A 284640-nucleotide genomic window follows, 5' to 3' on the forward strand; every position below is an offset into this window, starting at 1 on the left:
GGCGTTGACCATCCTGGGCAGCTGCCAGCTCTCCGAGGGCAAGCTTGCTGACGTGTTTGTCCTTTGCCAGATTCCCTTCTGCATATTCATGGCACATTCTCGGGTCGTTTCCTGCTGGCATCTGGCCTGCCCTGTCTTTCCTTGGGGACCTGCACTGCAGGGAGGGTTTAGCTCTGTGGAAGAGAACCGGGGTGGAAGGAAGAGTGGGTGTTTGATAGCCTGGAGGAGTAATTACAAGAAGACAACCCAACGGGGGATCACTGGGGAAAGATGGGGGGGGGAAGAAAATTGGGGAGAGGTACTAAAACAATAGAATTAAAACGGAGAAAAAGGATTTGAAATAAAAAATATAGGAACTTCAAGATCAAGAAAAAGCAAATGCTAGATAAATGGGTGGTGAGAAGAGATCATAAGAGAAAAGAACCCGAGAGACTAAGAGAAAATGGTTGAAAGGAGGAAAGAAAGAAAAGGATTTTTTTAGTAGAATGGAATGAAATCTAGTGAATATAGCCAAAGGTATATATTCTCTTTTCAAAAAATGCTTTTCTTCTGAGAAGAGGCTGTCTGTCAGGCCTGCGGCCATATTTTCTTTTGGATCTTTGGCCTGCCACACTTTCTATTATTCTACTATGCCTTTTCTATTGTGGGAAAATGGGAGGAAGGATTGTACGGAGTTAGATGCTGTGTAGCCATAACAAAATTCTTTCTAGAAAACCAAGGTCATCCTTTGTCTCTGCACCTGACCGGAATTGGATGGGTGGAAGCTGCCAGCGTGGCAGTGGGAGATTGGACCGTGTGATGGGCTTGTGGTTGTGGGGAAAACATCTTGAACTTTCAACTGGGTGGGGAAAACCAGGAAGCTTTCAGATTCCCGTTTCCTCAGATGTGCCGACATATCTCTCTTAATAAATTGGAATTTGAGCAATATTTTGCCTTGGACTCTGGTTTACTTTTGGATGCTATTTGGAACCCTGACATTGTGGGGGAAAGATTAAAATTATTACTTGTGGATAACTAACTAAATAAAATGTTTAATATTTAAAATTAAATTTGAGGATATATGCTATTAACAGTAAAACAGAATAATTGATGGAAATAATATGTAAAATTTGATTAATTTGGAGAGGCAAACAATGATACTGTCAAGCTATTAAGAAGGAATTAAAATTAAGTGGGAGATTATGGAATGAAAATAAGATGACTGAAAGGTAAAATGGTAATATGGTATATAATAAAATGGTAAGCCTTAAAAAATAAAGATAAAAAAGACCTGAACTATTATCAGACATGGAATAAACTTTACGAATGGATAGAAACAAGAGATAGAAATGAGAGGGAATAAAAGTTTGCAAACGAATCAAGAATTGTTAGTATGGAAAATAACGATGTATTAAAATACGAATATAGTAAAGGAAAAATTGTAAATAGGGTAATGTAAATAGAAACTTAGCTAAAGTTTTTTTGATTACTCTTTTTGGACATACTGCTATAATTACCGTTATTACTGTTATTACAGTATTGTTATAGTCACTACTTTGTGTGTTAAGATGTATTAGTAACTTTTTTTTTGGCTTTGCTTTAATTTGTAATTGGCATCCTGACATGGCACTTGTCTTTTCAATTAAAATGAAATAATTTTTTTAAAAAAAGTCTCAACCTGCTGATCAGCAAATGATAAATGGTACCCAACCATCACTGTAACCATGGTTACAGAAATTGGGTCTGTTCCGTCCAGGGAAAAGAAGGACTAGGGGAGATGTGACAGCAGAGTTCCAATATTTGAGGAGCTGCCACAAAGGGCAAAAGGGTCAATTTATTTTCCAAAGCGGCAGAAGGCAAGACAAACAATGGTTGGAAACTAATCAAGGAGAGAAGCAACCTGGAATTAAGGAGAAACTTCCTAACAGGGAGGACAATTAACCAGTGGAACAGCTTGCCACCAGAAGTCGTGGGTGTTCCAACACTGGATGTTTTTAAGAAGAAATTGGACAACCAATGATGGCTGAAATGGTACAGGGCTTCCTGCCTGAGTAGGGGGTTGGACTAGAAGACCTCCAAGGTCCCTTCCAACTCTGTTATTCTGTTCTTTTGTGGCTGCGCATTTGTATCAGAAGAAATCTAGCAGAGCTCATGGGATCATGGAAGGCAAAATACCAACTAGGAGAAACTGAGTGGAACTAATTGGGGGGGGGGCAGGTATAAGGCTTCCTATAGAGCAGGGGTGTTGGCTGGGGAATTCTGGGAGTTGAAGTCCACAAGTCTTAAAGTTGCCAAGTTTGGACACCCCTGCTATAGAGGGATAGCAGAGTGCTAGAAAGGAATGGGATATGTGGAAAGGAAGAGGAGAAGGAGGAGGACTGTGAAGTCCTTGGTGCTCTCTGAATCGGTTGCTTTCTTGCAGACATTTCACTACCCAACTAGTTAACATCATCAGTGCTAGAAAGAAATGGGGTTTGTGTAGAGGAGGAGGAGGAGGAGGACTGTGAAGTCCTTGGTGCTCTCAGAGCTTGGTTGTTTTTTTGCAGACATTTCCCTACCCAACTAGGTAACATCATCAGTGCTAGAAGGGGATGGGGTTTATAGGGAGGAGGAGGAGGAGGAGGAGGAGGAGGAGGAGGAGGAGGAGGAGGAGGAGGAGGAAAAAGACTGTGGGGCCCTTGATGCTCTCTGAGCTTGGTTGTTTTCTTGCAGACGTTTCGTGACCCAACTAGATAACGTCATCAGTGTTAGAAAGGGGGGGAGGTGAAGAGATCGCATTTCTGAATATCCTCCTTGGAAGAGAAATGTTCCTTGCAAGCCGAAAGCAAGCCCCAGCATCCCACCACCATTCCAGAACCCTTGTGGCTTAAGCTGGCCCCTTTATCTTGCAAGATGGGACACAACAGTCCTGGCACAGAACCAGGTTTAAATCTCTAAAGCGGGGAAGAAGTGAAGCTGGACTCTTCTGACTCCCTGCGTTTTTCCAGAACCAGAAGTAGGAGGGAAAAAAGGGAAAAGCCTTCCTCCAAAGTCCCTTGCCCTACACAGATGGGAATGGGCGCACGGGAATTTTCTTGGCTGCGGCCATGAAGAGTCCCACATTCCTCGTGACGCTGAATCAGAGGAATTGCCATCTGTAGCTTGGCAGAAGATCTCAGCAGCTATTTGGCTGAAGTCAAGTGTGGAGGGCGGTTTGAAATGTTGCCAGGAGCCCCCCCCCCAATCCCCCATAGGCCTTCCCCCCATCTTTTTGGCCAGGCCACAAAAGTGGGCTTGGAGATGTCACCGATTGTGTTCACACAATTGCTCGGCTCGACATGTTTTCTATTCGAACGACGACGTATTGAATGAGTTCACCAAAGAGCTTAAAAGAATGGGATGGGACGGGACGGAATGGGACTGGAGAGGAGAGGAGAGGAAAAGAGAGGAAAAATAGAAAAAAATAGAATAGAAAACAGGAATGGAGAGGAAAAGAGAGGAAAAATAGAAAAAATAGAATAGAAAACAGGAATGGAGAGGAAAAGAGAGGAAAAATAGAAAAAATAGAATAGAAAACAGGAATGGAATGGAAGAGAGAGGAGGGGTGGGGTGGGGTGGGGAGAAGAAAAGGTAAGAGAAGAAAAGAAAAGAGAGAAAACAGAATAGAAAACAAGAATGGAATGGAATGGAGGAGCAAAGGGGAGGGAAGAGAAAAGAAGATAGAATAGAAAACAAGAATGGAATGGAATGGAGGAGCAAAGGGGAGGGAAGAGAAAAGAAGATAGAATAGAAAACAAGAATGGAATGGAGGAGTGAAAGGGAGGGCAGGAAAGAAGAGAAGAGAAAACAGAATAGAAAACAAGAATGGAATGGAATGGAGGAGCAAAGGGGAGGGAAGAGAAAAGAAGATAGAATAGAAAACAAGAATGGAATGGAGGAGTGAAAGGGAGGGCAGGAAAGAAGAGAAGAGAAAACAGAATAGAAAACAAGAATGGAATGGAATGGAGGAGCAAAGGGGAGGGAAGAGAAAAGAAGATAGAATAGAAAACAAGAATGGAATGGAGGAGTGAAAGGGAGGGCAGGAAAGAAGAGAAGAGAAAACAGAATAGAAAACAAGAATGGAATGGAATGGAGGAGCAAAGGGGAGGGAAGAGAAAAGAAGATAGAATAGAAAACAAGAATGGAATGGAGGAGTGAAAGGGAGGGCAGGAAAGAAGAGAAGAGAAAACAGAATAGAAAACAAGAATGGAATGGAATGGAGGAGCAAAGGGGAGGGAAGAGAAAAGAAGATAGAATAGAAAACAAGAATGGAATGGAGGAGTGAAAGGGAGGGCAGGAAAGAAGAGAAGAGAAAACAGAATAGAAAACAAGAATGGAATGGAATGGAGGAGCAAAGGGGAGGGAAGAGAAAAGAAGATAGAATAGAAAACAAGAATGGAATGGAATGGAGGAGCAAAGGGGAGGGAAGAGAAGAGAAGAGAGGAGACAAGGGAAAATAGAATAGAAAACAAGAATGGAATGGAGGAGTGAAAGGGAGGGCAGGAAAGAAGAGAAGATAAATAAAAACAAGAATTGAATAGAATTGGGGAGAGGAGAGGAAAGAAGAAGACCCTAACCCTATTAGAATCTTAAAAGCATTAAGGCCTTGCATAACGATAAGAAAGGAACCTCTAAGGGAGATGTGCCCTTATATTTCAGAAATACGATAAACAAACAAACAAATAAAGGTGGGAGTTAGATGGAGTTAGCTTTAAGTCAAAGGAGCTTTTCAGAACATAAAACTGATGCTAGACTTTTATTGTCCAGAGCAAGGACCGTGCCAGCTATTCCTTCGAAGCGTGGCATCTGTTTTTCAAAAGTACAGGAAGATTTTGATGCCTTTCGCACTCAACCTAGCGATGTTTACGAAGGTTCAGCTGGAAAACACAACATCCCTGCCAGGGGAAAAAAAGAAAATTGTTGACAGAGAAAAATCATCCTGATTTTATGCTCGCTGCCTGCGTCCGACTCACAATTTTGATGATGCCCCGATTAAAAATAATTGGCTGCCAATAAAGCAGCAGCTTTGGGAGAAGTGAACAGCTCTTGGCACTGAATGGCTTAATTACGGGTGTCGGTCGGAGGCTGGCTTTCGGGTGGGAGGTCTGTGGAGGGAAGGGGAAGAGAGCCCCCACCACCAGTGACAATGTTTTTTTGGGGGGGGGCACAGCGTTACAGGGCTCCAAGCAATTGATGCAAACAATATAAATACGCAGGGGATGCAGCCAGGATTCAGATACAAAGAGCCAGAAGGCAAGATAGCAGGTGCGCCCACTTGCCAAACTTCCTAAGATGCCTGCCGGGATCGTTTCGGTGTTTCTCTTCTGCCTTCTCACCTTGTCTTCAGCCTGCTACATCCAGAACTGCCCCCGAGGTGGGAAGAGGTCCCTGCCAGATGCAGAAATCCGACAGGTAAGACAGGTGTTTGCATTTACCCTTCCCGCCTTCTTCCTTAAGGAAGAATTCCAGAGCCTTCTCTTATTTCTCGTTGTCCTTTCCTTGTCTGTAGCCTATGGAAGAGGAAAAAAAATGGGGGGGGGAACCTAAAGATTAACCTTAATTCTAGATTGGAGCTCTCTTTGGTAAGATTCCACCTGTTAACAGATTAACGGAGTTGGAAGGGACCTTGGAGGTTATCTAATCCAACCCCCCACTCAAGCAGGAGACCCTACACCATTTCTGACAAATGGTTATCCAGTCTCTTCTTAAAAACGTCCAGTAATGGAGCATCCACAAGTTCTGGTGGCAAGCTGTTCCACTGGTTAATTGTCCTCACTGTCAGAAAAATTCCCCTTACATCTAGGTTGAATCTCACCTTGATCAGTTTCCACTCATTATTCCTTGTTCAGGTGCCTTGGAGAATAGCTTGACTCCCTCTTCTTTGGGGCAACCCCTGAGATATTGGAAGACTGCTATCATGTCACCCCTAATCCTTCTTTTCATTAAACTAGACATACCCAGTTCCTGCAACCGTTCTTCGTATGTTTTAGTCTCCAGTCCCCTAATCCTCTTTGTTGCTCTTCTCTGCACTCTTTCCAGAGTCTCCACATCTTTTTATAGTGTGGTGACCAATACTACATGCTCTACTCTAGGTGTGGTCTTACTAGGGCTTTATAGAGTGGTATCAACACTTCAGTTGATCTTGATTGTATCTCTCTGTTAATGCAATTTAGGATTGCATTGGCTTTTTTGCTCAAATTTAGCTGGCTGTCCACTAAGATTCCAAGATCCCCCTCCCAGTCCCTGCTATTAAGCCTGATGACATGGTAACTATCTTCCAGGACTTGAGGAGCTGCCACAGAGAAGAGGGGATTGATGTCCTCCAAAGTACAAGAAGACAGGACAAGAAGCGATGGGTGGAAGTTTGTTAAGGGGAGATTCAAACTGGAAGTAAGGAGGAATTTTCTGACAGTGAGAACAAAATTAGTGGAAGAGTTTGCTTGGGTGCTCCATCCCTGGAAATTTTCAATAAAGGATTGGACCACCATTTGACTGGGAGGGTGTAAAGTCTCCTACCTTGAGCAGAGGGTTGGACTAGAAGACTTCAGATGTCCCTTCTAGCCCTAGGAGATTCTGTGCCTGCAACTTGTTAAATCTGATCGGATTTACAGGACAACAAGATTATTGTGAGCACAGGAAAAGAGAAGGGGGGGGGGAAAGACCCCTGTATCTTATTGCCAGGAAAAATGGATTTGCAGAATATCAGGCTATTTTGTTCAGTGAAAGGGGTCAGGAAGACTAAATCAAGATATAAGAGCTAGCTGAAGTAAGAAAAGAATTCAAATCTTTCATGAACACATTCATTGGGTAGTCTGTTTTTTCTTCTTCTTTCTAATTGTACCATAATGGTTTACTATTGCTTCATTCTGGGATGGTTTTTGGATTATCCAATCTAGTTTATAGCCCTGGGATTTCCCTGTGGTCCCCTATCCAAGTTTTAAATCTCTTTTGAATTGAACTTGGTTCCTGGGGATTTCCTTTCGTTTTCTCGGCAAGCATGTGGAAACCATGCCATTTCCTTCTAGGATTTTTCCCCCAAACTTTCCCCATGCTACGTGGGGATTACCTGGGATTTCCTTGTGGCCTCACATCCAAGTCTTAACCAGGTTCAATCTTGTTCAGATCCAGGAAGCATCTGGATTAGCATTGGTGAACTAACACCCCAGGTTAACTAGCATGATCCAAGCAGCAGGCTAGTCTTACAGTTGTTTCCAGCAGTGGTGGGATTCAAAATACTTTTACTACCAGTTCTGTGGGCATGGCTTGGTGGGCGTGGTATGATTTGGTGGCAGGGGTGAAATCCAGCAGGTGCTGATGGGTTCTGGAGAGCCGGTAGTGGAAACTTTGAGTAGTTTGGAGAACCAGCATATGCCACCTCTAGCTGGCCCCAGAGTGGGGAGGGAATGGGGATTTTGCAGTATCCTTCCCCTGGAGTGTGGAGGGAATGGGGATTTTGCAGTATCCTTCCCCTGGAGTGGGGAGGGAATGGGGATTTTGCAGTATCCTTCCCCTGGAGTGGGGAGCGCATGGAGATTTCGCAGTATCCTTCCCCTGGAGTGGGAGGGAATGGGGATTTTGCAGTATCCTTCCCCCTGGAGTGGGGAGGGAATGGGGATTTTGCAGTATCCTTCCCCTGGAGTGGGAGGGAATGGGGATTTTGCAGTATCCTTTCCCTGGAGTGGGAGGGAATGGGGATTTTGCAGTATCCTTTCCCTGGAGTGGGGAGGGAATGGGGATTTTACAGTATCCTTCCCCTGGAGTGGGGAGGGAATGGGGATTTTGCAGTATCCTTCCCCTGGAGTGGGAGGGAATGGGGATTTTGCAGTATCCTTTCCCTGGAGTGGGAAGGGAATGGAGATTTTACAGTATCCTTCCCCTGGAGTGGGGAGGGAATGGGGATTTTACAGTATCCTTCCCCTGGAGTGGGAGGGAATGGGGATTTTGCAGTATCCTTTCCCTGGAGTGGGGAGGGAATGGGGATTTTGCAGTATCCTTCCCCTGGAGTGGGGAGGGAATGGAGATTTTGCAGTATCCTTCTCCTGGAGTGGGGAGGGAATGGAGATTTTGCAGTATCCTTCCCCTGGAGTGGGAGGGAATGGAGATTTTACAGCATCCTTCCCCTGAAGTGTGGAGGGAATGGAGATTTTGCAGTATCCTTCCCCTGGAGTGGGAAGGGAATGGAGATTTTGTAGTATCCTTCCCCTGGAGTGGGGAGGGAATGGAGATTTTGCAGTATCCTTCCCCTGGGGTGGGGAGGGAAACGGGGATTTTGCAGTATCCTTCCCCTGGGGTGGGGAGGGAATAGAGATTCACAAGCCATGCCCACCAAGCCACGCCCACAGACCCAGTAGTAAAAAAAAAATTGAATTTCACCACTGCTTGGTGGGCGTGGCACGGGAAGGATACTGCAAAATCCCCATTTCTTCCCGATCAGCTGGGACTCGGGAGGCAGAGAATAGATGGGGGTGGGGCCAGCCAGAGGTGGTATTTACTGGTTCTCTGAACTACTCCAAATTTCTGCTACCGGTTCTCCAGAACTGGTCAGAACCTGCTGAATACCCACCTCTGATTTCCAGGCAGAAAGTTTAATAAAACTTTTCATGAAATCAGTCAGAACAGTTATTATCAGACTTCTGGCTTTCTCCTCCCATTGACAAACACAAGATCTACAGGCAGAATGAGGGCGATCCCATCTTGTTAACAGCTGCCTGGGATGTTTTTATTTATTTCTGTATTTCTATCTCTTTATGATTTGGCAGCTGGATGCCCCGAGGGAAGGGCGTTCTCAACATTAAGTGGAACAAATGAGTTCCAGCCTCCCCAGCGTGGTTTTCCTGGGACCTGCGTTGCTTTCAAGTTTTATTCGATGTATTTATTTGTATCCCACCTTTGTACAAATAACTCAAGGCAGTGAAAAGATCCTTTAACAGAATAACAGAGATGGAAGGGACCTGGGAGGTCTTCTAGTCCAGCCCCCCACTCAAGCAGGAGACCCTTTACCATTTCTGACAAATGGTTATCCAGTCTCTTCTTAAAAAGCCTCCACAACTTCTGGAAGCAAGCAGTTCCACTGGTCAATTGTTCTCACTCTCAGGAAATTTCTCCTTATTTCTAGGTTGGAAATCTCTTTGATTAGTTTCCATCCAACACAACTTCCTCGTCCTCTTTCCCCCATAACAACCACCCTGGGAGGTCGGTTGGGTTGAAAGAGAGTGGCTGGTCTAAAGTCACTTAGCCAGTTTTCATGGCTAAGGTGGGGCTAGAACTCCCAGTCTCCTGGTGATCGGCCCAAAGTCACCCAGCTGGCTTTCATTTCTAAGGCAGGACTAGAACTCACTATTTCGTGATTGGCCCAAAGTCACCTAGTTGGTTCTCATGGCTAAAGCAGGATTTGAACTACCATTTCGTGCTTTCCACCCTGATGCCTTAACCCCTACTAGACCAAAACTTCACAGGGTGCATTGCTCTCCCCATCAACTGCAATTCCTTCATTTTACCACTTTTGCTTACTCTGCGTTGTGCCCCTTTAGCAGACTTACTCCTGGATGTAAGTGTGTCTAGCGTTCGACCGTCACCGGGCTTTCGAAAGAGTCTTAAGAGATTGCACGGGAGATGGGTCTCCTGAGGTGGCCCATTTAGGGAACCTCCATGCTTTGGGATTTCCCAATATGGAGGAGCTAGAACAGCTTAGCATGAATGTATGCCTCCAGGTAAAGTGTTTTCCCCCCAGTGAGACTGTCAGGGCAACTTGGTCTACCCAAATATGGGACGGAGTACACGGCCTCCGCTTTCACCTTTCAGCCCCAATCCAGGAGCCTTTTTTGTCTTGAATTTATATTTACCGACAAAGAAATAAAGGGAGGCTAGTATAGATCTATTTCAAGCTATTTAGCTCTCATCAGCTAGAATAGAATAGAATAGAATAGAATAGAATAGAATAGAATAACAAGAGTTGAAGGGACCTTGGGGGTCTTCTAGTCCAACCCCCTGCTTAGGCAAGAAACCCTACACCACTTCGGACAAATGGATATCCAACATCTTCTTTAAAACTCCCTATGTTGGAGCATTCACAACTTCTGGAGGTAATTTGCTCCATTGATTAATTGTTCTAACTGTCAGGAAATTTCTCCTTAGTTCTAAATTTCCATCCATTGCTTCTTGTCCTACCCTCAGGTGCTTTGGAGGATAGATTGACTCCCTCTTCTTTGTGGAAGCCCCTGAGATATTGGAACACTGCTATCATGTCTCCCCTGGTCCTTCTTTTCATTAAAGTAGACATACCCAGTTCCTGCAACCATTCTTCATACGTTTTGGCCTCCAATCCCCTAATCATCTTTGTTGCTCTTCTCTGCGCTCTTTCTAGGGTCTCCACATCTTTTCTACATCGTGGCGACCAAAACTGGATGCCGTATTCCCAGTGTGGCCTTACCAAGGCCTTATAAAGTGGTATTAACCCTTCACGTGATCTTGATTCTCTCCCTCTGTTTATGCAGCCTAGAACTATGTTGGCTAGCCATATTCGAATCCATACTGACATATTAGGTAGATGTGTTAACCTCTAAGCCACAGGGTCTCCTCACTGTGTCAACTATACCAGGGGAAAGATTGTGTGGTTTCTCAGTGATACTTCCAGAAGTTAATCATCTTCTTTTAATTTCTCTTTTAGTGTATCCCCTGCGGCCCCGGCAACAGAGGGAACTGTTTTGGGCCCAACATTTGTTGTGGAGAAGAGATGGGCTGCTATTTTGGGACTTCAGAGACTCTGCGTTGCCTGGAGGAGAACTTTCTCCCTTATCCCTGCGAGGCTGGTGGGAAACCCTGCGGTGCGGGTGGGCGATGCGCAGCCCCTGGCATTTGCTGCAGTGATGGTATGTATAGGACGGGGGGAAATGGAGAAAAAAAAGAAATATCAGACACCATTAAAAAAAATTAATTGCATTCATTCTCAGCCAAATGTTACGTTGAGCAGTGCTGAAGCCCTAAAGTATTCTGTTCCCTAACCTGATGCCCCCCAGATGTGTTGGACTTCAACTCCCAGAATTCCTGATCGCCCTGGGAGTTGAAGTTTGAGGCGTCTGAAAAGATTTCAGCAAGTTAAAAACCATCCTCTCTTCTATAACGGTAGTCCTCGTTTATCAACGGCCTCAGATGGGGACGGTTCACAAAGATGAGGCGATTAAAAATTCCTTTCCCAAGCAACGCAGGCGTTTAGAGCAACCAAAGTCTTCAGAGGGACTCTGATTAAGATCCAGTCAGTTTCAGGCAGCAGCTGCCAGCTTCTAATCAACTAAGGTGACAAAACTGAGCTTGTGGACTGGCAGTTAGAACTTTTTAAGGATGCACCGTCCTGGGAAGATGTAACTCAGAAAACAATGAGCTTCTTTCAGCAGCTTTCTGCCTTGCGAAGGAGCAAAACAAAGAAGAAGAAAAAACAGTTGGACATAGTGAACCAGAGAAATTTATTTAAGTTAGGGGTCAACAACCAATGAACTTTGCTCTCTCTCTCTCTCTCTCTGTCTCTCTGTGTGTGTCTGTCTCTGTCTTTCTGTCTCTCTCGCTCTGTCTCTGTATCTCTCTGTCTCTCTCTCTCTCTCTCTCTCTGTCTTTGTCACTCTCTCTCTGTCTCTCTTTCTCATATTTTTTTAAATCACGGAGTTGTTGCAACCAACGGCTGTCACTAAATGAAGACTACCTGTATCCACATTTTTTTCTACTGCACAATCAAGTTTCTCAGCTCCCTATAATCTTATAAAAGTCCAATAAACAAACTGTGATAGAAATGGCAGATGTCTTGTTTGGTCCATTGGCTAAGAATTAAAAACAGCATGTTGCAACCTTAGTCTCTTTAAGATGAATGGACTTCAACTCCCAGAATTCCCCAGCGAGGAATTCTGGGAGTTGAAGTCCACACATCTTAAAGAGGTCAAGGCTGAGGAACACTGACTTATTCTCAGATCTTCAATTTGCAGAAATCCAGAGGGGAATATTTTCCAATCAATCAGAACAGAGCTGGAAGAGACCTTGAAGGTCCTCTAGTCCAACCCCCTGCTCAAGCAGGAGACCCTATACCCTTCCAACAAATGGCTGTCCAATCTCTTCTTTAAAACCTCCAGTGATGGAGCACCCACAATTTCTAGTGGTGAGCCGTTCCACTGGTTAATTGTACTCACTGTTAGGAAATTTCTCCTTAATTCCAGGTTGCTTCTCTCCTTGATTAGTTTGCATCCATTGTTTCTCATCCTGCCTTCTGGTGCTTTGGAAAATAAGTTGAGCCCCTCTTCTACATAGGTTCGGGACCATCCTCACCCCACCCACAGGGAGTTGCTGCTAAAACCCCACATACAAGAGCTAGGAAAAGCTTTGGCTGTCTTCCCTACCTGTCTGGAACTGACCCAATGAATTCTTCTCCCTCCCATCCTTTTACAGAGAGTTGCGTCTCCGATGCTGCCTGCGGAAATGAGAACGGTGAGAGAGGACGGACGTCTCCAGAAAGGAATTTGACCGGGCTGGACGGCTCAACTGGAGACCTCCTTCTCCGACTGATGCACCTGGCCAACAAGCAACAACAAGGAAAACCACAATTTTATTAAGGCGTCGGAGAGCTGGCATTTCGTGGCCGTAATGGGCTTAGAACCCGAAGCTGCCCTGAGTGATCCAAAGCCTATAACCGTTTAAGAGTCAAATATCAATATTCCACCCCAAAACCCGTTCTAAATTAATAAAAGTCTTCTTGCATCGTGTGACAAAATTGTTTAAGCGTCTTTATGAAGAGAAGAGATAACGCTTCCCTTGACTCTGGGAAGCATTATCACAAAACCCCAGAAGGCCACAAAACTCCCAACCTTTCTGTAAAGAAGGGAAAGGAAATTCTTTTGTAGATATACGAGTGGTCCTCATCTTACAACCGGTCACTAACTGACCATTCAAATTTACGACAGATCGTCCAGTACTTACAACTCTGTTCCAAAGTTCTGACATGACTGCATTTTGGGTGTTTGGCAATCGAACTTTCTCATTAATTCCAGGTCGCGTCTCACCTTGCTTAGTTTCCTTCTGTTGCTTTGGAGAATAATTTGTCCCCCTCTTCTTTGTGGCCGTCCCTCAAATACTGGAATGCTACTATTGTGTCCCCCCCTAGTCCTTCTTTTTTCTAGAGGAAAGGTAAAGGTTCCCCTTGCACATATGTGCTAGTCGTTCCCGACTCTAGGGGGCAGTGCTCATCTCCGTTTCAAAGCTGAAGAGCCAGCGCTGTCCGAAGACATCTCCGTGGTCTTGTGGCCGGCATGACTCAATGCCGAAGGCTCACGGAACGCTGTTCCCTTCCCACCAAAGGTGGTTCCTATTTTTCTACTTGCAGTTTTTTACGTGCTTTAGAACTGTTAGGTTGGCAGAAGCTGGGACAAGTAACGGGAGCTCACTCCATTACGCGGCTCTAGGGATTCGAACCGCCAATCTGCCCACCTTTCTGTTTGACAAGCTCAGCTTCTTAGCCACTGAGCCACCGCTTCCCTACTTCTCTAGAGTAGCCAAACCCAATTCCTGCAACCGTTCTTCATATGTTTTATCCTCCTGGCCTTTAATTATCTCAGTTGCTCTTCTCTGCACTTTTTCCAAAGTCTCAACATCTTTTTTGTAATACTGTATTCCATGGGAAATATTGAAAAGGCAGAATATTATATTTCCCTGGATCAGAAATGGAGAAACATGTTTTTTAGGCAGGAAGCAGACTCACTCTTAATAGCTACCCCCACCTTTGTCAACGGGCCATTAAAAGGCCCGTCTATTCTACATAACAAAGATATCCCCCTTCAGCTCTAGGGTGATGGTGTAGGAAGTTAAAACCCGCCCCTCTCCTAGAAAAAATGAAATATCCTGGGAAATATTGAAAAGGCAGAATATTATATTTCCCTGGATCAGAAATGGAGAAACATGTTTTTTAGGCAGGAAGCAGACTCACTCTTAATAGCTACCCCCTCCTTTCTTAATAGCCCCCATCTTTCTCAATGCAACACTCATGCTATTTTGTGACACTGCACAATTACACTGCACAATTACAAAATAGTCTAATAAGCTAAAAGTTGACAAGGTTGGGAAAAACTGATTTAACCTTTGTGTAAACCAGATGAGAGTGAAATGTATTATCCATCCCTCGTTTTGACTATGCCCCAAAGCAACTTACACAATTCATAAAGACCCCAAAGCAGAAATGGCATTTATACCTTCAGAAATTATATTTCTCTTAGGTATTCTCCAAACTGCAAACAAAACCACCTATCCTGTTCTCTATGGATCAATCCCTGGTCTGCCCCCATATAACCACCGGTGCATTCTCTGCTCTCTTGATAGATTAAAATACTGACCAGGGTGCCAAAAAATATCCTGGAGATTCCTCCTTTCATGCTTGAGGAAAAAACCTTCGATTTGGCCCACATTTGCAGCAAGTTCTGAGCATCTTCAAAACTCAACTCAAGGACACCAAACATGGAGAAATCAGTTCAAATATCAAACCCTGCTGTATAAAAATAGGGGGAGGAAAGAATAAAATAGAAATGCTGGAAAAACTCCTAGCCCAGTAAAACGAGCTCTTTTGCCCTTTAGAAAATACTAGAATATTAGAAATAAAATGTAATTGAGAAAATTACTTGTATGAAAATATAAAGTTGGGATTGCTGAAAGGCCACCCCTAGAACCCATCAGAGAAAATAAATAAGCAAAGGCAACAATGGAAAGGAGGGGGGAATGAGGAGGGAAAGGAAGGAAGGGTAAAGCAGAGACAGTAAGAGTGGGGAATTAAGAGTAGGAGAGAGGGAAAGAAAGAGAAGGAGGGAGGAGATGGGAAAGAGAGGGGAAGAAGAACGGAGGAAGGATGAGGAGGGAAAGGAAGGAAGGGTAAAGCAGAGAAAGTAAGGGTGGGGAATTAAGAGTAGGAGAGAGGGAAAGAAAGAGGAGAAGGAGGGAGGAGATGGGAAAGAGAGGGGAAGAAGAACGGAGGAAGGATGAGGAGGGAAAGGAAGGAAGGGTAAAGCAGAGACAGTAAGAGTGGGGAATTAAGAGGAGAGAGGGGAAGAAGAAAGGAGGAAGGAGAGGAGGAAAGAAGAAGGGAGAGAAGGGAGGTTGGGAAGATGAAAGGAGTAAGGTTGTAGCAAAAAAAGATGGAGGCAAGAAAGTCACCCAAATTATATTATAGATACGTGTGTGTAAAAATAATTATAGAGGCTACTGATGAATAGACACATGTTAAATAGCAATGACAAGAATGTATATTTGGGAATGAACTTGAAAGGGAAAAATAAAAACTTTTTTTTTAAAAAAGAAAAGAAATTACAAGAGTTGGTGAAGTTAAAGGAAAGAATTACGAACCAGGAGAAAAGGGGAGAGGTGACTTACCTGTTCAGTTAAGGATGCTCTTTGGTTGAAGAATGGATGCAGGTTGGACCGAACGGCTTTTATGCACTCTAAGGGCGGAGGCAGGGCCAAGGGGAAAGGCGGAGCCAAGAGGTAGGTGGAGCCAGCACATCAAGACAGGCAAATTGGAAGCATTTGCGCACAGGCACACAGGAAGCCAGAAGTGATGTGTTGCTCACATCAAAAGCTTGTTTCTTTTTTAAAAAAAAGTTTTAAATTTTTTTTTGTGTTCTCTATATGCAATTCTAGGTATCCATTCACATAGCTATTATTCTTTTTTACATTCGTCATTCTTATACATTTATCATTCCATTTGCAGGGTTATAACATACAATTTGGGTTCCTTTGCTATCCATTCCTCACCTGTTTTGATACCACCTTCTTTTCCCTTTCTTTCCTCCCTCCCTCCTTTCTCTACTTTCTTCCTTCCTCTCTCCTTTTCCTTCCTTCTTCCCTTTTCTCTCTCATACTCCTCTCTTCCTCTTCCCCTTCCTGCCCTCTCTCCTTCTCCCTTCCATCTTCCTCTCCTCTCCTCTATCTTCCTTCCCTCCTCTTCTTCTCCTCTCCTCCTCTCCTCCTTTCTCTTTTCTATTGTTGTAGGTGTCTCTTCCAGCTCTTACTTCTTATTTTCTTGACCCAAAAATTGTTGAATATCATTTCTTGTTCCCTTTCCTTCTCAAATCTATCCTGATTATGTTTTTTCCCCCTTTGTACCTTACTTTTGAATATATATTATTATTTTCTTCCCTATTTCCCCCACCTCTTCCCCTCTTTTTCTACTTAATGGCATATCATCTGAGTTCCACATCTTCCCCTTACTTTCTTTTCTGTATGTCTTTCTCTAACCTTTCATAAAAACTTCCCCATGTCTTGAAGTACACCGATGCCTCTTTATCCTTTATTTTCAAAGTCAATCTGTTCATCTCTGCCCAGTCTAGAATTTTTATTATTATCTCCTCTTCTTTTGGTACCTTATTTAATTTCCAATTTTGAGCAAATACAATTCTCGCTGCTGTAGTTATATGTATAATCAAATAGCTCTCTTCTTTCATATATTTCTCTGGAAGGATACCAGATAAAAATGTCTCTGGTTTGGGCGCTATCTTTTTTTTTTTCCAAACAAAAGTTTTATTGGTTTTTTTTCAAATATTTTGGGGAAAAGGGTACATAAATGTGGGAGAAAATTTTTTGACAGCTACATCATACAGAAGGTGGTACTTCCCCGGAATCTTACATCTCTTTCATGTTTTATATATATCAAAATATCATTGTTACATTTACATTAGCAGTTATTTTACTCAATTCTTTAGCATCTTCAACCATATTTTATATCACTTCTACATTTCATTATATTAGCAATTGCAATATGTTTTTAATTCATTTCTGTGACCTAAGTTTCATTACTGTCTCCTCTCCCCTGTCTGTTGGCTGGGCCAAGGCTCCCCCCCCTTTCATGTCTTGTGCGCCATCTCTTGTTTCGCCTAGGAGGTCCTTGTGTTTTTCCATGAAGGCTTCTGCCTCCACCACTGTATTAATTCTCACTCTGGCCCCCTCCCAAAAGATCAACAGGCCTTCTGGAATTAACCACCGGAACCAGATATTTTTTCCATATAACTTTTTAGTTATAAAGAGGATTTTTTTCCTCTTATCTCTTATTCTTTTTGGTATCTGTTTCAAAATGGTTATTTCTTTGTCCTTATATCTTAGAGGTTCCCCCCTTTGAACTCCTAGAATCTCATCTCTTGTAGTTTTTCTGAAAAATTTAACATGAACCTCCCTTGGGACATTGTGTATTCTGGCATATGCTGAATTAATTCTATATATCAGGTCAATATCCCACCCCAGCTGCCGCCTATCCCTTTTGGTGTAGTCTGCTAATATTGTTATCATAATCTCTCTTAGGTCCTCACCCTCTGTTTCAGGTATGTTTTGAAACCTAAGAAAAAAAGACATCCTTTCAAATTCCATTTTTTCCAAATAGCTCTCAAACCCAACACTTTTTTTGTAAAGCCTTCATCTCTTCCCCCACCCCTACAGCATTCTCCTCCAAAGCATTTATTTTTTGACTATTTAATACAGTCTGTTGTTGATTCTGTCTGAGTTCTTCCTTTAAGTCCGCCAGCTGCTTTTTAAATTTAGTTTGGGCGCTATCTTTTGTTGTAGTATTTCCTCTAACCATGTTCTTATTTTAGTCCAATAGTTCTTTGCTACAGAAGCTTGTTTCAAAGGTGCCTTTTCAAGAGATGCTACACTTGATTTTAGCCAAAAGGTCAAGAAGTTCTTTCTTATCGTGCCTTTTCAAGAGGAAGTTGAACTTCTTTTGGTTTCCTTGGGGAACGGAAATCCCAACTCCTGAAACTTAAGACTATGGTCAGAGTGTGGTCTCATTAAGGAAGATCTACACTAGTCTTCAACTTACAACAATTTATTTAGTGAGTCAGCCGTGCGCAGCAGCTGCAAAAAAACTAAGACAATTCTGGGATGAATAAACAGAGGCATAGAATCAGGATCAGGTAAAGTATGAGTACCACTTTATAAAACCTTAGTAAGGTCCACACCTGGAATAGTGCAGTACTGTAATATGGTGACCAAATAGATTTTGGTCACCATACTACAAAAAAGTTGTTGAGACTTTGGAAAAAGTTCAGAGAAGAGCAATACTCAAAGGCCTGGAGACTGAAACATACGAAGAACGGCTGCAGGATTTAGCTAGTCTAAAGAAAAGAAGGACTAGGGGTGACATGATAGCAGTCTTCCAGTATTTGAGGGGCTACCAAAAAGAAGAGGGGGTCAAATTATTCTCCAAACCACCTGAAGGCAGAAGAAGAAACAATGGTTGGAAACTGATCAAAGAGTGGAGCAACCTGGAATTAAGGAGAAACTTGCTAACAGGGAGGACAATTAACCAGTGGAACGGCTTGCCACCAGAAATCGTGGGTACTCCACAGGGGTGGGTTCCTGCCAGTTCTAACCTCTTCTATAGAAGAGGTTCCACAAATCTACAGTGCCGTTTAGAACCGGTTCCAGCTCCCTCCCCCCGCCTGTCCGCACATCATCAAGATGAAGAGCGAGAGGAGGAATTCTGGGAGTTGAAGGTTTTTTTTTTAAAGGGTTAGGGGTGCAAGGGTCTTGTAACTTGACAGATTTAAGACTTTCGTGCTTCAAATGCCAGAGTTCCTGAGCCAACATTTTGGTTGCTAAGCAAGAGCGTTGTTAAGTGAGTTTCACCACATTTTACAAGTTGGCCATGCCCACCCAGTCACATGGCTGGCAAGCCACTCCCACAAAGCAGGCCACACCTACAGAAGAGGTTCTAAAAAAATTTGAAACCCACCACTGGTACTCCATCACTGGAGGCTTTTAAGAAGAGGCTGGACAGTCACTTGTCTGAGATTGTATAGGTTCTCTTGCTTGAGCAGGGGGATAGACTAGAAGACTTCGAAAGTCCCTCCTGAATCTGCTATGCTATGCTATCCTATTCCATTCCATTCCATTCCATTCTAATCTATTTTCTATTCTATTTTCTATTCTATTTTATTCTATTCTATTCTATTCTATTTTATTCTATTCTATTCCATTCTATTCCATTTTCTGTTCTATTCTATTCTATTTATTCTATTCTGTTCTATTTTCTATTCTATTCTATTCTATTCTATTCTATTCTATTTTCTATTCTATTCTATTGCATTCCATTCCATTTTCTATTCTATTTTCTATTCTATTCCATTCTATTCCATTTTCTATTCTATTTTATTTTATTTTATTCTATTTTATTCTATTCTATTTTCTATTCTATTCTATTTTATTCTATTCTATTTTGTTCTATTCTATTCTCTATTCTGTTCTATTTTATTTTATTCTATTCTATTCTATTCTATTCTATTTTCTATTCTATTCTATTTTCTATTCTATTCTATTTTATTCTATTCTATTCTTTTCTATTCTATTCTATTTTCTATTCTGTTCTATTCTATGCTATTCTATTCTATTTTCTATTCTATTCTATTTTCTATTCTATTCTATTCCATTCCATTCCATTTTCTATTCTACTTTCTATTCTATTCCATTCTATTTCATTTTCTATTTTATTTTCTATTCTATTCTATTCTATTCTCCATTCTATTCCACTTTCTATTTTATTTTATTTTCTATTCTACTCTAATTCTAATTCTAGTGTCCATTCAAAGTAACAACAGCACTGAAAAAAGGGACAGGTGACCATTTTTCACACTTACGCCCGTACTGATGACCGTTACACTGTCCTAGAGGGTCACAGGATCCCCTTTTGCAACTTTCTGAGAAGCAAAGACAGAGGGGAAGCCTGATTCACTAAACCAGTGGTGGGCAACCCGCGGCTCGGGAGCCACATGCGGCTCTTTACACCCTTTAATGCGGCTCTTCTGTGTGCCGGGTGCCCGCTCCCCTCCCTCCTCTCGGGCTTCGGAGGGAAGCTTCTGCAAAAGCCCGGGCGAGTGACAACCAATTTTGGTCCTATGACTGCAGAATGCTGCAAAATACCATAAATGCAGGCCAGTTGTTGAGTGTTTCAAATGTGATTGGAACACTCAACAAGGTGACCACAGTGTGTGTGTGTGTGTGTGTGTGTGTGTGTGTGAGTGAGAAAGACAGACAGAGAGAGGAACAGAGAGAGGGAGTGAGGGAGGGAATCAGAGAGAGACAGACAGACAGACACACACACACACACACAGACAGAGAGAGACAGAGAGGGGGAGGGAGGGAGAGAAAGATAGACAGACAGAGAGACATACACAGAGTGACAGAGAGAAAGGAAGGGAGGGGAGAGAGACAGAGGGAGAGACAGAGACAGACACACACACACACAGAGTGAGTGAGAGACAGACAGACAGACACACACACACACAGAGTGACAGAGATGGGGGAGGGAGGGAGAGAGAGTCAAAGAGCCAGAGAGAGAGAGAGAAAGAAAAAGAAAAAAAGAAAGAAAGTGGGAGAGAGAGATGAAATTAAAAACAACAACATACAAACCTGACTTACTCAAACTATCCAAGGAAATGCAAGGCCAATGTTCACATTAGTGGTTGTGACTTTGTCAGTCAATGTCAGGATGTAATTTTCTCTACATTGTAAGGCAAATTTTACGGAATTTAACGTTATCGATAAATAATATCGTTCTAAAGTTTTTGTTTTATTAGTTGTGTTATTTGTATCCTCCCGACCTATGTGGATACTTGCATGCAGAATATTCTCAATAAAAACTTATTGAAACTAAAAACAGTGTACCATCCTATGTATTTTCGGTTTTAAAAATGTGGCTCTCAAAGTAAATTTCAATCGTGGTTTTGGCGAGATTTGGCTCAGTTGAAAAAAAAGGTTGCCCACCACTGCACTAAACCATCAGGTTACTAATTTAACAACTGCAGGGATTCACTTAACAATCATGGCCAGAAAGATCGTAAAATGGAGCAAAACTCATTTAACAATGATCTCACTTAGCAACAGAAATTTGGGGCTCAGTTATTCTTGAGGATTACCAGTAACTAGTTTCCCCCATTGAGGACTTTTGAAAGTTACGGAGAGAAACTATCCAGTTGCTCGTTCCCCAGTGACGTCCATGACTTCTGGAGTCTCGGTCCTCACCCTCTCTTTCCCCCGCTTTGGAGGAAAAATGCACAACCGCAAATTGTCCATATTTGACTGACCTCACGCCTGCGACCTTGGCATATTAGATGAGACCTCTGGCATGGACAGCAATCTCTTGTGCTTTTTAAGAGAGACGGGCGACGAGGCTGGTGCCTTGCCTACGCAGACCTCTCAGCAGTATAAATGCTGGTAGCTACCAAGAAGAAACCAGGACGAGGTTTTCTGGACAATTCCGTAAACTAGGCAACTAGCAGTAGTTGCCAAGATGTCTTACAGCGTGTTGACTCTCTGCTTATTTTCGCTGCTGGCTTTTTCTTCTGCTTGCTACATGCAGAATAGAATAGAATAGAATAGAATAGAATAGAACAGAACAGAACAGAACAGAACAGAATAGAATAACAGAGTTGGAAGAGACCTTAGAGGTTTCTAGTCCAACCCCCTGCTTAGGCAGGAAATCTACATCACTTCAGACAGATGGTTACCCAACATCTTCTTAAAAACTTCCAGTGTTGGAGCGTTCACAACTTCTGGAGGCAAGTTGTTCCACTGATCAATTGTTCTAACTGTCAGGAAGTTTCTCCTCAGTTCTAAGTTGCTTCTCTCCTTGATTAGTTTCCATCCATGGCTTCTTGTCTTGCCTTCAGGTGCTTTGGAGAATAGCTTCACTCCGTTTTGTTAGTGGCTGCCTCTCAAATATCGGAAGACTGCTATCATGTCTCCCCTAGTCCTTCTTTCTATTAAACTAGACATACCTAGTTCCTGCAACCGTTCTTCATATGTTTTAGTCTCCAGTCCCCTAATCCTCTTTCTTGCTCTTCTCTGGACTCTTTCTAGAGTCTCCACATCTTTTCTACATCCTGAATGCAGTATTCCAAGTGTGGCCTTACCAAGGCCTTATAAAGAGGTATTAACACTTCACGTGATCTTGATTCTCTCCTTCTGTTGATGCAATTTAGGATTGCATTGGCTTTTTCGGCTACTGCCTCATATTTAGCTGGTTGTCCACTAAGACCCCAAGATCCCCCTCCCAGTCCTTGGTATTAGGCCCGGTTTCACCCAGTCTATATGTGTCATTTTGGTTTTTCTTACCTAGGTGTAGGACTTTACTTTTCTCTACGCTGAATTTCATTTGGTTAGATAGGGCCCAGGGTTCAAGTCTGTCAAGATCCATCTGGCTCTTGCGCCTATCTTCTAACGTGTTAGCTTTTCCGGCCAGCTTAGTATCATCAGGAAATTTGGTAAGTTCCCCTTCTATTCCTTCATCTAAATCATTTATGAAGATATGGAAGAGTACTAAGCCTATGATGGAATCTTGTGGCACCTCACTGCTTACTTAATGGATGTAGACTTACCTCCATTAAGGGCTACTCGTTTAAGGGGCTGCCATAAAGGAGAGGGGGGTCAACTTATTTTCCAAAGCACCAGAAGGCCAGACAAGAAGCAACAGAGGGAAACTAACCAAGGAGCGAAGCAACCTGGAATTAAGGAGAAACCTCCTGACAGGATGGTTAATCAGTGGAACAGCTTGCCACCAGATGTTGTGGGTGCTCCATTACGGAGGCTTTTAAGAAAGTCACTTGATATAAGGTCTCCTGCTTGAGTAGGGGGGTGGACTAGAAGACCTCCAAGGTCTTGATCTCGTAAATTGTGGTCACATGACTACAGGTACATGATTCAGTTAACCGAACACCCAAAATGCAGTCATGTCAGAACTTTGAAACAGAGTCGTAAGTACTAGATGATCTGTCGTAAATTTGAATGGTCAGTTAGTGACCGGTTGTAAGATGAGGACCACTCGTATATCTACAAAAGAATTTCCTTTCCCTTCTTTCCAGAAAGGTTGGGAGCTTTGTGGCCTTCCGGGGTTTTGTGATAATGCTTCCCAGAGTCAAGGGAAGCGTTATCTCTTCTCTTCATAAACGACGCTTAAACAATTTTGTCACACGATGCAAGAAGACTTTTATTAATTTAGAGCTGGTTTTGGGGTGGAATATTGATATTTGACTCTTAAACGGTTATAGGCTTTGGATCACTCAGGGCAGCTTCGGTTTCTAAGCCCATTACGGCCACGAAATGCCAGCTCTCCGACGCCTTAATAAAATTGTGGTTTTCCTTGTTGTTGCTTGTTGGCCAGGTGCATCAGTCGGAGAAGGAGGTCTCCAGTTGAGCCGTCCAGCCCAGACAAATTCCTTTCTGGAGACGTCCGTCCTCTCTCGCCATTCTCATTTCCGCAGGCAGCATCGGAGACGCAACTCTCTGTAAAAGGATGGGAGGGAGAAGAATTCATTGGGTCAGTTCCAGACAGGTAGGGAAGACGGCCAAAGCTTTTCCTAGCTCTTGTATGTGGGGTTTTAGCAGCAACTCCCTCTGGGTGGGGTTAGGATGGTCCCGAACATATGTAGAAGAGAGGGTCAACTTATTTTCCAAAGCACCAGAAGGCAGGATGAGAAACAATGGATGCAAACTAATCAAGGAGAGAAGCAACCTGGAATTAAGGAGAAATTTCCTAACAGTGAGTACAATTAACCAGTGGGACAGCTCACCACTAGAAATTGTGGGTGCTCCATCACTGGAGGTTTTAAAGAAGAGATTGGACAGCCATTTGTTGGAAGGGTATAGGGTCTCCTGCTGGAGCAGGGGGTTGGACTAGAGGACCTTCAAGGTCTCTTCCAGCTCTGTTCTGATTGATTGGAAAATATTCCCCTCTGGATTTCTGCAAATTGAAGATCTGAGAATAAGTCAGTGTTCCTCAGCCTTGACCTCTTTAAGATGTGTGGACTTCAACTCCCAGAATTCCTCGCTGGGGAATTCTGGGAGTTGAAGTCCATTCATCTTAAAGCGACTAAGGTTGCAACATGCTGTTTTTAATTCTTAGCCAATGGACCAAACAAGACATCTGCCATTTCTATCACAGTTTGTTTATTGGACTTTTATAAGATTATAGGGAGCTGAGAAACTTGATTGTGCAGTAGAAAAAAATGTGGATACAGGTAGTCTTCATTTAGTGACAGCCGTTGGTTGCAACAACTCCGTGATTTAAAAAAATATGAGAAAGAGAGACAGAGACAGAGTGACAAAGAGAGAGAGAGAGAGAGAGAGAGAGAGAGAGAGAGAGAGAGAGAGAGAGAGAGAGAGAGAGAGACACACAGAGAGACAGAGAGACAGAGACATAGACAGACAGAGAGAGACATAGACAGAGAGACAGAGACAGAGAGACAGAGAGAGAGAGAGAGAGAGCAAAGTTCATTGGTTGTTGACCCCTAACTTAAATAAATTTCTCTGGTTCACTATGTCCAACTGTTTTTTCTTCTTCTTTGTTTTGCTCCTTCGCAAGGCAGAAAGCTGCTGAAAGAAGCTCATTGTTTTCTGAGTTACATCTTCCCAGGACGGTGCATCCTTAAAAAGTTCTAACTGCCAGTCCACAAGCTCAGTTTTGTCACCTTAGTTGATTAGAAGCTGGCAGCTGCTGCCTGAAACTGACTGGATCTTAATCAGAGTCCCTCTGAAGACTTTGGTTGCTCTAAACGCCTGCGTTGCTTGGGAAAGGAATTTTTAATCGCCTCATCTTTGTGAACCGTCCCCATCTGAGGCCGTTGATAAACGAGGACTACCTTTATAGAAGAGAGGATGGTTTTTAACTTGCTGAAATCTTTTCAGACGCCTCAAACTTCAACTCCCAGGGCGATCAGGAATTCTGGGAGTTGAAGTCCAACACATCTGGGGGGCATCAGGTTAGGGAACAGAATACTTTAGGGCTTCAGCACTGCTCAACATAACATTTGACTGAGAATGAATGCAATTAAATTTTTTACATCGTGTCTGATCCTATAAATACCATTATTGCAGCAAATGCCAGGGATTCCTACCTTACGGGCAGGGAGTAGGGGCGCAGCCATCCTCCCGGCAACTTCCAGCTGGGCTGGTTGCAAATTCACAGCCCGTTTCTTTTCCACAACAAATCTTGCTGCCAAAGCACTTCCCTCGGTTTGCCTGGCCACAGTACATACACTAAAAGAGAAATGAAAAGAAGAGAATGAACCTTCTGGAGGCATAGCTTTCCTGCTAAGGTGCTCCTTAGCTCCTTCCCCTTTCTAAATCCCAAAGCATTAAGGTAGACTGCTGCTCGACCTGGAGGCTCCCTAAATGGGCCACCTAGCCTGCTGATTGGATTGTGCTGGTTAACCTGGGGGTGTTATTTTACCATTGCTAAACCTTTGGGATTGAATAGTATAATTTAGATCTTCTACTATGGGTATTGTGAGAAAATAACCCCACTTCTCTTCCTATACCTATTCTCTTCGATCCCATACCTGGCCTATGCTCCTATTAAAGATTCCTTATAAGGCATTATATTATAGTGATTGCTTTAAACTTGCAGACGAACGAGATATTTGCAACCATATTGTGTAAAACTTATAAAATGCCGTATAATCAGTGTTGAGGTTATTTTTGAACACGAAGCGTCTGGGACATTAAGAAATAAGGAATGGAAAAACGCAGGGAGGAGGAAATTTCAGATGGGCACATTGGAATGCAGTACCTGCAGGATGGCACCGAGAAAAGAGGTAATATTCCAGGGGAACAGAAGATATGTGAAAAAGGTATAAAACTGGAGGTTTGAATTCATATTGGGACCATTGATGGCACCTGCTCCTAGCTGCTATCTCTGTCCCTTATTGCAATAAGTGAAGATGTAAGTATTGTCTTACTGACGTATTGTGAGGGGAGAAAATATCCATTGGAAAGTTGTCGGTAATTGGCCTAGGAGTGAGCTTGCAAGCCTCTCTGAACCAAAGTTTTAAACTAACATAATTGCAAAATGTACCAGACTAATATTTCTAAGGTGTTGACTTGTGTCTGCATTTTCCTCAAAGTTTGTACTTGTATGGATATATTTAGAGCAGGAAAAATGAGATGGTGGGAATTGAGGAAACGCAAGTAGCAAGTGTCAAGAGAACTTCAAATGTGCACGGGTGTACGCGGAGACTGTCTGTCAGCAAGACAGAACAAGGAGGTAAGTTGTAAGTTGTGAAATGCGTGCAGAAAAGTATAAAAAGAATGTCTTGGGAAGAGTTTTGGGCCACTGGCTGTAACTAATCCTTGCCGGATTCAGCTATGTCAGTGGAGCTTATTGCAATGAATTGCTAATCTAAGTAATGCTATGTTTGCTAAAATTATTCATGAAACAATAAACCTCTGATCTTAAAGTAAGATTTATTTCCCTTTGTTTTTTATATAGGGATATTTTTCATGACAGAATTGATGCAAAACGATGGCTTTTTCATGTTCAAAATTACTCATGAAATAAACTCTTGATTCAAAGTAGAATTGTGGAGGCGTGCTTGTATTTTCTATTTTTAGTGTCTCGTTTTACGACAGAATGAAGCCGTGCATGGCTGGACAGCTATTTGTCTGGAATCGTACAGGGCCTCCTGTTTGAGAGGTGGGTTGGACTAGAAGACCTCTGAGGTTTCTTCCAATTCTATTATTGCTGTATCACCTTTGCATTGGGGAGGTGGGGTTTACCTTTCAGCCCACCGGTGTGGCTCATGGACAACCCTGCTGGAAATCAAAAGTTTGGTAACCCGCAGACGAGGAAAGGACAACGAGAAAGAAGAAGAGAAGGCTATGGAATTCTTCCTTAAGGAAGAAGATGGGAAGGGTAAATGCAAACACCTTTGCCTTACCTGTTGGGTTGTTGTGTCGGGCACGGACCTCTTCCCTCCTCGGGGGCAGTTCCGGATGTAGCAGGCTGAAGACAAGGTGAGAAGACAGAAGAGAAACACCGAAACGATCCCGGCATGCATCTTAGGAAGTTTGGCAAGTGGGCGCACCTGCTATCTTGCCTTCTGGCTCTTCGTATCTGAATCCTGGCTGCATCCCCTGCATATTTATATTGTTTGCATCAATTGTTTGGAGCCCTGTAACGCTGTGCCCCCCCCAAAAAATTGTCACAGGTGCGGGGGCTCTCTTCCCCTTCCCTCCACAGACCTCCAGCCTCCGACTGACACCCATAATCGACCCACATAGAAAGCAAGGGACCATCCAGAGAAACCGAGCGGAGCTAATGGGGGTCAGGGAAGACAGGGGGCTAGGAGCAAAGCTAATGGGTCAGGGAAGGCAAGGGGCAAGCGAGGAAATTGTACCCCGGCACGCACTACTAAGCAATCCAGGACAGGACGTTTGTTTCAAATCAAAGATTTATTGGGAACGTTACAGTCCAAAAGCATTCTGTATTACAAAGACAGAACTCAAAAGTTGCAATCTTTTGTAGTTTAACTCCTCAAAGATTTAAGGACACTCCTTTCTCCACCTTCCCTCACACTCCTTTTCTTTACCTTCTTTCACACTCATCAAAGGTAAGTTCAAAGGTCCCAAGCACCTAAGACAAACACACACACACACACACACAAACCCTAACCGAGGTTAAAACTAACCAAGGTTGGTTGCTGTGTGAATGCAACTGCTTGTTCTTTGACTTAATTAGGCCTGGTTGTGTGAACATAGAGAGCTGCCCTCCAGTTAAAACTCTTAGGATTGATTGTGGAATGCCACAAGAGTTAAAGTGGACAATTTGATACGAAACAGTTCCCATTAACATATTGCAAAGTGTGTCATATTGGTATATACTTACTACTTAATGTGTCCTACTACATAGACTTCCTAGTTGGTAGAAAGTGGGGAACAATATATTGGCTTACAAGGCCGTGTCTAAAACAGAGCTCCTAGTTGCATAGAGATGCTTGGAGTGAATTTTGCCTTTGAGTGACTTGTAGCCAAAAGAAGGACTAAAAGTGACATGATAGCAGTCTTCCAATGTTTGAGGGGTTGCCACAAAGAAGAGGGGTTGGGGTGACAACCTATTCTCCAAAGCACCCAAAGGCAGGACAAGAAGCAATGGATGGAAACTAATCAAGGAGAAAAACAACCTAGAACTAAGGAGATTTCCAAACAGGAAGAACAATTATTCTGCCACCAGAATTAGTGGGTGCTTCGTTACTGGAGGTTTTTAAGAAGAGATTGGACAACTATATGTCTGAAATGGTAGACGGTTTCCTGTCTGCGCAGGAGGTTGGACTAGAAGACCTCCAAGGTCCCTTCCAACTCTGTCACTCTGTTCCTTTGTGTCTGTTCCTTTATGTCAGAAGAAATCTAGCAGAGCTAATGGGATCGGGGAAGGAAGGGTACCAGTTAGGAGAAACTGAGCGGAGCTAATGGGGGGACAGAGAAGGCAAGGGACCAGCCAGAGAAATCGAGCGGAGCTAATGGGGGGTGAGGTAAGACTGGGGGCTAGTAGCAAAGGTAATGGGGCAGAGAAGGCAAGAGGCTAGCGAGGAGAAGTTATTGGCCAAATCTGGATCTCGGCTTGTGCCCAGGCACGCACTATTAAGCAATCCAGGACAGGAAGATCATTTCATTAAAGATTTATTGGGAACGTTCCAGTTCAAAAGCATTCCGTCATACAAAGAGAGAAGCCGGAACTCAAAAGTTACAATTGTTTGTGCTTTAACTCATCAAAGGTTGAAGTACAAAGGAAAGTTTACCTGGATAGGACAAAACATCCTGCTATTGGAGAATAGCTTGACCCCCTCCTCTCTGTGGCAGCCCCTCAAATATTGGAAGACTACTACCCAGTTTCCCCTAAAAGAAGACCTCCCCGGATAATAAGCCCAATTGGGCTCTGGAGCGCATGCGCTAAAATAAGCCCTCCCTAAAAATAAGCCCACCCCGAAAATATTGCAACACAGCAGCAGCCATGAGGTGACCACGCCTGCCACCTCCTGCACCTCAAAAATAACAAGGGCTCCCTGAAAATAAGGCCAAGTGCTTATTTTGGAGGTCAAAAGAAAATAAGTCCCTGTCTAATTTTCGGGGAAACATGGTACCACGTCACCCCTGATCCTCCTCCAGTTGCCGCAACTCTTCATCATACAGTTTAACCTCAGGTCTCCTAATATTGGCTTGAAACATTTTGAAATATTTGGACTAGATTGATCTGGGAGGTCCAGTCCTGCCTAGTCTACATTCTATTCTATTCTATTCTATTCTATTCTATTCTATTCTATTCTATACTATTCCCTTCCATTCCATATTTTCTATTCTATTCTATTCCATTCCATATTCCATTAATTATTCTACCTATCCTAAATTCCATTCCATTCCATATTTTCTTTTCTTTTCTATTCTATTCCATTCCATTCCATTCTATATTTTATTTTCTATTCTATTCCATTCCGTTCTATTCCATATTTTCTATTCTATTCCATTCCACATTCTATTCTATTCCATTCCATTCCATATTTTATTTTCTATTCTATTCCATTCCATATTTTCTATTCTATTATTCTATTCTATTCTTTCATTCTATTCTATTCTATTTTTATTCTATCCCTTTCATTCTTAGTTCTGTTCTATTCTATTCTATTCTATTCCATTCCACATTCTATTCTATTCTATTCTATTCTATCCTATACTATTCCCTTCCATTCCATATTTTCTATTCTATTCTATTCCATTCCATATTCCATTAATTATTCTACCTATCCTAAATTCCATTCCATTCCATATTTTCTTTTCTTTTCTATTCTATTCCATTCCATTCCATTCTATATTTTATTTTCTATTCTATTCCATTCCGTTCTATTCCATATTTTCTATTCTATTCCATTCCACATTCTATTCTATTCCATTCCATTCCATATTTTATTTTCTATTCTATTCCATTCCATATTTTCTATTCTATTATTCTATTCTATTCTTTCATTCTATTCTATTCTATTTTTATTCTATCCCTTTCATTCTTAGTTCTGTTCTATTCTATTCTATTCTATTCCATTCCACATTCTATTCTATTCTATTCTATTCTATCCTATACTATTCCCTTCCATTCCATATTTTCTATTCTATTCTATTCCATTCCATATTCCATTAATTATTCTACCTATCCTAAATTCCATTCCATTCCATATTTTCTTTTCTTTTCTATTCTATTCCATTCCATTCCATTCTATATTTTATTTTCTATTCTATTCCATTCCGTTCTATTCCATATTTTCTATTCTATTCCATTCCACATTCTATTCTATTCCATTCCATTCCATATTTTATTTTCTATTCTATTCCATTCCACATTCTATTCTATTCCATTCCATTCCATATTTTATTTTCTATTCTATTCCATTCCATATTTTCTATTCTATTATTCTATTCTATTCTTTCATTCTATTCTATTCTATTTTTATTCTATCCCTTTCATTCTTAGTTCTGTTCTATTCTATTCTATTCTATTCTATTCTATTCCACATTCTATTCTATTCTATTCTATTCTATTCTATTCTATTCCATTCCATTCCAATCCAACCCAATCCACATTCTATTCTGTTCTGTTCTGTTCCATTCAACTGCATTCTATTCTACATTCTAGTCTAATCTAGTCTGTTAGTAGAAAGTTAGGAACAAAATATTGGCTTAGCAGGCCGCCTCTAAAAGAGAGCACCTAGTTGCATAGAGATGCCTAGAGAGAATCTTTGAGTGATTTGAGTGAGCCAAAACAAGGACTAGTGGGTGACATGATAGCAATCTTCCAATATCTGAGGGGCTGCCACAAAGTAGAGGAGGGGGTTCCCACCTATATGCCAAAGCACTTTCGCTCTCACAGGGAGGGGCTTCTCCAGGTGCCGTCCACTAGGCAATGCCAGCGGGCGGCGCCAAGGAGTAGGGCCTTCTCTGTGATGGGCCCAACCCTCTGGAATGACCTCCCCCCCCCCCCCCGATATTAGAACCACCACGGACTTCCGCTCCTTCCGACAAAAATTGAAGACTCACCTGTTCCGATTAGCTGGCCTGGCATAATTATAACTGTTATAACTGTTACCTCCTGGAAATATACTTTTAACTGGTATTTTAAGGGTATTGTTTTAAATTTAATTGATTTTAGGGGTTTTAAAGCCATATTTATATTCTTGCTGTACAGTTCTTTTAATTCTTTTAACCTCCTCCATATTTATTTATTCATTTATTCATCTGTTTATTTATTTAATGAATTTTACTGTGGATGATGTATTTGCTGTGTGGACTGTACACCGCCCCGAGTCCCTTTTGGGAGAGGGGGCGGTCTAGAAGTGCAAAGAAATAATAATAAATAATAAATAATAAATAACCAATTATTCAGTGGAACTACCTGCCACCAGAGTTGTGGGTGCTCCATCACTGGAGGTTTTTAAGAAAAGATTGGACAACTATATGTCTGAAATGGTAGACGGTTTCCTGTCTGCTCAGGAGGTTGGACTAGAAGACCTCCAAGGTCCCTTCCAACTCTGTTACTCTGTTCATTTGTGTCTGTTCCTTTGTGTCAGAAGAAATCTAGCAGAAATAATGGGATCGGGGAAGGAAGGGTACCAGTTAAGAGAAACTGAGCGGAGCTAATGGGGGGGACAGAGAAGGCAAGGGACCAGCCAGAGAAATCGAGTGGAGCTAATGGGGGGGTGAGGTAAGACTGGGGGCTAGTAGCAAAGCTAATGGGGCAGGGAAGGCAAGAGGCTAGCGAGGAGAAGTTATTGGCCAAATCTGGATCTCGGCTTGTGCCCAGGCACGCACTATTAAGCAATCCAGGACAGGAAGATCATTTCATTAAGATTTACTGGGAACGTTCCAGTTCAAAAGCATTCTGTTATTGGAAGAAATGTCCTTCTGGGTTCAGTCCCAAGTGGGGGGGAAAAAGACACTGGAAACATGGAGGCTTCTTGGAAAGATGGTTTAATGGTGGACAGGACCATATGGCTTGAAAAGGGGGATCACAGGCTTCCAGATGTTGGGTGAAGAAAAAGAGATATAGAAGGGGGCTTGCTGGGTTTTTATACTCTGTTCGGCCCACCTCTCTGTTTCCTGTTCCTGTGTAAGAAATGTATTATGATTGGTTGTCAGACTCCCATGGAGTCCTGCAGGGGCAACTCTCTAGGTTGTGTTTTGAGTCCAGGTTTGATTGAGCATTGCTTCTTCCCAGACATTCTACTCCACCTCCCCACCTGAAAAGAACTCTGTTACAACTGCCACTTGCCTCACATTCTGTTACCTCAGTTCAAACTGGCAGACGTTCCACTCCTTTGCTCAGGAGCGGTCTGAGGCTCCTTATAGTACTAAATGTCAGTACCTCACCAAAATGCCTACTCCTTCCACCTATGGAACTGCTTCCGGACTCAAGGCATGATATTCCCTTATGTGTTTCAATCCCCGACCACCACTGAGGGAACGGATTGAACCGGATTTCTCCTGCATTGCCCAATCTCATAGTTTTGTTGCGAAGCCCAGGTATCCAGCTAGTATTTAGTATTTAAAGAGTATGGGGACCACCCTGCTGACTGTCTTGCAATCCAGGACTGAGCTGAAAATATTCTTTGACTTTGCAGTTATCAACCTGGGTCTTGCTTAAGTGCCCAATATTAAAACCAGAGACGCCAAGTGCCAAAGGCCACAATTTCCAGACAATTTAGCTGATTTGAAACAGGAGTGGACAGATTATTAAATCCAACCCTGCAAATATTATTAAGTGTTTCCAGATCTTGTCCAGGGCTGAGAAATCTGCAAACAGGTTGATTGACTCTGATGAAGGTCGAACAAGGAAAGAAGCAAAACAGAATTTCAACCCCAGATAGATGACCCCGGTTAATAGTTGGTATTACTCATTGATATTCATTCCTGGATTGGAGGAAGGGATTTAGAAATGGGACCATCAGGTTAGAAGGGACCTTGGAGGTCTTCTAGTCCAACCCTCCACTCAAGCAGCAGACCTTTCTATGCCATTCTGGGTAAAATGGTTGTCCCAATCTTTTTTTGAAAACCTCCAGTGGTGGAGCATTCACAACTTCTGGAGTGAAACCGTTCCATTGTCAGGAATTTTGTTTCCATAGTTCTAGGTTTCTTCTCTCCTTGAATAATTTCCACCTGTGACTTCTTTTCCTGCCTTCAGGTGCTTTGGAGAATAGGTTGAACACACACACACACACACACCATTCTCTGTGGCAGCCCCTCAAATATTGAAAGACTGCTATCATGTCCCATCTCATCCTTCTCTTGTAGGTTAGACATAACTTCTTCCCTCGACTTTTCATCGTAGAGTTTAGTATTCAGAACACTCGTGCTACGACAGTGAAGGCCAACCTTTTTGTTGTTGTTGAGTGCCAAAAATGCGAAAGCATGCTTGCATCCATAATGCGAAGTGTTGCCCCACATGCGCAAGCATGCACAACCCCCCCCCACGCTCCTCCACATGAGCGCTGCATTGCTCGGGTCCAAGCTGAGCTTGGTATTTCCTCCAGGGGGCCGGGGGAGACCATTTTCACCCTCCCCCAGGCTCCAGAAAAGCTTCCAGAGCCTGGGGAGGGCGGAAAACAGGCCCAATGGCCAACAAACTTCCGGTAGACCCACTGGGTCTGTTTTTTCAACATCCGGTTGGCACGTTGGGCCTCTTTTTCGCCCTCCCCAGGCTCTGGAGGATTTTCTATAGCCTCGGGAGGGCGAAAACTGCATTCCTCAGCCCTCCGGCAGGCCGAAAATCAGCTGGCCAGAGCACTGGAGCTGATGGCTAGCGTGTCAGTAGATACGGCTCCGCGTGCCGCCGGTGGCACACATGTAAGGTGACCAACCGTCCTCCTTTAGGGAGGACAGTCCTTCTTTTGTAAGATCTGTCCTCCCTCGAAAAGTGTCCTCCTACATGTCCTTCTTTTTGATATTTGAAGGCTAATCTGTTGCGCGTTATGTGACGTATTTTATTAAACAGTTTTAATGGTTTTTTTTTACTTCATCGCAAGTATATTGAACAGATATTGAATCTTGTGTTGAATTTTTATCTAAAGAAATGCTAGACATTAAAATAGACAACAATTGTCTCTTTGAAGAAATTAGAAGACTGAATGTATATTTAAATTCTGAAAAATGAATACAATGGGAAAATCAACATGTTGAAATTGATAAAAGATGGGTGGATATTTTCAGCCATTTCAAAAATGAACATATTCCATGTGAACATTTATTTATACTTGTTCAATTTACGTTGTGCTGCCCTGGAACTAATGCAGCAGTTGAAAGAGTTTTTTTCAATTGCCAATGATTTTTCGACAAGTGAGAAATCGAGATTGAATGTTGATACTCTAGCTGCAGCACTTGCCGTAAAATTCAATATGAAGGATATTTCTTGTTCAGATATTTCCAATATATTGTTAGAAGATGATACATTGACAAAAAATATTAATTCAATGGAAAAGTACGCATTTAAATAATAATTAACAGGCATGTAAGCATAATTACAATATAAAATGTTGCAAATGTTTTTATTATGCATATATCATATTTTAGTGCATTATTGTTGCAATGAATAAAATATTTCTTTTATTTACGATATATTTTTTCCAATTTATTTGTCCTCCTTTTCATTGTAAGAAAGTTGGTCACCTTAGCATTTTGGACAATAGAACGTGTTTTGTCCTCCTTTTCATTGTAAAAAAGTTGGTCACCTTAACACATGCCATAGGTTCGCCATCACGGTTCTAGGGCCTCAGCCTCTGTTGTGTATCTGGACATAGTATTCTGAGAGTGCCTTCACTGGTGTGCTACGCAGTGCTATTATCACTTCCTGTGACCTTGGAACCATCCTTCTGTTGATGCAGCCTAGGATTGCTTTGGCTTTTTTGGCAGCTGCAGCACACAGCTGGCTGGTGTTGAAGTGATGAAATGCTCCATCCCTGGAGGTTTTTAAGAAGACTTTGGGCATTTGTCCAGAATCATATAGGACATTTTTGAGGCCGTTTTGAGGCCGTTTTCCAGGCCATTTTGAGGCCATTTTCTGGGCCATTTTGAGGCTGTTTTCCAGGCCATTTTGAGGCCGTTTTTCCAGGCCATTTTGAGGCCTTGTTCCAGGCCATTTTGAGGCTGTTTTCCAGGCCATTTTGAAGCCGTTTTCTGGGCCATTTTCCACACCATTTTGAGGAAGTTTTCCAGGCCATTTTGAGGCCATTTTCCGGGCCGTTTTGAGGCCATTTTCTGGGCCATTTTGAGGCCCTTTTCCAGGCCATTTTGAGACCATTTTACGGGCCATTTTGAGACCATTTTACGGGCCATTTTGAGGCCATTTTCTGGGCCATATTGAGGCCGTTTCAAGGCCATTTTGAGGCCGTTTTTCCAGGCCATTTTGAGGCCGTTTTCCAGGCCATTTTGAGACCATTTTACGGGCCATTTTGAGGCCATTTTCCGGGCCATTTTGAGGCCATTTTCTGGGCCATTTTGAGGCCATTTTCCGGGCCATTTTGAGGCCATTTTCCAGGGCATTTGAGGCTGTTTTCTGGGCCATTCTGAGGCCGTTTTCCAGGCCATTCTGAGGCCGTTTTCTGGACCATTTTGAGGCCATTTTCTGGGCCATTTTGAGGCCGTTTTCCAGGCCATTCTGAGGCCGTTTTCCAGGCCATTCTGAGGCCATTTTCCAGGCCATTCTGAGGCTATTTTCTGGGCCATTTTGAGGCCGTTTTCCAGGCCATTTTGAGGCCGTTTTCCAGGCCATTTTGAGGCTGTTTTTCCAGGCCATTTCAAGGCCGTTTTCCAGGCCATTTTAGGGCCGTTTTCCAGGCCATTTCCAGGCCGTTTTCCAGGCCATTCTGAGGCCGTTTTCCAGGCCATTCTGAGGCCATTTTCCAGGCCATTCTGAGGCTATTTTCTGGGCCATTTTGAGGCCGTTTTCCAGGCCATTTTGAGGCCGTTTTCCAGGCCATTTTGAGGCTGTTTTTCCAGGCCATTTCAAGGCCGTTTTCCAGGCCATTTTGAGGCCGTTTTCCAGGCCATTTTGAGGCTGTTTTTCCAGGCCATTTCAAGGCCGTTTTCCAGGCCATTTTAGGGCCGTTTTCCAGGCCATTTCCAGGCCGTTTTCCAGGCCATTTTGAGGCTGTTTTCCAGGCCATTTTGGGGGCGTTTTCCAGGCCATTTCCAGGCTATTTTTCGGGCCACAATGGGTTGAAAACAGCCCAAAAAACAGCCTGGAATCAGCCTGAAAACGCCCCAAAAATGGCCTGTTTTTTGGGCATTTTCCAGGCCATATTTAGGCCATTTTCCAGCGCTCTGGCGCACACGAAGACCTGCTGGCCGGCATGCATGTGCGAGTCAGAAAGCAGAAGAGCAGCTGGCAACGGCCCAGGTGCCTTCAGAGAGCGCTCTGCGTGCCACCTCTGGTACACCTGCCATAGGTTTGCCATCACGGATACAGGATCTCCTGCTCCAGCAGGGGGTTGGATTAGAAGACTTCCAAGGTCTCTTCCAATTCTATTGTTCTATATTCTACGCTTCCCTCCAATCTGGATGTAGCGAGGAAAGGAAAAAGCGAGCGATCAAAACAAGCAGAAAGTCAACACAGTGTAAGACGTCTTGGCATCCACTGATGGTGTCCTTGTTCCTAAAATTGCCCAGAAAATCTCATCCGGATCTCCTCTTGATAGCTAGAGACCTAAATCATGGGTACTGCTGTTGAGCCAAATGCTGCCTATTCTATAGCAGTACCTCTAGTATATACTACGTGGTTTTTCTAACATGTTTCTTTTTAGCACCGAACTGTGTCTTATTCGAAAGGCATCACGATGGATTGGAGTCTGCAGCACACATCTCGTGAAGGAGAGAGTTGATATATGAATAGGATCCGGCGTCACAAAAACCTGGGTCTAGAATTCCCAACAAAAGGGTCTTGGAAATTTGGTGCTATCTGCCGTCTGGGTTGGCTTCAAAAATGGGAAGACCGTTTCATGGAAGGTCTGGAGATCGAAGGCTGTTGGACGCCACCTGCCGGGATATTGATGGGTTTCCTGGTGCAGTTGCTTGGCCTCTGGGAGGACCGAGTGCTGGATTCGATAGGGCAGGGGTCCCGTCTAGGAAGATGTTGCTTATTTTCTTCTGCTATTTTGGTCGTGCTGGTTGAGAAATTTGGGAAACCGAAATCCCAAATCCTGAAACTGAAGACTGTGGTGATGATGGTGAAACTGAAGTCTCATTAAGGAAGACACTAACCATTGTGTCCTGCCAGCAGGCAACAAAGTTGGCAGCAGATTCGGACAATGGGGAAGTTGGGGAGGAACATGGGCCAGTCCTGGAGTCTGGGGAAGGCTCTGATGAGGGCTCTGTGTCGGAGGCAGAGAGGGGGCCAAGGCCGTTCAGCAGTTATCAGCTGCCTTCAGAGTCAGATATCAGTGGGGCAGAGGAACAGCTGGAGCTTGTTCCCAGAGTGCGCATGCGCAGAGTTGCCAGACGAAGGGAACAGCTAAAGAACAGGAGTCGACTTGGGAGTAAGGCCACAGGTGGACGATGAATGGCCCCTCCCAGAGGAAATAAAAGAGGAGCGAAAGGGGAGTGGAGTTTGCAGGAGACAATGAGTTTGCTTCATTGGTTCATGACTCTCCGAGACTCCTTGCCAACTTTTGCAGAGATCGGCCTGGCAGCTCTCCAAGTCAGATAAGGTCTGTGACTTTAAATCCTCCCTCGAAAGACTTTGCTGAGTGTGAATGAGAATTTACAGTCAATTAATAAAAGAGGTTCTTTGTCGGGACGAGGAGTTGTGGCAAGAAAATCTGTAAAATGGAGCAAAACTCACTTAACCACTGTCTTGCTTACCAACAGAAATTTGGGGCTCAGTTATTGTTGAGGATTACCAGTAACTGGTTTCCCGCATTGAGGACTTTTGAAAGTTACGGAGAGAAACTATCCAGTTGCTCGTTCCCCAGTGACGTCCATGACTTCTGGAGTCTCGGTCCTCACCCTCTCTTTCTCCCGCTTTGGAGGAAAAATGCACAACCGCAAATTGTCCATATTTGACTGACCTCACGCCTGCGACCTTGGCATATTAGATGAGACCTCTGGCATGGACAGCAATCTCTTGTGCTTTTTAAGAGAGACGGACGACGAGGCTGGTGCCCTGCCTACGCAGACCTCTCAGCAGTATAAATGCTGGTAGCTACCAAGAAGAAACCAGGACGAGGTTTTCTGGACAATTCCGTAAACTAGGCAACTAGCAGTAGTTGCCAAGATGTCTTACAGCGTGTTGACTCTCTGCTTATTTTCGCTGCTCGCTTTTTCTTCTGCTTGCTACATTCAGAACTGTCCAATTGGAGGGAAGCGGTCAATTCTGGACATGGAAGTCAGAAAGGTAGGTTCCTGGGATAATTGACGCAGAGTTATGGGTACAGAGGTAGTCATGCCTCAGAATTGATGGACTCATGTCTTCCTTGGCTACCTCTGATATCTAAGGCAGTGGTGGGATTCAATTTTTTTTTTACTACCGGTTCTGTGGGCGTGGCATTGCTTGGTGGGCATGGCAGGGGAAGGATACTGCAAAATCCCCATTCCCTCCCCACTCCTGGGGAAAGGATACTGTAAAATTCCCATTCCCTCCCCACTCCAGGGGAAGGATACTGCAAAATCTCCATTCCCTCCCCACTCCTGGGGAAAGGATAGTGTAAAATTCCCATTCCCTCTCCACTCCAGGGGAATGGATACTGCAAACTCTCCATTCCCTCCCCACTCCAGGGGGAAGGATGCTGTAAAATCCCCATTCCCTCCCCACTCCAGGGGAAGGATACTGCAAAATCCCCATTCCCTCCCCACTCCAGAGGAAGGATACTGCAAAATCCCCATTCCCTCCCCACTCCAGGGGAAGGATACTGCAAAATCTCCATTCCCTCCCCACTCCTGGGGAAAGGATAGTGTAAAATTCCCATTCCCTCTCCACTCCAGGGGAATGGATACTGCAAACTCTCCATTCCCTCCCCACTCCAGGGGAAGGATGCTGTAAAATCCCCATTCCCTCGCCACTCCAGGGGAAGGATACTGCAAAATCCCCATTCCCTCCCCACTCCAGGGGAAGGATACTGCAAAATCCCCATTCCCTCCCCACTCCAGGGGAAGGATACTGCAAAATCTCCATTTCCTCCCCACTCCAGGAGAAGGATGCTGCAAAATCCCCATTCCCTCCCCACTCTAGGGGGAAGGTTACTGCAAAATCCCCATTCCCTCCCGATCAGCTGGGACTCAGGAGGCAGAGAAGAGATGGGGACGGGGCCAGTCACAGGTGGTATTTACCAGCTCTCCAAACTACTCAAAATTTCTACTACCGGTTCTCCAGAACTGGTCAGAACCTGCTGAATACCCACCTCTGATTTAAGGATATCCTTTATAGACAAGAAAACCAATTCTCCCAGAGTCAAGAGGAATATTGACAGAAAGGGCCTGGATTGAAAGATGAAGGGGAATCGTAGTCAACCAGCAATTCTTTTTAATAGTGCAATTATTTGACAGGCTCAAAGGATATTTTTAGCTCCATCGGCCAAGAAGAAAAGGGATTCCTTTGTCAATGATAGCTTTTATAGAAGTCGTCCTGAAATGACAACCATTTATTCAGTGATCGTTCGAAGTTATAACGGCCCTGAGAAAAGTGACTTAGGACCTTTGTTCATACGGCCGTTGTATTTTAATTATTGTGCGGGTTTGCTAGATTCGGTTTTGCCCTTATCGAAATGCCGAAATGCCGTACTTGATAAAAGTTTTGCATTTAGAGATTGGATCGTCTCAACCACACTTGCTTTGGTTGGGCTCACTAGTTCAGGGGTGTCCAAACTTGGCAACTTTAAGACTGGGGAATTGGCTGGGGACTGGCCAGCCAATTCCCCAGCCAATTCCTTTGAGACTGGCTGGGGAATTCTGGGAGTTGAAGTCCACAAGTCTTAAAGTTGCCAAGTTTGGACACCCCTGCACTAGTTGGAACCCTGACACATTGGGCTAAGCTATTTAGGTTCTATTTTGATCCTAGCATGGTGGTTTTCTGTAAGCTGCTGTCTGCAAGAGGACAACACACACTAAAAATGTAGTAAATTGTATTTACTAAACATTCGCATCTCCGTGCTTCTTGCTAGTGCATTTCCTGCGGGCCAAGGAATAGAGGCCACTGCTTCGGGCCCAACATCTGTTGCGGGGAAGAACTTGGCTGCTTCTTCGGCACAGCAGAAACCTTGCGATGCCAAGAAGAAAATTTTCTCCCTACCCCTTGTGAGTCTGGGAGGAAACCATGCGGGAGCAACGGAGGAACATGTGCTGCCTCCGGCATCTGCTGCAATCACGGTGAGATATTGGAAAACTGCTATCATGTCACCCCTAGTTTAGAATAGAATAGAATAAGTTGGACGGGACCTTGGAGGTCTTCTAGTCCAACCCTCTGATTAGACAGGAAACCCAACACCACTACAGACAAGTGGTTATCCAACCTCTTCTTAAAAACTTCCAGTGTTGGGGCATTCACAACTTCTGGAGGCAAGTTGTTCCACTGATGAATTGTTCTCACTGTCAGGAAATTTCTCCTTAGTTCTAGGTTGCTTCTCTCCTTGATTAGTTTCCACCCATTGGTTCTTGTCCTGCCCTCAGGTGCTTTGGAGAACAGTTTGACTCCCTCTTCTTTGTGGCAGTCCTTGAAGAGTTTGTGATTATAGCCAATCTCAATAAAACCCCAAACCACCCCAACGAGGCTGTCGAAGTGATGTCCCGGTGTTTGGAGGCCGTCGGGGTCTGGATGGGGGACAACAGACTCAAACTCAACCCCTCCAAGACCGAGTGGCTGTGGTTGCCGGCACCTCGGTTCAGCCAGCTGACTCCATCGCTGGCCATAGGGGGCGAACAGTTGTCCCCTGTGGAGCGGGCGCGCAATTTGGGTGTCCTCCTTGATGCCCGGCTGTCAATGGAGGACCATGTGACAGCCGTGGCAAGGGGGGCATTCCACCAGGTTCGCCTGGTGCGCCAATTGCGCCCCCTACTGGACCGGAGTGCCCTGCGCACGGTCACTCATGCGCTGGTGACGTCTCGCCTGGACTACTGCAATGCCCTCTACATGGGGCTTCCCTTGGGACGCATCCGGAGACTGCAGCTAGTTCAGAACGCAGCCGCGCGGGTTATTATGGGAAGTACACGTTACTCCCACGTAACACCTCTCCTGCGCGAGCTGCACTGGCTACCTGTGGCCTTTCGGGTGCGTTTCAAGGTATTGATTACCATCTTTAAAGCGCTCCATGGCAGAGGACCTAGTTATCTGCAGGATCGCATCCTACCACACACGTCCCTGCGACCTATCCGCTCACACAGGGAGGGGCTCCTCCTGGTGCCGTCTGCTAGGCAATGCCAGCGGGCGACACCTAGGAGTAGATCCTTCTCTGTGATGGGCCCAACCCTCTGGAATGACCTCCCCCCAGACATTCGAACCACCACCGACCTCCGCTCCTTCCGGCAAAAGTTAAAGACTCACCTATTTCAATCAGCTGGCCTGGCACTGTCTTAGTTTTACCTCCCGGGATTTATTTATTTTAATTGGGTTTTAAGGGTTTTATAGGCTTTTAACGTATTATATTTATTATTCGATTACAGTCTCATAACCTCCTTCACCAGTATTAATTTAATTGTTTATGTATGTATTTTATAATGTATTTTAGTGACTGTACACCGCCCCGAGTCCTCTCCGGGAGTGGGGGCGGTCTATAAGTGTGAATAATAATAATAAATAATAAATAATAAATAAATAAAAGTGATTTTAATCCTTCTGTGAAGTTGATTTCCTTACCTGGTTTACCTGTTGGGCAGAGAAAGTTATCTTTGCTGTGCTCTAATATCTAATCTAGCCTGTAATTCTGCAGGTCCCAAAGATACAGCTAATCCTAAATTAAAATTTTCCACTTGAACTCTGTTGTTGATATATTCGCTTCTTTACCTTTGATTTTGTTTTTGCTTTTCCAGAGGGTTGCATGGTTGATTCCGTATGTGATCAAGAATGAGAAGACTCAAGGAAGAACACTGGAAAAAACAATTTTAGATTATGAACTGGTAGATCATACCGAACTGATGCAACAGATTGTTCTGAAGTGTTTGCTAAAAGCCTGCAATTCATACATTTGTGCAAAATAAAAGTTGAACAGCCATTAAAATCCAAAGTGTGTGTTCTTTAGCTTTCCAATAATCAATAGAGCCCCTTCTTGAAGGAAATGGCCAGTTGAATGAATGAATGAATGAATTTATAGATGTATATTTAAGGGCCAATTAGCAATAACAATAGCACTTCAACTTTATATACCGCTTCACGGTGCTTTACAGCCCTCGCTAAGTGGTTTACAGAGTCAGCATATGTCCCCAACAATCTGGGTCCTCATTTTACCCACCTTGGAAGGATGGAAGGCTGAGTCAGCCTGGTGAGATTTGAACTGCCAAATTGCAGGCAGCCATCAGAAGTAGCCTGCAGTACTGCTCTCTAATGTGCCACAGCAGCTCTTAGGCTTGTAAGGAGTGAGAAAATGAAATGTATTTTTTTTACCGGTTGGGTTTGCTCCAAACAACCCAGGCAAAGTAGAAACGTGTTAAAAATACAGATCAAACAATGAAAAATTAGTGCAATTTTAGTCTTTCACAAATAGCCGGTGTTGGATATAATCAAGGTAACAAATACTTCCAAAACTAAATTAGAAGTTGCTTATTTGATTGCAAGAAGAAAATATTCCATACCTTAGGCTTGCAAGACCTACCGTTGGAATATGGGTAGTCCTTGGTTAATGACCACAGCTAAATTTCGATTGCAAAGGGAGTTGCTGAGCAAATTGTCTTCATTTTACCTTTCGTGTCACAGTTGTTAAGAAAATCATTGCAACTCTTAAGTGAATTGTGGGTCCTTAAGCAAATCTGTGTCCTTCCAATGGTTGGAAGAAATGTCCACCTGGGTTCAGTTCCAAGTGGGGGGAAAAGACACTGGAAAAATGGAGGCTGCTTGGAAATATGGTTTAATGGTGGCCAGGACCACATGGCTTGAGCTCCTGAACAGAACATTTCTGATCCAGGGAAATATAATATTCTGCCTTTTCAATATTTCCCAGGATATTTCATTCTTTTTTTTTTTAACTTCAGAAACTTTTCAGTTTCCTGCAATTTTTTTTCAGATTGTTTTTTTTTAAAACATAAAAAAGAACATTAATTTTTTTTCATCCATTACATACAGCATGTCATTTGGTTACAAGCGTTTTTGCATCCATATTTTCAATTACATATACAATCACAGATTTTCCATCTAATATAACTAAAATACCTCACTTTCATTGTACAACATATATTCAATTACGATTAATATTTCTTTCTTTTCAATAAACCTAATTCTCTTACATTCTTGATTGTCTACTTAATAACAACATACTTTTATGTAGTCATTATCTCATTCTGGGATATTTTATTCTTCTTGGGGTGGGGGTGTTTAACTTCCTACACATTGACTCAATCACAGGCATATATAGGTAGTCCTCGACTTACAGCAGTTCATTTAGTGACCGTGCGAAGTTACAACGGCCGTGAAAAAGTCACTTACGACCGTTTTTCACACTTGCCACAATTGCAACATTCCCCATGCTCATATGATCGAAATCTGGCAAACGGACTCATACTTATGACAGTTGCAGTGGGGGGGGGGGCATGTGATCCCCTTTTGTGACCTTCTGACAAGCAGTCAATGGGGAAACCAGATTCACTTAATGACTGGGTCACTAATTTAACAACTATAGTGATTCACTGAGCAACAGTGGCACGAAATGTCCTAAAGTGGGATAAAATTAAATTAACATCTCGCTTAGTAACAGAAACATAGGACTCAATTATGGTCGTATGTCGAGGACTATGTGCATTGGCCAGAATTCCTAGAAAGGCACTCTACTCCCAAACGCGTTCAAGTTGCTTCCGGGATTGAGATGACGTTTTTCCGCCGCTCGACCGAAAGCTCCCCGCGTGTTCCGTCATCCCTGACGAAACTTCCGGTCTGCGGACTTGGAAGTACAGCGGGAGGCGTTTCTGCTCCCTCGTCTTGCGGTCGGCGGAACTGCATTTCCCGGCGTCCCTGGCGCCACTTTCGGATCCGGTTCCATTTTCGGTCGTACCGCGACCGTGGTTCCAGACCGATGCTGTCGGCGGGGCTGAGGGGGCTTCCCGGCCGGGCTCTACTGCTGGGCTGCGGCGCCCCGAGCCTGATCCCCGCGCGAGGCCGCAAGACCCGCTTCGACCCTCCGGCCAAGTCCAAGGCGGACCGGATCAAGGTGCCGCCGCCCGTCGACCCGGCTGAGCTGCTGGTGGTCATCGACCGCTATAGGCAGTACCGGCGGGTGGTGAACGCCCTCAGGTGAGGCCCTCCGGGACTGCTGAGCCCATCATCCCCAGCAGGGAAGGGTCCTTGGAAGGGCTGGGAAGGGTCTTGGGGGGCCTGTGAGGCTCTCGGGCCTGCTGAAGAGGAACCTCTCTCTCCCTTATTTCTCTGGGTCTGCCTGTCTATCCTCCGTCTGTCTCTATGATCTACCTAGGTCTATTATTTCTCATTTATCATCTACTATCCATCCATCTATCATCTTTCTTTCTTTCTCTATCATCTACGGAATCTGTATCTACCTATTGTTTCTCTATCATTTATCATTATTCGCCCATCTGTCTGACTATCTTCATCCATCCATCCATCTATCTATCATCTCTGTATGTCCATCTATCTATCTATCTATCTATCTATCTATCTATCTCTATCCATCCATCTATCCATCATCTACGGAATCTATCTCTTATTTCTCTATCGTTTATCATCCATCCGTCTAGCTATCTATATCATCTATGTCTACCTACCTACCTACGTATCTCTCTATCCATCCATTCATTTATCTATCTATCTATCATTTATCATCTACCATCTATCCATCTCTATTATTCATCATCTATATTTGTCTGTCTCTGTCTATATCTGTTGATCTATCTATGATTTATATATCTATAGCCATTTCTATTATTTCTCTATCCTTTATCATCTATCACCTTTGTCTCTGTCTATATCATCTGTCTATGTCTGTCTGTGATCTAGCTATATATTTATATCTGTATCTATTTATCTTTATCTATCTATTACTCATCACTATTGTTTCTCTGTCATCTATCCATCTGTCTACCTTCTATCACTTGTCTGTCTATTCTCATCCATCCCTATATATATGAAGTGGGCAGCCATATAAATTTGATTAATCCATCCATCCATCATCTTACCTATATTTATTAAATTTATTCCTGCCCATTTTGCTTGAGTGATTCTGGGAAGCTTACAATAACAAAATATTATTTTAAAAAACTGAACGGTAACATAATAGGTGCATTCAAATGAACAGAGAAATAGCCACATTGGTGGGGAGCATGCAATAGAGTGGAGGTGGGAGCTTTCCAATTGCAAACAATTGCAATTGAACAGAGATTCCACGGAAGCTTCTCCCAGGTACTAACCAGGCCCCACCCAGCTTAAATAACAGCGCTTAGGGGTGCCGAAGGATTCCCTTGTATCTGGGGAGGAAATCTTTTCACCTTCTGTCCTGGCCTCTCTGCTAGATTTGAGATGAAGGAAGAAATACGATTTAAAACCTACGATCTCAGGCACGGGGAGACGGCGAAGCTGATGAAGAAAGCTCGGGACGAGGAACATCAACACCTCATGGCCTTGAACGACGCAGAAAATAAGCGTTTACTCGAGCGGAGGTAAGACACATTAGACAGCATCAAGTTCAGGAGAAGTGATAGCATTTCCCTGGGGAGGCCAGGCGCCTAATTTTGGTTGCGATGATACAGAGGAAATGTGGGGTTCTAATTCTAGGCTGCATAAATAGAGGGATAGAATCAAGATCAAGTTTTAATACAACTCCATCAACTAATCACGATGTTACAACATAGCCAACCAACCTGCTTCAAGCAACAAAGCCAGCACTACACACACACACACACACCAATATTTATAGAAAGATGGCAGCTCCGATCACGCTTTGCTCGCGCAAGCACGAAGCCATAGGCACCAGCCTGAAGATGGCAAGTGGGACCTCGTCGAAACGTTGCCAAGATACTCTCCATCTCACACGGGAAAAGACCCGAATACGCCAAGACCTGCATATGTGTGTGTGTGTGTGTGTGTGTGTGTATACACTGTTCACATTGTGAACAGTAGGTCGTCTCTTTCTTCCCTGTTCCCACGGTAGATTGGAGCGTGTTCGGCAGGAGGAATTACTGGAGAAGGCCCGCAAGCTACAAAGTGACCAAAACAGGGTCGCCTTTCAGGAGGAATTTCTCAAGAAGAAAGAGATGGAGGTGCTTCAGTTACAGGTAAAGCAGCCAGTTGTGGCCTCTCGGCCGCTGGCTCCTCCGGCAGCCAAATCAGAGGAGGAAGAGGGGCATGGGATTCAGGGTCAGCATTAGACAACCTGAGAGCTCCAAGGGGGAAGAGGGAGTGGAGCTGGCAGAGGGAGAGAGAGAGAGAGAGAGCCCAGCCCCCAGGAGCACTCTATAAGCCTCCCAAAGCCTATGCATGCCTTGTTTTCACAAAAAATGGGCCTTTTTGCTCGTTTCCCCCCCCCCCCCAGCTCCCAGAAGCACTTTGCAGGCCTCTGAAGGTCTCTCGTTCCCTGTTTTTCACAAAAAATGAGGAGTGCAAAAACTTTTTTCTTTTAAAATTTACCTCTTCAAAATCTTGGTGCGTCTTATACGCCAAGAAAATAGGGGTAATCATAATATTTGAGGATACAATCTGGTGCCGTTTAGCTTGGATCTGATTCTTGCTTCCTCTTTGCTCTTTCCGTTGCTCCAGGAAGAAGCCCAGAATTTCATCACCCTGGAAAACCTGGACCAGCGTATCGAGGAGTGCCTCAACAAGACGCAGAACTACAATTTTGCCGTCGATAAAGAGGGGAGGATAGTTAAGAGGACGGCCATATCGTAGCCCCCTCCCCCCCCTCTCTCACGGAGGAAGGAACGTTCCATCCGGACCCCGAGGTTTGCCGTGAGCGATCGAGGAATGCCATACGGCTCCAGCCCATCAGCATCACTGCTCTCGAACGGGGAGTGGCGGATAATTCATGCTTCCCAAACTGGGCAAGCCTGGTTTGGCAACTGCTCCCGTTCTTTTTCAAGAAGACATGGATCATCTTCAGTGATTTTGGGGTGTATGTGTATTATTTTGGCATCTCATCCTCAGTTGCTTCTCATTTTCGATCTCAGTTTTTGAAAAAAGCGACCCTGCCTCTGTACGTGTGGGAAACCGTTTTGCTCCTTCCTTTCTCACAGATTGGTTTCGTCGGAAAAAGGCAACGATGTTTAGTGAAGTTATTTTGGGGGGGGGACGGACAATTGACCTATTCTCTAGGTTCTCTGGATTGCTCTGTAATTAAATACAATATTTTATTTTCTGGGTCCGAGCTGTTTATGTCAACTCTCAGTGCTGTCATGGGGACAGAATGGGGGTGGGGTGGGGGGGGAGTGCATTCCGCGCATACTGTCGGCTGGACTCGGATCTCAGATTACGGCAGCCGGCTTGGGAGGGGTGCATCTTATAGGGCAATGTGATTTATGACACAGACTGAGGGGAGGAAAGGAACGGGGTTCTGAGAGAAATCAAAACAAAGCAGAGGCTTGACTGCGAACAGATCTTGCCTAACAGTGCTCTTAATAAATGAGTGGTTTTGTATTGGAAATACCAACGGTAACAAGCGTCCCACATAAACGGTGTAGTAAAAGAATAGTCCTTAAGTTATTCCTCCAAATTCGATGGCCCTTGTATGGCCTTGTCCGTCCCTCTGCATTAACAGGAAAAACATCTTTGGGGCTATAAGTTTAGAAGGCCAGAACGGAAACTAAATGCTTAGGGCAAACACATGTCCATCCTTTGACAAAAATAAAATAAAAATTAAAATAGAATTGAATTGAATGGAACAGTGCAGAGCAGAATAGGAATAGAATAGAATAGAATTATTTATTGGCCAAGCGTGATTGGACACACAAGGGATTGGTCTTTGGTGCAGATGCTCTCTCTACATAAAAGACAAGATACATTCGTCACGAATCATAAGCTACAGCACTTAAATGATAGTCATAGGGTACAAATAAGCAATCAGGAAACGATAGAATGTAGAATAGAAATATAGAATAGAATAGAAATATAGAATAGAATAGAAATATAGAATGAAATGGAATGGAATAGAAAATATGGAATGGAAAATAGAAGAAGAGAATATAATAGATTTTTTTTAATTGGCTGTGATTGGACACACAAGGAGTTAGTCTTTGGTGTATATACGTTCTCAGTGCAACTAAGAATGCATAAAGTATACAGCTAGTAATTAAAAATAATAAACGATGAACTGCAGAATTTTAACAAGTGGCGCGGTGGCCAAGAGGTGGAACTCCCTGCCTCACAATCCGGAGGCTTATGAGTTTGATCCTAGGTAGAGGCAGATATTTCTCTCTCTCTGGACACGATAATTTATCTGCTGAATATAACTCCGCATTGGCGACAGGAAGGGCATCCGGCCATTAAAACACACTGCATGCTCCATTCAGTTCCCCAGAATCCACCCCACAAGGGATGATGGGGTCGTTAAAAGATGAGGGTGATGATGTAGGCAATTTAACATCGCCTTCATTGTTCAGAAGATCTCAAATTCACAAAGGATGTTATGTCAACAAGATGTCACAGGGAAAAGCTCCAGTTCAGGAGTGAATCTCCCAAAAGCACAAAAACATTTATTTATTTATTTATATTTCATTTATATACTTATATTTCATGTTTCTAGGCCGCCTGTCTTCCTCAAGAAAAGGGCGCTCTCTTTTTTTTTTTTCATTTCTTTTTCTGAAGTTTTCCCGTTAGGATCCCAGCCTGATAAAATTGAAAAATACAGACTTGTGATCAACAGAACTTACTGTATTGCTGCATTTTCAACTTTCAAAGAAAAGTAAAAATGTTTTTTTAAATAAAAAAAAAATCCTGGGCTGATTAACCTTCTCCAGTTGGAAACAAAATATAAAAGCCAATCACAGCACATGGACTGAACAATGTAGATTATACACCTGTGATGGCGAACCTATGACACGCCTGCCGCAGGTGGCACGTGGAGCCATTTGCCCTGTCGGCTCCAATGCTCATGCACGCACTGGCCACCTGACTTCGGCCTTTTGAGACCGTTTTCCGCCCTCCGGAGGCTTCCTTGCCTAAGGGCAAACCGGAAGTTCAGGAACGGACTTCCAGTTTGCTCGTAGGGATGGTTTTAGCCCTCAGGAGCCTTCAGAAGGCCTCCCTGAAGGCTCCGGAGGACAAAAAACGACCCTCTAAGCAAACCGGAAGTGACTTCCGGAGCGTTCAGGGACCTTCAGGAGCTTCGCTGAAGGCTCCGGAGGGCTAAAACCGGCCCTACAAGCAACCCGGAAGTCATTTCCGGTTTGCTCGTAGGACCGTTTTTCACCCTCCGGACCTTCAGGAGGATTCTCTGATGGCTCCGGAGGGCAAAAACCGGCCTTACAAGCAAACCAGAAGTTACATCCAGTTTGTTCGTAGGGCCGTTTTTCGCCCTCCGGATCAGGGAAGGCTCTGGAGGTCGAAAATTGACACTACGGACGAACTGGAAGTCACCATTCTCGAACTTCCGGGTTCCCCATATGTCCGTTTTTCACCCTCCGGAGGCTTCAATTCATATACAGACAGTCCTCGATTTACAACAATTCTTTTAGTGAGCGTTCCAAGTTACAACAGCTCTGAAAAAAGTGACTTACGACCATTTTTCACACTTGCAACCCTTGCAACCTCCCCTTGGTCACTTGATCAAAATTCAGGTGCATGGCAACTGACTCAGATTTATGGCGGTTGCTGTGTCCCAGTGTCACGTGAAGAAGCGTGTTCCTAACTTAATCACGCCTGTGATTCTCTTAACAACTGTGGCAAGAAAGGTCGTTAAAGGGGGCAAAATGTACTTAAGAAATGTCTCGCTGAGCAACGGAAATGTTGGGCTCAATTGTGGTCATAAGTCAAGGATTACCTGTGCTGGTCACTTTATAACAGCTACTCTTCACATTCTTGCCTTTATCAGCCTGTATTCTGTAATCCTGTCATCGCGCCTCGGCTTACTCTATTTAGGAAGACCAGAGTTGCTCTTGGTTTACTCTGCAGAAACCTTGAATTATCTGTTCTGACCCAAGAGCCTGAAGCAAACTCCTCGTCCCAACTTTTATTAATTGACTGTGAATTCTGCTCATTCGCATCCAGCAAAGTCTTTCGAGGGAGGATTTACAGTCACAGACCTTATCCGGCTTGGAGACCTGCCAGGCCGATCTCTGCAGAACTTGGCCAGGAGTCTCGGAGAGTCACGAACCAATGAAGCGAACTAATTGTCTCCTGCAAGCTCCACTCCTCTTTTGCTCTTCTTTTATTTCCTCTGGGAGGGTCCACCACACCAGTGGCCTTACTCCCAAGTCCACCCCTGTTCTTTAGCTGCTCCTTTCGTCTGGCAACTCTGCACATGCGCACACTGGGAACAGGCTCCAGCTGTTCTTCTGCCCCACTGATATCCGACCCCAAAGGCAGCTGAGAATAGTCAGACAGCTCTGGCCCCCTCTCTGCCTCTGACACAGAGCCCTCATCAGAGCCTTCCCCAGACACCAGGACTGGCCCAGGTTCCTCCCCAACCTCCTCACTGTCCGAATCTGCTACCAGCTCAGGTGGCGGGCCACAACATTATCTCTAAACACCCTTACAATTATATTTTTGTGTTTCCCTTTTGGAATATTGTTTATTCTGTCTTCATGCCTTGCTCCTTGGACAACCTATTTCCTCAAACCATGTAATAATGCAAAGAGACTGTTTCATTGAAGGCCATCCTGCAATCCATCTTGCCAAAGATGTACCGAGAAGCTCTCCTACAATGGATCTTTTCATCCAGTAGCACGATCTTCTCCAGAAGAATCCAATGTTTTGGCCCAAAGGTGCTTTTCCAAATATCAAGTGGATTTACTTGTTTGTTTGTTTTTCTTCCTGGAAAATGTTTCGCTTCTCATCCAAGAAGCTTCTTCAGAACTTCAATGAGAAGCGAACCGTTTTTCTGAGGAAAAGAAAGTCCAGCCGAAAAGAAAGGAACTTTGGGGGACAACCACGGATGGATGATGGAGGTTCTCATCTAAACAAAATCCAATAGCTTACCAGTAAGTGCTTCACCCCTTTATCACTTGGGACTTCTGGAAATGGGCAGCCTCCTCCATCACAAAGTTTGCTCTCTTCAGAGACCTGGAAACAAACGGGGAACTCATCAAATTTGCAGATGACACCAAGCTGGCAGGAATAGCCAACACTCCAGAAGACAGGCTTAAGATACAGAAGGATCTTGACAGATTTGAACATTGGGCACTATCTAATAAAATGAAATTCAATGGTGAAAAGAGTAAGGTTCTACATTTAGGCAACAAAAATGAAATGCACAGGTGCAGCATAGGTGGTACTTTGCTCAACAGTAGTAACTGTGAGAGGGATCTTGGAGTCCTAGTGGACAACCATTTAAACAGGAGCCAGCCGTGTGCAGCAGCTGCCAAAAAAGCCAACACAGTCCTAGGCTGCATCAATAGAGGGATAGAATCAAGATCACGTGAAGGGTTAATACCACTTTATAAGGCCTTGGTAAGGCCACACTTGGAATATGGCATTCAGTTTTGGTCGCCACGATGTAGAAAAGATGTGGAGACTCTAGAAAGAGTGCAGAGAAGAGCAACAAAGAGGACTAGGGGACTGGAGACTAAAACATATGAAGAACGGTTGCAGGAACTGGGTATGTCTAGTTTAATAGAAAGAAGGACTAGGGGAGACATGATAGCAGTCTTCCAATGTCTCAGGGCTTGCCACAAAGAAGAGGGAGTCAAACTATTCTCCAAGGCATCTGAGGGCAGAACAAGAAGCAATGGGTGGAAACTAATCAAGGAGAGAAGCAACTTAGAACTGAGGAGAAACTTCCTGACAGTCAGAACAATCAATCAGTGGAACAGAAATTGCCTCCAGAAGTTGTGAATGCCCCAACACTGGAAGTCTTTAAGAAGATGTTGGATAGCCATTTGTCTGGAACGGTATAGGGTTTCCTGCCTAGGCAGGGGGTTGGACTAGAAGACCTCCAAGGTCCCTTCCAACTCTGCTCTTGTAATTGTAATTGAAATTGAAATGAGGCGAGGGAAGAGAAAAGGGCAGATTAACAGAGTTCGAAGGGAACTTGTAGGTCATCTAGTCCAGTCCCCCCCCCCAACCCTACACCACTGATGGCAAACCTTTGCATGCCTGTTTTTTGACCGGTTTTTTTGAGATTTTTCAGGCTGTTTTGGGGTTGTTTTCCAGCTGTTTTCCGGCACCTGCAAAGACCGGAAACCAGAAGAGCAGCTGGCGCCAGTGCACATGCCCACGGAGAGGGCTCTGGATGCCACCTCTGGCATGTGTGCCATACGTTTGCCCTCACGGCCCTCCACCATTTCTGACAGACGGCAGTCCAGTCTCTTCTTGAAAGCCTCCAGTGGTGAAGCTCCCACAACTTCCGAAGGCAACTTCTATTCCACGGGTTGATTGCTCTCACGGTCAGGAAATTCCTCCTTAGTTCTAGGTTGAATCTCTCCTTCGGGGCTTTGGAGAATAACTTGACCCCCTCCTCTCTGGGGCAGCCCTTCAAATATTGGAAGTCTGCTACCAAGTCTCCCTTGGTCCTTCTCTTTCCTAGACTGGCCATGCCCAGTTCCTGCAACCATTCGTCAGATGTTTCATCCTCCAGTCCCCTCATCATCTTGGTTACAAATTAACAGAGTTGGAAGGGACCTTGTAGGTCATCTAGTCCAACCCCCCCTATTCAAGCAAGAGACTGTTTCTGACAGATGGCAGTCTGATCTCTTCTTGAAAGCCTCCAGGGATGAAGCTCCCACAACTTCCGAAAGCAACTTCTGTTCCATGGGTGGATTGCTCTCACTGTCAGGAAATTCCTCCTTATTTCTAGGTTGAATCTTTCCTTCGGGTGCTTTGGAGAATAACGTGACCTCCTCCTCTCTGGGGCAGCCCCTCAAATATTGGAAGGCTGCTATCCTGTCTCCCCTGATCCTTCTCTTCACTAGACTAGCCATGCCCAGTTCCTGCAACTGTTCATTGTATGTTTTACCCTCCAGTCCCCTAATCATCTTGGTTACTCTTCTCCCCACTCTTTCTAGAATCTCAACATCTTTTTTATAGTGTGGTGACCAAAACTAAAACAGTAGATTCAGGTCTGCCTTCCCTGAGCTGGCAGCTAACCAAAGTCTTGGTCCACAGCTTCTGTCCTCTTTGACTAGCTGGCTACCTGGCTACCTATCATCCGTTTAATGCATCTGGGATGAGCAATGTGGACAGGGGATCGAGGCTAGCGTTGACGTACCTCCAAGCTTTCAGGGAATGCAATTGATCGCTTCCCTCCGGGCTTCCAGCCGTGGGTCCAGTGCTGAGCTCTTGCCAGCTGCACGCTGATAGAAAAAACGATGCAGAAGGAGACCAAGAGGGATCTTTTATACGCCATGATGTGGTCTTCAACCCTGCTATCTCTGCGGAATCTGGAAGGATGGGGAAGAATGGAAATGAGGAAATCTTTATTGGCAGGTCTCAAGCCAGTCCTATTAAAAGATGTGGGAGGTTAGCACCCACTCCTCTCCTAGGAGAATGAAATATTCTAGGAAATATCGAAAAAGGCAGAGTATTATATTTCCCTGGATGAGAAATGTAGAAGCAGACTCACTCTGAATAGCCCCCCGCCCACCCTCCTCAACAGCCCACAGCAGTTGTCAGCACTTAAGAGATGAAGAGATAGATAGCTCTATTCATAAGCAAACGCCCTCCCCCAAGATCCAACAAAGGTAGGATTAGCCCTCTACCTATCTAGCAACAGAACTCACCACCTGGCACCTGAGGAGATTACATCACCCAGCAAGGCTCAACCAAGCTTGGGACTCAAGACACTACCAGGTTTACCCCTGCATGGCCCCATGGGAGTCTGACACCAATCAGAATACATTCCTTACACAGGAACAGGAAGCTCCAAGGCGGGGGCCCAAGAGAGGGTATAAAAAAATTGCTGCAAAAATTGCAGACTACAAAAACCATTTGCCCCACTCAGGTGACCCTGAGGACAGAGATAAACCTCCAAGTCACCTCAGCAACCCTCTAAAAGGAGGCAAATGACCAGCTGCCTGCAAGGAATATCAATCCTTCCATTCCCTACCATGCAGTCAGAGCAGAATAAGCTTCTGGGATGAGAAGCGAAATGTCTTCAAGAGAAGACCCACCTATTCCAAGTAGCTGGCCTGGCTCAACTTTGATCTAACCATATCGCTCCTGACGGGTTTTTAATTGGGTATTTTAATTATATTTAATTATTTAGGGGTTTTTTAATCACTGTATTCTAATTGTTTTTTATTCATCAGCCGACCTCCTCCTTGTGTATGTCTCGGTATATGTCTCTGTTATATGTTTGTTTTGTCCACATATTTATTTCATATGTTTCATTGTACGCCGCCCCGAGTCCTTCGGGAGAGGGTGCGGCTAAGAAATAAATATTTATTTATTTATTTATAGAAAAAAAACAAGAAAGTCCAGTTGCCTCGTGAAAAAAAGCACCTTTGGGACTCTAATGTTCAGGAGGAAGGTTTGGAGGCAGCAATGGGCGCTGAGGCATCCTTGCTGTTTTCTGGTTGTTTTCTTGCACTAGCATTGATGATGTTCCCTAGTTGGGTCATGAAACGTCTGCAAGAAAACAACCAAGCTCAGAGGGCACCAAGGACCCCACAGTCCTCCTCCTCCTCCAATCCCATTCCCTTGTAGCATTGATGACGTTACCTAGTTGGATCACGAAATATCTTAACTTTAGTTTACTTTTATTTGGACTTTTATACCGCCCCCTCTCCCCAAAGGGACTCGGGGCGGTGTACAGTCAGATAAAACACATCAATAGATAGAAAATACAAAGATAAAACATAAAAGAGGAGGCGATAAGAAACTGTACATAAAGCAAATATCTGCAAGGAAACAACCCAGCTCAGAGCACCAAGGAGCCCTCATTCCAACCCTGAGCTAGAAATATTCTCCTTTATTGGTAGTAATCTATACTGCTGGCCCCACAACCATCTTTCTTTCTTTCTTTCTTTCTTTCTTTCTTTCTTTCTTTCTTTCTTTCTTTCTTTCTTTTCCTTCCTTCTTTTTCTTTCTTTCCTTCTTTCTTTTTCTTTCTTTCTCTTTCTTTTCCTTCCTTCTTTTTCTTTCCTTCCTTCCTTCTTTCTGTTTCTTTTTTCCCTTCCTTCCCCCTTCCCTCTCTTTTTCTTTCTTTCTTTCTTTCTTTCTTTTCCTTCCTTCTTTTTCTTTCTTTCCTTCCTTCTTTCTGTATCTTACTTTCTTTCTCTCTTCCTTTTTCCTTCCTTCTTCCTTCCTTCCTTCCTCCTTCCTTCCTTTCTTTCCTCTTTTCTTCCAACCTTTCTTTCTCTTTCTTCCTTCTTCCTTGCCTCATTCCTCCCTTTTTCTTTCCTTCCTTCCTTCTTTCCTTCCTTCTTTCTGTCTCTTTCTTTAACTTTGGTCCTTCTTTCTTTCTCTTTCTTCCTTCTTCTTCCCTCCCTCCTTTTTCTTTCCTTCCTTCCTTCCTTCCTTCTTTCCTTTCTGTATCTTTCTCTTTCTTCCGTCTTTCTCTTGCTTGCTTCCTTCTTCCCTTCTTCCTTTCTTTTCTTCCTTTCTTCCTTCTTTCCTTCCTTGCTTCCTCTTCCTTCCTCCCTCTTTCCTTCCTTCCACCCTCCCTCCTTCCTTCTTTTTCTTTCTTTCCTTCCTTCTTTTTCAGAGCATCTACTGCTCACATCAGTTGTTTCAAGAGCCCAACTGCACCTAAGAAGGACCTTTTTTCTTTCCTTCAAAAAAAAAAACCCCCCTTTGCCCTGATTTGTTTTCCTAGGACTGAGGAAACTTTAAACGATGCCAAACAAAAAATGAAAATTGAGCAAAGAACGATACAAGCAAACAGGCACATTGCCACTCCCTTCTTTCAATAATCCAATCGTCCAATTTTGCAAGGCTACAAGGGCAGTTCGTTTCACTCGTGCCCCCAGGTTCAGCCACCACCCACGTCTCACTGATTGGGGTGTGCAAAAGCTCTGCACCTTTGCCATCTTACATTGCCTGCAATTGCAATAAGGATATCTGCCCCATTGAACACCCAGTTTCGTATCCCTCCCTTCATCCAAGTTGCTAAGGAGATGCAAACTTCTCAAGAGAAGCTTAGCCCAAATAATTCTGCTCACCTCTGATGAATTCTTAAGTCCTCCTCCTCCGTCCGTAGATCTGGCCGAAGCTCAAGCGCAACGCTGTGGATACTTATAGTCCTTCCTATGTGCCGGGAAAACCATTGGTCACCCAATTTGACGTTAGCTGCATCTTAAACTGGGTGGAAGGTCTTTTGAGTCTCCAGGATGCTTTGCTGAGGTTGTGCAATGCTGGGACTTTTTCAGCAGTCTGTCTTTGGACTCTCTCGAGCTTGCAAAGACTTAATGAAAAAGCCTTATAAAATATTTAGCATCGGTTGGTCTCAGCCGGCAAGTGGCCTACATTAAGCTTGCAAGCTAAGCAAGATTGGCTGTGGGGAAAATTTGGATGGGACAATAGCAATAGCGCTTAGACTTATAGACCGCTTCACGGTGCTTCACAGCCCTCTCTAAGTGGTTTACAGAGTTGGCCTCTTGCCCCCAACAATCTGAATCCTCATTTTACCCATCTCGGAAGGATGGAAGGCTGAGTCAACCTTGAACTGGTCAGGATCGAACCGCTGGCAGTCAGCAGAATTAGCCTGCAATATTGCATTCTAACCACTGCGTCACCAGGAAGGAGAATGAGAAAGGGAATTAAGAGAGGAAGGAAGGAAGGAAAGAAGGAAGGAAAGAAGGAAGGAAGGAAAGAAGGAAAATAGCAATAGCCCTTAGACTTATATACCGCTTCACAAGGCTTTAGCCCTCTCTAAGCGGTTTACAGAGTCAAACTTGAGCCGGTCAGGATCGAACTGCAATGTTACACTCTAAGCACTCTGCCACCAGGGCTCTTGTTGTCACATTAAGAATCTTTCTTACTATCACTGTTTCTACAGCGAGTTGTGAAAGAAGTTTCTCAAAACTTAAACTAATTAAAACATGTCAGAGATCTACAATGAGCCAAGAAAGACTGAGTAATCTAGCAATACTGTCCATTGAGAGAGACTTTAATGTAGATTTCAATTCCGTTGTTGAAAAATTTGCGCTAATTAAAAGCAGGCGAATTTAAATTAATCTGTATATACAGATTGATATCTTGCACTTCTATTGAAGAATTACAATTAGAGGTACAGGATTGAGGAAGTTGGCTCCATCTAGCCCAGTCTTGGATCATCTCCAGGGTATGGTTCCATTTTGATGTTTAGTTTTTGTTCTTGATATTTTTTGTCGTTTACGATGGTTGTGAGGCGACATATAATAGCATGGCCCATGCTAGGTTACTACATTTGTAGATTTGTATTCATAGACCTGCTGAAAATGTGGAGAATGTGGAATGCATGTTCGCACTCAATAAAGTGTTTGAAAATAAACTTGTATTTAGATGCATTTTACTTTAATTACATCAGTATTTTCATAACAAACAATACATGTGCTTAGGGGGTAAGGGTTTTTTAACTAATCTAGTGGAAGAGACTCGAGTGCTAAAATCCACGGGTTAGGGGGCGCAAATTACTTGCCTTGCCCCGGGTGCTGACAACCCACGCTACGCCACTGGGAAGGAAAGAAGGAAGGAAGGAAGGAAGGAAGGAAGGAAGGAAGGAAGGAAGGAAGGAAGGAAGGAAGGAAAATAGCAATAGCCCTTAGACTTATATACCGCTTCACAAGGCTTTAGCCCTCTCTAAGCGGTTTACAGAGTCAAACTTGAGCCGGTCAGGATCGAACGGCAATGCTACACTCTAAGCACTCTGCCACCAGGGCTCTTGTTAGGGAATTCTATAATTAGGTAGTCCTCGACTTATAACAGTTCATTTAGTGACCGTTCAAAGTTACCAATGGCCCTGGAAAAAGTTACTTTTGATCGTTTTCCATACTCACAACCGCTGTGGAACCCCCAGGGTTACGTTATCACTGGGCAACTGATTCATACTTAGGACGGTTGCAGTGTTCCGTGGTCTTGTGATACCCCTTTTGCGACCTTCTGGGCAAGCTAAGTCAGTGGGGATCCCAGATTCACTTAACAACCATGTGACGAACTTTAACAACTGCAGTGATTCACTTAACAGCTGAGGGGAGATAGGTTGTAAAATGGGGCAAAATTCCCTTAAAAAATGTCCCACTTAGCAACAGAAATTCTAGATAAGACAGAGACAGAGATAGATAGATGATAAATAAATAGATGGAGATGTTAGATTAGATAGATAGATAGATAGATAGATAGATAGATAGATAGATAGATAGATAGATAGATAGACAGACAGACAGACAGACAGACAGACAGACAGACAGACAGACAGACGGACGGACAGACGGACAGACGGATGGATAGAATAATAGATGATAGATAGGATAGGATAGATATAGATAGATGGAATAGAGATAGATAGATGGATGGATGGATAGATAGATAGAGATAGATAGACAGACAGACGGATAGGCTAGAGATAGATAATAGATAAATAGGTAGGTAGGTAGATAGATATGGATAGATAGATGGAATAGATAGATAGATAGATAGATAGACAGACAGACAGGAAGGATAGAGATAGATAATAGATAAATAGGTAGGAGGTAGTTAGGTAGGTAGGTAGGTAGGTAGGTAGGTAGGTAGGTAGGTAGGTAGGTAGGTAGATAGATAGATAGATAGATGATTGATAGATAGATAGATAGATAGATAGATAGATAGATAGATAGATAGATAGATAGATAGATAGATAGATAGATAGATAGATAGATAGATTTCGGTTTCATGTCTGAGCAGGAGGTTGGACTAGAAGACCTCCAAGCTCCCTACCAAATCTGTCATTCTATTACTTTGTTTCTCTTCCTTTGTGTCAGAAGAAATCTAGCAGAAATAATGGGATCGGGGAAGGAAAGGTACCAGCTAGGGGAAACTGAGCGGAGCTAATGGGGGGACAGAGAAGGCAAGGGACCAGCCAGAGAAATTGAGCAGAGCTAATGGGGGGTGAGGTAAGACTGGGGGCTAGTAGCAAAGCTAATGGGGCAGAGAAGGCAAGAGGCTAGCGAGGAGAAGTTATTGGCCAAATCTGGATCTCGGCTTGTGCCCAGGCACGCACTATTAAGCAATCCAGGACAGGAAGATCATTTCATTAAGATTTACTGGGAACGTTCCAGTTCAAAAGCATTCTGTTGTTGGAAGAAATGTCCTTCTGGGTTCAGTCCCAAGTGGGGGGGAAAAAGACACTGGAAACATGGAGGCTTCTTGGAAAGATGGTTTAATGGTGGACAGGACCATATGGCTTGAAAAGGGGGATCACAGGCTTCCAGATGTTGGGTGAAGAAAAAGAGAGAAAGAAGGGGGCTTGCTGGGTTTTTATACTCTGTTCGGCCCCACCTCTCTGTTTCCTGTTTCTGTGTAAGAAATGTATTCTGATTGGTTGTCAGACTCCCATGGAGTCCTGCAGGGGCAACTCTCTAGGCTGTGTTTTGAGTCCAGGTTTGATTGAGCATTGCTTCTTCCCAGACGTTCTACTCCCCCTCCCCACCTGAAAAGAACTCTGTTTCAACTGCCACTTGCCTCACATTCCATTACCTCAGTTCAAACTGGCAGACGTTCCACTCCTTTGCTCAGAAGCGATCTGAGTGCCTACTCCTTCCACCTATGGAAATGCTTCCGGACTCAAGGCATGATATTCCCTTATGTGTTTCAATCACCGACCACCACTGAGGCAACGGATTGAACCGGATTTCTCCTGCATTGCCCAATCTCATAGTTTCATTGCGAAGCCCGGATATCCAGCTAGTATTTAGTATTTAAAGAGAATGGGGACCACCCTGCTGACTGTCTTGCAATCCAGGACTGAGCTGAAAATATTCTTTGACTTTGCAATTATCAACCTGGGTCTTGCTTAAGTGCCCAATATTAAAACCAGAGACGCCAAGTGCCAAAGGCCACAATTTCCAGACAATTAGCTGATTTGAAACAGGAGTGGACAGATTATTAAATCCAACCCTGCAAATATTATTAAGTGTTTCCAGATCTTGTCCAGGGCTGAGAAATCTGCAAACAGGTTGATTGACTCTGATGAAGGTCGAACAAGGAAAGAAGCAAAACAGAATTTCAACCCCAGATAGATGACCCCGGTTAATAGTTGGTATTACTCATTGATATTCATTCCTGGATTGGAGGAAGGGATTTAGAAATGGGACCATCGGGTTAGAAGGGACCTTGGAGGTCTTCTAGTCCAACCCTCCACTCAAGCAGCAGACCTTTCTATGCCATTCTGGGTAAAATGGTTGTCCCAATTTTTTCTTGAAAACCTCCAGTGGTGGAGCATTCACAACTTCCGGAGTGAAACTGTTCCATTGTCAGGAATTTTGTTTCCATAGTTCTAGGTTGCTTCTCTCCTTGAATAATTTCCACCTGTGACTTCTTTTCCTGCCTTCAGGTGCTTTGGAGAATAGGTTGAACCCTCCCCCCGTTCTCAGTGACAGCCCCTCAAATATTGGAAGACAGCTATGTCCCATCTCACCCTTCTCTTGTAGGTTAGACATAACTTCTTCCCTCAACTTTTCATCGTAGAGTTTAGTATTCAGAGCACTTGTGCTACGACAGTGAAGGCCAACCTTTTTGTTATTGTTGAGTGCCAAAAATGCGAAAGCATGCTTGCATCCATAATGCGAAGTGTTGCCCCACATGTGCAAGCATGCACACACACACACACGCTCCTCCACATGGGCGCTGCATTGCTCAGGTCCAAGCTGAGCTTGGTATTTCCTCCGGGGGGCTAGCGGAGGCCATTTTCAACCTCCCCAGGCTCCAGCTTCCAGAGCCTGGGGAGGGCGAAAAATAGGCCCAATGGCCAACAAATTTCCGGTAGACCCACTGGGTCTGTTTTTTGAACATCCGGTTGGCCCGGCCTCTTTTTCGCCCTCCCCAGGCTCTGGAGGATTTTCTAAAGCCTTGGGAGGGCAAAAACTGCATTTCTCAGCCCTCCGGGAGGCAGAAAATCAGCTGGCTGGAGCACTGGAGCTGATGGCTAGCGTGTCAGTAGATACGGCTCCGCGTGCTGCCGGTGGCACACATGCCATAGGTTCGCCATCACGATTCTAGGGCCTCAGCCTCTGTTGTGTATCTGGACATAGTATTCTGAGAGTGGCTTCACTGGTGTGCTACGCAGTGCTATTATCACTTCCTGTGACCTTGGAACCATCCTTCTGTTGATGCAGCCTAGGATTGCTTTGGCTTTTTTGGCAGCTGCAGCACACAGCTGGCTGGTGTTGAAGTGATGAAATGCTCCATCCCTGGAGGTTTTTAAGAAGACTTTGGGCATTTGTCCAGAATCATATAGGACATTTTTGAGGACATTTTGAGGCCGTTTTCCAGGCCATTTCCAGGCCATTTTCCAGGCCATTTTGAGGCCATTTTCCAGGCCATTTTGAGGCCATTTTCCAGGCCATTTTGAGGCCATTTTCCAAGCCATTTTGAGGCTGTTTTCCAGGCCATTTTGAGGCCATTTTCCAAGCCATTTTGAGGCCATTTTCCAGGCCATTTTGAGGCCATTTTCCAGGCCATTTTGAGGCCATTTTCCAAGCCATTTGAGGCCATTTTCCAGGCCATTTTCCAGGCCATTTTCCAGGCCATTTTGAGGCCATTTTCCAGGCCATTTTGAGGCCATTTTCCAAGCCATTTTGAGGCTGTTTTCCAGGCCATTTTGAGGCCATTTTCCAAGCCATTTTGAGGCAGTTTTCCCAGCCATTTTGAGGCCATTTTCCAAGCCATTTTGAGGCTGTTTTCCGGGCCATTTTGAGGCTGTTTTGCAGGCCATTTTGAGGCTGTTTTGTGGGCCATTTTCAGGCAGTTTTTCCAGGCCATTTTGAGGCCGTTTTTCTGGGCTATTTTGAGGCCGTTTTCCGGGCCATTTTGAGGCCATTTTCCAGGCCATTTTGAGGCCGTTTTCCGGGCCATTTTATGGACCATTTTGAGGCCGTTATCCAGGCCATTTTGAGGCCATTTTCCGGGCCATTCTGAGGCCGTTTTCCAGGTTATTTTGAAGCCATGTTGCAGGCAATATTGAGGCCATTTTTCCAGGCCATTTTGAGGCCGTTTTTCCAGGCCATTTCCAGGGCGTTTTCCGGGTCATTTTGGGGCCGTTTTCCAGGCCATTTTGAGGCCGTTTTTCCAGGCCATTTCCAGGGCGTTTTCCGGGTCATTTTGGGGCCGTTTTCCAGGCCATTTTGAGGCTGTTTTCCAGGCCATTTTGAGGCTGTTTTCCAGGCCATTTTGAGGCTGTTTTCCAGGCCATTTTGAGGCCGTTTTTCCAGGCCATTTCCAGGGCGTTTTCCGGGTCATTTTGGGGCCGTTTTCCAGGCCATTTGAGGGCCGTTTTCCAGGCCATTTTGAGGCTGTTTTCCAGGCAAATTTGAGGCTGTTTTCCAGGTCATTTTGAGGCCGTTTTCCAGGTCATTTCCAGGCTTTTTTCCAGACCACAATGGGTTGAAAACAGCCCAAAAAACAGCCTGGAATCAGCCTGAAAACGCCCCAAAAATGGCCTGTTTTTTGGCCGTTTTTCAGGCCATATTTAGGCCATTTTCCAGCGCTCTGGCACACACGAAGACCTGCTGGCCGGCATGCATGTGCGAGTCAGAAAGCAGAAGAGCAGCTGGCGACGGCCCAGGTGCCTTCAGAGAGCGCTCTGCGTGCCACCTCTGGTACACCTGCCATAGGTTTGCCATCACGGATACAGGATCTCCTGCTCCAGCTGGGGGTTGGATTAGAAGACTTCCAAGGTCTCTTCCAATTCTATTGTTCTATATTCTACGCTTCCCTCCAATCTGGACGTAGCGAGCAAAAGAAAAAGCGAGCGATCAAAACAAGCAGAAAGTCAACACAGTGTAAGACGTCTTGGCATCCACTGCTGGTGTCCTTGTTCCTAAAATTGCCCAGAAAATCTCATCCGGATCTCCTCTTGATAGCTAGAGACCTAAATCATGGGTACTGCTGTTGAGCCAAATGCTGCCTATTCTATAGCAGTACCTCTAGTATATACTGTGTGGTTTTTCTAACACGTTTTTTTTTTAGCACCGAACTGCATCTTGTTGGATAGGCATCACAATGGATTGGAGTCTGCAGCACACATCTCGTGAAGGAGAGAGTTGATATATGAATAGGATCCGGCGTCACAAAAACCTGGGTCTAGAATTCCCAACAAAAGGGTCTTGGAAATTTGGTGCTACCTGCCGTCTGGGTTGGCTTCAAAAATGGGAAGACCAATTCATGGAAGGTCTGGAGATCGAAGGCTGTTGGACGCCACCTGCCGGGATATTGATGGGTTTCCTGGTGCGGTTGCTTGGCCTCTGGGAGGACCGAGTGCTGGATTCGATAGGGCAGGGGTCCCGTCTAGGAAGAAGTTGCTTATTTTCTTCTGCTATTTTGGTCGTGCTGGTTGAGAAATTTGGGAAACCGAAATCCCAAATCCTGAAACTGAAGACTGTGGTGATGATGGTGAAACTGAAGTCTCATTAAGGAAGACACTAACTGTTGTGTCCTGCCAGCAGGCAACAAAGTTGGCAGCAGATTCAGACAGTGGGGAGGTTGGGGAGGAAGATGGGCCAGTCCTGGAGTCTGGGGAAGGCTCTGATGAGGGCTCTGTGTCGGAGGCAGAGAGGGGGCCAAGGCCGTTCAGCAGTTATCAGCTGCCTTCAGAGTCAGATATCAGTGGGGCAGAGGAACAGCTGGAGACTGTTCCCAGAGTGCGCATGCGCAGAGTTGCCAGACGAAGGGAACAGCTAAAGAACTGGAGTCGACTTGGGAGTATGGCCACAGGTGGACGGTGAATGGCCCCTTGCCGAGGAAATAAAAGAGGAGCGAAAGGGGAGTGGAGTTTGCAGGAGACAATGTGTTTGCTTAATTGGTTTGTGACTCTCCGAGACTCCTTGCCAACTTTTGCAGATATTGGCCTGGCAGCTCTCCAAGCCAGAGAAGGTCTGTGACTGTAAATCCTCCCTCGAACGACTTTGCTGAGTGTGAATGAGAATTTACAGTCAATTAATAAAAGAGGTTCTTTGTCGGGACGAGGAGTTTGCTTCATACTCTCGGGAAGCCTTGGTCTTCTAAGTGGTTTCCTCCACTGAGAACTTTTGAAAGGACGAAGAAAACTACCTGGTTGCTCATAACCACTGTGGCAAGAAAATCCGTAAAATGGAGCAAAACTCACTTAACCACTGTCTTGCTTACCGACAGAAATTTGGGGCTCAGTTATTGTTGAGGATTACCAATAACTGGTTTATTCCATTGAGGACTCTTGAAAGTTACGGAGAGAAACTATCCAGTTGCTCGTTCCCCAGTGACGTCCATGACTTCTGGAGTCTCGGTCCTCACCCTCTCTTTCCCCCGCTTTGGAGGAAAAATGCACAACCGCAAATTGTCCATATTTGACTGACCTCACGCCTGCGACCTTGGCATATTAGATGAGACCTCTGGCATGGACAGCAATCTCTTGTGCTTTTTAAGAGAGACGGACGACGAGGCTGGTGCCCTGCCTACGCAGACCTCTCAGCAGTATAAATGCTGGTAGCTACCAAGAAGAAACCAGGACGAGGTTTTCTGGACAATTCCGTAAACTAGGCAACTAGCAGTAGTTGCCAAGATGTCTTACAGCGTGTTGACTCTCTGCTTATTTTCGCTGTTCGCTTTTTCTTCTGCTTGCTACATCCAGAACTGTCCCATTGGAGGGAAGCGGTCAATTATGGACATGGAAGTCAGAAAGGTAGGTTCCTGGGATAATTGACGCAGAGTTATGGGTACAGAGGTAGTCATGCTTCAGAATTGATGGACTTGTGTCTTTCTTGGCTACCTCTGATATCTAAGGCAGTGGTGGGATTCAATTTTTTTTACTACCGGTTCTGTGGGCGTGGCATTGCTTGGTGGGCATGGCAGGGGAAGGATACTGCAAAATCCCCATTCCCTACCCACTCCAGGGGGAAGGATACTGCAAAATCCCCATTCCCTCCCCACTCCAGGGGGAAGGATACTGCAAAATCCCCATTCCCTCCGCACTCCAGGGGGAAGGATACTGCAAAATCCCCATTCCCTCCCGATCAGCTGGGACTCAGGAGGCAGAGAAGAGATGGGGACGGGGCCAGTCACAGGTGGTATTTACCAGCTCTCCAAACTACTCAAAATTTCTACTACCGGTTCTCCAGAACTGGTCAGAACCTGCTGAATACCCACCTCTGATTTAAGGATATCCTTTATAGACAAGAAAACCAATTCTCCCAGAGTCAAGAGGAATATTGACAGAAAGGGCCTGGATTGAAAGATGAAGGGGAATCGTAGTCAACCAGCAATTCTTTTTAATAGTGCAATTATTTGACAGGCTCAAAGGATATTTTTAGCTCCATCGGCCAAGAAGAAAAGGGATTCCTTTGTCAATGATAGCTTTTATAGAAGTCGTCCTGAAATGACAACCATTTAATTCAGTGATCGTTCGAAGTTATAACGGCCCTGAGAAAAGTGACTTAGGACCTTTGTTCATACGGCCGTTGTATTTTAATTATTGTGCGGGTTTGCTAGATTCGGTTTTGCCCTTATCGAAATGCCAAAATGCCGTACTTGATAAAAGTTTTGCATTTAGAGATTGGATCGTCTCAACCACACTTGCTTTGGTTGGGCTCACTAGTTCAGGGGTGTCCAAACTTGGCAACTTTAAGACTGGGGAATTGGCTGGGGACTGGCCAGCCAATTCCCCAGCCAATTCCTTTGAGACTGGCTGGGGAATTCTGGGAGTTGAAGTCCACAAGTCTTAAAGTTGCCAAGTTTGGACACCCCTGCACTAGTTGGAACCCTGACACATTGGGCTAAGCTATTTAGGTTCTATTTTGATCCTAGCATGGTGGTTTTCTGTAAGCTGCTGTCTGCAAGAGGACAACACACACTAAAAATGTAGTAAATTGTATTTACTAAACATTCGGATCTCCGTGTTTCTTGATAGTGCATTTCCTGCGGGCCAAGGAATAGAGGCCACTGCTTCGGGCCCAACATCTGTTGCGGGGAAGAACTTGGCTGCTTCTTCGGCACAGCAGAAACCTTGCGATGCCAAGAAGAAAATTTTCTCCCTACCCCTTGTGAGTCTGGGAGGAAACCATGCGGGAGCAACGGAGGAACATGTGCTGCCTCCGGCATCTGCTGCAATCACGGTGAGATATTGGAAAACTGCTATCATGTCACCCCTAGTTTAGAATAGAATAGAATAAGTTGGACGGGACCTTGGAGGTCTTCTAGTCCAACCCTCTGATTAGACAGGAAACCCAACACCACTACAGACAAGTGGTTATCCAACCTCTTCTTAAAAACTTCCAGTGTTGGGGCATTCACAACTTCTGGAGGCAAGTTGTTCCACTGATGAATTGTTCTCACTGTCAGGAAATTTCTCCTTAGTTCTAGGTTGCTTCTCTCCTTGATTAGTTTCCACCCATTGGTTCTTGTCCTGCCCTCAGGTGCTTTGGAGAACAGTTTGACTCCCTCTTCTTTGTGGCAGTCCTTGAAGAGTTTGTGATTATAGCCAATCTCAATAAAACCCCAAACCACCCCAACGAGGCTGTCGAAGTGATGTCCCGGTGTTTGGAGGCCGTCGGGGTCTGGATGGGGGACAACAGACTCAAACTCAACCCCTCCAAGACCGAGTGGCTGTGGTTGCCGGCACCTCGGTTCAGCCAGCTGACTCCATCGCTGGCCATAGGGGGCGAACAGTTGTCCCCTGTGGAGCGGGCGCGCAATTTGGGTGTCCTCCTTGATGCCCGGCTGTCAATGGAGGACCATGTGACAGCCGTGGCAAGGGGGGCATTCCACCAGGTTCGCCTGGTGCGCCAATTGCGCCCCCTACTGGACCGGAGTGCCCTGCGCACGGTCACTCATGCGCTGGTGACGTCTCGCCTGGACTACTGCAATGCCCTCTACATGGGGCTTCCCTTGGGACGCATCCGGAGACTGCAGCTAGTTCAGAACGCAGCCGCGCGGGTTATTATGGGAAGTACACGTTACTCCCACGTAACACCTCTCCTGCGCGAGCTGCACTGGCTACCTGTGGCCTTTCGGGTGCGTTTCAAGGTATTGATTACCATCTTTAAAGCGCTCCATGGCAGAGGACCTAGTTATCTGCAGGATCGCATCCTACCACACACGTCCCTGCGACCTATCCGCTCACACAGGGAGGGGCTCCTCCTGGTGCCGTCTGCTAGGCAATGCCAGCGGGCGACACCTAGGAGTAGATCCTTCTCTGTGATGGGCCCAACCCTCTGGAATGACCTCCCCCCAGACATTCGAACCACCACCGACCTCCGCTCCTTCCGGCAAAAGTTAAAGACTCACCTATTTCAATCAGCTGGCCTGGCACTGTCTTAGTTTTACCTCCCGGGATTTATTTATTTTAATTGGGTTTTAAGGGTTTTATAGGCTTTTAACGTATTATATTTATTATTCGATTACAGTCTCATAACCTCCTTCACCAGTATTAATTTAATTGTTTATGTATGTATTTTATAATGTATTTTAGTGACTGTACACCGCCCCGAGTCCTCTCCGGGAGTGGGGGCGGTCTATAAGTGTGAATAATAATAATAAATAATAAATAATAAATAAATAAAAGTGATTTTAATCCTTCTGTGAAGTTGATTTCCTTACCTGGTTTACCTGTTGGGCAGAGAAAGTTATCTTTGCTGTGCTCTAATATCTAATCTAGCCTGTAATTCTGCAGGTCCCAAAGATACAGCTAATCCTAAATTAAAATTTTCCACTTGAACTCTGTTGTTGATATATTCGCTTCTTTACCTTTGATTTTGTTTTTGCTTTTCCAGAGGGTTGCATGGTTGATTCCGTATGTGATCAAGAATGAGAAGACTCAAGGAAGAACACTGGAAAAAACAATTTTAGATTATGAACTGGTAGATCATACCGAACTGATGCAACAGATTGTTCTGAAGTGTTTGCTAAAAGCCTGCAATTCATACATTTGTGCAAAATAAAAGTTGAACAGCCATTAAAATCCAAAGTGTGTGTTCTTTAGCTTTCCAATAATCAATAGAGCCCCTTCTTGAAGGAAATGGCCAGTTGAATGAATGAATGAATGAATTTATAGATGTATATTTAAGGGCCAATTAGCAATAACAATAGCACTTCAACTTTATATACCGCTTCACGGTGCTTTACAGCCCTCGCTAAGTGGTTTACAGAGTCAGCATATGTCCCCAACAATCTGGGTCCTCATTTTACCCACCTTGGAAGGATGGAAGGCTGAGTCAGCCTGGTGAGATTTGAACTGCCAAATTGCAGGCAGCCATCAGAAGTAGCCTGCAGTACTGCTCTCTAATGTGCCACAGCAGCTCTTAGGCTTGTAAGGAGTGAGAAAATGAAATGTATTTTTTTTACCGGTTGGGTTTGCTCCAAACAACCCAGGCAAAGTAGAAACGTGTTAAAAATACAGATCAAACAATGAAAAATTAGTGCAATTTTAGTCTTTCACAAATAGCCGGTGTTGGATATAATCAAGGTAACAAATACTTCCAAAACTAAATTAGAAGTTGCTTATTTGATTGCAAGAAGAAAATATTCCATACCTTAGGCTTGCAAGACCTACCGTTGGAATATGGGTAGTCCTTGGTTAATGACCACAGCTAAATTTCGATTGCAAAGGGAGTTGCTGAGCAAATTGTCTTCATTTTACCTTTCGTGTCACAGTTGTTAAGAAAATCATTGCAACTCTTAAGTGAATTGTGGGTCCTTAAGCAAATCTGTGTCCTTCCAATGGTTGGAAGAAATGTCCACCTGGGTTCAGTTCCAAGTGGGGGGAAAAGACACTGGAAAAATGGAGGCTGCTTGGAAATATGGTTTAATGGTGGCCAGGACCACATGGCTTGAGCTCCTGAACAGAACATTTCTGATCCAGGGAAATATAATATTCTGCCTTTTCAATATTTCCCAGGATATTTCATTCTTTTTTTTTTTAACTTCAGAAACTTTTCAGTTTCCTGCAATTTTTTTTCAGATTGTTTTTTTTTAAAACATAAAAAAGAACATTAATTTTTTTTCATCCATTACATACAGCATGTCATTTGGTTACAAGCGTTTTTGCATCCATATTTTCAATTACATATACAATCACAGATTTTCCATCTAATATAACTAAAATACCTCACTTTCATTGTACAACATATATTCAATTACGATTAATATTTCTTTCTTTTCAATAAACCTAATTCTCTTACATTCTTGATTGTCTACTTAATAACAACATACTTTTATGTAGTCATTATCTCATTCTGGGATATTTTATTCTTCTTGGGGTGGGGGTGTTTAACTTCCTACACATTGACTCAATCACAGGCATATATAGGTAGTCCTCGACTTACAGCAGTTCATTTAGTGACCGTGCGAAGTTACAACGGCCGTGAAAAAGTCACTTACGACCGTTTTTCACACTTGCCACAATTGCAACATTCCCCATGCTCATATGATCGAAATCTGGCAAACGGACTCATACTTATGACAGTTGCAGTGGGGGGGGGGCATGTGATCCCCTTTTGTGACCTTCTGACAAGCAGTCAATGGGGAAACCAGATTCACTTAATGACTGGGTCACTAATTTAACAACTATAGTGATTCACTGAGCAACAGTGGCACGAAATGTCCTAAAGTGGGATAAAATTAAATTAACATCTCGCTTAGTAACAGAAACATAGGACTCAATTATGGTCGTATGTTGAGGACTATGTGCATTGGCCAGAATTCCTAGAAAGGCACTCTACTCCCAAACGCGTTCAAGTTGCTTCCGGGATTGAGATGACGTTTTTCCGCCGCTCGACCGAAAGCTCCCCGCGTGTTCCGTCATCCCTGACGAAACTTCCGGTCTGCGGACTTGGAAGTACAGCGGGAGGCGTTTCTGCTCCCTCGTCTTGCGGTCGGCGGAACTGCATTTCCCGGCGTCCCTGGCGCCACTTTCGGATCCGGTTCCATTTTCGGTCGTACCGCGACCGTGGTTCCAGACCGATGCTGTCGGCGGGGCTGAGGGGGCTTCCCGGCCGGGCTCTACTGCTGGGCTGCGGCGCCCCGAGCCTGATCCCCGCGCGAGGCCGCAAGACCCGCTTCGACCCTCCGGCCAAGTCCAAGGCGGACCGGATCAAGGTGCCGCCGCCCGTCGACCCGGCTGAGCTGCTGGTGGTCATCGACCGCTATAGGCAGTACCGGCGGGTGGTGAACGCCCTCAGGTGAGGCCCTCCGGGACTGCTGAGCCCATCATCCCCAGCAGGGAAGGGTCCTTGGAAGGGCTGGGAAGGGTCTTGGGGGGCCTGTGAGGCTCTCGGGCCTGCTGAAGAGGAACCTCTCTCTCCCTTATTTCTCTGGGTCTGCCTGTCTATCCTCCGTCTGTCTCTATGATCTACCTAGGTCTATTATTTCTCATTTATCATCTACTATCCATCCATCTATCATCTTTCTTTCTTTCTCTATCATCTACGGAATCTGTATCTACCTATTGTTTCTCTATCATTTATCATTATTCGCCCATCTGTCTGACTATCTTCATCCATCCATCCATCTATCTATCATCTCTGTATGTCCATCTATCTATCTATCTATCTATCTATCTATCTATCTATCTATCTATCTCTATCCATCCATCTATCCATCATCTACGGAATCTATCTCTTATTTCTCTATCGTTTATCATCCATCCGTCTAGCTATCTATATCATCTATGTCTACCTACCTACCTACGTATCTCTCTATCCATCCATTCATTTATCTATCTATCTATCATTTATCATCTACCATCTATCCATCTCTATTATTCATCATCTATATTTGTCTGTCTCTGTCTATATCTGTTGATCTATCTATGATTTATATATCTATAGCCATTTCTATTATTTCTCTATCCTTTATCATCTATCACCTTTGTCTCTGTCTATATCATCTGTCTATGTCTGTCTGTGATCTAGCTATATATTTATATCTGTATCTATTTATCTTTTACTCATCACTATTGTTTCTCTGTCATCTATCCATCTGTCTACCTTCTATCACTTGTCTGTCTATTCCCATCCATCCCTATATATATGAAGTGGGCAGCCATATAAATTTGATTAATCCATCCATCCATCATCTTACCTATATCTATTAAATTTATTCCTGCCCATTTTGCTTGAGGGATTCTGGGAAGCTTACAATAACAAAATATTATTTTAAAAAACTGAACGGTAACGTAATAAGTGCATTCAACTGAACAGAGAAATAGCCACGTTGGTGGGGAGCATGCAATAGAGTGGAGGTGGGAGCTTTCCAATTGCAAATAATTGCAATTGAACAGAGATTCCACAGAAGCTTCTCCCAGGTACTAACCAGGCCCCACCCAGCTTAAATAACAGCGCTTAGGGGTGCCGAAGGACTCCCTTGTATCTGGGGAGGAAATCTTTTCACCTTCTGTCCTGGCCTCTCTGCTAGATTTGAGATGAAGGAGGAAATACGATTTAAAACCTACGATCTCAGGCACGGGGAGACGGCGAAGCTGATGAAGAAAGCTCGGGACGAGGAACATCAACACCTCATGGCCTTGAACGACGCAGAAAATAAGCGTTTACTCGAGCGGAGGTAAGACACATTAGACAGCATCAAGTTCAGGAGAAGTGATAGCATTTCCCTGGGGAGGCCAGGCGCCTAATTTTGGTTGCGATGATACAGAGGAAATGTGGGGTTCTAATTCTAGGCTGCATAAATAGAGGGATAGAATCAAGATCAAGTTTTAATACAACTCCATCAACTAATCACGATGTTACAACACAGCCAACCAACCTGCTTCAAGCAACAAAGCCAGCACTACACACACACACACGCACCAATATTTATAGAAAGATGGCAGCTCCGATCACCCTTTGCTCACGCAAGCACGAAGCCATAGGCACCAGCCTGAAGATGGCAAGTGGGACCTCGTCGAAACGTTGCCAAGATACTCTCCATCTCACACGGGAAAAGACCCGAATACGCCAAGACCTGCATGTGTGTGTGTGTGTGTGTGTGTGTGTATACACTGTTCACATTGTGAACAGTAGGTCGTCTCTTTCTTCCCTGTTCCCACGGTAGATTGGAGCGTGTTCGGCAGGAGGAATTACTGGAGAAGGCCCGCAAGCTACAAAGTGACCAAAACAGGGTCGCCTTTCAGGAGGAATTTCTCAAGAAGAAAGAGATGGAGGTGCTTCAGTTACAGGTAAAGCAGCCAGTTGTGGCCTCTCGGCCGCTGGCTCCTCCGGCAGCCAAATCAGAGGAGGAAGAGGGGCATGGGATTCAGGGTCAGCATTAGACAACCTGAGAGCTCCGAGGGGGAAGAGGGAGTGGAGCTGGCAGAGGGAGAGAGAGAGAGAGAGAGCCCAGCCCCCAGGAGCACTCTATCAGCCTCCCAAAGCCTATGTATGCCTTGTTTTCACAAAAAATGGGCCTTTTTGCTCGTTCCCCCCCCCCCCCAGCTCCCAGAAGCACTTTGCAGGCCTCTGAAGGTCTCTCGTTCCCTGTTTTTCACAAAAAATGAGTGCAAAAACTTTTTTCTTTTAAAATTTACCTCTTCAAAATCTTGGTGCGTCTTATACGCCAAGAAAATAGGGGTAATCATAATATTTGAGGATACAATCTGGTGCCGTTTAGCTTGGATCTGATTGTTGCTTCCTCTTTGCTCTTTCCGTTGCTCCAGGAAGAAGCCCAGAATTTCATCACCTTGGAAAACCTGGACCAGCGTATCGAGGAGTGCCTCAACAAGACGCAGAACTACAATTTTGCCGTCGATAAAGAGGGGAGGATAGTTAAGAGGACGGCCATATCGTAGCCCCCTCCCCCCCCTCTCACGGAGGAAGGAACGTTCCATCCGGACCCCGAGGTTTGCCGTGAGCGATCGAGGAATGCCATACGGCTCCAGCCCATCAGCATCACTGCTCTCGAATGGGGAGTGGCGGATAATTCATGCTTCCCAAACTGGGCAAGCCTGGTTTGGCAACTGCTCCCGTTCTTTTTCAAGAAGACATGGATCATCTTCAGTGATTTTGGGGTGTATGTGTATTATTTTGGCATCTCATCCTCAGTTGCTTCTCATTTTCGATCTCAGTTTTTGAAAAAAGCGACCCTGCCTCTGTACGTGTGGGAAACCGTTTTGCTCCTTCCTTTCTCGCAGATTGGTTTCGTCGGAAAAAGGCAACGATGTTTAGTGAAGTTATTTTTGGGGGGGACGGACAATTGACCTATTCTCTAGGTTCTCTGGATTGCTCTGTAATTAAATACAATATTTTATTTTCTGGGTCCGAGCTGTTTATGTCAACTCTCAGTGCTGTCATGGGGACAGAATGGGGGTGGGGTGGGGTGGGGAGTGCATTCCGCGCATACTATCGGCTGGACTCGGATCTCAGATTACGGCAGCCGGCTTGGGAGGGGTGCATCTTATAGGGCAATGTGATTTATGACACAGACTGAGGGGAGGAAAGGAACGGGGTTCTGAGAGAAATCAAAACAAAGCAGAGGCTTGACTGCGAACAGATCTTGCCTAACGGTGCTCTTAATAAATGAGTGGTTTTGTATTGGAAATACCAACGGTAACAAGCGTCCCACATAAACGGTGTAGTAAAAGAATAGTCCTTAAGTTATTCCTCCAAATTCGATGGCCCTTGTACGGCCTTGTCCGTCCCTCTGCATTAACAGGAAAAACATCTTTGGGGCTATAAGTTTAGAAGGCCAGAACGGAAACTAAATGCTTAGGGCAAACACGTGTCCATCCTTTGACAAAAATAAAATAAAAATTAAAATAGAATTGAATTGAATGGAACAGTGCAGAGCAGAATAGGAATAGAATAGAATAGAATTATTTATTGGCCAAGCGTGATTGGACACACAAGGGATTGGTCTTTGGTGCAGATGCTCTCTGTACATAAAAGACAAGATACATTCGTCACGAATCATAAGCTACAGCACTTAAATGATAGTCATAGGGTACAAATAAGCAATCAGGAAACGATAGAATGTAGAATAGAAATATAGAATAGAATAGAAATATAGAATAGAATAAAAATATAGAATGAAATGGAATGGAATAGAAAATATGGAATGGAAAATAGAAGAAGAGAATATAATAGATTTTTTTTTAATTGGCTGTGATTGGACACACAAGGAATTAGTCTTTGGTGTATATACGTTCTCAGTGCAACTAAGAATGCATAAAGTATACAGCTAGTAATTAAAAATAATAAACGATGAACTGCAGAATTTTAACAAGTGGCGCGGTGGCCAAGAGGTGGAACTCCCTGCCTCACAATCCGGAGGCTTATGAGTTTGATCCTAGGTAGAGGCAGATATTTCTCTCTCTCTGGACACGATAATTTATCTGCTGAATATAACTCCGCATTGGCGACAGGAAGGGCATCCGGCCATTAAAACACACTGCATGCTCCATTCAGTTCCCCAGAATCCACCCCACAAGGGATGATGGGGTCGTTAAAAGATGAGGGCGATGATGTAGGCAATTTAACGTCGCCTTCATTGTTCAGAAGATCTCAAATTCACAAAGGATGTTATGTCAACAAGATGTCACAGGGAAAAGCTCCAGTTCAGGAGTGAATCTCCCAAAAGCACACAAACATTTATTTATTTATTTATATTTCATTTATATACTTATATTTCATGTTTCTAGGCCGCCTGTCTTCCTCAAGAAAAGGGCGCTCTCTTTTTTTTTTCATTTCTTTTTCTGAAGTTTTCCCGTTAGGATCCCAGCCTGATAAAATTGAAAAATACAGACTTGTGATCAACAGAACTTACTGTATTGCTGCATTTTCAACTTTCAAAGAAAAGTAAAAATGTTTTTTTTTTAAAAAAAAATCCTGGGCTGATTAACCTTCTCCAGTTGGAAACAAAATATAAAAGCCAATCACAGCACATGGACTGAACAATGTAGATTATACACCTGTGATGGCGAACCTATGACACGCCTGCCGCAGGTGGCACGTGGAGCCATTTGCCCTGTCGGCTCCAATGCTCATGCACGCACTGGCCACCTGACTTCGGCCTTTTGAGACCGTTTTCCGCCCTCCGGAGGCTTCCTTGCCTAAGGGCAAACCGGAAGTTCAGGAACGGACTTCCAGTTTGCTCGTAGGGACGGTTTTAGCCCTCAGGAGCCTTCAGAAGGCCTCCCTGAAGTCTCCGGAGGGCAAAAAATGACCCTATGAGCAAACTGGAAGTGACTTCCGGAGCGTTCAGGGACCTTCAGGAGCTTCGCTGAAGGCTCCGGAGGGCTAAAACCGGCCCTACAAGCAACCCGGAAGTCATTTCCGGTTTGCTCGTAGGACCGTTTTTCACCCTCCGGACCTTCAGGAGGATTCTCTGATGGCTCCGGAGGGCAAAAACCGGCCTTACAAGCAAACCAGAAGTTACATCCAGTTTGTTCGTAGGGCCGTTTTTCGCCCTCCGGATCAGGGAAGGCTCTGGAGGTCGAAAATTGACACTACGGACGAACTGGAAGTCACCATTCTCGAACTTCCGGGTTCCCCATATGTCCGTTTTTCACCCTCCGGAGGCTTCAATTCATATACAGACAGTCCTCGATTTACAACAATTCTTTTAGTGAGCGTTCCAAGTTACAACAGCTCTGAAAAAAGTGACTTACGACCATTTTTCACACTTGCAACCCTTGCAACCTCCCCTTGGTCACTTGATCAAAATTCAGGTGCATGGCAACTGACTCAGATTTATGGCGGTTGCTGTGTCCCAGTGTCACGTGAAGAAGCGTGTTCCTAACTTAATCACGCCTGTGATTCTCTTAACAACTGTGGCAAGAAAGGTCGTTAAAGGGGGCAAAATGTACTTAAGAAATGTCTCGCTGAGCAACGGAAATGTTGGGCTCAATTGTGGTCATAAGTCAAGGATTACCTGTGCTGGTCACTTTATAACAGCTACTCTTCACATTCTTGCCTTTATCAGCCTGTATTCTGTAATCCTGTCATCGTGCCTCGGCTTACTCTATTTAGGAAGACCAGAGTTGCTCTTGGTTTACTCTGCAGAAACATTGAATTATCTGTTCTGACCCAAGAGCCTGAAGCAAACTCCTCGTCCCAACTTTTATTAATTGACTGTGAATTCTGCTCATTCGCATCCAGCAAAGTCTTTCGAGGGAGGATTTACAGTCACAGACCTTATCCGGCTTGGAGACCTGCCAGGCCGATCTCTGCAGAACTTGGCCAGGAGTCTCGGAGAGTCACGAACCAATGAAGCGAACTAATTGTCTCCTGCAAGCTCCACTCCTCTTTTGCTCTTCTTTTATTTCCTCTGGGAGGGTCCACCACACCAGTGGCCTTACTCCCAAGTCCACCCCTGTTCTTTAGCTGCTCCTTTCGTCTGGCAACTCTGCACATGCGCACACTGGGAACAGGCTCCAGCTGTTCTTCTGCCCCACTGATATCCGACCCCAAAGGCAGCTGAGAATAGTCAGACAGCTCTGGCCCCCTCTCTGCCTCTGACACAGAGCCCTCATCAGAGCCTTCCCCAGACACCAGGACTGGCCCAGGTTCCTCCCCAACCTCCTCACTGTCCGAATCTGCTACCAGCTCAGGTGGCGGGCCACAACATTATCTCTAAACACCCTTACAATTATATTTTTGTGTTTCCCTTTTGGAATATTGTTTATTCTGTCTTCATGCCTTGCTCCTTGGACAACCTATTTCCTCAAACCATGTAATAATGCAAAGAGACTGTTTCATTGAAGGCCATCCCGCAATCCATCTTGCCAAAGATGTACCGAGAAGCTCTCCTACAATGGATCTTTTCATCCAGTAGCACGATCTTCTCCAGAAGAATCCAATGTTTTGGCCCAAAGGTGCTTTTCCAAATATCAAGTGGATTTACTTGTTTGTTTGTTTTTCTTCCTGGAAAATGTTTCGCTTCTCATCCAAGAAGCTTCTTCAGAACTTCGATGAGAAGCGAACCGTTTTTCTGAGGAAAAGAAAGTCCAGCCGAAAAGAAAGGAACTTTGGGGGACAACCACGGATGGATGATGGAGGATCTCATCTAGACAAAATCCAATGGCTTACCAGTAAGTGCTTCACCCCTTTATCACTTGGGACTTCTGGAAATGGGCAGCCTCCTCCATCACAAAGTTTGCTCTCTTCAGAGACCTGGAAACATGGGGAACTCATCAAATTTGCAGATGACACCAAGCTGGCAGGAATAGCCAACACTCCAGAAGACAGGCTTAAGATACAGAAGGATCTTGACAGATTTGAACATTGGGCACTATCTAATAAAATGAAATTCAATGGTGAAAAGAGTAAGGTTCTACATTTAGGCAACAAAAATGAAATGCACAGGTGCAGCATAGGTGGTACTTTGCTCAACAGTAGTAACTGTGAAAGGGATCTTGGAGTCCTAGTGGACAACCATTTAAATATGAGCCAGCCGTGTGCAGCAGCTGCCAAAAAAGCCAACACAGTTCTAGGCTGCATAAACAGAGGGATAGAATCAAGATCACGTGAAGTGTTAATACCACTTTATAAGGCCTTGGTAAGGCCACACTTGGAATATGGCATTCAGTTTTGGTCGCCACGATGTAGAAAAGATGTGGAGACTCTAGAAAGAGTGCAGAGAAGAGCAACAAAGAGGACTAGGGGACTGGAGACTAAAACATATGAAGAACGGTTGCAGGAACTGGGTATGTCTAGTTTAATAGAAAGAAGGACTAGGGGAGACATGATAGCAGTCTTCCAATATCTCAGGGGTTGCCACAAAGAAGAGGGAGTGAAGCTATTCTCCAAAGCACCTGAGGGCAGAACAAGAAGCAATGGGTGGAAACTAATCAAGGAGAGAAGCAACTTAGAACTGAGGAGAAACTTCCTGACAGTCAGAACAATCAATCAGTGGAACAGAAATTGCCTCCAGAAGTTGTGAATGCCCCAACACTGGAAGTCTTTAAGAAGATGTTGGATAGCCATTTGTCTGGAACGGTATAGGGTTTCCTGCCTAGGCAGGGGGTTGGACTAGAAGACCTCCAAGGTCCCTTCCAACTCTGCTATTGTAATTGTAATTGAAATTGAAATGAGGCGAGGGAAGAGAAAAGGGCAGATTAACAGAGTTCGAAGGGACCTTGTAGGTCATCTAGTCCAGTCCCCCCCCCCCCAACCCTACACCACTGATGGCAAACCTTTGCATGCCTGTTTTTTGAGCGGTTTTTTGGAGATTTTTCAGGCTGTTTTGGGGTTGTTTTCCGGCTGTTTTCCGGCACCTGCAAAGGCCGGAAACCAGAAGAGCAGCTGGCACCAGCGCACATGCCCACAGAGAGGGCTCTGGATGCCACCTCTGACATGTGTGCCATAAGTTTGCCCTCACGGCCCTCCACCATTTCTGACAGACGGCAGTCCAGTCTCTTCTTGAAAGCCTCCAGTGGTGAAGCTCCCACAACTTCCGAAGGCAACTTCTATTCCACGGGTTGATTGCTCTCACGGTCAGGAAATTCCTCCTTAGTTCTAGGTTGAATCTCTCCTTCGGGGCTTTGGAGAATAACTTGACCCCCTCCTCTCTGGGGCAGTCCTTCAAATATTGGAAGTCTGCTACCAAGTCTCCCTTGGTCCTTCTCTTTCCTAGACTGGCCATGCCCAGCTCCTGCAACCATTCGTCATATGTTTCATCCTCCAGTCCCCTCATCATCTTGGTTACAAATTAACAGAGTTGGAAGGGACCTTGTAGGTCATCTAGTCCAACCCCCCCTATTCAAGCAAGAGACTGTTTCTGACAGATGGCAGTCTGATCTCTTCTTGAAAGCCTCCAGGGATGAAGCTCCCACAACTTCCGAAAGCAACTTCTGTTCCATGGGTGGATTGCTCTCACTGTCAGGAAATTCCTCCTTATTTCTAGGTTGAATCTTTCCTTCGGGTGCTTTGGAGAATAACGTGACCTCCTCCTCTCTGGGGCAGCCCCTCAAATATTGGAAGGCTGCTATCCTGTCTCCCCTGATCCTTCTCTTCACTAGACTAGCCATGCCCAGTTCCTGCAACTGTTCATTGTATGTTTTACCCTCCAGTCCCCTAATCATCTTGGTTACTCTTCTCCCCACTCTTTCTAGAATCTCAACATCTTTTTTATAGTGTGGTGACCAAAACTAAAACAGTAGATTCAGGTCTGCCTTCCCTGAGCTGGCAGCTAACCAAAGTCTTGGTCCACAGCTTCTGTCCTCTTTGACTAGCTGGCTACCTGGCTACCTATCATCCGTTTAATGCATCTGGGATGAGCAATGTGGACAGGGGATCGAGGCTAGCGTTGACGTACCTCCAAGCTTTCAGGGAATGCAATTGATCGCTTCCCTCCGGGCTTCCAGCCGTGGGTCCAGTGCTGAGCTCTTGCCAGCTGCACGCTGATAGAAAAAACGATGCAGAAGGAGACCAAGAGGGATCTTTTATACGCCATGATGTGGTCTTCAACCCTGCTATCTCTGCGGAATCTGGAAGGATGGGGAAGAATGGAAATGAGGAAATCTTTATTGGCAGGTCTCAAGCCAGTCCTATTAAAAGATGTGGGAGGTTAGCACCCACTCCTCTCCTAGGAGAATGAAATATTCTAGGAAATATCAAAAAAGGCAGAGTATTATATTTCCCTGGATGAGAAATGTAGAAGCAGACTCACTCTGAATAGCCCCCCGCCCACCCTCCTCAACAGCCCACAGCAGTTGTCAGCACTTAAGAGATGAAGAGATAGATAGCTCTATTCATAAGCAAACGCCCTCCCCCAAGATCCAACAAAGGTAGGATTAGCCCTCTACCCATCTAGCAACAGAACTCACCACCTGGCACCTGAGGAGATTACATCACCCAGCAAGGCTCAACCAAGCTTGGGACTCAAGACACTACCAAGTTGGACTTCCGGTTCCGGCGGCTGACGGTGACGGGCAAGTCCCTTGCCCGCTCCCGCTCCCCGGTGGGCTTCCCCGCTTTTGGGGGGCACAGGACGCCCCGGAGAGGCGTCCTGCCGAAGGAGCGGCTTCGCGGAGGACCCTAGCATCGGCGGCGGCTGGTGGGGGCTTCTCCGCTTCGCTCCAGGCATCGAGGAGCAGTCTCGGAGGGCGCCCGTGCGTCTCGCTTAAGGCTGATCGGACGATGTAAAATTGAAGGAAGCAGCGGCGGTGTGGTGAGGTGCTTCCTCTCTTCATTCCCTTTTTCTTGATTTGATGGACTTTTCAGCAATTTAAAACGTTAAACTCTCGGATTTCTTTGGAGGTGCGGCTGGAGGGAGGGGGATTTCCCCCCCCCTTGGACAAGCAGCTTGGAAAAATTCTGCTTTCGCCCTCAGGGGAAGGAGGAGGGGGGAGAGCCAACCAATGATGCCTTACCCCTGTAAAAGTGATTTTCACTGGATTTAGCTCCATAATTTATTGATGACCTGAGAACTTTGTGAAATTTTAAAACTTTACTATGTCTCTGAGCCCAAAGCTGGCAGGGCAAGATGGCACACTTCCGTTGTCTTCATGAACTGTGAAACCTGACTCCACCTTTAAAATTCAGGCTTCCGGTCTTTGTCTCCGTGTCACCCAGAAGAATCTCTTGTGGATTGTTATTTTCTTGAACTCTCTGGGGGAAAAATTCCTCTCTATTGCCAGATTGACTAAAGAAACTCCCCTCTGCCTGGATCTTCTGCCTCCTGGACTCATCTGTCTGCTCTACTTCTCCAGCTGTCCATTCTCTATACTGACTGATCTCTCTACTTTATAAACTATGTCTCCAAAAAGACCACCTCCTGGAAAACCTGGCTTTGCTACCTCTGCCCCGACATCTGCAACATCCAGTCCTGCCACACAGTCAAAGATCACAGAACTGATGCAACCTAAGAGCACAGAGATGGATTTGCAACAAATGCTTCAGCAACTTATACAGGGCCAGGAAGAAATTAAGAAACAATTAAAGGAAATGAAGGAAGAAATTAAAGAGAATCAAGTCCAAATCTATAAGAACTCACAGAGACTGGACCTTGTGGAGGGTGGGGTGGCGGAGGTGAGGGGGGGTAGAGGCAGTGCAGAAGGGAAACAAAGAACTTGATATCCAGCAAATGAAAACAGAATTTGAGAGAATGTCCTTTTATCTTAGATTTCAAAATGTTATAGAAGCAGATGGGGAAAATATAAGGGACATTATGACTAACATTCTAGCTGAATACATACATAAAGAAAAACAACAGATGGAATGGGAGATAGATCTGGTTTACAGAGTGAATTCAGCTTATGCCAGAACACACAATGTACCCAGGGAGATCCATATTAAATTCCTTAGAAAAAGCACAAGAGACGAAATTCTGGGTGTACAAAGGGGGCAAGCATTGACATACCACGACAGGGAAATAACCATCTTGAAGCAGATCCCCCAAAAAATTAGGGAAAAAAGGAAAAATTATTCACAATTGGCAAATAAATTATACCAGAAGGGGGTGTGGTTTAGATGGTTGATGCCTGAAGGTATGCTGATATTCTGGGAGGAGACAAGAATTAGAATCAACACACCCATAGAGGCACAGGCCTTTATGGAAAAAAACAAAGCAAACCTAGAAAAAACAGAAGATTCTACAACGGTTATGCAGGACACGGGAGGGGCCGGAGCTCTGCCAGCGGGGGGAGAAGGGGCAATACCAAGAAAGCTCAGATCACAAAAATGAATAAGAAAACCACATGGTTATAAACAGACCGAAAGTAGTAATGAAATTATATGTAGATTATATATTACAATATATAAACTGATTGAAAATATTTTTAGAATTAATATGCTGATTTTATATGATTATGTACTAATGTTTTATACTCAGATGTATTTTATGAGTTTGGAGGGAGGGGGCGCCTGCCACACTTGCAACTGCCAAAATTTGTATACCCTTCCATTTACCCTTTTCCCTATAAATGTTAAAAAAACCAATAAAATTCGTTGGGGGAAAAAAAAAAGACACTACCAGGTTTACCCCTGCATGGCGCCATGGGAGTCTGACACCAATCAGAATACATTCCTTACACAGGAACAGGAAGCTCCAAGGCCGGGGTCCAAGAGAGGGTATAAAGAAATTGCTGCAAAAATTGCAGACTACAAAAACCATTTGCCCCACTCAGGTGACCCTGAGGACAGAGATAAACCTCCAAGTCACCTCAGCAACCCTCTAAAAGGAGGCAAATGACCAGCTGCCTGCAAGGAATATCAATCCTTCCATTCCCTACCATGCAGTCAGAGCAGAAGAAGCTTCTGGGATGAGAAGCGAAACGTCTTCAAGAGAAAAAAAAACAAGAAAGTCCAGTTGCCTCGTGAAAAAAAGCACCTTTGGGACTCTAATGTTCAGGAGGAAGGTTTGGAGGCAGGAATGGGTGCTGAGGCATCCTTGCTGTTTTCTGGTTGCTTTCTTGCACTAGCATTGATGATGTTCCCTAGTTGGGTCATGAAACGTCTGCAAGAAAACCACCAAGCTCAGAGAGCACCAAGGACCCCACAGTCCTCCTCCTCCTCCAATCCCATTCCCTTGTAGCATTGATGACGTTCCCTAGTTGGATCACGAAATATCTGCAAGGAAACAACCCAGCTCAGAGCACCAAGGAGCCCTCATTCCAACCCTGAGCCTCAAATATTCTCCTTTATTGGTAGTAATCTATACTGCTGGCCCCACAACCATCTTTCTTTTTCTTTCTTTCTTTCTTTCTTTCTTTCTTTCTTTCTTTCTTTTCCTTCCTTCTTTCTTTCTTTCTCTTTCTTTTCCTTCCTTCTTTTTCTTTCCTTCCTTCCTTCTTTCTGCATCTTACTTTCTTTCTCTCTTCCTTTTTCCTTCCTTCTTCCTTCCTCCCTCCTTCCTTCCTTTCTTTCCTCTTTTCTTCCAACCTTTCTTTCTCTTTCTTCCTTCTTCCTTGCCTCATTCCTCCCTTTTTCTTTCCTTCCTTCCTTCTTCCTTTCTTCCTTTCCTCTTTCCTTCCTTCCTTCCTTCTTTCCTTCCTTCTTTCTGTCTCTTTCTTTCACTTTGTTCCTTCATTCTTCCTTCCTTCTTCTTCCTTCCCTCCTTCCTTCCTTCCTTCCTTCTTTCCTTTCTGTATCTTTCTCTTTCTTCCGTCTTTCTCTTGCTTGCTTCCTTCTTCCCTTCTTCCTTTCTTTTCTTCCTTTCTTCCTTCTTTCCTTCCTTGCTTCCTTCCTCTTCCTTCCTCCCTCTCCTTCCTTCTTTTTCTTTCTTTCCTTCCTTCTTTTTCAGAGCATCTACTGCTCACATCAGTTGTTTCAAGAGCCTAGCTGCACCTAAGAAGGGCCTGATTTCTTTCCTTAAAAAAAAAACCCATTTGCTCTGATTTGTTTTCCTAGGGCTGAGGAAACTTTAAACGATGCCAAGCAAAGAATGAAAATTGAGCAAAGAACGATACAAGCAAACAGGCACATTGCCACTCCCTTCTTTCAATAATCCAATCGTCCAATTTTGCAAGGCTACAAGGGCAGTTCGTTTCACTCGTGCCCCCAGGTTCAGCAACCGCCCACGTCTCACTGATTGGGCTGTGCAAAAGCTCTGCACCTTTGCCGTCTTACATTGCCTGCAATTGCAATAATGATATCTGCCCATTTGAACACCCAGTTTCGTATCCCTCCCTTCATCCAAGTTGCTAAGGAGATGCAAACTTCTCAAGAGAAGCTTAGCCCAAATAATTCTGCTCACCTCCGATGAATTCTTAAGTCCTCCTCCTCCGTCCGTAGATCTGGCCGAAGCTCAAGCGCGACGCTGTGGATACTTATAGTCCTTCCTATGTGCCGGGAAAATCATTGGCCACCCAATTTGACGTTAGCTGCATCTTAAACTGGGTGGAAGGTCTTTTGAGTCTCCAGGATGCTTTGCTGAGGTTGTGAAATGCTGGGACTTTTTCAGCAGTCTGTCTTTGGACTCTCTTGAGCTTGCAAAGACTTAATGAAAAAGCCTTATAAAATATTTAGCATCGGTTGGTCTCAGCCGGCAAGTGGCCTACATTAAGCTTGCAAGCTAAGCAAGATTGGCTGTGGATGGGACAATAGCAATAGCGCTTAGAGTTATAGACCGCTTCACGGTGCTTCACAGCCTTCTCTAAGCGGTTTACAGAGTCGGCCTCTTGCCCCCAACAATCTGGGTCCTCATTTTACCCACTTCGGAAGGACGGAAGGCTGAGTCAACCTTGAACTGGTCAGGATCGAACTGCTGGCAGTCAGCAGAATTAGCCTGCAATATTGCATTCTAACCACTGCGTCACCAGGAAGGAGAATGAGAAAGGGAAATCCACATTCTATTCTGTTCTGTTCCATTCAACTGCATTCTATTCTACATTCTAGTCTAATCTAGTCTGCTAGTAGAAAGTCAGGAACAAAATATTGGCTTAGCAGGCCGCCTCTAAAAGAGAGCACCTAGTTGCATAGAGATGCCTAGAGAGAATCTTTGAGGGATTTGAGTGAGCCAAAACAAGGACTAGTGGGTGACATGATAGCAATCTTCCAATATCTGAGGGGCTGCCACAAAGAAGAGCGGGGGGGGGGGGGTTCCCACCTATGTGCCAAAGCACCTTAATAATATTGTATATTGGATTTTTATTTGTTAATGGTTTTAATTTGTCTTAATGTTTTAATCTATTACCTCCTCCGTGCATGTATGTCTTTGTATATATGTATGTTTATATATGTCTTGGTGTACGCCGCCCCGAGTCCTGCCCGGAAAGGGAGCGGCTAATAAATCCAAATTTATTATTATTATTATTATTATAACAAGAAGATCAATTATTCAGTGGAACTACCTGCCACCAGAGTTGTGGGTGCTCCATCACTGGAGGTTTTTAAGAAAAGATTGGACAACTATATGTCTGAAATGGTAGACGGTTTCCTGTCTGCTCAGGAGGTTGGACTAGAAGACCTCCAAGGTCCCTTCCAACTCTGTTACTCTGTTCATTTGTGTCTGTTCCTTTGTGTCAGAAGAAATCTAGCAGAAATAATGGGATCGGGGAAGGAAGGGTACCAGTTAGGAGAAACTGAGCGGAGCTAATGGGTGGGACAGAGAAGGCAAGGGACCAGCCAGAGAAATCGAGTGGAGCTAATGGGGGGGTGAGGTAAGACTGGGGCTAGTAGCAAAGCTAATGGGGCAGGGAAGGCAAGAGGCTAGCGAGGAGAAGTTATTGGCCAAATCTGGATCTCGGCTTGTGCCCAGGCACGCACTATTAAGCAATCCAGGACAGGAAGATCATTTCATTAAGATTTACTGGGAACGTTGCAGCTCAAAAGCATTCTGTTGTTGGAAGAAATGTCCTTCTGGGTTCAGTCCCAAGTGGGGGGAAAAAAGACACTGGAAACATGGAGGCTTCTTGGAAAGATGGTTTAATGGTGGACAGGACCATATGGCTTGAAAAGGGGGATCACAGGCTTCCAGATGTTGGGTGAAGAAAAAGAGAGAAAGAAGGGGGCTTGCTGGGTTTTTATGCTCTGTTCGGCCCCACCTCTCTGTTTCCTGTTTCTGTGTAAGAAATGTATTATGATTGGTTGTCAGACTCCCATGCTTCTTCCCAGACGTTCTACTCCCCCTCCCTACCTGAAAAGAACTCTGTTACAACTGCCACTTGCCTCACATTCCATTACCTCAGTTCAAACTGGCAGGCGTTCCACTCCTTTGCTCAGAAGTGATCTGAGTGCCTACTCCTTCCTATGGAACTGCTTCCGGACTCAAGGCATGATATTCCCTTATGTGTTTCAATCACCGACCACCACTGAGGCAACGGATTGAACCGGATTTCTCCTGCATTGCCCAATCTCATAGTTTCATTGTGAAGCCCGGATATCCAGCTAGTATTTAGTATTTAAAGAGAATGGGGACCACCCTGCTGACTGTCTTGCAATCCAGGACTGAGCTGAAAATATTCTTTGACTTTGCAATTATCAACCTGGGTCTTGCTTAAGTGCCCAATATTAAAACCAGAGACGCCAAGTGCCAAAGGCCACAATTTCCAGACAATTAGCTGATTTGAAACAGGAGTGGACAGATTATTAAATCCAACCTTGCAAATATTATTAAGTGTTTCCAGATCTTGTCCAGGGCTGAGAAATCTGCAAACAGGTTGATTGACTCTGATGAAGGTCGAACAAGGAAAGAAACTAAACAGAATTTCAACCCCAGATAGATGACCCCGGTTAATAGTTGGTATTACTCATTGATATTCATTCCTGGATTGGAGGAAGGGATTTTGAAATGGGACCATCGGGTTAGAAGGGACCTTGGAGGTCTTCTAGTCCAACCCTCCACTCAAGCAGCAGACCTTTCTATGCCATTCTGGGTAAAATGGTTGTCCCAATCTTTTTTTGAAAACATCCAGTGGTGGAGCATTCACAACTTCCGGAGTGAAACCGTTCCATTGTCAGGAATTTTGTTTCCATAGTTCTAGGTTTCTTCTCTCCTTGAATAATTTCCACCTGTGACTTCTTTTCCTGCCTTCAGGTGCTTTGGAGAATAGGTTGAACACACACACACACACACACACACACACACACCATTCTCTGTGACAGCCCCTCAAATATTGGAAGACTGCTATCATGCCCCATCTCACCCTTCTCTTGTAGGTTAGACATAACTTCTTCCCTCAACTTTTCATCGTAGAGTTTAGTATTCAGAGCACTCGTGCTAGGACAGTGAAGGCCAACCTTTTTGTTGTTGTTGAGTGCCAAAAATGCGAAAGCATGCTTGCCTCCATAATGCGAAGTGTTGCCCCACATGCGCAAGCATGCACAACCCCCCCCCCCACGCTCCTCCACATGAGCGCTGCATTGCTCGGGTCCAAGCTGAGCTTGGTATTTCCTCCAGGGGGCCGGGGGAGACCATTTTCACCCTCCCCCAGGCTCCAGAAAAGCTTCCAGAGCCTGGGGAGGGCGGAAAACAGGCCCAATGGCCAACAAACTTCTGGTAGACCCACTGGGTCTGTTTTTTGAACATCCGGTTGGCCCGTTGGGCTTCTTTTTCGCCCTCCCCAGGCTCTGGAGGATTTTCTAAAGCCTCGGGAGGGCAAAAACTGCATTCCTCAGCCCTCCGGCAGGCCGAAAATCAGCTGGCCAGAGCACTGGAGCTGATGGCTAGCGTGTCAGTAGATACGGCTCCGCGTGCCGCCGGTGGCACACATGTAAGGTGACCAACCGTCCTCCTTTAGGGAGGACAGTCCTTCTTTTGTAAGATCTGTCCTCCCTCGAAAAGTGTCCTCCTACATGTCCTCCTTTTTGATATTTGAAGGCTAATCTGTTGCGCGTTATGTGATGTATTTTATTAAACAGTTTTAATGGTGTTTTTTTTACTTCATCGCAAGTATATTGAACAGATATTGAATCTTGTGTTGAATTTTTATCTAAAGAAATGCTAGACATTAAAATAGACAACAATTGTCTCTTTGAAGAAATTAGAAGACTGAATGTATATTTAAATTCTGAAAAATGAATACAATGGGAAAATCAACATGTTGAAATTGATAAAAGATGGGTGGATATTTTCAGCCATTTCAAAAATGAACATATTCCATGTGAACATTTATTTATACTTGTTCAATTTACGTTGTGCTGCCCTGGAACTAATGCAGCAGTTGAAAGAGTTTTTTTCAATTGCCAATGATTTTTCGACAAGTGAGAAATCGAGATTGAATGTTGATACTCTAGCTGCAGCACTTGCCGTAAAATTCAATATGAAGGATATTTCTTGTTCAGATATTTCCAATATATTGTTAGAAGATGATACATTGACAAAAAATATTAATTCAATGGAAAAGTACGCATTTAAATAATAATTAACAGGCATGTAAGCATAATTACAATATAAAATGTTGCAAATGTTTTTATTATGCATATATCATATTTTAGTGCATTATTGTTGCAATGAATAAAATATTTCTTTTATTTACGATATATTTTTTCCAATTTATTTGTCCTCCTTTTCATTGTAAGAAAGTTGGTCACCTTAGCATTTTGGACAATAGAACGTGTTTTGTCCTCCTTTTCATTGTAAAAAAGTTGGTCACCTTAACACATGCCATAGGTTCGCCATCACGGTTCTAGGGCCTCAGCCTCTGTTGTGTATCTGGACATAGTATTCTGAGAGTGCCTTCACTGGTGTGCTACGCAGTGCTATTATCACTTCCTGTGACCTTGGAACCATCCTTCTGTTGATGCAGCCTAGGATTGCTTTGGCTTTTTTGGCAGCTGCAGCACACAGCTGGCTGGTGTTGAAGTGATGAAATGCTCCATCCCTGGAGGTTTTTAAGAAGACTTTGGGCATTTGTCCAGAATCATATAGGACATTTTTGAGGCCGTTTTGAGGCCGTTTTCCAGGCCATTTTGAGGCCATTTTCCAGACCATTTTGAGGCCTTGTTCCAGGCCATTTTCTGGGCCATTTTGAGGCAGTTTTCTGGGCCATTTTGAGGCCGTTTTACGGGCCATTTTGAGGCCGTTTTCCAGGCCATTTTGAGGCCATTTTCCAGGCCATTTTGAGGCTGTTTTGCAGGCCATTTTGAGGCTGTTTTGCAGGCCATTTTGAGGCTGTTTTGCAGGCCATTTTGAGGCTGTTTTCTGGGCCATTTTCAGGCAGTTTTTCCAGGCCATTTTGAGGCCGTTTTTCTGGGTTATTTTGAGGCCATTTTCCAGGCCATTTTGAGACTGTTTTCCGGGCCATTTTGAGGCTGTTTTCCAAGCCATTTTGAGGCTGTTTTACGGGCCATTTTGAGGCTGTTTTGCAAGCCATTTTGAGGCTGTTTTCCAGGCCATTTTGAGGCCGTTTTCCAGGTCATTTCCAGGCTTTTTTCCAGACCACAATGGGTTGAAAAAAGCCCATAAAACAGCCTGGAATCAGCCTGAAAACGCCCCCGAAATGGCCTGGTTTTTTGGCCATTTTCCAGGCCATATTTAGGCCATTTTCCAGCGCTCTGGCGCACACGAAGACCTGCTGGCCGGCATGCATGTGCGAGTCAGAAAGCAGAAGAGCAGCTGGCGACGGCCCAGGTGCCTTCAGAGAGCGCTCTGCGTGCCACCTCTGGTACACCTGCCATAGGTTTGCCATCACGGATACAGGATCTCCTGCTCCAGCTGGGGGTTGGATTAGAAGACTTCCAAGGTCTCTTCCAATTCTATTGTTCTATATTCTACGCTTCCCTCCAATCTGGACGTAGCGAGCAAAAGAAAAAGCGAGCGATCAAAACAAGCAGAAAGTCAACACAGTGTAAGATGTCTTGGCATCCACTGATGGTGTCCTTGTTCCTAAAATTGCCCAGAAAATCTCATCCGGATCTCCTCTTGATAGCTAGAGACCTAAATCATGGGTACTACTGTTGAGCCAAATGCTGCCTATTCTATAGCAGTACCTCTAGTATATACTACGTGGTTTTTCTAACATGTTTCTTTTTAGCACCGAACTGTGTCTTATTCGAAAGGCATCACGATGGATTGGAGTCTGCAGCACACATCTCGTGAAGGAGAGAGTTGATATATGAATAGGATCCGGCGTCACAAAAACCTGGGTCTAGAATTCCCAACAAAAGGGTCTTGGAAATTTGGTGCTACCTGCCGTCTGGGTTGGCTTCAAAAATGGGAAGACCGTTTCATGGAAGGTCTGGAGATCGAAGGCTGTTGGACGCCACCTGCCGGGATATTGATGGGTTTCCTGGTGCAGTTGCTTGGCCTCTGGGAGGACCGAGTGCTGGATTCGATAGGGCAGGGGTCCCGTCTAGGAAGATGTTGCTTATTTTCTTCTGCTATGCGCAGAGTTGCCAGACGAAGGGAACAGCTAAAGAACAGGAGTCGACTTGGGAGTAAGGCCACAGGTGGACGATGAATGGCCCCTCCCAGAGGGAATAAAAGAGGAGCGAAAGGGGAGTGGAGTTTGCAGGAGGCAATCAGTTCGCTTCATTGGTTCGTGACTCTCCAAGACTCCTTGCCAACTTTTGCAGATATCGGCCTGGCAGCTCTCCAAGCCAGAGAAGGTCTGTGACTGTAAATCCTCCCTCGAAAGACTTTGCTGAGTGTGAATGAGAATTTACAGTCAATTAATAAAAGAGGTTCTTTGTCGGGACGAGGAGTTTGCTTCATACTCTCGGGAAGCCTCGGGCTTCTAAGTGGTTTCCTCCATTGAGAACTTTTGAAAGGACGAAGAAAACTACCTGGTTGCTCATAACCACTGTGGCAAGAAAATCCGTAAAATGGAGCAAAACTCACTTAACCACTGTCTTTGCTCGTTCCCCAGTGACGTCCATGACTTCTGGAGTCTCGGTCCTCACCCCCTCTTTCCCCCGCTTTGGAGGAAAAATGCACAACCGCAAATTGTCCATATTTGACTGACCTCACGCCTGCGACCTTGGCATATTAGATGAGACCTCTGGCATGGACAGCAATCCCTTGTGCTTTTTAAGAGAGACGGACGACGAGGCTGGTGCCCTGCCTACGCAGACCTCTCAGCAGTATAAATGCTGGTAGCTACCAAGAAGAAACCAGGACGAGGTTTTCTGGACAATTCCGTAAACTAGGCAACTACCAGTAGTTGCCAAGATGTCTTACAGCGTGTTGACTCTCTGCTTATTTTCGCTGCTCGCTTTTTCTTCTGCTTGCTACATCCAGAACTGCCCCATTGGAGGGAAGCGGTCAATTCTGGACATGGAAGTCAGAAAGGTAGGTTCCTGGGATAATTGACCCAGAATTATGGGTACAGAGGTAGTCATGCTTCAGAATTGATGGACTCATGTCTTCCTTGGCTACCTCTGATATCTAAGGCAGTGGTGGGATTCAATTTTTTTTACTACCGGTTCTGTGGGCGTGGCATTGCTTGGTGGGCATGGCAGGGGAAGGATACTGCAAAATCCCCATTCCCTCCGCACTCCAGGGGGAAGGATACTGCAAAATCTCCATTTCCTCTCCACTCCAGGGGGAAGGATACTGCAAAATCCCCATTCCCTCCCCACTCCAGGGGGAAGAATACTGCAAAATCCCCATTCCCTCCCCACTCCAGGGGGAAGGATACTGCAAAATCCCCATTCCCTCCGCACTCCAGGGGAAGGATACTGCAAACTCTCCATTCCCTCCCCACTCCAGGGGGAAGGATACTGCAAACTCTCCATTCCCTCCCCACTCCAGGGGGAAGGATACTGCAAACTCTCCATTCCCTCCCCACTCCAGGGGGAAGGATACTGCAAACTCTCCATTCCCTCCCCACTCCAGGGGAAGGATACTGCAACCTCTCCATTCCCTCCCCACTCCAGGGGAAGGATACTGCAAACTCTCCATTCCCTCCCCACTCCAGGGGGAAGGATACTGCAAACTCTCCATTCCCTCTCCACTCCAGGGGGACGGTTACTGCAAAATCCCCATTCCCTCCCCACTCCAGGGGAAGGATACTGCAAAATCCCCATTCCCTCCCCACTCCAGGGGAAAGATACTGCAAACTCTCCATTCCCTCCCCACTCCAGGGGGAAGGATACTACAAACTCTCCATTCCCTCTCCACTCCAGGGGGAAGGATACTGCAAAATCGCCATTTCCTCCCCACTCCAGGGGAAGGATACTGCAAAATCCCCATTCCCTCCCCACTCCAGGGGAAGGATACTGCAAACTCTCCATTCCCTCCCCACTCCAGGGGGAAGGATACTACAAACTCTCCATTCCCTCTCCACTCCAGGGGGAAGGATACTGCAAAATCGCCATTTCCTCCCCACTCCAGGGGAAGGATACTGCAAAATCCACATTCCCTGCCCACTCTAGGGGGAAGGTTACTGCAAAATCCCCATTCCCTTCCCACTCCAGGAGAAGGATGCTGCAAAATCCCCATTCCCTTCCTGTTCTGCTGGCTGGGGAATTCTGGGAGTTGAAGTCCACAAGTCTTAAAGTTGCCAAGTTTGGACACCCCTGCACTAGTTGGAACCCTGACACATTGGGCTAAGCTATTTAGGTTCTATTTTGATCCTAGCATGGTGGTTTTCTGTAAGCTGCTGCCTGCAAGAGGACAACACACACTAAAAATGTAGTAAATTGTATTTACTAAACATTCGGATCTCCGTGTTTCTTGCTAGTGCATTTCCTGCGGACCAAGGAATAGAGGCCACTGCTTCGGGCCCAACATCTGTTGCGGGGAAGAACTTGGCTGCTTCTTCGGCACAGCAGAAACCTTGCGATGCCAAGAAGAAAATTTTCTCCCTACCCCTTGTGAGTCTGGGAGGAAACCATGCGGGAGCAACGGAGGAACATGTGCTGCCTCCGGCATCTGCTGCAATCACGGTGAGATATTGGAAAACTGCTATCATGTCACCCCTAGTCTAGAATAGAATAGAATAAATTGGAAGGGACCTTGGAGGTCTTCTAGTCCAACCCTCTGATTAGACAGGAAACCCAACACCACTACAGACAAGTGGTTATCCAACCTCTTCTTAAAAACTTCCAGTGTTGGAGCCTTCACAACTTCTGGAGGCAACTTCTGTTCCCCTGATTAATTGTTCTCACTGTCAGGAAATTTCTCCTTAGTTCTAGGTTGCTTCTCTCCTTGATTAGTTTCCACCCATTGGTTCTTGTCCTGCCCTCAGGTGCTTTGGAGAACAGTTTGACTCCCTCTTCTTTGTGGCAGTCCTTGAAGAGTTTGTGATTATAGCCAATCTCAATAAAAGTGATTTTAATCCTTCTGTGAAGTTGATTTCCTTACCTGGTTTACCTGTTGGGCAGAGAACGTTATCTTTGCTGTGCTCTAATATCTAATCTAGCCTGTAATTCTGCAGGTCCCAAAGATACAGCTAATCCTAAATTAAAATTTTCCACTTGAGCTCTGTTGTTGATATATTTGCTTCTTTACCTTTGATTTTGTTTTTGCTTTTCCAGAGGGTTGCATGGTTGATTCCGTATGTGATCAAGAATGAGAAGACTCAAGGAAGAACACTGGAAAAAACAATTTTAGATTATGAACTGGTAGATCATACCGAACTGATGCGACAGATTGTTCTGAAGTGTTTGCTAAAAGCCTGCAATTCATACATTTGTGCAAAATAAAAGTTGAACAGCCATTAAAATCCCAAGTGTGTGTTCTTTAGCTTTCCAATAATCAATAGAGCCCCTTCTTGAAGGAGATGGCCAGTTGAATGAATGAATGAATGAATGAATGAATGAATGAATGAATGAATGAATGAATTTATAGATGTATATTTAAGGGCCAGTTAGCAATAACAATAGCACTTCAACTTTATATACCGCTTCACAGTGCTTTACAGCCCTCGCTAAGCGGTTTACAGAGTCAGCATATGTCCCCAACAATCTGGGTCCTCATTTTACCCACCTTGGAAGGACGGAAGGCTGAGTCAGCCTGGTAAGATTTGAACTGCCAAATTGCAGGCAGCCGTCAGAAGTAGCCTGCAGTACTGCTCTCTAATGTGCCACAGCAGCTCTTAGGCTTGTAAGGAGTGAGAAAATGAAATGTATTTTTTTTTACCAGTTGGGTTTGCTCCAAACAACCCAGGCAAAGTAGAAGCGTGTTAAAAATTCAGATCAAACAATGAAAAATTAGTGCAATTTTAGTCTTTCACAAATAGCCGGTGTTGGATATAATCAAGGTAACAAATACTTACAAAACTAAATTAGAAGTTGCTTATTTGATTGCAAGAAGAAAATATTCCTTACCTTAGGCTTGCAAGACCTACCGTTGGAATATGGGTAGTCCTTGGTTAATGACCACAGCTAAATTTCGATTGCTAAGAAAGTTGCTAAGCAAATTGTCTTCATTTTACCTTTCGTGTCACAGTTGTTAAGAAAATCATTGCAACTCTTAAGTGAATTATGGGTCCTTAAGCAAATCTGTGTCCTTCCAATGGTTGGAAGAAATGTCCACCTGGGTTCAGTTCCAAGTGGGAGAAAAAGACACTGGAAAAAATGGAGGCTGCTTGGAAATATGATTTAATGGTGGACAGGACCACATGGCTTGAGGTCCTGAACAGAAAAGGGGGATCACAGACTTCCAGGTGTTGGATGAAGAAGAAATAGAGGCAGAGATGCTGAAAGATCCTGGTTTTGTGCCCTCTCTGGCCTTTGATCTTGAGCTTGTATTCTGATTGGTTGTCAGATTCCCTTGGGGCCATGCAGGGGCAACTCTCTAGGCTGTGTGTTGAGTCCAAGTTTGGTTGAGCATTGCTTCTTCCCAGGTGCCCTTTGGTGAGATGGGTCAAGGGCTAATACTATCATGCCTTAATGCCATCACCCTCACGAGGAAGGGGGAGATCTTTGTTATGTAGAATAGACTGGCTCAGGTCTTTTAATGGCCCATTGACAAAGGTGGGAACTATTACGAGTGAGTCTATTTCCTGCTTTAAAAAAAAGCATTTTTTTTCCATTTCTGATCCAGGGAAATATAATATTCTGCCTTTTCAATATTTCCCAGGATATTTCATTCTATTCTTTTTTTTAACTTCAGAAACTTTTCAGTTTCCTGTAATTTTTTTTTCAGATTGTTTTTTTTATTTTTAAACATAAAAAAGAACATTAATTTTTTTTCATCCATTACATACAGCATGTCGTTTGCTTACAAGCATTTTTGCATCCATATTTTCATTTACATATACAATCACAGATTTTCCATCTATTATAACTAAATACCTCACTTTCATTGTACAACATATATTCAATTACGATTAATGTTTCTTTCTTTTCAATAAACCTAATTCTCTTACATTCTTGATTGTCTGCTTAATAACAACATACCTTTGTGTAGTCATTATCTCATTCTGGGATATTTTATTCTTCTTGGGGTGGGGGTGTTTAACTTCCTACACATTGACTCAATCACAGGGATATACAGGTAGTCCTCGACTTACAGCAGTTCATTTAGTGACCGTGCGAAGTTACAACGGCCGTGAAAAAGTCACTTACGACCGTTTTTCACACTTGCCACTATTGCAACATTCCCCATGCTCATATGATCGAAATCTGGCAAACGGACTCATACTTATGACAGTTGCAGTGGGGGGGGGGCATGTGATCCCCTTTTGTGACCTTCTGACAAGCAGTCAATACAATAATACAATACAATACAATACAATACAATACAATACAATACAATACAATAGTAGAGTTGGAAGGGACCTTGGAGGTCTTCTAGTCCAACCCCCTGCCTAGGCAGGAAACCCTATACCGTTTCAGACAAATAGCTATCCAACATCTTCTTAAAGACTTCCAGTGTTGGGGCATTCACAACTTCTGGAGGCAAGCTGTTCCACTGATTAATTGTTCTCACTGTCAGGAAATTTCTCCTCAGTTCTAAGTTGCTTCTCTCCTTGATTAGTTTCCACCCATTGCTTCTTGTTCTACCCTCAGGTGCTTTGGAGAATAGTTTGACTCCCTCTTCTTTGTGGCAACCTCTGAGATATTGGAATAATGCTATCATGTCTCCCCTAGTCCTTCTTTCTCTTAAGCTAAACATACCCAGTTCCTGCAACCGTTCTTCATATGTTTTAGTCTCCAGTCCCCTAATCATCTTTGTTGCTCTTCTCTGCACTCTTTCTAGAGTCTCCACATCTTTTTTACATCGTGGCGACCAGAACTGAATGCCATATTCCAAGTGTGGCCTTACCAAGGCATTATAAAGTGGTATTAACACTTCACGTGATCTTGATTCTATCCCTCTGTTGATGCAGCCTAGAACTGTGTTGGCTTTTTTGGCAGCTGCTGCACACTGCTGGCTCATATTTAAATGGTTGTCCACTAGGACTCCAAGATCCCTTTCACAGTTACTACTACTGAGTAAGGTATCACCTATACTGTACCTGTGCATTCTGTTTTTGTTGCCTAAATGTAGAACCTTACTCTTTTCACCATTGAATTTCATTTTATTAGATAGTGCCCAATGTTCAAGTTTGTCAAGATCCTTCTGTATCTTAAGCCTATCTTCTGGAGTGTTGGCTATTCCTGCCAGCTTGGTATCATCTGCAAATTTGATGAGTTCCCCATTTATTCCCTCATCCAAATCATTGATGAAGATGTTGAAGAGTACTGGGCCTAAAACAGAACCTTGGGGTACTCCACTGCATACTTCCCTCCATGTAGATGCAGTTCCATTGAGAACTACACGTTGAGTGCGGTTGGTCAGCCAGTTACCAATCCATCTGGTGGTGATGCTGTCTAACCCACATTCTTCTACTTTATCTAGTAGTAGGTTATGGTCTACCTTATCAAAAGCCTTACTGAAGTCCAAGTAAACTATATCAACGGCATTCCTCTGGTGCACTAATTTTGTCACATTATCAAAGAATGCAATAAGATTAGTCTGGCATGATCTGTTTTTGACAAATCCATGTTGGCTTTTGGCTATTACTTTGTTTGCTTCTAGGTGTTTGCAAATTCGTTGCTTGATTATTTTTTCCAGAATCTTTCCTGGTATTGAGGTTAGGCTGATAGGTCTGTAGTTTCCTGGATCTAATTTTTTCCCTTTTTTGAAGATGGGAACCACATCAGCTCTTTTCCAGTCCTCTGGTAGTTCCCTGGTGTTCCAGGATCTCTGAAAGATATAATTCAGTGGTTCTGAGATCTCGTCTGCTAGTTCCTTCAGAACTCTGGGGTGTAATCCATCCGGTCCTGGTGATTTGAACTCATCTAGGGTAGACAGGTGCTCACTTACCATTTTCTTCCCTATTTCAATTTGTGTTCCTAATTTTGTGGTGCTGCTTTTGATAGGTTGGATTGTTTTATCCCTTTGTGTAAAGACAGATGCAAAACATGAGTTAAATAGTTCTGCTTTCTCCCTGTTGCTTGTTGCCTTCTTGCCACTTTCTCCTAGCAATGGACCAATTGTTTCCTTAACTTTTTTCTTGTTTTTAACATGTTGGAAGAAGCTTTTTTTGTTAATTTTTACTTTTGTGGCAAGCCTTTCTTCATTGTGAGCCTTAGCTTTCCTCACTTCATCTTTACAGGCTCGGGCTATTTGCTGATATTCTGCCTTAGTTATGTCCCCCTCCTTCCACTTTTTATACTTACTTTTTTTGTCTTTCAGTTTGTCAGATAGTTGTTTATGCAGCCATGCTGGTTTCTTTTGGGAGCTGTTGTTTTTCTTCTTCATTGGTATTGTGTTAGACTGGGCTTTTCTAATCTCATTTTTCAAAATTTCCCAAGCTTCTTGAGTTGTTTTCCCCTCGAGGATTCTCATCCATGGAATTTTTCCCAAGCTCTCTCTAAGTTTATTGAAATTAGCTTTCTTAAAGTCCAAGACTCTAGTTTGACTTTGTTCTACTACTTGTGTTTGGATAATGTTGAATTCCAATATTGCATGGTCACTTGCCCCCAGGGTTCCTATGGCTTCAACACCTTCTATCATTTCCTCTCTGTTAGTGAGAATTAAGTCCAGTATGGCTGATCCCCTTGTTTCCTTCTCTACTTTTTGGAAAACAAAGTTGTCTGCTAGGTTTGTTAGGAACCTGTTGGATCTTCCACTTGGTGCAGAGTTTGTTTCCCAGTTGATGTCAGGGTAGTTAAAATCTCCCATTACTATTGTGGTGTGCTTCCTACATACCTTAGTTAGCTGACTAGCAAAAAGTTCATCTTCTTCCTCTGCTTGGTTGGGTGGCCTGTAGTATAGACCTATGGCAATGTCATTTCCCCCACAACCTTTAATATTGACCCAAATGCATTCAAGATAGTTCTCATTATTGTTGTGCTCTATTTCTGTAGAGACATAGTTATTTCTTATATATAGTGCAACTCCACCTCCTCTTTTATTTGGTCTATTTCTTTTAAATAATTTAAATCCTTCTAGCTGTATGTTCCATTTGTCAGTTTCATCCCACCAAGTTTCTGTAATGGCAATAATATCATATCTGCCCTCTTTTACTTGAATTTCTAATTCTCCCTGTTTATTCCTCATACTCTGTGCATTGGTATATAGACATTTGAGTCCATTTTGATTGACCTTGTGTTTACTGTCTACATAACCTGTATTATGCCTGACTGCCCCTATTTTCTTGCCACTTGTGTGATTCATGCACATGGTATGACAATCACTATTACATGCTTGGTTTTGCTTGACAGCAGGAGTGATAATCTTACCCACACACACATCTATGTTACATGCATTTATAACCCTATGAATTTTAGTTTGCTGGGGACAGAGATGTTCTGTATCAATTAATTCTCTGTCCCCGCTCTTCAGTTTAAATGTTTATCAAGAAAATCTGTGAATTTAATGCCAAGTAACTCAGTTCCTTTCTTGGATGGGTGCAACCCATCTCTTTTGTACAGTTTTTCATTGGACCAGCTACAGGCTTCATGACTAATAAAATCAAAGCCTTCCCTTTTACACCACTCCTTTAGCCAAACATTAAACTCTGCTACACGCTGGCCCTTCCCTTTTTGTTCCTTATATACAGGTAAAACCTCTGAAAAGATAAGCCTACAACCTATACTATTAAGTTCATACCCCAAGTTCTGGAAATCATTCTGCACAGAAAGTACATCTTTCTGGGATAGATCATTAGTGCCAAGATGTATAATAGCATCAACGTCACAGTCCTTACTTGCATTCTTGACTATCTTAAGAATACGCCTCTTGTCTCTGCTGGCAGTAGCACCTGGCAGACACCTGACCTCTTTTAAAACCTCCTTATCCTCTCCTAAATTAACATCTCTTACGATTGAATCACCAACCAGAAGGTGACTTCTCTTTTTACATACCTTGATCTTCTTCTGCGACTGATGTGTGATACCTGGTTCCCCTTTTCGCCTTTCCGAAGAAAGTTCTTCGTTTTGGACCACGATCCCCTGCTTATTTGAGTCATCATTATCACAACTGCCTTGACCTATCTCTTTAGTGTCCCCATTAAGGTCAGCAAGGGCACTATATCTGTTTTGCTGGGTCACAGCAAAAGCTTTGGGTTTATGGTTCACAGCTCTCAACCTGCCAATGGGGAAACCAGATTCACTTAATGACTGGGGAAACCAATGGGGAAACCAGATTCACTTAATGACTGGGTCACTAATTTAACAACTATAGTGATTCACTGAGCAACAGTGGCACGAAATGTCCTAAAGTGGGATAAAATTAAATTAACATCTCGCTTAGTAACAGAAACATAGGACTCAATTATGGTCGTATGTCGAGGACTATGTGCATTGGCCAGAATTCCTAGAAGGGCACTCCACTCCCAAACGCGTTCAAGTTGCTTCCGGGATTGAGATGACGTTTTTCCGCCGCTCGACCGAGAGCTCCCCGCGTGTCCCGTCATCCCCGACGTAACTTCCGGTCTACGGACTTGGAAGTACAGCGGGAGGCGTTTCTGCTCGCTCGTCTTGCGGTCGGCGGAACTGTATTTCCCGGCGTCCCTGGCGCCACTTCCGGATCCGGTTCCATTTTCGATCTTACCGCGACCGTGGTTTCCGACCGATGCTGCCGGCGGGGTTGAGGGGGCTTCCCGGCCGGGCTCCACTGCTGGGCCGCGGCGCCCCGAGCCTGATCCCCGCGCGAGGCCGCAAGACCCGCTTCGACCCTCCGGCCAAGTCCAAGGCGGACCGGATCAAGGTGCCGCGCCCGTCGACCCGGCTGAGCTGCTGGTGGTCATCGACCGCTATAGGCAGTACCGGCGGGTGGTGAACGCCCTCAGGTGAGGCCCTCCGGGACTGCTGAGCCCATCATCCCCAGCAGGGAAGGGTCCTTGGAAGGGCTGGGAAGGGTCTTGGGAAGCCTGTGAGGCTCTCGGGCCTGCTGAAGAGGAACCTCTCTCTCCCTTATTTCTCTGGGTCTGCCTGTCTATCCTCCGTCTGTCTCTATGATCTACCTAGGTCTATTATTTCTCATTTATCATCTACTATCCATCCATCTATCATCTTTCTTTCTTTCTCTATCATCTACGGAATCTATATCTACCTATTGTTTCTCTATCATTTATCATTATTCGTCCATCTGTCTGACTATCTCCATCCATCCATCCATCCATCCATCCATCTATCTATTATCTCTGTATGTCCATCTATCTATCTATCTCTATCCATCCATCTATCCATCATCTACGGAATCTATCTCTTATTTCTCTATCGTTTATCATCCATCCGTCTAGCTATCTATATCATCTATGTCTACCTACCTACGTATCTCTCTATCCATCCATCCATTCATCTATCTATCGTTTATCATCTACCATCTATCCATCTCTATTATTCATCATCTATATTTGTCTGTCTCTGTCTATATCTGTTGATCTATCTATGATTTATATATCTATAGCCATTTCTATTATTTCTCTATCCTTTATCATCTATCACCTTTGTCTCTGTCTAAATCATCTGTCTATATCTGTCTGTGATCTAGCTATATATTTATATCTGTATCTATTTATCTTTATCTATCTATTACTCATCACTATTGTTTCTCTGTCATCTATCCATCTGTCTACCTTCTATCACTTGTCTGTCTATTCCCATCCATCCCTATATATATGAAGTGGGCAGCCATATAAATTTGATTAATCCATCCATCCATCATCTTACCTATATCTATTAAATTTATTCCTGCCCATTTTGCTTGAGGGATTCTGGGAAGCTTACAATAACAAAATATTATTTTAAAAAACTGAACGGTAACATAATAGGTGCATTCAAATGAACAGAGAAATAGCCACATTGGTGGGGAGCATGCAATAGAGTGGAGGTGGGAGCTTTCCAATTGCAAATAATTGCAATTGAACAGAGATTCCACGGAAGCTTCTCCCAGGTACTAACCAGGCCCCACCCAGCTTAAATAACAGCGCTTAGGGGTGCCGAAGGATTCCCTTGTATCTGGGGAGGAAATCTTTTCACCTTCTGTCCTGGCCTCTCTGCTAGATTTGAGATGAAGGAGGAAATACGATTTAAAACCTACGATCTCAGGCACGGGGAGACGGCGAAGCTGATGAAGAAAGCTCGGGACGAGGAACATCAACACCTCATGGCCTTGAACGACGCAGAAAATAAGCGTTTACTCGAGCGGAGGTAAGACACATTAGACAGCATCAAGTTCAGGAGAAGTGATAGCATTTCCCTGTCTCACACTGGGGAGGCCAGGCTTTGATTAATGCGCCTAATTCTGGTTGCAATGATACAGAAGTAATGTGGGGTTCTAGTTCTAGGCTGCATAAATAGGGGGATAGAATCAAGATCACGTGAAGTTTTAATGCAACTCCATCAACTAATCACGATGTTACAACACAGCCAACCAACCCGCTTACAGCAACAAAGCCAGCACTCCACACACACACACACACAAACACACCAATATTTATAGAAAGATGGCAGCTCCGATCACGCTTTGCTCGCGCAAGCACGAAGCCAAAGGCACCAGCCTGAAGATGGCGAGTGGGACCTCGTCGAAACGTTGCCAAGATACTCTCCATCTTACACGGGAAAAGACCTGAATACGCCAAGACCTGCATATATATGTGTGTGTGTGTGTGTGTATGTATGTATGTATGTATGTGTGTGTGTGTGTGTGTGTGTATATATATATATATATATATATATATATATGTATGTATGTATGTATGTATGTATGTATGTATGTATATATATATATGTATATATGTATTTGTGTTACAACCCCTGGTATGACTAAATATTTATCAGTACAAATATAACATATGTGTGTGTGTGTGTGTGGTATTTGTGCTGATAAATAAAAAAGGGGGACTAGTATGGATCCATTTCAAGCTATTTAGCTCTCATCAGCTAGCCATACCCTTACTGGGATTTGAACATATACATACATACATACATACATACATACATACATACATACATACATACATACATACATACATATACTGTTTACATTGTGAACAGTAGGTCGTCTCTTTCTTCCCTGTTCCCACGGTAGATTGGAGCGTGTTCGGCAGGAGGAATTACTGGAGAAGGCCCGCAAGCTACAAAGTGACCAAAACAGGGTCGCCTTTCAGGAGGAATTTCTCAAGAAGAAAGAGATGGAGGTGCTTCAGTTACAGGTAAAGCAGCCAGTTGTGGCCTCTCGGCCGCTGGCTCCTCCGGCAGCCAAATCAGAGGAGGAAGAGGAGGGATGGGATTCAGGGTCAGCATTAGACAACCTGAGAGCTCCGAGGGGGAAGAGGGAGTGGAGCTGGCCGAGAGAGAGAGAGAGCCCAGCCCCCAGGAGCACTCTATAAGCCTCCCAAAGCCTATGCAGGCCCTGTTTTTTGGGGGGAGGAAAGGGGCCGTTTTCACAAAAAATGGGCCTTTTTGCTCGTTTTTGCCCCCCCCCCCCCCCCAGCTCCCAGAAGCACTTTGCAGGCCTCTGAAGGTGTCTCGTTCCCTGTTTTTCACAAAAAATGAGTGCAAAAACTTTTTTCTTTTTAAATTTGCCTCTTCAAAATCTTGGTGCGTCTTATACGCCAAGAAAATATGGTAATCATAATATTTGAGAATACAATCTGGTGCCGTTTAGCTTGGATCTGATTCTTGCTTCCTCTTTGCTCTTTCCGTTGCTCCAGGAAGAAGCCCAGAATTTCATCACCTTGGAAAACCTGGACCAGCGTATCGAGGAGTGCCTCAACAAGACGCAGAACTACAATTTTGCCGTCGATAAAGAGGGGAGGATAGTTAAGAGGACGGCCATATCGTAGCCCCCTCCCCCCCTCTCTCACAGAGGAAGGAACGTTCCATCCGGACCCCGAGGTTTGCCGTGAGCGATGGAGGGATGCCATACGGCTCCAGCCCATCAGCATCACTGCTCTCGAACGGGAAGTGGCGGATAATTCATGCTTCCCAAACTGGGCAAGGCTGGTTTGGCAACTGCTCCTGTTCTTTTTCAGGACGACAGGGATCATCTTCAGTGATTTTGGGGTGTATGTGTATTATTTTGGCATCTCATCCTCAGTTGCTTCTCATTTTCGATCTCAGTTTTTGAAAATGCGGCCCTGCCTCTGTATGTGTGGGAAGACGTTTTGCTCCTTCCTTTTTCACAGATTGGTTTCGTCGGAAAAAGGCAACGATGTTTAGTGAAGTCTATTTTTTTGAGGGGGGACGGGGGACGGACAATTGACCTATTCTCTAGGTTCTCTGGATTGCTCTGTAATTAAATACAATATTTTAATTTCTGGCTCCGAGCTGTTTATCTCAGTGCTGTCATGGGGACAGAATGGGGGTGGTGTGGGGATTGCATTCCTTGCATACTGTCGGCTGGAATTGGATCTCAGATTACGGCAGCCGGCTTGGGAGGGGTGCATCTTATAGGGCAATGTGATTTATGACACAGACTAAAGGGAGGAAAGTTCTGAGAGAAATCAAAACAAAGCAGAGGCTTGACTGCGAACAGATCTTGCCTAACGGTGCTCTTAATAAATGAGTGGTTTTGTATTGGAAATACCAACGGTAACAAGCGTCCCACATAAACGGTGTAGTAAAAGAATAGTCCTTAAGTTATTCCTCCAAATTCGATGGCCCTTGTACGGCCTTGTCCGTCCCTCTGCATTGACAGGAAAAACATCTTTGGGGCTATAAGTTTAGAAGGCCAGAACGGAAACTAAATGCTTAGGGCAAACACATGTCCATCCTTTGACAAAAATAAAATAAAAATTAAAATAGAATTGAATGGAACGGTGCAGAATAGGAATAGAATAGAATAGAATTATTTATTGGCCAAGCGTGATTGGACACACAAGGAATTGGTCTTTGGTGCAGATGCTCTCTGTACATAAAAGACAAGATACATTCGTCACGAATCATAAGCTATAGCACTTAATGATAGTAATAGGGTACAAATTAGCAATCAGGAAACAATAGAATGTAGAATAGAAATATGGAATAGAATAGAAATATAGAATGGAATGGAATGGAATAGAAAATATAGAATGGAAAATAGAAGAAGAGAATAGAATAGATTTTTTTTATTGGCTGTGATTGGACACACAAGGAATTAGTCTTTGGTGTATATACGTTCTCAGTGCAACTAAGAATGCATAAAGTATACAGCTAGTAATTAAAAATAATAAACGATGAACTGCAGAATTTTAACAAGTGGCGCGGTGGCCAAGAGGTGGAACTCTTGCCTCACAATCCGGAGGCTTATGAGTTTGATCCTAGGTAGAGGCAGATATTTCTCTCTCTCTGGACATGATGACATGATGATAATTTATCTGCTGAATATAACTCCGCATTGGCGACAGGAAGGGCATCCGGCCATTAAAACACTCTGCTAGCTCCATTCAGTTCCCCAGAATCCACCCCACAAGGGATGATGGGGTCATTAAAAGATGAGGGCGATGATGTAGGCAATTTAACGTCGGCTTCATTGTTCAGAAGATCTCAAATTCACAAAGGATGTTATGTCAACAAGATGTCACAGGGAAAAGCTCCAGTTCAGGAGTGAATCTCCCAAAAGCACACAAACATTTATTTATTTATATTTCATTTATATACTTATATTTCCTGTTTCTAGGCCGCCTGTCTTCCTCAAGGAAAGGGCTCTCTCTTTTTTTTCTCACTTCTTTTTCGGAAGTTGTCCCGTTAGGATCCCAGCCTGATAAAATTGAAAAATACAGACTTGTGATCAACAGAACTTACTGTATTGCTGCATTTTCAACTTTCAAAGAAAAGTAAAAATGATTTTAAAAAATAAAATAAAATCCTGGGCTGATTAACCTTCTCCAGTTGGAAACAAAATATAAAAGCCAATCACAGCACATGTACTGAACAATGTACAATACAATACAATAGTAGAGTTGGAAGGGACCTTGGAGGTCTTCTAGTCCAACCCCCTGCCTAGGCAGGAAACCCTATACCGTTCCAGACAAATGGCTATAAAAAATCTTCTTAAAGACTTCCAGTGTTGGGGCATTCACAACTTCTGGAGGCAAGGAGTTCCACTGATTAATTGTTCTAATTGTCAGGAAATTTCCCCTCAGTTCTAAGTTGCTCAGTTCTAAGTTGTATAATGTAGATTATACACCTGTGATGGCGAACCTATGACACGCCTGCCGCAGGTGGCACGTGGAGCCATTTGCCCTGTCGGCTCCAATGCACATGCACGCACTGGCCACCTGACTTTGGCCTTCTTTTGAGACCGTTTTCCGCCCTCCGGAGGCTTCCTTGCCTAAGGGCAAACCGGAAGTTCAGGAACGGACTTCCAGTTTGCTCGTAGGGATGGTTTTAGCCCTCAGGAGCCTTCAGAAGGCCTCCCTGAAGTCTCCGGAGGGCAAAAAATGACCCTATGAGCAAACTGGAAGTGACTTCCAGAGAGTTCAGGGGCCTTCAGGAGCTTCCCTGAAGGCTCCGGAGGGCTAAAACCGGCCCTACGAATTCATTTCCGGTTTGCTCGTAGGACCGTTTTTCACCCTCCGGACCTTCAGGAGGATTCTCTGACGGCTCCAGAGGGCAAAAACCGGCCTTACAAGCAAACCAGAAGTAACTTCCAGTTTGTTTGTAGGGCCGTTTTTCGCCCTCCGGATCAGGGAAGGCTCTGGAGGTCGAAAATTGACACTACGGACGAACTGGAAGTCACCATTCTCGAACTTCCGGGTTCCCCATATGTCCGTTTTTCGCCCTCTGGAGGCTTCAATTCATATACAAATAGTCCTCGACTTACAACAATTCTTTTAGTGACCGTTCCAAGTTACAACAGCTCTGAAAAAAGTGACTTACGACCGTTTTTCATACTTGCAACCCTTGCAACCTCCCCTTGGTCACTTGATCAAAATTCAGGTGCATGGCAACTGACTCAGATTTATGGCGGTTGCTGTGTCCCAGTGTCACGTGAAGAAGCGTGTTCCTAACTTAATCACGCCTGTGATTCTCTTAACAACTGCGGCAAGAAAGGTCATTAAAGGGGGCAAAATGTACTTAAGAAATGTCTCGCTGAGCAACGGAAATGTTGGGCTCAATTGTGGTCATAAGTCAAGGATTACCTGTGCTGGTCACTTTATAACAGCTACTCTTCACATTCTTGCCTTTATCAGCCTGTATTCTGTAATCCTGTCATCGCACCTCGGCTTACTCTATTTAGGAAGACCAGAGTTGCTCTTGGTTTACTCTGCAGAAACCTTGAATTATCTGTTCTGACCCAAGAGCAGGAAGCAAACTCCTCGTCCCGACAAAACCCCCTTTTATTAATTGACTGTGAATTCTTCTCCTTCACATCCAGCAAAGTCTTTCAAGGGAGGATTTACAGTCACAGACCTTCTCTGGCTTGGAGAGCTGCCAGGCCGATCTCTGCAAAACGTGGCCAGGAGTCTCGGAGAGTCACGAACCAATTAAGCGAATTCATTCTCTCCTGCAAACTCCACTCCCCTGTCGCTCCTCTTTTATTTCCTCTGGGAGGGGCCATTCATCATCCACCTGTGGCCTTATTCCCAAGTGGACCCCTATTCTTTAGCTGCTCCTTTCGTCTGGCAACTCTGCGCATGCGCACTCTGGGAACAGGCTCCAGCTGTTCTTCTGCCCCACTGATGTCTGATTCCGGAGGCAGCTGATAACTGTCAGACGGCCCTGGCCCCCTCTCTGCCTCCGACACAGAGCCCTCATCAGAGCCTTCCCCACACTCCAGGACTGGCCCAGGTTCCTCCCCAACCTCCTCACTGTCCGAATCTGCTACCAGCTCAGGTGGCGGGCCACAACATTATCTCTAAACACCCTTACAATTATATTTTTGTGTTTCCCTTTTGGAATATTGTTTATTCTGTCTTCATGCCTTGCTCCTTGGACAACCTATTTCCTCAAACCATGTAATAATGCAAAGAGACTGTTTCATTGAAGGCCATCCCGCAATCCATCTTGCCAAAGATGTACCGAGAAGCTCTCCTACAATGGATCTTTTCATCCAGTAGCACGATCTTCTCCAGAAGAATCCAATGTTTTGGCCCAAAGGTGCTTTTCCAAATATCAAGTGGATTTACTTGTTTGTTTGTTTTTCTTCCTGGAAAATGTTTCGCTTCTCATCCAAGAAGCTTCTTCAGAACTTCAATGAGAAGCGAACCGTTTTTCTGAGGAAAAGAAAGTCCAGCCGAAAAGAAAGGAACTTTGGGGGACAACCACGGATGGATGATGGAGGATCTCATCTAGACAAAATCCAATGGCTTACCAGTAAGTGCTTCACCACTTTGTCACTTGGGACTTCTGGAAATGGGCAGCCTCCTCCATCACAAAGTTTGCTCTCTTCAGAGACCTGGAAACAAATGGGGAACTCATCAAATTTGCAGATGACACCAAGCTGGCAGGAATAGCCAACACTCCAGAAGACAGGCTTAAGATACAGAAGGATCTTGACAGATTTGAACATTGGGCACTATCTAATAAAATGAAATTCAATGGTGAAAAGAGTAAGGTTCTACATTTAGGCAACAAAAATGAAATGCACAGGTGCAGCATAGGTGGTACTTTGCTCAACAGTAGTAACTGTGAGAGGGATCTTGGAGTCCTAGTGGACAACCATTTAAACAGGAGCCAGCCGTGTGCAGCAGCTGCCAAAAAAGCCAACACAGTTCTAGGCTGCATCAACAGAGGGATAGAATCAAGATCACGTGAAGTGTTAATACCACTTTATAAGGCCTTGGTAAGGCCACACTTGGAATACGGCATTCAGTTTTGGTCTCCACAATGTAGAAAAGATGTGGAGACTCTAGAAAGAGTGCAGAGAAGAGCAACAAAGATGATTAGGGGACTGGAGACTAAAACATATGAAGAACGGTTGCAGGAACTGGGTATGTTTAGCTTAAGAGAAAGAAGGACTAGGGGAGACATGATAGAAGTCTTCCAATATCTCAGGGGTTGCCACAAAGAAGATGGAGTCAAACTATTCTCCAAGGCACCTGAGGGCAGAACAAGAAGCAATGGGTGGAAACTAATCAAGGAGAGAAGCAACTTAGAACTGAGAAGAAATTTCCTGACAGTTAGAACAATTAATCAGTGGAACAGAAGTTGCCTCCCGAAGTTGTGAATGCCCCAACACTGGAAGTCTTTAAGAGGATGTTGGATAGCCATTTGTCTGGAACGGTATAGGGTTTCCTGCCTAGGCAGGGGGTTGGACTAGAAGACCTCCAAGGTCCCTTCCAACTCTGCTCTTGTAATTGTAATTGAAATTGAAATGAGGCGAGGGAAGAGAAAAGGGCAGATTAACAGAGTTCGAAGGGACCTTGTAGGTCATCTAGTCCAGTCCCCCCCCTAATCCTACACCACTGATGGCAAACCTTTTCGGCACTGAGTGCCCAAACTGGAACGTGTGTGCATTTGTGCGTCTGCTGCAGTGCTGTAAACCTGAAGATCAGCTGGTTGGCGCATGGATGCCTGTTTTTTGAGCGGTTTTTTGGAGATTTTCCAGGCTGTTTGGGGTTGTTTTCCGGCTGTTTTCCGGCACCTGCAAAGGCCGGAAACCAGAAGAGCAGCTGGCACCAGCGCACATGCCCACAGAGAGGGCTCTGGATGCCACCTCTGACATGTGTGCCATAAGTTTGCCCTCACGGCCCTCCACCATTTCTGACAGACGGCAGTCCAGTCTCTTCTTGAAAGCCTCCAGTGGTGAAGCTCCCACAACTTCCGAAGGCAACTTCTATTCCACGGGTGGATTGCTCTCACTGTCAGGAAATTCCTCCTTAGTTCTAGGTTGAATCTCTCCTTCGGGGCTTTGGAGAATAGCTTGACTCCTTCCTCTCTGGGGCAGCCCTTCAAATATTGGAAGTCTGCTACCAAGTCTCCCTTGGTCCTTCTCTTTCCTAGACTGGCCATGCCCAGTTCCTGCAACCATTCGTCATATGTTTCATCCTCCAGTCCCCTCATCATCGTGGTTACAAATTAACAGAGTTGGAAGGAACCTTGTAGGTCATCTAGTCCAACCCCCCCTATTCAAGCAAGAGACTGTTTCTGACAGATGGCAGTCTGATCTCTTCTTGAAAGTCTCAAGTGATGAAGCTCCCACAACTTCCGAAAGCAACTTCTGTTCCATGGGTGGATTGCTCTCACTGTCAGGAAATTCCTCCTTATTTCTAGGTTGAATCTTTCCTTTGGTGCTTTGGAGAATAACGTGACCTCCTCCTCTCTGGGGCAGCCCCTCAAATATTGGAAGGCTGCTATCCTGTCTCCCCTGATCCTTCTCTTCACTAGACTAGCCATGCCCAGTTCCTGCAACCGTTCATTGTATGTTTTGCCCTCCAGTCCCCTAATCATCTTGGTTGCTCTTCTCTGCACTTTTTCTAGAGTCTCAACATCTTTTTTATAGTGTGGTGACCAAAACTAAAACAGTAGATTTAGGTCTGCCTTCCCTGAGCTGGCAGCTAACCAAAGTCTTGGTCCACAGCTTCCGTCCTCTTTGACTAGGTGGCTACCTGGCTACCTATCATCCGTTTAATGCATCTGGAATGAGCAATGTGGACAGGGGATCGAGGCTAGCGTTGACGTACCTCCAAGCTTCCAGGGAATGCAATTTCTCGCTTCCCTCCGGGATACCAGCCGTGGGACCAGTGCTGAGCTCTTGCCAGCTGCACGCTGATAGAAAAAACGATGCAGAAGGAGACCAAGAGGGATCTTTTATACGCCATGATGTGGTCTTCAACCCTGCTATCTCTGCGGAATCTGGAAGGATGGGGAAGAATGGAAATGAGGAAATCTTTATTGGCAGGGTTACTGTCGGCATTCAAGTCTCAACCCAGTCCTATTAAAAGATGTGGGAGGTTAGCACCCACCCCTCTCCTAGGAGAATGAAATATTCTAGGAAATATTGAAAAAGGCAGAGTATTACATTGTCATTGCCATAGGTCTATACTACAGGCCACCCAACCAAGCAGAGGAAGTAGATGAACTTTTTGCTAGGCAGCTAACTAAGGTATGTAGGAAGCACACCACAATAGTAATGGGAGATTTTAACTACCCTGACATCAACTGGGAAACAAACTCTGCACCAAGTGGAAGATCCAACAGGTTCCTAACAAACCTAGCAGACAACTTTGTTTTCCAAAAAGTAGAGAAGGAAACAAGGGGATCAGCCATATTGGACTTAATTCTCACTAACAGAGAGGAAATGATAGAAGGTGTTGAAGCCATAGGAACCCAGGGGGCAAGTGACCATGCAATATTGGAATTCAACACAAGTAGTAGAACAAAGTCAAACTAGAGTCTTGGACTTTAAGAAATCTAATTTCAATAAACTTAGAGCTTGGGAAAAATTCCATGGATGAGAATCCTCAAGGGGAAAACAACTCAAGAAGCTTGGGAAATTTTGAAAAATGAGATTACAAAAGCCCAGTCTAGCACAATACAAATGAAGAAGAAAAATAACAGCTCCCAAAAGAAACCAGCATGGCTGTATAAACAACTATCTGACAAACTGAAAGACAAAAAAGGTAAGTATAAAAAGTGGAAGGAGGGGGACATAACTAAGGCAGAATATCAGCAAATAGCCCGAGCCTGTAAAGATGAAGTGAGGAAAGCTAAGGCTCACAATGAAGAAAGGCTTGCCACAAAAGTAAAAATTAACAAAAAAGCTTCTTCCAACATGTTAAAAACAAGAAAAAGGTTAAGGAAACAATTGGTCCATTGCTAGGAGAAAGTGGCAAGAAGGTGACAAGCAACAGGGAGAAAGCAGAACTATTTAACTCATGTTTTGCATCTGTCTTTACACAAAGGGATAAAACAGTCCAACCTATCAAAAGCAGCACCACAAAAATCAGATTAGGAACACAAATTGAAATAGGGAAGAAAATGGAAGTGAGCATCTGTCTACCTTAGATGAGTTCAAATCACCAGGACCGGATGGATTACACCCCAGGGTTCTGAAGGAACTAGCAGACGAGATCTCAGAACCACTGAATTATATCTTTCAGAGATCCTGGAACACCAGGGAACTACCAGAGGACTGGAAAAGAGCTGATGTGGTTCCCATCTTCAAAAAAGGGAAAAAAACAGATCCAGGAAACTACAGACCTATCAGCCTGACCTCAATACCAGGAAAGATTCTGGAAAAAATAATCAAGCAACGAATTTGCGAACACCTAGAAGCAAACAAAGTAATAGCCAAAAGCCGATTATGGATTTGTCAAAAACAGATTATGCCAGACTAATCTTATTGCATTCTTTGATAATGTGACAAAATTAGTGGACCAGAGGAATGCCGTCGATATACTTGGACTTCAGTAAGGCTTTTGATAAGGTAGACCATAACCTACTACTAGATAAAGTAGAAGAATGTGGGTTAGACAGCGTCACCACCAGATGGATTCGTAACTGGCTGACCAACCGCACTCAACGTATAGTCCTCAATGGAACTGCATCTTCATGGAGGGAGGTATGCAGTGGAGTACCCCAAGGCTCTGTTTTAGGCCCAGTACTCTTCAACATCTTCATCAATGATTTGGATGAGGGAATAAATGGGGAACTCATCAAATTTGCAGATGTTACCAAGCTGGCAGGAATAGCCAATACTCCAGAAGATAGACTTAAGATACAGAAGGATCTTGACAAACCTGAACATTGGGCACTATCTAATAAAATGAAATTCAATGGTGAAAAGAGTAAGGTTCTACATTTAGGCAACAAAAATGGAATGCACAGGTACAGTATAGGTGATACCTTGCTCAGTAGTAGTAACTGTGAAAGAGATCTTGGAGTCCTAGTGGACAACCATTTAAATAGGAGCCAGCCGTGTGCAGCAGCTGCCAAAAAAGCCAACACAGTTCTAGGCTGCTTAAACAGAGGGAGAGAATCAAGATCACGTGAAGGGTTAATATCACTTTATAAGGCCTTGGTAAGGCCACACTTGGAATACGGCATTCAGTTTTGGTCTCCACAATGTAGAAAAGATGTGGAGACTCTAGAAAGAGTGCAGAGAAGAGCAACAAAGAGGACTAGGGGACTGGAGACTAAAACATATGAAGAACGGTTGTAGGAACTGGGTATGTCTAGTTTAATAGAAAGAAGGAGTAGGGGAGACATGATAGCAGTCTTCCAATGTCTCAGGGGTTGCCACAAAGAAGAGGGAGTCAAACTATTCTCCAAGGCACCTGAGGGTAGAACAAGAAGCAATGGGTGGAAACTAATCAAGGAAAGAAGCAACTTAGAACTGAGGAGAAATTTCCTGACAGTGAGAACAATTAATCAGTGGAACAACTTTCCTCCAGAAGTTGTGAATGCCTCAACACTGGAAGTCTTTAAGAAGATGTTGGATAGCCATTTGTCTGGAACGGTATAGGGTTTCCTGCCTAGGCAGGGGGTTGGACTAGAAGACCTCCAAGGTCCCTTCCAACTCTACTATTGTATTGTATTGTATTGTATTGTATTGTATTATATTTCCCTGGATGAGAAATGGGGAAGCAGACTCACTCTGAATACCCCCCCCACCCTCCTCAACAGTCCACAGCAGTTGTCAGCAGTTAAGAGATTAAGAGATAGATAGCTCTATTCATAAGCAAACACCCTCCCCCAAGATCCAACAAAGGTAGGATTAGCCCTCTACCCATCTAGCAACAGAACTCACCACATGGCACCTGAGGAGATTACATCACCCAGCAAGGCTCAACCAAGCTTGGGACTCAAGACACTACCAGGTTTACCCCTGCATGGCCCCATGGGAGTCTGACACCAATCAGAATACATTCCTTACACAGGAACAGGAAGCTCCAAGGCGGGGGCCCAAGAGAGGGTATAAAAAAATTGCTGCAAAAATTGCAGACTACAAAAACCATTTGCCCCACTCAGGTGACCCTGAGGACAGAGATAAACCTCCAAGTCACCTCAGCAACCCTCTAAAAGGAGGCAAATGACCAGCTGCCTGCAAGGAATATCAATCCTTCCATTCCCTACCATGCAGTCAGAGCAGAAGAAGCTTCTGGGATGAGAAGCGAAACGTCTTCAAGAGAAAAAAAAACAAGAAAGTCCAGTTGCCTCGTGAAAAAAAGCGCCTTTGGGACTCTAATGTTCAGGAGGAAGGTTTGGAGGCAGCAATGGGCGCTGAGGCATCCTTGCTGTTTTCTGGTTGCTTTCTTGCACTAGCATTGATGATGTTCCCTAGTTGGGTCATGAAACGTCTGCAAGAAAACCACCAAGCTCAGAGAGCACCAAGGACCCCACAGTCCTCCTCCTCCTCCAATCCCATTCCCTTGTAGCATTGATGACGTTCCCTAGTTGGATCACGAAATATCTGCAAGGAAACAACCCAGCTCAGAGCACCAAGGAGCCCTCATTCCAACTCTGAGCCTCAAATATTCTCCTTTATTGGTAGTAATCTATACTGCTGGCCCCACAACCATCTTTCTTTTTCTCTCTTTCTTTCTTTCTTTCTTTCTTTCTTTCTTTCTTTCTTTCTTTCTTTCTTTTCCTTCCTTCTTTCTTTCTTTCTCTTTCTTTTCCTTCCTTCTTTTTCTTTCCTTCCTTCCTTCTTTCTGCATCTTACTTTCTTTCTCTCTTCCTTTTTCCTTCCTTCTTCCTTCCTCCCTCCTTCCTTCCTTTCTTTCCTCTTTTCTTCCAACCTTTCTTTCTTTCTTCCTTCTTCCTTGCCTCATTCCTCCCTTTTTCTTTCCTTCCTTCCTTCTTCCTTTCTTCCTTTCCTCTTTCCTTCCTTCCTTCCTTCTTTCCTTCCTTCTTTCTGTCTCTTTCTTTCACTTTGTTCCTTCTTTCTTCCTTCCTTCCTTCTTCTTCCCTCCCTCCTTCCTTCCTTCCTTCCTTCTTTCCTTTCTGTATCTTTCTCTTTCTTCCGTCTTTCTCTTGCTTGCTTCCTTCTTCCCTTCTTCCTTTCTTTTCTTCCTTTCTTCCTTCTTTCCTTCCTTGCTTCCTTCCTCTTCCTTCCTCCCTCTCCTTCCTTCCACCCTCCCTCCCTCCTTCCTTCTTTTTCTTTCTTTCCTTCCTTCTTTTTCAGAGCATCTACTGCTCACATCAGTTGTTTCAAGAGCCTAGCTGCACCTAAGAAGGGCCTGATTTCTTTCCTTAAAAAAAACAAACCCATTTGCTCTGATTTGTTTTCCTAGGACTGAGGAAACTTTAAACGATGCCAAGCAAAGAATGAAAATTGAGCAAAGAACGATACAAGCAAACAGGCACATTGCCACTCCCTTCTTTCAATAATCCAATCGTCCAATTTTGCAAGGCTACAAGAGCAGTTCGTTTCACTCGTGCCCCCAGGTTCAGCCACCACCCACGTCTCACTGATTGGGGTGTGCAAAAGCTCTGCACCTTTGCCATCTTACATTGCCTGCAATTGCAATAAGGTTATCTGCCCCATTGAACACCCAGTTTCGTATCCCTCCCTTCATCCAAGTTGCTAAGGAGATGCAAACTTCTCAAGAGAAGCTTAGCCCAAATAATTCTGCTCACCTCCGATGAATTCTTAAGTCCTCCTCCTCCGTCCGTAGATCTGGCCGAAGCTCAAGCGTGATGCTGTGGATACTTATAGTCCTTCCTATGTGCCGGGAAAACCATTGGTCACCCAATTTGACGTTAGCTGCATCTTAAACTGGGTGGAAGGTCTTTTGAGTCTCCAGGATGCTTTGCTGAGGTTGTGCAGTGCTGGGACTTTTTCAGCAGTCTGTCTTTGGACTCTCTCGAGCTTGCAAAGACTTAATGAAAAAGCCTTATAAAATATTTAGCATCGGTTGGTCTCAGCCGGCAAGTGGCCTACATTAAGCTTGCAAGCTAAGCAAGATTGGCTGTGGGGAAAATTTGGATGGGACAATAGCAATAGCGCTTAGGTAGTCCTCGACTTATAACAGTTCATTTAGTGACCGTTCAAAGTTACCAATGGCCCTGGAAAAAGTTACTTTTGATCGTTTTCCATACTCACAACCGCTGTGGAACCCCCAGGGTTACGTTATCACTGGGCAACTGATTCATACTTAGGACGGTTGCAGTGTTCCGTGGTCTTGTGATTCTCCTTTTGCGACCTTCTGGGCAAGCTAAGTCAGTGGGGATCCCAGATTCACTTAACAACCATGTGACGAACTTTAACAACTGCAGTGATTCACTTAACAGCTGAGGGGAGATAGGTTGTAAAATGGGGCAAAATTCCCTTAAAAAATGTCCCACTTAGCAACAGAAATTCTAGATAAGACAGAGACAGAGATAGATAGATGATAAATAAATAGATGGAGATGTTAGATTAGATAGATAGATAGATAGATAGATAGATAGATGGATGGATGGATGGATGGATGGATGGATGGATGGATGGATGGATGGATGGATGGATGGATGGATGGATAGATGAGATAGATGATAGATAGATAGATAGATAGATAGATAGATAGATAGATAGATAGATAGATGATAGATAGATAGATAGATAGATAGATAGATAGATAGATAGATAGATATAGATAGGATAGATATAGATAGCTGGAATATAGATAGATAGATAGATAGATAGATAGATAGATAGATAGATAGATAGATAGATAGACAGACAGACAGACAGACAGACAGACAGACAGATGGATAGAATAATAGATGATAGATAGGATAGGATAGATATAGATAGATGGAATAGAGATGGATGGATGGATGGATAGATAGATATAGATAGATAGACAGACAGATAGGATAGAGATAGATAATAGGTAGGTAGTAGGAAGATGGATAGATAGATAGATAGATAGATAGATAGATAGATAGATAGACAGACAGACAGACAGACAGACAGACAGGATAGCGATAGATAATAGATAAATAGGTAGGAGGTAGGTAGGTAGGTAGGTAGGTAGGTAGGTAGGTAGGTAGATAGATAGATAGATAGAGATAGTATAGAGATAAATAGATAGATAGATAGATAGATAGATAGATAGATAGATAGATGATAAGATAGATAGATATAGGATAGAGATAAATAGATAGATAGATAGATAGATAGATAGATAGATAGATAGATAGATAGATAGATAGATAGATAGATAGATATAGGATAGAGATAAATAGATAGATAGATAGATAGATAGATAGATAGATAGATAGATAGATAGATAGATAGATAGATAGATAGATAGATAGATAGAGATAGGATAGAGATAAATAGATAGATAGATAGATAGATAGATAGATAGATAGATAGATAGATAGATAGATAGATAAGATAGATAGATAGATAGATAAGATAGATAGATAGATAGATAGATAGATAGATAGATAGATAGATAGATAGATATAGGATAGAGATAAATAGATAGATAGATAGATAGATAGATAGATAGATAGATAGATAGATAGATAGATAGATAGATAGATAGATAGATATAGGATAGAGATAAATAAATAGATAGATAGATAAGATAGATAGATAGATAGATAGATAGATAGATAGATAGATAGATAGATAGATAGATAGATAGATAGATATAGGATAGAGATAAATAGATAGATAGATAGATAGATAGATAGATAGATAGATAGATAGATAGATAGATAGATAGATAGAGATAGGATAGAGATAAATAGATATGTAGATATATAGATAGATAGATAGATAGATAGATATAGATAGATAGATAGATAGATAGATAGATAGATAGATAGATATGATATGATATAGATAGATGGATAGATAGACAGATATAGATAGATAGAATACACTATATGTAGGAATATTCATAATTTTGTATTTATTTATTTTGTTAAGTTCATGTTGTGTTTATTGGAAGTGGAGGCCCTTTGAGAGCTGTATGCAACAAAATTTCATTTTAATGTATGCCGATTCGTGTACATTTCAAAATGACAATAAAGGTTTTTTTCCCATATTCTGTTCCATTCGATTCTAGATAACTAAATAGCTAGATGATAAATAGCTAGATACTTGCAATATTTCTTCTGAGAACACAGAAGATGGGGGTCTTCTTTTAAGACTCCAGCTGTTTTTAAAATGCATATAGAAAACTACACGTGGGCTGGACAAGTGGGGAGGCCACTTAAAGCTGTTTTAGTTCAGATTCAAGCTCTAGTAATCGTCCCCGGGGAAATCTAAAATGTGATCTAAGAGAGGTCGGGGCAACTGGTTCTTTTTCAACGCTGTGATTCTAATTCCCTTCAGCTGCAGCCAACATCCAAGTTGACAGCATCTGGAACCAGGCACATCTGGATTGTCTGCATTTAGTGCCAGAAGCCCCTGGAAGAAGGAGAAGGGACTTTTGTGAACTTTTGCCAGCCTCAGAACTGCTTGTATCTCTGTTCTGTCTGACGCAACAAAATCTCATTACAAACCCAAACAGAGCCATGAATTGACAATTGGAAAGTGCAGACGGAGATCTCCCAGGAATCCAAAGTGATCGTGCCGTGTTTCTGACGCTGGCTTAGGCAGTGTTGGGCTGAACTTACCTTAACAACCGGTTTGCTGCTTGTGAGCGCACGCGCCCTCATCAACCTCAGCTATGCAGACGATACCACTCTAATGGCAGAAAGTGGAGAGGAACTAAAGAGCCTCTGGATGCGGGTGAAGGAGGAGAGTGCAAACGTTGGCTTGAAACTCAACATTAAGAAAGCTAAGATCGTGGCATCCGGCCGTCTCAACTCCTGGCGAATAGATGGGGAAGAAATGGAGGTAGTGACAGATTTTATTTTCCTGGGCTCCAAGATCACCGCAGATGGGGACTGCAGGCGAGAAATGAAGAGACGCTTGCTCCTGGGGAGAAAAGCTATGGCAAATCTAGACAGCATCCCAAAAAGCAGAGACATCACCCTGGCAACAAAAGTGTGTCTAGTCAAGGCTGTGGTTTTCCCAGTTGCAACGATGGCTGTGAAGGTCGGACCACAAGGAAGGCTGAGCGTCAAAGAATGGAGGCCTTTGAACTCTGGTGCTGGAGAAGACTCCTGCATTGAGTCCCTTGGACTGCAAGGCCATCCAACCGGTCAGTCCTAGAGATCAACCCTGACTGCTCTTTAGGCGGCCAGATCCTGAAGATGAAACTCAAAGACTTTGGCCACCTAATGAGAAGGAAGGACTCCCTGGAGAAGAGCCTCATACTGGGAAAGACGGAGGGCAAAAAAAGAAGAAGGGGACGGCAGAGAATGAGGTGGCTGCATGGAGTCACTGAAGCAATCAGCGTGAGCTTCAATGGACTCCAGAGGATGGTAGAGGACAGGAAGGCCTGGAGGAACGTTCTCCATGGGGTTTCAATGGGTCGGACACAACTTTTCAACTAACAACAACAAAGCACCGGGGCAGATGGGTGGGTATTTGCACAGGTAGCAACTACCAGTTTGATCAACCAGCTGCAGCCCATCACTGAGTTTAGGGTAACAGCAACAAATTAGAAACTTCTTCAAGGTCACATGAAGTGTTAATGCCACTTTATAAGGCCTTGGTAAGGCCACACTTGCAATACTGCATCCAGTTTTGGTCGCCACGATGTAGAAAAGATGTGGAGACTCTGGAAAGAGTGCAGAGAAGAGCAACAAAGATGATTAGGGGACTGGAGGCTAAAACATATGAAGAACGGTTGCAGGAACTGGGTATGTCTAGTTTAATAGAAAGAAGGACTAGGGGAGACATGATAGCAGTCTTCCAATATCTCAGGGGTTGCCACAAAGAAGAGGGAGTCAAACTATTCTCCAAGGCACCTGAGGGTAGAGCAAGAAGCAATGGGTGGAAACTAATCAAGGAGAGAAGCAACTTAGAACTGAGGAGAAACTTCCTGACAGTGAGATTAACCAGTGGAACAGCTTGCCTCCAGAAGTTGTGAAAGCTCCAACACTGGAAGTGTTGGATAATTACTTGTCTGAAGTGGTGTAGGGTTTCCTGCCTAAGTAGGGAGTTGGACTAGAAGACCTCCAAGGTCCCTTCCAACTCTGTTATTCTATTCTATTCATGTTTCAATGATGATCAAAAGAGAAAGGGACAAAAAGTTTACCAAAACAAGAAGCGTCATCTACTGGTCGCCCTTTGCTCCCTCTGCAATCAAAATCTTGCAAATCTAATTTTAAGCAAGGCCACGGGCTAATTTTATCCCGTCCGGTTTCTTCTGAAATTGTGTATTTTAAGAAAAAGCAGCAGCAGCAAACACAGCTACCCAAACAAACGGTGCGTCAGGAGGTCGGATGCCAAGAAACGTGTCATGTCTCCTGCCTCACCGTCCACCGTCTCGTCAGCCGAGGACTGGATTTGACAGGATAAACAACCATCAGCCAGACGAACAAGGGGGCCGTTTCAGCTTGCAAAGGTAGCCGTGGCGGATAGAACTAATTCAGGAAACACGTTTCGTTTTGTGAAATCGGTTGCTGAGGTTTTTGTCACACAAAAAAAATGCCACATTGGATCTGGGAGTTAGGAAGCGTGGCTTTTTCCATGGCAGCCCGTGGCCTATGGAACTCTATGCCTCGTGAAGTTAGGCAGGCCTCCATTCTTTTAGCCTCCTGCAAGAGTTCTGTATCTCAGCCTCAAGTTGTGAGTGATGCCACGGATGTCCTGTCCAAGTGCTTGGATTGACTCAAAGTCCCCCAGCCAGCTTTCATGCCTAAGGCAGGACTAGAACTCACCGTCACCTGGTGCTTGGTCCAAAGTCATCCCACTGGCTTTTATACCTAAGGTGGGACTTGAACTCACTGTCTCCCGGTCATTGGTCCAAAGTCACCCAGCTGGCTTTCATGCCTAAGGCAGGGCTAGAACTCACAGTCGCCTGGTGATTGGCCCAAAGTCATCCATGAACCTTTCATGGGACTAGAACTCATCGTCTCCTGGTGATTGGCCCGAAGTCACCCAGCCAGCTTTCATGCCTGAGGTGGGACTAGAACTCACCGTCAACTGGTTTCCAGCCTGGTGCCTTCACCAGTAGACTAAACTGACTCAATTGTACCCATGAGGCTAGTAGTCACCCATTGGCTTGGCCCCCAAATATCAATCTAAAATGTATCAAGGACCTTGTTTGTATGTCTTCAAATAAGCCAAGATGTGCTAATTAGGATGGGCTATTTTGTCACCTCCCTGTCCAGGAAGCAAGGCAAATGTTCCTTACCAAGTTTCTAGCAATGATCAAACCAGCCCCAGTGTTCTGGCCGAGGCTTCCGGAGAGCAGGAAACCAACTCCTTGTCCCGACAAAAACCCCTTTTATTAATTGTGAATTCTGCTCATTCACATCCAGCAAAGTCTTTCAAGGGAGGATTTACAGTCACAGACCTTCTCTGGCTTGGAGAGCTGCCAGGCTGATATCTGCAAAACTTGGCCAGGAGTCTCAGAGAGTCACGAACCAATGAAGCGAATTAATGGCCTCCTGCAAACTCCACTCCCCTTTCGCTCCTCTTTTACTTCCTCTGGGAGGGGCCATTCGTCGTCCACCTGTGGCCTTCCTCCCAAGTCGACCCTTGTTCCTTAGCTGTTCCCTTCGTCTGGCAGCTCTGCGCATGCGCACACTGGGAACAAGCTCCAACTGTTCTTCTGCCTCACCGATGTCTGACTCTGAAGGCAGCTGATAACTGGCATACGGCCCTGGCCCCCCCTCTGCCTCTGACACAGAGCCCTCATCAGAGCCTTCCCCAGACTCCAGGACTGGGCCAGGTTCCTCCCCAACCTCCTCACTGTCTGAATCTGCTGCCAACTCCGCTGGCCACTGGCGGGCCACAACAGAGTTAGAAACCACACATGGAGAATGAAACATCTGCAGGGCTTCCAAATTCAAATTAATCCATCATCCATCTATTAAAGGAATGTCTTGATTGGAAGACAAAAACGAAAATACGGCCCTAAGAGCATCCAAGGATAATCTAAGGTTTGTTTCCTCCCCCCATGGGTGTGTTTGAATCCTCCATCTAACACTGGTAGTCTTGGACTTCCAACTGTCCATTTAGTGACCGTCCAGAGTTACGACAGCATGGACAAAAGTGACTTATGACCGTTTTTGACTCTTACGACCATTACATTCCCAGGATCACATCATCCAAATTCGGACGCTCGGCAACTGGTTCGTATTTACGACGGTCCCAGGTGTGTGTGTGTGTGTGTGTGTGCGTGTGTGTGACATGATCCCCTTCTGAGACCTTCTGCCAACGGAGAAGCCTGATTCACTGAACGTCCTCATTGCTAACGGACCACCGCCGTGTTCGCTTAAAAACGGTGGCCGGAAAGGGGGCAAAGCTCGCCAACGTCTCGCTTCGCGACAAAATGTTTGGACTCAGTGGCGGTAGCGAAGTCGAGGAGGATGACACGTGCGACCTTATTTGCATGGCGGTAGAAGAAAAGAACCAGCCCAGTTAAAAAATAAAAAGAAAAGCATTTACTTGGTCAACAAAAATAAATACAAGATATTAAGACATTCGGAATGAGGCAGAGAAGAATTACAATTACAGAGAGAAATGGGAGGGAGATACAGTTTGCACAGACTGCCTTGGCGTAATCCTGGGAGGGAGCGGGGGGGGGACAAGAAACTTGGTTTTGGCACAAAGCTGGACCCCTCTTGTTAAGGCAGCTACGATGCCCCCTCAAACGGCAAGCCCAACGAGAGAATGAAAGTAAGACAAAAAGTGTCTATCTATGAGCCTACAAGACACCACAATCGGTTTATAATGTGCAGCTTTAGGATGGAAAGATGCGTGTATATAGGGTAGCCGGGAATCCACTAATAAGTTGCACCGATAAAGAAGGGTAATCTGTAGCTCGGGGTTCAAATGAGGAGTCCGTGGTGCTCTCTGAACTTGATGGTTCTCTTGCAGGCGTTTCATGACCCAACTAGGTAACGTCATCAGTGCTAGAAGGGAGTGGGGTTTGTGGAGAGGAGGAGGAGGAGGACTGTGGGGTCCTTGGTGCTCTCTAAACTTGGTGGTTTTCTTGCAGACGTTTCATGGCCCAACTAGTTAACATCATCAGTGCTAGAAGGGAGTGGGGATTGGGAGGAGGAGGAGGAGGACTGTAGGATTCTTGGTGCTCTCTAAGTTTGATTGCATTCTTGCAGACGTTTCATGACCCAACTAGGTAATATCATCAAGGCTACAAAAGGAGTGAGGTTTGCTCTCTTGGTAGTTCCTTGATAGGGTTAATGGAACTTGGTAGGTGGTACTACCAACTCAGACAAACAATAAACAACAGCTTAATCAAGGAACTACCAAGAAGAAAACAACACTCCCATCGACAGAGCAAGCCACTTCTGTATAAACAGGAGAGGAAACCCTGCTCCCTACTATCACTGATGATGCTACCTAGTTGGGTCGTGAAACGCCGGAAAGAAAACTACCCAGCTCAGAGAGCACCAAGGAGCCCTCATCTGCTCCAGGTTTCAGCAAGGGCGTAAGCCTCTGTGGTTTGAGAAGTGCCAATGTGGAATGGAGGACTTCATGTACCAAAGTCTCCTCATACACGTCCCACACCGGATGGACTGTGAGAATCTTTTTACTCAGCCGTTTCTGTGATCTACTAAGATCAGCCCTGCGTCTCTCTAGACTGGCATGAACTTCCAGGTGCTTCCCTCAAGATGCTTCGGCTAGGGAAGAGCGAGAAGATCTAGGATCTCCCAAACTCCTGAAGAGGTTCTTCAACATCCCAGATTCCTGCCCAGTTCCTCATCTCACAGTTGAGATGAGCCACATCTGGAAGGCACAAAACCCAGGAAGGATGATAGCACAGGTGGGTTCCTATCGGTACGGTACGGTACGGCCGAATAGGTAGTAACTCCGGCGGACTCATGACCGTACCGGTTCTATCCTCAGCGGCGCCAACTTGATTTTCTGTTCTGCACATGCGCCGAACAATCTTCATTGAAAACAATGTCAATTTGATTCCTTTTATAATGTGCGCACGCGCAGACCGTTTTAGGTGCAAACGTGCATGCGTGCGTTTGGTGCACGGGCGAGCGAAGCTACCGCCGGTGCGCAAACTTTTTCAGGCGCCGAACCGGTAGTAATGGCGGCAGGAAGCCACCCCTGGATGGTAGGTGTCTCCATCACCCATGGTCGCACCTAAGAACTGATCCTTCTCTCTGCTTGAAAGGCACCCAGCTCACGTCACGAATGTGGCGGCTGTAAGAATCACACGGGGCAGCTGAACCCAAAGAGGGAATTCACAACCATGTGTAGGCCCTTGAGGGGGAGTCTCTTTAGCATCCTTTTTGGGGGGGCGATCTTCCCTTTCCTGCCATGAAGAGACCAGGTTGGTGGAAGAAGGGAAAAAGAAGAAGCAAAAATCTTCCATCTTGATGTCCGTCAAGGCTGATGGGTGTTTTCCTCAGGAGTAAGCGAGCTCAACCTCTCCATCCTGACAATTTTCAGATGGGTGGACTTCAACTCCCAGAATTCTCTAGCCAGTATCTGTGCATTTTCTTCTTGAGCAGGGGGTTGGACTAGAAGACCTTCAAGGATCCTTTCAACTCTTGTTGTTCTGACTTCAACTCCCAGAATTCCCCAGCCAGCACGTGTGGACTTCCATTCCCAGAATTCCCCAGACAGTGTCATTTGAGATGTCCCAGCCCACAAGAGGGATTCCTTATGCCAAAATCTCTTCATCCATGTTGCAGATCTTCTTTGGAGTTGGATGGACCACGAGACTCTTTTTTTTACGTAACTACTTTGGAGTCACCAAAGCAGTCGGTGCGAGCTTAAATGGTCTCCAGAGGATGGTAGAGGACAGGAAGGGCTGGAGGAACGTTGTCTATGGGGTTGCGATGGGTTGGACCCAATTTCACAACTAACAACACTTTTGGGATCCAGTAAGATCAGCCCTTCCGACTCGGGAATTCTGGGAGTTGAAGTCCACCCATTTTCAAAGTTGCCAGGGTGGAGAAATACTTAAGACCTAGCTGGACTGGTTGAAATATAAATCGCCACTAGAGGGCGATGTAGAGATTCAAAACAATTTACTCTTTGGTGCCCCTGCTGGTCGCTCTGGATCATTGCAGCACAGATTTTTACTGTCTACTAATTTCACCGAATACAAACCGCATGTCATGCACAGAGGAAAAGCGAAGATGCAACTGGGATTGGGTGAGAGCAAAATTAAGACAATTAAAAAAATGAATTGAGACGCTCAGAGTGGAAAGAACGGCTGTTTTTGAGGGGGGGAAAAAGACCCAAAAAAAGAGAGGCTTTTGATGCATTTTTGTTTTGAAGGGGGTGTGAGGAAAAGGGAGAGAAAAAAAGAGGAATTATGGGTAAATTGGTAGAAACTCAACCTTTTTTTTCATTATGTGGGGGCTGAAAGAGAATGATGGGAAGGCAGATGAAGGAACGCAGAAAGCAGAGAGGGCTCAATTCTGAACGGATGCTCGTAGATGACGAGAGAATGAACGCATGAAAGAAAAAGATAAAAGGTTGAACAAAATGTGAGAAACAAGTTCTTTGGGCAGGAATTTCCTCCTTTTCTGTCCGTAGCCTCCAAAAAATTATTTCCTCCTAAGTAACGGCCCTTGGACGCATCCTAGGCAAACCTTTACTGCACCAAGTGCCAAAAAGATTGTGTGGGAACGTCGTGAGTGCACACTCTCGTCGGGGCCATGCTCCGGAAAAGCCGAATTTCCAAGTTCTAGTGTGCATGCATGCCTGATGATCAGCTGGTCAGCCTGTGTGCGCACACCGGTTTTGAGCACTGCTGCACGCACAAAGGGATCACACTCTGGAAGAGCCAAACTTCCAGGTTCTGGTGCACATGCACACCCGACAATCAGCTGGCTGGCGTGCATGCAAACACTGGTTTTCAGCACTGCCACATGCACGAAGGACAGCTAATCATCGCACGCACATGCACACCAGAAACCCGGAAGACAAACAGGCAAGGCCGCGCATGCTGGGTGGACATGGCTTTGCGTGCCACTTTGGGCATGTGTGCCATAGGTTCTCCATCATGGTCCTAGGAGGAATTGCAATAGATAGTATGCTTCTAACAAGAGATGGGGGAAAGGAAAGAAGGAAGGGGGCGGGAAAGGGAATTTAAACTGTAGGTTGGGGTGGGCAGGAAGGAGCACCTCCAAAATGCATTGGGGAATGTTATATCCTGCACCACCACTTGCGTGAAGGAGGAACAAATCACAAATGGTTAAGGTCCACAAATGAAGCCACAGTTGGTCTTCACCTAAGGCATTAACTGATGAACAGAGTTGGAAGGGACCTTGCAGGTTATCTAGTCCAACCCCTTGCCCAAGCAGGAGTCCCTACATTTGCCTCTACCTAGGATCGAACTCACAACCTTCCGATTATGAGGCGAGCGCAGCTTCCTACTTTGTTACAATGCAGTAGTATCATCTTGGTATTTTGATTTCTTGGTTTCATCATTCGGTAGATGAAAAACCTAGCTCATCCCCTGTATCGGAAGTGGTATTCTACTGGTTCGGACTGGTTTGCCCGAAGGGGTAGTGGAAATCGCAGGCGGCCCCGCCCATTCGCCCTGGCTCTATGGGATCCCATGAGGCCTTTTTGAGCCAAAAGCGCATGCGCGGAAGGCTTAGCGCACACGCACTCACATTTGAAAACCAGAAGAGAAGGTAGGTAAATAGCACCCTTTCCCTCTATGTAGATTCTGTGGACAGAACAAGAAGCAATGGGTGGAAACTAATCAAGGAGAGAAGCAACTTAGAACTGAGGAGAAACTTCCTGACAGTGAGAACAATTAATCAGTGGAACAGAAGTTGCCTCCAGAAGTTGTGAATGCCCCAACACTGGAAGTCTTTAAGAAGATGTTGGATAGCCATTTGTCTGAAACGGTATAGGGTTTCCTGCCTAGGCAGGGGGTTGGACTAGAAGACCTCCAAGGTCCCTTCCAACTCTGCTATTGTATTGTATTGTATTGATTATGAGAAGACTCAAGGTTGGGTTAAATGTTCCTTCAGCACCCAAAGATCCTTGCCTAGAGAAGCCATCCTAAGGTGGGCCAACGAGGAGAAGGGATTGTCTCCTTTTCTCCCTACTCAGAGATGGAACCCCCAAAGTCAAGGACTTTCCTAGCACACGTCTCTCCAGTGGTGGGATTCAACCGGTGTAACAATCGGTTTGCTTTCCGCATGGCCTTTGCCCAATGCGCACTGCATTTGAAATCAGCACTAAATCTTACCTTTTCCTGCAGTCCCGGTGAGTAAAATACCGCATTTTTCGGAGTATAAAACGCACCAAGCTTTTGAGGAGGCAAATGGGGGGGGGGGAGGTTTTGCACTCTGCAGATCTCCCCAAAACGGGCCGGGTTTTTTTGTCAAAAAAAGGGCATGAATAGCCGTTAGGAGACTTGTAGAGTGCTCCTGGGGGCAAAAATGAGCAAAAAGCAGGCTGTTTTTTGTGAAAACGGGCCCGTTTTTTCTCAAAAAAGGGCTTAGGAGGCTTATAGAGTGCTCCTAAAAACGACCCGTTTTTCGCTCATTTCTGCCCTCCCCAGCCCCCAGGAAGCCTCCTAAAGGCTATGCACGGCCATTTTGGTGAAGGGGCAGGGTTTCGGGAGGCAAAAAATGCTGTATTCAGTGTATAAGACGCACCCAGATTTTCACCCTCTTTTTTGAGGGAAAAAGGTGCATCTTATACTCCCAAAAATACGGTAGCTGAGACGCGGCAATCCACTCTCCTGCGCCAATCAGCTGGGCTTCAAACAAAGGAAGTATAGGACGGAATAGAGCAGAGGTGGGTGGGGCAACTGATCACCGGAACTACCGAAGCGGCTGAATCCCACACCTGCGTCGATCGCCATAGAGCAGTGATCCTCAACCTTGGCACCTTGAAGATGTCCGAACTTCAACTCCCAGAATTCCCCAGCCAGCATTCGCTGGCTGGGGAATTCTGGGAGTTGAAGTCCGGACATCTTCAAGTTGCCAAGGTTGAGGATCACTGCGATAGAGAGAGAAAGCATTTGCCTCCTGGAGGGAATTCCATTGTTGACCTCAAAAGTGGTGCTTGGCCTATGCGCCCTGCCAACCGATGTTCAAATAAAGGTATTTATTTCAGACCGGGGGCAGGAGGGCCGTTTCAAATCATCCGATCCCATTTTGGTGACGGTCGATTTTTGGCGAGATGATATATTTTGAGGACTTCATCTCGCCTCCTTTGATAGATTTCCGGGTGACCCTGCAGCGTTCGGCTAGCTGTTTTACTTAATATTCCTTTTATGCCACTTTTCAAGATTCCCCCCCCCTTTTTTTTTCTTTTTTGTGGTGTGTTCTTTTCAGTGAAGTTTGTAAAAAAACACGAGCGTACCCTTGTAAACGCAGAAAGATGCGCTCCCAACAGACAGGGAGAATGAAAATACAGGAAAATGATGATCCAGGGAGGAAAATGTTTTTTTTTTTAAATTCCTTCTCTGCTCTGAAGTTTGCTACCAGTTTTCTTTACACGCGCATACGTACCGCAGGCGCTAAGAAGCCTTTTCGGAGTCTGAGTAGAACAGCGGGTGGGGGGGAGCAGCAGTGCTACGCAATATAGATTCGCTAGAAAGCGAATATAAATCGCACTGACTACCGGTTCGCCCGTACCTGTAGCATTTTTTTTAAACTACCGATTCGGGAAAACGGGTAGCATTTTCCGCTACCGCTTCAGGCAAACCGGCCCAAACCGGTAGCATTTCACCTGATTCCTTCCATGTCTCCTTCATTTTTTCCATTCCAACAGGACTCTGCTTGCTTTTCAATTTGTAGTGAAAACAAATCCAATGTTTGCAGAGTGACTCACTTGTGCCAAGTAAAGAGAGGGAGGCCTGCTGACCGCAGCGAAGAGAAGAAAAACGAAGAGGCCCAAGACAGATTTTTCGACAACGGGTCCCAGAAATTTTGGGGAAGCTGCAATCCCAGGATGTTTGGGAACCATCCGCGTTAAGAAGGATCACTCGCGGCGGCCAAGACGTGCCAAGCTTAAGAGTTCTCACTTGAAAAACTCTAGAAGAATTTTAGCTAAATGTCTGGAAACCGGGATTTTTCTATAAAGAGAGAAAGAGGCGCGAGCCCAACTAGAAGAGGAAAATCATCATCATCAAAACTCTTTTGGTGAAATTTAGGGTGCTGTAAATTTGAGGGGTGGGGGGAAATGTTTCTGCTCACGATGCATAATAAGCAGGGAAGGATGAGGAGATGGAAGTCATCCAGGATACTTCAGGCTAAAACTGCAAGAAGGTTGCAAGGCCCATAAAATCCCTGGAGGATTTTAAGATGATATTGGACACCCATTTGTCTAAAGTGGGCTAGGGTTTCCAGCTTGAGCAAGGGGGTTGGACTAGAAGACCTCCCAGGTCCCTTCCAACTCTTGTTACTCTGTTAAATTCACGCCCAGTCCTGCTTCCAAGTTGAGAGACAAGGAGAAACCAGCCACAGGAAGCGGAGTTGCGATTCCATTAAAGAGACAGGGAGGCCATGAACGAAGCAGAGGAATTCCAAAGGAAAACAGTTTAGGCTGAAGCACTTTGACATCCAAGGAAAACTTGCCAGTCGACGGAAAGACCTAAGGAGATATCCAGATGTGCTAGGCCCTAAGAGGGACCTTTGTAGATGATCCAAAAAAAACCACGGAGCATCTTCTCCATCACAACTGGGATCCTTAACTCTCCAAATATGGTTGTTTATTAAAAAAAAGAGAAAGAGAGAGATCCAATCTACAACTAAGGAGAAAATTCCTGACACGGAGAACAATCAATCCGTGGATTCTGGCTTAATCTCCAGGAGTTGTGGAGGTTTTCAATAAGAGACTGGGCACAGGGCACAATGGTATTGGGTCTCCTGCTTCAACAGGGGGTTGGACTAGAAGACCTCCAAGGTCCCTTCCAGCTCTCTTCTTCTGTTATTGTGGTTTATTTATTACATTCCTATGCCACTGAGCTTCTCTACCAAGTGACTGAGCAGCTTGCAAACGATATGGATATCATCCCACCCACCCACCCTGCTTATTATAAATTCATATTCTCCAAAGCACACAAAGGCAGGAGAAGAAGCAACGGATGGAAACTAATCAAGGAGAGAAGCAACCTGGAACTAAGGAGGAATTTGCTGACATTTAGAATAATTAATCGGTGGAACAACTTGCCTCGAGAAATTGTGGATGCTTCAACATTGGAAGCTTTTAAGAAGATGTTGGATAGCCATCTGTCTGAAGTGGTGTAGGGTTTCCTGCCTAAGCAGGGGGTTGGACTAGAAGATCTTTAAGGTCCTTTCCAACTCTGTTACTCTATATTCTATGTATATATCAAATATATCAATCATCCACACTGCTTATTATAAATGTATGTGTATGGCAATTGCCAGATATGGGGGCTTTTAACTACCAGAATTCCCTATTTTTTATAACATCACTCAGGAACATCTGGTCTGAATTCCAAAGAGCAAGGAAAGTTCCACCCTTTGAACTACTTATGGTGAAGAGTTTGCGAAAAGGATGCAAAGCAAGAAAACATTCTTTCTCGTCCACCAAAATCTCTGCTAAATATTCTTTAAAAAACAAAAACCTGTAAAATAAGGAAACTCCCAGGGGATTCCCAGGAAACGGATGAGGAAGAAAAATCTATTTTAAAAAAGTGTTATTGGTGTGCCCACTCTTTTTCTTTTGAAAGAAACCGCTGATAGGAAGAAATCTCATTTTGGTTTTTAAAAAGCTTTACTCCCTCAAGGGAAAAAATAAAAATAAAAGAGATTTACAAAACAAAACAAAATAGAAAAAAAAAAAAAAACACCCCAGCCTGCATAAACTCTCCAGGACAGAATTATTTTGATTTTTTTTTCTTTTTTGACAATATCAATCCAAATATCACACTATTTAATTCCCCAATAAAACATTGGAAAAAAAGTGCCTACAATCTTCTTTATATCTAACACATTTTTTTTGCTACATATAAAATCTCAAAGCTAATTAATAGCAATCTTATGGTACCAACCCTTCTAGAACAGTTAAGATTATATACACATTTGAGGGGGTGGGACGGGGGGGGGGGGGCGATAGGAGATATTAACAAACAGAATATTACAAAGTATTAAAGAAGGCAACTTTTCTTTTCGTTCTTCCGGGCGAGATCGGCTTCACTTGAAGTTGGCATAATCTGAAAAGGCATCTATATATTCCTGGACTACCTTGTAACAGAATTCGTACTGTTCCTGTGGATTAGACAGAAGAGAAATGGGAGGTGAGTGATGCAACAAATCAGGGAATCTCTCTTCCCCACCCCCACCCCCGCCCCAAAAGGTCTTCGGAAAAACCTGGGAACTTCTCAGAATTCCTAAGAATTTGGGGAAATTCACACACAGAGAAGTTGTTCTGAAAGAGGCTTCCCAAGAGCATGAAGCAAACTCCCGGTCTCGTCAAAAACCCCTTTTATTAATTGACTGTGGATTCTGCTCATTCACATCCAGCAAAGTCTTTCAAGAGAGGATTTACAGTCACAGACCTTCTCTGGCTTGGAGAGCTGCCAGGCCGATCTCTGCAGAACTTGGCCAGGAGTCTCGGAGAGTCACGAACCAATGAAGCGAACTAATTGTCTCCTGCAAACTCCACTCCCCCTTTGCTCCTCTTTTATTCCCTCTGGAAGGGGCCCTTCATCGTCCACCTGTGGCCTTCCTCCCAAGTCAACCCCTGTTCTTTAGCTGTTCCCTTCGCCTGGCAACTCTGCGCATGCGCACACTGGGAACAGGCTCCAGCTGTTCTTCCGCCTCACTGATGTCTGACTCCGAAGGCAGCTGATAACTGTCAAACGGCCCTGGCCCCTTCTCTGCCTCCGACACAGAGCCCTCATCAGAGCCTTCCCCAGACTCCAGGACTGGCCCAGGTTCCCCCCCAACATCCTCACTGTCCGAATCTGCTGCCAACTCCGCTGGCAGGCCACAACAGAAGTCACCTACTTAAGTGACTATGTGCTTAGAGCTCAGAGCATTGTTAGAGACCCCACACACCCCCACGCCACGATCTCTTTCTGTCGCTCCCCTCTTGGAGGTGGTCCCGAAGTATCTCTATCAGGACTGCTAGATTCTCTAATAGCTTTTGTTCCTCAGCCATCCGTCTGGTCAACTCGCAGGATTTGTTTCCCCCCCCCCCCGCCAAGTACATGCATACATCGAACTTCTCTGTGTCATATGTGTGTTTATATGTGGGTATAGGGATAATGGTTATCTTTTGCGAGCTGAATGCAAGGAAATTTCATATTAATGTATGCTGATTGGTGTACATTTAAAGTGACAATAAAGTTCTATTCCCATTCCTATTCCATTCCATATTTTCTATTCTATTCTATTCTATTCTACTCTATTCTACTCTATTCCTTTCATTCTTTATTTTATTCTGTATTTCTATTCCATTCCATTCATATTATATTATTACATTATACCAGTATTACATTATATTATATATTTCAATATGTATGTTCTATTCTAATTCTAATTCTATTCTATATTTTCTATTCAATTCTTCTTCTCTTCTCTTCTGCATTCTATTCTGTTCTGCATTCTATCCTATCCTATCCTATCCTATCCTATCCTATCCTATCCTATCCTATCCTATCCTATCCTATCCTATCCTGTTTCTATTATTTCTATTCCATTCCATTATTTGTCTTCTGTTCTCTTCTCTATATTCTACATTCTATATTCTATTCTGAAAGCATCTTTCTAATTTCAGGTATCCAAACTAGGCAATTATTTATGGAAACATTTGCAGGTTGTCCTTGACTTATGACTGTTCGTTTTGCGACCGTTCAAAATTACGACGGTGCTGATGACCGGGTGCTTGGCAGTTACAACTGTTGCACCGTGTCCCCAGAATCTGGAGTTCGTGGCAACTGGCGGGTATTAAAAACTAGAACAATTTCATTATCCTACAGCCACGCAGTTGCCTTTTGCAACTTTCCCAGCTGGCTTCTGACAAACTAAGTCAATGGGGGAAGATGGATCCATTTAAGGACCCAGTGATTTGCTTAGCGACTGTGGCAAAAGGGGGTGTAAAATCGAGTGTGATCACATGATGCCTCATTTAACGACCACCGCTCGGCGGTGGTTGTACGCCGAGGACTTTCTGCAGCTCAAAGGGAAAAAAAATGTATGATGGCACAGAGTCAATGGGGGAAGGTGGATCCATTTAATGACCCAGTGATTTGCTTAACGACTGTGGTAAAAAAAGGCTGTAAAATCAGGTTTGGTCACGGGATGATTCACTTAACAGCCTCATTGCTGTTAAGTTGGTCATAAGTCGAGGACTGCCTATATCTCAAAGGAAGAACTATACGAAGAAAGACCAATTCACAAAGGACCATGTTAGCCCATGCAGGAGAGAATTTTGTTGTCCATTACAGGTAGTCTTCAACTTATGACCACAATCAAGCCCCCCCCCCCCCAAATTTCCATCGCTAAGTGATACAGTTGCAAAGCGAGTTTTGCCCCGTTTTAGGACCTTTCTCGTCACAGTTGTTAAGCGAATCGCTGCAGGTGTTAAGTTACTGACATGGTCGTTAAGTGAATCCGGCTTCCCCATTGACGACTTGTGAGAAGGTCCCCAAAGGGGATCACTGCAACAGTCGTAAGTACATGCCAGTTGCCAAGCCTCTGAATTTCGATCGCATGCTAAATTGTGAGCATGTTGACCAGGGGGAGGGAGGCAGCGACGGGCGTTAAGTCTGAAAAAACAGTCACCGGTCACTTCCCCACCCTACCCCCGGTGTTGGTTATAACGTCGCACGGTCGCTAAACGAACTGTTAAGTAGAGGACGACCTCAACTAAGCTTCGGGGTCCCATCGTCGTGGGTGTCGGATGCTTACCAGTGTTTGCACCATGTGCGGCCTCTGTAACCTCAAACTCTTCACCGTCTGGAAGACGTCCAGAATTCCTTCCGCCTTGACCCGTTCCAGGACGGTGCCCAACGCACAGAAGGTCCCCGTCCGTCCGGCGCCAGCACTGGGAAGGAGACAAAGAGGAGATAAACGGGGTCCTACCTCCTACAGCTGTGATGGCGAACCTATGGCATGCGTGCCACACGGAGCCATTTGTTAGGGCAGGGGGTCAGCAAACTGCAGCTCTGGAGCCGCTTGTGGCTCTTTCCTCCCTCTGCTGCGGCTCCGTCACCGGTCGACGCCACAATTTTGAGAGAAGCTTCTGGGGGGAGGGGGAGAGAGAGAAGCCCAGGGCGCCAGGAGAAGACTCTACGGCAAGGGGAGGGTTTTCCAGTTGTCTCCACAATTGTTAGGGCTTTCGGTTAGGACAGGTAGAGGAAAAAGTTTGCCGCTCTAGGAGGAGACTCTATGGTGAGGGAACTGACTTCCAGTCAGCAGAGGAAAAAGTTCGCCGCTCTAGGAGACTCTATGGGGGGGGGGGACTGAACTTCCGGTCAGCTCCAGAATTGAACAGGGGGCTTCCGTTTAGGACCTTTGTGACTCCCGGTGTTTTCTTTTCTGTGGGAAACGGGTCCAAATGGCTCTTTGAGTCTTTTAAGTTTGCCGACCCCTGGGTTAAGGCATGCAAGGCATTGCCCTGGTAGCTCCTGCGCGCATGCGTCCGTTGGTCAACTGACTTCAGCCTTCATTTTCGGCTGTTTTTCACCCTCCGGAGACTTCAGAGAAGCACACCAAGCCATATTTGGTGGCACGCCAGCTGTCAGATCCGGCACATATGCGTGCGCCGGCCGGTTGACTTTTTGCCCTTCCGGAGGGCCAGGGGAGGCCGTTTTTGCCACCCCCAGGTTTTAGGAAAGACTCCGGAGGCTGGGAAGGGTGAAAAACGGCCCCAACAAACAGAAACAAACTTCTGTTTGGTCCAGAGGCTTTCCGGAAGCCTGGGGAGGGTGAAAAACAGCCCCAATGGACCAACCGGAAGTTCGGAAACAATCCGTTTCTGGCTTCTGGAGGGGCGGCGGGGGAGGCCGTTTTCGCCCTCCCCAAGCTTCAGGAAAGCCTCTGGACCAAAGTCTGGGGAGGGGTCGTGCATGCATGCGTGGGATGTGTGTGTGGGGGACTCGGGAAGCAGAGAATACATGAGGGCGTGGCCAGCCAGAGGTGTCATTGGCCGGTTCTCCAAACTACTCAAAATTTCCGCTACCGGTTCTCCAGAACCTGTCAGAACCTGCTGGATTTCACCCCTGGGGCGAACCCCCCCTGCTTACCTGCAATGCACCGTGATGGGGTGATTGCCGGACTGCTGCTGCTGCTTCTGCACCGCTGCTATGATATTGATCATGCCTTTCCCGTCACTGGGAATCCCCACCTCCGGCCACCCGTGGAAGTGGAACTGTCGGATTTGCCGGCTTTTGTTTTCCTGCGGGAAAAAGGGGAGGGACGCTGAAGCAAGCTTGATCCCCACAGGACGTAGAATAATAAAGAATTGGAAGGGACCCTTGAGGTCTTCTAGTCCAACCCCCTGCTCAAGCAGGAGACCGTATACAATTGCAGACAAATAGTTGTCCAACCCCTCGTTAAAAACTTCCAGGGTTGGGAGCATTTGTGACTTTTTGTGGCAAGTTGATTAATTAATTGATTAATTGTTCTCACTAGCGGAAAATTCTTACTTATTTCTAGATTGCTTCTCTCTGTTGTGGCCTGCCAGCAGAGCTGGCAGCAGATTTGGGCAGTGAGGCAGTTGGGGAGGAACCTGGGCCAGTCCCGGAGTCTGGGGAAGGCTCTGATGAGGGCTCTGTGTCGGAGGCAGAGAGGGGGCCAGGGTCGTCTGGGAGTTATGTGCTGCCTCCAGAGTCGGACATCAGCGAGGCAGAGGAATAGGGGGAGCCTGTTCCCAGTGTGCGCATGCGCAGAGCTGCCAGAAGGCAAGAAGAGTTAAGACAAAAGGGGTGACTTGGGAGTAAGGCTTGGACATGATTGTCTTGACTCCCTCTTCTTTGGGGCAACCCCTGAGATATTGGAAGACTGCTATCACGTCTCCCCTAGTCCTTCTTTTCATTAAACTAGACATACCCAGTTCTTGCAACCGTTCTTCATATGTTTTAGCCTCCAGTCCCCTAATCATCTTTGTTGCTCTTCTCTGCACTCTTTCTAGAGTCTCCACATCTTTTCTACATTGTGGTGACCAAAACTGAATGCAATATTCCAAGTGTGGACGTACTAAGGCTCTGTAAAGTGGTACTTCACGTGATCGCTCAATCCAGAGTGATCCAAGGAGTTTCTCTGACTATGAAAGGATCTGAAACAGCCTGCTAACACTGCAGCTTCCCCCCCACCCCCACCCCACAGATCCTTTGCTTCAACAGGCCTTTCTTCCTTAAAAGACACACCATTTGCAAGCTGTAAACAATGGAAAATATTTTTCCTGGTGATCCTTGACTTATGGCAACAATTTTCCAATAGTTAGCAATGCAGTTGTAAAACATGACTGCATTGCTTAATGATGGCCATCCCTGTGGTCTCTGTTGCCACCATTAAGTGAATTAAGAGACTGTTAGGCGAGGGCATTTCCTGCTGGCTTCTCCAACTAAGTCATAGGGGAAGCCAGCAGGAAGTGGAAAGTCTTCAAGGTGGCTTGAAAGAAGACTGGCAGGAAGTATGTGCCTGCTGTTGGATGGGAGAGGGGTGTGGGGGGGGCATGAGGGCGCGGTGAGAAGAGTGCATGGAGGTGCATCGAGGCTCAGGGAAAGTGTGCAAGGGCGTGGAGGAAGCATGGTGAGGCTCAGGGAAGATGGGCAAGGGAGATGTAGTAAGGCTCAGGGAAGGTGCACGGGATGGAGGACCGCAAGTGCAGATGCAGAGGGGATGGGGAGGATGGGAGAGACTTACTCTAGCAACTTGCGACATTCTCTGCTGGCTTCCCCATTGTCTTTCTGGGGAAGCCAGCGGGAAAGTTTGCAAATGCCGATCACAAGATCACTCTGCAACCAGTCATAAGTGTGAGCTGATTGTCAAGCAACCAGATTGTGATCTCATGAGTCTGGGAATGCTGGGATGCCAAAAACGCAGAGTTGTATTCAGTTGTAAGCACTATTCACTCGGCACCATCATAACTTTGGTCATTTAACATATAACTCTGGTCGTCAGTTGAGGACTACCTGTACAGTGTATCATCAGCTCTGCATCCTTTTCCAGAGACTGGGAGCCTGTCATGACTGGTGGGTCCCTGCAAACCTAGGCCAGGTTTCTCAACACGTACCCTGTTGTTGGTCACCAGCAGATCCCGCACTGTGTAGCTCTCACACTCTTCCTCCTTCTTCAGTTCTATGGTGATGTCTCCGTAAGATACAGAGCCGTCCGAAGGCCAATACTGACCACACTTCTCCTAGCGAGCCAGGAAACAGGAAAGACAGGACCATGAGAAAGCTCACTGAGAGTGTCAGAATATTCATGAACTGGCAGAGACATGGTAACAAGGTCAGCCAATGAGGCCTATTTGGAAACAGAAACTTAAGTAAGAAGTCTGGGCGTGGCTCAGCTGTATTAAGCTCTGAACTCTGAAACCAACCTCTCCGCTGACTGTGTTTTGCCTGCAGCTACTACCACGTGGGAGAATCCACTATTAGTATTGTACATTTACTCATGTGCTATTATGTACCGTATTTTCGGAGTATAAGACGTACCTTTTTCCCTCAAAAAAAGGCTGAAAATATGGGTGCGTCTTATACACTGAATACAGCATTCTTAGCATCCCGAAACCCCGCCCCCTTTGCAAAAAGGGCCGCGTATAGCCTTTAGGAGGCTTCCAGAGTGCTCCTGGGGGTTGGGGAGGGCGGAAATGAGCGAAAAATGAGCCATTTTTTGCTCAATTTTGCCCTCCCCAGTCCCTAGGAGCACTCTGGAAGCCTCCTAAAGGCTATGCATGCCCTTTTTTTGACAAAAAATGGGCCTGTTTTTGCAAAAAACGGGCGGTTTTGGGGAGGTCTGCAGAGTGCAATTTTTTGTTTTTAAATTTGCCTCTTCAAAATCTTGGTGCGTCTTATACTCCGCAAAATACGGTATATAAAGAAGTTAGTGAATCCTGCTAAATCAGTTACCTGTGTGTGCTTTCTGGATTTGCTTTTTCTGCAACAAACTCTGACAGAGAAGAGGTCCTCTGATGCCTTCTCCTTCAAGGCTACGCGTGGGAAGGACTGCCCTGAACCCCAACGGTGGTTCTCGTTAGGTTCTCACCAATGGAAATCAAGGGAGTTCTCAGCTGGTTTGTGAGAAGGAGAGCCTGCTCCCCGAGTTTGATGGTTTTCTTGCAGACGTTTCAATACCCAAACTACCATATTTTCCAGAGTATAAGACGCATCTTTTTCGCCCCTAAAAGAGGGTGAAAGTTTGGGTGCGCCTTATACACTGAAGGTAGCCCCACCCACCCACCGGCCCCCACCCTTTGGCCTCTGCCTCCCAGCAATTTAACTCCTTGCAGCAAACAGGGACAATGGGTCTTGCGGAGGCTGCAATAGGCTATGGCAATCCCTGCAGCCTGAAACAGCTGATGATCGGGAGGACCGCTTAAACTGAAAGTGAAACTTGCTGTTTGCTCCACAAGGGAAATTGCTGGGAGGGAGAAGCAGATTTCCCTCCCCCCCCCTTGTTTTCCTCCCCAAAAGCTAGGTGTGTCTTATACTTTGGAGTGTCTTATGCTCCAAAAAATATGGTATGTAACATCATCATCAGTGCTAGAAGGGAGGGGAGTTTGCGGGGGAGGAGGAGATGGGGTCTTGGTTCCTTTCTTGCAGATGTTTATTACCCAAACTAGGGAACGTCATCAGTGCTACGAGGGAGTGGGGTTTGAAGAGTGGAGGAGAAGAGGAAGGGGGAGGAGAAGAAATGAGGGGTCCTTGGTGCTCTCTGAGCTCGGTGCTTTCTTGCAGACGTTTCATGACCCAACAAGGTAACATCATCAGTGCTAGAAGGGAGTGGGGTTTGTGGGGAGGAGGATGAAGAGGAGGAGGATTAAATGAAATCACGGGAGGCCCTGAAAAATCAACGTCATGGGGAAGCCCGCCTCTCAGCACCCCGATGCTGAGCCATGGCGGAGAAAGAGAAGCCAATCTTTGCAGAAACCTCAGAGGTATCCGGTTGGCCGTTGTGGGGAAGAAAACGGTGGATTTTGGAGAGCTTTTGCCTGATCCAGGAAGCGCCTGGATCTCAAGACCACTTGTTCCTCTGGAGGTTCTTCTCCAGGTTGTCTCACCTGGCCCCTCTCTTCCAGCTCAGTCAACATCACGATGGAGCAGGACTTCCACTCCCAGATCATCCGCCAGAAGTCTTCAATAGTGTGCTGGAGGGGTCCTTGGCTGGCGATGTAGGAATCCTTTTGACGGTAACCCTGGGAACGTTGAAACGGGCGTCAAAAAGATGGATAGAAATAACAATAGCCCTTAGACTTATATACCACTTCATAGCCCTCTCCAAGAGTCTTAAGAGTTTACAGAGTCAGCCTCTTTCCCCCAACGATCTGGGTCCTCATTTAACCGATCTCGGAAGGACGGAAAGCTGAGTCAACCTTGAGCCGGTCAGGATCGAACTGCTGGCAGTCGGCACAATTAGCCTGCAATGCTGTTTTGTAACCATTGCGCCACTGTGGTCCTCCCTTCCCACTTAGCAGTAGCGCTTACACTTACAAACCGCTTCACCGTCTTTTCCAGCCCTCTCTAAGCGGTTTACAGAGTCAGCTTCTTGCCCCCAACAACCTGGGTCCTCATTTAACCGACCTTGGAAGGACGGAAGGCTGAGTCAACTTGAACTCCTGGCAGTTGGCAGAGTTAGCCTGCAATACTGCACTCTAACCACTGTGCCACCAGGAAGAAGAATGAGAAAGGGAATTAAGAGAGGAAGGAAGGAAGGAAGGAAAATAGCAATAGCACTTAGACTTATATAGCACTTCGCAGTGCTTTACAGCCCTCTCTAAGCGGTTTACAGAGCCAACCTGTTGCTCCCAACAATCTGGGTCCTCATTTTACCCACTTCGGAAGGATGGAAAGCTGATTGAACCTTGAGTCAGTCAGGATCGAACTCCTGGCAGTGGGCAGAGTTAGCCTGCAATACTGCATTCTAACCACTGCGTCACCAGGAAGGAGAATGAGAAAGGGAATTAAGAGAGGAAGGAAGGAAGGAAGGAAGGAAGGAAGGAAGGAAGGAAGGAAAATAACAATAGCCCTTAGACTTATATACCGCTTCACAAGGCTTTAGCCCTCTCTAAGTGGTTTAGGGTCAGTATATTGCCTCCAACACTCTGGGTCCTCATTTTGTCGACTTCGAAAGAACAGAAGGCTGAGTCAACCTTGAGCCTGGTGAGAATTGAACTGCCAAATTGCAGGAAGCTGGCAGAAGTAGCCTGCAGTTCTGCACTCTGACCACTGCACTAAGATTTTTCTTCTTATCACATTTGTCTTTCCTGTTAACTATTTTGCAATCGGTATAACATTCTTTTGGCCTGTTTTGCTAAGGATGGGAGATTAACATTGTTGTAGTATATTAATCAGCATTCAACAAAGGAGGATGCTATGCATATATGTGTTAATCTTTCTTTTTTAAGAACACTTTTTAGAATGTCTTTTTTGTTGTTGTGTTTTTCTCTCTCTCTCGTTTTGTGTTTGAATATTTCTTGAATAAACTAAATATTGTACGCAGAAATAAAAAGGAAGGCGGACGCTTAACACTTAAAAAAAAAACTATTCAAAAATTTCATTCCACAGATTGAATTTTCTCAGCTCGTGTTAGAAAATTCATGAGTGGCGCGGTGGCCTAGAGGTAGATCTGTCGCCTCACAATCAGGAGGCCATGAGTTCGATCCTAGGTAGAGGTAGATATTTCTCTCTCTGGGCACACTGAGAATATATCTGCCGAATATAACTCCGCCCTGGCAACAGGAAGAGCATCTGGCCAGTAAATATTCAGCTCCACTCAGTTTCCCAGACTCCACCCCGCAAGGGATTATGGGGTCATTCAATGACAAACTGCAGAATTTTAACCAAGTGGTGCGGTGGCCTAAAGGCGGGGCTCTCGCCTCATAATCCAGAGGCTGTGAGTTTGATCCTAGGTAGGGGCATATATTTCTCTCTCTCTGGGCACAATGAGAATATATCTGCCAAATATAACTCTGCCCCGGCAACGGGAAGGGCATCTGGCCAGTAAAAACTCAGCTCCATTCATTTGCTCCGCAAGGGATGATGGGGTCGTTAAAAGAAGATGGGGATGTATTATAAAATTCATGAAAGTATAAGACTCACGTCAATAAAAGAAGCATTTACGTAATCTGTGTTTTCCTCGCCTCTCTTCACTGGAATGATAACTCGGTTGAACTCATCTGCAGGGGGTGGAAAAAAGAGACAAAACCATTTTAGAAATCTTTGGTGAGAGGCATTTAAGGAAGGATTCTGGAGTGGCATGATATGGCTCAGAAATGATGGGTTTCCATACCAAACCCCCAAATTGGCGACATCTCCCTTCAAGCCATTCAGGCGCAGCAGGGATGCCCACTTTGCAAAACTCAACGGCAGAAAACACAGGTAGTCCTCGGCGTACGACTGCAGTGGAGCTCCAAATTCCTGTCGCTAAGCGAGACACTTGTTAGTTTTGCCCCGTTTTACAGTCTTTTTTGCTTAGTGAATCGCTGCGATTATGGATACGGTCGCTAAGCCAATCTGGCTTCCCTGTCGACTTTGCTGGTCAGAAGGTTGCAAAAGGGGGCGGTGTGATCCCCCTCCCCCTCCCAGGACACTGCAACCGTTGTAAATAGGAGTCAGTTGCCAAGTGTCCGAATTTTGATCACATGGCCGCGAGGATGCTTGCAACGGCCGTTAAGCGTGAAAACTGATCATAAGTCACTTTTTTCAGTGCCATGGTTACTTTGAAGGGTCACTAAACGAATGACCGTAAGTCAAGGACCATCTGTACCTGGCAAAAAAAAACCAAAACAACAGCTGATAAAATATTTAAAAAACCGGTTGCTTCTCTGGAATATCAAGCCACGATTCATGGTTTACACCGATTTAAGCTGTCAGGGTTCCAAATAGCATCCAAAATTAAATCAGAGTCCAAGGCAAAGTATTGCTCAAAGTTCCAATTGATGAAGAGAGACATGTTGGCACATCTGTGGAAAACCCGAATCTGAAAGCTTCCTGGTTTTCCCCACCCAGTTGAAAGTTCAAGATCTTGCCCCCACACCCACAAGCCCATCCCATGGTCCAATCTCCCACTGCCATGCTGGCAGCTCCCACCCATCCAGTTCCGGTCGTGTAGAGGTGTAAAGACAAAGGATGACCTTGGCTTTCCAGAAAGAATTTTGTTATGGCTACATGTCATCTAACGCCTTACGATCCCAAACTCCCATTTTCCCCCAATAGAAAATGCATAGCAAAATAATTCCTTACATGGGATTATTTGGAGCACCCTGTTCTTCTTCATGTTTGCCGGCAAGTTGCCCGTTCGCATTTTGTCATTCTGGATTTTGATGGAGGTGAGTTTCTGCAGAGAGAAAGAGAGAGGGAGAAGCGGGGCGTAAGCATCGAAGGGCCAAAGAGAGGTGGCCGTTTAAAGGGACGGCTCTGCACGCACCGCAGAACCAGGTGTAAATGTACCTCAGCTTCCCCCAACTATTCAATCTCACATCCCGCCTTACACATGCTAGGGAGCTGGGTGAATTTGTATCAAGGACCAGGAGACGGTGAGTTCTAGTCCTGCCTTAGGCACGCTAGTCGGCTGGGTGAATTTGTATCAAGGACCAGGAGACGGTGAGTTCTAGTCCTGCCTTAGGCACACTAGACGGCTGGGTGAATTTGTATCAAGGACCAGGAGACGGTGAGTTCTAGTCCTGCCTTAGGCACGCTAGTCGGCTGGGTGAATTTGTATCAAGGACCAGGAGACGGTGAGTTCTAGTCCTGCCTTAGGCACGCTAGACGGCTGGGTGAATTTGTATCAAGGACCAGGAGATGGTGAGTTCTAGTCCTGCCATAGGCACACTAGACGGCTGGGTGAGTTTGTATCAAGGACCAGGAGACGGTGAGTTCTAGTCCTGCCTTAGGCACGCTAGTCGGCTGGGTGAATTTGCATAAAGGACCAGGAGATGGTGAGTTCTAGTCCTGCCTTAGGCACGCTAGTCGGCTGGGTGAGTTTGTATCAAGGACCAGGAGACGGTGAGTTCTAGTCCTGCCTTAGGCACGCTAGTCGGCTGGGTGAATTTGTATCAAGGACCAGGAGACGGTGAGTTCTAGTCCCACCTTAGGCATGAAAGCCAGCTGGGTGACTCTCTACAAGTCACCAGGAGACGGTGAGTTCTAGTCCCACCTTAGACTGGGTCATCTTGAACCAATCACCGGGAGACAGCGCAGTCTCTGCCTCTCAGCCCAACACACCTCACAAAGTTGTTGTTGTGGAACAGTAGGGGAAAGAAGGTGTGTTGGGTTTTCCCGGCTTGAATGATGTTTTATTTAAAATAGTAAAGGCAGGATACACACAAACAACCCCAGACCCATTCATATTATTCCAGCCCCCTCTTTGTTCCCTAGTCTTCTACGAGTTGCAAGGATGGCCTGGCAATTACGACCATCAATGTTAACGACTGCAAACAGCCCAAATCTTTGTTTGTTCATGGTGAAAGGGACGAAATCCTTTTGCTGAATCCATCGGTTCGGTCACCAGACCTTGATCTGGAGATCTCAGGCCTCCATGTGTGAGCGGTTTCCACCGATCCAACTTGCTCCCTACCTTGCTCCCTACCTTAAACTCTTCCTCCAGTCCGTTGCTGCTGCTGCTCCCCAAAACTTTGTTGTAAATCTTCTGGAGATGGACGTCCAGCGAAGTCACCTCCAGTTCTGTGTCTCCGTATAGGTAATGCTCCAGCAGAGCCTGGTAGATGAATACGTACTGCATCTACGAGGAGAAAGTTGGGCTCTTGAGTTTTATTTTATTTTTATTTTTTTTATTAAAAGAGTTTTATACAAACAAATTTTCCCCCTTTTCACCCCCCCGCCATACAATGTAAATCTCATACAAATGCTATGCCCCCCCACCCCCCCCGCAAAAATTCACATTCAAATATTATACCAAATACTTTGCCCCCTCCCCTCCCCCCCGTCTTAAAGTAAATTACTCGTTCACATATTGTACCCCCTCTCCTCCCAACAATCACAATATAAATTTGAGTTTTATTTATTGAGTTTCATTTTATTCATTTGGCTTATATTGGCTCGGTGGTTTTCTTGCAGAGACGTCTCATGACCCAACTAGGTCACGTCATCGTCATCGGTGCCAGGAAGGAGTGGGGTTTGTGGAGAGGAGGAGGGGAGGGGAGGAAGAGAAGGAGGACTCTCTGTGGGCTGGTTTTCTTGCAGATGTTTCATGACCCAGCTAGGTCACGTCATCAGTGCAAGGAGGGAGCGGGTTTTGTGAAGAGGAGGAGGAGGAGGAAAAAGGATCCTAACTCAAGCCCACTCCCATAATCCCAACCCCAATATTCCTAATCCCACCCCCAGGATTCCAATCCCACCCCCGTAAACCCAATCCCAGGATTCCAATCCCAATATCCCAATCCCACCCCAATAATCCCAATCCCACTCTGCAATCCCAATCCCAGGATGACTAATCCCACCCCCATAATCCCAATCTTCCTAATCCCACCCCCAGGATTCCAATCCCACCCCTTAATCCCAATCCCAGGATGACTAATCCCATCCCCATCCCCAATCCCAAGATTCCCACTCCCATAATCCCAATCACAGGATTTCCAATCCCATAATCCAAACCCCAGGTTCCCAATCCCATAATCCCAGCCTCAAGATGATGAGTAGAGCAAGAACGAGTGGAGAAGAGCCAGACCGATGATAGAATCGGGGGGGGGGGAGGGGGGGAATATGGATCCCATCCGAGAGGGGTCTCTGGGGAAAGACTTACATCAGTCTGTACCATCTGGCAGCGTTGCGCCCGGATTCGGCTCACAAACCATAGACATCCACCTTCTTCTCGGCGTGCATCATGTCCAGCATGGCATCGATCACAATGAAAGTCCCCGTTCGCCCCACACCAGCACTAAAGGACAGGGCGGGGAGGAGGGAGAAGGAAAATATATATAGATATTTCAATTTCTGTACTTTTAGATCAGTCTTGGCGAAACTTTTCGGTTCGAAAAGCTGAAACGGGGGCCTGAAGAGAGAAGATCATTCACCCAGTGTGTTTGTGTGTGCATGCACACCGCCACCTAGCCTTCTGGTTTCTAGCGCTCCCACACGGGTGAAATCAAGCTGGCTGGCACACCGGAAGCCGGAAGAGCAACAGGTGACAGCTAGCGTGTGCCACTTCCGCACGTGTCCCATAGGTTTGTCATCACAGTTTTTTTAGATCATAGCTTGCAGCAGGGGAAGAGTATAGACCAGGGGTCAGGCAAACTGCGGCTCTGGAGCCACATGTGGCTCTTTCCCTCCCTCTGCTGCGGCTCCGTCACTGGTCGGCGCCACGATTTTGAGAGGAGCTTCCGGTGGGAGGGAGAAGGGAGAGAAGCACAGTGCGCCAGGAGAAGACTTTATGGCAAGGGGTGGGCTTTCCAGTTGTCTCCACAATTGATAGGGCTTTCGGTTAGGACAGGTAGAGGAAAAAGGATGCTGCGCTAGGAGGAGACTCTATGGTGGGGGAACCGACTTCCAGTCAGCAGAGGAAAAAGGATGCCGCGCTAGGAGGAGACTCTATGGTGGGGGAACTGACTTCCAGTCAGCAGAGGAAAAGGACACCGTGCTCGGAGGAGACTCTATGGTGGGGGAACCGACTTCCAGTCGGCAGAGGAAAAAGGATACCGCGCTAGGAGGAGACTCTATGGTGGGGGAACTGAACTTCCGGTCAGCTCCAGAATTGAACAGGGGGCTTCCGGTTAGGACCTTTGTGGCTCTTTGAGTGTTTTCTTTTCTGTGGAAACAAGTCCAAATGGCTCTTTGAGTCTTTAAGGTTGCCGACCCCTGGACTAGACCATGGCGCCTGCCACGCCCGGAAATGGCCCTTTCCTCTTCAAAGGAACCGCACTGACCTGCAGTGGACCACGATGGCGCCCGCATACTGGGGGTTGCAGGTCTTCACTTTCTTCAGGAACTTCAGCATCCCGATGGGCGTGAAGGCACCCCAAAATCCGGCCAGCTGGTGAAGTGGAACTGCGTCACCAGGCGCTGAGGTTTTTTATTGGTGACGTCGCCCACCTGAGTGGGAAGGGGGCAAAGATTAGCCCTGAGATCATCTGGAAGCCCTCCCACGCCCACAAGGACCCCCGTGGCTTCAGAGGGATAGTAGATCGAGGAGGGAGGGAGGGAGGGAGGGAGGGAGGGAGGGAGGGGGAAGCTGGCGAGGAGAAGGAAAGGAGGAACACGGGATGGCGAAAGGCGCTTCCCTCCTTATTTTTGACACTATGATTTTTTTTTTAAAAAAATAAACCAATAAAATATTCTTTTGGCTTCCTTTATCAATAGCCCCATCTCCCTCTGGGGGGTACCTTTGTATTTGGGGAAGTGGGAGAGGAAGAGAGACAAAGCAGCACCCTCTTTCTTTTTTTCATTTTCACTTTCTCTTCTTTTCTTTCCCCCTCTTTCTTATTTTCTCTCTGCTTAATCTGTTTCTTCCTTTCTCTCTCCTTTTCTCCGTTCTTTTGTCTCTTTTGTCTGTTTCTCCTTTCCTCTCCTTCCTTCTTTCCTCTTTCTCTTTTTGTGTCTCCTTATTTCTTTCTTGGTTTCTGCCTCCTTCCTTCCTTTTTCCTTTTCTTTTTTTCTTCCTTCCTATTTCCTTTTTCTGTTTTTCTCTCTTCCTTTTCTTCTCTTTCCTTCCTTTTTCCTTTTCTTTCTTTTTCTTCCTTCCTATTTCCTTTTTCTTTCTCTCTTCCTTTTCTTCTCCCTCTCTTTCCCTCCTTTTTTCCTTTTCTTTCTTTTTCTGTCTCCCTCCCTCCTTTTCCTTTTCTTTCTTCCTTCTTTTCTTCCTTCCTTACTCTCCCTCTCCATTTCTCCTTTCCCCCCCCCCTCTCTCTCCCTTTTCTCTCTCCTTTCCTCATTCTCTCTTCTTTTCTTCCTCTATCTCCCTGGTTCTGGTTGGCTAGGACTCTTTCTCTTTTTGTGTCTACTTCCTTCTTTCTTTGTTTCTGTCTCCTTCCTTCCTTTTTTCCTTTTCTTTCTTTTTCTTCCTTCCTATTTTCTTTTCTTCCTCTCTTCGTTTTCTTCCTCTTTCCTTCCTTTTTTCCTTTCCATTCTTTTTCTGTCTCTCTCTCTCCCTCCCTCCCACCTTTTCCTTTTCTTTCTCCCTTTCTCTCTCCTTTCCTTCCTTCCTCTCCTTCTCCATTTCTCCTCCTTTTTTTCCTCCCTTCCTTTCTCCATTTCCCCTCTCCTTTTCTCATTCTCTCTTCCTTCCTCCCTCTATCTCCCTAGTCCTGGTATGGCTAAGACTGCAAGCATTGTATATGAATCTCCGCAGCCCTTTATGCACCCACTTTCCTAACAAATAAACCAGCAATCAAACAAGGGGATAGGGTAAATAAACCCATTACAAAGCCAGGCAACCCAAACACCAGCGAGGCCTACCTGTTGAATGCAGAATTTCCGCACTGTGTAGTCAACCAAAATGGTCATATCTTCCACGGAGACTCGGATATTCCCGTATGTCCAGCAACCCTGGTCTGGCCAATATTGGGCACATTTACACTGAAGAGAGAAACACACAACAGACCAAGATTCAGAGCAGAAAAGGAGACCATCTAACCACCATCTCCTCAGGGTCAGAATTCTCTCAAGGGAGGTGAGCATCTCTTGTAGGCCTAAAAGCCTTTCCAAAATTTGGCCGGGCAGCCTCACTGTGGACGTGACCCGATGGGTTAAGTGCCCAAGTCTCTCCGGGGAGTGGAGTGGCAGAAGAAAAGGGACCACTCGGTGATCCTATCAAGTCAAACTATTCTCCAAGGCACCTGAGTATAGGACAAGGAGCAATGGGTGGAAACTAATCAAGGAGAGAAGCAACTTAGAACTGAGGAGAAATTTCCTGACAGTAAGAACAATTAATTAGTGGAACAGCTTGCCACCAGAAGTTGTGAATGCCCCAACACTGGAAGTCTTTAAGAAGATGTTGGATAGCCATTTGTCTGAAACGGTTTACGGTTTCCTGCCTAGGCAGGAGGTTGGACTAGAAGACCTCCAAGGTCCCTTCCAACTCTACTATTGTATTGTATTGTATTATATTGATCCAACAAGGCAAGCTAGTTGAGGGTGGATCTGCAATCCCCAATATGGAGGGCGCCATTGTGGCCCACTGCAGGTCAGTTTTGTAGAGGAAAAGGACCATTTCCGCTCGGGCCGGGCACCATTTTTTAACCAGTGGCCAACTACGACAACTTCATGAGTGGTGGACTTCAACTCCCAGAATTCCTGAGCCAGCCGAGTTCCACATACATCAGTTCACAAGAGTGCCCATTCAAAGGTATAACGGCTTGTGAAGTTACCGTAGTTGCATCGTCAACCAGCTTGCCTTGTTGGCTCACCGAGTGGTCTCTTTTCTTGAAATAAATGGAAATTTCTCTCGCTTCCTAGCAGCCCAAATAGCTGGGGAACACCAGAGTTTTGCCTTCATCTTGCTGCCAAGTGATACCCATGGTTAAAAATGCCAGGATTGTACTGAATTAGTTCTTGTGGCTGTTGCGTAGCTGCAAAGAGCTGGTGCCAGAGAGTTGGGAAGAGTTTCCTACAAGGCACCTTTACTAAAAGAAAGCCGAATCGAGGACACAAAAATAAATCTTCATTCATTTATTATTTTTAACCGCCTTTCTTGGTTTGTTTGTTTTTTATAAACAATTCAAGGTGGTGAACATATCTACTACTTCTTCCTTCTAGTTCCCTCACGGTAGCCACCTGGTGAGGCAGGTTGGGATGAGAGAAAGGGTTGAGGTCACCCAGCTGGCTTACTATGAGGCAGGACTAGAACTCAGAGTCTCCTGGTGATTGGCCCGAAATCAGTGAGCCGGCTTTCATGCTTAAGGCACGACCAGATTGCACTGGGGGATTGGGCCACAGTCAGTCAGGTGGCTGTTACGGCTAAGGTGGGACTACAACTCACTATCTCTTGGTGATTGGCCCAAAGTTACTCAGCCGGCTTACGTGCCTAAGGCGTGACTAGAACTCCCCGTCTCCTGGTGATTGAGCCAAAGCCACCCATCCAGCTTTCATGCCTAAGGCAGGACTAGAACTTCCCGTCTCCTGGTGACTGAGCCAAAGCCACCTATCCAGCTTTCATGCCTAAGGCAGGACTAGAACTCCCCGTCTCCTGGTGATTGAGCCAAAGCCACCTATCCAGCTTTCATGCCTAAGGCAGGACTAGAACTTCCCGTCTCCTGGTGATTGAGCCAAAGCCACCTATCCAGCTTTCATGCCTAAGGCAGGACTAGAACTTCCCGTCTCCTGGTGATTGAGCCAAAGCCACCTATCCAGCTTTCATGCCTAAGGCAGGACTAGAACTCCCCGTCTCCTGGTGATTGAGCCAAAGCCACCTATCCAGCTTTCATGCCTAAGGCAGGACTAGAACTTCCCGTCTCCTGGTGACTGAGCCAAAGCCACCTATCCAGCTTTCATGCCTAAGGCAGGACTAGAACTCCCCGTCTCCTGGTGATTGAGCCAAAGCCACCTATCCAGCTTTCATGCCTAAGGCAGGACTAGAACTCCCCGTCTCCTGGTGATTGAGCCAAAGCCACCTATCCAGCTTTCATGCCTAAGGCAGGACTAGAACTCCCCGTCTCCTGGTGATTGAGCCAAAGCCACCTATCCAGCTTTCATGCCTAAGGCAGGACTAGAACTCCCCGTCTCCTGGTGATTGAGCCAAAGCCACCTATCCAGCTTTCATGCCTAAGGCAGGACTAGAACTTCCCGTCTCCTGGTGACTGAGCCAAAGCCACCTATCCAGCTTTCATGCCTAAGGCAGGACTAGAACTCCCCGTCTCCTGGTGATTGAGCCAAAGCCACCTATCCAGCTTTCATGCCTAAGGCAGGACTAGAACTCCCCGTCTCCTGGTGATTGAGCCAAAGCCACCTATCCAGCTTTCATGCCTAAGGCAGGACTAGAACTCCCCGTCTCCTGGTGATTGAGCCAAAGCCACCTATCCAGCTTTCATGCCTAAGGCAGGACTAGAACTCCCCGTCTCCTGGTGATTGAGCCATCCAGCCAGCGTCCATACCTAAATTGGACTAGAACTCCCCGTCTCCTGGTGGTTGAGCCAAAGTCACCTAGCCGGCTTTCCTATCCAAGGCGGTGATTAGTGCCTTACCTCTTTCCTCTCCTTCAGATTGGTCACCATGACGATTGTGGCTGTGTTTTGCTCCCAAATCATTCTCCAGAAGTCGTTCACCGTTTCTTCTTTGGGCCCTGCCGAGACGCCAGAGGTGAGAAGCATCCCCAGAGAGGAACAAGATGAGCTGAACCGCTTTGCCCCACGTCGCTCATCTAATCTTTCAGCCCAGATATCGCCACCGCAAACCACCGTAGCTTTTTCTACGTTTGAGATTGCCTGCTAACCTGACTCCTCCTCCCTACTGGTAGTCCTCGACATATATACAACCAAAATTGGGACCAGAATTTCCCTTGCTAAGCAAGACGGTTGTTAAGTGAGTCACATCTGATGTTAGGACCCATTTTTTGCCACAGTTGTTAAGTGAATCGCAGCACTTGTTACGTGAACCACGGCACTTGTTAAATGAATCATGCAGTCACGAAGTGAAATCTGACTTCCCCCTCTTGGCTGTGCTTGTCGGAAGCTGGCTTGGAAGATCACAAATGATGATCAGATTGTACCAGGCTGTTGCAATCATCGTAAATAAAGCTTCCAAATATTGATCAAGTGATTATGGAGATGACAGTTGTAAATGTGAGGACCGGATGTAAGTTGCCTTTTTCACGGCGTAAAAAACCAGAAAGTCCAGTTTCCTCCTGAAAAAGCACCTTTGGGATAACCATGGCCTGGATGGCTGAGAATTATCCATAGACTATTAACCCACCAACCACTTTTATGGCTGCTTGACGTGGCTTCTGTGGCCACAGCCAAATTCACAGTAAACTCTGCTTCCAAAGGATGGGAAACCCCATGGAAGACATCAGAGGTGGGTATTCAACAGGTTCTGACCAGTTCTGGAGAACCGGTAGCGGAAATTTTGAGTAGTTTGGAGAACCAGCAAATACCACCTCTGGCTGGCCATGCCCCCATCTATTCTCTGCCTCCCGAGTCCCATCTGATCAGGAGGGAATGGGGATTTTGCCGTATCCATACCCCAAAGTGGGGAGGGAATGGAGATTTTACAGTATCCTTCCCCTGCCACGCCCACCAAGCCACGCCCACAGAACCATTAGTAAACCTTTCTGAATCCCACCGCTGGCCCACCCACGATTTCCGCTACCGGTTCGGGCGAGGCGGTCTAAGCCGGCTGAATGCCAGAATGGGTATATCTCGCAGTATAGAAATTCAAAGGAAATACATATTATTTACCTTGTGCAGCAATGAACCTGTTCTTCTCCTGATACCCCTGCAAGAATAGATGTGAGACAGGAATGGAAAAAAAACCCACAATGGTTTTATCTCGGGCGTTGGTCAAAGACCAAAAATTTTGGCATCTTCTCCCATGGGGTTAATTCTTTCCCTTGCAAATATTGTCACTGCGTACAAACTATCTTACAGCTAGGAAAAATAAGATTTAACTGTGGATGACCTGACTCTACGGGTTAGAACAGATGAAGATGGCAACAAGAATCCACTACTGCTTTTCTTCCTTCCCAAATCTCCCAGAATGCAGGTAGTCCTCAACTTACGACCACAACTGAGCCCAACATTTCCGTTGCGAAGCAACACATCGGTCGAGGGAGTTTTGCCCCCCTTTTATGACCTTCTGTGCCACCGCTGTTAAAGTGAATCCCTGCACTAGTTAAGATAGTAACCCGGTTGTTAAGTGAATCTCGCTTCCCCGTTGGGCTTTGCTTGTCGAAGGGTTGCAAAATGACCCACACGTGACCCCCGGGGACATTGCAACCGTCATAAATACGAGTCAGTTGCCAAGTCTTTGAAATTTGATCAGGTGACCATGGGGATGCTGCAACGGTCGTTAAGTGTGAGAAATGGTCGTAAGTCGTTTTATTTTCAGTGGGCTGTGACTTTGAACGGTCATTACGTGAATTGTTGTAAGTCGAGGACTACCTGAACCTTGGAAATGTTGTTCCTGGCCTTTAGCAGATACTTACATTAATGAACGAGGCGTTGATATAATCGGAGTCTGGAACCCCTTCAATAGGTGTCAGGTGGACTCTGGAATGGTCATCTAGAAGAGAGAAGATGACCATGAGTGGCAAATACATCAGGGCAATGGAGGACCTTCAGTGAAAGTCAAACGAATCTCCAAGAACTTTCACAACTTTCTGGTTTTCAGTGCAGAGGAAAAAAACTGGACAAGCGACCACCCATTATCACCTATCACTGTTCTGCAAGATTCAATCTGGGTCATTAGACCGGCATTAGACATTTTATCTTCCGAGCCTTTGGACTCGTGCTGGAGCCCATCTTCAGCTACTAAGATTGTTGGACGAGCAGGCTCAAAAACAGCCTGGGAAACGGGAGCCTCGTCGGTCTACAACAGGAATGTCGATTTAGATAAAGGTAAAGGTTCCCCTCGCGCATATGTGCTGATTGTTCCTGACTCTAGGGGACGGTGCTCCTCTCTGTTTCAAAGCCGAAGAGCCAGCGCTGTCCGAAGGCGTCTCGGTTGGAAAATAAGATCTCTCACTCTTATTGTAGGAATGCATACTATATTTAAATTAACTTTGATGCGATGGGTGTGTTTAATGTTGTTTGCAGGATTTTGTTAATAAATGACACATACCTTAATGCAGGGGTGTCCAAACTTGGGAACTTTAAGACTTGTGGACTTCAACTCCCAGAATTCCCCAGCCAGCCATGCTGGCTGGGGAATTGTGGGAGTTGAAATCCACAAGTCTTAAAGTTCCCAAGTTTGGACACCCCTGCCTTAATGCGTACTTAAGAATACTGTATATGAGTATGTGTGTGTAATTAAAATAAAGAAATGTAAACGGGGGGGGGGGGGAAGCAACTTTGGGACAACTCAGGGCACAGATAAACTTCCAAGTGGCCTCAACGACTCTCTAAAAGGATGCAAATGACCAGCTGTCTGCAAGGAATATAAACCCTTCCATTCCCCACCATTCAGCCAGAACTGAAGAAGCTTCTTGGGTGAGAAGCGAAACATCTTCAAAGAAAAAAAACAAGACAGTCCAGCTTTGTCCACTCTTGGTGACAGCCGTGGCCTGGCTGACTTTGAGAATCTCCACAGATCTTTATGCCTAATCGCTAATCTTGTTTCTCCAACCTTCCACTCCTTTGTGATCGCCGCTGTTTTAATTCAACCCAACCTAAATGCTTTTTAAAAAATTTTGGGTCTTCTTCGTCCCCAAAAGAAGCCGTTTCTCTTTCTTTCTTTTTTAACCAAGAATTGGAATGACTGGCCTTTTTATTTTGGTGAGATTTTTTGCTTCCTTGCGATTCCCTGAAAGACAGGTCTCCTAGGCAACCTCCTTTGCCTCGCTGCGTTGCCGTTTGGCACCACAAAAGAAGGGATGGCCAAAAAATCAATAGTTCCCCAGCTTCTGTTCAACGCCTTCACAATAATAGCGGCTCTCGACTGGTTGAGAGGGCTTCCTCTTTTTTTTTTTTTTAAGGATATTCATATTTGGAGCTTGGGGTGTTTAAGCAGTCAAAATGTGGAGTAGTTTTTGCAAAAGGGGCAGAGAATTGTAGATGTTCTTTAGACAACGGTCACCAACTGGTGGTCCATGGGCCACTGATGATCCGCGAGAAAATTTTGGTGGTTGGCAGAAAAATTATTTGCATTTTGTATATTGCACTAAATCCGGGGTCCTCAAACTACGGTCCCTGGGCAGGATACGTGCAATGAACGCTTGTGTTGCTGCAGAGAGTCTCCCCCTTCGGGGTCTTTTTGTGGGGGTCGGAGGGGGGCAGAAATTCCGACTTGGGGGTCTGCTTCAGCCTCCTGGTGGGGGGCTTTGGGCGAAGGCTGGAGGGAAGAGCCGCTGGTGGTGAAGAGCCGGAGGGCCTCGTTCCAGTGGGACTGCATTATGGCCTGGAACTGGCTGACCGTCTCAGCCCGCTGAGCCTCCAGGAGCCGGTACCTGGCCTTGCACTCTTCCCTCTGCTTGGGAAGCCTATGCTCCTAGTCCTCAGTGAGGTGCTTCTGCTGAGCCTCCTCCTCGGTCAGATCCAATTTGAACTGAGCTCTTTTGCCAACTCTTTCTCCTGGGGGGCTGCTTAGCTCCAGCAACTGCTCCCTGTTGGGGCCCTAAGGAGCCCGGGTGAGGAGGTGAGGAGGGGCTGGGAGGGGAGAGGCGAGTAGAGGCTGGCGAGGCGCCCCTCGACGTGAGTGACATCAAGTTGGCCATGCCCACTGTCACATGACCACCTAACCACGCCCACCCGGCTGGTCGTTAGGCAGATCGTATTAGTGGTCCGCGGGATTTAAAATTATGAATTTAGTGGTCCCGGAGGTCCGAAAGGTTGGTCTTAGAAGGACAGCGGAGAAGATTATATATTCTTATACATCATCCACCTTGCTTGCTATAAATTCATGTGTATCCTATCTATGGCAATTTCCAGATATGGGGACTTCAATGCCCATAATTCCCTAGATGGCATGGCCTTTGCTGAGAACAGATGGCTGGACTCGATGGGCCAGGATTCCCACCCATAAGGCCTTGCTTACTGTATGTCCTACCCTCAAAACGACGCTATAAGGCTCTGAAAACCAGAACAACTAGACACAAGAACAGGTTTTCCCCGAATGCCATCACTCTGCTAAACAAATAATTCCCACAACACTGTGAAATCATTCACTAAGGCTGCTTTACTCTTAGTCTTCTCATCGTTCCTATCCCCCATCTCCTCCCACTTATGACTGCAGGACTGGAATTTTGTTCCTTATATCCTTACGATTTATATTCATATTGTTTCCTGATTGCTTATTTGTACCCTATGACTATCATTTAAGTGCTGTACCTTACGATTCTTGACGAATGTATCTTTTCTTCTAGGTACTCTGAGGGCATCTGCACCAAGGACAAATTCCTTATGTGTCCAATCATACTTGGCCAATAAAGAATTCTATTCTATTCTACTCTATTCTATTCCTCTATTTTCCATTCCATATTTTCTATTCCATTCCATTTCATTCTATATTTCTATTCTATTCTATTCTACATTCTGTTGATATTGTTTCATGATTGCTTATTTGTACCCTACGACTATCATTAAGTGTTGTACTTTATGATTCATGATGAATGTATCTTGTCTTTTTATGTCCACTGAGAGCACCTGCACCAAAGACAAATTCAATAAAGAATTCTATTTTATTCTATTCTAATTTTATTCTATTCTATTCTAATTTTATTCTATTCTAATTTTATTCTATTCTATTCTGATCTTATTCTTCTATTTCATTCCATTCCATATTTTCTATTCCATTCCATATTTCTATTCTATTCTATATTTCTTTTCTATTCTATTCTTCATTCTATTGATTCTACTATCATTAAGTGCTGTAGCTTATGATTCGTGAAGAATGTATCTTTTCTTTTATGGACACTGAGAGCTTATGCACCAAAGACAAATTCCTTGTGTGTCCAATCACACTTGGCCAATAAAGAATTCTATTCTATTCTAATTTAATTCTATTCTAATTTAATTCTATTCTATTCTAATTTTATTTTATTCTATTCTATTCTAATTTTATTCTATTCTATTCTGTTCTATTCTATTCTTCTATTTTATTCCATTCCATATTTTCTATTCCATTCCATATTTCTATTCTATTCTATATTCTATTGATATTGATTGTTTCCTGATTGCTTATTTGTACCCTATGACTATCATTAAGTGCTGTAGCTTATGATTCGTCACAAATGTATCTTGTCTTTTATGTACACTGAGAGCATCTGCACCCAAGACCAATTCCTTGTGTGTCCAATCACGCTTGGCCAATAAATAATTCTATTCTATTTTTTCAATTGCGCCCACAGTCTCTAGAAAGCAACGGGCACAAACTGTGGAATATCAATACATACAAGGCAAAATGTTGACATATCTGTTCTTCTCCTTGTTTTCTTCTTTGGAGGCAGCTTCACAGGTGGCTTGGATCGGACATGCTGGAAGCGCCTGGATGGACAGAGCGAATATAAATAACTTGGCTGTTACATCTCTTGCTAACCACGACAAACATTAACCAATCAAACCAATTCATTAAACCAATCTTCCAAAGAAAAAACAAGAAAGTCCAGTTGCCTCCTGAAAAAAGCACCTTTGGGGACAACCGTGACCTGGATGGTTGAGAATCTCCATAGGCTACTAACCAACCAACCACTTTTATGGCTGTTTGAATTCAGGGTAAACTCTGCTTCCAAAGGCATGGATAGAAAACCCTAGAGAGGACATCAGAGGTGGGTATTCAGCAGGTTCTGACCAGTTCTGGAGAACTGGTAGTGGAACTTTTGAGTAGTTTGGAGAACTGGTAAATACCACCTGTGACTGGCCCCATCCCCATCTCTTCTCTGCCTCCTGAGTCCCAGCTGATTGGGAGGGAATGGGGATTTTGCAGTATCCTTCCCCCTGGAGTGGGGAGGGCATGGAGAGTTTGCAGTAACCTTCCCCCTGGAGTGGGGAGGGAATGGAGATTTTGCAGTATCCTTCCCTTGGGGTGGGGAGGGAAATGGAGATTTTGCAGTATCCTTCCCCTGGAGTGGGGAGGGAATGGGGATTTTGCAGTATCCTTCCCCTGGAGTGGGGAGGGCATGGAGAGTTTGCAGTAACCTTCCCCCTGGAGTGGGGAGGGAATGGAGAGTTTGCAGTAACCTTCCCCCTGGAGTGGGGAGGGAATGGAGATTTTGCAGTATCCTTCCCTTGGGGTGGGGAGGGAAATGGAGATTTTGCAGTATCCTTCCCCTGGAGTGGGGAGGGAATGGGGATTTTGCAGTATCCTTCCCCTGGAGTGGGGAGGGAATGGGGATTTTGCAATAACCTTCCCCTGCCACGCCCACCAAGCCACGCCCACGGAACCGGTAGTAAAAAAAATTGAATTTCACCACTGGAGGACATTGAGTTGCCAATTCTGCAATCTTGGCATGCCAAAAACTAGGATGGATGGTAAGCTATACATTGCTTTAAGTAAGTTGTAATTTTATAAATAAACGGTAATAAAATTATGTTGGAGGCTGTGATTTCTAGTCCTGCTATAGGCATGAAAGCCAGCTGGGTGACTTTGGGCCAATCAACCAGGAGAGGGAGAGTTCTAGTCCCGCCTTAGGCATGAAAGCCAGTTGGGTGACTTTGAGCCAATCACAAATGCAACCTTGTGATTCTATTATTCTTGCAAACAGATTTCCGGTAAGGAAGGATGTTAGTGCTAACTTGCTCCACAAGAGGGCAGCAAAGCTTCCCTCTGGCAAAGGTTCAACTTTAGGAGCAGAACCAGAAAACACAGGTAGTCTATAGTATAAGACTATGCAGGTGGACTTCAACTCCCAGAATTCAACCTTCAGTTCAGGAAGTTGAAGTCCACCCTTCTACAAGCTGCTGTAGTTGAGAAACTCTGTACATATTCCTATGGCCACAATTGGGGAGGGAGGGAGGGAGGGAGGGAGGGAAGGAAGGAAGGAAGGAAGGAAGGAGAAGAAAGAGAAAGAAAGGAGGGAGAGAGGAAAGAAGAAAAGAAAGAGAAAGAAGGAAGGGAGAGAAAGAAAGGAGGAGGGAGAGAAGAGGGAAAGAAGGGAAAGGAGGGAGGGAGGGAGGGAGGAAAGAGAGAGAGAGAGATAAAGAAAGAAAGAAAGAAAGAAAGAAAGGAAGGAGGGGGAGAAGAAGGAAAGGAGGAAGGAAAGAGAAGGGAGAGAAAGAAAAAAATGGTTGGAGAAGAGGGAAAGAAGGAAGGGAAGAAGGAAGGAGAGAAAGAAAGAAAGGGGGAGAAGAAGGAAAGGAGGAAGGAAGAAAATATAAAAGGAAGAGAAAAAGGAAGAGATTGAGAAAGAAAGAAAGAAAGAAAGAAAGAAAGAAAAAAGGAAGAAAGGGAGAGAAGGAAAGGAGGGAGGAATGAAAGAAAAAGGAAAGAAAATAAGAAAGAAACAGAAAGAAGGTAGAGAGAGAGAGAAAGAGAAAGAAAGGAAGGAAGAAAGAAAGAATTAATTCCACGTAGAAGAAAAAGATCTAACTGGCATAAACTGAATTTCCACCATGGTGGAAATTTTTTTTCTTTTAAAATAAAAAACCTCACCATTTCAAAACACAGAAGAATAAATGAGGGGTTGAGAGGGGGGAGGGGTAAAGTGAGATCAAAGGTCGCCCAAGTACCCACACTGAATTCCTCGCGGAAGAGCTTGTTGTCGTCCGCCATTCGCCGGTTAATGTCCTCCTCCAGTTTGTCCACAGGCAGTGGCGGGTACTTCCGGTTGGTGCTGGGAGACCTGGCCAGCAGCGGCATGCTCTGCGGTTCTGCAGGACGGATGGACGGACGGAAGAGAAGCGGTTTGGTTGAGGAGACACCGGCCACAGAGGTCCATGGGGGGCCCCAATGGAGAGGAAAGGATGTGGGGGAGGAGTATGCAACAGCAGGTCCCTCCCCACTGAGTAAATTGAGCTTGTAAAAGTAAAGGTTCCCCTCGCACATATGTGCTAGTCGTTCCAGACTCTAGGGGGCGGTGCTCATCTCCATTTGAAAGCCGAAGAGCCAGCGCTGTCCGAAAATGTCTCCGTGGTCATGTGGCCGGCATGACTCAACACCGAAGGCCCAGGGAACGCTGTTCCCTTCCCACCAAAGGTGGTTCCTATTTTTCTACTTGCATTTTTAAATGCTTTCAAACTGCTAGGTTGGCAGAAGCTGGGAAAAGTAACGGGAGCTCACTCCGTTATGCGGTGCTAGGGATTCGAACCGCAGAACTACCGACCTTTCTGATTCCTTGAAGCCTCCGGAGCGCGAAAAACCGTCCCTACAGGAACACTGGAAGTTCAGGAACGTACTTCTGGTTTGCTCATAAGGCCGGTTTTAGCCCTCCGTAGCCTTCAGGGGCCTTCAGGAGACTTCCCTGAAGGCTCCGGAGGGCAAAAAACGACCCTACCAGCAAACCAGAAGTGACTTCCGGCTTTTCCGTAGGACCGTTTTTCGTCCTCCCCTGAAGGCTCCGGAGGGCAAAAAACAACCCTACCAGCAAACTGGAAGTCCGTTCCTGAACTTCCGCTTTGCCCATAGGGCTGGTTTTTCACGCTCCGGAGTCCTCAGGGAAACTCCTGAAGCCTCCGGAGGGCCTCCGGGGAGGGGGGGGCTGTTTTTGCCCTCCCCAGGCTCCTATAAAGCCTCTGGAGCCTGGGGAGGGTGAAAAAAGCACGCCAAAAATGGAGGGCAGTGCTGGTCATGCGTGCAAGACTATCGTGTTGGAAGAGGTCTAACTTGGCGAAAAGTGAGACTGAGGGTTTCGAGTTGCCGACAACCGGAGAAGAGAAAAAGCAAGACTCACCGATGTCGTCTGTCCGTCCATTGGACAAATGGAAGGAATTCCCAGCCTGTTTGTGTTTTTTGAACCTAGGAACAAAAAACAAACAAAAAATCGGGAAATCAGCAAAGCTCCCCCCAAAAGGTCTCATCTTCTGCAGGAAGAATATCCAGCGGGCTCGCCATCCTGACACAATTTAACGAAGGCAGGTCCTCGACTTATAACCATTGGTTTAGTGACTGTTCGACGTTACAACAGCACTGGGGGAAAAAGTGAGTTGTAACTGTTTTTTCACACTTACAACTGTGAGAGCAACCCCAGGGTCACGTGACGAAAATTCAGATGCTTAGCAACTGACTCGTATTTATGACGGTTACGATGTCCCTGTCATGCCTGCAGCCATCTTTTCTTTTGGATCTTTGGCCTGCCACAACTTTCTATTATTCTGCTATGCACTTTCTATTGTGGGAAGATGGGACTGTACGGAGACAGATAATATGTAGCCATAACAACATTCTTTCTAGAAAGCCAAGGTCATCCTTTGTCTCTGCACTTTTGCACCTGACCGGAACTGGATGGGTGGAAGCTGCCAGCATGGCAGTAGGAAATTGGACCATGGGATGGACTTGTGGATGTGGGGGGCAAGAACTTGAACTTTCAACTGGGTGGAGAAAACCGGGAAGCTTTCAGATTCGGGTTTCCCCAGATGTGCCAACATGGCTCTCTTAATACATTGGAATTTTGAGCAATACTTTGCCTCGGACTTTGGTTTACTTTTGGATGCTATTTGGAACCCTGACAGACAGGATCTTGTTGGGACCTTGTGACAAAGTCAACGGGGGAGCCAGATTCACTTAACAACCGGGTGAGTAACTGTAGTAATTCACTTAGCAACGGTGGCAAGGAAAGTCAAAGTCAAAGATATGACTTTGCTGGTCATGTCGCAGATGTCGAACGCATGACCCCAGGACGTTGCATCCGTCATAAATGAGTCAGTTGCCAGCAATTTGAATTTTGATCACGTGACCACGGGGATGCTGCAAGGGTCGTAAGTGTGAGGAACGGTCTATGTCGCTTTTTTAAGTGCTGTTGCAACTTTGCACAGTCACTAAATGAACTATTAGAAGTCCAGGACTACGGAGATACGTCTGTGTGTGTGTGTGTGTGTGTGTTTCCCTTTCTTTATCCCTTTTCACACTTTTATCCCTATTCTCTATTTACTCTTTTATCTTTTCTCAGCTTACGTTGTTCTTTTAATGTGCACTCTTTGCAAAACGTAATAAAATTATTGGACACGAAAAAAAGGAATATGCTGCAGCTACAGTTGGATTCTGCACACATACATGGCAGCCACAGGAGGCAACGCGTGACGTAAGAACAAACCTTCATCAAAAGAACGGTTGCAAAGGGACAGAGAGAAATTAAAATTAAAAGGCAACTTTCTGAATATTTAAGAGTTCAGACTCAAATCATTTCCTTATAAGCTGGTCTTCAAAGCAAGGGATTGTCGGTGAAGCGTGACCTGGCATAATTTGCGTGTTATCAAAATGCAGCAACTGGCATATCCACATTTAAATATTCATGAACCCGTGAATTTGTGCAACTTTGAAATGGCACAACTTCCAGCTCCCAACAGTTCTTCTAAAAACCCTCTGCTCCTCAAGCAAGGTTGCAACAGGTCGAACATGCAATACTTAAAATACAGGTAGTCCTCATTTAGCGACTGCTCGTTTTCAGTTTAAGGACTGTTCATTGCACAGCTCATTTAATGATTGCACAAAGTTACAACGGCATGAAAAAACGTAACATAATCCCCAACTGTGGGGATTCACTTAACAACCGTGGCAAGGAAAGTGGTAAGGTAAAGGTTGCCCTCGCGCATATGTGTTAGCCGTTCCCAACTTTAGAGGGCGGTGCTCATATCCGTTTCAAAGCCGAAGCACCAGCGCTGTCCGAAGACGTCTCCGTGGTCATGTGGCCGGCATGACTCAACGCCGAAGGCACACAGAACGCTGTTACCTTCCCCACCAAAGGTGGCTCCTATTTTTCTACTTGCATTTTTTACGTGCTTTCAAACGGCTAGGTTGGCAGAAGCCGGGACAAGGAACGGGAGCTCACTCTTTTACGTAGCGCTAGGGATTTGAACCGCCGAACTGCCGACCTTTCTGATCGTCTTAGCCACTGAGCCACCGAATCCCTATAAGGAAAGTGGTACGCTGGGGCAAAACTCCCTGAACCAGCGTCTCGCTCAACAACCGGAATCCTGGGCCCGGTTGCGGTCGTTGCCTGCAGCTTTTGTTTTGCAAAAGTTGCAAGGAGACGCGTTAGGTTGCCCATTGGCATGGTAACCCTGCCATGGTTGCGGTCACGTTTAACGACACGTGGAGGAAATGTTCCCCATGTGTGGGGTTTCATTTCTCAAAACAAACAAAAAAAAGGCACTCCACCCTTCCTGTCAATGGGTGGTTTTGTTCTGCAGCCTATTTTGTTTTTTTTTAAATCCAGCTTTCGGTGCGTGGATAATTTCAGGTGACAGCAAATCATCCTTTTAACGGTTTCTCGCAAGCGGGGACTCGATCCGTTTCCTGGTTCGAGGGGGGGGGGGACATTTTCATTCCTGGATTCTTGTGTCATTTGCAAGTTATTTCCATCTCGTCCTCCACCTCCTGCCTCACTCCTCTTTTCATGCTCTGCACCTAACAAGATGGCCAAGGACCTTTGTCCCTGATGACTTCAACGTTATTTTTGGAGCTGAAGAATGAGGGAGGGAGGGAGGGAGTGTGGGGCTAGATGTCATCTAACCTTTTCTGCATTTCTTTAAGCGTAGTGTTTAAAAAAAAACAACCCTGAAACCTGAATCTGTACGCTCTAAAGAGTCACAGACAAGCGAAGGCTTGTTTGCAGGAAAAACCCAAATTGTTGTTATGACAGTTCGTCACCCAATCAGCCAGATGTTCAGATTGGATTTGTCATTTTTTTTGTCTACCTCTGGAGTCCTTCCCGAGGACGTGGGATAAGCAGATGTTGATGTTTGGCGGTGTTCTCACCGAGGCTTCCCAAGAGCATGAAGCAAACTCCTTGTCCCGACAAAAAAACCTTTTAAATTAATTGACTGTGAATTCTGCTCATTCACATCCAGCAAAGTCTTTCGAGGGAGGATTTATGGTCACAGACCTTCTCTGGCTTGGAGAGCTGCCAGGCTGAGATCTGCAAAACCTGGCAAGGAGTCTCAGAAAGTCACGAACCAATTAAGCGAACTAATTGTCTCCTGCAAACTCCATTCCCCTTTCGCTCCCTTTTTATTTCCTCTGGGAGGGGCCATTCAGCGTCCACATGTGGCCTTACTCCCAAGTGGACCCCTGTTCTTTAGCTGTTCCCTTTGTCTGGCAACTCTGTGCATGCGCACACTGGGAACAGGCTCCAGCTGTTCTTCTGCCTCACTGATCTCCGACTCCGAAGGCAGCTGATAACTGGCATACGGCCCTGGCCCCCTCTCTGCCTCCGACACAGAGCCCTCATCAGAGCCTTCCCCAGACTCCAGGACTGGCCCAGGTTCCTCCCCAACCTCCTCCCTCTCCAAATCTGCCTCAACATGTGGTATTGAGAAATATCGTTGCAGGATGGAAGGTTTTCCAAGCGAAGTTGCCCTTTTGCAATTGCAGCTGGAGAAACGGATGTGTCAGGCAGATGTTTAGGCTGGATTCGGCATCGTTAGCCACCTCTGGATTCCTTCCCAAGGAACCTGAGACACGCAGATGTGGATGTTCGATGGCTTTACAAATATCATCGCAGGACGGAAGCTGTTCCTAGATCTCTGGGCACATTGAGAATGTATCTGCTGAATGTAACTCTGCATTGGTGACAGGAAGGGCATCCGGCCAGTAAACACTCAGCTCCATTCAGTTGCCTCCTTAATTCCAGGTTGCTTCTCTCCTTGATTCATTTCCACCCATTGCTTCTTGTCCTGCCTTCAGGTGCTTTGGAGAATGAGACTTGGAAGGGACCTTGGAGGTCTTCTAGTCCTAACCCCTGCTCAAACAGGAGACCCTATACAATTGCAGGCAAATAGTTATCCTATCTCTCCTTAAAAACTTCCAGTGTTGGGAATATTCATGACTTCTTGTAGCAAGTTGTTCCACTGGTTAATTGTTCTCACTGTCAGGAAGTTTCTCCTTAGTTCTAGGTTGCTTCTCTCCTTGATTCGTTTCCACCCATTGCTACTTGTCCTGCCTTCGGTGGCTTTGGAGAATAGGTGAACCCCCTCTTCTGTGTGGAAGGGTCTATCATATCCTGATGTCATATCCCCTCTAGTCCTTATTTTCATTAAATTAGACATACCCATAAGAAATCTTTTATATATATAAAAATGGCTGTATGTGTATTTCTAACATAACGCTGGAACGCCTCGAGCAATTTCAACCAGATGACTTACTCTCTGGAGAAAAATACCGTGGGGGTAAGACATCCCTAACACCCCTTGGGGTGTGTGTTCTGTTAAGATACAGCCTATTGTGCCTTAAAATGGCTTCTACTGCACTGCCGTAAAATGGCTTCTATTGTACAGAGCAGTGGAGTTGCCATGGTAACAGCTTCACAGTCCTCCACAAGGGGGCTCCCTCTGGTAAGGGGGAAAATCCAACATTAGAAATTATGTTTGGTCCGGACATTTTCCCCCTATAAATAAATACCCGGGCAAGTAAGTAAATGAATAAATCAAGCAGCCAGAAGAACGTTTTAGATTGATTCTTGTGTATTTTTCGATCATCTCTCGCAGCCCTGGGGGAGGGGGGGAGGCATACTAATGCAATGCAAAGACGAAGTTCACTCACCTTAACATGTAGAGGACAATAATAATAAATACTATGACGAGCAGGGAGGAGAGGGCTACCATGACAGCGATGATGGGGGTCTCATCTGGAAGAGAGAGAGAAAACATGAGGGATTTCAGGGGATCGATTTTGGCTCAGTCCATGGTGACAGGGAGTGTTTCAAAACTGCTCCATTCGGTCCCCGAAAGGTGGCCGAACGTTGGGAGGTGGTCAGAAAAAACTCTGAAGTGATTTGAAATGAAAAGCCAGTTTTTCACTTGTGCCCGTAAAGGCCTTCTGAAAACCACACGCTCTGGCAGCAAAGTTGGCCTAGTGGTTAAGGCTAGAAAGCGGAAGGCCCTGAATTCACCTGAGGCGTACAAGACAGCTGGGCGACTTTGGGCCACTCACTAGGAGACGGTGAGTTCTAGTCCTGCCTTAGGCATGAAAGCCAACTGGGTGACTTTGGGTCACTCACCAGGAGATGGTGAGTTCTAGTCCTGCCTCAGGCATGAAAGCCAGCTGGGTGACTTTGGGCCAACCAGTAGGAGACGGTGAGTTCTAGTCCTGCTTTAGGCATGAAAGCCAGCTGGGTGACTTTGGGTCAACCACTAGGAGACGGTGAGTTCTAGTCCTGCCTCAGGCATGAAAGCCAACTGGGTGACTTTGGGTCAACCACTAGGAGACGGTGAGTTCTAGTTCTGCTTTAGGCATGAAAGCCAGCTGGGTGACTTTGGGTCACTCACCAGGAGACGGTGAGTTCTAGTCCTGCTTTAGGCATGAAAGCCAGCTGGGTGACTTTGGGTCACTCACCAGGAGACGGTGAGTTCTAGTCCTGCTTTAGGCATGAAAGCCAGCTGGGTGACTTTGGGCCAATCACCAGGAGATGGGGAGTTCTAGTCCCACCTTAGGCATGAAAGCCAACTGGGGGACTTTGGGCCGATCACCAGGAGACAGTGAGTTCTAGTCCGGCCTTAGGCATGAAAGCCAGCTGGGTGACTTTGGGCCAATCACCAGGAGACGGGGAGTTCTAGTCCCGCCTTAGGCATGAAAGCCAACTGGGTGACTTTGGGTCACTCACCAGGAGACGGTGAGTTCTAGTCCCGCCTTAGGCATGAAAGCCAACTGGGGGACTTTGGGCCGATCACCAGGAGACAGTGAGTTCTAGTCCGGCCTTAGGCATGAAAGCCAGCTGGGTGACTTTGGGCCAATCACCAGGAGATGGGGAGTTCTAGTCCCGCCTTAGGCATGAAAGCCAACTGGGTGACTTTGGGTCACTCACCAGGAGACGGTGAGTTCTAGTCCCGCCTTAGGCATGAAAGCCAACTGGGTGACTTTGGGTCACTCACCAGGAGACGGTGAGTTCTAGTCCCGCCTTAGGCATGAAAGCCAACTGGGTGACTTTGGGTCACTCACCAGGAGACGGTGAGTTCTAGTCCCGCCTTAGGCATGAAAGCCAACTGGGTGACTTTGGGTCACTCACCAGGAGACGGTGAGTTCTAGTCCCGCCTTAGGCATGAAAGCCAACTGGGTGACTTTGGGTCACTCACCAGGAGACGGTGAGTTCTAGTCCCGCCTCAGGCATGAAAGCCAGTTGGGTGAGCCTCTTCCTCAGACCAACCCGCCTCACGGGGTCGTCGTGGGGAAAATAGGAGGAGGATATGTTTGCCTTTTTGAATGATTTGTAAAAATAATAAAAATAGGTTAAAAAAATAAATATAACAATGGGATGGTATACGCAGTCCTCATCTTACAATCCTTCATGCGCCCCCCAATTTCTCAATTAACAACCCACATTCTGGGCTCAAATTGTAGTCGTAAGTTGAGGGCTAGCTGTATTCCAACATTTAGGATAAAAACAGGACCTTTGATCAAAAGATTCACAATATATTTGCCAAAGTGGTGCCTTAAGAGCTTACCTCGCCGAGGATCGGAGTCACCTGAATAAATTCAAAAAAGAAAAGAAAGAAGTTAGAATAAATTCCTACCTCCCATGGTGGCTAATCAAACCAGGATTAACTAGAAGGGAAGCTCAAAAAAGCAGCAATTTGCTATTTAGCTTTTCTCATATTTGTAGAGCTGAAAGGCAAGATTCGTCTTGTGCGGGGTGTCAAATTCAACACCCCGCAAGGCCAGATCCTGCCCGCAAGGTGCTTAAATCTAGGGCAACAGGGCTGCCCTGGAAACAGCGAAGGATCGGTCCTCTGCTGGCCTCTGCCAGCAAAAGTGGCCGAAGAGCCAGCGCTGTCCGAAGACATCTCCGTGGTCTTGTGGCCGGCATGACTAAACACCAAAGGCGCACAGAACGCTGTTCCCTTCCCACCAAAGGTGGTTCCTATTTTTCTACTTGCATTTTTTACGTACTTTCGAACTGCTAGGTTGGCAGAAGCTGGGACAAGTCACGGGAGCTCACTCCGTTATGCGGCGCTAGGGATTCTGGAATGACCTCCCCCCCCCGATATTAGAACTACTACCGACCTCCACTCCTTCCGACAGAAGCTTAAGACCCACCTGTTCCAATTAGCTGGCTTAACTGATTTATAGTCCCATTTTAACCTCCTGGCAAACATCTTATTGGGTAGTTTTTAAGGGTAATTTTAATGTTTATTTATATTTTAATTTAAATATTGTACAGTCCATTTTCTACCTCCTCCGTTTACCTATTTGTATATTTAAGTATATCTATATTTTGTATTCATACTGTTTTAATATGACTGTACACCGCCCCGAGTCCTGTTTAGGAAAGGGTGCGATTTATAAATTAAAGTTTATTATTATTATTATCAAACCACTGAACTGCCGACGTTTCTGATCGACAAGCTCAGCATCTTAGCCACTGAGCCACCACGTCCCTAGTTGATTTACACCTCTTTTTTTTGCAAGGGCTACATAATCTGTTGTGTTAACCGCCTGCAGTAACTCTTTAAGATCGTTCTCCTTCGAGTAAGTCACCCCATGCTATCTCAAAACCGCAGCAGATATGAAATTAAAACTTCTCGCCCCCAGGTTAAATGGAACAGGATTATCTGCCGGAAAATATTACCTAGAAATTCTTTTGAAACCCCTTTGCGGTTTTTCACGAGCCTAAATAGTTGCTACACTCAGCAAATGCGTACGACTTATCTAACTCAAGCACATTTATCTGCTAGGCAAAATACAGCAGTGTCAACATCTGGAATATCTTCATTAGTTTCACACCTGTCCATGTATCTCCAGGGCTTATTGCCGTATTTTTCAGAGTATAAGACGCACCAAGGTTTTGAAGAGGCAATTTTTTTAAAAAGTAGGTAGGTAGATAGAGGGAGAGAGAAATACAGTAGGTAGGGAGGGAGAGAGAGTAGTTAGGTAGGTAGATAGAAAAAGGGATAGAGAGAGAGAAATAGAGAGAGAGAGAGAAATACAGTAGATGGGTAGGGAGAGAGAGTAGGTAGATAGATAGATAAAGGGAGAGAGAGAGAAAGAGAGAGAGAGAGAGAGAGAGACAGACAGACAGACAGAAAGAAATATAGAGAGAGAAATACATTAGGTAGGTAGGGAGAGAGAGTGAGTAGTTAGGTAGGTAGATAGATAAAGGGATAGTGAGAGAGAGAGAAAAATACAGTAGATAGGTAGGGAGAGAGAGAGAGTAGGTAGGTTTGTAGGTAGAGGGATAGAAAGAGAGAACCAGAGAGAGAGAGAGAAATACAGTAGTTAGGTAGGGAGAGAGAGTGTGTAGGTAGGTAGGTAGAGGGATATAGAGAGAGAAATACAGTAGATAGGTAGGGAGAGTAGTTAGGTAGGGAGATAAAGGAATAGAGAGAGAGAAATAGAGAGAGAGAAATACAGTAGGGAGGGAGGGAGGGAGAGAGTGCGTGTAGGTAGGTAGGTAAAGGGATAGAGAGAAATACAATAGATAGGTAGGCGTTTCTGCTGGCACAGCACCTGATCAATATAATTCTCATCGATCAGTTAAAGAGCTTTCCAAAAGGGGAAAAAAAAAGGTTTTTGCCCTCTGCAAACCTCCCCCAAACGGCCCATTTTTCGCGAAAACGCCCCCCCCCACCTTTTAAAAAAATAATAATGCCTGAATAGCCTTGGGAGCTTTGCAGTGTGCTCCTGGGGGGGTGGGGGTGAGCAAAAAACGACCCGTTTTTTGCTCATTTCTGCCCTCCCCAACCCCAGGAGGTCTCTGAAAGCCTCCTACGAGTTATGCACGGTCATTTTGGTGAAGGGGGCGGGGCTTCGGGAGGCCAAAAATGCTGTATTCAGTGTATAAGACGCACCCAGATTTTCATCCTCCTTTTTGAGGGAAAAAGGTGCGTCTTACACTCTGAAAAATACGGTACTTTGAAATTTGAGGAACAAAAGGGAATTTAATACGTGAAATGGGAGGTGACCGTATCATCCCTGTTGGAATTCAAATTTAAAAAATCAGGGGAGACAGTCCTCAGCTTATGACAAGGGAGCCCCAAATTAGGTTGCTCAGCGAGACGTTTGGGTCAGTCGGTTTTGCCCCATTTTGCGACCTTCCTTGCCACAGTTGTTAAGTGAATCGCTGCACTTCTTAATTTAGCAAGGCAGGTTAAGTGAATCGGGCTTCCCCATTGACTTTGCTTGTTTGACAGTCACTAAAGGGGAACAAATGACCCCAGGACACTGCAACCGTCGTAAGTATGAGTCAGTTGCCAGCTATTTGAATTTTGATCACATGAACATAGGGAGGCTGCAATGGTCATTAAATGGGGAAAATGGTCGTGATTCACTTTTTTTCAGTGCCGCTGTAACTTTGAACGGTCATTAAGCAAACAGTTGTAAACCGAGGACTAAATGTCCAGGCCTTTCTGTAGTTTGTAGCAAACGTTTACGATTGCAAAAGAACCTTTATACCCCTCCTTCTGTAGCCATTCCTGTGATTTTGCCCCGGCCTTGCTGGTGGCGATCAAAAATGCCCCCAAGATCAAAAGATATAATATTGGTTTTAGAAGGACGAAGTTTTAAAGGACGAGAATCTCTCAATCAAACAGAAAGGGAATTTAAATTTATATATATAAATATATATAGCAAAATGTGCTTACCGGTATGTCCTGTGATCTCAGCTATAAATAGAAAGCACAGAAATAGAGGATTAGTATATGATCTCCAAAATTCAACATCATTTCTTTTGTGGCTCTCTATAAATTTGCTATTTTGCTTTTTTAAAAAATCTATAGATATACAGTATATATATATATATATCTAAATGGCTGTGTATGCTTGTCTGTGTGTTCCAGCATAACTCTGGAACGCCTGGGCTGCTGAAATGAAAAGGAATGCATTATATCTATAGTGTCAAATCACAGTACTTTTGACATTTTAGTGTAGGTTCTTAATGAAATGCCTCTCCCTTCTTCCCTAGGAATTTTCTTTCATTTCTTTTCTTGGGGAAGAATTCTGTACTGTCTTCAGATGCTCCCTTGTGGACTCAGTACTTCCTTTCACTGATGAATGCTGCAGTTCTTTCCATGACCTTAACACTGTGACTCTGAGTTCTAGTCCTGTCTTAGGCGCAAAAGCCGGCTGGGTGACTTTGGGCCAATCACTGGGAGACGGTGAGTTCTAGTCCCGCCTTTGGCATGAGAGCCAGCTGGGTGACTTTGGGCAAATCACCGGGAGATTATGAGTTCTAGTCCTGCCTTAGCATGAAAACCAGATGGGTGACTTTGGGAGAATCACCAGGAGACAATGAGTTCTAGCCCCGCCTTAGCATGAAAGCCTGTTGGGTGGCTTTGGCCCAATCACCAAGAGACGGTGAGTTCTAGTCCTGCCTTAGGCACAAAAACTGGCTGGGTGACTTTGGGCGAATCACCAGGAGACGGTGAGTTCTAGTCCTGCCTTAGGCATGAAAGCCAATTGGGCAACTTTGGGCCAGTCACTTTCTCTCCAGTCCAGCCCATCTCACAGGATTGGAGAAGGAAGGAGAATTAGGAATGGTTCCCCACCTTGAGTTACTTGTAGAGCAGTACAGGTAGTCCTCGACTTACAAGTTTATTTAGTGACTGTTCAAAGTTACAACGGCACTGAAAAAAATGACGTACGACCCCATTCTTCACAGTTACAACCTTTGCAGCGTCCCCAAGATCACCTGATCACAATTCAGAGGCTTGGCAACTGACTAGTATTTATGACGGTCGCGGTGTCCCGGGGTCTCGTGATCCGCTTTTACGACCTACTGACAAGCAAAGTTAATGGGGAAGCCAGATTCCCTGAACACCAGTGGTTCACTTAACAACAGAGGCAAAAAAAGGTCATCAAATGGGGCAAACTCATTTAATGTCTCACTTAACAAGAGAAATGTTGGGCTCAATTTTGGTTGTACGTTGAGGACTTCCTGTAAAGACTGGATGAATGGATGGGTGGGTGGATGGATAGGCAGGCAGGCAGGCAGGCAGGCAGATAAATATAGATAGAAAGAAAGACAGAAAGAAAGAGAGAGAGACAGACAGAGACAGATAAATAGAGAGACACAAAGAGAGACAGAGACAGAGAGAAAGACAGAGACATACATAAAGAGAGAGAGAGACACAGAGAGAGAGACAGATAAAGAGAGATAGAGAGAGATAGACAGAAAGATAGACAAAGAGAGATAGGCAGACAGATAGACAGGCAGAGGGAGAGGTAGACTTATCTATAAAGATAAAGAAAGACAGAGACAGAGAGAGATAAAGAGAGAGAGACAGAAAGAGAGTGATAGATATAGATAGACAGACAGAAAGAAAGAGAGAGTGACAGATAGAGATAGATAGACTGAGAGAGACAAATAGAGATAGATAGACAGACCGACAGAAACAGATATAGATAGATAGACAGATAGATAGAAAGACAGAGTGATCGATAGACAGAGAGATAGACAGGTATATAGAGACAGATAGGCAAAGAGATAGATAAGATAGATATAGATATTAAGTATAATAAACTTAGTAAATAAGCGATTCCATACTTGCAGTGTTGAAGGCTTGTGACGTCGCTAGTGCACTTGTGAAGTTGGCCTCCACTGTCATCAACGTTTTATCTGTCGTGGTGACATTGGGAGGAGATTTGGTGGCATTCGGTGGAAGGGTGGTGGGCCCAGACGTGGGCCGCAGAGTCTTGTGCGAAGTCGTTGCCACGCCCACGCCGGGCACAGTGACGGTAACGTTGGTGGTTGTGGCTTCCGGCACTTTGGGAGGCAGGTGGCTTCGTGCCACGGTTGGTGAGACGCCTGGTGAGGTGGTCGGCCTCTTGATTGACGTGGTGGGCTTTGCACTCGTCGCCTGCGTGGTGGCAGTTTTCACTAAACTGGTGGTGGGCAAGGGACTCTCCGTTGGCGGATGCACTAAGAAGAACGGAGCAAAAAATAAAAAAAATAAAGACATTTTCAAGATGTGCTGCTTTTATTCTCTCCTGCAATGCGTAAAGATTTTTTTTTTTAATGAACCAAAGTAAATGTATTTTACCACAGTGTAGAAAAGATGCGGAGACTCTAGAAAGAATGCAGAGAAGAGCAAGAAAGAGGATTAGGGGACTGGAGGCTAAAACATATGAAGAACGGTTGCAGGAATTGGGTATGTCTAGCTTAAGAGAAAGAAGGTCTTCTAGTCCAACCCCCTGCCTAGGCAGGAAACCTTATACCGTTTCAGACAAATAGCTATCCAACATCTTCTTAAAGACTTCCAGTGTTGGAGCATTCACAACTTCTGGAGGCAAGCTGTTCCACTGATTAATTGTTCTCACTGTCAGGAAATAGGTTGACTCCCTCTTCTTTGGGGCAACCCCTGAGATATTGGAAGACTGCTATCATGTCTCCCCTGGTCCTTCTTTTCATTAAACTAGACATACCCAATTCCTGCAACCGTTCTTCATATGTTTTAGTCTCTAGTCCCCTAATCCTCTTGGTTGCTCTTCTCTGCACTCTTTCTAGAGTCTCCACATCTTTTCTACATCGTGGTGACCAAAACTGAATGCAGCTTTCCAAGTGTGGCCTTATGAAGGCCTTATAAAGTGGTATTAACCCTTCACATGGTCTTGATTCTATCCCTCTATTTATGTAGCCTAGAACTGTGATGGCTTTTTTGGCAGCTGCTGCCCACGGCTGGCTCTTATTTAAATGATTGTCCACTAGGACTCCAAGACCCCTCTGATGTCTTGCCTCCGCTCACCAGGTGCCAATCTACAACTTGATGGTGGCTGGCAACATGCAGGAGGCGGCTGTGGCAGGTAACTCACCTGAAGTTATATTGGCAACACCTAGGTATGTTAAGCAGCTGCTGAATAGGATAACAAGGAAGCATAAACCCATATTGGCCTGGAAAAAAAAAAACTTTTGTTAGCGATCCAGGAAGAAATAATTCCCAAACCTTAAAAGTTACTCAGGAGTCATCAACACTTAAAACTGAACACAATGCCTTAAAGGAAATGGTTATAAAATCATATTTAATATAAAAGGAATAAAACGGCTATAAAATCATCTTTAGTGAAATCATCTCAATTGTGGTCCTAAGTTGAGGATGATGTATAGACATGTAGCAAGGCCCACACTTATCCTCACGGATGATGTTACCTAGTTGGGTCATGAAAAGTCTACCAGAAAACCACCAAGCTCAGAAAGCACTAAGGACCCCACACTTCTCCTCCTCTTCCTCTCTTCTTCTTCATCCCTGCAAACCCCACCCCCTTCTAGCACTGATGATGCTTCCTAGTTGGGTCACGAAACGTCTATAAGAAAACCACCAAGCTCAGAAAGCACTAAGGACCCCACACTTCTCCTCCTCTTCCTCTCTTCTTCTTCATCCCTGCAAACCCCACCCCCTTCTAGCACTGATGATGCTTCCTAGTTGGGTCACGAAACGTCTATAAGAAAACCACCAAGCTCAGAGAGCACTAAGGACCCCCACACACACTTCTCCTCCTCTTTTTCCTCCTCTTCCTCTTCTTCTTCGTCCCTGCAAACCCCACCCCCTTCTAGCACTGATGATACTACCTAGCTGGGTCATGAAATGTCTACAAGAAAACCACCAAGCTCAGAGAGCACCAAGGCGCTCACAGTTCAACTACAAGTATTTTCAACTACTGGAAAACTTTTTTAAAAAAAACTTTAAATCATGGAAATGTGGTTGCTTTAAGCCATGTTTTGTCCTCTGATGCAGGCTTCCTTTGCCAATGAAATTTCCAGAAAGTTAGAACAATTAATCAGTGGAACAACTTGCCTCCAGAAGTTGTGAAAGCTCCAACACTGGAAGTGTTGGATAACTACTTGTCTGAAGTAGTGTAGGGTTTCCTGCCTAAGTAGAGAGTTGGACTAGAAGACCTCCAAGGTCCCTTCCAATTCTGCTATTGTATTGTATTGAATGTTTTCCTTGGGTTAAATAATAATAAACAATATCAACATGTATTAATAATATTAATACATATTAATTAACAGTTGTCCAAGTGAATAAATGAGGGAACTCAGAGCTCTACATCTGAGCATAACAAATGTTCTTATTTGGTATTATTTATCCTCTAAAATTCATGGCCTAAAGGCTGCTGTTTCCCAATCCTTATATAAGCAGCTAAAATATTTCCCAATTTCTATCATCAGGTGCCAAAATTATTTTCACTCCAACAATCTACTCACCAAAACAAAAAAAAAACCCCATCATTATAGGTGGAGAACAAGGGCAATTACATTAAAAACAGGAACTTTATGCCCATGCAGGTAGTCCATTTAGTGACCGTTCAAAGTTACGACGTCTCTGAAAAAAAGTGACTTATGACCGTTTTTCACTTTTATGACTCTTGCAGCATCCCTATGGTCATGTGATCCAAATTCAGAGGCTTGGTACAACTGACTCGTCTTTACGACGGTTGCAGTGACCTGGGCTCAGGGGATCAGGCCTTGTGATCTTCTGACAAGGGGAAAAAATCACCGGGGACTCCAGATTCACTTAACAACCTTGTGACTAGCTTAACAACTGCAATGATTCACTTTACAACATGTGACTAGCTTGATAACTGCAATGGTTCATTTAACAACCATGTGACTAGCTTAAAAACTGCAATGGTTCACTTAACAACCGTGTGACTAGCTTAAAAACTGCAATGGTTCACTTAACAACCGTGTGACTAGCTTAAAAACTGCAATGATTCATTTAACAACCATGTGACTAGCTTAAAAACTGCAATGATTCATTTAACAACCATGTGACTAGCTTAAAAACTGCAATGATTCACTTAACAACCATGTGACTAGCTTGACAAGTGCAACGATTCACTGAACAACCATGTGACTAGCTTAAAAACTGCAATGGTTCACTTAACAACCGTGACATGAAAAGTCGTAAAATGGGGCAAACTCAGTTAACAAATGTTTCACTTAGCAATGTAACTTTTGGGCTCCATTGTGGTCGTAACCCGAGGACTACCTGTACATTTCATTTGGATATTTAAAGGAAGGAAGGTAATCAGGAGTACAGATAAAAAGGGGCCCCGGGTGAAAATTATGATAGTGAGATATACATTTAAAACAAACAAAACATATAATTGCCCTACACCAAGGAGACACACAATTGATAGAACATCATTACAGAATTGACTTACAATTCATTTAGTGACGTTCAAAGTTATGACTGCATTGAGAAAAGTGACTTATGATCGCTTTTTCCACATTCACGACTGTTGCAGCATCTCCATGGTGACACAATGAAATTCAGACACCTGGCCGCTGACTCATGCTTATGACAGTCACAGCGTCCCGGAGTCATGTGGTCCCCCTTTGCGACCTTTTGACAGACAAAGTCGACGGGGAAGCCCAGATTCACTTAACAACCGTGTTACGAACGTCTCCAACTGCGGCACTTAATAACTGTGGCAAGAAAGGCAAACAAGTCTTCGACTTTGTCCTTTTATTTATACATCAGCGATGAAAAACCAACCTTACTTTTTTAGGGGGTTTGAAACATGCTCTTTCTAATGAGAATGATTTAACAGAGTTTCCAGGCTCAACAAAATATATTATGTCTCAAAGTTGCTAAAACCTCAGAGTCATACTGTCCAAGGCTGAGGTATGGGGTCAACCAAATGACTACTGTATTTTTCAGAGTATAAGACAAACTCTTCCCCCCAAAGAGGATGAAAATTTGGGTGCGCCATACACCGAATGTAGCCCCCCCCGCCAACCCCCCCCCCTTTGGCCTCTGCCTCCCAGCAATTTACCTCCTTGCAGCAAACAGGGAAAATGGGGCTTGCGGAGGTTGCAATAGGCTATGGCAATCCCTGCCAGCCTGAAACAGCTGATCATCCCATGCTGAAACTGAAGTTGAAAGTGAAACGGGCTGTTTGCTGCAAGGAGGCAAATTGCTGGGAGGCAGAAGCAGATTCTTTTCCCCTTGTGCTAATCAGGCTAAACTGAAACAGGCTGTTTGCTGCAAGGAGGTAAGTCAATAATTATAAATGCCTCTAGAATGTTCAAATTATTAAGACTTATTTTTTAAAGGCTGCTTTATTCTTGTTCTAGACACCTTAACAAAATGAAAAAGCTTTTTAAAATAAACGCTTGATCTGAAGAGGCCCAGTGCTATTGTATCTTCTTTTAAATAGCAGAGAATAAGATATACTTCCAGAAAGCCCATTAATTTTAACAGCATCTGTACATGTATAGTCTGAAATGTAACACCACAAACTGTGTATATCGTCTGTACTGTTTGCTGTTTGCTGCAAGGAGGCAAATTGCTAGGAGGCAGAGGCAGATTTCCCCCCCCTTGTTTTCCTCCCCAAAAGCTAGGTGCGTCTTATACTTTGGAGCTTCTTATACTTCGAAAAACACGGCATATCTCTATTGTATCGGCACACGTGACACTTTACCAATGTTCACACCAAATTTCATCAAAATCCACTTTTCTGAAATCAAACCATTTGACATGGAATGACCCCACTATGGCAAAACTCACTCAACCAGTGTCTCACTTAAAAGCAGGCATTTGGGGCTCATTTGTGGTCGTACGTCGAGGACTGCCTCTGCTACCAATAGGGGAGAAAATTTGAAACGAGGGCCAAACAGACCGTACTGTCTAATTAGGAAATAGAAGCCGATGTCCTTTTTCAGACTTTCCTGCTGAGATCATAGGATTGGTTCAGAAACTTAAAAGAGCATCTGAGAAAATATATCTCGGATTTCAGAAGATTTGTTGAGAATCTTTGCTGTGGGTGTGGGATTCAACATCCATCCGAACGAATTCGATTCTTTAAGAGACTTTAAAGAGCTTATTCATATATCAAGCTCCAGGGACTCACAGTCAAAGAAGTGGAACTGCTCTTTAGAACAGTGAAGGAGAAATCTCTTTGAACAAATACACTAGTTTTGTGCATTAAACTTTCTTTCTCCGTGCATGTAGAGAGGGCGGCCAGAACTGAAGGCTTAATTTTAATATGACTGATGCAAAACACGACTGGAAATACGTCGGACGTATAGTCGGAGTTTACGTCCCCTTTATGAGCAAGAAAAAGCTGGAGTTTAAAATTCTCAAAGTTTAAAATCCTCAAAGTTCAAGGGCCTCGGGCTGGGGGGGGGAGGCTATAAAGCCTATAAAGCCTCTGGAGCCTGGGGAGGGCGAAAAAAGCATGCATATAATGGGGGGGAGTGCTCGTCATGAGTGCATGCACGCTGGGGTCTCGCATTGCATTCTGGGTGTGGCATGCCCACGCGCAACCCCCCTGCGCTCCCCCCTGCTTTTGGCACGCGAGCCAAAAAAGGTTCGCCATCACTGCGCTAAAGGGATATTTTTCTAACAAAGCCAAAAAAATCAATATTACAGTTCTTTGTGGTACTTATTGTATGTATTGCTAAATTAGTAGAGACTAGCCGATAACCCAGCAATACAATACAATACAATATCAGAGTTGGAAGGGATCTTGGAGGTCTTCTAGTCCAACCCCCTGCCTAGGCAGGAAACCCTATACCATTTCAGACAAATGGCTATCCAACATCTTCTTAAAGACTTCCAGTGTTGGGGCATTCACAACTTCTGGAGGCAAGGAGTTCCACTAATTAATTGTTCTAACTGTCAGGAAATTTCTCCTTAGTTCTAAGTTGCTTCTTTCCTTCCTTAGTTTCCACCCATTGCTTCTTGTTCTACCCTCAGGTGCCTTGGAAAATAGCTTGACTCCCTCTTCTTTGTGGCAACCCGAGATATTGGAAGACTGCTCTCCTGTCTCCCCTGGTCCTTCTTTTCCTTAAACTAGACATACCCAGTTCCTGCAACCGTTCTTCTTATGTTTTAGTCTCCAGTCCCCTAATCCTCTTTGTTGCTCTTCTCTGCACTCTTTCTAGAGTCTCCACATCTTTTCTACATCATGGCGACTAAAACTGAATGCAGTATGCGGTATTTATTTATAGGGGGAAAATGTCCGGACCAAACGTAATTTCTGATGTTGGATTTCCCCCCTTACTAGAGGGAGCCCCCTTGTGGAGGACTGTGAAGCCGTTACCATGGCAACTCTGCTGCGCTGTACAGTAGAATCCATTTTACGGCAGTACAGTAGAAGCCATTTAAAGGCACAACAGGCTGTATCGTAACAGAAACCACCCCCCAAGGGGTGTTATGGGTGTCTTACCCCCAAAGTATTTGTCTCCAGAGAGTAAGTCATCTGTGTACCAAATTTGGTTGTAATGGCTTGAGGCGTTCCACACACACACACACCCATTTTATATGTATATAGATCACAAAGCACCTGATCAAATAAATAAAAATCTTAATTGGTTAGGCATCCACAATAAAGAAATCAAAACAATCCCCAAAACAATATGTTAGCACAATATTAGGATAAATCATAATGACAATGTAGGTAGTCCTTGAATTACGACTGCAATGGAGCCCAAAATTTCCATTGCTACGCAGGTTAGGTGAGTTTTGCCTCGTTTTAGAAGCTTTCTTGCCACTGTTGTTAAGTGAATCACTGCAGTTGTTAAGTTAGCAACGCCGTTGTTAAGTGAATCTGGCTTCCCCCTTGATTTTTGCTTGTCAGAAGGTTGCAACGCCGGGACATTGCAACTGTTATAAATATGAGTTGCTAAGCTTCGGAATTTTGATCAAGTGCCCCTGGGGATGCTGCAATGGTCGCTAAGTGGGAAAATTGTCATTAAGTCACTTTTTTTCAGGGCTGTTGTAACTTTGAAAGGTTGTGTGAAAGGCTGATATGTACATCAAATTTTCAGAGCCAAAGATGCAAATGTTTCCTATCATCCATCTATCATCTATCTATCTATCTATCTATCTATCTATCTATCTATCTATCTATCTATCTATCTATCTATCTATCTATTATCTATCTATCTATTATCTATCTATCTATTATCTATCTATCTATTTATCATCTATCTATCTATCATCGATCTATCCATCCATCCATCTATCTATCTATCATCGATCTATCCATCCATCCATCCATCCATCCATCCATCCATCCATCCATCCATCCATCTCCACATGCCTTAAAATTAACAACTCGGATAATCTTTCTCTCCTGCTGGATAATCTGGCTCAAGCTTGACCTGCTGTCTTCAATTGGATCTTTTTGATTAGATAAAGAGATAATCTAATTTAAAATTTAATGAGAATACTCAGACGAGCAATCGGCAGGCCTGTCCTATTTAACTGGCAGGAAAATGAGGCTGGTTTGCACAGAGTTGTGTTTTTATCTTCCTACAGTATTTGGATGGGGAGGGAGTGAAAGAAACGGGGAGCAGCTAAATGAAATACTTTGGCCAAGGACTTTGGGCCAATCACCAGGAGACGGTGAATTCTAGTTCCACCTTAGGTATAATAGCCAGCTGGCTGACTTTGGTCCTGTCCTTCTCTCCCAGCCCAACCCTCCTCACAGGATGGTTGTTGTGAAGAAAAGGAGGAAGAAGTATTAGATATGTTTGCCAGGATTTTTTAAAATAAATACCCAGCTGATAGCCCGGGTATTTATTTATAGGGGAGGAAATGTCCAGACCAAACGTAATTTCTAATGTTGCATTTTCCCCCTTACCAGAGGAAGCCCCCCTGTGGAGTATTGTGAAGCTGTTACCATGGCAACTCCACTGCGCTGTACAGTAGAATCCATTTTATGGCAGTACATTAGAAGCCATTTAAAGGCACAACAGGTTGTATCTTAACAGAAGACACACCCCGAGGGGTATTAGGGGTGTCTTATCCCCACAGTATTTGTTTCCAGTGAGTAAGTCATCTATGTACCAAGTTTGGTTGAAATTGTTCAAATTGTTCAAGGCCTTCCAGAGTTATGCTGGAACACACACACACAACACACACAGAGCCATATATATATATATATATATATATATATATATATATATATATATATATATATGTGTGTGTGTGTGTGTGTGTGTGTGTGTGTGTGTGTGTGTGTGTGTGTGTGTGTGTGTGTGTGTGTATGCTGTATTTGTACTGATAAATAAATAAAGAGAGACTAGTATAGATCTATTTCGAGCTAATTAGCTCTCATCAGCTAGCCATACCCTTACTGGGATTTGAACCTGGGCTGTATTATATCTTAGGCAGGAGTCACTAAGCCACAGGCTCGCCTCCTTATCAGTTGAGCCAGGGAAGTAGGTATGTATTTGTGTTACAACCCCTGGTATGCCTAAATATGGGAGGAAGGTCACTACTCCCTCTTTCTGTCCTTCGGCTCATCACAGAAGACCATGCAGGCAGAAAACCATATTTAAAACCAAATCCCAGTAAGGCTAGCTGATGAGAGCTAATTAGCTCGAAATAGATCTATACTAGTCTCCCTTTATTTATTTATCAGTACAAATACAACACAAATATAAAAAGGCAACATTAAAAATAAAAATATGGTTTTCTGCCTGCATGGTCTTCTGTAATGAGCCGAAGGACAGAAAGAGGGAGTAGTGACCTTCCTCCCATATTTAGGCATACCAGGGGTTGTAAAACACACACACACACACACATATATATATAATGATAAAAACAGGATATCAAAAGATAAATAAATGAGGGCTTGCCTATCCAGGATTTACGGCGATTCAGACGAAAGGAGAATATTCTTCAAAATCATTCTGCATCTTACCGACTAACTTGTCACCTTGTAAGGGAGAAGGGCGGCACATAATTGTAATAAATCAATAAAAATAATCTACCTTTTCAGTCTTGCTTCGTATTTTAAATGCGAATATTTAAAAACTACACGAACAAATCTTGCCCGGCACAGCACGCTCTCTGCTGTTACCGCTTAAACAAAACCTTGTTTCTGTCACAAGAATAGATTTCTCCTTCAAACAAAAGATGATTTTTTTTTTTAAAAAAAAGACTTGGTGTACAAAAATGGATGTGTTCTGAGGAGGAAAAGAAAGGCCTTATTTAAAGCGGAGAATGCAGCATCAGAGCGAAGACCGCGGGAGACTCCCTCAGGCATGTCAACCTTAAGTCAGGAGATGGATTTTCCTGCAGGGAATGCTTTGAAGATTAAGATGGGACTCGGAATTCAAAAGCTGCCTCTGCCACCGTGAGATTAAAAAACTTGAGGTTTTGTTTTCACCTCAGCCTTGTAGTTTATGACAAGGGATCCATCACTGGGTAAATCTGGAGAAAGGTTTAAAATTCTTGCGACACTTTATTAAGTGTTGTGGCCCGCCAGCGGCCAGCGGAGATGGTGGCAGACTCTGACAGTGAGGAGGTTGGGGAGGAACATGGGCCAGTCCTGAAGTCTGGGGAAGGCTCTGATGAGGACTCTGTGTCGGAGGCAGAGAGGGGGCCAGGGCCGTCTGACAGTTATCAGCTGCCTTCGGAGTCAGACATCAGTGAGGCAGAAGAACAGCTGGAGCCTGTTCCCAGTGTGTGTATGCGCAGAGCTGCCAGCTAAGGAACAAGGGCCGACTCGGGAGCAAAACCACAGATGGATTTATTATTATTTATTTATTTTGATTTATCAGTCGCCCCCTCTCCGCAAAGGGATTCGGGGCGACGTACGATTAAATCAAAATACAAGTGTGGCATGGAGGAGGTAACACCAATATTTAACAGTCAAGTTCAAATAAATAACAATAAATTAAAACAATTAAAACAGTTAGAAACCCCAAAATTTACGTATAAAATATTAAAATAATTAAAATTGCCAGGGAGGTTAGAAATTTCTAGTTAGGCCAGGCCGGCTAGTTGGAACAGGTGGGTCTTGAGTTTCGTGCGGAAGGAGCGGAGATCGGTCGTTGTCCTGATATCTGGGGGGAGGTCATTCCAAAGGGCTGGGCCCATCACAGAGAAGGCTCTATTCCTGGGCGCCGCCCTCTGACACTGCCTGGTGGACGGCACCCGGAGGAGTCCCTCTCTGTGAGAGCGAATTGGTTGCAGGGATGTATGGGGCATAATGCGATCCCGCAGATAGCTAGGTCCTGTGCCATGGAGCGCTTTGAAGATGGTAACTAACACCTTGAAGCGCACCCGGTAGACCACAGGGAGCCAGTGCAGCTCGCGCAGGAGAGGTGTTATATGGGAGAACCTTGTTCTCCCCATGATTGCCCGCGCGGCCGCATTCTGGACCAGTTGCAGTCTCCGGGTGCATCTCAAGGGGAGCCCCATGTAGAGAGCGTTACAGTAGTCCAGGCGAGACGTCACCAGCGCGTGAGTGACTGTGCGGAGGGCATCCCGGTCCAATAGGGGGCGCAATTGGCGCACCAGGTGAACCTGGTGGAACGCCCCCCTCACCACGGCTGCCACATGGTCATCCATAGACAGCCGGGCGTCGAGGAGGACGCCCAAATTGCGCGCCCGCTCCACGGGGGCCAGTTGCTCGCCCCCAATGGCCAGCGATGGAATGCACTGGTTGAACCGGGGGGCCGGTAGCCACAGCCACTCCGTCTTGGAGGGGTTGAGTCTGAGTCTGTTGTCTCCCATCCAGACCCGTATGGCTTCCAAACACCAGGTCATCACTTCGACGGCCTCGTTGGGGTGGTTTGGGGTGGAAATGTACAGCTGTGTATCATCAGCGTACAGATGGTATCCCACCCCAAAACCACGGATGATCTCGCCCAGCGGCTTCATATATGTGTTGAACAGGAGAGGTGAGAGGACCGACCCCTGCGGCACCCCACAAGTGAGCAGCCTCAGGGTCGACCTCTGCTCCCCTGCCAACACACATTGCGTCCGGTCGGAGAGGTAGGAGCGGAACCACCGCAACACGGTGCCCCCTACCCCCAATCCCCCCAGCCGGCGCAGTAGGATACCATGGTCGATGGTATCAAAAGCCGCTGAGAGATCTAATAGGACCAGGATAGAGGAGCAACCCCTATCTCTGGCCCTCCAGAGATCATCCACCAACGCGACCAAGGCCGTCTCCGTGCTATGCCCAGGCCAGAAGCCGGACTGGCGCGGGTCTAGATATTCAGATTCCTCCAGGTGACGTGGGAACTGCTGAGCCACCACACTCTCTACAACCTTCGTTAAAAATGGAAGGTTGGAGACAGGACGATAATTTGCTAGCTCCATGGGGTCCAGGGAAGGCTTCTTGAGCAAGGGCCTCACAACCGCCTCTTTCAAGGCGGCTGGCAGGAACCCCTCACTCAATGAAGCGTTCACAAGTCCCAATAGCCAGCCTCGTGTGACCTCCCAGGATGCCAGCACAAGCCAGGAGGGACACAGGTCCAATAAACATGTGGTGGCTCGCAGTCGCCCACGCAACCTGTCCAAATTCTCGGTGGCAACAGAGTCAAACTCCTCCCAGCTTGGTCTCTCAAGACTCGCCTCGGACGTCCCCCCTGGAACACTGAAGGGGGCCCACTCCCTCCGGATTTGAGCGATTTTATCCTGCAGATATTCCCCAAATTCCTCTGCCCTGCCCTGCAAAGGGGGCTCCTGCTGCCTCTGTGAGAAGAGGGAGCGGGTCACCCGAAACAGGGCAGCAGGGCGGTTATCTGCGGACGCAATAAGAGTGGCACAATATCGACGTTTGGCCGCTCTTAATGCCACAAGGTAAGCGAGAGGATCTCCATCTGCTCTCTAGGCGTCTCTTGTGGCATTTCATTGCCCTTAGCTCCACGTTGAACCAGGGAGCCAGGGCGGTTCGTTGCCACCGGAGAGGCCGCAAAGGTGCAACCCGGTCTAAGGCCCAGGTGGCCGCACTATTCCATGTAGCCACGAAGTCCTCCATCCGGGAGCGGGTCAGGTCCACAGGAAGTGGCCCAAGCTCCGTCTGGAACCTATCCGGTTCCATCAGGCGCCTGGGGCGGAACCATCTAGGACAATCTGGTTCCGCCTCCCCGCGGCGGAGGGTAGCGCCAGGGAAATCGAGCCGGAGAAGTGAGTGATCTGACCATGACAGGGGCGTGATGGCTAGATCCCCTACTCCTAGATCACTCGTCCACTGGTCGGAGACAAAAACAAGATCCAGTGTGTGGCCTCCCTCGTGCGTGGGGCCCTGAATTACTTGAGTCAGATCCATGGCTGCCATGGAAGCCATGAACTCCCGAACTGCCTCGGATGCTTCTCCCATCGACGGCAGGTTGAAATCCCCCATAACTAAAAGTTTGGGGGTCTCAACCGCCATCTCAGTGATCCGCTCGAGGAGTTCAGACAGGGCCGCTGATGTATAGCGAGGAGCCAAGTATACAATCAGCAGGCCCAACTGCCTCCTTGGGCCCCATCTCACGCCCAGAGACTCACACCCGGATATCTGCGGCACAGTGAATTCTCTCGGTTCCAGATTCTCCCGTATAATTATCGCTACCCCACCACCCCTGCCCTGGGCCCGTGGCTGATGGAATACACGGTAGCCCGGCAGGCACATTTCCACGAGGTGCAGACCTCCCTCGTGGCCCAACCAGGTCTCCGTTATTCCTGCGAGGTCCGGCTCCCCCTCTGAAATCAGATCGTTAATGAGGGGGGCCTTGTTGACCACGGACCTCGCATTACACAGCATCAGCCTGAGGCCCTGGCTCTGTAGAACCTGACCACCTAGAATGCGGGGGTTGGTACAAACGACCGGGTGTGCCCAACAACCACGGTCTCCCAACCGACTACACGCTCTTCTATTGTCCTCGCATCTGCCCCTCCCTACGACCGTAGGTATCACAGAGCCCTCTATAGGAATGTTATTTTCCCTCCCCTCCCCCGCTCCGGTGAATGGCCCCTCCCATAGGGAATAAAAGAGGAGCGAAAGGGGAGTGGAGTTTGCAGGAGACCATGAGTTCCATTCATTAAGGTGAAGATCTTTTCCTGACTTCTTGCCAAGTAATTGCTGCTACAGCATGGAGTTTGGAAGATATCGGCCTGGCAGCCCTCCAAGCCTGATAAAGGTCCGTAGTTGTGAAATCTCATGAAAGACGGTTGGCCGGGACTTTGCTGGAGAGGAATTCCCTTGAAACTAAATAAAAGGGGTTTTATCAGGACAAGGAGTAGGCTTCGTGCTTTTAGGAAGTCTTGTCAGGACAATAATTTTTATCATTTGGACAAGAAAGTTTCAAAGCCTTCTTTTTAAGACCTTGTTTGCTTTACGGACAAACATCCGTATAATCCTTTATCCACCGGAATGTCCCTTTTTACCAGAAACATCCAAATTATGTTGTTCTCTTTGCTCTCCAAAGAATTGTTGACTTGCCAGGAGGTGGAAACTATGGGAATGTATGAATGGGCTGAAGCTTTTAACAAAGACTGAATGCCAGTTTAGCGTGAGCAGAGCGCAGAATGGCAGGACTGTATCTGATTGGTTTACACGATTCTTCTGGACAGGGATTGGCTCCTTTCCCAAGGGGGCGGATCCCACATTTTGTCCCTTTAAAAAAGAAACCAGAATTGGGAGATTGAATGGAAGGATTTGGGGGAAAACGTCAATGGGTTTGAAAAGGACACTGGCATTCATTTTTTTTTCTCTTTGAACAATATTTCCAAGGAATCATTTTCTCTTTCTTGACTGAAGCTCCTACGCATTTTCTGCTGTCCCACTGGGAATGCAGGCAGTCCTCGCTTTACAACCGTTTAGTGACCGTTCAAGTTACAATGGGGCTGGAAAAAGTGACTTATGAACTTTTTTACCACCTTTGCGGCATCTCCATGGTTCACATGCCAAAATTAAGAGGCTTGGCCCAACTGACTCTTACTTACGACGGTTGCAGTGTCCCGAGGGACAGGCGACCCCCTTTTGCGACGTCATTCCAACGAGTAAAAAGTCAACTACTTTTTTTGACAATTTCTCTGTTCAACTGCTTTTACCATTAAAAGTTTTTCCCTCCCTAAAATTATCAGAAGCTTCCTTGTGGTTTAAATATACAGGTGGGGCTCAACGTACGACCATAATGGAGCCCCAAGTTTCTGTTGCTAAGCAAAACAGCCATTCAGTGGGTTTTGCCCCCATTTTATGACCCTTCTTCCACAGTTGTTAAGTGAATCACTGCAGTCGTTCGGTTAGTAATGCCGTTGTAAAGTGAATCTGGCTTCCCCCTGGACTTTGCTTGTCAGAAGGTGATCACATGATCCCAGGGCATTGCGGCCGTCGTAAGTATGAGTCAATTTCCAAACGTCTGAATTTTCATCATGTGCCCATGGGGATGCGGTAAAGGTTGTAAGTATGAAAAATGGTTATTAAGCCCCTTTTTTTCAATGCTGTTTGTAAGTTTGAACTGTTCAGGCATGCCTCCTTCAGTATCCAAGAAAGAAAAATCTCAACTCCATTTGAATAAAGTGCTTTTACTAGATATGAATTGATAGCAGTGAAAAGGAAAGCAAGATCTGAGCCAAAAAGGTGTGAACAAGTACATATCAAATAATTACCCAGCCCCCTCTCTCCAGTTACCCCAGCCCAGCGTCCAATCTGCAACTCCCTAAGGTGTCATTTGGGGTGCATCTTCAAAAGCCTCATCAGGTTGGTATGTGAGATGGTTGGCCTTGACCAAGTCCAAACATCAGCCATCAGCATGCGCAGAAGATGGTGAGAACAAAACTCCCTTCTACATAACTCCTCCAGTACCATACAATTCCCTTCCCCAATACCATGCCCCCACCATCCCCGTTTCTATGGCAGCCAATAGCAAGCAAGCGAAGCAGAGGCTGACAAAAGGAATGGTTGTAAGTTGAGGACTAGAAGATTGGTAGCCCAGGGCAGAGCATCTATCATTGTGGTCGCTAGGAGTCCAAAAGCTAGTCGATGGGAGATAATCCAAAAATATGGATGTCTTCTGTGCACAGGAAACTTTACACTGCAAAAACTGGAGGTCTTTAGAGGGTTGAAGATGAAGATCTGAGCGACATCAGGAAGGAACGAAGGAAAAAAAGGAAGAGGAAAGAAAAATGGGAGAAGAAAGGAAGGAAAGAAGAAAGGAAGAAGGAAAGAAAAAAGTAAGAAAGAAAGAATGAATGAATGTAAGAAAGGAAGGGAGGAAGAAGAAAGGAAGGAAAGAAAGAAGAAAAGAAGGAAGGAAAGAAAGAAAAGAAAGGAAGACAGGAAAGAAAGAAAAGAAAGAAAGGAAGTAAGGGAAGAAGGAGGGAAGGAAAGAAGAAAGGAAAAGAAAGGAAGACAGGAAAGAAAAAAGAATGATGAATGTAAGAAAGGAAGAAAAAAGGAAGGAAAGAAGGAAAGAAAGAAGGAAGGAAAGAAAAAGGAAAGGAAGGAAGAAGGAAAGAAAGAATGAATGTAAGAAAGAAGGAAGGAAGGAAAGAAGGAAGGAAAAGAAAGAAAGACAGGAAAGAAAGACAGGAAAGGAAGACAGGAAAGAAAAAAGGAAGAAGGAAAGAAAGAATGAATGTAAGAAAGGAAGGAAGGAAGGAAAAGAAAGGAAGACAGGAAAGAAAAAAGGAAGGAAGAAGGAAAGAAAGAAAGAATGTAAGAAAGGAAGGTAGAAGAAAGGAAGGAAGGAAGGAAAAGAAAGGAAGACAGGAAAGAAAAAAGGAAGGAAGAAGGAAAGAAAGAATGAATGTAAGAAAGGAAGGTAGAAGAAAGGAAGGAAGGAAGGAAAAGAAAGGAAGACAGGAAAGAAAAAAGGAAGGAAGAAGGAAAGAAAGAATGTAAGGAAGGAAGGAAGAAGAAAGGAAGGAAAGGAAAGGAAAGAAGGAAAGAAAAGAAGGAAGGAAAGAAAGAAAAGAAAGGAAGACAGGAAAGAAAGAAAAGGAAAGAAAGAAAGAAGGAAGGAAAGATGAAAAGAAAAGAAAGATCTAGTCCAACAGGATGACAAGACAACCAAACTATTTCATGGATCAAATTCTGGAACTCGGGGGATGAAATGATCTTCGGATGGAAAGGACGGTTTCGTTCCCTTCCTTCGTTTCCCGCGACTCTTTCCATTTTTGTCCAGGTTGCACACACACACACAAAGACGACCAGACAATCACTGGAAAGGTTGTGCCCCCCAGGATCAACTTTTAACATGATCCCCAACAATTCATTGTTGCACCTGCAACAACAAAGCCCCGAGAGAGCTTTTGAACTCTGCTTTGGCAGCCAAAATGCATCTTGGACAATAGCAATGGGAAGGGAAGCCAAAACTGTTTATTATGACTCTTAAATTCCCCTTCTCCCGACTCTCCACTAGCTTTTAAAAAAGAAAGAATCTCAGATTGAAGGCGTGCGAGAGGCATACAAGGGGATCCATTCTTCAGTTGAAGATTTTTCCCTGCAAAAAAGTGATTGCTAGTTAGAAAACCTTTGCAAATTAGTTCCAATGGTCTGCTGTAATTTGAAAAACTGCCAATATCCTCTCTTTTTTTGTTGTTGCACTTCGGAAAGTTTAATAAAACAGCTCTTTATATTTTGTTCGTTCTCTGCATGTGCATTCAATGTTCCTGTCTTTTTTTTTTTTAATACCCTTAAATTAAACCACATACCTATGAATTTAATTGAAGGGCAAGGCACTGAATAAATAAATCTCATAAAAAATCTTTCCGCTTTTGTTATGGCTCAGTTCAGGAAGGTTAACTTTAATTTATTAGGTGGGTTAAAGAACAATAAATAAAATATGGAGAGGGGGAAAAAAAACAACCTCTCACGAGATATTAAAAATGACTGCAAGTAAAGGAAGCTATATTTCTTCCAAATTTATAACATCTAAAATGAGGAATCGTAACTCCCCGCTTGAGGGAGAGCATGAAAGATTCATATAAGAGTCCAAGGAATCTATTAAAAGAGGTGAATAAAACGAATGTGAGAAGTTTAACACTTCCAAGCCCAAGCTATCTATCTATCTTGATCTATCCTGAAGTTTGTTTTCATGCCTAAAAATGAATTAATTTTCAATCTACCTGACCTAGGCTTCCCCCAAAAGCACAAGGCAGAGTCCTGGTCCCAACAAAACCCCTTTTTATTAAACAAAGGTGAATTCCTCTCCTTTACATTCAGCCAACGCCTGGCAAAGAGTCTTTCCAAGGAATATTTATGACCACAGACCTTATCTATCTTGGAAGGCTGCCATGTAAATATTTGCTAAATGAGGTGCTGTGCAAGGAAAGACTTGGCACAGAGTCTCTGAGATTCAGGGACAGATCTTCACACTCCTGAAACGAATGAATGAATGAACGAATTGTTTCCTGCAAAAGCCCACTCCCCTTTCTCTCCTCTTTTATGTCCTATGGGAGGGGTCAATCACCATCCACCTGTGGCTTTACTCCCAAGTCGACCCTGATTTCCGAGTTGTTCTTTTATTCGGACAGCTCTGCGCATGGGCACACTGGGAACAGGCTCCAGCTGTTCCTCTGCCTCACTGCTGTCTATCTCCGAAGGCACCTGATCACTGCCAAACAGCCTCGGCCCCCTCTCTGCCTCCGACGCAGAGTCCTCGTCCGAGCCTTCTCCAGCCTCCAGGACTGGCCCATGCTCCTCCCCAATCGCCTCACTGTCTGACTCTGTGGCTAGCTTGACTGGCTGCTGGCGAGCCACAACGCAATCGTTGTTTTGTAAGCTGTCATTCTATCAACCGGGTTCCTGGTGTACAGTGTCATTGTGACTTATGGCACAGGTAGCCCTTGACTTATGATGGCAATTGAACCCATTTTTTTTCTATTGCTAAGCGAGACAGGTGTTAAGTGACTTTTCTTCCATTTCACGACCTTTCCTGCCGCCATTGCTACGTGAACCCCTGCAGTTGTTAAGTTAGTCACATGGTTATTAAGTGAAACTAGTTTCGCTGGTTGAAAGGCTGCCAAAAAAAAAAAAAAAAAGATTGAATGACCCGAGGAAATATGAATCCGTTGCCTGGAGTCTGATATTTAGATCATGTGACCGTGGGCATCCTACAATGGTTGTTAAGTGTGAAAAATGGTCATAACCCACTTTTTTCAGTAACGGTCATTAAACGAATGGTTGTAAGTCAAGGACTATCTGTACTTGGATGTGCAAAGCGTTTTTTTTTACCTTCTATGCACTTTGTTTTTTTAATAAATCCTCTGTATTTTTTTTCCTCAAATAATATTTGGAGTGAATGCGCTGTGAATAAATTTGAAGAGTTACTTCGGAAGGGGAAAAATACAGAGGTGAGATGCGAGATGCAGAAGAAAGTTACGTTCTTTGAACTTCGAAAGGAATTGGGTTTCCGTCGGCAACAAGACACAATACCCTCGGCAACATAAATTGGAATAAGCTCTCTTATTAGCGCAGATTCCCCCCCCCCCGCCCCCTGCAGAAACAAATACGAAAACTCTGAATTTCGGAGAAATCTGTTGTGCTGAACACTGGAGTGTGGGAGTCTACGGATGTCGGGAACATAGCTAAGTTTATTCTAAAATATGCTGCAAGTTTGCAATTGTGGCAGAAAAACACATTTAAAAAAAAATTGCATTAGATTTCTTTTAACCCACCTGTATTATTTGTATACATTAGCGCAAGGCAAAGAGTATTCCTAACAACCTTCCTCTTCTTTTCCCCATAAAGACAACACTGTGCGGTGAGGTGAGTTGGGCTGAGAGAGAATATCCCAACGTCACCCAGCTGGCGTTTTATGCCTAAAGTGGGACTAGAACTCCCGGGCTCCCAGGGGCTAGCCAAAAGTCACCCACCTGGCTTTCAGGCCTAAGGGGGGACTAGAATTCACCGTCTCCTAATGATGGGCTTGAAGGCATCCAGAGTCAATCACCAGGAGACGGTGAGTTCTACTCCCACCTTAAGGCATGAAAGTCGGCTGGGTGACTTTGGGCCAATCAGCAGGAAATGGTGAGTTGTAGCCCTACTTTAAGCACAGATGTGTGGGCAACTTAGGGCCAATCACCAGGAGACAGTGAGTTCTAGCCCCACCTTAGGCATGAAAGCTGTCTGGCGGGGCTAGAACTCATAGTCTCCTGGTGATTGGCTCAAAGTCACCCAGCCGGCTTTCATGCCTAAAACGGGACTAGAACTCACTGTCTCCTAGTGATTGGCTCAAAGTCACCCAGCCAGCTTTCATGCCAAAGGCGGGACTAGAACTCACCGTCTCCTGGTGATTGGTCCAAAGTCACCCAACCAGCTTTCATGCCAAAGGCGGGACTAGAACTCACCGTCTCCTGGTGATTGGGCCAAAGTCACCCAGCTGGCTTTCATGCCAAAGGCGGGACTAGAACTCACCGTCTCCTGGTGATTGGGCCAAAGTCACCCAGCTGGCTTTCATGCCTAAGGTGGAACTAGAACTCACCATCGCCTGGTGATTGGCTCAAAGTCACCCAGCCAGCTTTCATGGCTAAGGCATGAGAAACTCACAATCTCTGGCTTTCTAACTGCTGCCTTATCAACTAGACTTAATGTCAACTTGCAAAACATCCCTGGCCTGCTTTTGAGTTGCCATAGGTAGGAGGGTGGGGGGAAACTGACAGGAGCAGCATGGCAGCATGAACCAGAAGCACATTTCATGCATACTTTTCTCAAGGTTGTATCCCAGGATACCTGCAACAGCTGGAGGGCATAATCTCTACAGCCTGCAAAAGCGCTGCAGTTGGAGAATGTGATTTATGACACACCCTGGGAAGTGGGGTGGAAACAGGGTCATAGTTGGGCCGTAAATTATGTAGGGGCAGAGCTGGCTTCACTTAGGTACCTGCCGACATGTTGCTCCTAATAAATAACTGGGTTTCGTTTGAAGCTTGGCTCGAGGCTCAGGCTCTTGGTATTTTATATTATATATTATTCTGCATCAAAAGCAATCCAGGGAACAGCAAGATATATTATTTCACAGGTGTTTCACAACAGCCTTCAAATGCAGTAAGCATCTGAATTAGCCAAATATTTATTTATGATAATATAAAGCCGAGATTCTCAACCTTGGCAGTTTTAAGATGTGTGGCTTTCAACTCCCAGAATTCCTCAGCCGTCCCGATGAAGAAAATAATATTCCAACAATAGTTAAGATTTAAAGGGCTTCCTACTACAGGGTTTTTTTGTAAAGCCTCTTCTGCAGATCCCTGCAATTCCATGAGAAGTTAATTAGATCCCAAAAGATTTAAAAGGGGGGGGGACACTCCTCTTGGCTGTGCCTGGGGGGGGGGGACCCTCTCAAGCACAGCAGATTTTCTATCTCTAAAGCTTTATCTCTTGAACAGAGTTTCCAAGATATACATACATATATATTTTCCATGTAAACTTAATTTTCCATGTAAACTTAATTTCCCCTTTTAAGATTTGGCACCAGTGCCCCGAAAATAGTTGCTTTGTAAATTATCAAACGTGTCATCTAAATTGGAAGGTGGTTTTTTAACAGGCCCAAACGCTCTCTTGTTGTAGGAAATCTCAAGAGTTAAAATACTTGGGAAAACCAAGGAAGGTTTGCATGCCAATGACTGCATGCCAGAATCAAGCCAAAGAAACACAGGTTTTAATCCAAAATTACGCTTCAGATGGGATTTAAATGGGGGAATGCAAGCTCCACCTCAAGATATTTGAGTTTGCCAAGTCATTAAGGGAGATTCCCACCAAGAGGGTTATTTTTCTACTTGCATTTTTTATGTGTTTTCGAACTGCTAGGTTGGCAGAAGCTGAGACAAGGAACGGGAATTCACTCTGTTACACGGCGCTAGGGATTCGAACTGCCAACCTTTCTGATCAACAAGCTCAACGTCTTAGCCACTGAGCCACCACGTCCCTTACTTGCAAATCTGAGTGTATGCTAATTAGAGAGTTGGTTTGGTCCAGTGGTTAAGGCACCAGGCTAGAAAGCTGGAGATCATAAGTTCAAGTCATGTCTTAGCCGTGAAAGCTGGTTGGGTAACTTGAGCCAATCACCAGGAGACAGTGAGTTCTAGTCCCATCTTAGGCGTGAAAGTCAGCTGGGTGAGTTTGAGCCAATCACCAGGAGACCGTGAGTTCTAGTCCCATCTTAGGCGTGAAAGCCGGCTGGGTGACTTTGAGCCAATCACCAGGAGACCGTGAGTTCTAGTCCCATCTTAGGCGTGAAAGCCGGCTGGGTGACTTTGAGCCAATCACCAGGAGACAGTGAGTTCTAGTCCCATCTTAGGCGTGAAAGCCGGCTGGGTGACTTTGAGCCAATCACCAGGAGACAGTGAGTTCTAGTCCCATCTTAGGCGTGAAAGCCGGCTGGGTGACTTTGAGCCAATCACCAGGAGACAGTGTGTTTTAGTCCCGCCTTAGCTATGAAATTCAGCTGGGTGACTTTGAACCAATCACCAGGAGATGGTGAGTTCTAGTCCTGTCTTAGGCGTGAAAGCCGGCTGGGTGACTGGGATGTCATGCTGGCTAGGGAATTCTGGGAGTTGAAGTCCACAAGTCTTAAAAGTTGCCAAAATTGGATACTACTATGTTAAACAAAGGGGAGAAAGTGTTGTGTCTTGTAGCACACCACAAAGGCGCATGGGAAATGAAAAATAAAGAGGGTCAACCCGGAATCTGAAGAGCATAGCAAGAGGAGGGAGGTGACTTGATCCCCATTTTTTTTGAAGACTAGAACCAAGAGTTTGACTTTGCAAGGAAACAGATTGCGGAGCACTGATAAATATCAATTATTTAACATTTTAAAAAATACTCCCAAAGCAGATTTTGGTTAAATATACAGAAAGTTCTCCAACACTTACAAGCTGTTCAACAATGTGACAGCTTTAGTTTGGAGGTGGTGGTAAGTGCTCCTTTGCCGAGACATTTAAAGGGATACGTAAAGAATGCTCTCTAGTGAGAACATCCATGTATCAAGCAGGGAGCATCTTTCAAATAAGGACCTGCAAGATTACATTTGAATGATAAAACTCTGAATTCTTATGGGAAATAAACTCCTACAGAACCAAAGGAGCTTTTCCCCAAATTTTTTTACTACCGGTTCTGTGGGTGTGGCTGGGGGGGGGCGTGGCAGGGGAAGGATACTGCAAAATCCCCATTCCCTCCCCACTCCAGGAGAAGGATGCTGCAAAATCTCCATTCCCTCCCCACTCCAGGAGAAGGATACTGTAAAATCTCCATTCCCTCCCCACTCCAGGGGAAGGATACTGTAAAATCTCCATTCCCTTCCAACTCCAGGGGAAGGACACTGCAAAATCCCCATTCCCTTCCCACTCCAGGGGAAAAACACTGTAAAATCTCCATTCCCTCCCCACCCCAGGGGAAGGATACTGCAAAATCTCCATTCCCTCCCCACTCCAGGGGAAGGATGCTGCAAAATCTCCATTCCCTTCCCACTCCAGGGGAAGGATACTGCAAAATCTCCATTCCCTCCCCACTCCAGGGGAAGGATACTGTAAAATCTCCATTCCCTCCCCACTCCAGGGGAAGGATACTGTAAAATCTCCATTCCCTCCCCACTCCAGGAGAAGGATACTGTAAAATCTCCATTCCCTCCCCACTCCAGGAGAAGGATACTGTAAAATCTCCATTCCCTCCCCACTCCAGGAGAAGGATGCTGCAAAATCCCCATTCCCTCCCCACTCCAGGAGAAGGATACTGTAAAATCTCCATTCCCTCCCCACTCCAGGAGAAGGATACTGTAAAATCTCCATTCCCTCCCCACTCCAGGAGAAGGATACTGTAAAATCTCCATTCCCTCCCCACTCCAGGAGAAGGATGCTGTAAAATCCCCATTCCCTCCCCACTCCAGGAGAAGGATACTGTAAAATCTCCATTCCCTCCCCACTCCAGGAGAAGGATACTGTAAAATCTCCATTCCCTCCCCACTCCAGGGGAAGGATACTGTAAAATCTCCATTCCCTCCCCACTCCAGGAGAAGGATGCTGCAAAATCTCCATTCCCTCCCCACTCCAGGGGAAGGATGCTGCAAAATCTCCATTCCCTTCCCACTCCAGGGGAAGGATACTCAAAATCCCCATTCCCTCCCCACTCCAGGGGAAGGATACTGCAAAATCCCCATTCCCTTCCCACTCCAGGGAAAGGATACTGCAAAATCTCCACTCCCTTCCCACTCCAGGAGAAGGATGCTGCAAAATCTCCACTCCCTTCCCACTCCAGGAGAAGGATACTGCAAAATCTCCATTCCCTCCCCCCTCCAGGGGAAGGATACTGTAAAATCTCCATTCCCTCCCCACTCCAGGGGAAGGATACTGTAAAATCTCCATTCCCTCCCCACTCCAGGAGAAGGATGCTGCAAAATCTCCATTCCCTCCCCACTCCAGGGGAAGGATGCTGCAAAATCTCCATTCCCTTCCCACTCCAGGGGAAGGATACTCAAAATCCCCATTCCATCCCCACTCCAGGGGAAGGATACTGCAAAATCCCCATTCCCTCCCCACTCCAGGGGAAGGATACTGCGAAATCTCCATTCCCTCCCCACTCCAGGGGAAGGATACTGCAAAATCTCCATTCCCTCCCCACTCCAGGGGAAGGATGCTGCAAAATCCCCATTCCCTCCCCAGTCCAGGGGAAGGATACTGCAAAATCCCCATTCCCTCCCCACTCCAGGGGAAGGATACTGCAAAATCCCCATTCCATCCCCACTCCAGGGGAAGGATACTGCAAAATCCCCATTCCATCCCCACTCCAGGGGAAGGATACTGCAAAATCCCCATTCCCTCCCCACTCCAGGGGAAGGATACTGCAAAATCCCTATTCCCTCCCTACTCCAGGAGAAGGATACTGCAAAATCCCCATTCCATCCCCACTCCAGGGGAAGGATACTGCAAAATCCCCATTCCATCCCCACTCCAGGGGAAGGATACTGCAAAATCCCCATTCCCTCCCCACTCCAGGGGGAAGGATACTGTAAAATCTCCATTCCCTCCCCACTCCAGGGGAAGGTTACTGCAAAATCCCTATTCCCTCCCTACTCCAGGGGAAGGATACTGCAAAATCCTCATTTCCACCGCATTCTGGGGCCAGCCAGAGATGGTGTTTGCCGGTTCTTCGAACTATTCAAGATTTTCGCTACCGGTTCTCCAGAACCTGCTGGATTTCACCCCTGCTTTTTCCCCAGAAAGGTAATTGGACTTTTTCTGTTTCTTCCCCCACCCCCTTCCGTTTAGTGAACTGAAATTGAAGGAAGAAAACAACAACAACAAAAAAAGCAAGAAAGTCTAGTTGCCTTTTGGGGGAAAAAACACTTTTGGGACAACCATGATCTGATGATCAAGAAAACCATAGACAAACTCCCATAGAGTTTTAAGACATATGGGTATTGACATCCAAAATCCCAGATTATGTTGGGTTCATAACAGCTAAGGAACAAGGGTCGACTTGGGAGTAAGGTCACAGATGGACAATGAATGGCCCCTCCCAGAGGAAATAAAAGAGGAGCAAAAGGGGAGTGGAGTTTGCAGGAGACAATTAATTCATTCCTGCATTCTTGCCAAATATTGCGGCGTCTGAAAGATCTCGGCCTGGCCACTCGCCAAGCCTGATAAAAGGTCAGTAATTGTGAACTATCTTGAAAGACTGTGGGAGAGGAAAGACTTTGCTGGAGAGGAATTCACTGTAAATTAAATAAAATGGGTTTATTGGGACGAGGACTCGGCTTCAGGCTGCTGGGGAAGCCTAAGTCAGAACAGAAATTCAATTGACCCTAAGTCCCCCAACCAGCTTTCCTGCTTAAGATGGCACTAGAACTCACGGTTTCCTAGTGGTCGGCGCACAGTCACGCAACTGGCTTTCTTACGTAAGGTGGGACCAAAATTCTCAGTCGCCTGGTGATTGGCCCAAAGCTCCCAATCAGTTTCCCTGCTTGATAAGACTAGAACTCACCATCTCCTGGTGATAGGCCCAAAGTCACCCAGTTGGCTTTCCCGCCTAAGGAACTAGAATTCACCACCTCCTGGTGATTCTCCTAAAAAATCCCCCATCCAGCTTTTCTGCTCAAGATGGCACTATAACTCACCATCTCCTGGTGATTGTCCCAAAGTCCCCCAAACAGTTTTCCTGCTTGATAAGACTAGAACTCACCATCTCCTGGGGATAGGCCCAAAGTCACCCAGTTGGCCTTCTTGCTTGATATGTCTAGAATTCACCATTTCCTGGGGATAGACCCAAAGCCACCCAGCTGGCTTTCATGCCTAAGGTGGGACTAGAACTCACCGTCTCCTGGTTTATCGGCCCGTCCCTTAACCACTAGGCCAAACTGGCTCCCTGATCATCAGAAGGAGCTGCTTGTTTGAATGCTGTTTAAAATTCATGACAGTCAATTTAGAAACAGAACGATCTCAATAAATATCATTGACTGACAGACACCTCAATTTATTCACCTCTGTAAAACATTGCCTAGATCAATTCCACCCCCACGTCCCGCCAAATTAAACAGAGCCAAAAAGTCTATTTTGACAAAGTCCTTCAATTGGCCAGAAGGGAACGCTTTATCTAGGTATGTATCGCAAGCACAATTTTCAATTAAAAACACAAAAAAGGCAACGAGAGATATGAATTTGACGCCTGGCGGGTGACTCATCCGTGCAGTTTTCTTGGCTGAGTTGCAAAAGTGGTTTTGCCAATACGTGTTTCCAGAGATTTTCTTCAAAAAAAAAACAAAACCCAACAACTTCTCAGTCTAGCCAACAATCTTGGGAATTCCCAGGTTGCAATGATCGAAGTCTTAACCGCAGCCAATCCTGGTTAACCCTTGAGATCAGTCTGTTCTGACCGAGGCTTTCCAAGAGCCTGAAGCAAATTCCTTGTCCCGACAAAAAAACCTGTTATTAATTGATTGTGAATTCTTCCCATTCACATCAAGCAAAGTCTTTCGAGGGAGGATTTACGGTCACAGACCTTATCTCGCTTGGAGAGCTGCCAGGCCGAGATCTGCAGACCTTGGCAAGGACTGTCGGAGGGTCACAAACCAATGAAGAGAATTAATGGCCTCCTGCAAACTCCACTCCCCTTTCGCTCCTCTTTTATTTCCTCTGGGAGGGGCCATTCATCGTCCACCTGTGGCCTTACTCCCAAATCGACCCCTGTTCCTTAGCTCTTCCCTTCATCTGGCAACTCTGTGCATGCGCACACTGGGAACAGGCTCCAGCTGTTCTTCTGCCTCACTGATGTCTGAAGGCAGCTGATAACTGGCATATGGTCCTGGCCCCCTCTCTGCCTCCGACACAGAGCCCTCATCAGAGCCTTCTCCAGATTCCAGGACTGGCCCAGATTCTTCCCCAACCTCCTTGCTGTCCGAATCTGCTGCCAGCTCTGCTGGCCACTGGCGGGCCACAACACAGTTAAGGAGAACCTTTTTACTGGCCCTGCAGAAGTTTGGAGACCTGATTATTTCTTTTAAAAATGCCCCCGTTTGGTGTGCCAACCAATCACAGATTTGCCATCCAAGCTAATTTCCGGAACCTCAACTACAGGTAGTTGTCAACTTTCAACCATTTATTTAGTGACTGTTCGAAGCTACAGTGGCACTGGGGGAAAAAAAGGATTTATGACCGTTTTCCACACTTACGACTGTTGCAGCATCCCCATGGTCATGTGATCAAAATTCAGAAGCTTGGCAACTGGCATGTACTTATGACAGTTGCTGCGTCCCGGGGTCACGTGACTTTTACGACCTTTCGGACAAGCAAAAAGTCATTGGACCCCAAATGCACTTAAGAACTGCAGGCGGGAATTGCTATGTTTGTAACCACAGCGGAGATGGGAAGTTAGTTCTTTAGATATCTTTTTTTAAAAAATTCTTTCATCTTTTCTTTTTTCTACTTTTCCTTTTAAGTTTCTGCAGTAATCCCTGCTAAATTTTTCTTTGAATTAAAAATTAGATTAAAAAAAAAAGGAAAGATGGCCCCAATAAAAAACCACTTGAACTGTCTTAATGAATTATTCTCTTCGTTAACACTGCAACATCATTCGCTTAATAGATATACATTAATCCCCAAAAGATTCTCCCAAGATTTTGGTCAAATAAAGTTTACTTCAAAGCACTTCCCCCCCCCCACCAATACTAGCCGATAACCCGGCGTTGCCCGGATATTTATTTATAGGGGGGAAATGTCCGAATCAAATGTAATTTCTAATGTTGGATTTTCCCCCTTACCAGAGGGATCTCCCTTGTGGAGGACTGTGAAGCTGTTACCATGGCAACTCCACTGCTCTGTACAATAGAAGCCATTTTAAGGCACAACAGCCTGCATCTTAACAGAACACATAGCCCAAGGGGTTTTAGGTGTGTCTTACCCCCACAGTATTTGTTTCCAAAGAGTAAGTTATCTGTGTACCAAGTTTGGTTGAAATTGCTCGAGGCGTTCCAGAGTTATGCTGGAATATACACACACACACAGCCGTTTCTATATATTTATTTTCAATATGTAACATTAATTAAATATCTCTAGCGGATAAATCCACAATGGGTATTGTGATATTTCCTACATACAGCCATACACAAACAAATAGAGCTGCTTGTAAATCTTTACCTTCTTTTAAAATAAATGCAACCGTAGACTTACATATTTTTAGAGATCACACACACACACACACTCGAATTATGGCCACTGTTAAGCCCCAAATTTCCATTGCTAAGCGAGGCAGTTAAGTGAGTTTTGCCCCATTGTGTGACCCTTCTTGTCACAGTCGTTAAGTGAATCACTGCATTTTTAAAGCGAGTACCACGGTCGTTAAGTGAATCTGCCTCCCCCATGGACTCTGCTTGTCAGAAGGTCGCAAAAGCGAATCACGTGAAACACCCTCCCCCCACTGGGGGCACTGCAACCGTCATAAATACGAGTCAGTTCTCAAGCGTCTGAATTTCGATCCATGGGGAATGCTCCAAGGGTCGTTAAGTGCGAAAAACGATCACTAAGTCCCTTCCTTCGGTGCCGTCAACTATGAACGGCCACTAAACGAACTGTTGCAAGCCTGAGGACTTCCTATATTACAGAAAGTGTCCTCTTTTCATAGGGGCAATTTTGGTATCCCAATCCTGCACAACCTCTATATCCGTGGTCTGTCAGATTATAATCTTTGAATAAATATTTCCCTTGGCGGGGGGGGGGGGGGGGAAACATACTCATCGCTCTAATTCCAGACATTCATACTGACAAAGCCTTTGTGTCACCAAGAAAACGAATCTTTTCCAGCCGGTAGGTTTTGTTAGCGACCCAGTTAAAATGAGGCCGTTTGCACACCAGATGCAAATGTGAGAATGACCACTTTCCATCTCCCTCTTTATCCGTCGGGGCACAAGAATGAGGAGGAGGAGGAAATCTCATGAAAATGGATTTCCCTGTATATTTGATCCATTGGTGGACTCTGGGGTCTGTGGTGCTCTCTGAAATTGGTTGTTTTCTGGCAGACGTTTCATGACCCAACTAGGTAACATCATCAGTGCTAGAAGGGAGAGAGGGGAGGTGGGTGGGTGGGAGGGAGGGAGGGAGGGAGGAGGAGAACTGTGGGGTCCTTGGTGCTCTCTGAGCTTGGTTGTTTTCTGGCAGACGTTTCATGACCCAACTAGGTAACATCATCAGTGCTAGAAGGGAGAGAGGGGAGGTGGGTGGGTGGGAGGGAGGGAGGGAGGGAGGGAGGAGGAGAACTGTGGGGTCCTTGGTGCTCTCTGAGCTTGGTTGTTTTCTGGCAGACGTTTCATGACCCAACTAGGGAACATCATCAGTGCTAGAAGGGAGTAAGATTCTCAAAGGTTGAAGTCCACCCATCTTCCAGCCACCGGGTTTGACAAAAACCCTGGTTTAGGGTTCCAATTGACACTCAAACTCAACACTCAACTGACAGAAAAACTCCAGTGGGAGGATTTTTTGGTACAAGGAACAAAAAATGCTCAAGACTCTTAATCTTCTTCTCTCCCCCCTCCCCCCCCCAAGATTTCAAAATTATGCCTCACGGAAACTCTGTGGCAGCTTTCTTCCTTGTGAAGGAGAGCTCAAACAAGGACACAACGTTGTATATGTGTACTCATTTCCTTTCCTTAAAAGATGTTTCTGCGCTAATGGAATCTATTACATCCTTGATCATTTCCTAGAGAAAAATACCAGATTAATCTCAGGACCGACTTGCTATTCAAATGGACTTCATTTCATTCGACCAAGCACAACCATCCAGCCATTAGAATTAGGAGAACACAGTTTAAATCATGAATTGTTACCGCAGGCAGAAGGAGAAGACAAAAATACCTCCACTATACTTTTTATTCCTTTTTCTCTTAATGAAATAAGTTCATTATACTCACTAGTTGATAACCTGGCTTAACCCGGGTATGTATTTATCCCAATCCTGTATTGGAGGGAGCCCCCTTGCGGAGTAACGTGAAGCTGTTACCATGGCTACTCCACTGTGCTGTACACTAGAAGCCATTTTAAGGCACAACAGGCTGTATCTTAACAGGACTTGAATCCAAAATGCACACTATCACTGTCAAAAGTATTGTGACTTGATACTATAGATATAATTCAGTCCTTTTCATTTGAGTGGGCCAGGCGTTCTGGAGTTACCCTGGAACACAGACACACATGGACACAAACACCCCAAGGGGTGTTAGGGGTGTCTTACCCCCACAGTATTTTTTTCCAGAGAGTAAGTCATCTGTGTATCAAGTTTGGTTGAAATTGCTTGAGGGCTCCAGAGTTATGCTGGAACATACACATACACACAAACACACACACACAGCTGTTTCTATATATTTATTTTCAATATGTAACATTGTAACACACTACACATTATGTAACACACACACACACACACACACACAGAAAAATAGATAGATAGATAAGGTAAGTTTCCCTTGCACATATGTGCTAGTTGTTCCTGACTCTAGGGGACGGTGCTCATCTCTGTTTCAAAGCTGAAGAGCCAGCGCTGTCTGAAGACGTCTCTGTGGTCATGTGGCCGGCATGACTCAACACCGAAGGCGCATGGAACACTGCTACCTTCCCACCAAAGGTGGTTCCTATTTTTCTACTTGCATTTTTAACATGCTGTCGAACTGCTAGGTTGGCAGAAGCTGGGACAAGTCACGGGAGCTCACTCCATTACGCGGCGCTAGGGATTCAAACAGCCGAACTGCCAACCTTTCTGATCGACAAGCTCAGCGCCTTAGCCCCTGAGCCACCACGTTCCTCTAGATAGATCTAGATAGGTCATAATAATAGTTGACTGTACCTTAAAACCTGCTTGCTGCCCACAGTCACTTGGCGAGATGGGGGGGGAGGGGGCATAGACACAGATTTAAATAAACCCATTTAAAAAACAAACAAGCAAAACGTAATAAGGAGCATTCACATTCGCTTGCTTTCTTTCCCATCTTTTATTGCTGAGCTACTACACTTTTAAGCCGCTTGGGAATCCCCTGGGTTGCACCGTGTGGTCTCTGAACCAGGCTGCAGAAATGTTTGAAGGCTGATTAACTTAAGCGTCGGATCTGCTTACCCCCGTATTCTAGGCAAAATCGGTCACTTGAGGAGGAGGATTCCGTGGACGTCGAATGTTGAACTCAGGAGGGCTGCAAATCAAACAGAAAAAAAATTAGGTTTTACTTTGGTGGCTCCGCTGCAAACGAGCACATAAAAAGGAGAAGAAAAAATTAAGGTTCTACACTGAGATGGGAAAAACCAAAATGTACGAGGAACAGGTTTAGGCCAGGGGTCAGGCAAACTGCGGCTCTGGAGCCGCATGTGGCTCTTTCCTCCCTCTGCTGCGGCTCCGTCACCGGTCGGCGCCACAATTTTGAAAGGAGCTTCCGGGGGAGGAAAGAAGCACAGTGTGCCAGGAGAAGACTCTATGGCAAGGAGAGGGTTTTCCAGTCATCTCCACAATTGATAGGGCTTTCGGTTATGACAGGTACAGGAAAAAGGACGCCGCACTAGAAGGAGACTCTATGGTGGGGGAACCGACTTCCAATCAGCAGAGGAAAAAGGACGCCGCGCTAGGAGGAGACTCTATGGTGGGGGAACTGACTTCCAGTCAGCAGAGGAAAAAGGATGCCGCGCTAGGAGGAGACTCTATGGTGGGGGAACCGACTTCCAGTCAGCAGAGGAAAAAGGATGCCGCGCTAGGAGTAGACTCTATGGTGGGGGGAACCGACTTCCAGTCAGCAGAGGAAAAAGGATGCCGCGCTAGGAGTAGACTCTATGGTGGGGGAACCGACTTCCAGTCAGCAGAGGAAAAAGGATGCCGCGCTAGGAGTAGACTCTATGGTGGGGGAACCGACTTCCAGTCAGCAGAGGAAAAAGGATGCCGCGCTAGGAGTAGACTGTATGGTGGGGCGAACCAACTTCCAGTCAGCAGAGGAAAAAGGATGCCGCGCTAGGAGGAGACTCTATGGTGGGGGAACCGACTTCCAGTCAGCAGAGGAAAAAGGATGCCGCGCTAGGAGACTCTATGGTGGGGGAACCGACTTCCAGTCAGCAGAGGAAAAAGGATGCCGCGCTAGGAGTAGACTCTATGGTGGCTAACCTTTTCCAGACCGAGTGTCGCAAGCACGAGCATGCACATGAGAATATGTGCGTGTGTGCCTGAACCCCCACAGTGCAATGCGTGTGCAGCCCCCATTCATGCGCCCCACCCCTCTTGGACGTGCCCCACCCACCCTGCACATACATGGCAGAGGCCCGACGACCAGCTGGCCGGTGGGAGGCGCATGCGTATGCACAGTGGAGCTGAAGTGGGGCGATGGCTCACATGCCCACAGAGGGCGCAGCGTGCCACCTGTGGCACAGGTTCGACATCACGGGGGCTAGGCGGAACCTGGCTGAAATGCAGATAACTGTGAGATCTTGGAGTCCTAATGGACAATCACTTAAATATGAGTTAGTGGTATGCGGCAGCGGCCCAAAAAGTTAATGCAAATAAATAAATACAATAGCAGAGTCGGAAGGGACCTTGGAGGCCTTCTAGTCCAACCCCCTGCCTAGGCAGGAAACCTTTTCAGACAAATGGCTATCCAACATCTTCAACTCCCAGAATTCTGGAGGCAAGTTGTTCCACTGATTAATTGTTCTCACTGTCAGGAAGTTTCTCCCCAGTTCTAAGTTGCTTCTCTCCTTGATTAGTTTCCACCCATTGCTTCTTGTTCCACCCTCAGGTGCCTTGGAGAATAGTTTGACTCCCTCTTCAATCCTTGGTTGTGAACGGAGTGATATAGTCAAAATCATAAGAAGTGTTCGTACTGCTTTATAAAGCCTTAGAATGGAATGCCACAACCAGTTTTGGTCACCCCATTATGAAAAAGAAAATTGGAGACTCTAGAAAGAGTGCAGAGAAGAGCAACAAAGATGATTAGGGGATTGGAGACTAAAACATATGAAGAACGGTTGCAGGAACTGGGTACGTTTAGCTTAAGAGAAAGAAGGACTAGGGGAGACATGATAGCATTGTTCCAATACCTCAGGGGTTGCCACAAAGAAGAGGGAGTCAAGCTATTCTCCAAGGCACCTGAGGGTGGAACAAGAAGCGATGGGTGGAAACTAATCAAGGAGAGAAGCAACTTAGAACTGAGGAGAAATTTCCTGACAGAACAATTAACCAGTGGAACTACTTGTTTCCAGAAGTTGTGATTGCTCCAACACTGGAGGTTTTTAAGACGACATAGGACAACCATTTGTCTAAAATGGTATAGGGCCTCGTGCTTGAGCAGGGGGTTGGACTAGAAGACTTCCAAGGTGCCCTCCATCTCTATTATTCTGTATTCTTTAAGAGAGAGAGGTAGGGAGGGAGAGAAGGAGTGGAGAGAAAAAAAGGAAGAAGGTAGGAAAGAATGGAAAGGAAGGGAGGGAAGGAAGAAATGAAGGAAGGTGGGAGAGAGGGAGGGAGGATAGAAGAAAGAAAGGAAGGAAGGAGGGAAGGAAGGAGAAATAGAGGGAAGGAAGAAATGTAGGAAGATGGGAGACAGGGAGGGAGGGAAGAAAGGAAGGAAGGGAGAAAGAATTGGGGGAGGGAGGGAGAAAGAAATGAAATGATGGAGGAAGGAAGGAGGAAGGAAGGAGTAATAGAGGGAAGGAATAAATGAAGAGAGGAGGGAGGAAGAAAGGAAAGGAGAGAATTGGGGGAGGGGGAAGGAAGAAAGGGATGGAGGAAGGAAGAAAGGAAGTAGAAATAGAGGGAAGGAAGAAATGAAGGAAGGTGGGAGGGAGGGAGAGAAGGGAGGGAGAGAAATGTTTATATACTAACTTTGTTTTGATCTTACAAAGTGTTACCCCAAATTTCCCCAAGCTCTTATTTTTTTAACAGAAGACTCTACTATGAAGTCTGTTTAGACAAAAACCGCAATGAATTCATATTTTTCACAGCAAGTATTTAGCACCTTGAAGTATTTAGCACCCTCGTTTCTCTGTCGCCTGAGCTCAAATTTGTTACGGGCATTTAATTTTCAGAAAAATCACTGCGGCAAGTTTTTTTTAAAAAAAAGGCTTCAACTTGGAAGAGACACAGATAAATAAGGTTGTGTTACAGCCCTTCAGGAACAGCTGCCCAGCCCAGATGTTGTCATGCAAAGGAAATCTAAGGAAATTATTATGTTATCCAGAGATGCCTTGGCTGTAATTTATTCATTTTCTTACTACCTCAATTTATATGCTCTTTAATCTCCCTTTCCCTTAAGTGGGATATTTGCTGTTCTGGTATTATTTGCTCCCTGTATATAATTTCATCCACAATTTAAAAAGTTGCCTGCCATAAAATAAAATGGCAAATCACTGGCATGTGCCCACTTACCAACTTACCGCATTTTTAGGAGTATGACGCACCTTTTTCCCTCAAAAAAAGAGGCTGAAAATCTGGGTGCGTCTTATACACTGAATACAGCATTTTTTGCCTCATGAAACCCCTGCCCCTTCACCAAAATGGCCGTGCAGAGCCTTTAGGAGGCTTCCAGAGAGCTCCTGGGGGCTGGGGAGGGCAGAAATGAGTGAAAAATGGGCCGTGGTTTGCCGCCCCAGCCCCCAGCATCACTCTATAACAGGGGTGTCCAAACTTGGGAACTTTAAGACTTGTGGACTTCAACTCCCAGAATTCCCCAGCATGGCTGGCTGGGGAATTCTGGGAGTTGAAGTCCACAAGTCTTAAAGTTCCCAAGTTTGGACACCCCTGCTCTATAAGCTTCCTAAACCTGTCAGAACCTGCTGGATTTGACCCCTGATTGCCGTGTCCCGGGGTCATACGATCCCCTTTTGCGACCTTCTGATCAGCAAATTCAAGGAGGAAGGAACCTAGCTCCACTTAACAACCGGGTTACTAACTTAACAACGGCAGTGATTCACTGAACCACCGTGGCAAGAAAGGTCGTAACACAGGACAAAACTTCACGGCTGTCTCGCTTAGCAATGGAAATGTTGGGCTCAGCTGTGATTGGACAACCTGTCATCAATTACTTAAGCTGCCAAAAAAAGTGGACACAACATATATACACACTTGCTCTGACCGAGGCTTCCCGAGAGCACAAAGCAAACTCCTTGTCCTGACAAAAATCCCTTTTATTAATTGACTGTGAATTCTGCTCATTCCCATCCAGCAAAGTCTTTCAAGGGAGGGTTTACACTCACAGACCTTATCTGGCTTGGAGAGCCACTAGGGCGATATCTGCAAAACCTGGCAAGGAGCCTCAGAGAGTCACAAACCAATTAAGTGAACTCATTGTCTCCTGCAAACTCCACTCCCCTTTCGCTCCCCTTTTATTCCCTCTGGGAGGGGCCATTCATCGTCCACCTGTGGCCTTACTCCCAAGTCGGCCCCAGTTACTTTACTTTACTTTTTACTTTTATTTGGACTTTTATACCGCCCCCTCTCCCCAAAGGGACTCGGGGCGGTGTACAGTCAGATAAAACACATCAATAGATAGAAAATACAAACATAAACATAAAAGAGGAGGCAATAAAACTGTACGTAAAGCAAAGTAGTTAAAAAACAATATTTAAATAACCCTAAAAATACCCAATTAAAATATCTGCCAGGAGGTAGAATACGATTATGAATGGGCCAGGCCGGCTAAACGGAACAGGTGAGTCTTCAGTTTTTGTCGGAAGGAGCGGAAGTTCTTTAGCTGCTCCCTTCCTCTGGCAACTCTGCGCATGCGCACATTGGGAACAGGCTCCAGCTGTTCTTCTGCCCCACTGATGTCTGACTCTGAAGGCAGCTGAAAACTGGCATACGGCTCTGGCCCCCTCTGCCTCCAACACAGAGCCCTCACCAGATCCTTCCCCAGACTCTAGGACTGGCCCAGGTTCCTCCCCAACCTCCTCCCTGGCCGAATCTGCTGCCTGGTCCGCCAGTGGGCCAAACACACAGACACACAATTTAATCAAACATGCTTTTATTCTCTTCGAACATAAAAATTTGCACTTTTGCTCAGCTGAGTTTTCAGACGGGTTTGCAAGCTTCAGGCCTGCCCAAAAACCATGAAACGGCGAGCTGTTGCTTAGAACAGATGCACTGAGGCAGCGGAAAGTTGTTTAGCTGTTACTGTGGTTGTTGAGGTTCACAAGTCCCAAGGGCTGCCCACCTGTCAAACCCAACGAATTTCCTGCCTTGCCTGCAGACTTAACACTTTGAATTTTAAAGTGACAACTGTAGAAGTTAATCGAAAAGAGGGATCTTTTCGAAAGTCATTCTGTGCCTTTTCCATATCAGCTTTTCCATATCAGCTTCACCTGATATCCGTGTGACTAATGTAACAATTGCAGTGGTGCACTTAACAACTGTGGCAAGTAAGGCCGTAAACTGGGGCAAAGCTCACTTAGCAATTGTCTCGCTTAGCAACAGGAATGATGGGCTCAATTGTAGTCGTAAGTCGAGGGCTATCTTTAGGTGGCTAACTGATCGTACTATGTAACTCTGGACAGCAATTGCCCATCAGACTAAGAGAAAAATAACACAGCTAGTCCTCAACTTACAACAGTTCATTTAGTGACCGTTGGAAGTTACAACGGCACTGAGAAACATGACTTATGTCCATTTTTCACACTTACGACCGTTGCAGCATCCGCATTGTGACGTGATTTATATTCGGGATGCTTGACAACTAACTCATACTTGTTGCAGTGTCCCAGGGTCACACGATCCCCTTTTGCAACCATCTGATGCGCAAAGTCAATGGAGAAGCCAGATTCACTTAACAACCGTGTAATTAGTTAAAGAACGGCAGTGATTCACTTAACAACTGACAGGATAGTTCATGAAATGGGTCAAAACTCACTTTGAAACTGTCTCGCTTCGCGAAAGCTAACTTCTGGGCTCACTTGTATGTCGCAAGTCGAGGGCTAGCGGTAAACACGCCACCAACGAAAGCAATTCAAAGCGAATCAACATTAGAAATACGTTTGTTGAATCATGACGATTCATCCTAGATAGCTGGGCAGCCTTTTACATTTCAAGAAAGGAACAGAAATAGGAAGCAAACTCACAATTAACTCTAGGGATCCCACCTTGACATTTTGAAAAGGAAAAATAAAAAGGAAAAAGAAGTATACAGAACTAGAAAAGCAAAAAAAAATCCGACTTACCAGCCATGGGCTATTTCCCAATTCTGATTTCTGTGAAAGCCAGACTCAAGGGTAAATTTTTCGTCCTCCATTAGCTTGGAAAACTCATTTAAACTTTCAAATATTATCTCCACTCAGTTCTGACATCCGTTTACATCGAGAAAACCTACGGTGCTAATTTCTTTTAAAAGTTATTTTCTCTCTCCTTGAATAAACACCCCACATGCTGTGTGCGATGACTCCACATTGAGGCAACTCTTCCTGCTTCTCCTATGCTACTCCAAGGATGGGCATTTTTCTTGGTTGAACAAGGAAGCGAGCAAGGCAGCGTGTCTTTAGGAAGCAGGGAGAGAGAGAAATCAGCTGTGAAAGGATAAACACAACTCCGTGGGTTTTCCTTCGCTGGGAAATGGCTCGAGAGCACCCTAATTAAGGAGGCAAATCGAAAAGAAAGGTAGCAATTTTCTACCAAACGGCATTTAGAGGGAAGTAACCGGGCTGGTTCGCACTGCCAGCCTCAAGGAAGGAAGCTGCAAATTCTCCAATGAAGAGTCATAAATTAATCACTGCTTCAGCTCCTTCAGTCAATTGCATATCTAAAAATGACAGAATAGAATTCTACGTTGGCCAAGTGTGATTGGACACACAAGGAATTTGTCTTGGGTGCATAAGCTCTCAGTGTACCTAAAAAACACATCCATCAAGAATCAGAAGATACAACGCTTAGTGATGGTCATAGGATACTAAGTAAGCAATCAAAATCATACTAGGCAACTAAATAAAACAATATAAATTGTAATGATATAAGCAACAAGGTTATAGTCATAAGTTCATCCGGCCCTCTCAACTCCTGGCGAATAGATGGGGAAGAAATGGAGGTAGTGACAGATTTTATTTTCCTGGGCTCCAAGATCACCGCAGATGGGGACTGCAGGCGAGAAATGAAGAGACGCTTGCTCCTGGGGAGAAAAGCTATGGCAAATCTAGACAGCATCCCAAAAAGCAGAGACATCACCCTGGCAACAAAAGTGTGTCTAGTCAAGGCTATGGTTTTCCCAGTTGCAACGATGGCTGTGAAGGTCGGACCACAAGGAAGGCTGAGCGTCAAAGAATGGAGGCCTTTGAACTCTGGTGCTGGAGAAGACTCCTGCACTGAGTCCCTTGGACTGCAAGGCCATCCAACCGGTCAGTCCTAGAGGAGATCAACCCTGGCTGCTCTTGAGAAGGCCAGGTCCTGAAGAGGAAACTCAAATACTTTGGCCACCTAATGAGAAGGAAGAAGGACTCCCTGGAGAAGAGCCTCATGCTGGGAACGATTGAGGGCAGAAGAAGAAGGGGACGACAGAGAATGAGGTGGCTGGATGGAGTCACTGAAGCAGTCGGTGTGAGCTTCAATGGACTCCAGAGGATGGTAGAGGACAGGAAGGCCTGGAGGAACGTTGTCCATGGAATCGCGATGGGTCAGACACGACTTTGCAACAACAACAACAACAATAGGAAGGATGCGAAAAGTAATAGTAACACAGCCTTAGTAAACAGTTTGATTAATAGATTGCTCTTTTCTTGCAGGTGTGACTTATGGGAACTAAGATATAGCAATAAAGGATAATATTTGCAGCTGAGGGTTGAACTGTCGGGTCCTTGGTGGTTCTGAGCTTGGTGGTTTTCTTGTCGACGTTTCAGGACCCAACTAGGTCACATTATCAGTGCTAGAAGGGAGTTATTGAGAGCAGCAGCAGGAGGAGGACTGTGCGGTTAAATGAACTTGGTGCTTTCCTTGTAGATGTTTCAGTACCCAACTAGGTAACATCATCAAGCACTTGATGTTACCTAGTTTTCGTCTGCAAGAAAACAAACAAGCTCAAAGAGGACCAAGAACCTCTCATTTCAACCCTTAATTTAAAAAGAAGTATTTTGGAGATAAATATATAGCGTAGCCCTCAATTTATGACTGATTGCCCAGTAACCATCTAAAGTTACAACTGATGATGATCAATCAAGTAGGTGTCACCCATGGGACTCACTAAAGTCCTATTCACATCTCATAAAAACCAAGATTTTTTTTTAAAGGCGATTTATTAGCTATGTCATAATTTGTGGGATGGACACAGCGTGTTAAACGCAAATCTAATATTACAGGGAGCCCTCAGTTGGAAAATAGGAGGAGGGAGGAGTACGCCCACTGCCTTGATAAGAAAATAATAAAGCAGGGATATAAATAAAATATATAAAGGAATGCTGAATGTCCTGTGACTTCTTCTCACACCTACTTCCTATTACTGCTGCGAATCTGAGCCTCAAAGCTTTCCGAAAACAGCGCCATGAAAAACAAGAAAAGTTTCTGCAGGGTTTGTTTGTTTTTTGTTTTTTTGTTTTGGTTGGATTGGGTGTGTGTTTTTGTGTGCTACAACTGCAGTGTCACAACGCAGTCCAATGACCAGGAAAAATCATGCGGTTTCTCTTGTCCATTCATGCATCAGCCCCACAGTGACAAAGCAGTGCACATTGGCTTGGAAACACAAGTTGGGGGTGGGTGGGGAAAGCAGGTAGCAAGGAAACAAACTACACACATACGCACACACACACACACACACACACACACACTCATGTACAGTTTACCACAAGCCAGTAACTGAAAGGCATTATTTGCGGGGGAAGGAAAGCTTGCTGACTTGCGATGAAATGCGTCACCCAGGAAGACACACATGGGACATCAAGCCAGCCATTTTTCTCTGTTCCCACTCCCCATCTGCCTCCCCAGTCTGTTGAGTTGTGAGAAGCCATGGCTGAAATTTACGCAATGCGCTTTGCAGTTAGGCACAGCCCTTGTCTGAATGACACAATTCTGAACACACAAAAGGAAGGGAGGGGGGGAGGGAGAGGTGTGAAAATATACGTGTCCAAACTTGGGAACTTGAAGACTTGTGGACTTCAACTCCCAGAATTCCCCATGTCTTCAAGTGGCAAAGGCTGAGAAACACTGAGTCATGACGGCTGGGGAATTCTGGGAGTTGAAGTCCCCACGTCTTCAAGTGGCAAAGGCTGAGAAACACTGAGTCAGTAAGGCTTTTGATAAGGTAGACCATAACCTACTACTAGATAAAGTAGAAGAATGTGGGTTAGACAGCATCACCACCAGATGGATTCGTAACTGGCTGACCAACCGCACTCAACGTGTAGTCCTCAATGGAACTGCATCTACATGGAGGGAAGTATGCAGTGGAGTATCCCAAGGCTCTGTTTTAGGCCCAGTACTCTTCAACATCTTCATCAATGATTTGGATGAGGGAATAAATGGGGAACTCATCAAATTTGCAGATGACACCAAGCTGGCAGGAATAGCCAACACTCCAGAAGATAGGCTTAAGATACAGAAGGATCTTGACAAACTTGAACATTGGGCACTATCTAATAAAATGAAATTCAATGGTGAAAAGAGTAAGGTTCTACATTTAGGCAACAAAAACGGAATGCACAGGTACAGTATAGGTGGTACCGTGCTCAATAGTAGTAACTGTGAGAGGGATCTTGGAGTTCTAGTGGACAACCATTTAAATATGAGCCAGCAGTGTGCAGCAGCTGCCAAAAAAGCCAACACAGTTCTAGGCTGCATCAACAGAGGGATAGAATCAAGATCACGTGAAGTGTTAATACCACTTTATAAGGCCTTGGTAAGGCCACACTTGGAATACTGCATTCAGTTCTGGTCGCCACGATGTAGAAAAGATGTGGAGACTCTAGAAAGAGTGCAGAGAAGAGCAACAAAGATGATTAGGGGACTGGAGACTAAAACATATGAAGAACGGTTGCAGGAACTGGGTATGTTTAGCTTAAGAGAAAGAAGGACTAGGGGAGACATGATAGCAGTCTTCCAATATCTCAGGGGTTGCCACAAAGAAGAGGGAGTCAAGCTATTCTCCAAGGCACCTGTGGACAGAACAAGAAGCAATGGGTGGAAACTAATCAAGGAGAGAAGCAACTTAGAACTGAGGAGAAACTTCCTGACAGTTAGAACAATTAATCAGTGGAACAGCTTGCCTCCAGAAGTTGTGAATGCCCCAACACTGGAAGTCTTTAAGAAGATGTTGGATAGCCATTTGTCTGGAACGGTATAGGGTTTCCTGCCTAGGCAGGAGGTTGGACTAGAAGACCTCCAAGGTCCCTTCCAACTCTACTATTGTATTGTATTGTATTGTATGATGGCTGGGGAATTCTGGGAGTTGAAGTCCCCACGTCTTCAAGTGGCAAAGGCTGAGAAACACTGAGTCATGATGGCTGGGGAATTCTGGGAGTTGAAGTCCCCATGTCTTCAAGTGGCAAAGATTGAGAAACACTGAGTCACGATGGCTGGGGAATTCTGGGAGTTGAAGTCCCCATGTCTTCAAGTGGCAAAGGCTGAGAAACACTGAGTCACGACGGCTGGGGAATTCTGGGAGTTGAAGTCCCCATGTCTTCAAGTAGCAAAGGGTGAGAAACACTGAGTCACGACGGCTGGGGAATTCTGGGAGTTGAAGTCCCCATGTCTTCAAGTGGCAAAGGGTGAGAAACACTGAGTCATGCTGGCTGAGGAATTCTGGGAGTTGAAGTCCCCATGTCTTCAAGTGGCAAAGGTCTGAGAAAGGGCGTTGGTACTTACCTGATAAGCCTCTTCTCCTAGTGGGGGAGGAGTATCCAGGATGGGTTGACCTTGTCCTCTCATTGATTGGGCTGAGTCAGATAAGCTCTTTGGGCCACGCCCTGGTCACCAGGTACCACCCGGTTATCGGCGAAGAACCTTATCCGACTCGCTGTGTCATCCACTCCAGACTTTATCTTAGTTTCAACCTTTATTTATTTCTTCAACAGAACCGCTCAACCATCAAACATAATGAACATAGAATGCTCCGCTCAAGCGCCAAGCGGTCAACTGAAGCCACTGAGGGGCTGGGTGCCCCAGCGATCCCTAGCTGAGGGAGATCCTCTCCTGGGGGATCCTCCAGGGCCTGTCCACCGAGAGAGATTGGAGATCGGCAAACCAAGGCCTCCGGGGCCAGTGCGGGCCAATCACCACCACCTCTGCCCCCTCCTGCAGGATTTTCTGTATGACCTTGGGAATCAGGGGTAATGGTAGATAGGCATACAGGAGCCCCCAGGGCCATGGACATCAGAGAGCATCCAGCCCCTCCACTCGCCGTGTCTTATACCTGGAATAAAACCTCTGGAGCTGGGCGTTGAGAGGGGTGGCGAATAGGCCGACCTCCGGGCGTCCGAAGTGCCTTGCACTTCCTTGAATATCGCCGGCTGCAGCCTCCACTCTGAATTGTCCACCTCGGTCCGGTTGAGCCAGTCGGCTCTGATGTTGCCCACTCCCGCTATATGTTCCGCAGTCAATGACGGAAGGTTCCTTTCGGCCCACTGTCCCAGTCGTTTGGCCTCCTTCATGAGGGCCTTTGATCTGGTCTCCCCCTGTCTGTTTATATGAGCCTTGGTGGTGACGTTGTCTGTGAGGACTAAGATGTGGCTGCCCCTGACAAGGTGACGAAATTGAAAGAGGGCCCGGCGGACCGCCCTGAGCTCCAACCAGTTTGTGTCGTGAGTCAGTTCCGTCTGGTTCCATTGTCCTTGCGCCATCTGAGCCCGCAGATGGGCACCCCATCCGAACAGACTTGCGTCCGTTGTTACCGTCACCGTGTCTGGCGTTCTGAAGATCTCGCCCTTGGAGATTGCCAGGGATGTCTACCAAGTCAGTGAGCGGGACACTTTTGTGGGCAGAAGAACCTTGGTCTGGGAACAGTTCATGCGCCTTCGCTGGAAAGGCAAAAGGAACCATTGGAGGTCTCTGGTGTGAAACGGAGCCCAAGGGACAATGCCAATGGCGGACACCATGGTGCCAAGCAGCTTGGACAGTGTGGCTAAGGATACCCTACGCCTCCTGGCTACCTGAGCGGCTAGCTGCCTAAGAGAGAGCTGTCTTTCTGATGACAGAGAAACCGTGCCTGCCTCTGTATCTATCAGGGCTCCTAGGTGGACCAGATTGTGGAGGGGTGAAGGTGGCTTTTGGCCAGGTTTATCGAAAACCTGTGGTCTCTCAGGACTGCCATAGTAGTGTCTAGATCCCGTAGCGCACCCTTGAAGGAGGACGACCGCAACAGCAGGTCATCTAAATAATGTTGAATTCGAACAGGAACCTGCCTCAGGTGAGCTGCCAATGCAGCCATTACCTTCGTGAAAACTCGAGGGGCGGACGACAACCCGAAAGGCAGGGCTCGATACTGGAAGTGGTGCCCTAGGTAGCAGAACCTGAGATGTTTATGGTGTTCTGGGGCTATGGGTATATGCAGGTAGGCCTCTGTGAGGTCTATGGAGGTGAGAAAATCTCCCTGCCTAATCCCTTCCAGGATGGAATGCAGTGAATGCATCTGAAACCTCCGATGGCGGATGAAACGGTTCAGGCGTTTCAAGTCAAGCACCGCTCTCAAGCCGCCTGAAGCCTTAGGAATTACAAAGAGAATAGAGTAATAACCCTGGCCTTGCTGCTCTAGAGACACTAGCTTGATGGCCCTGATGTCCAACAGGTGTTGGATGGCCTCCTGCATCAGCAACCTCCGGGTCGGGTTGCTTGAGACAGGGCAGCTCCGAAAGGAACTTGGGGGGTTGGAGAGGAACTCGAGTGAGAGGCCATACCGAATGGTGCTCTGGACCCACTGGTCGGAGGAGATTAAGTCCCAGCGGTCGGCGAAGTACGCCAAGCGCCCCCCCAATGGGAGGTGAGGTAGGCCTAGGTCTAGTTCTTGCGGAAGGAGCGCCCGCCACCGCCTCTGCTGTCTCTCTGGGTATCTCTGCCTGGATGAGAAACCTTCCTGGTACTGCCTGGGATCCGAGTACCCAAACTCCGACCCCCTGAAGGAATCCTGACCCCGGAAGGAGGACCCGAAATCCTGCCCCCGGGAGTTGGGGCGTATAGGGTATGGCGCCGCCCTGAAGTTGGACTTCTTGTGAACGGTAGGGAGTCCCTTCCGCTTGTCCTTGTTCTCTACCACGAAGGGGTCAAGGGCTGCTCCAAAGAGGGATTCTCCTGCGAAGGGGGCCGATGCCAGGTGCCATTTGTGGCGTGCTTCCACTTGCCACTGCTTCAACCAAAGCAGCCTGCGAGATGCTACAGATGAGGCGATCGCCCTGGAGGCAAACCTGGCTGCAGCTAAGGTAGCATCTGAGGAGAATTGGGTGGCGGCCACCAGCTCGTTGATGTCTTGGTGGGCCCTGCCATCCGATATGGGGATTCGCTGCTGCTGCAGGTCTTGCAGCCACAGCAGAGACGACCGGTTGAAGGAGGAGGCGGTGGTGGCTGCTCTCACTGCCCAGGCCGCTGCTTGATGCGTCCTCTGTAAAGTGAGGTCAGCTTTTTTGTCTTCCGCCTTCCGGGCATCCTCTGGTTCCCCTGGCATGTTAGTAGGTGTATGCAGGGCCATGACAGGCGTATCGATGGTGGGTTGCGAAAGCACCTGGGCCAGGTCCCTGTCCACGTTGAAGGTCTTGTCTGTGGAAGTGGGCATGGGGCCTGCCGTGGGAGAGGCCCATTGCCTCTTGTCTAGGAAAGATTTGGGTGTGGGCACCGTGTCTGCCTCGATGGGCTGCTCCTAGAAAATGTTTTCCGCTGAAAACCCCTGGGGTTGTAACTGGGGCTTCTGTTGGCCTGTTGCCAAGCTTGGCAGATGTCTTGGCCTTGAACAGAAGGGGTTTGTACAAAGAGGGTTGTTAAGTGAGTTTTGCACCCTTTTACGACCTTCCTGGCCACAGTTGCTAAGTGAATCACCGCAGGTGTTAAGGTACTGACACGGTTGTTAAGTGAATCTGGCTTCCTCCCTTGACTTGGCTTGTCAGAAGGTCGCAAAAGGGGATTATGTGACCTTGCAACCGTCATAAGTACATGCCAGTTGCCAAGCATCTGAATTTTGATCATGTGACTATGGGGACGCGGCAACAGTTGTAAATGTGAAAAATAGTCAAAAGTCACTCTTTCAGTCATGTTGTAACTTTGAAAGGTCACTAAATGAACTGTTGTGTGTCAAGGACTGCCTGTACAGTGCACTCAAGTCGATCTCCTCCTTTATAGTCATTTCTCTTTTCCACCCTCAGAAAAAAGGACGAGCGGGAGGTCACTTTGAGGAAAACGAGGTTAAGTGAACCAAGTTAGATCTGCATTGTAGGGATATTTTTAGATGATTTCTAGCCTTTTCCAGCTTGGGACCCTGGAGAATTTGGGACACGCAGGGAATATTGTTCAAAAAAGCCCTTTCTAAGGTTCCAGGTTTATCAAAAGCACATTATTCAGTTATAAGTGTATTTTCCTTCCTCCCTCCCTCTCTTCTTCCTCTTTTCCTTTCTTTCCTGTTTCTCTTTCCGACTATTTTCTGCCTTTCTCTTTTCCTTCCTTCCTTTTCTTTCTCTTTCTGTCTGTTTTCCTTTCTTCCCTATCTCGCTTCTTATTCAGCTGTTTTTCCTTTCTCCCTTCCTCCTCTTTTCCTTTCTTTCCTGTTTCTCTTTCTATTTTCTGCCCTTCTCTTTTCCTTCCTTCCTTCCTTTTCTTTCTCTTTCTGTCTCTTTTCTTTTCTTCCCCATCTCTCTCCTTATTCAGCTATGTGTTTTCCTTCCTTCCTTCCCTCCCTTCCTCCTTTCCCCCTCCCTCGAATTCAGCTGGCCAACTGAGTTCACCATTTTTAAAAGCCATTTTTCGCCCCCCCCCCCAGGCTCCAGAGGCTTGATAGGAGCCTGGGGAGGGCGAAAAGAGCCTCCCCCGCCCCCCCGGAGACCCTCCAGAGGCTTCAGGGACCGTCCGAAGGCTTCCCTGAAGCCTTCAGAACGCTTAAAACGACCCTCCGAGCAAACCGAAATGACTTCTATAAAGCCTCTGGAGCCTGGAGAAGGCGAAAAAAGCATGTAAAATGGGGGGGGGGGGGGGAAGTGCCTTTTGTGCGCGCATGCACACTGGGGGTCGCACATTGCATTATGAGTGCGGCACGCACGCAGATGCCCCCCCTGCGCTCCCCCCACTTGTGGCACGCGAGCCAAAAAAGGTTCGCCATCGCTGCGCTAGGAAATCACTTCGGGGTGTGATAAATGAAATTCTTCATTATGTTTTCGCGACAATGTTGTGTGGTGAACAAATACCTGGCACATACGACCACATGTGGTGGAGCTGTAAAAAAGCAAGGAAATTTTGGACACAAGTTAGGGTTAGGGTTAGGGTTAGGGCCGCCATCACTGTCCTAGCGGTTCCGCTTCCCTGTATTCTTGTGTATTTGCTACTGCAGTCCAAGAAAGACACAAAAAGCTGCTCTTTTGCAAAATTAAAACTGTTTTTTGTGGTGTCGTGAGAATATGCAAGAGCGTCTCCAAAGCCACAGAGACCACCAAAAGTCGCAGCTACAATTTTCGACTTAGAAGCCAGGTACCAATTGCCGAATTATGGTTATACGATGAAATAAGGAGTTTCAACGCTCCCTTGCTTTGGGGATAACCATGATTAGCGCTTCTGGGAGAGCGGCAAGCCCATAATGGCTAAGGACATCTCAAAACAGAATTGACACAACACAAAAGCCAGTATCCCCCAGGTCCCGAAGAAGGTTAACCTCAAGCTTTAAGTCCACAATTAGCTATAACACAACACCGTACTTTGGGGATAGTTCATTTCCTGGACCCTCAAACAAAACCAAGTTTTCACATCAGTCAGAAAACAGGATGTGGTCTTTACCTCCAAGAAATGCAATTTCGCTGCAGGTTTTTCATTGGTGCAGGACGAGGGACCCTGTGCAGCTCAACGTATAATGCAGGGGTGTGTGTGTCTTGTGTGTTGTGTACTCTCCTGCAATTCACCGTTTCAGCAGCACCCCAAAATAAATAATCGCTGCTCCCGGGAGAGGCACAATGTAGGTAGTCCTCGACTTACAACCATAACTGAAACCAGAGTTTCTGTCCGTCAGCAAGGCAGGTGTTAGTTCGAGTTGCGCCCGATTTTACAGCCTTTTTTTTTTTTGCCTCGGTTGTTAAGCGAATCATTGTGGTTCGCCGAGGGAATCCCATGTCACAACAACTGCAGTGACTCACTTAACAACCATGGCATGAAATGTTATGACTGAGGCTTCCCAAGAGCCTGAAGCAAATTCCTGGTCCCCACAAAAACCCCTTTTTATTAATTGACTGTGAATTCTGCTCATTCACATTCAGCAAAGTCTTTCAAGGGAGGATTTACGGTCACAGACCTTCTCTGGCTTGGAGAGCTGCCAGGCCGATCTCTGCAAAACTTGCAACGAGTCTCGGAGAGTCATGAACCAATTAAGCGAACTAATTGTCTCCTGCAAACTCCACTCCCCTTTTGCTCCTCTTTTATTTCCTCTGGGAGGGACCATTCATCGTCCACCTGTGGCCTTACTCCCAAGTCGACCCCTGTTCTTTAGCTGTTCCCTTCGTCTGGCAGCTCTGTGCATGCGCACACTGGGAACAGGCTCCAGCTGTTCTTCTGCCTCACTGATGTCCGACTCCGAAGGCAGCTGATTACTGTCAGACGGCCCTGGCCCCCTCTCTGCCTCCGACACAAGAGTCCTCATCAGAGCCTTCCCCAGACTCCAGGACTAGCCCATCTTCCTCCCCAACCTCCTCACTCTCCGAATCTGCTCTGCTGGCAGCTGGTGGGCCACAACATCAAAGGTCATAAAGAGGCAAAACTCAGTTAACAACTCTCCCGCTTAGCAACACAAATTCAGGGCACCGCTGTGGTTCTAAGTCGAGGCAGACCTGTGTGCCAATTTCAGAATCTCCTCTTGTGTTTGTTAGTTACCTGCAGCAAACCGGCACACACCTTCCCATAGAGGTGGCGGTTGGATGTTGGCAGGATGTCAGTTTTCCAGAGAAAGCAAAGAGGCGGGAGGGAGGGGGGAGGAACCCACACCTTTCCATGGAAGATCCCCACAGGTTAAGCCAGGAAGGAACCCCACTTCCCAGGGAAAAGCCCTCAGATATCTGTTGGGTGTTTTTGATTGGCATTCCCACTCCGTGAAGCGGTTTCATTTCAGCCCAAAGATGCCAGCTTCCAGCTTTTCTCCCCCTTTGGATGCCAAGATCGTTTGCAAAGCCAGGAAGTTGCAATTAAAAAAAAAGAAAAAGAAAATGCATGTTTACTTGCAAAGAGCTCTGGCTCTTTTGGACGCGCTTGTTCAAGGAGCGCAACGAGTTTGTTAGCCGGAAGGTCAAATCCGGCACCAGAGAACAGATCGCAGTTGGAATCCACCAACTTTGCACAGCCGGGGCGGTGAGGGGGAACTAATTATACGGCTCAACAAATTATAGGGAGAGAGGGGTGGGTGGGCTCGAAGTTCGCTTCCTGGGAAAATTCCAATTTTTATCCCCCAAATTTCTCAGGGCCGAAGGAGGCCAATGGAACTAGAAATACTAAAAGAGTGCATGCGCATGTCCCAGGCGAAAAGCAGATTGAAAAGGCAGCAAACACAGATTAATAGAACCACCGTATTTTTTGGAGTATAAGACACACCAAGGTTTTGAAGAAGCAATTTTTTTTAAAGTAAGTAGGTAGAGGGACAGAGAGAGAAAAATAGAAGGGGAGAGAGAGAGAGAGAGAAATACAGTAGATAGGTAGGGAGAGTAGTTAGGTAGGTAGATAAAGGGATAGAGAGAGAGAAATAGAGAGAAATACAGGAGGGAGGAAGGGAAGGAGGGTGTGTAGGTAGGTAGAGGGAGAGAGAGAGAAATAGAGAGAGAAATACAGTAGGTAGGGAGGGAGAGAGAGTAGTTAGGTAGGTAGATAGAAAGAAAAAGGGATAGAGAGAAACAGAGAGAGAGAGAGAGAGAGAGAAATACAGTAGATAGGGAGGGAGGGAGTAGGTAGATAGATAGATAAAGGGGGAGACAGACAGACAGACAGACAGACAGAAATAGAGAGAGAGAAATACAGTAGGTAGGGAGGGAGAGAGAGTAGTTAGGTAGGTAGATAGAAAAAGGGATAGAGAGAAACAGAGAAAGGGAGAGGGAGAGAGAGAGAGAGAAATATAGTAGATAGGGAGGGAGAGGGAGTAGGTAGATAGATAAAGGGAGAGAGAGAGAGAGAGAGACAGACAGAAATAGAGAGAGAGAAATACAGTAGGTAGGCAGGGAGAGAGAGTAGTTAGGTAGGTAGATAGAAAAAGGGATAGAGAGAAGGATAGAGAGAAACAGAGAGAGAGAGAGAGAGAGAGAGAGAGAGAGAGAGAGAGAGAGAGAGAGAGAGAGAGAAATACAGTAGATAGGGAGGGGGAGGGAGAGGGAGTAGGTAGATAGATAAAGGGAGAGAGAGAGACAGACAGACAGACAGACAGAAATAGAGAGAGAGAAATACAGTAGGGAGGGAGGGAGAGAGAGTAGTTAGGTAGGTAGATAGAAAAAGGGATAGAGAGAAACACAGAGAGAGAGAGAGAGAGAGAGAGAAATACAGTAGATAGGGAGGGAGAGGGAGTAGGTAGATAGATAGATAAAGGGAGAGAGAGAGAGAGACAGAGACAGAGACAGAAATAGAGAGAGAGTGTGTAGGTAGGTAGGTAGGTAGGTAGAGGGATAGAGAGAGAGAGAAATACAGTAGATAGGTAGGGAGAGTAGTTAGGTAGGTAGATAAAGGAATAGAGAGAGAGAAATAGAGAGAAATACAGGAGGGAGGGAGTGTGTGTAGGTAGGTAGGTAAAGGGATAGAGAGAAATAGAGAGAGAGAAATACAATAGATAGGTAGGTGTTTCTGCTGGCAAAGCACCTGATCAATGTAATTCTCATCGATCAGTTAAAGAGCTTTCCAAAAGGGAAACAAAAAGTTTTGCCCTCTGCAAACCTCCCAAAAACGGGCCCATTTTTTTTCAAACAAAAGGCATGAATAGCCTTGGGGAGGCTTCAGGGATGCCTGCTAGGCCCAAAACGGACTGCGAGGGGGAGTGGCACGCAACCCCCCCCCCCCAATGTGCTGTTTTTGGTCCCCGGAGGCTTCAGGGAGGCCTAAGCCCAAAACGGGGCAGGGGGTGTCACATGCGCATGCGCTGGGGGGGGAGAGAGGGGCACGCACGCATTGCATTATGGGTGTGGGCATACCCCTGGACGTGCAGGTGCTTTCAGCACGCGAGCCCAGCCTCCTCCTCTTCTGCTTAGCAATAAAAATTTGGGGGCTCAGTTGTTTTTGTAAGTCGAGGACTTACCTTTTAATACCTTAAGCATAAAATTAAATTAAACCGCTTCCCGGTTGCAGATCAGCCCTATGGAGTGCTTCCGTTTCATTTTATCTCTTCTCAAGAAAAGTGACCGGATGTTTAAAAGAAAACCTACGGCCCCAGATGCTAAAGCCCTTAATTTTTCTACAAAAGAAGGGTTTTTTCCCCCCCTTTTTCGTTTTTTTTTTCCTCCCAGGACAGACTCGCGCTTAACGAAGACGGCAAGAGCTCCATTCCTGGATTTCTTAATCCGATCAGAAGGTTTGCCTTGTGGCAAGGCTGATGGTGAGGAGAGCAATGAACAAATAGGCTTCCAAGCAGGGGAAAAAGGCTCCAGATGCCGTATAATTATCCAGGACAAGCAGTTTGTTAAATAACCCCGGCGATGTCAGCCTACAATTTCTCTTACACTTTCAAGAGGACTCTTTTTTTTTTTTCCCCTTCCAAAAACGAATAATTAAGCTGCGATATTTCACAGATGGGGTGAAGGGCTTCTCCGAAAATTCAGAACAGTTTTGCATAGACAGGAGGAAAAAAAGTCTCTAACCAGCTCTTGGGCTAAATCTGGGATGGCAAAACTGTGCCAGATGTGGCCTGCAGAGCCCCCTTTGGGGGCATGCACGCCATCAACAGCTGCTCTTCTGGTTTCATCCCGAAAAACAGCCTGAAAATGGCCCCAAAAAGCTGTGGTTTCCTTAATGACCGCATGATTCATTTAACAATGGGAATGATTTGATTAACGACGGTGTCCCCCCCCCAAAAAAAAATTGTAAAATCAGGTGGAACTCATTTAACCACCACTTTGCTTGATTAGTGATGGAAATTCTTGAACCCCGTGTAATAACCAAAATGAAACCCAACAATTAATACAGGGGTGTCCAAACTTGGGAACTTTAAGACTTGTGGACTTCAACTGCCAGAATTCCCCAGCCAGCATGGCTGGCTGGGGAATTCTAGGAGTTGAAGTCCACAAGTCTTAAAGTTCCCAAGTTTGGACACCCCTGAATTAATACTAATTCTTGTACAGCGCACTCAAGTCGATATCCTCCTCTATAATCATTTCTCTTTTTCCACTCTTAGAAAAAGGACAAATTGTAGGTCACTTTGGGGGGAAATGAAGTTAGGTAAACCACGTTTGATCTGCATTGTAGGTATATTTTGGGGATAATTTCTAGTCTTTCCCAGTTTGAGAATAAACAAGAGAATATTGTTGAAAAGAGGTTTTGGAATAGAATGACAGAGTTGGAAGGGACCTTGGAGGTCTTCTAGTCCAACCCCCTGCTCAGGCAGGAAACCCTATGCCGATAGATAGATAGATAGATAGATAGATAGATAGATAGATAGATAGATAGATAGATAGATAGATAGATAGATAGACAGACAGACAGACAGACAAAAGTGTGTAATAGAGTATAACAGAATGACAGAGTTGGAAGGGACCTTGGAGGTCTAGTCCAACCCCCCCCCCCTCCTCAGCAGGAAACCCTACACCACATCAGATAAATTATTATCCAACATCTTCTTAAAAACTTCCAGTGTTGGAGCTTTCACAACTTCTGGTAGCAAGTTGTTCCACTGATTAATTGTTCTACCTGTCAGGAAATTTCTCCTCAGTTCTAAGTTGCTTCTCTCCTTGATTAGTTTCCTCCCATTTTTCCAAAGTTCCAGGTTTTAAAAAGCACATTATTCAGTTATCAATCCATTTTCTTTCCTTCCTTCCTTCTCTCCCTCTCCTTTCCTGGTTCCTCCTTCCTTCCCTCTCCCTCCGTCCCTCTCTTCTTTCCTCTTTCCTAATTCCTTCCTTCCTTTTCCCTTTGTATCAGTGCCACTGAAACCTCGAACGGTCACTAAACGAAACAGCTGGAAGTCGAGGACTCCCTGCCAAAGAAATCAGAGCGTTGAAAGGCGCAGTTCAGCACTCCGGATTCCGTCCAATTTGCAGCCCCGTCATTTGATAGCTGTCGACACCCCGCCTCTTTGTGAGTTGGTGAGTCTTGTTTCGGCACACTCAGCAAAAAAAATATATATAAAACACGCACTATAGCCCTGGATTGCCCGGTCACAAACATTTCTTCCTGTTAGGTTGTGCTTAATATTTAGCTGACCCGTTTCCCTTCCTTGGATGTGACTTTCTCCCAAGATTGGAAACCTCCTGTCCTATTTCCCTTGGTCTTCTTAAAGCCTAAATAAACTTCATTCCCTCATAAAAATTAGATTTCTAATCCTCCGTTCGTCCCCCGGTTGCTGTTCTCTAAACATCCCGGTTTCCTGAAACCTCCCTTTAAAAAAATGCAATTCCCAGAACTGGACATTCTAATCACGTTGGGGTTGGTTGGATGCAGAATAAAATTAAGCGTTTATTTCTCGGCGTTTGGAAACAACGCTTTTTAATTGATACCGAACTAAAATTGGACTGGCCTTTTTCATTCATTTTTGCAACACCGATTTCAGGAGTCAGGGGAGGCGGTGGGCTCAGGGGCTAAGACGCTGAGCTTGTCGATCAGAAAGGTTGGCAGTTTGGCGGTTCGAATCCCTAGTGTCGCGTAACGGAGTGAGCTCCCGTGACTTGTCCCAGCTTCTGCCAACCTAGCAGTTCGAAAGCACGTAAGAAATGCAAGTAGGAAAATAGGAACCTTTGGTGGGAAGGGAACAGCGTTCAGTGTGCCTTTGGCATTGAGTCATGCCGGCCACAAGACCACGGAGACGTCTTCGGACAGCGGATTTGAAACGGAGATGAGCAAGGGGATGCTGCAAGGGTTGTAAGTGTGGAAAACGGTCATCAGTCACGTCTTCCGGTGCTGTTGTTAACTTCACTAAACAGTCACTAAATGAACCGTTGTAAGTCAAGGATTACCTGTAGTAATACAATAGCTTTACCTGAGTTTGCTTTCTTTGGAAGAAGGCAATTCCTAATCTTTTAGCATTTTTCCTTCTCTGGGTTTAGCTTCCAAATAAATCAGGAAAAAACAAAACAAAACAGGGCCATAACTTATTTCCACAGTACGAGTGTGATTCATGCAGCTGCTTTTCCATTTTTTATTAAAGAGAGAGAAAGAGAAAGAAAGAGAGAGAGAGAGAGAGAGAGAGAAGGAGGGAGGGAGAGTGAGTGTTTGCACATTCTCAAGCAAATGCAGCTTAAAAGTTATTCCTTTCCCAAAGGAAGTGCAAAACCACCCAAGGTCACCAAATTAAATGCAGGTAATCCTTGTTTTTACGGCCACAATTGAGGCCAAAGTTTCTGTTGCTAAGCAAGACAGCCGTCAAGTGAGTTTTGCTCCGCTTTATGATCTTTCTTGCCACAGTTGTTAAGTGAATCGCTGCAGCTGTTAAGCTAGTAACGTTGTCGTTAAGGGTGGTTCTCCGTGTATGACCACCATGGAGCCAAACACTTGTGCCGCGAAGGGAGACTGGGGTTAAATGAGCTTTGCCCCATTTTGTGACCTTTCTCACCATCGTTGTTAAATGAATCACTGCAGTTGATAAGTTAGTCACCCGGTCGTTAAGTGAACTGAGGCTTCCCCCCTTGACTTTGCTTGTCCAGGAGGTTTCAAAAGTGGATCACGCGATGACTCCGGGACGCTGCAACCGTCATAAATACGAGTCAGTTGCCAAGAGTCTGAATTTTGATCACATGAACACAGGGATGCTGCAACGGTCATAAGTGTGGGGAAAAAAGGTCGTAATTCACTTCTTTTAGTGCTGCTGTTACTTCGAATGGCCACTAAACGAACGGTTGTAAATCAAGGACTACCTGCGTTGTAAGTCAGGCAGAAAGAGGCTGTGTTTTTCATCTCCTAATCCGAAGGGACCGAATTATTCTACTTTGGACTCGGTGGAAAAAAACTGGGCTTCGGAAGAGAACTTGGAGGGACGGTTTTCAGCTGATTTCTGGCAGAGGAATAAAAGAGCACCAACAGGCAAAAATGTTGCTTCGGAGCATATCTATGAAAAGAAGAATGTAGGAAAGGAAGAAGGAAGGAGGGAGGGAGGAGAGAGAGTTAGAGGGAGGAAGAAAAAGAGGGAGGGAGGGAAGAAAGAAAAAAGAACGAGGAAGGAAGGAGAGAGAGTTAGAGGGTGGGAGAAAGATTAAGAGGAAAGGAAGGAGGGAGGGAGAGAAGAAAGAAAAAGGAAGAAGGAAAGAAGGAAGGAAGGAAGGAAGGAAGGAAGGAAGGAAGGAAGGAAGGAAGGAGGGAGGGAGGTGAGAGGTAGAGGGAGGGAGAAAGAAAAAGAGAGAAAGAAGGGAGGAAAGAAAGAAAAAGGAAGAAGGAAGGAAGTAAGGAAGAGGAAGGAAAGAGTTACAGGGAGGGAGAAAGAAAAAGAGAGAAAGAAGGGAGGGTGGGAAGAACGAAAGAAAGAAAGAAAGAAAGAGAAAGGGAGAAGGAAAGAAGGAAAGAAGGAAGGACAGAAAGAAATAAAGACAGACAAAAGAAAGAAAGAAAGAAAGAAAGAAAGAAAGAAAGAAAGAAAGAAAGAAAGAAAGAAAGAAAGAAATCCCAGTGCAGCTTAACTTTTGCTAACAAGCAAAAGCAAGAAAAAGAGAGAAAGAAGGAAGGGTGGGAAGAAACAAAGAAAGAAAGAGAAAGGAAGAAGGAAAGAAGGAAAGAAGGAAGAAAGAAAGAAAGAAAGAAAGAAAGAAAGAAAGAAAGAAAGAAAGAAAGAAAGAAAGAAAGAAAGAAATCCCAGGGCAGTTTAACTTTTGCTAACAAGCAAACCCCACCCTTTTGGGGGAGTTGGGGGGGGGGGGAAACAGACTCCTGCATCTTATATAAACTCACATGTTTTCCCTCTTTCCGAAATCCACATTCCCTTCCCCGGGGGCCTCTCCCACACCCTTTCCCAAGAGGAATTCCACAGCGGAGTCTAAGCTTAGAGGAGTTAGAAACCAATTGGATGCAATTAACTAATAGAAGTCAATATAAGTAAACAAGTCAAAAAAAAGTATATTTATAAGTAAGGAACAAATTTATCCGGTTTCCATTGTTTTCTACCGTAGCCGGTTTTGTGATGGTTAAGCTGCCCAGGGTCGTCCAATGAGATGGTTGGCTACAGAAATTGGATTAAAGAAATGCATAATCAGCTTATAAAGATGGAAAACCTCATCATACAACAGATGCTTCGATGTAATTTTCAGAGGTTCTTTTTTCCCCCCTAAGTTGTGGTCAACTCTGAAAGGTGAAGAAAACAAAACAACTTTATGTGGACTTCCTCAATTGTATTCCGTATGGATTCAATAGGGAATGCGGTGGCTCAGTGGCTAAGACCCTGAGCTTGTCAATCAGAAAGGTCGGCAGTTCGAATCCCCAGCGCTGCGTAACAGAGTGAGCTCCCGTTACTTGTCCCAGCTTCTGCCAACCTAGCAGTTCGAAAGCACGTTAAAACATGCAAGTAGAAAAATAGGGGCCACCTTTGGTGGGAAGGGAACAGCGTTCCGTGCGCCTTCGGTGTTGAGTCATGCTGGCCACATGACCACGGAGACGTCTTCGGACAGCGCTGGCTCTTCAGCCTTGAAACGGAGATGAGCACCGCCCCCTAGAGTTGGGAACGACTAGCATGCATGTGAGAGGGGACCTTTTATCTTTACTGATTGATAGAATGCTTTCTTCCTCTCTATTTTTAACCCTCAAAGTTATCCAAATAATTGAATGCCAATATTCAATTAATGCAAAGTGATCCCTGCATTGAAACGGTTCATAATATCAAGATAATAACAAAGGGATACAGGAGTTTCAAAATCTCATTTTCCTCGGTAGCAACCCACCCCTCTCCTAGGAAAATGAAGCTATTTTAGGAAATATTAAAAGGGCAGAATATTTCCCTTAAAAAGGAGGCAGAAACTCATACACACACACGTTGTCAATGGGTCATTAAGGCCTGGGCAGTCTATTCTACATAACAAAGGTCTACCTCCTTCAGGCAGCGCCATAATAGGAATCCCAAAGCCCTTTCATTTCATCATCACCCAGCAAGAGTCAACCAAGCTTGGGACTCAGGACAGCCTACGGAGTTGTCCCTCCATGGCCCCAAGGGAGTCTGACAACCAATCAGAATAAAAGCTCAAATTCAAAAGGCCAGAGAGGGTATAAAACCCACGCACTCTCAGCATCTCTGCCCTTTTTTTTTCTTCTTCAACCAACATCTTCAAGGCACGTGGTCCTGACCACTATTAAACCATCTTTCCAAGCAGCCTCCATGTTTCCAGGGTCTGGAAACCCCAAATTTTCGTTGCTAAGGGAGAGATGGTGGTGAAGTGTATTTTTGCTCCAGCCAGAAAAAATTTTTTTTGAACCATGGCTTCGTTGGAAGTTAAAACCCACCCCTACTCTCCTAGAGAAATGAAATATTTTGGGAAATATTGAAAAGGCAGAATATTTCCCCTAAAAGGAGAAGTAGAATCTCGGCCGCCCCCACCTTTGTCAATGGGCCATTAAAAGGCCTGAGGCAATCTATTCTACATAACAAAGGTCTCCACCCCCTTCAGCTCCAAGGCGATGGGATTAAGGCATGATAGTATTAGCCCTTTACCCATCTCACCACAGGGCACTTGGGAAGAAGCGATGCTCAACCAAATGTGGACTCACACCCTGCCTGGCCCCATGGGAATCTGACAACCAATTCAGCGTCTCTGCTTCTTTTTCTTCTTCACCCAACATCTGGAAGCATGTGACACCCCTCCCCCTTTTCTGTTCAGGAGCTCAAGCCATGTGGTCCTGTCCACCATTAAACCATCTTTCCAAGCAGCCTCCGTATTTCCAGTGTCTTTCCCCCCACCCTTGAAACTGAAACCAGAAGGAGTTTTCTTCCAACAGCTTTTTGAGCAAGTGAGAGTTGTCTGATCTCCCATCAATGAGCATTTCTATACATGACATTATCATGTATACATTACACGTTGGATATATGACATTATGCCCAAATAAACAAAGAGCATTACAGGCTAACATTAGCGTGTAAGGGGAAGGGGGGGGAACACACCTGGATAGGTTTCCACCCTGTATTTAAAAAAAATCAACTTGAATTAAACGTGGAGACGAAAAAGGACACACCATTTTGAGTGGCCAGCAAACAAACTTTAGGCCTGAGTGCCATAGCACAAGGTTCCCATTGCAGAAAAATTTCCAGATTCAATTTGTAATCAGAAGCTGATCTTCCAGAACTTAGGATAACTAACTATATTGTCACTTTGGATATACACGAATCGGCATACATTAAAATGAAATTTCGACGCCCGCAGCTCTCAAAGGGTCGCCACCTTCAATAAGCACTACATAAACATCACAAAATAAAGAAATTAATACAAAGTTAGCCATATACTCACATATATTATACTAGCCGTTAACCCGGCATTGCCTGGGTATTTATTTATGGGGGGGGGGGGGATGTAATTTCTAATGTTGGATTTTCCCCCTTACTAGAGGGAGCCCCCTTGTGGGAGTACTGTGAAGCTGTTACCATGGCAATTCTACTGTGCTGTACAGTAGGCGCCATCTTAAGGCACAACAGGCTGCATCCTAACATTATCACTCTAATGCACTTTAGCACTATCAAAAGTACTGTGATTTGACACTATAGATATGATTCATTCCTTTCCGTTTCAGCAGCCCAGGCGTTCCAGAGTTATGCTGGAACACACACACACACAGACACACCCTGAGGGGTGTCTTACCTCCATAGTACTTGTTTCCAGAGAGTAAGTCATCTGTGTACCAAGTTTGGTTGAAATGGCATTCCAGAGTTATGCTGGAACATACACGTTTTTATATATGTATATATAGATGACTCAGAGAAACAACACAGTCTAGTTGAAATGTATACATATACAAAAGATAATTCTTCAATTTACTACACAAAGATGCACTTTTGAATAGTAATGGTAAAGGTCCCCTCGCACATATGTGCTATTCAATCCAGCCACCTCCTTCTCTGCCGTCCCCTTCTTCTTTCGCCCTCCATCGTTCCCAGCATGAGGCTCTTCTCCAGGGAGTCCTTCTTCCTTATCATGAGGTAGCCAAAGTTTTTGAGTTTCCTCTTCAGGATCTGGCCTTCTAAAGAGCAGCCAGGGTTGATCTCCTCTAGGACTGACCGGTTGGATGGCCTTGCAGTCCAAGGGACTCAATGCAGGAGTCTTCTCCAGCACCAGAGTTCAAGGGCCTCCGTTCTTTGGCACTCAGCCTTCCTTATGGTCCAACAGCCATCACAGCCATCCATTGCAACTGGGGAAACCATCGCCTTGACTATACGCACTTTTATAGATTGACAAGAGTTGGAAGGGACCTTGTAGGTCATCTAGTCCAACCCCCGTTGGCAGGCTAATTGTACACAGAAACGATTCTGGTGGTTGGCTTTCCAAATGAAAGGGAAAGAAAAATATTGTTCGAATAAAAACCCGATCTTTTCTTAAGACCAGAATCGCGAGCTAAAAACCCTGGCTCCTTTCTCTGGCCGGCTGAAAACCAGATGCTGAGTTATATTATGAATCAGAGCAGCATGCCACTATCATTTTAAAAACTTTTATCTTTCTCCGGTTGTCAGAAGGGTGGCTGGCATCCCAGTTCTTCTGCAACTGAAGACAAAATGCTTGTCCGTGGCGTTTCACCTTCTAGAAAGCTTCTCTCTACGCAAGCAGGGGAAAAAAAAAAACCATCCGTTTGAATTTGCTGGGTTGTTTAATCATGCTGAGCATGGCAGCTTCTAGCAAGTCCTGTGTTCTGAGTGATCCCTTTGCATTATCTGTTCCTCTTCTGGAAATGCCTTGACCACCAGAAATAATAATAAAAGGAAAGAAAACTCGCAGGGGTTTTCACAACAAATGAGTGGAGGGCGTTTAACAAACCTGCCCCCCTCCCGACTTTGGGGGAAGGAGGGGAGGAAAGGGGGGGGGTGTACTAGGAAAAAGTGGCCCAAAGCATCACGTTCCTTATTTCGAAATCTTACTCTCGGGAATTACAACAAGCCAGCAGCTCCTTAAAAGAAAATATTGTGGGAAATGAGCAAAATACTAAAGGGAAGGAAGGAAGGAAGGAAGGAAGGAAGGAAGGAAGGAAGGGAGGGAGGGAGGGAGGGAGGGAGGGAGGGAGGGAGAGAGGAAGGAAGGACAGGAGGGAGGGCCTGGAAGGATGGATGGATGGATGGATGGATGGATGGATGGAGGGAGGGAGGGAGGGAGGGAAGGAAGGAAGGAAGGAAGGAAGGAAGGAAGGAAGGAAGGAAGGAAGGAAGGAAGGCAGGCCGGCCTGGAATTTTGGATGGATGAATGGCCTGGAAGTATGTATGTATGTATGTATGTATGTATGTATGTATGTATGTATGTATGTATAGATGTATGTATAGATGTATAGATGTATAGATGAAGGAATGGATGGATGGATAGAAGGAAGACCTGGAATTATGGATTGATGGTCTGGAATTTGGGATGGATGGATGGATGGATGGATCGCTCAGTGGTTAAGAACCTGAGCTTGTTGATCAGAAAGGTTGGCAGTTCAGTAGTTCGAATCCCTAGCACCGCATAACGGAGTGAGCTCCCGTTACTTGTCCCAGCTTGTGCCAACCTAGCAGTTCAAAAGCAAGTAAAAATATGCAAGTAGAAAAATAGGAACCACCTTTGGTGGGAAGGTAACAGCGTTCCGTGCGCCTTCGGGAGTTGAGTCATGCCGGCCACATGACCACGGAGACGTCTTCGGACAGCGCTGGCTCTTCGGCTTTGAAACAGAGATGAGCACCGCCCCCTAGAGTCAGGAACGACTAGCACATATGTGCGAGGGGAACCTTTACCTTTATCTAAACATTTTAGCAAGTCATATAAATCCCGTTGTTGACCAGTTTCTGGATGGTTCTATCAGAAATGTTTGTGTGTCTTGATGCCCTAAAATCTCACGCTCACTCAAGGTGTAAAGCTGAAAAGAGATTAGACCTTTCAACAAGTCAAAAACCCAAATCGACCACAAAAGTTCTTATAGTAAAGAATGCAAAAGAGAGAGAGAGAGAAAGTTTTAGAATGGTCTTCACAATTTTTGGGCTTCAAAATGATTGAATATCATTTGAGGAGCTCTCCAACACGCAGTGCTGGCAAGAATATTTCTGAACTAGAAAACTTGGTAAGAAAGAGTGGGGGGGAAAGCAAGAATAAAAATCCTCGGCTGACAGAGAGAAGTTGTTGTTTTTTGCCGAAGGAGAAACCACAAAGTATTCATTACGAGAGCATCCAAATTTTTCTGCCCATAATATTCACCGCTTTCTTAATTTGAATCCGTCAGCAACGGGCACACCAGCTGCAGCAAACTTGTTCAAGTTTACACAACACCACTGTGTTTACTTATGCTGACTTCGGGTGCCTTGAAACGTACAATTGGATGCGCGGTGTCCCAAATTTTAGTTACGGCTGCAATTACACGTTATCATCGCTTCCTTTAAATATTTTTGGCTCTGTGTGACGTCCAAACAGCTGCGATTCTTCACGGTGTGCAAGTTGCAACGCCTGTGGCATTTTATCAACGTTGGCATCTTGATTTCGTCAGAGAAAGTGTCACAATTTCCCATCTAGCCAGGACTGCAACAATGATGCTGTCAGGATGCTCAGTTCCTGGGTTGGTACAGGTAGTCCCTGACTTACGAACATTCCTTTAGCAAACATTTGGACTTATGACGACACTGGAAACAGTGAGAATTAACACAAGTCCTTTTGGGTCTACCACTTCTGGACTTTGTGCTTGTGGTGGTGGGGAAAAATGACACTTTGATTTTGGCTTTTACTGATTAGATCGATCTGTTGTTATAGAAATGCCTAGTTTATATTACTATGCAAAAGTAAATATTTGAGGTTTGATATTACTTCTTATTCTACTGCAGCAAAGAGAGTCGAGAGTCAATGCCTTTTCTTTCTTTCTATCTTTCTTTCCTTCTTTCTTTCTTTTTCTTTCTCCCTTCCTCTAACTCCTTCCTTCCTTCCTTTTCTTCTTCCTTTCTCTTTCTTCCCTCCCGCCTTTCTTTCTTTTTTCTCCCTTTCTCTAACTCCTTCCTTCCCTTCTTTCCTTCTTCCTTTCTCTTCCTTTTTTCTTCCCTCCCTTTCTTTTTCTTTCTCCCTCCAACTCATTCTTTCCTTCCTTTCCTTCTTCCTTTCTTTCTTCCCTTCCTTTATTTCTCTTTTTCTTTCTCCCTTCCTCTAACTCCTTCCTTCCCTTCTTCCTTTCTCTTTTCTTCCCTCCCTCCCTCCTTTCTTTCTTTTTCTTTCTCCCTCCAACTCCTTCCTTCCTTTCCTTCTTCCTTTCTCTTTCTTCCCTCCCTCCTTTCTTTCTCCCTTCCTCTAATTCCTTCCTTCCTTCCTTCCTCTCTACACTTTTCCCTCCCCTATTTTTTCCTATTACAGGTAGTCTTCGACTTACAACAGTTCACTTAGTGACCGCTCAAAGTTGCAACGGCACTGAAAAAACTGACTTATGACCATTTTTTTACATTTACGGCCGTTGCAGCATCCCCATGGTCACATGGTCAAAATTCAAGCACTTGGCAATTGACTCCTATTTATGACGGTCGCAGTGTCTCGGTGTGTGTGTGTGTGTGTGTGTGTGTGTGTCACACAATCCCCTGTTGCGACCTTCTGATAAGCAAAGTCAAGGGGGAAGCTGGATTCACTTAACAACAGGTCGTAAGTGTGAAAGGTGGTCATAAGTCACTTTTTTCTGTGCCGTTGTAACTTTGAACAGTCACTAAGTGAACTGTTGTAAGTTGAGGACTACCTGTACCGGTGATGGGTTCAAGAGAAAAACGAAACTCTCGTTACTCACCACAAAGCCCTCCCAAACATCCTAAGCCCGAGAGGGCGAACCTATTGCACATGTGCCATAGGTGGCATGCAGTCCTCCTCCTCCTCCTTCCTTTGTCCTCCCCTTCCTGTCTGCAAGCCCCACTTCCTTCTAGCACTGATGATGTTACCTAGTTGGGTCATGAAACGTCTGCATGAAAACCACCAAGATCAGAGAGCACCAAAGACCCCACAGTTCTCCTCCTTTCCCTCCTTCTCTCCTCTCCTCCTCCTCTCCGCAAGCCCCACTTCCTTCTAGCACTGATGATGTTACCTAGTTGGATCATGAAACGTCTGCAAGGAAACGAGCAAGCTCAGAGAGCACCAAGGACCCACAATTCTTACAAAAAAGCATCTGTCCGGAGAATGTAAAGCTCTGCAGCTTTCGGGGGGGGGGGGGGGGATCATAACGCAACGACTCTGAACTAGGAAGAAACGCCAGCCCTAGTTTTGAATCTATAAAATGTCTCCAGGACCAAGATTATTAATTTTTTTTCCCCTTAGACAGGAGTCTCTGGAGAAGCCAGGGACAATTTTATCCTGCCCCGAGAACACCTTGACCCAAAACCTACTGTATTTTTCAGATTATAAGATGCAACGGTGTATAAGAGGCACCAAGATTTCGAAGAGGTATGTAAGGGGAAAAAAAGTTTTTGCCTTTCTCCAGCCCCCCGAGGCACTCTGCAGGCTTCAGCAGGGCTGGGGGAAGGAAAAAACAAACCCAGTTTATGCAAAAAAACGGTCTATTTTTCACAAAAATGGGATGAGGGGGTAAGGCTTCGGGAAGCCAAAAATGGCTGCATTCGGTGTATAAGACGCACCAACATTTCCACGCCCTTTTGGGGGGGAGGTGCATCTTATACTCCGAAAAATACAGTATTTATTTGCACAGATCGGTGAAGAGGTAAAAATGGTGTTTTTTAAAGTCCTCCTTCCCTAATGCTGATTTACAATACAATACAATACAATAGCAGAGTTGGAAGGGACCTTGGAGGTCTTCTAATCCAACCCCTTGCCTAGGCAGGAAGCCCTATACTGTTTCAGACAAATGGCTATCCAACATCTTCTTAAAGACTTCCAGTGTTGGGGCATTCACAACTTCTGGAGGCAACTTCTGTTCCACTGATTAATTGTTCTCACTGTCAGGAAATTTATCCTGAGTTCTAAGTTGCTTCTCTCCTTGATTAGTTTTCACCCATTGCTTCTTGTTCTACACTCAGGTGCCTTGGAGAATAGTTTGACTCCCTCTTCTTTGTGGCAACCCCTGAGATATTGGAAGACTGCTATCATGTCTCCCCTAGTCCTTCTTTTCATTAAACTAGATATACCCAATTCCTGCAACTGTTCTTCGTATATTTTGGCCTCCAGTCCCCTAATCCTCTTTGTTGCTCTTCTCTGCACTCTTTCTAGAGTCTCCACACCTTTTCTACATCGTGGCGACCAAACCTGGATGCAAATATTCCAAGTGTGGCCTTACCAAGGCCTTATAAAGTGGTATTAACCCTTCACGTGATCTTGATTCTCTCCCTCTGTTGATGCAGCCTAGAACTGTGTTGGCTTTTTTGGCAGCTGCTGCACACGGATGGCTCCTATTTAAATGGTTATCCACTAAGACTCCAAGATCCCTTTGATTTGAAGGAATCCATTGGAGGTACAGATTCATGTAGTCCTTAACTTACAACAGTTTGTTTAGTGACCGTATGAAGTTAAAACGGCTATGAAAAAAGCGACTCACAACCATTTTTCACACTTATGACGGTGTCATAAGCATCCCCCATGCGATTTACATTCGGGTGGTTGGTTAACTGCTTCCTATTTGTGACCCTTGCTATGCCCCGGACTGTTGCTGTGATCCCTTTTGCGACCTCCCGACAAGCTAAGTCCACGGGGAAGCCTGATTCACTTAACGACCGTGTTACTAATTGAACCATTGCAGTGATTCACTTTTACAACGGTGGCAAGCAAAAGTCACAAAATGGGGCGAAACCCGTTTAACATCTCACTTAGCAGCAGAGATTTTGGGCTCCACTGTGGTTGTAAGTCGAGGACTAACTATAGTCAATGGAACAGCAGCTTGCCTCCTGTAGTGGGGGATGCCCCATCGACGGAGATCTTCAAAAGATTGGACAACCCCTGGGCCTTATTATCATATGTGGTGGACGTGTGTAGAAGCAAAAAAATACTGGGAAAAAAATACATACATGGCTGGAAAAGAGGATAAAACAGCACCTTGATTTAATGCCAGAAATATTGCTGTTGGGGATTTTACCTGAAACTTATAGTAAAGAGAACACATATTGAATTATTCGCATATTAACCGCAGCTAGAATTATATTTGCACAACATTGGAAAAGTGAAGAGAGCCCTACTGATGAGAAGTTGATTAGGAAAATATTAGAAATGTGCAGGAATAAACAGATTTAACACTGGCAATTAAGGAGAAAGAACAAGCTGAATATTGTATGCTATGGGAATTGTTTTATCAATGGTTAGAGAATAAAAAGGGAAGTTGGAAATAAAAGGAGGAGTTTAAAGAAGGGTAGAAAATATGTCAAGATAGAGATGTAAACAATATGATAATTGTTAATATTACGATAGGAATACTGTATTTTTTCAGAGAATAAGGCACACCTTTCCCCCCCTTAAAAGAGCATGGAAATGTTGGTGTGACTTATACACTGAATACAGTCATTTTTGGCCTCCTGAAGCCCAGCCTCCGCATCCCATTTTTGCAAAAAACAGGTGAAAAACAGGCTGTTTTTCGCAAAAAGGGAGGGGTTTTTACCTTCCCCTAACAGCACTCTGCAGGCTTCAACAGGGTTGGAGAAAGGCAAAAATGCCCCGGTTTTTGCAAAAAATGCCCCATTTTCTGCAAAAATGGGGGCATTTTTGCCTCCCCCCAGCCCTGCTGAAGCCTGCAGAGTGCTCCTGGGGGCCGGGGAGGACAAAAACTTTTTTTCCCTACTTACCTCTTTGAAATCTTGGTGCGTCTTATACACTGGTGCGTCTTGTAGCCCGAAAAATACGGCATATTGAATATTATTAAATTTTCATTAGAAGAGATACATTAAGAGTGAGAAATGAAAAGGCTTTCACTATGTTCAACTGTTTAATATGCCATAATTTTAAGATTAGAGAATTAATACTAATGCGAATGATATTGCAAATTGTGATGGCTATTATTGCAGAGAGATATTGGGACCCAGACGACCCGCTGTTCAAAGGAAGATGGAATGCTCATATTTTTAATAAATAAATAAACAATAACAATAGATTGGACAACAATTTGTTCAGCATGGTAGAAGGACTCCTGCTTTGGGCAGGGGATTGGACTAGAAGACCTCCCGAGGTCTCTTCCAGTTCTAGGATTCTATGATATGTTGATGTCCTAAATAGGACGAGTCGACTCATTTTGGGCACCTGGATTCTTAAGGTAATTTTGGCTAGCTGGCAGGCGAATCCCAGTAATTTGTGCTTTTAAAATCAATGTTAGCAATCTAGCTTGGGATTTATGGGTGAAAGTCTGCCAGCTCAAAGTGCATTCCTTCATTGCAATGATTATGTCACGCAGGGAAAGGCAGCGCGGTGCAGTGATCAAAGGCAAGGGGCTAGAAACTAGGAGATTGGGAGTTCTAGTTCTCCCTTGGGCACAAAGCTAGTTGTTCCACGATCCCCCCATTTGCAACCTTCCCAACTGGCTTCTGACAAGCAAAAACGGGGGAAGTTGGGTTCGCTTAGCAACCACGTGATTCACTTAGCAACCGTAGGATTTAAATTCAGATGCGCCTCACTTAATGATCGCCTCACTTAGCCATGGAAATTCTGCTACCCTATTTTGTTGCACAATCCTGCTAAATTCAGGATGGACCCCCACTAAGCCATGAGGACTAGCTGCATTTAAGGAGGGATTTGCAATCCTTGGGAATGATTTGCAGAGTTAGCATGTATTCCCCCCCCCCCCCGTCCCCTCCGATCCATTAATTATTAGATTAATTTACTCAAAAATTGGCTCAGTTCTATAATTGGTGTCTGGAAACTCCATGACTTTTTCACTGTTGTGTTTAATGCACCTTTATGTTTCTTTTCAATTAATTTAACTTTGTAGTTATCCTGTTGCATTAAAAAAAAAAAAGTCTGCAAGGAAATGTTGAGTTTGATCCAATACTGTTGCTTGTTTAACAAGCTACATAAACACAGTAGCAATGCTATCTTTGCACAACTGGAGCTAAAAGTTTTGCAACAGTAACAGTCTATAGTAAGTTCAAAAGAAACAACTCAATTTTTCCTCCTCATTTGAAAATATGGAAAAGATAAAAACCTTGTTTTAAAAAATGATCACATGGTTTTTGTAGCCAGCCCCGAACCGCCGACTCAATCTTGAAACTGTCAGATCACTGCTCCGATTTCCAAATAATTCAAAATTTATCTATACCTCCAAACCAATTTTCCACGCCCTGCCAGCCTTCGCTCTAATTAATAATTCTCCCTTTATTGGAAATATGTGTCTCGCACACAAAGATATAAACTTCAACAGGTATTATAATCCCTAATTCAAAGGATTGCAACAAATGGAAAACATGGCTAAATAAGATAATTATTCCCTTTCCTGAATACCATCACTCTGCTAAACAACTAATGCCCATAACAGTCAAATTATTTACTAAGACTCGATTACTATTATTCTTCTCATCCTTCCTAGTACCTACCACTTCCCACTTATGGCTATAACCATGTTGCTTGTATCTTTAAAATTGATATTGTTTTATTTGTTTCCTACTATGATTTAATTGCTTATTAGTAACCTATGACAATCACTCAGCGTTGTATCTTATGATTCCTGATGAATATATTCTATTTTATTTTTCTTTATGTACCAAAGACAAATTCCTTGTGTGTCCAATTACACTTGGCCAATAAAGAATTCTATTCTATTCTATTCTATTCTATATTCTATTCTATTTAAATACAAATATGAAGAAGCTAACCTTAATGGAGAAATCAAGTTTGAAATATAGGAATAACAAAATCTGAGAGGAATTATAAGAAAGAAAGAAAGAAAGAAAGAAAGAAAGAAAGAAAGAAAGAAAGAAAGAAAGAAAGATGATAGTTAGATAGATAAATATGTATAAATAGATAGATATAAATAGATATAGATAAATAGATAGATATAGGTAGATAGACAGATCTCCTCGAACAATATTGCATGGTTTCTTGAAGACAGAACATTCTTAAAAACAATGATTTTTCAGCCCCGTTTTCAGACTGTAAGAAGAAAGACAGACCTGCTATTACGAAGAGGTTTCATTATATCCAGACTTTTTTTTTTAAATGCATCACAGGAACATTTTAGGTACCCTATGATGTTCTAAGGATGAATTCCCAAAGGAGGAAGATTGCACAAATTATAAGGAAATAATTAGTTTAAAATCCGTGGGCCTTTGGAAAGAACATTAAAGCTTTTTCAGAAGAACAAAATGTTATTTATTCTGCAGTGGCAACCGACTTAAAAGGTTAGGGTCACAGAAGCTTCCCCTTTGCTCCACGGACAAAGCCAAACCAGGGAGAGATTCCTAGTCGATCCCTCTCTCTCTCTCTCAAGGGGATCAAGTTTGAAATCCCTGCTGCGGTCAGAGCACACAATGGTAGACTTCAAGAGTCAAACAGTCTGGGTTTGAGTTACAAGGCACTTCCTGCGATGCAGGCCGGAGATAAGGAAAGGCCCGGCCCGTTGACATTTTAAGTCACAGTTCAGATCCAAAGCAAGAAAGAAAACCATCCTTCAAACTACTTTTTCAGCCCCCGAGAGGAAAGGAGAAAAACGACACTGCAGGAGGAGGGTTCTCTCCTACTAAAATCCACCTTTAAATGAAAATATTTGTAGCTCAGGGATGAAACGAGGGGCCCTTGGTGGTCTCTGAGCTTGGCTGTTTTCTTGCGGACGTTTCATGTCCCAAACTAGGTAACACCATCAGTGCTCTGATAGTAATGGGTCATGAAATGTCTGCAAGAAAATTCAGAAACCACCAAGGAACCCCCCCAAAATCCACCCTTAAATACAGGTAAATCTCGACTTAACAACCACAATCGTGCCCAAAATTTCTGTCGATAATTGTTTCCAAAAGTATATCAAGCTTTTAATTTCTGTAGAGGCAGTCCCTGAATTATGACAATAACTGAGCCCAACATTTCTGTTGCTAAGCTAGACAATGGTTAAGTGAAATCTGCCCTGTTTTACAACCTTTCTTGCCACAGTGCTTAAGGGAATCTCACTGCAGCTGTTCAATTATACAATACAATACAATAGCAGAGTTGGAAGGGACCTTGGAGGTCTTCTAGTCCAACCCCCTGCCTAGGCAGGAAACCCTATACCGTTTCAGACAAATAGCTATCCGACATCTTCTTAAAGACTTCCAGTGTTGGGGCATTCACAACTTCTGGAGACAATTTCTGTTCCACTGATTAATTGTTCTCACTGTCAGGAAGTTTCTCCTCAGTTCTAAGTTGCTTCTCTCCTTGATTAGTTTCCACCCATTGCTTAATTAATTAATAACAATGTTGTTAAGTGAATCCAGCTCCCCACATTGGCTTGGCTTTCCGTATGGTCCAGTGGTGGGTCCTGGATCCCGTCGCAACCGGTACACTGCGATGGGGCCGGGCATCCACCTCGGGCACGCACGCTGCGCATACATGGCGGAGGTCGCGCAGGCGCCGTATGTTGTGTGCGCAATTGGCCCATTTCCCTCAAAAAGGGAACGGTGGCCGCTTCTCCCAGCTGCCACCAGTATGCCTATACCGGGCCATACCACCCAGAACCCACCACTGGTATGGTCGCAAAAAGGGATCACATGACCCCCGGCACCCATCATAAATATGAGTCAGGGGCTAAGCGTCTGAATTTTGATCCCATGACCCGTGTGTGTGTGTGTGTGTGCTGCAACCGTCGTAAGTGTGAAACAATGTCCAGGGGTTGTTGTTTTTTTCAGTGCTTTTGTCACTTCGAATAGTCATTTGAGTCAAAGGACTGCCTGTGCTGAATCTCAGAATCAGAATAGAGCTGGAAGGGACCTTTGGAGGTCTTCTAGTCCAGCCCCCCTGCTCAAGCTATTCCAGACAAGTGACCATCCGGTCTCAATCCATCGCTTTGGATGGATGGAGACCACCAAAAACAAAAGTGGGAGAAGACTTTAAATCCCACCCAAATATTTCCTTTTCCTTTCGCCTCCGCTTCATATATGTATACACATACATACATGCACATGTACACTGCATGCATACACACAAACACACACAAAATGCCCCTTTTGGGAAAGGCCTCGAAGCCGCCTTTCACGACAGGCTCTGCTCTCATTCCTTCCTGCATCTCGGCCGGCCGGAGGGAGAGAAGGAAAAACAGGGTGGAAAGCATCTGTCTGAATGCCAAGCGAGCTGGGCTGGGCCAGAGGCCTCGGCTCACTTCCTCACCGCCGGAAAAGAAGAGAAGGGCCTTGTTAAGCCACCACGGTTCGATAGATTTTCCCCGGATTCCCCAAAAAATGATGCATGCGCTTCCTGTATCGGAGAATATACACAGATAGATAGATATAGATATACATGCTTCCCTTGATGTTTCTCGCATGAGACAAACTTGCAGAGTCTGGGAGGGTCAGCAACGCAGCTCCAAAAAAAAATCCAGCTTCTCCAGAAAAATATTCCATTCCCCCCCACTCTCTCCCGTCTCTTCCCAAAACAACCTACCCCTTTGGCAGATCTAAATCGAAAGAAAAAGCAGTAGGAAATACTTTTCCAGCGAGATCGTAGGTAACCCGCAGTCAGGAAAACAGCCAGCAACAGGGTGGGAGTGTGGAGGCTTTGGGGGCTGGGGTGCAAAGGTGATTCCGGAGCCTTGCATGGCTGGGCAGCCCGTAAACCTGGTTTGTTTCCTGGCAATAACTAGGTTAAAAGCAAGGTTGGAAGGGGGCAGCCCAGGCGGATGGGGACTGGGAAGGAAGGAGGGAAGAAGGTCCTCTGCCTTCCATTAAAATACTAATAATACTAATACTAATAAAACTAATACTAATACTAATAATAAGATAAGAATAAGAATAATTCATAAGCACCAGTATATATTTGTGATACATTTTTAAATGTTCAGTTGACTGTTTCATGTTTCATAAATAAAAGAGATAATAATAATAATAATAATAATAATAATAATAACAACAACAACAATAATAATAACAATAATAATAATAATCAACTGGCCGCTGTGATACAATTCTGTTGATGCAATAATAATAATAATAATAATAATAATAATAATAATAATAATAATAATAATAATATAACAACCACCTATATTTGCAATTAAAGGTTCAGTTGGCTGAGTTTCATGTTTCATGAATAAGAGATAATAATACTAATAATACTAATCACCAGTCTATGATGTTTGGATACATTTTTAAATGTTCAGTTGACTGTTTCATGAATGAAAGAGATAATAATATTAATAATAATAAATAATAGTAATAATGAGGAAATTTGCACTGGGAAGGGAGGGGAAAAGGAAAAAAAAAGGGGGGGGGGGATTCCACCACCCCAAAAGGAGAGAAGCTCAAAGGAGAGTTTGAAGGCTTCCTTCTTGGGGGGGAGGGGTGCTGCGGATGATGGGAGATGGAGTCCAGCTCCAACCTTAAAAGAGGGCAGATGTGCACGCCGAAAGGAGGGGGGTGTAAAAGTGCAAACGAGAGAGGGGGGGTTAAAGGGGGTTGGGGAGCGTCCCCCCCCAGAGAAAGGGAAGAGGGGGAGGGAGGGGGGAAATGACTCGGACTTACGACGGGCGGAGCTCACAGCCTCCTCCTCCGGTCCCTGGCGCGACGGCGGCGGCACCTCCCTTTCCCCAGCGGCGGCTGCCGAGCCTGCCCGCCGCCCTCGCCGCCACCGCGGTGCCGCTCCATGCACGGGGACGACGAGCGAGGGCGGCGGCGGAGGCGCTTCCAGCAGCCCGAAAGAAGGAGGAGGAGGGTCCGCAGCAACGGCCAGCGCGGGCGGGCGGGGGGGGGCGAGGGCAGCGCTTCCCAACCAGGCGCTCGCGGGCGGCGGCAGCAACAGCGGCGGCGTCTCCCTCCCTCGCTCCCCGAAGCCCCGGCCCACGCGCCCGCTGGCGCATGGAAGCCGCGCGGCGATTGGGCGGATGAGAGGGAGGCTCTGGTTGGACGGGGCCGGTGCCACGCTCCGCCCACCCCCTCTCCCCTTCCCCCGACCCGACCCGACCCGAGAGGGCAGCCCGCGCTCGCGCTCTGGGACTCGGGAAGCCTCGGCCACCTTCGGAAAAGGGAAGGAGGGAAAGAGGGAGGCCGTTGGCAACGGGCGGGGAAAGGGAGGGGGACGGGGGGAGGATGAAAGTAACAGATTAACAGAGTTGGAAGGGACCTTTTATTTTATTTTATTTTATTTATTTGGTTTATTTGGTTTATTTTGGTTCATTTTGGTTTATTTTGGTTTGTTTGGTTTGTTTTGTTTATTTGTTTATTTGTTTTATTTAATTTATTTAATTTATTTTTAATTTATTTTCTTTTATTTATTTTATTTATTTTATTTGTTTATTTATTTTGTTTAATTTATTTTTAATTTTCTTTTATTTCTTTATTTTATTTTATTTTCTTTTATTTTATTTATCTTATTTTATTTTATTTATCTTATTTTATTTATTTATCATTTATTTTATTGGTCAGCATGCACAAGGTAACAGGTGTTAGTATAGACATGGGCATTAGCGCATGAGATTGGTACAGATAGATGGATATAAATAAGTACGACATGGCCATGAACACATAAAATGAGTACATATCAATGCAGGTCATCTAGTCCAACCTCCTGCCCAAGTAGGAGACCCTACATCTGCCTCTACCTAGGATCTAGGACCAGGATGGCGAACCTATGGCACGCGTGCCACAGGTAGCACCTGAAGCCATTTGTCAGGGCACGCGAGGCGCTGCCTTGTTAGCTGGGCGGCACGCATGCGCACGCTGGTGAGCTGAGTTCACCCTTTTTAAAAGCCATTTTTCGCTTTATAGGAGCCTGGAGAGGGCGAAAAGAGCCTCTCCCCCCACCAGAGGCCCTCCGGAGGCTTCATGAGCTCCCATAGAGCCGCCAGAGCGCAAAAAAACAGCCCTACGGGCAAACCGGAAGTTTGGGAACGGACTTCCGGTTTGTTCAGAGGGTCGTTTTGAGCGCTCCGGAGGCTTCAGGGACCTTCAGGAGGCTTCCCTGAAGCCTTCGGAGCTGTTAGATTGGGTCATGGATAGGCACACACAGGCTTAACGGTAACAACAGCTCTTTATTAAGTACAACAAGTGAGAACAATCCAGCGAAGGTTGAGTCTGACAGCAGCCCTTTTATACGGAGCTGTCAGACCCTTCGACCAATAAGATTAAACCTATGTTCCCTCCGGAACAGAGGACCTTGGTGGAAACTACTGTAGATAGAACAAGTATCTAACAGGAGCGCTCACTTCCGGTTTGCTCGGAGGGTCATTTTGACTGCTCCGAAGGCTTCAGGGAAGCCTCCTGAAGTCCCTGAAGCCTTCGGAGCAAGTGCAAAAAATGGGGGGGGGGAGCGCCTGTAGTGTACTGGGGGCATCGCACATTGCATTATGAGTGTGGCACGCCTGCACACGACCCCCCTGCGCTCCCCCCACTTATGGCACGCGAGCCGAAAAAGGTTCGCCATCGCTGATCTAGGATCTCTACCTAGGTAGTCCTCGACTTGCAACGGTTCTATTTATTGGCCATTTGAAGTTGTAATGACACTGGGAAAAGGGATTTATAACCGTTTTTACACACTTATGACCATTGGAGCCTCCCCGTGGCCATGTAGTCAGAATTCAAGCACTTGGCAACTGGCTCTTACTTATTTAGAATATTTAGAATAACAGTGTTGCAAGGGACCTTGGAGGTCTTCTAGTCCAACCCCCTGCTTAGGCAGGAAACCCTACACCACTTCAGACAAATGGGTATCCAACAACTTGGAGCAACTTATGACGGTCGCAACATCCCCGCGATCGCGTTATTTCCCTTTTGCTACCTTCTGACATCAAAGTCAAGGGGAAGCTGGATTCCCTGAACAACGGTGGTGAGAAAGGTCTTCAAACGGGGCAGAATTCACTTAAGAGGCATCTCGCTTAGCAACTGAAATTTTGGGCTCAATTGTGGTCGTAATTCGAGGACTACATTTAGCAGAAAATGCAAAGATCTGCAGCTGGACTAGGTAAAGTGGAAGAGGAAAGAGAGGTGGGGGAAAAGCAGACCAAAATTATATTGAATTATACATTATGCTTTATTATAAAACATAATATGCAATAATAATATGTATATTGTCATTATATTTGACCTATATTCATTTCAATGCACAATAAAGCACATATTTGTATAGTATATTTTATAGTGTATTATTATACATAATAGATGCTTACTACATATTTTAAGTGTGTAATATATATAACATGAGCTATTTATATCATATTTAATAAGATATAAAATGTACCATGCTACTTCATTATATATCATAATATGTAAAATATAATTTAATATAATATATATTTTCATATATAATAAAGTATATTAGTAATATAGTTAGTATCTATTTTGTATATGATATAATAGCTATATTAATAATGAAAAGTATATATATTTCACCAATATACAATAAAATTTAATAAAGTATATTAGTATAATATTATAGACTAATTACATATCATAATATACAATAAATATGTGATCATCAGCATCAACATTGGTTCCGTTTGTGCCAAACGTAATCTTTTTTCTATATCCGGGAATGGGACGGCTTCTGAGCTTCTCAATCCACCCAGTGCCCACCGCAGGCGAAGTTAATATATTACTGATTACATAATCTATATATATAAAAGCCAAATACCACTCACTCACCACGAAATCTTCAGAACCGTAAAGCCTACAAATTTGAAATTTGGCATGTATGTTCCTCTTGGCTTCTAGGTGTTTTCTAAGAAAGGATTTGTCGAAATGACCATCAGATCATTAGTATTTCTTAGGCAATAATTAACATGCTCTGATGCTAAGGAATTCTACTCCCCCTCCCCACTTAAAAAGAACTCTATTGCAACTTCCAGTTGCCTCACATTCCGTTACCTCAGTTCAAACTGGCAGACATTCCACTCCTTCCCTCAGGAGCAGTCTTGGGCTCCTTACAATACTAAACGTCAGTACCTCACCAAAATGTCTACACCTTCCATCTATAGAGCTGCTTCTGGACTCAAGGCGGCGGGAGTGATATTCCCTTACATGTTTCAATGACCGACCACCACTGAGCCAATGGATTGAACCGGATTTCTCCTGCATTGTCTGACCACCTAGTTTTGTCGCGAAGCACGAGTATCCAGCTAGTATATAATATGATTTTTTAAATATTAAAGTATATAATAAAGTATATACAAGCAGGCCTCGACTTATGCGCGTTCACATTTGCGAACCGGTAGGGAAGGTAAGTGAATCCCACCACTGTAATGGTCACTAAATGAACTGTTGTAAGTCGAGGACTACTTGTACTGGCGTCTGCATTGAAGGAAATTCTTGAGAAGAACCATGGATAGCTAATAAAAACAAATCAATGGGTCATCAAACTGGAGTTCTTACGGGAGGCACAGATGAACAGGCTCAAGTTTCCCGCCTTTGGACACATGATGTGAAGGCCCAGATCTCTGGAGAACATTCCTTGACGTTGGAAAGAAAGAGGACAACCAACAGCTGGGTGGATGAGTTCAGTTACGATGGTGACGGAGGCCCCTTTGAAGATCTGAAAGACCATCTGGGAGACATGGAGGTCTACATCACGTCTAAGATTTGACCCCGACTTAATGGCATGTACAGCGGAGCGAGCCCAATATATGCGTCTTTCAATCATCCTTTGAGAGATCATCGATTTTATAAGCCAGTTGTGAGTTTATTCAGTTAACTGTCAAACAAAACAGAGAGGAAGAGGTCAACTTATTTTCCAAGGCACACGAAGGCCAGAGAAGGAATAATGGATGGAAATAGATCAAGGACAGATTCAACCTGGAAATAAAGAGGAATTTTCTGAACAATCCACCGATGGAAGAGAAGTTGCCTTCAGAAGTGGCGGGAGCTCCATCACTGGGAGTTTTCAAGAAGAGACTGGATTGCCATCTGTCAGAAACAGTGTAAGGTCTCCTGCTTGGGCGGGGGGTTGGACTAGATGACCTACAAGGTCCCTTCCAACTCTGTTATTCTGTCAAAACAAAACAGGCTTTATAGCTGATGAGTGGACCCATACCTCGGCAAAAATGGGGCACAGCATCCAAACTCAACTTGGGGTCTAAGTTTATTAACGGATGAGTTACCATGATTGTATTTTAGCCAGAATTAGATGAGAAGAAGGGGTTTGGGTTTTTTTGCACCTCACCATCTGTTCCAACCTCAGGAAATAGGAACGCCTGCAAAATCAGACGGTAGCATCTGCATAATCTCATCTTGGGAGGTATGATTTTCCCCCTCCCTGCCCCATGGCAAGCCTCTTTATAGGGACAGGAAGGAGGAGGGACTTCTATAATTGGAGTTCCTGTGGAATTTTTAAAATGACGGACAGCCACATCGCGAGGTTGGCTAGGTTGCAATTAAAAATATATTTCGCCAATCGAAGCAAGAGTGACTCCACCTTTGAGTTGGGTGGCACTAAACTGGCACAAGCCCTGTTACAAAAACACACCCAAGGGAAAAGCTATTAACCGAATGAACTGTTCCACTGCTAACACCCTTGTCAGGGTTCCTATAAAAAATGCTAAATGGGTACTGTATACCTTAAAGGTCTTCGTGACCTACTATTTAAGCTGAGTCAGGTGCTGCAAAGTAATTTCTTTTAAAACCATTGTTCATTGAATCAACTTTTGGGAGCCAGTTTGATCGGATGACAAAAAAAAACCAGACTACAAACCAGAAAGCTGGGAATTCTAGTCCCACTTTAGGCATGAAAGCCAGCTGGGTGACTTTGGGCCAATCACCAGGAGACAGTGAATTCTAGTCCCACCTTAGGCATGAAAGCCGGTTGGGTGACTTTGGGCCAATCACCAGGAGACAGTGAATTCTAGTCCCACCTTAGGCATGAAAGCCGGTTGGGTGACTTTGAGCCAATCACCAGGAGACAGTGAGTTCTAGTCCCACTTTAGGCATGAAAGCCAACCGAGTGATTTTGGGCCAATCACCAGAAGTCTGTGAGTTCTAGTCCCTCCTTAAGTATGAAAGCTGGCTGGGTAACTTTGGGGCAGCCCCTCTCTCTCAACCCAACATATCAGGATGAGATGAACCGGTGGATCAATCCCTATTGCAACCACTGGATCAACACTGACACAAACAGATCTTGCACCTGGTGGCAAAACATTATTTCAACCTGGAAATAAGGAGGAATTTTCTGATAGTGAAGACAATCAACCCATGGAACAGAAGTTGCCTGCAGAAGTGGCGGGAGCTCCATCACTGGGAGCTTTCAAGAAGAGACTGGGCAGCATCTGTCAGAAACGGTGTGCAGGGTCTCCAGCTTAAGCCGGGGGTTGGACTAGATGACCTACAAGGTCCCTTCCAACTCTGTTAATCTGCTAAAGTCTGATAAAGACGGATTTCAACAGCAGGATCACTGTTCCATCCACAGGTGGCCCACCCTGAATTAACGTGATCAATTAGGAAAATTCAGTGAAAGGCTGCAGAGTATGCTGTGTTTGCAAGATTTCCCCGATTTTGAAAACAACCTTTGGCTATTTTGTGGTGAAACCAGCATTAAATTTTCCAGAAGCTCAGCAAAATGCATGTTTCCTGTCATCGTCTCCTGCACTTCTCTATTTTTTCTTTCTCTGAATATTGACTGGGGTCAAATATTACCGTGCTTACCCAAAAATAAGACAGGGACTTATTTTCTTTTGACCCCCCCCCCGAAATAAGCACTTGGCCTTAACCTCAGCCTATAGTCCAATGGATCAGCTGATCCAGAGAGGGCCAAAAGTTCTGGCTGCCACTAGAAGGGGTGCGATCAGAAGTGGGTTGATCGGGAGAAACGGTAGTAGCGGTGGCGGGAGGCTCCGCCCACCCACTTGGACACTTCTGCACATACTCGAGCAAACCAGTAGTAAAAAAAATGGAAACCCACCACTGGGTGCGATAGGTAGGGTTTGCAAGAGCCCGTTCCGTGTGGATGGCAGGTCCGTGTGGGAAGTGTGGGGCATGTCCCTCCCCTAAAATGGTGGAGGACTGGCTGCGCATGCGTTTAAATATTTTAGGAGAGGGCTTATAATCGGGGGAGGGCTTATTTTAGCGCATGCACTCAAACGTCCGATTGGGCTTATTATCCGGGGAGGTCTTATTTGGGGGGAAACAAAGTAGCGTAAGTTTTATGTGCAACGTAGAATGCAAAAAGCCTGTAGAGATTCTCCGTTATCCAGGTCCTGGTTGTCGCAAAGGTGTTTTTTTTCAGGAGGCAACTGGACTTTCTTGCTTTTTGTCTTTTGAAGACATTTCACTTCTCATCCATGAAGCTTCTTCAGCTCAGACAGGATAGTGGAGAATGGAAGGATTTGTACTCCTTGCAGATAGCTGGTCATTTGCATCCTTTTAGAGCAGTGCTTCTCAACCTTGGCAACTTGAAGATGTCCGGACTTCAACTCCCAGAATTCCCCAGCCTGGCTGGGGAATTCTGGGAGTTGAAGTCCGGACATCTTCAAGTTGCCAAGGTTGAGAAACAGTGTTTATTTAGAGGGTTGTTGAAGCACTTGGAGATTTCTCTGTGTCCTCAGGGTCACCTGAGGGGTGCAAATGGTTCCTGCATATTCTGCCATTTTTCCTCTGGAAATCTGTTCCTACTCCCACAACATTCCAAGGGCCTTCATCCCAAATTCTATAGCTGTAAACGTTTGTAGAGATTCTCAGTTATTCAGGTCTATCCTCGGACACAGATAAACCTCTAAGTGGCCTCAACAACTCCGTGCAACGTGCTTAGATCTGGCCCTAAAAACAGCGAACGCCCGCACGCAATGCCTCTGCCAGTGAAAAGGGAGCTGGTGTGTGACCCTCCCGAGCTCCATTTTTGCAGGCAGAGGGCTGCCGGAGGCTGATGTGGCCGACAACGGAGCTCAGGCAAGTCATGCGCAACCTCCTCGAGCATTGTTTTTGCAGGCAGAGGGCTGCCAGAGGCTGTCACGGCTGAAAACGGAGGCCAGGTTCTCTACGGCCTACAGTGCCGCCATCTTTTTTTTTTGTTTTTGCGCATACACACAGCACATCCCGGAGCGAACTGGCAGTAGCAGAAGCTGGAACCCAATCCTGCCCTGAGGTCAAACACAACCCTCAATGAAATCGGGTTTGATACCTTGGGCTCAGACATATCCACCTCCATCCATCGTTCTTCATAATTTTTAGCCTGCTGGTCCGTTTTCATCTTTCTTCTCTGCACTTTTTCTTTTTCTGTAATTTTTTTTCCATTTTTTTCATTTTCATATAACCACATGTATACTTTTACATAGCCAGCATCGTTTTGTATTATTAAATGTTTACATTAATTCATCTTTACCATCAACTCCCAAAACACAATTATTAGCTCTTCTGCTCTCCATACACCATATTTGTACCTCATCCATCACTTTCTTCTCCCTCTCTTCTCCCCCTACCCACCTCCTTTCTTCCCTCTGTCATTCTTCCCTACTCTACGTCCCCTTCCTCTCTCCTTCTCCTCTCCCCCCTTTCCACCCCTCCTTTCTCTCCTCCTCTTCCTCCCTCCTTCCCCTCTCTCCTATTCCTCTCTTCTTCCCTTACTTCTCTCCTTTTCTTCCCACTCTTCATTTCATTTACTTGGTGTATTTCAGCTTCTGAGCAAGCTCCATTTTATGTTGGTGGTATTTATAGTTCCTTTTCGATATACATATTTAATTTTAACATATATTCTCCTCCTTTAAAAAAATAGATCAAAGAAGTATGTGTATGTATATGTATGTATGTATATATATATGTGTATGTATGTATGTATTTGTGTTACAACCCCTGGTACGCCCAAATATGGGAGGGAGCTCACTACTCCCCCTTTCTGTCCTTTCGGCTCATTACAGAGGACCATCCAGGCAGAAAACTATATTTTTATTTTTAATGTTGCCTTTTTATATTTGTGTTGTATTTGTGCTGATAAATAAATAAATATATATATACAACACAAATATAAAAAGGCAACATTAAAAATAAAAAATGGTTTTCTGCCTGGATGGTTTTCTGTGATGAGCCGAAAGGACAGAAAGGGGGAGTAGTGAGCTCCCTCCCATATTTGGGCGTACCAGGGGTTGTAACACAAATACATACATACATACATACATATATATATATATATAATCATTGTACTTTTAAACCCCGCCCCCTAGCCTAATTTTGGTCGAGATGTAGACCTGGTTACAATTCCCAGCTATTCTCATTATATTTATATAATTATACATCCTTACACGCCTCCAATTTGTGATTCTGTCTTTAAATCTCAGTAATTTCCCATTGTAGATCTGCACTTTTTCTAAGGTCTCAGGAATTACCGTAATTTTTTTTTGTATCGTGGTGACCAAAACTGGACACAGTATTCCAAGTGTGGCCTTACTAGTGCGGCATAAAGCAGAATTATCATTTCTATGATCTTCCCAGCTCAATTTGGGATGTGCTAACACCACCTGTCTGGGAACTTGCTAACATTTAACCAGAAAAACCAGAAAGGAACTTGCATTCCGAAGACCAAAGATTCTTTCGAGTCAACTTGATATTCTGTGCAAGTTTTCCTCCCCGCCCACTTTTAAAAACAGGTAGTCCCCAACTTAACAACCACAACTGAGCTCAAAATGTCCAAGTTGCTAAGTGAGACCTATGTTAAATCAACTTGGCCACATTTGATCTTCTTTTTGTTGTTGTTGCCAAAGGTGTTAAGCGAATCGTTGCCGTTGTTAAATGAGTGACATGGTTGTTAGGTGAATCCAGCTTCTCCATTCACTTTGTCTGTCAGAAGGTCGTAAAAGGGGAATCACCTTACCCCGTCATAAATATGAACCGGTTCCGAATGGTCTGAATTTTTGATAGACGTGACCATGGGATGCTGCAATGGTAGGGTTAAAAAGTGATCACAAGTCTCTTTTTTTCTGTGCCGTTGTAACTTTGAATGGTCACTAAATGAACTGCTGTAAATGGAGGGATATATATATATGTATGTATGTATGTATGTATGTATGTATGTATGTGTGTATATATATATATATATATATATATATATATATGTATGTATGTGTGTATATATATATATATATATAGATATAGATAGATAGATAGATAGATAGATATAGATATAGATATAGATAGAGATAGAGATAGAGATAGAGATAGAGATAGAGATAGAGATAGAGATAGAGATAGAGATAGAGATAGAGATAGAGATAGAGATAGAGATAGAGATAGAGATAGAGATAGAGATAGAGATATATATATATATATATATATATATATATATATATATATATATATATATATATATATATATATATATATATATATATATAGAGAGAGAGAGAGAGAGAGAGAGAGAGAGAGAGAGAGAGAGAGAGAGAGAGAGAGAGAGAGAGAGAGAGAGAGAGAGAGAATTCATTTCCATCAGGTGGAGAAAAAAATTAAAATGTTTTGGCCCTTTCGTGCCATCTAGTGAGCAAAATCGGAATTACAGGCACATACAGACCAGCATGGCAGTTCATTAATATGCCTTAAATTCCCTAAACTTAATCTCTCATCATTCTTGAGGGATTTGCTGCAAATTTGAGTAGGATTCCAAGTTTAATTCAGCCACAGACTGAAGACTGGAGGCTCAAAGACTCTAATGCAGTAATTTTGGAAACTAGGCAGTGGAAGAGGGTAGAGATGGGAGAAATACCTAGATTGAACAGGCAAAACATAGATGCAGAGAGAGACGCAGATAAAAGAGATGAATATGGGAGGAAAGTCAAAAAAAGCACAGCAAAGAAAGTACTGAAGTGGGCAAGAGACAATGGATAGATGATTTCTTTTTATGGTTATTGTTCTGATGTGCTTCTCTCTCTCTGTCTCTCTCTTTCTGTCTCTTCCTTTTTTAGGTAGGTGACATGATTAGAAGTTAGGCAGGATAGAAAGAAAGCATCTTGTAATAAAAGGTGACATTATTAAAAGTTAGAATAAGAGCTAGAAATAAGAGAAGGGGGAATGTCAATTTATATATTTTTGTACAATAAAAGAAGAGCAACAACAAGAGAAAACGGAATAATTGAATAATGACAGACTGTCACTTAACGTAATCATGTATTGCTACTAGAAATATATAAGTTGGTTGAATGTAACAATGATGATTAATTTTGTTAGTTTTATTTGGATTAGAATGTATGACACCCAGGTGCCACACTGTTCGCGCATTGATATGTTTGTAAATAAATACATTTTTTAAAAAATAAACATTTATTTTTTAAAAAAAGACTGTAATGCAGCAAACGGTTGAAGCAGGGGTGAAATCAGTGGTGGGCTGATCTTACTGTCGCGACCGGTACGCTGCTCATGGTCTGGTTGTGCATGCGCCGGACAGGCGCTGCGCTCACATGCGCACTCCACTGCCCCTGTGACACCCAGCTGCTCGACGGAGTTCGCGCAGGTGCCGCAGACTGTGCGCGCATGCACAATTGGCTCGGTCGCTTCAAAAACAGGCATGGAAGACGGGTGGGCAGGTGGGACAAACGAGGCGCCGTTAACGGTCGAAACCCGCCACTGGGTGAAATGCTACCGGTTCGGACTGGTTTGCTCGAACTAGTGGTAAAAAATGCTACCGGTTTGGGCGAAGTGGTATTCCCAACAATCAGCTGTGACGCACAATTTATAGTAGCTAGAAAGCAGGATTTCCTGCTTCTAGCTAATCTACCATGTTTCCCTGAAAATACCACAGGGTCTTATATTTTTTTGACCCATGAAATATGGCCTTGGGCTTATTAGAGGGGGAGGGCTTATTGTTTTGGGGTCACCAGGCGGTTGCTCCCTTGTGACCGGGCTCCCGAAGAGCCGGGCACAGCCTCAGGGGCGAAGACTTTAGCCGGCCGCCTGCCCATAACCATAGAAAACACTCCTAGAGCAGCAGCTGCTGGAAGAATCGGAAGCCGAGTTCCGGAGTTTGGAAGCCGGAGAAAAAGTTTTGCTTGGAGCTCGGCGGTGGCTGCAAGGACAGCTGGCCCAGGGCATGGTGAGGCTGGGAGGCATGTGAGCTGGGGGCGGAGCAGGCGCTCGCGCAACCCCTCTCTCCAGCCGGGCAGAGCTCCATGCACTGATCTAGGGGGTATCCCGAATGTGCCAAGCCGCGGGAGCTGGGGGTTGGGCAGAGCGCCATATGGTTTGGCGCCTTAGGGATACCCCCCTAGGTCAGTGAATGGCTCTCTGCCTGGCTGGAGAGGGGGTTTGCCGGGTGGCTGCTTGTGAGCATGGTCACCTCATGGCTGCTTCGCCCGAGGCTGTACCCGGCTCTTCGGGAGCCCACTCGCAAGGGAGCAGCCGCCTGGAAACTCCCCCCCTTCAGCCAGGAAGAACGCCACTCCTCAACCTAGCGGTATCCCAAAGGTGGCAAGCAATGTGAGCGCCTTTCTCCCCCCCCAGCTCCTGCGGCTTGGCGCCTTCGGGATACCGCTAGGTTGGGGAGCGGTGCTCTGCCTGGCTGGAGGGGGGGGGGGTTGTCCAGGGGGCTTATTTTCAGGTGGGGCTTATATTTTTGCCCACCCGAAAAATGTGGCAAGGCTTTAATTTCAGGACATGTATTTTCAGGGAAACACGGTAAATCGCGTGACACAGTAGATTTCCGCCCCCCTTGTAGTTCTACTTACCTTTGCAGGCGTGCTGGGTAGCTGGCTCCAGCCACCTGCCCAGACATCATCACATCCGTTTCGGATGCTCTGCGTATGCGCAGAAGGTTGCGCACGCTCTCACCTTTGCGAACCGTTAGCAGAGGCAAGTAGATTTCACCCCTGGGTTGAAGGAAAGAGGACAATCAGCAGCAAAGAGGATGAATTTGGTGACACGAGCAATGAGGGAACACCAGAAAGGTTCGGTTAGGGAAGAGATCATCGCGGATAAAATCGATTTGGTTGCCAAGAATCGAAAATGCCTTGAGGGCCTTCAATCCATCAATGGATCGAAGCAAAGGAAGTGGTGGTTTATTAGAGCCCCAGAACAAGAGATCAATAAAGCCCCAATTCAGTCCCTTGGTTTGAAAAAGGACCGCAAAGGATGGTGCTGTTGTCAGAAGAAGGAAACATCCGTTGGATCTCCATTTGTGCATTTTTGGGAAGATGAAATTATTTTTTCCGAATAATTTCTGAACTTCCAGTAGTCCTATTGGGCCTGGTTTTTTTTTGCCCTCCCATGCATGCACATGGGGGGGGGGGCTTTGCATTATGGGTGCTGGCACGCACGTGCGCGATTCCACACATGACCTGGCTGTCAGCGTTCCAGATAGCATCCAAAATTAAATTAGAGTCCAAGGCAACGTGCTGTTCAAAGTTCCAATTTATTAAGACAGCCATGCTGGGACATCTGGGGGGGGAAACCTGAACCTGAAGCTTCTTCCGTTTTCCCCACCCAGTTGAAAGTTCAAGATCTTTCCCCCACATCCACAAGTCCATCCCATGGTCCAATCTCCTACTGCCATGCTGGCAGTTCCACCCATCCAATTCCGGTCAGGTGCAGAGGTGCAGAGAGAAAGGATGACCTTGGCTTTCTAGAAAGGAATTTTGTTTTGGCTACGTAACATTCTACTCCGTACTATCCCCCCTCCCATTTCCCTACTATAGAAACAGCGTAGTAGCATAGAGGGGTGGCAGGCCAAAGATCCAAAAGGAACATGGCTGCAGGCCTGACACTCGCATTTTTGGCACCCAACAACAAAAATGTTCATCATGGTTGGTATACAGGGTTTCCTGCCTAAGCAGGGGGTTGGACTAGAAGACCTCCAAGGTCCCTTCCAACTCTGTTGGGCTGTTTTCTTCCACTTTCTCACCTTCCCCCTCTCTTCCCTCTTCTGCTCCTTCTGTCCTTCTCTCACCTTCCCTCCCTTTTTTCCTCTCCCTCTCCTTCTTTCTGTCTCCCTTCCCTCTCTTCCCTCCCTCGCCACTTCCTTCTCTCCCCTTCCCTCTCTCCCTTTCTCCTTCCTCTCCCTTCCCCCCCTCCTGCCTCTTCCCCCTCCCTTCCCTTTCACTCTCTTCTTTCTCCCTCCCCACTTCCCTCCTCTTTCTCTCCTCTTCCCTTTCATCCTTTCTCTCCCTCCCTCTTTCCCCTCCCTTTCTCTGTCTTCCCTTTCTCCCTCCTCTCTCCTTTTCCCTCCCTTTTAGCCTCTCCCTCTGTCCTTCTCCCTCCCCACCTCTCTCTCCCTCTCTCTCCCTCCCCCTCCTGCCTCTTTCCCCTCCTCTCCCCTTTCACCCTCTTCCCCCCTCTCCTCTTCCCTCCCTTTTTGCCTCTTCCTTTCTCCCTCCCTCCCCTCCCTTTCACCCTCTTCCATTCTCTCTCTCTCTCTCTCCCCTTCCTCTTTCTCTCCTCTTCCCGCCCTTTTTGCCTCTTCCTCTGCCCTTCTCCCTCCCTCCCTCTTTCCCCTCCTCTCCCCTTTCACCCTCTTCCCTTCTCTCTCTCTTTCTCTCTCTCTCTCCTCTTCCTGCCCTTTTTGCCTCTCCATCTGCCCTTCTCTCTCTCTCTCTCTCCTCTTCCCACCCTTTTTGCCTCTCCCTCTGCCCTTCTCCCTCCCTTCCTCTTTCCCCTCCCCTCCCCCCCTCTTCCCCCCCTCTCTTTCTCCTCTTCCCTCCCTTTTTGCCTCTCCCTCTGCCCTTCTCCCTCCCTCCCTCTTTCCCCTCCCTCTCCTGGCCTTCTCCAGCAATCCAACCTTCCCAAACGGGCCGAGCGGAAATGAGGCAGGCAGCGGGAGGAGGTGGGCGGAGAACCTTCCCCTGGAAGAAGGGCCCGTTTGCAAAAGAAAGCAGCCGCCGGCCTCGCCCCGACGCCCGCCCAGGCCTCCCCGAAAACGCAGGAAACCAGGTAAAAAAAAAAAAGACCCCGAGAGCGCCAGGAAAGCCGCTCCACACCCCCGTTTGCAAAAGAAAAAAAGGGGGGAAAGTTGCAAAAAAAAAAAAAAGGTTACCCCGGAATAACCCCGCTTCCCTAGTGGGTGCGGTGCTCTCGTGTTCCCGCGTTGCGTGGGAAGTGTGTGTGTGGGGGGAAGAGAGCCGATGGAAGATTTAGGAGAGAATAACCAGAGTTGGAAGGGACCTTAGAGGTCTTCTAGTCCAACCCCCCCCCCTGCTTAGGCGGGAAAAAAGAAGAAAAGGTTAAAAGGGGGGGGGGAGGTTTATCACGCAATCGGATGCTGTGTGTTGCGTCTTTAGGGGTGCAACCTCGGTCAAACTAGCACGAGTCCCCAAAGTTGGCCACTGGTGGACTTCAATTCCCAGAATTCTCCAGCCAGCAGGAGAATCTTAAAGTGGCCAACTTTGAAGACCTCTGAACTAAGCATTCATTTGAAGGCCTCCATTCTCACGCGGGTTCCTGAAACACGCATCAGCCCGCCCAGACTCGAAACGGCAGAAGGTCTCCTGGCTGAGCAGGGAGGCTGGAAGGTCCCGGCTCTGCTCTTCTGCAATTCCCTGCAAAAGTCTCCCACGCGTGACTGGAGGCCAGGCCGTCACGTGCGCATGCAGGAGCCCAGGCAGAGGCTTAAAAAACAATTAAAACCTTGAAGAAATGCAGGATCGGAATCGATCCTTTGCAAAGAGAGGGATTCCCTCCCCCCACGCGTGACCCAACTCCTAATCATCCTCTCGAATCAGACCCTGATTTTCCTGCCTTAAGAGCTTTAACTTTCGGCCTTGGAAAGTCCACCCATCTGGGTTGAATCCTTCCGATCTTAAAACAGATTTAACAGACTTGGAAGCATCTACATCGGCCTCTGCTTAGGATCGAACGCACAACCTCCTGATTGCGAGGCCAGAGTTCCACCTCTAGCTTGGTTTTCCCTTGATGGCGAGTTGCAGTTAACCAGGATTGCAGTAGGGACCCATTCTGGTTTGTGGGATTTTTTTGGCCCCTTTAGCTGAAGGACCGAAGTCCAGGAAAGCCCAGATGGCTTCTTTCTTTCTTTCTTTCTTTCTTTCTTTCTTTCTTTCTTTCTTTCTTTCTTTCTTTCCTTCCTTTCTTCTTCCTTTCTTACATTTATTCATTCTTTTTTCTTTCCTGTCTTCCTTTCTTTTCCTTCCTTCCCTCCCTTCCTTCCTTCCTTCTTTCCTCCCTATCTCTCTTTCTGTCTGTCTCTGTTTCTTTCTTTTTCTTTCTTCTTTTTTTTCTTTCCTCCCTATCTCTCTTTCTGTCTGTCTCTCTCTCTCTCTCTCTCTTTCCTTCTTTCCTTCTCTCTTCCTTCCTTCTCTCTCTCTCTCTTTCTTTTTCTTTTTTGCTGCTTGCTCTTAGTGGGAGGTTTGCAAAAGGCAGAGAGGAAGGGGAGCATGGCCAGCGCTGTCCCAAAGTCTTCCCCCATGTGATCAGTTGGGATGATCAGGGTTTAAAAAACCAACAACCCAAGCTCGGCTGATTAAAAACAAAAATATCAACGAGGTTTTTGTATCCCGGCTTTGTTACTTTGTTGAAAATAAGTAACTCAACTGGTATACCTAGCCAGTAACTCTTTCCTCCTCCTATTACCCCTAGCAACTGACAACCCTCCCTCTCCCTTCCTTCCTTTTTCTCTTTTTCTGTCTCTTTCTCTTCCTTTCTTTCCTCCCCCCCTTGCCTGTCTCTTTTTCTCTTTCTTTCTTTTTCTTTCTTTCTTTCCCTTTTCTTTATTTTTCTCTTTCTTTCCTCCCTATCTCTTTGTCTGTTTCTTTCTTTTCTTCTATTCTTCCTTTCTTTTCTTCCTTTCTTTCCTCCCTATCTTTCCGCCTGTCCGTTTTTTCTTTCTTTTTCTTTCCATTTCTTTTCTCCCTATCTCTCTTTGTCTGTTTCTTCCTTCCTTTCCTTCTTTCTTGTTTTCCTTCTCTTCTTTCTCTTTCTCTCTTCCTTTCTTTCCTCCTATCTCTCTCTTTCTGCCTGTCTGTTTTTCAGTCCCTTCCTTCCTTTCTCTTTCTTTCCTCCCTATCTCTCTTTGTCTGTTTCTTCCTTCCTTCCTTCCTTCCTTCCTTTCTTTCTTTCTTTCTTTCTTTCTTTCTTTCTTTCTTTCTCTTTCCTCCCTATCTCTCTCTTAATCTGTTACTTATATTACTCTCTCTCTGTTTCTTTCTCTGTGAAAGCCACAATTGGCTTTTTCAGGCTGATGCCTTGGCGTGCATATTTTCCAATGAGACAAACTAAGGCAGGAAAATTCATTTTATTACAATTTATCAGAATATTCAGACCAAAGGAATTCCTCTCGTGCAAAAAAGGGAACCCGGAAACGTAGCTTGCATTCCTTTTTATAGTTAATATAACAAAGAAAACTGAAAGAGGAAAGTTGATAGGACAGGAGAAAAGTCACCTCCCCTTTGCCTAGGAAATCAATGACGTGTAGTCAAACATGTTACATATTTGCATCCCATGTTCATTAAAATGAGATTTGGCATCTGAAGGGGCTTAAATTGTAAGGAAAAAAGGTTGTTCACAAAAGAGATAAACCAGACAGACAATTTGTACTAACAAAACAAATCTGGAGGTCGTCTCCAGCCACTTTGATCAGTTTAGGAATGTTAAAAGCTAATAAACCTGAACATCATTTTAAGAGAGAGAAAGGAAATCAAATTGCAATAGAGAGTAATTATGTTTGTTAACAAATTTCCCCTTACTGTTTTTCTGTCTCTTTCTCCCTTCCTTCCTTTCTCTCTCTCTTCCTTTCTCTTTTCTTTCCTCCCTATGTATCTGTCTCCATTTTTGTCTTCCTCTTTTCCTTTCTTTCCTCTCTGTGTCTCTTTCTGTTTTTCTCTTTTCCTTCCTTCCTTCTCCTCTTTCCTTCCTTTGTATCTCTTTATGTCTGTTTTTCTCTTTTCCTTCCTTCCTTTTCCTCCTTCCTTTCTTTCCTCCCTATGTAACTCTTTTGGTCTATTTTTATATCTTTTCCTTCCTTCCTTTCTGTTTTCCTTTCTTCCCGCCCTCTCTCTCTCTCTATCGTTCTCTCATCTCTCGCTTTCTCACTTTTCCCTCCACCACCCACCCCCACTATTTTGGTACCTGCTGCAGTTGCGACCCTCCCACTGGATTTCAGGAAAGCCCCTAGCCATGTTTGCTTAGCTGCAAAATAATTTGCTTTTGCAATTTTTCTCTCAAAAGAGAAGAGAATTCTGGGGCGGTTCTGAGTGACAAAACTGGGAATTCTGGGAGTTGAAGTCCACAAGACTTAGGTCTGGGCTGCTCAGCATCCTGGTTGCACAGGGAGGTCTCCACTGCCCTGGCCACTTTTAAGACTTGTTATAAGACTTCAACTCCCAGAATTCCTCAGCCAGCATTATAATCACAAATAATTCTGATTCCTGGGATTTCTCCCGAGGAGATGCCAAGAGAGGGGCATTTTTCAGAGGGTGCTCAGGCTGGAAAAAATGGCATCTTTGTAGGATGCACCAGCCTGTTGCTATTTGTGTATTGGCAACATAAGTGTGTAAACAGCTGACATTGGAATGCCCTTTGAAATGGCAATTGTAGTGACCTTCAAACTGGCATTCCTTATCGGTTTCTTAGAGCACTTTTGCTTTTTCATTACACAGTGAAGATAATAACATCTTATCTTCTATCTATATACTGTATTTTTTGGATTATAAGACGCTCCAAAGTATAAGACGCACCTAGCTTTCAGGAAGGAAAACAAGGGGGGGAAAATCTGCCTCTGCCTCCCAGCAATTTGCCCCCTTGCAGCAAACAGCAAACAGCACAGACAATATTCACTGTTTGTGGTGTTACATTTCAGACTATATTTGTAAAGATGCTGTTAACATTGATGTGGCTTTCTAGAAGTATACGTTATTCTCTGCTATTTAAAAGAAGATACAACAGCACTGTGCCTCTTCAGATCAAGCGTTTATTTTAAAAAGCTTCTTCATTTTGCTAAGCTGTCTAGAACAATAATAAAGCAGTCTTTAAAAAATAGGTAATAATTTGAACATTCTATAGGCATTTATAGTTATTGACTTGCCTCCTTGCAGCAAACAGTCTGATTAGCACAAGAAAAAAAAATCTGTTTCTGCCTCCCAGCAATTTGTCTGGTGGAGCAAACATCAAGTTTCACTTTCAGTTTAAGCGGGCCTCCCCATCATCAGCTGTTTCAGGCTGCAGGGATTGCCATAGCCCAGTGGTGGGCAACCTTTTTTTTCAACTGAGCCAAATCTCGCCAAAACCACGATTGAAATTTATTTGGAGAGCCGCATTTTTAAAACCGAAAATACATAGGATGGTACACTGTTTTTAGTTTCAATAAGTTTTTATTGAGAATATTCCGCATGCAAGTATCCACATAGGTCGGGAGGATACAAATAACACAACTAATAAAATAAAAACTTTAGAACGATATTATTTATCGATAACGTTAAATTCCGTAAAATTTGCCTTACAATGTAGAGAAAATTACATCCTGACAATGACTGACAAAGTCACAACCACTAATGTGAACATTGGCCTTGCATTTCCTTGGATAGTTTGAGTAAGTCAGGTTTGTATGTTGTTGCTTTTAATTTCATCTCCCTCTCCCACTTTCTTTCTTTTTTTCTTTTTCTTTCTCTCTCTCTCTCTGGCTCTTTGTCTCTCTCTCCCTCCCTCCCTCTCTGTCTCCCTCTGTCATTTTCTCTGGGTGTCTATCTGTCTGTCTCTCTCTCTCTGTATCTCTGTCTCTCTCTCCTCCTTCCCCCATCTCTGTCACTCTGTGTGTGTGTGTGTGTGTGTGTGTGTGTGTCTGTCTCTCACTCACTCTGTGTGTGTGTGTGTCTGTCTCTGTCTCTCCCTCTGTCTCTCTCCCCTCCCTCTCTCTCTGTCACTGTGTATGTGGGTGTGTCTGTCACTCATTCACTTAATCACTCACTCTGTGTGTGTCTCTCTCTTTGTCTGTCTATCTTTCTCTCCCTCCCTCCCCCTCTGTGTGTGTGTGTCTGTCAGTCTCTCTCTGATTCCCTCCCTCACTCCCTCCCTCACTCCCTCTCTCTGTCTGTCTGTCTCATTCACACACACACACACACACACACACACACTGTGGTCACCTTGTTGAGTGTTCCAATCACATTTGAAATGTGATTGGAACACTCAACAAGGTGACCACAGTGTGTGTGTGAGTGAGACAGACAGACAGACAGAGGAACAGAGAGAGGGAGTGAGGGAGGGAATCAGAGAGAGACTGACAGAGACGAATCAGAGACGTACTTTTAACTACCTGGCAGCGGCGTTTTGCCTTGGGGGGCTCCTCAGAACTTCCCAAGACTTCGGAGGGAAGTTTACAGCCCTCCCTCGGAACGCTTCGGAGGGAAGCTTCTTCAAAAGCCCTGGCGAGTGACAAGAAGTCTCCCAGGCTTTAATTTGCCGAGCTGTGCGCACACGCCTGTTTTCCACGCCGTGGAGCAGCGGCGAAATTCTGCGCGGCGAGCGATGATTCCAGGGGCCATCCGGGAAGATGAGGAACGCGAGGGGGGACCCTGCCCCCCCACTGATGGCCCCCGGAATCATCGCTCGCCGCCCAGAATCTCGCCGCTGCTCCACACCGTGGAAAACAGGCGCGCGCGTACAGCTCGGCAAATTACAGCCTGGGAGACTTGTCTCGCCGGGGTTTTGCAGAAGCTTCCCTCCGAAGCCCAAGAGGAGGGAGGGAAGCGGGCGCCCGGCACACAGAAGAGCCAGATTAAAATGTTTAAAGAGCCGCATTTGGCTCGCGAGCCGCGGCTTGCCGACCACTGCCATAGCCTATTGCAACCTCTGCAAGCCCCGTTTTCCCCGTTTGCTGCAAGGAGGGAAATTGCTGGGAGGCAGAAGCCAAAGTGTGGAGGCTGGTGGGTGGCCGGGGCTACATCCAGTGTATAAGACGCACCCAAATTTTCACCCTCTTTTAGGAGGGAAAAAGGTGTGTCTTATACTCCGAAAAATACAGTATATAAAAATGACTATGTGTATGTTCCAGCATAACTCTGGAACGCCTCGAGCAATTTCAAGCAAACTTGGTACACAGATGACTTGCTCTCTGGAGAAAAATACTGTGGGGGTAAGACATCCTTAACACCCCTCGGGAGGGGTGTTCTGTTAAGACACAGCCTGTTGTGTCTTAAAACGGCTTCTACTGTACAGCACAGTGGCATTGCCATGGTAACGACTTCACAGTACTCCACAAGGGGGCTCTCTCTGGTGTGGGAGAAAATCCAGCATTAGAAATTACGTTTGGTCCATACATTTCCCCCCTATAAATATTCAAAAGCATGTCATAATACCGGTAGCCCTCAACTTACCAGAGTTCATTTAGTGACCATTCAAAGTTACGAGGGCACTGAACAAAGTGAGTTACGACCATTTTTCACACGACCATTGCAGAATCCCCGTGATCACCTGATCAAAATTCAGACATATGGCAGCTGTCTCCTATTTATGACGGTTGCGGTGTCCCGGGGTCCTGTGACCCATCTTTTGCGATGTGAAAAGTCAATGGGGAAGCCAAATTCACTTAACGACTATGTTATGCCTTAGCCACTTCAGTGATTCACTTAACAACCGCGGTGAGAGCTGATCACATGACTCTGGGACCTTGGGCCAGTTTCCAAGCGTCCAAATTTTGATCCCGCAACCTTGGAGGTGCCACAACGGTCGTAAGTGTGAAAAACAGTCCTGTCACTTTCTTTCATTGCTGTTGTAAGTTCGAACGGTCACTGAATGAACTGTTATAAGCCGAGGACTGCCTATTGTGTAGATTAAGCTGTTCCTCTTGTTTTTCCTAGCCACTAACTGGAGATGTCCGTCCCGGGAAGAGAACTGGCTGAAGGGGAGGTGAAGAAATATATTTATCGCAACCTAGCCATGTTCCATTGTGTCCAAGTCAGCCAAATGATCCACTTGCGGTGTTTCACCGAAACAGACCGGGTAATTACAAAGTCTTTTTACACACACACACACACACCAGCCCTTTGTGTAAAAATTGGGGCTGAATTGATCGCAATAGCACTTACATACCACTTCCCAGGGCTTCCCAGCCCTCTCTAAGTGCTTTACAGAGTCAGCCTATTTGCCCCCAATAACCTGGATCCTCGTTTTACCCGCCTGGGAAGGATGGAAGGATGAGTCAACCTTGAGTCGGTGAGGATCGAACTGCTGGCAGTGGGCAGACTTAATGTGCAATATTGAGTTCTAATCACTTCTAGCCACAAGAAAGGAGAATAAGAGAGGGAGGGAGGGAAGGAAGGAAGGAAAGAAGGAAGGAAGGAATAGCACATATCGCTTCACAGTGCTTTCCATCCCCTCCCTAATTGGTTTACAGAGTCAGTCTCTTGCCCCCAACAAGCTGGGTCCTCGTTTTACCCGCCTGGGAAGGATGGAAGGATGAGTCAACCTTGAGCCGGTCAGGGTTGAACTGCTGGCAGTAGGCAGACTTAACCTGCAATATTGCATTCTAATCACTTCTAGCCACAAGAAAGGAGAGTGAGAAAGGGAATAGAGAGAGGGAGGAAAGGAAGGAAGGGAAGGGAAGGGAAGGGGAAGAGGAATAGCACTTAGACTTATATACCGCTTCACAAGCCTTTACAGCCTTCTCTAAGCAGTTGCTAAGTGAATCTGGCTTCTCCATTGACCTTAATTGTCAGATGGTGGCAAAAGGCGGTCACATGATCCTGGGACATTGCAATCGTCATAAATGTGAGTCAGTTGTCAAGTATCTGAATGTAAATCACGTGACCATGAGGATGCTACAAAAACGGTCCTAAAGCCGTGATGGCGAACCTATGGCACGCGTGGCACAGGTGGCACGTGGAGCCATTTGTCAGGGCACGCGAGGCACAGCTGATTTCGGCCTTTGGAGGCCACTCTTCGCCCTCTGGAGGCTTCCCTGAAGGCTCCGGAGGACTAAAACCGGCCCTACGAGCAAACTGGAGGTCTGTTCCTGAACTTCCGGTCTGCCCGTAGGGCCGGTGTTTCGCACTCCGGAGGCTTCAGGGAAGCTCCTGAAGACTCTGGCGGGCCTCGGGGGGGGGGGGTGCAGGGGAAGCTGTTTTTGTCCTCCCCAGGGTCCTATAAAGCCTCTGGAGCCTGGAGAGAGTGAAAAAAGCACGTCAAAAATGGGGGGAGCACTGGTCATGCGCAAAGCATGGGTGTGGCATGCCCACGCACGACCCCACGGAGCTCCCCCCCCCTTTTGGCACACGAGCCAAAAAAGGTCCGCCATCACTGTCAAGGGCTATCTGAGTCTGCCTCAGCTCCGGCCCACCTATCAGTTCCAAAGCCTACAGCTGCAAGTAGATGAATAGGTACCACTGGGAAAAGTTAACACCATTCCATGTTTCTTGGCCTAGAGCAGAGATGGCCAACCTTTTTGCCACCGCATGCCAAAAGCGGGGGCAATGCGGGGGTATCGTGCGCATGCATGCCCACCCCCATAATTCTAGGCGCCCTCCCCTGCGTGTGTGCGCGCAACCCCTGCTTTTGGTGTGCAATGGCATGTTGGCCCCCTTTTTTGGCCTTCCTAGGCTCCAGACCCAAAAAAGGCCTCCCCCCCCCCCGCCCCAGAGGCTGAAAAGAGCCCGTTTGCTGACTTTCGGTTGGATCAGACTGCCCATCTCCCCAGGCTCCAGATCCTTTCTAGGAGCCTGGGGAGGGCGAAAGCGATCTTCCCCACCCTCTCGGCGGCCATCCGGAGGCCGAAAACAGCCTGTTTCCCGATTTCTGGTGGGCCTGAAAGGCCTGAAAATTGGCTGCATGTGCCGGAAGCTCAGCTTGCGTGCCCACCAATATGGCTCTGTGTGCCACAGGTTCGCCATCGCGTGCCAAGAGTCATGTCGTCTACGCTGGCTTCCTTGGCTAAGGGACAGAAATGGCGCGATCGGACGATGTGGAAAGCTTTTCCTTTTTTACAACTCCCCCCCCCTTCCTCTCCTTTTCGTAGCAAAAGATCAGAGCGAGCTGCGCCAACGAAGGGAACAACGAGACCACCTTCCTTTTCTTTCAGCGCTTGTGCTGCAGGGAAGGCTGGGTGCAGCTCTTTGTCGACGAGCTCCGGGAACAGAACATGGGCGAATTGGCTGACAGGCTGGATGCTCTGTATCGCAGCAAGCTCCTTCGTAAGACGCTTTTCCTTCTCTTGCAGATTATTTGTGCCCCCCCCCGCCCCGCCCCTCGGGGCAAAAAGCCGGCTTTGGAAGGAAGGTTGGCGCCTTTGGGACCCCCAAAACCTCCCCTCTCTCTTCCTCACCCCTAATAGAAGGTCCGGGAGGACTTTGGAGGTCTCAAATAAATAAACCTTGGGTGGAGTGTGAATTCGTTTGTCCCTAAAATATTTGTCTTCCCCGGTAGCCGACACTGTGATACAGGTAGTCCTCGACTTAACGACCACAGTTGGGAGCGGAATTTCCCTGGCTAAGTGAGGCAGTTGTTAAGTGAGTTGCAATTTTTACAATTTTTTTTTCTTTTTTGCCACGGTTAGTAAGAATAACAGAGTTGGAAGGGACCTTGGAGGTCTTCTATTCCAACCCCCTGCTCAAGCAGGAGACGTCATACTATTTCAGACAAATGGTTGTCCAATCTCTCCTTGAAAACCTCCAGTGATGGAGGAGGAGCCACACCTTCTGGTGGCAAGCCGTTCCACTGGTTCATGAATGTCAGGAAATTTCCCCTTAGTTCTCTCCTTAGAGAGATTCCCCCCTCTTAGAGAATCAACGAGTCCTTAAGTGAATCGTGTGGTTGTTCAGTGAATCTGGCTTCCCCTACTGAAGGTCCCAAAAGGGGATCACATGACCCAGGGGAGCGGCCACTGCCATAAAAGCATGCCAGTTGCCAAGCTTCTGAATTTTGATGACGTGACCACCAAGATTCCACAAAGAGTTGGAAACGGCGAGAACCAATCGCGTCACATTTTTTCAATAGCGTCGTAACTTGGAACGACGGCTAAATCAGGGCTCTCCAAACTTGGCAAATTGAAGTCTTATGGCGGTGATGGCGAACCTATGGCATGTGTGCTGGAAGTGGCACATAGAGTCATCTCTCTGGGCACGCGAGCCATCACCTGTTGCGCTTCCGGGTCCTAGCTGGTCTTCACACACATGGGAGCGCAAAAAAACAGAAGAGCATCCACACCGGGGAGATTATCTTCTGGTTTCCGGTGCGCATATGGCGCCGGCCAGCTGGTCTTTCTGCGTGCATGAGCGACAGAAAGAAGATGACCAGGTGGCCGGTGTGCATGCATGCGCTAGGAACCAGAAGATCATTTTCCCCGCGCGTGCATGTGCACCAGGCGGCTGCTCTTCTGTTTTCCAGCACGCACATACGTACCCCCGTTTCGGCCCTCGGTGCTAAAAAGGTTCGCTGACATTGTCTTAGGGATTTCCAATTCTTCTCTCATTTCCTAAGCCAGGCTGGCTGTGGAATTCTGGGAATTGAAGTCCACAAGTCTCAAAAGTTGCCAAGTTTTGGAGAGCTTGTGGGCTCGAGGGATGGTTGTAAGTCGAGGACTGCCTGTACGTGGGAAAGATTTTGGGAGGCACAGCTACCCTATTTTTCGGAGTATAAGACGTTCCAAAGTATAAGACGCACCTAGCTTTTGGGGAGGAAAACAAGGGGAAAAAATCTGCCTCTGCCTCCCAGCAATTTGCTTCCTTGCAACAAACAGCAAACAGTACAGACGATATACACTGTTTGTAGTGTTACATTTCAGACTCTACTTGTACAGATGCTGTTAAAATTGATGTGGCTTTCTGGCAGTATACCTTATTCTCTGCTATTTAAAAGAAGATACAACAGCACTGTGCCTCTTCAGATCAAGTGTTTATTTTAAAAAGCTTCATTTTGTTAAGTTGTCTAGAACAATAATAAAGCAGTCTTTAAAAAATAAGTCTAATAATTTGAACATTCTATAGGCATTTATAGTTATTGACTTACCTCCTTGCAGCAAACAGCCTGATTAGCACAAGAAAAAAATATCTGCTTCTGCCTCCCAGCAATTTGCCTCGCTGAGCAAACAGCAAGTTTTACTTTCAGTTTAAGCGCCTCCCGATCATCAGCTGTTTCAGGCTGCAGGGATTGCCATAGCCTATTACAGCCTCCGCAAGCCCCATTTTCCCGCAAGGGACTCGGGGCGGTGTACAGTTCATACAAAATATAACAGGATACAATAAAATTAAATTAAATATGTACAGTTGACAATTGACATGGAGGAGGTTAAAATGTAGTTAAAAGAACTGTACAAAGCAGATATAAAATAAATTCAAACCCCTAAAAACAAATACAGTAAATTAAAAAACCCCTAAAATAACCAGATATAATACATATAATACATTTGCCAGGAGGGACAGTTGAATTATGCCAGGCCTGCCAGTCGGAACAGGTGGGTCTTCAGTTTTTGCCGGAAGGAGCGGAGGTCAGAAGTGGTTCTAATGTCGGGGGGGAGGTCATTCCAGAGGGTTGGGCCCATCACAGAGAAGGCCCTACTCCTCGGTGTCGCCCGCTGGCATTGCCTAGTGGACGGCACCAGGAGAAGGCCCTCCCTGTGTGAGCGTATTGGCCGCAGGGATGCAGAGGCCAAAGGGTGGGGGACGGTGGGTGGGTGAGGCTACCTTCAGTGTATAAGTGTATAAGACGCACCCCAATTTTTGCCCTCTTTTAGGGGGGAAAAGATGCATCTTATATTCTGGAAAACATGGTAAGCGGTTTCTAGGCAGCAGTCGGATAAGAGGCAGCATAGCCCTGAACAGGATAACGCCCACTGGAGTTTCTTGGGTTGTAAATGGGAGAAATGTACTTTCTGACTTGCAAAATTCTGCTAATGTAGTTTTACAATACAGGTGGTCCTTGACTTACAGCCACAACTGACGCCAATTCTTTCTGTTGCTAAGCCAGATTAACAACGATCTCGCCGAGCAACAGAAATTTGAACAGAAATGCCCCGTTTTGCAACCTTTCTTCCCACCGTTGTTAAGCGAGATCGCTGCCATTGTTAAGTGAGGAACACAGTTGTTAAGGGAAACCCGGCTTCCCAGTTGACTTTGCTTGCCAGGAGGTCGCAAAAGGAAATGACGTGACTCCGGGACATTGCAGCTGTCCTAAATGTGAGCCAATTATCAAGCACCCAAATTCATGAGGATGGTACCATAGTCAGTAAGTATGAAAAATCGTCCTAAGCCACTTTTTTTCAGTTCGGTTGCAACTTCGAATGGTCACTAAACGAATGGTTGTAAGTCGAGGACTGTGTGTAAAGTAGAATTAGGTCACCTGGTGGCATTTCCTGTCTGGTCTGGTAGAACTGACACTGCATCTTTTCCTTCTCTCTCTCTTTCCCTCCTTGTAATGTCCACCTTCATGCAATGGTGTCCACCCCCAGCCCCACGAAAGACCCCTCCAGCAGCTTCGGCAATCCCAGCTGCCCATCAGCCTTTGGCTCCGCCTCTCTGGCCTGATGCAAATGAGCAGAATCATCCTGGACAGTTCGCTCCCCATGTCCCATCCTGGTCTCCCCCGCGATTGGCTGCTGCATCTGCCAATCTGCCCCCCCAGGATATGGGGGATTGCCGGACTCCCGTTCAAGAAAACAGCCATCCGGCTGAAAAGACCAAGTTAGCGGTACCTCCTAAGGTATGTATCCACGCGTGTGTGTATGCATGAAATTTATTTGCTGCTCATCTCGCTTGAAGTGACTCTGGGCAGCTTTTGGATTGATTTTTGGATTGCTTGCTTAAATGCTAGGTGAATGCTAGCTCTTTCAGTCAGTTTATGTGATGTTCTGTTATGCTATGTCATGTTATTTCATGTCATATAATTACATTATATTATAGATCATATATATATCACATCATATATACTATTATACATACATTATTTTATATGTGATATATATTACATCATACATAGCATCATATTATGTACATATATATAATATATATTATTATGTAGCATACTATTGTATATGATTGTATATTCTATATTGTTTATATTATTGCATTGCATTATTATTTTATTTTGTATTTTTATCTTGCCTTTTATTATTTTTTACAAATTCAAGGCTACGAACATATCCAATACAACCTCCCCCCCCCCCCCCCGGTTTTCCCCACAACGACAACCCTGTGGGGCGAGTTGCGCTGAGAGGAAGGAACTGGTCTGGAGTCAGTCAGCCGCCTTTCATGCCTAAACTGGGACTAGAACTCACTGTCTCCTGGTGATTGACCCAAAGCCAACTAGCTGCCTTTTATGCCTAAGGTGGGACTAGATCTCACCATCTCCTGGTGATTGGCTCAAAGTCACCCAGCCATCTTTCATGCCTAAGGCGGGACTAGAACTCATTGTCTCCTGGTGATTGGCCCAAAGTCACCCAGCTGGCTTTCATGCCTAAGGTGGGACTAGATCTCACAGACTCCTGGTGATTGGCCCAAAGTCACCCAGCTGGCTTTCATGCCTAAGGTGGGACTAGATCTCACAGACTCCTGGTGATTGGCCCAAAGTCACCCAGCTGGCTTTCATGCCTAAGGCAGGACTAGAACTCATCATCTCCTGGTGATTGGCCCAAAGTCACCCAGCAGGCTTTCATGCCTAAGGCAGGACTAGAAATCACAGACTCCTGGTGATTGGCCCAAAGTCACCCAGTCAGCTTTCATGCCTAAGGCGGGACTAGAACTCATCATCTCCTGGTGATTGGCCCAAAGTCACCCAGCCATCTTTCCTTCCTAAGGCAGGACTAGAAGTCACCGTCTCCTACTTTCGGGCCTATTCCTTTAACCAGTAGATGACACTGGCTTTAATTTGCACTTCTGTGCATTGATCCTGGTAGTGTGAGAGACAGGAATCCGATCACCCCAGGCTGGTGAGTTTGCTCCTTTATAGCAGCAGTCCCCAATGCTCTGCGTAGTGTACAATATAATCAATATATAAACGGTGTATAAAATCAGCTTAACATCAGAAATATACTGCTTTTTTGGCAGACCGCAGACAGAGGAGCAGAGCCAGGTTTTTCCTCCACTCCTGACGTCAGTTCGGCATCTAATATCGGAGCGGCCGTCAGAGGAGACGCAGCGGTTGAGTTTCCAGAGCCATATCCTGTCAAAGAGTCGGTCCCGCACCCCGTGAAAGAGCGGCTGCTTCCCTCTCAAGCGATTTCAACCTCGGCCGAGGACAGCGTGGAGCAGAAGTGGGATGGACGTCAGCACCACCCGGTGACGGTGAAAAACGGGTGCTTTGGGAACGTGCACCGCCCACAGGAGAGTGGGACGGCTTCAGCGTTGCCCACAGGCACTTCTAGTAATCAACCAGAAGAGGATTATTATTCGAGCGATAGCGGCTTGTTGGCGTTGGGCGGTCCAAGAGAGGATTCGGCGGCCGAACGGAAGGTCCATGTCCTCCGAGGGGACCAAAAGCGTGAAAATCCGCCAGCGGCGGACAGTCTACAAAGTCGCCAAGATGCTCCGAGGAAAAATCTCCCAGGTGAAAAGCTGGGGTCAAACTCCAAAGGGGAAGGTCACATAAGCCTCCCGCCCAAGAGTTGAGGGTGTCCTGTCTTGATTCAAACAACCAGGTTGCCCCAATGTTGTTGGCCTACATCAATGTTGGTGAACCTTTTTGGCACCGAGTGACGAAACGGGAACGCACACCCGTGGGGGAGCACTGGAAACTGGTGTAGCTCCCCGGTGTGCATGTGCGGGAGTGCCGGAAACCGGAAGAGCAATTCTTGGGCGCGCTGGGAAGCTGAGCTTCCAGTTTTCAGTGTGCACATGCACTCTGATGACGTGGTGTTCTGGTTTCTGGCATGCACGCGCACCAGAACCCAGACGGTTAAAGGCCGATGGTTGACATGCCCGGAGAGCACGCCTGCTTACCACTTCCGGCCATAGGTTCGCCCTCGGCATACATCAACGGGCCCCAATCTTTCTGGTTTGGTGGCCTGCTGGGGAGGGAGGGGATAGCTCCATGTGAGTGGCAGCTGGGAAACACCTGCAACTCTACTTGTGTGAGCAGTAGGCACACCCCCTCGCCCACCGTTTGTGCAGCCGCTTCCAAACAGGTAATGGGACGCAGCCCGGGGTGTGTGTGTCAGGGACCCTCGGCCGACCTGCTTGCCAGATGTCACAGATAGTCCTCAACGACTACAATTGAGACTAGAATTTGGGTTCCTAAGCCAAGTGCGCCTTAAGGAAGTCGTGATTGTAAATCGAGGACTATAATCTGTGGTAGTTTGTGCTAAATGTACCGCTATATTTCACATTTGGTGTTTAGTAGTTACGCTCCCGGAGGAGGGCAGCTGTTGGGTGCTCAGAAAATGCACGACTTGTAGTGTGTCAGTGGTGTGCAAATAAATTGTGTCAATACTGTTTCTTTGCAGCTTACGAGGGCTCGCCAGAAGAGCAGGCGCTGCCCATTATGGATCCTTCTTGTTGCGCTCCAGCAAACGATGCCCAGCTGTCCTTTAAAGAAATGGGAACGAAGTCTCCGTTTCCGGTAACCAACCCAATGCGTCTTTCACCTTCGGATTTGCACGATTCCTCTTCCGTTGAAAGAAAGGTGCCAAAGCCTCCTCGGGAAGTTTCAGCTGCTGAAGGCGATAGACCCTCAGGTGGCTTTAAGCTTCCCGGCACAGGTGCCTTGGGAGGAAGGCCGCAGCGGGTAAGTTGGAGAGGAAGAAACGGGGAAAGCTGAGGCTGCCCCAGAAAGAGTAAGGGGACAACTGCAGGGAGGGTCAAGATGGGGATATAGGAAGCTTCGGGCAGTCCTTGACTCTCGGCTGTTTGTTTAGTGACGGTACAGAGTTAGAGCTGCTTGGAAAAAATTGCGATTTATGACTAGCCCTGGCACTTAGAATGGTGGCAACACCTTCATGATCATAAGGTCAAAATTTGGGCATTTGGCAACCAGCACATGTTGTTGCCGAATGTTAAGTAAGTAAGCTCCCCGTTAGGAGAGCGAGTGTGCAGAGAAGCGTAATGAGAGTGGTATGGAAGAACACACACAAACCAGCATACAGAGACACCGAATAGTATAAATAATAGTAGTTTACTATGTGGAAATATAGAGGTATTCAGAGTTCAATTTAAAGTCCAAGTCATACACGGTTCAGTCAGTCGGTTATCAATGTTCTCAGTTAAGGAATGATCCTTCGAACACAGTCCAATATCAAATAAGCAGTTTAGCACACAAAACAGCTAACAGTAGCAAAAACACAGTAACTCACGATACATCCACCGATCAGCATCTAACAAACAGAGAGCTAACAGTCATTCTGGCTCCCTCTTATGGCTGTTTGAGGTAACAGCAACCAATCACATTACAGCAATACTTAAAGAAACAGTACTACCATCCTGGTTTATACATTGCTAACCCAACTGTTAGCTTACATTCCTAACACCGAATCTACTTAACAGTTGCATGATTCGCTCAACAGTTGTGGTGATTCACTTAACCACAATTGTAAAACAAGGCCCTAAAATTCACTGCCTCCCGATGGTCACCCAGCCGGGTTTCATGCCTAAGGCAGGACTAGTACTCCCCATCTCCTGGTGATTGGCTCCAAGTCACCTAGATGGCTTTCATGCCTAAAGCGGAACTAGAACTTCCTGTCTCCTGCTTTCTATACCATCACTTTAACCACTAGACCAAACTCTTTAATATTTGTGGCTTAACTGTCTATTGTGCTGCTTAACGTTGTCTTGGGCGATTCCAGTAGATCACTGACATTTCCTCAGACAGGCTTATTTATTTACGGTCTTAGATTTCTCTCCCACTTTTTCCTCTGGGAGATTGATGAAAGAATTTCTTCCCCTGTTGCAAGATTCCTGTAAGGTGGATGAATTCGCACAGGCAGCCCCAAAAGTGATTTTTTTCCAAAGGCAGCTGATCTTTGTTTTTCCTTGAAGAGGTTTCATCCAAGAAGCTTCTTCGCTTCTGAATGAATGGTGGAAGGATGAAAGGATTTCTATTCCTTGCGGTCATCTTTCAATCTTTCACCATTTGGTTAGAACAGGGATGTCAAACTCAATGTCATTGAGGGCCACATCAGGGCTGTAGGCTGACTTTGGGAGAGAAGCTGGGTGTGGCCAACTGGGTGGGCGGGGCCACCTTGACGCCACTCCCCAAACTGCTGGCATGTTTCCTCTTCGCATTGGATAGACCGGGCTGAAGCCATGCAGGACGGCCGCTTACATTTCCCAAGATGGTCCCGCAGGCCAGATCTGACCACATCTAGCCCGTGGGCCTTGAGTTTGACCTCCCCTGAGTTAGAACCAAAGAAGCTTCCTGAACGAGAAGCAAAACGTCTTCACAGAAAAACAAAGCCCAGTTGCCTTTTGAAAAAGCACCTATGGGACAGCCATGACCTGGATGACGGAGAATATCCATAGGGAATTATTAGCACAGGTGTTTATTTGACCTCTTTGTCCTGTCTCCTTAGGAGATGGAGACTCGGCCTTCCGCTGTTGAGGACCATAAGCGAGACAGCCGCATCTTTCACAGCAACTGTAGTGAGAACGATATGCTTTCCAAGCCGGGCATTCTGTCTTCAGATCACACTGCAGAGCTCAGCTCAGACGGTGCCAGCGAGACCGCAAATGTCTATTCCGGGTCGTCAGAAAGATTACGCATAAGCAACAGTCACTCCACTTCGGTGAGCACAAGCGACAGCGACCCCATTTTGATCAGCGAAAGCAGCTTGGTTAGCCGTTCCCCCATGAGCACCACGTGGGAAAGAAATCGACCGAGTGGTGCCATTGACGCTACTCTTCCCCCTGAGGTTGACGCTGGCGAAGAAGACACGTCCTTCAGGAGTCACCATCTGCTGGTGGAAGAGAATCGAAGCATGGATCTCATGGGGGTTCCTCCGGAGAGGGCCTCCTCGCGACCTTCTCTGGATTCTACATCCAACGGTCAACCAGAGAACAAAGCCAAGGACCAGCAGGCGGGTCCTTCTCTCCTAAATGAGGAGAAAACTTCTTCAGACAACTCTTGGATGCTTTTTGCGGGATTTGTTCTGGCCTTTCTGGCAAGCGCAGGTTATGTGCTGTATAAGAAGAAGTAAGCACCGGAGTCATCGATCGGTTGTTGGCCGACTGAAATTCACACCCAGCCACCGTCCCTTCCTCCCGTTGCTTGATCCTCTACGGAAGGGAAGCACTGGGGAACTTGCTTTCTTTAGATCGTTTCCCGTCACAGATGCGTGATGCGTTGAACCCTTATCCTCACAACACGTCTTGCTTATTTCCTGTAGTCTGCCTTGGGGTCATTAATGACGTCTTTCAATCCAGGTTATTTTCGATCGGTCACTTCAGTGGCCTCATTTTCCCCCTCCCCCAAATAGCCAAGCGGATCAGACCTAGGACTTTTTCTGAGAAATCACCGGAAAAGCAAAAATCTGGACATCATAGCAAAATCCTGGACACTTGCTTCCACATCATTGGCAAGGGAATTGCAGGATCTCGACAGATTTTCATTTTTTGTTTTAAAAAAGGTCGCATCGCAAAGAATACGCCAGCTGGCGTGGACGAGTGCAGCGCCTTCGTGATTCTAGTGGATCAGTCCATTGGATGTGGCTTAGAAAAGAGAAAAGCAAGCGGCATCTTTGCTTCGTCCCGAACACGACGTTCTTTTTGGATACGCAAGATGTTATTGCCGAATCCTTAGAAACGAGCGTTCGGATGTCCCGCTCCATTTTTCTGGAATTAACGCCCTCTCAAGAAAAAGCAGTGGACTTCACCGAACTGTTTGGGAAAACCCTTGTTCTTCCTTTTCCGTTTCTTGGAAAGAGGAAGCGTAGAAGTTCGTTTTTCAATGATTACAGGAAAAGCCTGTAACACGAATTGCCGCCGTTTGGAATTTTATCCATTGATGTCAATGGAAACGGAATATCTTCGTTCTGGTTTTTCCGGATGTTTTTTTTTTTTTTCCCCTTGGATGGATGTTGTATTTTTTCTGCAGAGGTGGTTACGGCGTGATCTTCGGAAAGTCATTTGTTCCTGGCCATTAAATGACAGGCAGTCCTCAATTTAACGACCGTAATGAAGGATGATAGATTAGGATGAGTCTGCTACAGCATTCCTGTGGTCGAACAGTCATAAAGCGAGGACTGGCACCCAAGAGGGCTAGATTTCACCCTACCCAGAATTTGGGGAGGGGGGACGTGAAGGCTTAGTTGCTTGTCTTTTTTTAATGAGCAAGTTATCCTTGAAACAAGCAGGGTGGCTAGGATAATTATAGGAATTGAAAGCCAGGAGTTGCATAGAAACACTGATTCAATGTGTTGTGTGTATCCACGTATGCACCGTCTCCCCAGGAGTTAATCGGGGTGTGTCCATTCACACTACTTGTGTGTATGTGTCGATTCATACCAGTTATGCTTCCTTTTTTTAAAAAAAGAAAAAGTAGTATTTTCTTTCTACTTCTGACAGATAGTCAAACCCAAGTTCCAGCTTTCTTACTTTCTTTCCAACGTTCTGTAGCGTTGGGGAAATCAAAACACTTGAGACTTCCGAATTGAATAACTTTCTTGCGGTCATTAACCAGGAAAAAGAATGAAGAGGGAAAGGGGGAAAATTTCAAATATATAGAGCATTCAAAAAGAAAAAGGAGGAGTGATGCCTAGAAAATATGCTTAAAAGCTTCCTCCTTATTAGCTTAAAACTAAGCTAAACTCTAGAATTATAGAGTCGCTGGCAAAATTATAGACCTCTTGACAAAATGGAGAATTCCTACTAGAGTTCCTTCCCATTCTTCCCAGTACATCTGCTCACCAAACTGGTCTCTCACGCGCTGATTAAAAAAAAAAGTTATTGGGTGAAAAATGTGTTGTTATTTCATTCCTCCCTGTTTAATTTCCAGATGGTTTATTTTGTCCGTGACAACAAGCTGTTGTGTAGATAAATTTTGGATGGGTGGGAGCAAGACTCTTCCAATGGTACAGATTTATACGTGAATAGTAATTTTGTAGAGAAACCTCAGATTTTATTTTGCTATAGTTGAGAGCCACTTTATTTGTGGACTTCCACTCCCAGAATTCCTGAGCCAGCTGGCTCAGGAATTCTGGGAGTTGAAGTCCACAAATCATAAAGGGGCCATACTTCCCCACCATTGCCACGGTCACTTAAATTCACCCAAAGTGTTGATTTGGAAATTGGCGCATTCATCTTGTACTTTCCATTCTTAGTTTTCTTTGGAGTTTCGATGGATCCCTAAAGAAATATTCCACTTGTATATATATTTTTAAACCACATTTCCTTCCCATCAAGAAAAACTCCCCGTGACTTGTTCCTTGAAATCTCAGCAACCATTACGTTCCCATTTCAGTAGGAAAGTTAAAAAATCATGGAGGTTTGTTTGATATTAGAAGTAAAATAAGCCATTTTATGTTGGTGGAATTCATACAATGGATACTGGTTTCAACTGCCGTTTTACAACTCACAGCAGAGCAGAGGTAGTACTCAGCCAGTTCCCCCATTACGGCTGAATGCCGCCCTTTTTTAGGCACATTTTCAAGCCAAGGTGCATGCACGGAAGGCCGAGTGCATCCGTAGATGATATCGCAATTAAAATACATAGAATTTGGTGAAAAAATTATTAACACGATTAAGGCACTATATGCTAAACAGACTGCAAAAGTGATTGCAAAGGGGGACATAACAGAGAATGTTAACATCAGAAAAGGCACGAGAGATGGATGTCCATTGTTCCCTTTACTATTTATTTTGACATTCGAAGTGCTAAATAGAAATATTCAGCACGACACAGAAATAAAAGGGATGGAGATAAAAAAAGAAAAATACAAACTACAGGCATTTGCAGATAGATGACTATGGGGAAATTGCAGGATTAAAAGAAAACAGAGAAAACGAAAATTCTAGTCAAAAACCTCACAGATAAACAAAAAAAAATGGTTTAATGGAGAAGACAGATACTCATATAGTGAAGAAAGTAAAACATCTGGGTATTCATTTATCAGCGAGATGTGCAACTATAACAGAAGATTATTAGCTTTAGCAGAGTAAGGAAGATACTCAGAGGTGATTCACACCCTGGTCAGTGTCTCTTTTCACTTCTACCTTCGGGCAGAAGACATCAAAGTATAGCCAGCCGAACAAATAGGTTTAAAGATAGTTTCTATCCTTGGGCTGTCAGACTTTTAAAAACAACCACCAACCATTTCCATGCACACGCTAAGATTTTTTTTCTTTTTCTTTCTTTTTTCGTTTCTGCTACAATTTTGCACCAGCGAGGTTAAAACCAATTTCGTTGTATTTAAGTACAATGACAATAAAAGTTATGCTTATACTTATTACACTAAATTGATTCAGCAAATTAAACTTGACTTGGAAAAGTGGAAAAACCTGCTAATAGGTTTTCACTAATAATAAATCACTTAATAGGAAAAACAGCCACCGTTAAAATGAATACTCTGCCGAGATTACTATACCTGTTCCAAACAATGCCAATAAAGCTGGAAAAGAAATACTTCGAGGAATTAAACAGATTAATATCAAACTTTACCTGGCAAGGTAAAAAAGCAAGAATAATTCTGAAACTGTCGCAAGACACTAATAATAGAGGAGGCTTTGGGTTGCCAGATTGGGAGTTCTATTACCAGGCATCTGCACATGTGGCTAATAGAATGGATAACTTTGAGACATAATTATTAATTTTGGAGGGACACGATTTGCAACTGAGGTGGCATGCCTTTCTATGGTATGGAAAAAAATAAATATTTCCAAGGACACTACATTAGAAATGCTCTGTTTTCAGTATGGGCAAAAATTTGCAAACCAGTAGGGAAAGTGAGTGAATATCACCTCTGCAACAGAGTAACTTCACCAGCACATCCACCCCAAAATCATAATTCATAAACCACAGTTACGAGTTATCTATGGGCCAGTGGTGGGATTCAAATAATTTAACAAACAGTTCTGAGAAGGCGCCTTTCCCTTTTTCTTCTCCCTGCTCCTCTTCCTCCCCTCGTGTTGGCCACTCCATTTCCCATTTCTCCATTGCAGCGCTGTGCCACGGAGTTTGCCCCACTCACCTCCGCTCAGATGCCCACGCTTTCCCCAAGCATTTCCTTGCTAACCTGATTTCCAGCTTCGGTGCGTTCCTCACCGTCAAAAACAAATATTTGTGGGACTAAAAAAAAAAAAAAGTTCAATCAATTCCAACTTTGCAAGGGTTTTTTTCCCCCCGCGAGAAGTTGGAATTGATTGATTGAACTTTTTGTTTAGTCCTACAAACTTTTGTTTCCCTGCACACAACGGCGAGAAATGCAACAAGAGCTTTTATCTTCCTGGGACCAAAAATGGGTCTTCCTCCTCACGCACATGTGCATGACCCCCCCACGCATGTGCACAGGTCTCCCACATGCAACCTGTCCCCCCTCCGTGCATGTGTGGCAGAGATCCAAAAATCTGCTGGCCGGTGGGAGGTGCACAGGCATGCACAATGAAGCTGAGCTGGGGCAACAGCACTTCTGCAGTTTTGCAAACCAGGACTTCCCTTCACCCCAGAGGTGGGTTTCAAATCCTGACACTCGACAGGTGTCTGGGTGCGCGTCCGGATGGGTGAGCAGAGCCTCCCGCTTCCGCCACTACCAGTTCGGCCAATCCGGGCCGAACCGGGAGCAACCCACCTCTGCTTCAACCATATTTACATTTTCATTTGTCTGCCAAAGAAGTTTGGGTGTTTTTCAATCCAGAGGGAGGTGGTCAAGATTCATAGGCAGGAAATGGTTTTGCACAAATTTCCCCAATTAAGGATTTGAAAGTTAAAACGCTCCAGGAGAAATTCTGTGAAATAGTAAGAGTCACTTTGCTGTCTAATTCTTCTGGCGGTTAACCCTTGAATGTGAAAAGTTGTTGGAAAAGTGTGAAACCAAGTTTGATAAATATCAGGGAGTCCTCGACTGACAAGAGTTCATCTAGTGTCCGTTCAAAATTACAATGGCATGGGATAAAATGACTTACGGCCATTTTTCACACTTACGACCATTGCAACATCCCCATGGTTCCGTGATTTATTCAGACGATTGACAGCTGACTCATCTTTATGACGGTTGCAGTGTCCCGGGGTCATGTGATCGCTTCATGACCTGACAAGCGAAGTCAATGGGAAAACCAGATTCTTTTAACAACGGAGTAGTAATACAACAACTGCAGTGATTCACTTAGCAAATGTGGCAAGAAAAGTCATAAAACGAGGCAAAACTCACTTAACAAATTTCTCACTCAGCAACATATAAATTTTGGGCTCAATTGAGGTTCTAAGTTGAGGACTACCTGCACCTTGCCTGATTTTTAGATGGTCACTATACTGGTGCAATTAAGAAAAACAAGGTAATTAACAGGTGTGGTGGTAATGCACCTAGGTAATTAACCATACTTGACATGTGAAAATCTTCACTTACCTAGAGGCATTCTCGGCTTCCAACCATTCATTTAGCAACCGGTCAAAGTTAATGGCTCTGCAAAAAAATGTTTTACAATCAGTCCTTGCACTTAACGACCGTCCTAGCATGTCTATAGAGAGTCACGCAACCAAAAATTGAATGTTTGGCAACCCACCTGTAGTGCAATTTGATAGTTAAGTGAAGCAGTCGCTAAGTGAAACGGCAAGTATGCTTAAAATAGGACTTCGGGTTTCCTTTACTTTGCAGATATCAATGCAAGACAGGTTGTAAAAGTTACTTTTTCTTCACCATCTGCAACAGGCTCCATGAGGCCTGTTTGTATACTTTCCCCTTATTTCTTCAATTTGTATGCTGAATGTATATTAATGGGAGCTGGATTAGAAGATGGACATAATTTTAAAATTGGAGGAAGAAATAGTAATGCTGATGACTATGTGGGTGTAATGTATGAATATATCATGTATATGTATTTGGATAGATGGATGGATGGATAAAATGAAAGAATAGAGATAGATGATAGATAGATAGATAGATAGATAGATAGATAGATAGATAGATAGATAGACAGATAGATGATAGAATAGATATGATGGATGGATAGATAGATATAAAGAAAGAAGTTAGATGATAGATATAGAATAGAGAGATGATAGATGGATGGATAGATAGATAGAAAGAATAGAGATAGATGATAGATAGATAGAGATAGATGATGGCTGGATAGTTAGATAGATATAAAGAAAGAATAGAGATAAATGATAGAGATAAAGATAGATAGGATAGAGATAGATAGATAAGGGATATTTGGATGGATGGATGGATGTAGATATATGGAGTAGATATATATTTACCTATTTATATAGCACGTGTATGTGTGTGTTATGTATGTTTGGGTAGATACACATTCTCTTGACAGCAGGCAATACAATTTCATTTTTAATATGCGCCAGTGTGCTCTCAGTCAAATGACAGTTATCTTAATATTTTGATGGATTAAAATGCAAAGGATCTGAAAAGTCTAGTAGTAAAAATCAAGGCGCAGAATGAAAAAGATGGAATTCATATTAAATATAAAGAAGGCCAAACTAATTGCACACATAGTGCAGTATATATTTGTACATCGATTAATATGCTTGCATTTATTTCTTGCAGCAAATTCCCTCCCTATTTAGGTAGTCATGGAGACCCGGCCTGGCCATCTTCAGCTTAAATCCAGCCTCTAGAATCCTTTTTTTTCATTGGGCAGACCGACTGTCAGTCTCCCCTTCGGAGCAGCGGATTGGCTAAGGCGATTCCGTTATTCACCCCGCCCCTCTCAGGCCTAACTCTCAGTACTACTTCTTTGCGCGCGAGGCTTTTTTTTTTGGCCTTTTCTCGCTCAACCAAGGCAGACGCACGCTCATTGGAAGGATTCCCCTTTCATCCCAGCCCCGCAGGCTTCGCTTCATTCTCATTGGCTCGTTTATCTGTGGCCGCAAAGGCGAATGCTTCCGATTGGACACATATTTTTTGAAGGCCCCGTACTCTTGAGGGAGGAAAAAGAAGGCGAGGGAATAGACTTCGGCGCAGGCGCAGTTGCCCGCTTTGGCTGCTGTCGCTGCGGCGTATGGAGCCGCTGCAGAATGGAAGTGACAAGCGACAAGCTGACGCGGAGCCGCCGCCGCCCACCATGGAGACGGGAAACGAAGCCGGAGGATCCTCGGAGGAACGGCGACGGCGGGGGGTATCGGCCTCGGGCGGCCGTCGGCGCGCAAGCGGGCCGAGCAAGGCGGAGGCCGCCGCGGGCCGCGAGAAAGAGCGTGCTGGCCCCGCCCCCCGGCCGCGCCCCGATTGCCTCCGCAAGAACCGCCCCCGTGAGTGGCCACTAGAGGGCGCGGGCGTAACCGCTCAAGTGGGCGGGGCCCAAAGGGAAGGGGCGGGTTCAAAGGGAAGGGCGGGGTCGTGCAATTTTGAGAAAAAAACATTTAAAGCTGCAGTTCAGTAATGGGGGTTCAATGGGAAATTTGGGGGCGCCTTTTATTTAGGGGGGACATCCGGCCTCCTGCAGCCTCAGGGTGCAGAAGGCCAGAGGATTGGTGGGCTAATAGAGTTATTTGAACTCACAACAATCCTGCGAGGTAGGACAGCTTCTCTTATCCTTACACTCTGATGGGCATGATGTCAGAGTAAGAGATTCCTCCTTTTGTTTTATACCTTCCATTTATTTAACTAATTGTTTAATGCCTGTTCTGCTTTTTTTTTGTTTTTTGCAAAGTGCAAAAAAAATATCATTTATCCCAGAAGGGAGTGTGGTATAGGGTATGTATCTGTGTTTGTGTGTGTATACGTACAAAATTGGCCCAGATATCATATCTTGGCCTGGCTAGTATACTTGTTTTTAGACTTTTTTTTTGGTCATGGGTATTAATTGGGAGTATCTCTCTCTCTCTCACCATCCATCCTATATCTATCCATCCTCTTTATTTCTTGATTCATCCATCCATCATCAATATCTTTCCATGTATACCCATCCATCTATCTATTCTGTCATCTATCCATCCATTCATAGATTCTATCTATCATCTATCTATCTATCTATCTATCTATCTATCTATCTATCTATCTATCATCTATCTATCATTTATCTATCTATCATCTATCTCAATTTCCATCTCCCCCCAATATATGTCTGTCTGTCTATCTATCTATCTATCATTTCATTCTATCTACCCTGTTTCCCCAAAAATAAGACCTCCCCGGATAATAAGCCCAATCGGACGTTTGAGTGCATGCACTAAAATAAGCCATCCCCTGAAAATAAGTCGTCCCCAAAAATGTTCCTACAGAGCATCAGCCATGAGGTAGCCACACTCACCTCCTCCTGCACCTCAAAAATAATAAGACATCCCTGAAAATAAGGCCAAGTGCTTATTTCAGGGGAAACACGGTATCTATCTATCTATCTATCTATCTATCTATCTATCTACCTACCTACCTACCTACCTACCTACCTACCTACCTATCATTTCATTCTATCAATCATTTCATTCTATCTATATATTGTCTATATCATCTTATCTATGGTATTTATCATCTATCGGTGTCTCTCTATCATTTCATTCTATCAATCATTTCATTCTATCTATCGTCTATCTATCATCTATCTATCTATCTATCTATCTATCTATCTATCTATCTATCTATCTATCTATCTATCTATCTATTTATAGTATTTATCATCTATCAGTGTCTATCAATCATTTCATTCTATATCCATCCATCCAATTTATCATCTTCACAACATCCTTTTCCGAGTTCTCTGCCTGGATTTTAACAGCCCAGTTTTTTTAAAAAAAGAAATAAAATTTGGCCAATGATAGATGAATGGTGAGCTGAAAAAAAATGGCTGCATTTTTATTTATTTATTTATTTGCGCATGGCATCTACAAATGTCATGTAATCACATAGACAAATATAAGTTTAATACAGCATCAACTATCTATCTATCTATCTATCTATCTATCTATCTATCATCTACCTACCTACCTACCTACCTACCTACCTACCTACCTACCTATTCATCTAATCTATGGTATCATCTTCTCTTATCTCTATGAAATCTCACCGTCTTCTGTGACTCTGGGCAGCTTGCATAGTTAAACACACATCTTTCCAAAATTATGGCTTATCTGGTGAGCCATGTATTTATTTATATCCTGCTTCTTAATAAAATACCTGCAAAGATTTAATAAATTTCAAGTATGCCAAAAATATAGGACTGCTCCACCAAATATCTCAAACCAGTTTCTCTAAATTGGGCTATCTATTCTGGGCTGCAGAAATCCCCCATATCTTTTCTGAGTTCTCTTCCTGGATTTTAACAGCTCTGGTCTCTTAGGTCAAGTTTTTTTTAAAAAAAATCAAATAAAATTTGGCCAATGATAGCTGAATGGCGAGCTGGGAAAAAAAGGGGTTTATTTTTAATATTTTTTTTTGCATATGGCATCTATGGAGGTCATACAATCACTGATATACAAATATAAGTTTAAATAAAGCATCAACACGTATACATATAGAAATACATATACATATATATTGTCGTTAACTCGAGGGCTGCCTGTCTCCTGCCTTTTATTACAAAAAGAATGCTGCACATTCTGAAACATGAGCTGCTTAACATAAGCACAGATTACAGCAACTGTGTTACGAGAAACACCAGGGAGGGATTGTTATGATCAGATGGAGAGATTATCTGTCATCATCTGTCACATTGGAAAGATCGGATTATCAACAGCTTCCTATTTTTTTCCTGCCAAGAGTTTGAATATTGGATTGAGGAAGGAGAGAATTCTCCTGCCGCAATTGCTAAATTGCAAAGCTTTGTAAACAGAAGCAAGGACAAAGGATGGAAGACATTTGTATCATAAACTTGTTGATAACTCGGTGTTGCCCAAGTATTTATTTATAGAGGTAAAATGTCTGAACCAAATGTAATTTCTAATGTTGGATTTTCCCCCTTACCAGAGGGAGATATGTGGAGTACTGTGAAGCCGTTACCACGGCAACTCCACTGTGCAGTACAGTGGAAGCCATTTTATGGCAGTATGGTAGAAGCCATTTTAAGGCACAACAGGCTGTACCTTAACAGAATACACCCCCAAGGGGCCTTAGGGATATATTACCCCTACAGTATTTGTTTCCAGAGAGTAAGTCATCTGTGTACCGAGTTTGGTTGAAATTGCCACACACACACACACACACACACACACGTTGCATGTTCTTATGTATGTATAGTCAGCCTGGCCACAGTTTCAACCTCCAAATAAAAACGATCCTTGGCTCCATTTTTTTGAGAAACATATAATTTTATTAGAGATCAAGTGTATTGCAGCATTGCAGCGCCGTAACTGAAAATCATGGCTCAACATTTCTACTCCCTGCCTCGCCTTTAATTTCTCTCATTTCCCACCCTAGCGTAACCAATTAAGTCCATGCAAGATGTTTTTGTAAAGCTCAGTCCAAACGCAGCTTGAAATGCAGCTCCCCTCCTCCTTCCAGCCTTTGAGGCAGCATCTCGAGAAAGTACAGTCGCTACTTTCTATTTCCCAAGCCACTCCTCCTTCATTCCCCCTCCCCGCAGTTCATGTCAGCCTTTCACCGCGTAGCAGTGAAGCACAGCAAGGATAAGGTGGCAACTGACACGCACATCCGTATTTTAATGCAAAAAGAAGCAATTGACTCTAAACATATCATGAAACTTAGATGTTGGGTTTCACCACTGATAATTCCCACTAAAGCGGTGAATATCCATTCCCTACGGTGTAGAGGTTCTTGCGGGAGTGGGCAGCTATGGCCCTTCTACAACTTGTGGACTTTAACTCCCAGAATTCCTAAGCCAGTCCTTAGTTGCAAAGGGGCCATCGCGGGTTACTGTATTTTTGGACGCCTGAGAGATCTGGAGATGTTTAAATAAAGCCAGTATTTTTCCGTTTCCTTCCTTGGTTTGGGGTGTTTGCAGTGAAAGAACAGAACAGAATGCACCAAAGATGAATTTCTTGTGTGTTTAACCACACTTAGCCAATAAAACTTCTCCTCTCCTCTTCTCTCCCGTTCTCTCCTCCATTCTTTTCTTTTCTGTTCTTTTCTGTTCTGTTCTGTTCTATTCTACCCTACCCTATCATCCTATTCTATTCCCTTCTCCTCTCCTCTGCCCTCCCGTTCTCTCTTCCATTCCATTCTTCTTTTCTTTTCTATTCTATCCTATCCTACTATTCTATTCCCTTCTCCTCTCCTCTGCCTTCCTGTTCTCCCTTCCATTCCATTCTTCTTTTCTTTTCTATTTCTATTCTATTCCCTTCTCTTCTCCTCCCCTCCCCTCCTCCATCCCCATTCTGCCTTTGTTTTGTGAAGTGCTGAAATAGTTGCATTAAAATGTAGAGCTGATTTATGGTTTTAAATAGAATATGTGTGTGTATGTGTGGATAGATAGATAGATGGTAGATAGATGATAGATAGATAGATAGATGATAGATAGATAGATAGATAGATAGATGATAGATAGATAGATGATAGATAGATAGATAGATAGATAGATAGATAGATAGATAGATGATAGATAGGTAGATGATACGTAGATAGATAGATAGATGATAGATAGATAGATAGATAGATAGATAGATGATAGATAGATAGATAGATAGATAGATAGATGATAGATAGATAGATAGATAGATAGATAGATAGATAGAATCTGT

General features: G+C 45.2%; 12 protein-coding genes and 1 pseudogene across 13 annotated transcripts in view; 9 read left to right on the top strand and 4 right to left on the bottom strand.

The window, feature by feature from the left end:
- The first annotated feature begins 4924 nt into the window (after positions 1 to 4924).
- On the top strand, positions 4925 to 12745 carry LOC309395215 (vasotocin-neurophysin VT-like). Its single transcript, XM_081959175.1, has 3 exons — positions 4925 to 5409; positions 10664 to 10865; positions 12424 to 12745. The coding sequence occupies exons 1-3, from the start codon at positions 5290 to 5292 to the stop codon at positions 12585 to 12587; spliced, it is 486 nt and encodes a 161-aa protein (XP_081815301.1). The 5' UTR covers positions 4925 to 5289; the 3' UTR covers positions 12588 to 12745.
- A 10240-nt stretch (positions 12746 to 22985) lies between these two features.
- LOC309395778 (vasotocin-neurophysin VT-like) lies at positions 22986 to 41873 on the bottom strand. The gene is made up of 4 exons (XM_081960311.1): positions 41789 to 41873; positions 26712 to 26907; positions 24896 to 25032; positions 22986 to 23360 (listed from the first exon to the last, which is right to left on the bottom strand). The coding sequence occupies exons 2-4, from the start codon at positions 26829 to 26831 to the stop codon at positions 23117 to 23119; spliced, it is 501 nt and encodes a 166-aa protein (XP_081816437.1). The 5' UTR covers positions 26832 to 26907; positions 41789 to 41873; the 3' UTR covers positions 22986 to 23116.
- LOC309395852 (neurophysin 1-like) lies at positions 38003 to 42002 on the top strand. Its single transcript, XM_081960444.1, has 3 exons — positions 38003 to 38191; positions 39954 to 40158; positions 41815 to 42002. Exons 1-3 carry the CDS (start codon positions 38072 to 38074, stop codon positions 41850 to 41852), a joined length of 363 nt encoding a protein of 120 aa, XP_081816570.1. The 5' UTR covers positions 38003 to 38071; the 3' UTR covers positions 41853 to 42002.
- Positions 42003 to 43868: 1866 nt separating this feature from the next.
- Positions 43869 to 47289, top strand: MRPS26 (mitochondrial ribosomal protein S26). The gene is made up of 4 exons (XM_081960061.1): positions 43869 to 44221; positions 45454 to 45600; positions 46092 to 46215; positions 46697 to 47289. Exons 1-4 carry the CDS (start codon positions 44004 to 44006, stop codon positions 46826 to 46828), a joined length of 621 nt encoding a protein of 206 aa, XP_081816187.1. The 5' UTR covers positions 43869 to 44003; the 3' UTR covers positions 46829 to 47289.
- Positions 47290 to 48657: 1368 nt separating this feature from the next.
- Positions 48658 to 53444, bottom strand: LOC309395688 (progonadoliberin-2). Its single transcript, XM_081960156.1, has 3 exons — positions 53298 to 53444; positions 51071 to 51154; positions 48658 to 48760 (listed from the first exon to the last, which is right to left on the bottom strand). The coding sequence occupies exons 1-3, from the start codon at positions 53433 to 53435 to the stop codon at positions 48722 to 48724; spliced, it is 261 nt and encodes an 86-aa protein (XP_081816282.1). The 5' UTR covers positions 53436 to 53444; the 3' UTR covers positions 48658 to 48721.
- Positions 53445 to 64702: 11258 nt separating this feature from the next.
- Positions 64703 to 68129, top strand: LOC309395199 (neurophysin 1-like). Its single transcript, XM_081959161.1, has 3 exons — positions 64703 to 64856; positions 66081 to 66285; positions 67942 to 68129. Exons 1-3 carry the CDS (start codon positions 64737 to 64739, stop codon positions 67977 to 67979), a joined length of 363 nt encoding a protein of 120 aa, XP_081815287.1. The 5' UTR covers positions 64703 to 64736; the 3' UTR covers positions 67980 to 68129.
- Positions 68130 to 69983: 1854 nt separating this feature from the next.
- On the top strand, positions 69984 to 73408 carry LOC309395587 (small ribosomal subunit protein mS26-like). The gene is made up of 4 exons (XM_081959980.1): positions 69984 to 70347; positions 71582 to 71728; positions 72218 to 72341; positions 72819 to 73408. Exons 1-4 carry the CDS (start codon positions 70130 to 70132, stop codon positions 72948 to 72950), a joined length of 621 nt encoding a protein of 206 aa, XP_081816106.1. The 5' UTR covers positions 69984 to 70129; the 3' UTR covers positions 72951 to 73408.
- A 1276-nt stretch (positions 73409 to 74684) lies between these two features.
- Positions 74685 to 98905, bottom strand: LOC309395689 (progonadoliberin-2-like). The gene is made up of 4 exons (XM_081960157.1): positions 98782 to 98905; positions 79415 to 79586; positions 77188 to 77271; positions 74685 to 74879 (listed from the first exon to the last, which is right to left on the bottom strand). The coding sequence occupies exons 1-4, from the start codon at positions 98886 to 98888 to the stop codon at positions 74841 to 74843; spliced, it is 402 nt and encodes a 133-aa protein (XP_081816283.1). The 5' UTR covers positions 98889 to 98905; the 3' UTR covers positions 74685 to 74840.
- On the top strand, positions 90593 to 93135 carry LOC309395516 (neurophysin 1-like). The gene is made up of 3 exons (XM_081959835.1): positions 90593 to 90769; positions 92163 to 92367; positions 92959 to 93135. Exons 1-3 carry the CDS (start codon positions 90650 to 90652, stop codon positions 92994 to 92996), a joined length of 363 nt encoding a protein of 120 aa, XP_081815961.1. The 5' UTR covers positions 90593 to 90649; the 3' UTR covers positions 92997 to 93135.
- A 444-nt stretch (positions 98906 to 99349) lies between the features above and the next one.
- LOC309395630 (small ribosomal subunit protein mS26-like) lies at positions 99350 to 103177 on the top strand (annotated as a pseudogene). The gene is made up of 4 exons (XR_014176875.1): positions 99350 to 99707; positions 100924 to 101070; positions 101951 to 102074; positions 102576 to 103177. The product of XR_014176875.1 is annotated as a small ribosomal subunit protein mS26-like (transcript).
- Positions 103178 to 121216: 18039 nt separating this feature from the next.
- On the bottom strand, positions 121217 to 240959 carry PTPRA (protein tyrosine phosphatase receptor type A). Its single transcript, XM_081960097.1, is given in 26 exon segments — positions 121217 to 129990; positions 132637 to 132772; positions 133974 to 134125; positions 135965 to 136090; positions 137954 to 138088; positions 139992 to 140068; positions 141135 to 141228; positions 142480 to 142632; positions 143653 to 143702; positions 143705 to 143787; positions 144773 to 144857; positions 144860 to 144938; positions 146301 to 146420; positions 149024 to 149121; positions 150236 to 150272; positions 150982 to 151058; positions 154885 to 154975; positions 157161 to 157297; positions 158317 to 158381; positions 163122 to 163206; positions 165020 to 165040; positions 168155 to 168175; positions 170056 to 170430; positions 171321 to 171399; positions 200772 to 200844; positions 240634 to 240959. Coding segments are annotated over 24 exon segments (2445 nt in total). The 5' UTR covers positions 171394 to 171399; positions 200772 to 200844; positions 240634 to 240959; the 3' UTR covers positions 121217 to 129915.
- A 13771-nt stretch (positions 240960 to 254730) lies between these two features.
- MAVS (mitochondrial antiviral signaling protein) lies at positions 254731 to 274805 on the top strand. Its single transcript, XM_081960391.1, has 7 exons — positions 254731 to 254925; positions 261795 to 261936; positions 263948 to 264122; positions 267374 to 267624; positions 268968 to 269466; positions 270362 to 270642; positions 272423 to 274805. Exons 2-7 carry the CDS (start codon positions 261808 to 261810, stop codon positions 273044 to 273046), a joined length of 1959 nt encoding a protein of 652 aa, XP_081816517.1. The 5' UTR covers positions 254731 to 254925; positions 261795 to 261807; the 3' UTR covers positions 273047 to 274805.
- A 5105-nt stretch (positions 274806 to 279910) lies between these two features.
- The window catches only part of PANK2 (pantothenate kinase 2), an 18459-nt gene continuing 13729 nt past the window's right edge, over positions 279911 to 284640 (top strand). Inside the window, exon 1 of the mRNA XM_081960419.1 lies at positions 279911 to 280260. Coding sequence (XP_081816545.1) covers positions 280014 to 280260 — 247 coding nt within the window. The 5' untranslated portion in view covers positions 279911 to 280013. The remainder of the gene's footprint in view (positions 280261 to 284640) is intronic.

Source organism: Natrix helvetica (assembly GCF_964273705.1).
Source record: "Natrix helvetica genome assembly, chromosome: 7".
Taxonomy (NCBI): Eukaryota; Metazoa; Chordata; class Lepidosauria; order Squamata; family Natricidae; genus Natrix; species Natrix helvetica.

Coding starts and splice junctions, on each gene's coding strand:
- LOC309395215 (XM_081959175.1), top strand. CDS start 5,290: ATGCCTGCCGGGATCGTTTCGGTGTTTCTCTTCTGCCTTCTCACCTTG. Junction 5,410..10,663: donor CAGATGCAGAAATCCGACAG/GTAAGACAGGTG, acceptor TTTCTCTTTTAG/TGTATCCCCTGCGGCCCCGG. Junction 10,866..12,423: donor TGGCATTTGCTGCAGTGATG/GTATGTATAGGA, acceptor ATCCTTTTACAG/AGAGTTGCGTCTCCGATGCT.
- LOC309395778 (XM_081960311.1), bottom strand. CDS start 26,831: ATGCATGCCGGGATCGTTTCGGTGTTTCTCTTCTGTCTTCTCACCTTG. Junction 25,033..26,711: donor CCGACACAACAACCCAACAG/GTAAGGCAAAGG, acceptor TTTCTCTTTTAG/TGTATGTACTGTGGCCAGGC. Junction 23,361..24,895: donor TGCGCCCCTACTCCCTGCCC/GTAAGGTAGGAA, acceptor CCCACATACAAG/AGCTAGGAAAAGCTTTGGCC.
- LOC309395852 (XM_081960444.1), top strand. CDS start 38,072: ATGTCTTACAGCGTGTTGACTCTCTGCTTATTTTCGCTGCTCGCTTTT. Junction 38,192..39,953: donor TGGACATGGAAGTCAGAAAG/GTAGGTTCCTGG, acceptor GCTTCTTGCTAG/TGCATTTCCTGCGGGCCAAG. Junction 40,159..41,814: donor CGGCATCTGCTGCAATCACG/GTGAGATATTGG, acceptor TTGCTTTTCCAG/AGGGTTGCATGGTTGATTCC.
- MRPS26 (XM_081960061.1), top strand. CDS start 44,004: ATGCTGTCGGCGGGGCTGAGGGGGCTTCCCGGCCGGGCTCTACTGCTG. Junction 44,222..45,453: donor CGGGTGGTGAACGCCCTCAG/GTGAGGCCCTCC, acceptor CCTCTCTGCTAG/ATTTGAGATGAAGGAAGAAA. Junction 45,601..46,091: donor AAGCGTTTACTCGAGCGGAG/GTAAGACACATT, acceptor TTCCCACGGTAG/ATTGGAGCGTGTTCGGCAGG.
- LOC309395688 (XM_081960156.1), bottom strand. CDS start 53,435: ATGGCGTATAAAAGATCCCTCTTGGTCTCCTTCTGCATCGTTTTTTCT. Junction 51,155..53,297: donor CATTCCCTGAAAGCTTGGAG/GTACGTCAACGC, acceptor GTTTGTTTCCAG/GTCTCTGAAGAGAGCAAACT. Junction 48,761..51,070: donor AAGGGGTGAAGCACTTACTG/GTAAGCTATTGG, acceptor CAATTTTATCAG/GCTGGGATCCTAACGGGAAA.
- LOC309395199 (XM_081959161.1), top strand. CDS start 64,737: ATGTCTTACAGCGTGTTGACTCTCTGCTTATTTTCGCTGTTCGCTTTT. Junction 64,857..66,080: donor TGGACATGGAAGTCAGAAAG/GTAGGTTCCTGG, acceptor GTTTCTTGATAG/TGCATTTCCTGCGGGCCAAG. Junction 66,286..67,941: donor CGGCATCTGCTGCAATCACG/GTGAGATATTGG, acceptor TTGCTTTTCCAG/AGGGTTGCATGGTTGATTCC.
- LOC309395587 (XM_081959980.1), top strand. CDS start 70,130: ATGCTGTCGGCGGGGCTGAGGGGGCTTCCCGGCCGGGCTCTACTGCTG. Junction 70,348..71,581: donor CGGGTGGTGAACGCCCTCAG/GTGAGGCCCTCC, acceptor CCTCTCTGCTAG/ATTTGAGATGAAGGAGGAAA. Junction 72,342..72,818: donor TGGAGGTGCTTCAGTTACAG/GTAAAGCAGCCA, acceptor CCGTTGCTCCAG/GAAGAAGCCCAGAATTTCAT.
- LOC309395516 (XM_081959835.1), top strand. CDS start 90,650: ATGTCTTACAGCGTGTTGACTCTCTGCTTATTTTCGCTGCTCGCTTTT. Junction 90,770..92,162: donor TGGACATGGAAGTCAGAAAG/GTAGGTTCCTGG, acceptor GTTTCTTGCTAG/TGCATTTCCTGCGGACCAAG. Junction 92,368..92,958: donor CGGCATCTGCTGCAATCACG/GTGAGATATTGG, acceptor TTGCTTTTCCAG/AGGGTTGCATGGTTGATTCC.
- LOC309395689 (XM_081960157.1), bottom strand. CDS start 98,888: ATGATGACTCAAATAAGCAGGGGATCGTGGTCCAAAACGAAGAACTTT. Junction 79,587..98,781: donor AGTCGCAGAAGAAGATCAAG/GTATGTAAAAAG, acceptor CCATCCTTCCAG/ATTCCGCAGAGATAGCAGGG. Junction 74,880..77,187: donor AAGGGGTGAAGCACTTACTG/GTAAGCCATTGG, acceptor CAATTTTATCAG/GCTGGGATCCTAACGGGAAA.
- MAVS (XM_081960391.1), top strand. CDS start 261,808: ATGTCCGTCCCGGGAAGAGAACTGGCTGAAGGGGAGGTGAAGAAATAT. Junction 264,123..267,373: donor GTATCGCAGCAAGCTCCTTC/GTAAGACGCTTT, acceptor GTCCACCCCCAG/CCCCACGAAAGACCCCTCCA. Junction 269,467..270,361: donor TCCGAGGAAAAATCTCCCAG/GTGAAAAGCTGG, acceptor GTTTCTTTGCAG/CTTACGAGGGCTCGCCAGAA.